The sequence below is a fragment of the Homo sapiens genome, chromosome 2 (genome assembly GCF_000001405.40).
Source record: "Homo sapiens chromosome 2, GRCh38.p14 Primary Assembly".
Classification (NCBI taxonomy): domain Eukaryota; kingdom Metazoa; phylum Chordata; class Mammalia; order Primates; family Hominidae; genus Homo; species Homo sapiens.
Genome location: NC_000002.12, coordinates 95,831,400 through 96,086,082, shown reverse-complemented (window position 1 = coordinate 96,086,082; position 254,683 = coordinate 95,831,400). Strand labels below are relative to the sequence as shown.

The window sequence follows — 254,683 nt, the reverse complement described above, 5'->3', positions numbered from 1 at the left end:
TTCCCCCAGGTGACTTCTGCCTGTGCCCCCCACCTACTTGCAGGGACATAAAGCCTGATGGGTGGTATCCAGGTACTCCCCTGCAGCTGTGGAAGGCCTGGATCCCCAGAGGTGGAGCTGGGTGAGGAGGAAGTGGGGAGGGCCCAGCTACCCAGCAGCCCAGCACCTGGACGGCCCGTCCCTCCATCCCTTGGCCCTGGCCCTTGGGCTTCCCTGTGAACTCTCCTTGGTCCCTCCTGCCTCTCTGCCTTTCTGATGCCTCGCTCCTCATCTCAAGCAGACCTGGCCTCTTTGATCCAGGCAGGCAAACAGAGCCCTTCCCTTTCCTCTGCCCCCGTCCATCCTCACAGAGAGAAGCGCGGTCTGCGTCATCAGCCACCCCCGCTGCCCACAGTGACCTCCAATCTCCAAACCCCAGGGCCTCTCAGCAGCCCCATGGAGATGCTGCCCTTTCTGCTTCCAGGAACCCCTCTTCACTGGGCATCCCTGCCTGTTTCTTTGGCCTCCTGACCACATCTCCATCTCTCTCACCTTCTGCCCCTTGCATGACGGGTTCCCAGGGTCTCTCTTTGGTTGCTTTCCCACATCCACTTGATTCTTCCCATGGGCAGTCAGACCCTCTTCTGGGGCCTCTGCCATCACCATCCCCACCCCTGCCCCTCAGTCCCAGCCCTCCCTCTGCAGCCCAGGCCTGCATTGCTGGCGGTCAGCAATGCTTCCTGTCCTGAGAAAGTGCCTGGCTCCACTCTCTTCCTGGCTGCTCAGGGGTGAAACTTGGCCTCATACCAAAAGGAGAGTCTGGGTTGCCCAGCCTAGCTGGGCGCCTGGCACTGGCGGTCAGCAATGCTTCCTGTCCTGAGAAAGTGCCTGGCTCCACTCTCTTCCTGGCTGCTCAGGGGTGAAACTTGGCCTCATACCAAAAGGAGAGTCTGGGTTGCCCAGCCTAGCTGGGCGCCTGGCACTGTCCCCCAGGGGTCTTCCTGCCTTTGCAGCCTCAGCACCTGCACCTCCTCTTCCCACATCTAGACACTCCAAAAACAGACTCAGGGCCACTCCCTGGTGGCTTGAGCTTCCCCTGTGCTGGGCCTGTGCACACACAATTGCCTGTAACTAGAAGCTTCTCCCCTTTCTCCTCCATTCCACACGTCCATCGTCTAAACCCCACCTATACCCCAAGGCCCACCTCAGTCCCTCGTTCTTCATGAAGCCCCTGCTGAGTGCACCTTTAGGCTCGCCCTCCTCCTTGCCTCCTCCAGCCCAGCAGCCCCTGGCTGGTTGCAGGCAGCGGCAAACCAGAGCGGGGTCCTCAGGGCAGGCTGCTGTGGTCGCTGCTCCACCTCTGGGCCTCCCTTAGGGTTTGCCGGATTAGCCAAAGCAGTGCAGGTGGCCCCGGCTGCCAGGGAGGGAGGCCCTGGGCCTGGAGGAGGTGCCCACTCTCCACGACCGCCTGGAGGGGCCTGCTGGCCAGAGGCTGCCCCTACCACTTCTCAGGCTCACACCGTGGTCTGTTCATTTGTTCATTTGTTTGTTCAGACATGGTAGACGCCCCCTGGCATATTCAGGCTGGTGGAAAGGGCGCCACTGTGACAGTGCAAAGCATGAGGCTTGCTGAGAGGATCTATCAAACCCAGCCAGAGGGCATCCAGGGTGGTCTACAAAACCCACAGCACAGGACAAAGGCAGACACACACACACGGTGAGAACTCTCACAAGCAAGAAGCAAGGGCGGGATGATGGGGTGGAACCCAGGGGGTGTCCTGCACTTTCAGGAGAGATGGCTGCTTGAGGGTGGCTACAGGGTACCCGGTCAGGGACGTGATGTGTGATTCATGCGGTCAAGCCAGAGCTGGACTCAGAAACAGCGCAGACAACCCGGGGGCAGAGGGCATTTCTCCCTTACCCCGTGGCTGGGACTTGGTGAGCAATATCCCAACAGCGCCTGCACCTGCTGCAGCATCCCTGGGTATCAGGGCAGCTTCCTCTCCTGGAATCTAGATATGATGGCCATGAGCCCCAAATCCTATGGCTCCTGGGAGCGAGGCCCTTCTGGAGGCCTTTGTGACTGCTGGGTTAGAACTCGTGCTCATCCATTATCCCCGGTTTTGGCTACTAGACAGTTTTGAGGATGCACGTGTATTCAAGGACATCCATGGGAAGAGAGATGAAGAGAAAATGAACATAAATTATGTTAGTGGCCCCTCATGGGGCCTGGAGGTCAGTGTGGGTGGTGACAGGCATGCGCCTAACTCAGGCACTAAGGAAGGAAGAGGGAGGAAGTGGGGAATGGCTCTGAGGCTAGAGAGGGAGGGTGAGCCTCTCTCCCTAGGGTCTTGCAGGGATTGGGGGTGGCAGGAGCCCAGATGGGGCAGCAGTGTCCAGGGGTCAGGATTTGAATGTGCATGGCCTCTGACTATGCACTCCTGGGGTAGGGCAGGGCCTGGGAGGGCTTGGCAGACGTGGCCTTCTGCATGCCTCTCTGCTGAGGTTGGGGCACGAGGCTAGGCCAGCCAGAATTTTTGGGCCACCTCTGGCTGAGCACAGAAGGCAGCTGTCCCCAGTGGAGGGGTGGGGGCCTTGGCCCTTGGAAGCAGGTCATGGGATGTGGATGCTTAGATATGTGCGGACGTGAGCAGCTCTGCAGTCCTTGGCCCCTGGCTGGCCAGCCCCGGCGCCAGGCCTGACTTCCCCTCCTCCTGACACTGCCAGGCTGGAGGCCAGTGGCTGACCGAGCAGGCTCTGCCTTGGGCTGAGCTGGAGTAGGGAGGGTCTGCAGGACTAAGGAAAAGTCCACTGCTAAAGCTATGGCAGCCTCCATCTCATCAGCCTCCTAATTAAAGTGACACTGCACAGTGCCTGCCAAATTCATTGGATGTTGACCCCAGGATGTGGTGGCCCTCCCAGGACTAGGGGAAGAGGCAGGTGGGCTTCCTGGCCACCTAAGGCAGCCTGAGAGCTGCCCATGAGTGGGGTGGGAGGGAGGGCAGCTGTGTAAGCTACACTGGGCTCGGAGAGACAGGAGATGTGAGTCCCTGTCCCTGCCTGTTCCTTATAAGTGGTGTGGTCTTGGGCAAGCAGCTTCCCTCCTCTCTAAGGAAGTTATGAGGTCAGTTACACTCTTGGGAGTGGAGAAGCTTCCTTTGTAAACTGTGAAGTGCTGCCAGAATGGGAGGTGGAGAGGAGAGCTGGCCTTCCAATCGATGACCTGATGACCTCAGCTGGCCAAGCAAAGAGGTCCTGGGGGACAGGCAGGTGTCTTGGCCCTCTCTCCATTTTGTCCCCTTGCAGACTAGCCGTGGGCTGGGGTAAGTATGAGTCCAAGACTGGACCCCGGCCTGGCCAGGACACAGGCTTGGAGCCTTGCATTTTGCAGGCTGGAAGGACATCCTTGAGAGAAGAGCTATTACCAAGGCGGGATGGATCTGATAGCTTTGTGAAGTGATCAGCAAAGAGTGAGCACCCAGGCTGTCCAAACCTCAGGCCTTGGAAGAAGTGTGGCACTCGCAGGACTGCCTGCTCATGGCAAGGCACCAAGGTACGACCTTGTGTGGGTCACGGGAGCCGCACAAGCCAATACTCTTACCTTTTGCCTGGAAAGGCCTGGAGATGCAGGCCCACCTGGGCCACCTGAGTTACGCACAAGTGTGTTAGTTCAGCACCTCCTCCCCTGCAGATAGACCTCTTGCCCAGGATCACAGGGATGGTCAGTAATAGCCCGAGCCAGGACTCCAGGGCTTAGGGCCTGGGCAGCTGCCGGAGGTGGGGGGTTGTCTACCTTGTGGCCCCTCCCAGAAAACATGCTTGTAATTTGGAACTCTGGTTGTGCAGCCGCCCCGTTGGCAGCTTGAGAGGAGCACGTGTTGGTGAGAAGGAACATGGCATCCTCTGCCTTGCTCTGGTCTGGCCTCTCATCCTGCGATGCAGGGGCTCCATCCACAACTCTCTGTGAAGAAGAAATACAGACTTTCTCAGACAAACGAAAATTGAGGAAATTTATTGTCAGTACACGTGCCTTGTAAGAAATATTGAAAGTTCTTCAAAGAAAAAGAAAAACATGTAAGTCAGAAACTTGGATCTATATAAAGAAAGAGAGCACTGAAGAAGGAATGAGGGAGGATAAAATAGAAAGTGTTTTTTTTTTATTCTGAATTGATCTAACAGGTAACAGTTTGTTCAAAATAATAATAGCAACAATATATTCAATTATTTAATCGTATATGTATATTATACACATAGAAACATATACTTAAGTATGCTTATGTATGAGTAAAATAAATGAGAGCAGACATAAGAGGCAGGAGGCAGGAATTGGGATTATTTTGTTATTATAAGATACTTGGTACAACCCATGAAGTAGTATTTGGTATTTGAAGATGGATTTGCATTAGTTGTAGACGTATACTGCAAATCTAGGGAAAATACTGAAACAAGTGAAAAAAATAAGAAGAAAAGTATTTTTTTTAAAAAGGAAGTTGTCTTAGTGCGCTTGGGCTGCTATAACAAAATACCTCAGACTGCATAATTTATAAATAATACAAATTTATTTTTCATAGTTCTGGAGGCTGGGAAGTCTAAGATCAAGGGAAGAGCAGATTTGGTGTCTGATAAGGGCTCACTCTCTGCTTCCAAGGTGGTACCTTCCTGCTGTGTCCTTGCGTGGTGGAAAAGATGAATAGCCCCCTCTCACCTATTTTGTTAAAGCACTAATCCATTATTGAGGGCTCCACCCTCATGACTTAATCACCTCCTAAGGGCCTCATTTCTTATCATATTGGTGGTTACATTTCAACATATGAATTTTGGGGGAACATATTCAGACCATAGCAGAAATATGCTGACTATTTATTTTTTGGTCATATAAAATGCTCAATTAAAAACCACAAAAGGCAGAAAAAGAGTGGGAGGAAAAATAGAGGAACAAATAACAAGGCAACAAATAGAAAAACAGTAACGGGTATGGTAGATATTAATCTATGTCAATAATAATTTTGAATGCCAATGGTGTAAATATACTAAGACAGAGATTCTGCAAAGCAAAAGAAACTATCAACAGGGTAAACAGACAACCCATAGAATGAAAGAAAATGTTTACAGCCTATGCATCTAACAAAAATCTAATGTCTTGAATCTATATGGAACTTAAACCCACAAGCAAAAAACAAACAACCCCATTAAAAAATGGGCAAAGAACATGAACAGACACTTCTCACTTGATCTTAGCCAAAAGGCCGAGAAGCGATGAACAGACACTTCTCAAAAGACATCTGCACTGGCAACAAGCATAGAAAAAATACTCAATATCGATAATCAAATCAAAACCACAATGAGATACCATCTCATACCACTCAGAATGGCTATTATTAAAAAGTCAAAAAATAACAGATGCTGGAGAGGTTGTGGAGGAAAGAGAATGCTTATACACTGCTGGTCAGAACATAAATTAGTTCAGCCACTGTGGAAAGTAGTCTGGAGATTTATCAAAGAACTTAAAACAGAACTACCATTCAACCCAGCAATTCCATTCCTGGGTGTATACCCAAGGTTATGTAAACCATTCTACTGTAAAGACACATGCAGGCATATGTTCATCGCAGCACTATTCACAATAGCAAAGACATGGAATCAACCTAGATGCCCATCAATGATAGACTATATATACACTATGGAATACCACAGAGCCATATAAAAGAATGTAATCAATGTCCTTTGCAGCAACATGGATAGAGCTGGAGGCCATCATCTTAAGTGAATTAACACAGAAACAGAAAACCAAATACTGCATGTTCTCACTTATCAATGGGAGCTAAACACTGAGTATACACAGACACATAGAAGGGAACAACAGACATCCGGGGGCTACTTAAGGGTGGAGGCTGGGAGGAGGGTGAAGATTGAAAAACTACCTATTGGGTAATCTGCTTATTACCTGGGTGACAAAATGTCCTGTACACCAAACTCCCATGACATGAATTTACCCATGTAATAATAAACCTTCACATGTACCCGTTGAACCTAATATAAAAGGTGGAAAGAAAAATAAAATAAAAGAGATTATCAGAGTAGATTAAAAAAACCAGACCCAGCTATATGTAGTCTACAAGAAACCCATTCTAAATATAAAGATGCATCTAGATTAAAATTAAAGTGATGGAGAAAGATACACCATACAAATATTTAACTAAAACACCCCCCAGAATATCTGTATTAATTCAGGCAGAGCAGACTTAAAGAGCAAGGAAAGTTACCAGAGATAAAGAGGGGCATTACATAAGAAAAAGGAGTCAGTTCTCCAAGAAGACATAACAATCCTGAATGTGTGTATGCACCTAACAACAGAGCATAGAAATATGTAAGGGAAAAATTGACAGAACTGCAAGGAGAAACAGATGAATCCACTACTAAAGCTGAAGACTTCAACACTCGTTGATCAGAAATCGGCAGACGGAACAAGCAGAAAATCAGTAAGAACACAGTTGAACTCAACAACACCAGCAATCAACTGGATAAAATGGACATCTATAGACTACTTCATCCAACAACAGAAAATTACACATTCTTCTCAAGCTCACATGGAACATTCACCAAGATACCACATTTTAGGCCATGAAACACACCTTAATAAATTTAAAGAATATACATCATATACTATCTGCTGTCAGACCACAACAGAATTAAACCTCAAATCAATAAAAGGAAGATAGCTGGAAGCCATCAAAATATCTGGAGATTGAACAATACACTTCTGAGTAATATCTGGGTCAAAGAAGAAACATAGAGAAATTAAGCAATGTTTTGAACTAATGGAAATGAAAATACAACTAATAAAAATGTGTGGGATGTAGCAAAAGCAGTGATTGGGGGAAATTTATAACATTGAATGAATTAAAGTGATTATTAGATTCTATATTAGAAAAGAATATCGAAGATCAGTAATCTAAGCTTCCGCCTTAGGAAAGTAGAAAAAAGAGTAAATTAAATCCAAAGTAAGCAGAAGAAAGTAAATAATAAAAATTAGAATAGATATCAATGAATTGAAAACAGGAAATCAGTAGAGAAAATCAGCAAAATCAAAATCTGTTTATTTGAAGGTAGGTGAAACTGATAAGCCTCCAGCCAGGCTAAGAAAAAAAGAGGGAAGACACAAATTACTAATATGAAAAATGAAAGGGTGACATCACTAATGGCCTTTTATGGACACTGAAAGGATCATAAAGGACTATTATGAAAAACTTGATGCCCACAAATCTGATAACCTAGGTGAAATGGAAAAATTCCTTGAAATATACATTCTGTCAAAATTCATTCAAGAAGAAATAGACAATCTATGCTGAAGGATGGTGGTTCATGCATGTAATCCCAGCACTTTGGGAGGCTGAGGTAGGAGGATCTCTTGAGGCCAGGAGTTTGAGACCAGCCTGGGCAACATAATGAGACCCTGTCTCTACAAAACATAAAAAATTTGATGGGTGTGTTAGTGCGCACCTGTTGTCCCAGCTACTTGGGAGGCAGAGGTGGGAGGATTGCTTGAGCACAGGATGTCAAGGCTGCAGTGAGAGGTGATTGTGCTACACCAGCTTGGGTAACAGAGTGAGATCCTGTCTCAAAAAAACAAAAAAAAAAACAAACAAAAAAAAACAATCCGAACAGGTCTATCTGTGTTAAAGAAACCAAGCCAATAATTAATAACCTTTCAAAACATAAAGTACCAGGCCCAGATAGATTCACTGGTGAATTCTACCAAAAATTCAAGGAAGAAATTATATCAATATTCTACAGTCTCTTCCAGAAAATATAATCAGAGAGAACACTTCCTAACTCATCCTATGAGGCCAGCATTACCCTAATACCAAATCACACAAAGCCATTATAAGAAAATAAAACTACGGGACCAATATCTCTGATGAACATAGATGCAAAATTCCTCAACAAAATTTTAGCAAATAGAATCTAACAATGTAAACAAAGAATTATACACCAAGACCAAGAGGGATTTATCCCAGGTATGCAAAGTGGGTTTAATATTCAAAACTTAGTTAGATATATAATTTATCACATCAACAGGCTAAAGAAGAAAAATCACATGATTATATCAATAGAGCAGAAACCACATTTGAAAAAATACGACACCCATGATAAAAAACTCTCAGTAAACTAGTACTAGAGAGAAACTTCCTCAACTTGATAAAGAATATCTGCAAAAAACCTACAGCTAACATTGTACTTAACGGTGAGAAACAGCTTTCCTGCTAAGATCAGGAACAAAGCAAGGATGTCTCCTCTCACCACTCTTTTTCAACACTGTTCAAAAGTCTTAGCTAATGTGATAATACAAGAAAGAGAAATAAAAGGTATACCAATTGGAAAGGAAGAAAAAATATACTCTCTGTTTGTGGATGACATGTTTGTCTATGCAGAAAATCTGAAAAGAATAAACAAAAAAATTCTAGGCTGGGTGTGGTGGCTCAAGCCTGTAATCCTAGCACTTTGGGAGGCCAAGGTGGGTGGATCACTTGAGCCCAGGAGTTCAGAGACCAGCCTGGGCAACATGACAAAACCCTGTATCTACCAAAAATACAAAAATTAGCTGGGCATGGTGGTGCATGCCTGTAATCCCAGCTACTTGGGAGGCTGAGGTGGGAGAATTGCTTGAGCCTGGGAGGCAGAGGTTGCAGTGAGCCTAGATCACACCACTGCACTCTGGCCTAGGTTACAGAGTGAGGCTCTGTCTCAAAAAAAAAAAAATTAAAAATTGAAGAGGACATAAAAAAATGAAATGATATTCCAGGTTCATGGATTGGAAGAATAAATATCGTTAAAATGTCCATAATACTCAAAGCAATCTACAGATTCAATGCAATCCCCATCAAAATACTAATGGCATTCTTCTCATAAATAGAAAAAACAACCCTAAAATTTATGTGGAACCTTAAAAGACCCAGTATAGTCAAAACTTTCCTAAGCAAAGAGAACAAACCTCGAGGAATCATACTACTTGACTTCAAATTATACTACAGAGCTATAGTAACCAAAACAGCATGGTACTGGCATAATAACAGACACATAGACCAATGAAACAGAATAGAGAACCCAGAAACAAATCCATACACCTACAGTGAACTCATTTTTAACAAAGGTGCCCAGAACATACACTGGGGAAAAGACAGTCTCTTCAATATATGGTGCTGAGAAAACTAGATATCCATATGCAGAAGAATGAAACTAGATCCTAGACCTCTATCTCTTGCCATATATAAAATGAAATCAAAAGTGATTAGAGGCTTAAATCTAAAACCTCTAACTATGAAACTACTACAAGAAATCATTGGGGAAAATCTCCAGGACATTAGTCTGGGCAAAAACTTTTTTTCCTTTTTCTTTTCTTTCTTTTTGAGACAGAGTCTTCCTCTGTTGCCCAGGCTCGAGTGCAGTGGTGCATTGTCTGCCCACTGCAACCTCCACTCCCAGGTTCAAGTGATTCCCATGTCTCAGCCTCCCGAGTAGCTGGGATTACAGATGTACCCCATCACGCCCGGCTAATTTTTATATTTTTAGTAGAGGCAAGGTTTCATTATTTTGGCCAGGCTGGGCTCCAACTCCTGGCCTCAAGCAATCCACCTGTCTTGGCATCCCAAAGTGTTGGGATTACAGGTGTGAGCCACCACCGAAGAATATTATTTAGCACTAAAAAGGAAAGAATTCAGCACTAAAAGACTTTAGTGCTAAAGTCTCTTTAGCACTGAAAAGAAAGCACATGAGCTTTTAAGCCATGCAAAGACAAGAAGGAAACTTAAATGCCTATTATTCAATGAAAGAAGCCAATCTGAAAAGGCTACATACTGTATGACTTCAACTGTGCAATCTTCTGGAAAAGAAAAAACTGTGGAGACAGCAAAGAGTTCACAGGTTGACAGAGGTTAGGAGGGAGGGAGAGATGAACAGATGGAGCATCCTGGATTTTTAGGGCAGTGAAATTACTCTGTGTGATACTATAATGGTGGCTACATGTCATTATACCTCTGTCAAAACCCATAGAAAGCACGCCACCAAGAGTGAATCTTAATGTTAAATATTGACTTTGGTTGATAATGATGTGAATGGGACTTAATTGTAAGAAAAGTACCACTCAGGTGGGCAATGTTGATAGTAGGGGAGGTTGTGTATGTGTGGGACATAGGGTATAAGGAAACTCTCTGTACTTTCTGCTCAATTTTGCTGTGAACCTAAAACAGCTCTGAAAAATAAAATCTATTAACAAAGAAATAAACAATAATGTCTATTAACAACAAGCAAATGTAAACTCTAGATCTGAAAAATACAGAATCTAAAATGAAGTATTCACTTCATAGGGTTGACAACAGATTGGATACAAGCAGAAGAAAGGATCAATAACTCAAAGGCAGGTCAAACTAAGTTCTCCAAGTGGAAGCACGGAAAGAAACTAACAACAACAGAGCAGAGGAAGGGTCAGCAAACTGTGGGCCCATGGACCAAATTTGACCTGCTGCCTGCTATTGTAAATAAAGTTTTATGGATCCCAGACATACCAGACATTGTTTACAGAAAAGCTGAGTAGTTGTGACAGAGACCATATGGCCTGCAAAGCCTATATTAAGTCTTGCCCTTTAGAAAAGTTTGGCAACCCTTGTAATAGAGCATCAAAAGCTATCAAACAATATATTAAATGGCATGTTGTATGTATAACTGGAGTCCCAGAAGGAGAGGAGAATGAGAATGGAGCTTGACTAAATATTTGAAGAGAGAATGACTGAACACATCTTCATAAAACTCATGAAAGACGTCAACCCACAGATTCAAGAATAAAAATAACCCTAAACTACATAAATACAAGAAAGGCTATACCTAGAGATATCATCATCAAGCTAGAAAACAAAGGCAAAAAGATCTTAAAATCATCCAGAAAATACAATCAGGTTACATTTAGGGGAAACACAATAAGAATTGTAGCTGATTTCTCACTAGAAACAAAGGCAGCTAGAAGACAATTGAAGAACCACTTTAAAGGGTCTCAAGGAAAAATTCTGTGAGCTTAGAAGTCTATATCCAATAAAAATGTCATTCAAAAATAAAGGCCAAATTAAGGCATTTTTAGACAAACGAAAGCTTAAGGAATTCATTGCAACACTATAAATAGTACTAAAGGAATTTCTGAGGCCAAAGGGAGAGAATCTCAGATGGAAGCCCAGACTACCCAAAAGAAATAGAAAGGACCAGGAATTGTAAATATGTGGAAAATATAAGAGATTATCTTTTGTTTTTTACTTTAAAAAACACTTTTGGCCATTTAAAGCAAAATAATAAGCATGTGGAAGTAAAATATATAATAACACTAGTGCAACAGGCAGAGAGAGATCAATACAATTACACCGTTGCAAGTTCCTTTGATTATCTGGATGCAAGTGATGGTTACAGGTGTATGCATTTGTAGAAATGTATCAAGCTATAGCTTAGGATTTGTGTACTTCACTATATGTTAATTAGCCTGCACTTTAGTAAAGTACTGTTACCAAAGAAAGAGAATGGACACGACAGAGCTCTGTAGCCAAGTCAGGACTCACAGATGGAACAAATATTTATGTTTGTCACGGGAGAGTCAGGGCCTCCTGCTTGGCAGAGGCTGCTGAGAGCTGAAGATGGGGTTGGCTGGGGCTCAGCCCACCTCCTGCATTGCCGAGGAGGCAGCGTTTTCCTCTGTGACTGACTCCTGCTGGAGCCTTGGCTTTGTGGAGATCTGTGACAGGGCTTGGCCCATGAGATGAAGAGCCCAGAGGCCTGGCCTTCCTGTCCTGAGCCTGGTCCGCTTCTGGGGACCCTCTCCTACGGTGGAGAAAACCAGAATGTCATCCTGGAAGGGACTTCTGATTCAAGTACTTGATGGCTGCCATTTTATAGAGATGGGCTCTGGGGCTCAGAGTGAATACATTCTAGAAACTGGACTGGAAACCAGATCTCCTCTTTATACTGTAGCAGCTGTCTTGGGCCCATTCAAGCTTGTCCTTCCTAGGTCCACAGGTATTCCTCTCTCTGCTCTTTTCTTTAAAATCCTCATGCTACTAATGCTAAATAACTGCTGATAAAACTAATTCATACTAAAGTGTGAGTGACTGATTCCCTGTTAAAGTCTCCCCAAGAAAGGCATGCGTAGTAACCATGTCCAAGAAACCATTCTAATGGTGTGATCCCATTCAGCACCCAGGCTGAGGAGAAATGTTTTGGGATGAAGCAGGCAGAGGTGAGAAAGGGTTGCCAGTCTGGAGCTAGCATGGTGCAGGAGAGAAGGCAGGGTTCTGTCTTTGCCCGAACTCATCGGCTCATCTTGGCCACATTCTCTGACTTCCTTGGGTCTGTTTCTTCTGCTGTTAAATGAAGGCTGGACACTCAGATAGCCCAGGGCCCTTTAGCTCTCATGTCCCAGGCCTGTTCACTTACAGCCTTCTGGAGCTTTTGCTTTACAATAAGCAGTCCTCTGATCATCACTGGCTCTCACAATGTTCTTAGAAGCAGATTAGAGGCTTGGGTGTGTGGGTCTCTGTGTCACAGGTGAGGAAATGGGGCAGAGAGGGCAGGTCAGTGGCCCGGGGCCACTCTGTGGGATGCCACTGCATTCCTCCTCCTCCCCCAGCTGCCTCATGAACGGGGCTAAAGAAGCCTCCCCTTCCTGACAGAACCCACTGCTTCTCTGGTCAGCCCAGGACAGTGGAGCCCTCCCTGGGCAGGGGTGGGGGTGCAGAGCCAGCCCCACTCAAGTCCCCACGGGAAAGTACGGGGCCCCTGCCAGAGGAGCCCTTCCCTTTCATTCCTCCCCAATAGGAGGCCACCCCCAATGCCTTCACCAGCTCCCAAATGCCTCTCACCTCTGCACCTTCGAGCCTTTGCCCAGGAGCCCCCTCTGCCTGGATGTCCTTCCCTTCTTCTCTGCCCAGCACACTCCCACCAAAGCGGCCCCCCAAGGCAGGATGCAGCTCATGCTCCCAGTGGTGGACGGCTGTTCCGATCTTACCTAAGGGTTTCGCTTGCTGCCTGCAGCCTCCTCTGGGGGAAGGAGCATGTCTTGTCTCTCCTGTCCACCCACTTCCCAATGCACGGTTCCTGGCATGCAGCTGGGTCAGGACACGCGTTCTGAGCGCTTCAGAGGGCTGGTGAGGCACAGTGTCCCTGAATGTCCTCAGAGTCCAGGTCTGGCCCAGCCACATTCTTGAGGATGGGAAGCTAGAGAGGTAGAAATATCTCCGCTGAACGCCCAGCTGGTCACATAAGAGCTGGGGAACTGGACACTTCACCTAATGCCTCCGAGCCTCACCTTAACATGGGAGCTCAGCTCCTCCTCTGCAGCCTGTGGTAGTGAGCAGGTGAGGTCGTGTATGTGAAGACTTAGACCACATATGCCTGGGACATAGGACATGCTCAACTTCTTCCTGTTAATCCTCCTCTTACATCCGAGGGACCCTGGCCAGGCCACCCGGCGTCCTCTGTTTTCTCAAGGTCAAGGAGAATAATAGCCCCAGCACTGCCCAGCCCCTAAGGGATGGTGAGGGTGCAGATGGTTCATGATGACAGTTCCTGGGAGCTACAGGAGAAGTGAGGAGGGCTGGTGGGCCTGTGGCAACTTCCCACAGCTCACAGGAGGGCTGGAGCTGACCCGGCTGCTCCGCTCTGCTGCAGAAACAACAGCTGCTGCTCCCTGGGCTCAGGGCTGTGTCTGCAGTAGCCTGGGGACACCAGAGCCCCAACCCAGTGGAGCCCCTGCCCTGCTGTTCTGTGTTCTCCAGTGCGAGCCCCAAGCTGGTGTGCATCTCTCTTGCTTTAGGGATATAAAACTGTTTCATTTCCAAAATAAAGAGAACAAAGCCTCCTTGTGGCAACAATTATGCAGTCATAAGAGGAGGCTTAATGGGCGTTCATTAAGAGTTGCACTCAGGGAATGACAGCTCTGACAGCTGCCAGTACTGACTGTCGTAGAGTCATGGCGCTGTTCCCTGAGGGAGCATCACCCCCTCCCCTGAGCTGCAGCTGCTCCTCCGGGAATGGGGCTCACAGGAAAAAAGACCCAAGAGCAGACCTCTGGAGCCGCCAGAGCTAGTCTGGTCTCTCAGAGCGGCCTCGGATGGTGTGTGGCCACATTTGTGGCACTTGCTGTCTGATCAGAGAAGCAATGAACATATGCCAGGCCGGGATCTCACAGGCATCTAGGCTGGTCTGACAAATCCTTGGCCACATCTGACCACGTCTGTGCCCGTCATGCTGTGTTTGTTCCTACTGAGCCAAGGCCGTATCAGAATTCTTCAAATAGCCCTCCAGACAGCCAGGCTAGGGTGGCCAGGGAGTGGTGACTGGCTCTACATTCCCCATAGAGTCCATTTCGCCTCATCCCTGGATGGATGTCACCCTGGGACCCAGAAAGGGGTGTGACCTGAGGAACAGCCATTGCCAGATCCCGGTGCCCTCGCACCCTGGCGTGGTTGGGTCTGTTTCCACAGCTCACTTGTCCATGGGGAGAAAGCAGTGATTCAGGCCTGGCTGAGGGACTTGGACAGACACTCAGGATCTTCCTCCTGAGCCCTGTTTCCTCTTGCTCAGGAGAGGAGTTTGAATTGCTCCCTCATTCCCCTAGAAGTCCATGTAAGCCCATGCCACTGCCAGGTGGAGCTCCAGGCTCATGATTCAGGAAGGCCAGAGCGCCATACGCCCCTTTATTCCTGTCCCAGCTGTGTCTCTCCTGGTTGATCTGTGCCTCGAAAGCATAAGGATTCATCCGTTTTAGTCCCATGGATGGAAGCCGGCCCCTCTGCATAGAGTGGCACGGGGCAGGAGTTTGAACACCCCTAGGAGTATGGCACAGGTCACCTGTGGGGTGAAGACATAAGTGTGTTTGCAAGTGGGTGGGTGGCTGGGAACTGGAGGATTTGGCTGAGCCAAAGATGGGCTGGGTTTGCCCATCTTAGGGTTGTTGGCCTGGAGCTCAAATTGCTCTGTGATGGAGGAGGGTGACTCTGGAGCTCTCCCAGGCAAGGGCAGGGGCAGAGGGACAGAGAGAAGAAAGGGACGTGAGAAAGACAACACACAACCCCTTCCATGAGGCTCGCTGGATCTTCAGTCGTGTGGTTGGAACTCCGGGAGATGTCCCCTGAGCCCGGGAAGCAGGATAGGTCAGGAGAAGGCCCTAAGGAAAGGCTTTGGATACTACCTGTGGCCACACTCTCCTACAGGCCAAGGAGAGACAGACAGAGAGGGGCTCTGGGCAGCCAGTAGCACTGAACTCTCAGGGTCGAGGTCTGGGGCAATATCCGGGCTCCACTTTCATTCCGTAATGGCAACATAATAGAGTGCAGAGTGCTGGCTAAAGAGTGGGTAGCTTCCCTGGTTCAAGGCCAGCCTCTGGCAGCTGCCACTTTTTTTCAGTTGAGCAGTGGCCAACCTGCACAACAGGCCCCTTACCACATGCCAACACTGGGTACAGCCTGTGTGGAGGGGTCTTGGGAACCCGAATGTTGAATGCACCCCTTTGCTCTGTCTCTCGCTGGGGAACCCTCACTGGGCTGTCTTGGTTTGTGCTCCGTTCACTGGGCCAGCTCCTCCCTATGCCCCCAGCCCAGCCTTGGCACTGCATCTGGAACTCAGATGGGGGATGATCGCAGCTTTCAGGAAACTGCCCAGTGACAGGACTGGGCATCGTGCAGGGGGTGACTCATGTTCTAGTCTGTAGTTTTGACAGAATGCTTCTAAAAGTTTCCTGAGAAAAGGTGCAATAGAAGAAAGGATGTCTGCAAATGTCTTTAATGCATCCCCACATTTAGCCGAATGAGTGGCTGCCGTATTCAACGACGTCTGAGCTGCAGACAGCTGTCTCCAGAGGGGCTGGTGGGTTGACCCCTTTGGCTTCCAGTTGCTAGGCAGCTCCCCTGACTTCGTGGATACCCCCCTCTCCCCCACTCACCACCTCTGCTGCAACATCCTGTCACTCAGGAACTCCAACAATCCAACCCCATCTCTACTAAAAACAAAAAATTAGCTGGGTGTGGTGGCAGACGCCTGTAATCCCAGCTGCTTGGGAGGCTGAGTCAGCAGAATTGCCTGAACCTTGGAGGTGGAGGTTGCAGTGAGGTGAGATCGCGCCACTGCACTCTGGCCTGGGCAACAGCCTAAAACTCTATCTCAAAAAAGAAACTCCAGCAATCCTCACAAACAAACAAGATAACAGGCAAAGAACATGCTAACAAACGGCAGCTTTGATGACCAGGAAAGCGCATGGAGCTCCCATTCCAGGAATGTATTTTAACTGGACGTGCCTCCTTGGGAAAAAAAGAACAAAAAAGAAACTCCTAGTAAGAAAAAAAGCCCCGCCCTGCTTCTGACAGACTCAGCTCTGGCAGCAGCTGCTCCTGTTTGGAAAGACCTACATCCCAGGAATATAAATTTTTTATTGTGATTTTATTTTATTTGTTGATGCAGAGGGTTTTTATTTTATCTTTTGAACCAGTAGCAGCAGCGGGAGAGGGAGAAATGGGGGAGCTGCAAAGCTGGCTGGGGGTGTTCTCCCTCCTCTGCTGGGGGTGGAGATGACACCTGAGCCCCCTTCGCTGGGCTTGCTGGCCACACAGGCTCCTGTCTCTGCCATGGTGTGGGGACTTGTGGTATTGGGAGGGAAAGAAGAAGTAAAGAGGGGGTGGGGGCAGAGGGGCAGGGGTGTCCAGGGGTGTTTGGCCCAGAGCAAACCCCTGGTGCTCCCACATTCCGGGTCCGGGTCATCTGCTAGGACAGGCACAGTGGGAGGGGTGTGCCCCCTGCCCATCCTTGGGGAGGTTCGAATGGACTAGATCCAGTCCAACCCCCCAGCTGCAGTGGAGGAAGCAGAGGCCAAGTCCCTGCGGAAGCTGCCCAGGACCCGCTGAGTGGCGACCTCGGGGGCAGTCACCCTACATGCACCCAGGACTGAGGGTATGCGCGCTTCTCCTGTGCTGCCTGGGAAATAACAGGAAAGACCACGGGCGTCCACCCCCAGGGAAAAGGGTGAAGAAAGTGCGGGGCCCTGGCTGGGTCTCTCTGGGTGTGCAAGGAGAAGCCGAGGCGTCACAGGAACCCAGGAGGTGGGGAGGATGCAGAGCAGGACCTATTATTCCTATCATTAAGTATCGATTCTTATTTATGAGAAAACAACAATTATCTGGTGCCTGAATATGATTATGAATTTTAAAAGATCCAGAGGAGTACCCGAGAAATTGTTCATGATTATTAGGGAAAGGGAAACATTTTATCTTAGACATTAGGTATGGCTTGAAGTGTATTTTTTTGGAGGGTGACATGTATTATTTTTATTAAATGGTAGTAGCTGAAGTGGTTACCTCTAGAAACAGAAATTTGTTTTGTGGGAGGGTTAGGTGGTTAAGAGACATATTAACACTGCCTGTAATACTTCAGGGTTTTTTTTCTAACAAAAAGAGATGTTCTTGTACAATTAAAAAAAATCTCTAAACTGCAATAATAAAGAAAAACAAAGCAACTCCTGGCTGCAGCCTGTGGCCTTTTTTCCCCTGCACACCCTGCCTGGGAACTCAGGTCTTAGGAAGGCAAGCCCCTGCCTGCAGCTTGCCTTCCTAAAAGGCCTCACTGACTTCTCAGCATCTGTGTGCTGTGGCCAGGGTAGCTCGGCACCTGGATCCCAGCTCCATGGGGCTCCAGGAAGGCTCAGAGGGCACAGCACTTACTCAATCCTGCTGTCCGCTCTCAGAGGAGCAGGGTGGGAGCCCAGGAGCCTGGCCCAGCTCCCCAGCAATCCATGATGCTCCTGGCACCGCTCCCGGCCCCCGAGACAGACAAAGCACCATCCTATTCTCCAAAGTCCTCTAATCCCTGGTCGTTGTTTGCTTTCCAAAGGAGCCCTGGTTGACCCTGAGCCAGCAGTCCACACCTTTGCCCAGGGTGAGCTCTGACTCAGCTCTCTTGCTCCTTCCCCCTCACCCATGGCCCCTCTGGTTCCTGAGGCTGAGGGACATGGGCTTGTGGGGGGAGGGTTCTTGAGGGAGGCGTCCCAGGCCCATTCCCGGTGCCAAGCTCCCCTCCGTCTCCCCCCATTCCCCCATCCCCTCTGCTCCTCAGTGGCTGGCAGGTGGCATTGTTCAGCACCTGACAGCTCCCCCCACTCCCACAGCTCCTGCCTCCTGCACTGTTTTGTCAATTTGGACAGCTGTCATGCCAGCTCTGAAACACACCCAGTGTTTCCTACCCAATTCTGGAGGCCCCACTCTGCTCCAAGCAGCCTGGTGACCTTGGATGTCCTTTTTCCTGTCTGGGCCAGGGATCCCACCTGGGTTGAAGAGAGCAGGGACAGTGTGGTGCAGCAGGAGCCTATTCCCATACTGTGTCCTCACTGAGAGCTTGTTTCTCCTGGGACATGAGAGATGCACCACCTTCCTGCCCAGCTGGGCAAGAACATCAGGAGAGCCAAGGGTTACAGGAGGCCTGGAGGAAGCAGTATTTTCAGTAATGCAATATGCAGCATTGACCAGCACCTGCAGCATACCAGGTGCAATGCTAGGGGATAACAGATCATGGAGAAAGAGCTGCAGCACCCAAGAGCTCACAGTGCAGCAGACTGGCCAGCAGACAAGTGGCTGGAGAATGATGTGAGAAATTCCACAGTGAAGACATTTGAAGGCAGCAAGACAGGGCTTTGAGTTCTGCCTAGGGGAGCTCAGAAGCCTTTGCAGAGGTGGGGAAATTTGAGTTGGGCTTTGAAGGATGACTAGGAGTTCACCAATTTGAGGACACTAGAGGGGCCTGGCAGTTAGCAGCCAAAGCAAAGAGAAAGCAACACACGGTTCACCCAGAGAGGCATCAAAGAGCAGTGGTGGAAAATGAGGCTGGAAAGACTCCCCAGACAGTGCTGAGCCTTTGTATTTGTGAGGGTGCTTTTGGCTGTCAGTAAACAAATTGTCCAATAAAGTGTATAAACATGCATCATGTCTTACCGTGTGATATAGTTTGGATGGTCCCTCCAAATCTCATGTTGAGATGTAATCCTCATGACTGCCAGAGCCTTGAATGTGAAGACACTTAGGCCACAGTGGGAGGGAGAACCATTAGGGCTCAGAGCCCAGGGTGTCTGGTTGAGAAGGAGGCACTGATGTCCTTGGTTGCTCCCAGCACCTCCCTTTGAGTCCTCACTCTGTTCCTAGGAAGCAGCAGCAGAGCTGTGTCTGAGCTGCAGCCCTTGAGGTTCAGGCTGAGGATGGATCAGCGATGCAGGCAGCAGGGCCAGAGCAACAGCCTCATGGATTCTGGCCTTTCCTGAGTACCCAGGGAGAGGCCCCTGCACTGGCAGCACTTTGCAGCAGCCTGGAGGAGTAGAGCTGGCCTTGTGCTCTGTGGAGTGCCAAGCGCAGGCCCTGAGCAGGTGTGCTGCACAGATGACCTCATCGAATCCTCAAAGTGACCACCTCCTAGAGTGGACACTATCACTACACCCACTTCACCGACGAGGCAGCTGAGGCCCCGTGAGGCTCCACACATGGCTGAAAAGTGCAAGCAGAGGGAAGAAAGCAGGACTTCTGCATGCGCCTGCCCCCACCCTATGCTGCCTGGGAGGCTGGGGCTGTGTGGTGGGGGCTCCCTCCACCTCTGAGACCCCTTCCCTTGCCAGCAAGTGCTCTGAGCTTCCCACAGACAGATAGGAGAGAGAAATCAACTTCCATGGTATTCAGCTGCTGTTACTCACAGCCGAAATGGATCCCAATAGACCTGAGCCCCTTACCGTTTGGAGTCCTGTAAGGTATGGCCAAGTGCTGTTACCACACCATCTCCCACAGGACCTGCCAACACCCACAGGATTCCCTGGGCATCCTCATTGAGCAGGTAAGAGGACCGAGGCTGGGCAGTGTTCAGGTGGCCTGCCCGGAGCCAGATGCCATGGGGTGGTTCAGCCATGGGGCTCTCTGCCCTCATTCAGCCTGTCTCCTTAAATGCTTGAGTGGCAGCATTTGTAAACTGCTTATTTCTGAGTTCTCTGCAGACATGCTGAAGCAGAATCTCTAGTGACAGGCCCAAGAACATGCATTTTTCTGCAGTCCTGAGTGAGGCTGAAGAGCAGAGCTTGCCTGAGGCAGAGAGGAGAAGTGAGCTTTCCAAGGCCACGCAGCCAGCTAGGGGCAGAGCTGAGGTCAGAGACTAGATCAGACCAGATCCCAGGCCATGTTGGCTGGAGCTGAAGTGGGCATTGACTCCTGGGGCCCCCAGATCTAGAGGTGGAGGGGCGTAAAGGCCTAGGGGCGGTGGCTGGGCTTGGAGGGCTGCCAGGTTGCTGTGTTCCAGGCCAGAGCCTGCTCATCCCACCCTGGGGCAGGGATTGCAAGGCCAGCAGAGCACTTGCTGCTCCTCTGGGCAGCTGGGACAGCTTTGCCACACAGCACACACTCTTCCTCCTGCTGGGAATATCCAGACCCCACTCAGGCAGGTTCTTGCTCCTCAGAGGCTCCCAGTCTCAGCTCCTGACTCTGGCCACTGGATCCACCCCTGGGCTCTAGGCTTCTGCTGCTGCTCCCAGGGACTGCCAGCACAGAAAGCTCTTAGTAGTTAGTGCAGAAAACACTAATCTGGGCGAAGAATACCCAGGCCGGACACCTGGCCCTGCTCTTACCCTGCCAGGTGGCCTTGGGCAAGTCATGCCATTCCCTGGACCTGAGGCCTAACCTCTGGATGGCCTGGGATTCGGCCTGGGTCATCCAGACTTGAAGATGATGGCTGGTGGGCTCTACTTCCCTTCTCCAGGTGAAGAATCTATTCATTCATTCAGTCATTTGACATTCAACAAATATGTATTCAACACTGACTTTGTGCCAGCTTTTAGGCACTAGGATACCACAGGGAACAAACCTAGCAGTAATCCTTCCCCCTTTAAAGCTGATGTTCCAGGAGACCCATGTGCACAGGGTGACATCACTAAGCATTCTGAGATTAGATGGATGGATGTGTGGATGGATGAAGAGATGAATGAATAGATGGATGGATGGATGTGTGGATGGTTGAACAGATGAATGGATAGATGGATGGATGGATGGATGGATGGATGGATGAATGGATGGATAGATGGGTGGATGGATGGATGGATAGATGGGTGGATGGATGGATGGATAGATGTTTGGATGGATGGATAGATGGACAGACAGATGAATGAATGGATGGATGGATGGTAGATGGATGGATGGATGGTAGATGGATAGATAGATGGATAGATGAATGAATGGATGGAGGAATGGACAGATAGGTGGGTGGATGCATAGATGGGTAGACAGATGAATGGATGGATGGATGAATGAATGGATGGTAGATGGATAGATGGATGGACAGATGAATGAATGGATGGAGGAATGGATAGATAGGTGGGTGGATGCATAGATGGATAGACATATAAATACATGGATGGATGAATGGATGGATGGTAGATGGAAAGATGGATGAATGGATAGACAAATGGACAGGCAGATGAGTGAATGAATGGATCATTGGATGGATGGATAGATAGGTGGATGGACAGATGAATGAATGGATGGAGGAATGAGTAAATGGGTGGATAGATGCATGGATGGATAGACAGAAGAATGGATGGATTGGTGGGTAGATGGATGGATGGATAGATGGACAGACAGGTGAGTGAATGGATGAATGGATGGATGGTAGATGGATAGATGGATGGACAGATGAATGGATGGATGAATGGATGGGTAGATAGGTGGATAGATGGACAGACAGATGAACCAATGGATGGACAGGTAATGAGGAAGGGAAGAAGCCTGGGCCCCTGCTCTCCTCCTGCTCTCCTCCTGCTCTCCTTCCTGTGGCCGCATTTCCATCTCAGGACAGAGCTCACTGGCTGGCTGGGTCTCCTGGATAGAAAGTGAAGGGGGCAGTGGCCTGACTGAGGCAGGGCTTGGGATGACAGTAGTTGGGCTCTGGGGAGACTTTGGTGATGGATGGGCTCGATGTCAGGGAAGGTGGCCGGGGAGGAGGTGGTAGGGGATGGGCTGAGTGTTATGGGCACAGGGGACACAGTTCAACCACGTGAGCCTGCCTCTCTTCTGCCTCTGTCTAGGTGGGAGACTCTCTTTGGGTTTGAAAACCCCAGTCTGAGATGTGCTGTTTCCCTTGTGCCCCACCAGGGCCCAGTGTGTAGCGTTCTGGGGACACCGGGTGTTGCTGAGAACGAATCAGGGAGCCATAGTCAGGGGGCTCAGTGCAGGGCAGGGGTGAAAGGAGCACCGGAAGCAAGCAGGCCTGGGAGTGGGGCATTTATTTACTATTTGTTGGGGCCATCCTGAAGGGGGTGCCCAGCAGGCTGGGGTGGCCTGCCACAGCCCTCAGTCCTCTCAGTAAGTCTGCAGCAAGAACCTGCTGGAAGCTGCAACATTCACAGCTGCAGGATGGGCAATTGGCTCTATGAGTCGGGCTCTGCTTCCATCTACAGGCCTAGATGTGAGGGCAGAGGAGCACTCAGCCTGCCGAAGGTCTGCACAGCTGGCCGGCAGCGGGCAAGATTGGAATTCACTCACCATGCAGCTACTGGGTGCCTGGCTACTGCTGGGAAGCAAGCTGAGGGCAAAGACTGCCCCACAGGGGCAAGATCGGGGCCCACCACAGGAGGTCACCCCCCAGGCATGCAGGGCACAGAGCTGGGGGGAATGAGCTCCCTCCCCATGCACCCCTCCCCAGCTGTCCCTGAGTCACTAGCGCCCTTCCCTTTCACTACCAGGGAGGCTCTGGAGCTGCTTCCTATCCCCCACTGTCCTGTGAGTCACCGCCCCACCCTCCAAGTCCCTCCCACATGGTGTGATCAGCATCCCTGCCTCTGCCCACGAAAGTGATTTCAAAAGGCAGAAGTGACAGGTGGTGGGTGGTTAGGCGGGCAGTGCCTCTCACCTCCCCATCCATCTCTCTTCTGTCAAGTGGGGCAGCAGCAGGGCCAAGAAGACTGAATTCAAAGCATCCTGGAAGGCCTCAGGTTGTCAAGGGCCCCAGGCAGCGCATGAGGCTTTGAGAGGGGCCCCTGCCTTGTGCCTGGGCAGGCTCCTTCCCTGCTCTGCACACTGTGTCTTGAGCAGGCTCTGGAACCCACCTTTCCACTATTAGAATGATAGACGGGCTGGATGTCAGGAAGGTGGAGTGTGTTCCTCCAGGTCACAGCCCTGGGCCTCTATGACAGCCCCTTTGAGATGAAGAGACCTGGGTGAGGAGTCTGCAGCGGGGGCGGTGGGGGCATCTTCAGTGCTCTGGCATGGGTTCATTCCTCAGGATGCTCCTGCAGCCACCCCAAGCTGAGGACAAGGCCCAGATCCACAGTGGCCTGGGAAGTGCTCCCAGCAGAGTGAGCAGAGCTGGGCTTCGGTGCTGTCTGCCCTCTGTCCTGCTGCAAGGCTAATCACCTTCTGGTTCTGGGCCTTGAATCCCTTTTACAGCATGGGGGCTGGATGCTCTTTGAGCTTCCTCCTGGCTTCGATCCTGGAAACTGACACCTACTTGTTTGCAGTTGTGTGACTTGGTCAAATCGTGTAACCTCTTGAGCCTCAATTTCATTCTGTGTGAATGAAACAGTGAAAGCCCTGAAGATTAGATTTTTGATAGAAGAATTGTAACAGCAGTGACCCCATAGCCCTTTACCATTTGCAAGGTGCTTCAGACAAAATATCTCACTGGTCCCTCCCAACAATTCTGCCACAAAAGGTGGTATTACTTTCATGCCCAGCTTACAGTTTGAGGAACGAAGGCCCAGCTATGGGGGCAGGTGCAGAGGTGGGCCTCGCTTCCAGGTCTCAGTCTCTGGATGAAGGGCAAGATCCCTGCAGCTAAGGACGAGGGAGTGGTGGCACAGAATGTCCGGCCTGCTGGTCTTTCTTTCCCAGCCTGGGGCATCTCTGTGAAGGCCGATGAGCGGAGGCCCCTCCCCAGGTGCTGGTGCCAGGCGGCGGGGAGCTGCTTCTGACAGCTGTGCAGAGAATCATCACTTCTCCATCGCTGCTAATAGCATGTTTAGCTTGCTGACTCCTCTGTTTGCCTGGTGCCTCCCACGGACCCAGAGCTTGGAGTTTCTTCATTGCCTGGGGTGGGGCAGGGTGGCAGAGGGGCATCTCTGCTCCCTGGCCCTGGCTGCAGCCAGCAGCTCCACCCAGGGCCCTGAACTTGGGAGGCGACTGCAGTTCCATGCCTTGGCTCCCAGCACCCCAGGGAAGTACATCTGGGCTCTGGAACAGCAGAAATGGCCTCCTGCAAATCTCCTACCCGACACAGGACCAAGTGTGGGAAGGCTCTGGTCCAAGGGGCTTTCTCCAACTCTCTGGACCACAGGGAGCCGGCAGGATGGGGGCCAGTCCACCTTCAGATTACACCTTTACCTCTGACTCAGACCCCTTCACCTCCCAGGCCACCATACGACATCTCCTGCTTGCAGATCTGGCCATGCTGGAGGCAGGATGGATCCCCAGCCCCTCAGTTGTGACCCTTCCTAGCTTGTTAGGTTAGTAGAAAACTCAGCTCATAGTCTCGGGGACTGCTCCTCCCCTGGTTCATGCACAAACTCCAAAGGTTCATGGGATTCCTAAAAGCAGCCTGACAAATTTCCCTCCTGTGGGGAGAAGACCCTGTGGTCTGGCAGGACCCACTGCCCTTGGCCAGGTGCCCCTCGCTTTGATCCTGGGTCTGGCTCCTGCCTTAGGAGACTGCAGACCTCTGTGGGGCCACTCCCTGGTGACCCACCAGCCCAGGAAGGATGGACCCCGCAGTGGACAACACTCGGTTCTGTCCATCTCCCTGCCTTGGGGAAGTACTTGCCTGTGGTTTTAATTTACCTTTGACCCTATGGTGCACTTCTGGAATGTTCCCTCCACGAGGGCGTGGACTTGGTCCTGTTCATGGGGATCTCTCTGGCACCTGGAGCAGCTGTGTAGCCCAGACGGGGTGCTCAGTCATTGACTGCTGCCTGAACAGATATGTGCAAGTTTGTCTTCTCACTGCTGTTAACATTATTGTATGAGTAATTTTACAAGTTTACCATTTTTCTTGTACGTATAATAAATATCCCACCTTATTGACCCACAGTTCCCCCTCCCACAACTTGCAAAGTATTTTGGCTGACTTGACTTGTTTACTATGATAAATAGTGTTGCTATAAACAGCTGTGCACATATAGCTATTTTTCCCTTTGCAATTATGTTTTTGGGAGGAATTCCAAACAGTGGGGTTAGCGGGTCAAAGGGCATGGCGTATTTATGGTCCTGGATGTGCTGGGACTGCCGAATTCTCAGCCCCCAGGCCACCCCTGTTTTCCCTGAGGTCTAGCTCTGGGTGAACACCCACAAAAGTGTCTGTCTGCCTGAGGCTACCCCGGCCTCTGTCTGGCTCCTGCGGTCGTGGAGCAGACCTCACGGTGCAGGAGCTGGAGGTGGCTGTGGGAGTTTGAGGAGGGGCAGGAGGAGGCAGCTGTGGGAGTTGTGGAGATGGCTTCACGGAGCCAGGAGCCCTGTTCCGGGAGGGCAGTAGGACCCCCTCTTCTCCCAGAGCCCTGGCCTTCTCTTGGATGGCTCTCCTCTCCTGGAGCCATCCCGCCCCCTGCAGCTAAGCTTCCACCCCCAGTCTCTGAGAGGGGGCAGTGCCCCCTGTAGGCAGGTGTGTTTGGGAGAAGGGAGGGGACCCAGTGCCTCAGCCTACTCCGGACTTTCTCCTGTGGGCCCTGACGTGGTGTCATGTGGGGGAGAAGTGCCGTGGAAGCTAGCTGCTGAGCAAAAGGTCTTTATCACTGCAGAAAATGTGCCTGAGATTTGCCCGCCTTCTGCCTCCATCCACTGGCTCTGCCCCTCCTCAGCTGCTGGAGCCCCCTTTCCCCACCATTAGCCCCAGACCTGCAGGCCTGGATGGTTGAAGGGGAGGGGTCCACACTGGCCCCTCATGGGATCTTCCGGAACCTGGCTGCTACTGGAGGGCAGGGTATCCAGGGTGGCCCCTCCCTAAGTAAATCTTCCCATCCTGGGAATAGGACAGACCTATTCTCTGTCTGGCGATGCCTGCATTTTATGGGGACCCCAAGGCTTTCCCCTGCCATGGGGTAGTGTCTTGGAGGCGGGGCCTGCTGTCTGTAAGGGCTGGTGAGCCCCGGCCCAAGCAGGGCTAGGCAGTGCCCTGTGGCTCAGGCCTGAGTGGCATGGGCGTAGCCCGTGCTGGGAGGGAGGAATGAGACTCCCTGTGTCCCGAGGCTCTCCCTTGGAGCAGGCTCTCTCTGCTCTCTCTGTACCTCCTGCCCTGTCTTTTCTGGCTGCAGGTCCCTAGTGGCAGGAAGTTCTGGGAAGCAGTGCAGAAAGAGCACTGGACTCGGGCGTTCTCATCCAGTCTCTGTTACCAATGGGCTGTGGGATCCAGCCCCTACCTCAGTCCTCAGCCGGACATTTGCCTGTGGCCTTGTGCAGCGCCTGCGGCCTTGGCAGGGTGGCTGAGGGTGGCTGAAACCCAGGTTGTGGGAGGATCTGGAAGGAGCCTGGCTCCTGTCTCCCCATGTCCATGTCAGCTCTTGGCCTGACACCAGGAGACCCTCAGGGTTGGGGGTGTCACCCCCCCTTCCTGCAGCCTCCGCATCCTCCTCCCATGCCCCACTCTGCTTTTCTGCTGGCTGGTGCAGGAGACAATGGCTGTGGGGCATGTGGGTGCACGTAGGGGGGGTCCTGCGTGGGTTGTGTGATTTTCCCGGACAGGCAGGCGTGAGAGGGAGAGGAAATTATTCTGTCTAAAACCTCAGAGATGAGTCCTTGAGAGCTGGCAGAGTGACTGCTTCCCGTCTGGGTGGGGAGGCAGGAGACAGGGTGGGCCGTTCCCAGGGGCAAGAGCAAGGCAGGGCAGGGCCAGTCCTCAGGGAGAATCCCAAGAAGGCCACAGCAGCACAAAGATAAGCCCTCATATTTCCCACGTGTCACCTGGACAAAGAGCCGTGATGCCCCCCATAACAGCCGGTCCTCACGAGAATCCAGAGAGCTCGCTAGGGAGGCAGACATTATGATAACCCAGTTTACAGATGAGGAAACGGAGGCTCTGGAGGGGTTCATTGACCTGCCTAGGTCACAGAGCCAGCCCGTTAGCGACAGAGCCAGAGCTCGAAACCCAGATCCCGAGGCACATCTTCCTCCAAAATGACCCAGAGAGGTGATGTCTCTGAAAGCAAAGCCAGGGACAGCCACCAAGGCAGACAGGGGCCGCAGTTTTGTTCAGGCAGAAAATGCCAAAGGTGCCACACTCCCACCTCACCCCCACCCGGCCTTCACTCTCAAAAGTGCAACTTTCCTGCTGGAGGAGGGGAAGGGTTGAGCTGGGAAGACATCTTCCCTCCTGTGACTCTGAGGCCCAGAGGCTGGGCTCGGCAACTCTCTGGGATTCACAGGGCGCCTCCTGCGGGACTTCTACATCTCTGCCATGACAATGTTTACCTATTTATTGCCACAGAAAAGGAGCCAGATAGCAACAGCTAGAAACTGAACCCTCCATGGACTCTCTCCCTCCTTCCCTGGCAGCATTCACCTGCACAGTGGGAAGTCCTGCAGCGATGGGCCAGGTGAAATGGAGTGGGCAGGGGCTCTTGGTGAGGTGTCATTATGGTAGTCATCCGGGCTGTTCACAGATGTTCAAGTCTCCTTTATGCCAGGCCCATGGTAGGAGTTGACTTCTCCATCCACTTCAATTCAAGCATGGCCATGTGAGTTGCTCTTACCAACAAAATGTGGGTGGAAGTGGGTGGAATGTCACTTTCAGACAGAAGCCTTAGGAGCCCTTGTGTGGGCCAGCATGTTCTCTATTCCTGTCTCTGAGATCCTGGACACTCCTGTTGAGATGAAACTCTGTCAGACTGGGTCACCCAGTGACTGTGATGCCCAGAGCCCTCCTGCTGACTCAGTGGTCATACTGCATATGTCAGAAATAAACTTCGCTATTTTCATCCATTGAAACAGTGGGCTACTTGTTACCTACATAACCCAGCCTATCAGCCTCGATGCAGTCACCAAGCTAGTCAGTAAGATCCCTGCCCAGGACTTTAGAAATAGGACCTGCAACTCTCTAGAGGGCTGGGCCCATAAGGTGTAAACCTGGCTGCTGTGTTTTGAGATGCCCTGAACAGGCTAAGTGTGAGCAACAGGCTGTTTATCCACTCAGATGCAAGTGGGCTGAGTCCGAAAAGAAAGTCAGTGGAGGGTTGTGGGAGTGGAGTTAGTTTTATAGGCTTGGAGTAGGTAGTGGAAAGCTACAGTTAGGGGCAGTTTTTTCGGGCAGGGGAAGAATTTCACAAGGTGCATAGTCACGAGGTGGGGGAGGTCACAAGGCACAACATCACAAGGTGGATGGATTAGTTGGGGCAGGAACATATCACAATGGTGCAATGCTGCAAGGTCAGTTCATCAGTTAAGGCAGGAACTAGCTGTTTCTTCTTCTTTAGTGGTTCTCCTAGTGCTCCAGGCTTTGTGACTCCAGGAGGCCTGTACGTGTGGGTCACAGGGGTCATAATGGCTTGACCATGGTGCAGCCCATTCAGAGGACCTTACAGGAAGCAGGCACACAGTAAGGAGACGTGCAGAGCCCTCCCCAGGATTCTCTCCGCTGCCTAAGGTCTGGATGCATAAAAATCCTTGTGTCCCGGGAAACTCTTCCCCTTTTCTTAGACAAGCTTGGGTTGGTTTAGGTTGCACTCAACCACGCGTCCTAATCCAGAGTAAAAGGGGACATGGGAGAAGCCTCCCTCTTACAGATGAGGCACTGAGGCTCAGAGTGGCCAGGTGCCTTGTTCAAGATCATAGGGCCTTTGAGGACTAATGCTCGCCTGCTCCCTTTCTAGTGAAATAATCCAAACAGTGAAGATCCACTGTGAGTCCTCCCTCTCCCTCTCCTCTCCCACTCTCCAGAAGTAGCCACTCTTAGTAAGAGTTTGGTGGGGTTTGTATCAGACCTTTTAAAAAAGGTGTTTATCAACATATATGTATACAATATTCATACAGTTATATTGGAAAATGGGATATTGACCTCATTTTTCTGAAATTCACTTCTTTTTCACTCTTCAGATTGTCAATATTGCCAAATTCTAACTGTGCCTGGAGAATCTGGTGATGTATCTGGGAGGGAAGTGGTGATTAAGGTCGGGGCCACCTTGAGCCCTCGTGTGTCCAGACTCAAAGGACTGAGGTCAGAAAATCCTCCGGGCAGGGCTGAGACTTAGAGTCAGGGTGGACCCTTCCAGGAAGTGGTGCAGCCCCTCTGGGTGGCCGGCCCCTCTGGCTAGCTCTGACCTGGAGAAGTTCAGCCTTTGGTTTCAGTAAAATCTGCTACCCTGTGGAATCCTCCCACTGGCCTGTTATCTCCCCCTTAATTTCTGGGGCAAATTGCATTAAATGCTTTCCTTCCTCCCACAGTGGGCCAGGCAGGAGAGAGGCTGTTAGCTGCAGGCTAGGGAGTGTAGCCCCGGATTCTCACCTGGCAACCCCAGTAATGAGCACTGCAGAGACAGCCACAGACACCCTTATTGACCAGGAAGAAGTCAGGAGCCCAAAGGCAGAGAACCAAGGGCTGCGGGCCTGGAGGGAACCCAGGGAAGCCTAGACAGCCAGAGGCAGGCAGGCAATTAAAGGAGGGGGTGGAGTTTTCAATTAACAGCTCTTCTGCTAGAAGCAGGTAATTAACGGATTAGCAAGGCTGTTAGCAAGGCTGCTTGCTGCCAGTGAGGAACCTGGCAGGTGCTGCCTTGGAGAAGGAGGACCAGGCTCCAGATTCCACAGGAAGGAAAGGACTCTTCGGAGGCAGGATCCTGAGGGCAGCTGAGAGTCATGGGACTCAGCAGGGACACAGTGAGCAGGCTGGAAGGGCGGGAGGCAGGCCAGAGGGGATGGGGCAGTATAATCCCACTGTCCCCTGGCCTCGCAGGGTCCCTGGTTTGCAGAGCCCTCTTTGCCTGGGATGGGCTAAGGAGGCAGTGTATGAGAATATCTGGGGGTCATGGTGTTGACACCCCTGGAATTGGCACATTACCACAGAGCTCACACGTTTTCACAGTGGTTTAGGGGGGAAGCTGCATAAGGCGGGGCTGACAGCAAGGACTTTGACATTAGACACGCTTCAGTTAAGCCTCGCTCCCACTTCCCAATCTAGGGGACTAGGGGATCCTCAGACAGCCCAGATGTTCCTCAGACTACTCAGCACCTTTCTAGTTAGGCAGGATCATGCCAAATTCTAAAGAAGCCAGTACGCACCTCCATCTGTGTCTTCCCCTGCCAGGGAGTTGGCAGAGGCCACTGTTCCAGACAGCAGAGCCTCAATCAGCCTGAATCCCTGAGCGACCTGCATGGAGCAGATTCCCTCGCCAGCCCCCATGAGTGGGAGTGAGAGGTAAACTACTGTGTTAAGTTATGAGATGTTTAGAGCTGTGTGTTACAGCAGCGTAACCAAGCCTACCCTGACTATTACACAGGGTCAACCTCACCTTTGTAAAATGGGTAAGAATGATACCACCTGGAATGATTATTGTGAGGTTGAGTGAGAGGATATATGACTTGGCTGAAGGGTACACTTAGCTCCTGGACCCCACACCCTCTCCAAAAGCAAGGAATGTTGCCATGGACCAAGAGCCAAGCCCAGGGACATTTGATTGGCCACTTCTAGCAGAAGAACTCCTGTAATGCTTAGCAAAGTGTTAAAGGGTTGAACACACAGGGGAGGGGCCTGACCTGTAATGCTTAGCAAAGTGTTTAAGGGTTGAGCACACATGGGGAGAGGATGGTGGAGGCCTGGGCTGTGCCCTCCGGAAATGCTTGGCCAGCTCCCTCTCTCTGGCTTCTCCAGTTCTCTTTTGTCCCCAATATGGGGAGAGAGGCTGGGGGCTGCTACCCCAAGTCTTGCTGGCTGGAGCCGTGAGCATTGCTTGTGGTGGTGCTGGGCTCTGGGAGGGCTTCCCTTGGTTCTTGAAGGCCCCAGGCCATAAGTGACTCTTGTGACCCCATTAGCAGCACAACTTTCCCTCTGCCCCCTCTGTCCCATAGCAGCCCCCAGCTTTGCCTCCTGTCCTGCCACACCTGGACCCCACCATCTTTCCGTCATAAGCCTCCAGCCTGTCCCCTGAGCTGGCCCCACTTCCCTCCATTTGGGAGAAGCCGTGGAAGCTGCTGACTGTTCCCCCCTCGTTTTTCAGCCTGTTCCCCACTGTTCATGTTTGGTCTACAACATCAAACCCATTTCTTTTTCAGCTGATCTCATTTCTCCTGAGTTTCTGATGCTCTGAGTCCAAAGCCTAAACAACCGTATTCTTTTCACTCTCCAAATACAAAGCCCTCTCACCCTGGCTCGGCGGTTGGCTCCCTGCTCTGAGCCAGCTCACCTGATCCTTTAGAGGAAGAATGTTCGAAGCACAGGCTTTAAAAATGTCCTTCCTAGCTTGTGCATATTCTATTTGCACTTCCCCACTCACTCAAGAAGATGCCATTTCCCCCACAAAGCTGGGAGCCTTAATGCCCTTCTCCAGCACCCATCCTGCCCACCGTGGCTGAGGTCACAGCTCTGGGCTTTGAAATGCACAAACACAATCAGAGGTCAACTCCTGTCATTTGAGGATCCCTGATTAGAAAAGAGCTTGATATACAAGCAGGGTATGTATGGAAATAAAAAAATTAGAAAAAAGAGAAATAAAACTGGACACACAGATCAGCAGGGGTTAGCGGTCTCCTTGTCATTGTCACAAACAAACCCCTGTTCTGGTTCATGCCAGCCACTGCCACCCTTACAACCAAAAGTACAGTCACTAGGCCTGTGCTGTCCAGGGCAGCAGCCACTAACCATGTGTGCCTGATGAGCACTGAAAAGGAGCTCAGAAATGTTGAGATGTGCTGTGTGTAAAATATACACTGAATTCTAAAACTGGGGATTAAAAAGAATGGGAAACACCTTCTCAATATTTTGTATATTGATGACACATTGCAATGATAGTATTTTGAATATATTGGGTTAAAATATGTTATTGAAATTAATTTTACCTGTTTTTTTTCTTTCTTTCTTTTTTTTTTTTTTACATGGAGTCTCGCTCTGTTGCCTAGGCTGGCGTGCAGTGGTGCGATCTTGGCTCACTGCAAACTCTGCCTCCCAGATTCAAGTGTTCTCCTGCCTCGCCTCCTGAGCAGCTGGGATTACAGGCACCCACCATAACTCCTGGCTAATTTTTGTATTTTTAGTGGAGACAGGGTTTCACCATGTTGGCCAGGCTGGTCTCGAACTCCCAACCTCAAGCCATCCACCCACCTCAGCCTCTCAAACTGCTGGTATTACAGGCATGAGCCACCACACCCGGCCTCTTTTTCTTTCTTAATGTGGCCACTAGAAAACTTAAGATCCCCATTGCAGTGCATGTTGTATTTCTGTCACACACCGTTGCACTGGGCACCACTCTGTCACTCCTGCCATGCGGAGTCCTGCTCTTGGAATGCCGTGTTTTTGTTTCTCACTGCTGCTGTAACAAATTACCACCAGCTCAGTGGCTCAGAACAACACACATCTATTATTTTGCAGTTCTGGAGGTCAGACTCTGACCTGGGTGTCACTGGGCTACAGCAAAGGCGTCATCGGGGCTGCGTTCCTTTCTGGAGACTGTGGAGAAGAATCTCTTTCTGTGCTTCTCTGAGCTGCCCACATGCCCTGGCTCACAGCCCCCTTCCATTTCCAAAGCCAGCAATTGTTGTGAGGCTTTCTCACACTGCGCACCCTCACGCGGACTCGCCTACCTCCCTCTTGCACATCCCACCTGAATAATTCAGGATAATCTCCTGACATCGAGGTCAGCTGATTAGTGACCGTAATCCCATTTGGGCCCTTAACTTCTCCTTGCCATGTAACCTAACATATTCATGGGCTCCAGAAATTAGGACTTGTACATCTTCAGGGCCCTTCTTCAGCTGCCCACATGCCAGTGCCCCGTGCGTGTGTTTTCTTGTTCTGTGCTAACTGGCCAGCTCTTGGAAATGACTGGTGTGGGAACACTTGCTTCATTTTCTCCCTGTTCTTGATTATAGTCCAGAGATCTGCTGGGGGATGGTGTGAGCCCAAAGAAGCCGATTTCCTTCTTGAAGGGGGTGAGAAGAAGGGAGACTGTGACTTGACCAAGCCAATCGGCAAACTACCTTCCCTCCCAACAGAAGTTGATTTGTTCAGGAGGGGGCATGTGACAAAAGCTGGGCCACTCAGAGCCCATCTAAGGACTTCACTGAAATGCTGACATAAAGCAGCCACTTGTGCCACAGGGGGAAAGCCAGCCTCAAATGAAACTGTCTCACAAAGAAATAGAGATGAATGACTTGTAGAGAACTGGAAACAGAAACAAAATGAAACTTGCAGAGAAAATATTGCAAGTAAATGTTGAACCTCTGGATCGAACCATGCCTGAGTCCCTCCTGGCTCTGACTTTTCAGTTAGGTGGGTCCACACATTCCCTTTTTCAGCCAAGCCATTTGAATGGGATTTTCTGCTCTTTGCAAAATAAAGATTTGCGATGACTTAGAGAGGGGTTAAAGCCATATTTGATCTGGACACATGAGAGTACCTGAAGCCTGTCCTCACCCAGCTGTCTCTTCCCACTGGTCTTTGAGGCACAAGTCCTAAAGGAATGCCCTGTCTCTCTTTCCCCCAGATCTCCAAGAGGACCCTCCTGCCTCTGCTTCTCTTCCTCCCCTGAAGTCAATTTTGCAGTGTGCTGGTCAGCCTCATCCAGCCCCTCTTTTCTGGGAACTGCTCTAACTCGATGGCTGGATTGACTGGCCAAGAGACAGACATCAGGGTGAGCTGGATCATCAGACAGTCTCTCCTAGGAATGTGAAATACGAATTCAGAGAGGCTGGCAGCCCATTGTTCACGGGAATGCAGAAGCTGTGAGGCTGAGAAACCCCTTTCCATCCAGAGGGAAAGAAGGTATAGTGGGTGAGGGGAGAACAGCAGAGGCAGGCAACCCTGGGGCCGGGGAGCCAGAAGGAGTGGCTGCCTCTGTCTCCAAGGGCTTGCTAGCTTGAGGTCAGGTCCTTCCTGAGGTCTGACTGCTCCTCTTGCCCATTGGGTCTGAAATAAATTAATTATCACCCGCCCTTTTTCCCTATAGATGAGTTGAATCAATTTCTATCACTTGACATCAGAAGAGCCTTGAATAAGCCACACTTCCCATTCCCATGCTTGCCCTAGGACCCATTGCCCCAGATGGGGAGAAGGCCAAGTGAGCACCCGGCCTTCAGGAACCCTCATGGAGGCAGTTCTCTTCCCCCACTTTCTGCCAGGCAGGAGAGGCTGCTGAGGCTGCAGCAATGACCTGGGCTGCCTGGGGTTACTGAAGGCAGCAGGAAGCAGTGTTGGGTTGAGTCCCAGGTTTCCGGACTCCACACCTGGTGGCCGACGCAGCTAGCTACCTAGTCCACAGCCATTCTCCCCTTCCTCTCCCTCAAAGCCAAAGGTGGTTACACAACACAGTACAGCCCATGACAGGCATCTTCAGAGTGGGGCTTCCAGGACAGCTACTGCTTTCCTGTTGGGCCTGGTGGCTCTTCACTGTACCTTTCCCCTTCCCTATATTCCTCCCTGGGGCACAAAGTTCTGCCTGAAGGTGTAGCAGCAGGTATTTGTGACCCTGAGGATGAAGGCACCTGGTGAGGATGTCAACACAGGGAGCTGGAAGGACCCTGGTCCCCTATAGCCTCACCACAGCCCCAGCAGTGGGACCATCATGGATCCTGACCTTTGGGCTTCTCATTACTCAAGGAATAGAAAAACCCCAAATCGTGTTTGCTTAAGACCCTCTTGTCAGGTTTCTAAGTCTTTATTATTTGCAATTATAACTGATAATTTCCTATGTCCTCTGGGAATTTGGGTCATGGGTGGAGTTTTCTGGCGAGAAGAAGGGCTCAGGGACTCTCTAATTTCATCATTTTGCCCAGGGTCCAGTTTCCTCTGAAGTTTGCAAGGACACATGGAAGGTCAGCAGAAACTTGGCCATCTCAGTGTCCTGGTGGGTGATTTTTACGAGGATTTCTCATCACAGAGGATGGGAACCCAAAGGAGAATGGCCGCCATTGGAGCCTTTCCTGTCCCTCCACTGCCCAGAACAACTGAACTCTGTGTCAGTTGGGCTGCAAGTAAAGAAAACTCAACTAATGGAGGCCTCATTGAACAGGAGTTCATTTTACTCACGTAACAAACCTATGTGGTCCCAGGATTGTCTCACGGCCCAGTAAAGGCAAAGCATGGCGTTAGCAAGTCTGAGATGTTCTTGAATTTCCCCCCATTGCTGCAAGATGGCCCCTACAGCTCCAAACATCACATCCTCAATGGTGAATAAAGCTGATCTCCAACTGGGAAGAACTTCTGTCTCCTGGTGTGGTGAAGGCTGTTGGAGCATCTGCAGGAGCATCCAAACCCTGTGCTATTGGGGTAGTCCATGCCCTTCAAGCCAGTCATGGCTTTCCTGTTTCCTCTGTCAAATACTGGCTAAGGATAGGTCTGTGATGCAATTCTGGCCAGTGAGACATGATGGAAGAGCTGCTGGGTGAAATTCTGGGAAAAGTTCCCTTACTCTTTAAAAGATGGATCCAGGAGAAGAGAGTCTCTTTTGCTGGGTGTTGTCATATCTGGAGGTGATGCCTGGAACTGTGGCAGCTGTCTTGTGATTATGAGGGAAGCTGGCCTGAAAACAGACTGGCCCACTGAAGAGGAGGGCAGCATGGAATGTGGAATAAACCTGGGTCCCTGTTGGCTTCCTGCGGCCCTGATCTAACCAGCCCTGAGCTGTCCTACCTCTGCACTGCTTGGCACAGGAGACACATCTTGATTGTTTAAGCCCCTTTGAGTTGGGTTTTCTGTTCCTTGCAGCTGACAGCACTCTAACCAATCCACACATTTCCCTCTGCTCGATTTCCTGCTCCAGAGAGACAGGCACAGACCAGTACCGGGCAGCCCCACTCTGGGGAAAAACAACAGTGCTTATTGTTTGCCGGCACAGTGGGAGCTCTGCCTCCTGGCACAGTGGGAGCTCTGCCTCCTGTGGCAGGCTGGCCATTCCAAAACCACACTGCCTGCCACTGCCATAAAGAGGCCAGGACTGTGTTCAAAACCCCAGGCAGCAGGAGGAGTGGTTTGTGGGAGGTGTTGTGGTAGTGCATAAAGGAAGGTCATTTCCTGACCCTCAGAACCCACACTGCCCTCAGCCCCACACAGCCCTACCCAGCCCAGCATCGCCCCCAGTGCCCCTGGAGACAATAATGGCAGCCACCCACTGGCTGCTCCTGTGCGGGCAGGGCAGGAAAGCTGGTGGTTAAGTGCTGGAGAACCCCCAGGCCCTGGGGCTTGGCCGGAAAGGATTTCTGTAGAGACAGCGTGGACATTCTGTCCTCTGCAGGCCGCCTGGTACAGGATGAAAACAGGCCGGCTCAGTACTTTTTTGGCAACCGATTATATAGATTTGCATCCACATGAGCTCCCTCTTGCAATGACCCAGACCCCCACGAGGGCTCTCCCCACAGTCATTTGTGTTGAGAACGCTCTGAGCCCTTGAGCCTCCTTCCTCTCTGGGAAAGGGACTTTTTGGCAGTGAGAAGGACCTGGAGGGAGGCACTTCTGGAGGCATTTCCTTTCTGGGAGGAAATGCTCCAGGGCTCTCCTCCATCCACCAACAGCCTCCAAGTTGAGTAAGTGGCAGCGAAGGTCACGCCTGAGCTGGCAGCCATGGAACCTCACCTCCTGCTTTTCCAGCTTCGTTCCCAAAGACGTCCCTCCACGAGCTTGTGCTCATGCCATGCCTCTGCTGGAAGCCCTTGCTGTCTGCAGGTGGCGATGTGACCCGGGCCTGGCCCTGGGGATTTGTTCAGGCGTGTCACTCTTTCTGACCAAAGGGGACCAGCCTTGGGGCTTTTGTGGAAACCTCTGAGAAAGGGAGGTCCACAATTCTGGTTTCCTAGCTGGAGAGAATACGCCTGGCCCTGCTGGCAACCATCTTTCCCACCCAAGGGAGTCAGCCTGGACATTTTAGTCACTTGAGTCAATAAATTCTGTTTGCAAAGAAAAAAAAAATCGCTTTGAGCCGGGCTTTCTGTGGCTTACAGTGGAAACTCATTAGTAATATAAATGCAGATATCCCTCTTAGGCCAAAGTAATCTCTCCTTTCTTGCTTGCTCTATACCACACACACCTGCTTCATTGGCATTTACTGTTTCCCCACCTGCACGGGTGACCTTAGCCCCCCTGCACAAAGGCCTGGACGTCGCTGCCTCTGCAGCTGCCCCAGATCCAGGTGCCGTTAATTTTACCCTCAAGTTGCGCTGAACTACTCAGTGAATTATTGTTGGTCCAATAAAACCACTTTTGTTTTATTTATTCTTTTATCTCCACACTCACTCCCATTCCCTTCCCCTGCATGGGCAACATGCTCCCCATAGATTCCCCCACCTCCTGTGCTGCTTTAAAAATGCTCTTTCAAAAGAGATACAGTCTTTATGTGTTTTTTAATGTCTGCAAATGGTAATGTTTGGGTTCCCATGTTGCTTCTTCCTTTTTAAACTCAGCCCTGTGTTCAGGCCCATCCATGTGGCTATGTGTGCCTTTCATCTCTCCTTGTGGCTGCATAATTCTCCATGGTGTGGACCATTCCCATTTTGTCTCTCCATTCTCCCCAGGATAGAAACCCTAGGGTGCCTCCCGCAGCCCCCATCCCCACACTACCACAAAGAACTCTGCAGTGAACATCTTGGTGTGCATGTTTGACGAATCTGTGTCAATTTCTTTTACATCTCTACCTAGAAATGGAATAGCAGGGGTGTAAGGGATGCATACTATTGATCAAAATCCCTCCACAATGGTGGCTCTGGTCTATACTCCACAAGCAGTGCCCTCATCAACTTCCCCACTTCCCCACCCAACATGAAGACTTCTTTTTTTTTTTCTTTTTGAGGCAGGGTCTCACTTGTTGCCCTGGCTACTTACAGGTGCGATCATAGCTCACTGCAGCCCCAAACTCCTGGGCTCATGGGATCCTCTCACCTCAGCCTCCTGAGTAGCTGGGATGACAGGCATCTGCCACTGTGCCCAGCTCCAATACTTGTCTCTTCCTAGATTAGTTTTGCCTAAAAGATTGCATTAGTTTTCTACAGCTGCAGAACAAGTTAACACAAATTGTGTGGCTTAAAACACCATTTATTTTTCATCTCCCATTTTCTGTGGGCCAGGATTCTGGGCTCGGCTTAGCTGGGTGCTCTGCTCAGACTGTAACCCGGTGTTGGCCAGGCTGCATTCTCATCAGAGGCTCCACTGGAGAAAGATCTGATTCCAGGCTGCCTCAGGTGGCTGGCAGTATTCATCTCCGAGTGGTTGTAGAACTCAAGGAGACTTGCTTCTTCAATGTCAGCAGGAGAGATAGTCTCATACCTTTACATCCTTTTTTAAAGGGCTCACCTGATTAGATGCACCCTGGATGATGTCCTTTTTCATTAACATAAAGTCAACTGATCAGGGACTTTAATTACATTGGCAAATTCTTTTCCCCTTTTCCATATGGCACATCATCACCTTTGTTAGAATCTATTAATTAGAAGCACATTTACCAGGAGAGGATTACAGAAGTGCTTGCCTATTGGAGTTCAGCTGAGAATTTTGCCTACCATGTATGTATAAGGTTGTATCTGGTTCAAATTGTAGTAAAGCACACAGAACATAAAATTTCCCATCTTAACCACTGTTAATTGTACACTTTAGTGGTATCAAATACTTTCACATTGTTGTGCAACCATTACCACCATCCATCTCAAGAACTCTACTTTTGTGAAACTGAAACACTGTGTCCAATTAGATACTAACTTCCCATTCCGTTTTTGCCCCAGCCCTTGGCAATCATTCTATTTTCTGTTTCTATGAATTTGATTATTCTAGGTATCACATGTAAGTGGAATACTGTCTTTTTGTGACTGGCTATTCCACTTAGCATAATGCCCTCAAGGTTCATCCACGATGTAGCCTATCACAGGATTCTCTCCCTTTCTAAGGCTGAATCATATTTTATTGCATGTATAGACCACATTTTGTTCATGCATTCGTCTATCAATGGACACTTGCTTCCACTTTTTGGTTCCTATGAATGCTGCTGCTATGAACTTGGATATACAATATCTCTTTAACATCCTGCTTTCAATCCTTTTGGGAATACGTCCAGAAGTGGAAATTCTTGGTCATACGGTAATTCTATTTGAATTTTTTTTTAGGAATGGCCATGTTGTTGTCCACAGTGGCGGCACCATTTTACATACCCACCGGTAGTGCACAAGGGTCTAATGTCTCACTCCTCACCAACACTCGGTATTTTCGGGTTTTCTTGACAGTAGCTATTCTAGTGGGTATGAAGTGCTATCTCACTGTAGTTTTCATCTGCATTTCCCTTATTCTGGGTGATTCTCAGCACCTTTTCTTGTGCTCATTGACCATCTGTGTATCTTTTTTGGAGAACTATTTCCTCATATATCTTATTGTTAGAATGTGTATTTCTGTACTAATGATCTTAGCCACTTCCTCATATGCTTCCTGGCTTTTGGGGTTTCCTCTCCCAAAAACTGCCTGCTCGTGTCCTTTGTCTATTTATTTTTCTTGTTAATTTTCAGGAGTTCCTCGTATATTGAGGCCACTAATCTCTTGTCAGTTTTAGACTGCACATAACTTCTCTCATTTTGCCATGTGTCACTTGCAACAGATCTATTTGATTGTAACATCATGAAATCCCCTCCACTTTTTCTGCCTTATGGTTTCTGCTTTGAAATTTTGTCTAAGAAATCTTCTACTCCTTTTGGTAAGTTCCCCTGTGTGTTTTGTTTTCTAACATGTTATAATCTGGCTATTCATGGTGGTCATCGTGAAAAGCAATCCCATATAAGGTGGATGCTCAGATTACGGATTAAAGAATCAATTAGTCACTTCCAAGATGGCCAAGTAGGAACAGCTCCGTTCTGCAGCTTCCAGTGAGATTGACACAGAAGATGGGTGATTTCTGCATTTCCAACTGAGGTTCCTGGTTCATCTCACTGGGACTGGTTGGACAGTGGATGCAGCCCATGGAGGGTGAGCCGAAGCAGGGCGGGGCATTGCCTCACCTGGGAAGTGCAAGAGGTCAGGGGATTTCCCTTTCCTAGCCAAGGGAAGCCGTGACAGACTGTACCTGGAAAAACGGTACACTTCTGCCCAAATACTGCACTTTTCCCATGGTCTTAGCAACCAGCAGACCAGAAAATTCCCTCCCGTGCCTGGCTCAGTGAGTCCCATGCCCATGGTCCTTTGCTCTCTGCTAGCGCGGCAGTCTGAGATCGACCTGCGAGGTGGCAGCCTTGTGGGAGGTGGTGGAGGGGCGTCTGCCATTGCTGAGGCTTGAGTAGGTAAACAAAGCTGCCAGGAAGCTTGAACTGGGTGGAGCCCACTGCAGCTCAGCAAGGCCTACTACCTTTATAGACTCAACCTCTGTGGGCAGGGCATAGCTGAACAAAAGGCATCAGACAACTTCTGCAGACTTAAAACGTCCCTGTCTGACAGCTCGGAAGAGAGCAGTGGTTCTCCCAGCATGGCGTTCGAGCTCTGAGAACAGACAGACTACCTCCTCAAGTGGGTCCCTGACCGCTGTGTAGCCTGACTGGGAGACACCTCCCAGTAGGAGCCAACAGACACCTCACACAGGCAGGTGCCGCTCTGGGATGATGCTTCCAGAGGAAGGATCAGGCAGCAATATTTGCTGTTCTACAGCCTCCCCTTGTGATACCCAGGCAAACAGGTCTGGAGTGGACCTCCAGCAAACTCCAAAAGACCTGCAGCTGAGGGTCCTGACTGTTAGAAGGAAAACTAACAAGCAGAAAATAATAGCATCAACATCAACAAAAAGGACATCCACACCAAAACCCCATCTGTAGGTCACCAACATCAAAGACCAAAGGTAGATAAAACAACAAACATGGAGAGAAACCAGAGCAGGAAAGCTGAAAATTCCAAAAATCAGAGCGCCTCTTCTCCAAAGGATCGCAGCTGCTCACCAGCAACGGAACAAAACTGGACAGAGAATGACTTTAATGAGTTGACAGAAGTAGGCTTCAGAAAGTCAGTAGTAACAAACTTCTCTGAGCTAAAGAATATTCTAACCCATTGCAAGGAAGCTAAAAACCTTGAAAAAAGATTAGACAAATGGCTAACTAGAATAAACAGTGTAGAGAAGATCTTAAATGACTTGATGGAGCTGAAAAGCAGGGCACGAGAACTTCATGACGCATGCACAAGCTTCAGTAGCCGATTCGATCAAGTGGAAGAAAGGGTATCAGTGATTGAAGATGAGTTGAATGAAATGAAGTGAGAAGAGTTTAGAGAAAAAAGACTAAAAAGAAATGAACAAAGCCTCCAAGAAATATGGGACTATGTGAAAAGACCAAATCTACATTTGATTGGTGTACCTGAAAGTGACAGGGAGAATGGAACCAAGTTGGAAAACACTCTTCAGGATATTATCCAGGAGAACTTCCCCAACCTAGCAAGGCAGGCCAACATTCAAATTCAGGAAACACAAAGAACACCACAAAGACACTCCTTGGGAAGAACAACCCCAAGACTCATAATTGTCAGATTCACCAAGGTTGAAATGAAGGAAAAAATATTAAGGGCAGCCAGAGAGAAAGGTCGGGTTACCCACAAAGGGAAGCCCATCAGACTAACAGCGGATCTCTCAGCAGAAACTCTACAAGCCAGAAGAGAATAGGGGCCAATATTCAACATTCTTAAAAGAATTTTCAAGCCAGAATTTCATATCCAGCCAAACTAAGCTTCTTAAGTGAAGGAGAAATAAAATCCTTTACAGACAAGCAAATGCTGAGAGATTTTGTCACCACCAAGCCTGCCTTACAAGAGCTCCTGAAGGAAGCATTAAACATGGAAGGGAACAACCAGTACCAGCCACTGCAAAAACATGCCAAATTATAAAGACCATTGATGCTATGAAGAAACTGCATCAATTAATGGGCAAAATAGCCAGCTTACATCATAATGTCAGGATCAAATTCACACATAACAATATTAACCTTAAATGTAAATGGGCTAAATGCTCCAATTAAAAGACACAGACTGGCAAATTGGATAAAGAGTCAAGACCCATCATTGTGCTGTATTCAGGAGACCCATCGCACGTGCAGAGACACACATAGGCTCAAAATAAAGGGATGGAGGAAGATCTACCAAGCAAATGGAAAGGGAAAAAAAGCAGGGGTTGCAATCCTAATCTCTGATAAAACAGACTTTAAACCAACAAAAATCAAAAGAGACAAAGAAGGCCATTACATAATGTGTAAAGGGATCAATTCAACAAGAAGAGCTAACTATCCGAAATACACAGGCACCCAATACAGGAGCACCCAGATTCATAAAGCAAGTCCTTAGAGACTTACAAAGAGACTTAGACTCCCACACAATAATAACTGGAGACTTTAACACCCCACTATCAACATTAGGCAGATCAATGAGACAGAAGGTTAACAAGGATATCCAGGACTTGAACTCAGCTCTGCACCAAGTGGAACTAATAGCCATCTACAGAACTCTCCACCCCAAATCAACAGAATATACATTCTTCTCAGCACCACATCACACTTATTCTAAAATTGACCACATAATTGGAAGTAAAACACACCTCAGCAAATGTAAAAGAACAGAAAGCACAACAAACTGTCTCTCAGACCACAGTGCAATCAAATTAGAACTCAGGATTAAGAAACTCACTCAAAGCCATACAACTACATGGAAACTGAACAACCTGCTCCTGAATGACTACTGGGCAAATAATAAAATGAAGGCAGAAATAAAGATGTTCTTTGAAACCAATAAGAACAAAGACACGATTACCAGAATCTCTGGGACACATTTAAAGGACTGTGTAGAGGGAAATTTATAGCACTAAATGCCCACAAAAGAAAGCAGGAAAGATCTAAAATTGACACCCTAGCATCACAATTAAAATAACTAGAGAAGCAAGAGCAAACACATTCAAAAGCTAGCAGAAGACAACAAATAACTAAGATCAGAGCAGAACTGAAGGAGATAGAGACACAAAAACCCCTTCCAGAAATCAATGAAACTAGGAGCTGGTTTTTTGAGAAGATCGACAAAATAGACCACTAGCAAGACTAATAAAGAAGAAAAGAGAGAAGAATCAAATAGACACAATAAAAAATGATAGAGGGGATATCACCACCAATCCCACAGAAATACAAACTACCATCAGAGAATATTATAAACACCTCTATGCAAATAAACTAGAAAATCTAGAAGAAATGGATAAATTCCTGGACACATACACCTTCCCAAGACTAAACCAGGAAGAAGTTGAATCTCTGAATAGACCAATAACAGGTTGTGAAATTGAGGCAATAATTAATAGCCTACAAACCAAAAAAAGTCCAGGAGCAGATGAATTCACAGCTGAATTCTACCAGAGGTACAAAGAGGAGCTGGTACCATTCCTTCTGAAACTATTCCAAGCAATAGAAAAAGAGAGAATCCTCCCTAACTCATTTTATGAGGCCAGCATCATCCTGATACCGAAGCCTGGCAGAGACACGACAAAAAAAATTGAATTTTAGACCAATATCCCTGATGAACATCGATGCAAAAATCCTCAATAAAATACTGGCAAACGGAATCCAGGCAAACTGAATCAAAAAGTTTATCCAGCACGATCAAGTTGGCTTCATCCCTGGGATGCCAGGCTGGTTCAACATACACAAATCAATAAACGTAATCCATCACATAAACAGAACCAACAACAAAAACCACATGATTATCTCAATAGATGCAGAAGAGGGCTTTTGACAAAATTCAACAGCCCTGCATGCTAAAAACTCTCAATAAACTAGGTATTGATGGAATGTATCTCAAAATAATAAGAGCTATTTATGACAAACCCACAGCCAATACCATACTAAATGGGCAAAAACTGGAAGCATTCCCTTTGAAAACCGGCACAAGAGAAGGATGCCCTCTCTCACCACTCCTATTCAACATAGTGTTGGAAGTTCTGGCCAAGGCAATCAGGCAACAGAAAGAAATAAAGAGTATTCAATAAGGAAAAGAGGAAGTCAAATTGTCCCTGTTTGCAGATGACATGATTGCATATCTAGAAAACCCCATCGTCTCAGCCCAAAATCTCCTTAAGCTGATAAGCAACTTCAGCAAAATCTCAGGATACAAAATCAATGTGCAAAAATCACAAGCATTCCTATACACCAATAACAGACAAACAGAGTGCCAAATCATGAGTGAACTCCCATTCACAATTGCTACAAACGGAATAAAATACCTGGGAATCCAACTTACAAGGGATGTGAAGGACCTCTTCAAGGAGAACTACAAACCTCTGCTCAACGAAATAAAAGAGGACACAAACACATGGAAGAACATTCCATGCTCATGGATAGGAAGAATCAATATCGTGAAAATGGCCATAATGCCCAAGGTAATTTATAGATTCAATGCCCTCCCCATCAAGCTACCAATGACTTTCTTCACAGGATTGGAAAAAACTACTTTAAAGTTCATATGGAACCAAAAAAGAGCCCACACAGCCAAGACAATCCTAAGCAAAAAGAACAAAGCTGGAGGCATCACACTACCTGACTTCAAACTATACTACAAGGCTACAGTAACCAAAACAGCATGGTAGTGGTACCAAAACAGACACATAGACCAATGGAACAGAATGGAGGCCTCAGAAATAACCACACATCTAAAACCATCTGATCTTTGACAAACTTGACAAATACAAGAAATGAGGAAAGGATTCCCTATTTAATAAATGGTGCTGGGAAAACTGGCTAGCCATATGTAGAAAGCTGAAACTGGATCCCTTCCTTACACCTTATACAAAAATTAACTCAAGATGGAGTGAAGACTTAAATGTAAGACCTAAAACCATTAAAACCCTAGAAGAATACCTAGGCAATATCATTCAGGACATAGGCATGGGCAAGGACTTCATGACTAAAACACCAAAAGCAATGGCAACAAAAGCCAAAATTGACAAATGGGATCTAATTAAACTAAAGAGCTTCTGCACAGCAAAATAAACTATCATCAGAGTGAACAGGCAACCTACAAAATGAGAAAAAATTTTTACAATCTACCCATCTGACAAAGGGCTGATATCCAGAATCTACAAAGAACTTAAACAAATTTACAAGAAAGAAACGAACAACCCCACCAAAAAGTGGGTGAAGGATATGAACAGACACTTCTCAAAAGAAGACATTTATGCAGCCAACAGACACATGAAAAAATGCTCATCATCACTGGTCATCAGAGAAATGCAAATCAAATCCTCAATGAGATACCATATCACGCCAGTTAGAATGGCGATCATTCAAAAGTCAGGAAACAACAGATGCTGGAGAGGATGTGGAGAAATAGGAACACTTTTACACTGTTGGTAGGAGTGTAAATTAGTTCACCCATTGTGGAAGACAGTGTGGTAATTTCTCAGGATCTAGAACTAGAAATACCATTTGACACAGCCATCCCGTTACTGGGTATATAACTAAAGGATTATAATAAATCATGCTACTATAAAGACACGTGCACACGTATGTTTACTGCGGCACTGTTCACAATAGCAAAGACTTGGAACCAACCCGAACGTCCATCAGTGATAGACTAGATTAAGAAAATGTGGCACATATACACCATGGAATACTATGCAGCCATTATAAAGAATGAGTTCATGTCCTTTTCAGGGACGTGGATGAAGCTGGAAACCATGATTCTCAGCAAACTATCACAAACACAGAAAACCAAACACCCCATGTTCTCACCCATAGGTGGGAATTGAACAATGAGAACACATGGACCCAGGGCAGGGAACATCACACACCAGGGCCTGTCGGTGGGTGGAGGGCTGGGGGAGGGATAGCATTAGGAGAAATATCTAATATAAATGATGAGTTGATGGGTGCACCAAACCAACATGGCACATGTATACGTATGTAACAAGCCTGCACGTTGTGCACACGTACCCTAGAACTTAAAGTATAAGAATGAAAAAAGAATCAATGTATGATTCTTTAATCCATCATCTGAGCATCCATCTTATAAGGGATCACATTGTTTTTCTCCATATAGTAAGAGTTTTTCCAACAAGAACAGCAACTCTTTCCCACTGACTTGTGATGCACCTTTTATCATAGATGAAATTTCCCTCTAACCAGGGATCTCCCCTCTCCATGCTGAGTTGTCTGTTGGTTCACTGTCACCATACTGCTTAAGACAACAACAGCACCTTTAGAGTGTACCTGAGTATCTGGAAGAGCTTCCTGCCTACCCTCCTTTGGCTTAGGCATCTGTGGACCTTTATCCCTCCTCGCATGATTCAGAGTGAGTTTCTAAAACTGGAATCTTTACTGGGACTACAGTGAAGTGATGGATGAATTGAGGGAGAACTGACATCTCCATATATCAGGCCACCCCTCCCAGGAGCAGGAGATGACTTTACCTGGGGAGTATCTACACCCCCATTCTACTCCCACCTACCAATTAGTCGGCAATTGATGGAGTTGCTCAATCAATGCTAGGGAGCAGATCTCCAGGGAGGAAGACAGAGTGGGCCTGGAATATTCTTCAGCATCACTGCTTCCATTCCCAGCCACGCCTGGCAAGAGGGAGGAAACATCCTGTCACAGAACCTATGTTTTCTGGGTGGACGAAACCAGGTGTCCTGGAGGAAGCAGGTATGGTGGGAAGTTGGGGCAAGGGGCAAGGGGACACAGAGCAACAGAACTTCTGGCTTTCCCTAGCATGGGCCAACCCTCCCGGCCAGCATCATGAGGCGGCACTGGCTGCTTCCCCCTTGTCCCGGGGATTGGGAGGATTGTTGTGCTTCATTCAGCCTGTCTACCTCATGACTTGACTGAGCTACACCTCAACATTGTCAAGTAAGTAGACAGATTATCATCCCCATTCAAGAGAAGAGGAGAAGTCATCTCCTGCTAAGGTCCACAGAGAAGGAAGTTCACTCATTACCTGAAAAACATTTATCCAGACCTCACAGTGCAGCAGCTTCTTGGCCCTGGGATGTGGCAGAGACCAGACAAATGGTCAAATGGATCCAGTCAGCATTAGACACCATGGTGGACATGTTGTTCATGTCAGCCAGCACCATTCCCTGAGAAAACCAACCCCGTGCACTCCGTTTCTCCTAGGCTGGTCAATCATGGTGCCCCCTCACCAAAGACAGGAAAGGGGGCAATGGTGTGGGTCCAGTCACTACATCAGGACATGCCACACCCCCTAGCCACAGGGATTGGTCAAGAGGGTATGAGGACGATCCTTGCAGTACCGGAGTCTTCCCTGGGGTTTCATGTGTATGTTGAGGGACAGAAGTTTCTTCCTACTAAGGTTGATGAGGAGGGTGGATATAAGTCTTGGGCGGTTGGCAGTCAGGTTTTTATAGAAAAGAGCCTTCAGGAAGAACAAAACCAAGCAGAGACAAGCAGTATGGACACATGAGAGAGAACCGGAGGCCTGACAATGTTGCTTTAGCACTTAGGTCCAGCCATGCCTAGAGTTAACACATTCATACTTTCTCGTTATGTGAGCCAACCCATGAGCTTTTGGCTTATGCATACTTGAGTTGGAATAAGTGGAAACAAAGAGTACCACTGGACAGAGCCCCTACCAACAAATCCAACTCTCTGCCCACTCTACGGAACTTTCCCCTCAGGTTCCACCACACTCTTTCAGGTTGGGGCTTATTTTGATCATAATTCCCCTGTTCTCAAATTGTCTTTGAATCCAGATTCTGTCAGTAAGTACCCTTTATTCCTTATTGGTTTATGACATCTGCTAGAAGGCCAAGCCTGCCTTCTGTGTCATCCCCCAAGTTGGTGTTGAAGATACCGATGTGGAGGACAGAACACTGTAGCATGCAGCACCCTCCTCCCTCAGGTTGTCAGCCCTTGAATCTCTCACGCTGTCCCTGGTCTTCACAGAATCCCAGATCCCCAGTATTAGAAAGGATCTCGGGTTCCCCACTCACTCTATCCCAGCCTCTTGGCTCAAGTTTTCATCTATAGAAGTGGTGCCAGCCTTGGCCAGAGGAAAGTGGCATGTGTGGTCAGTGTCTGTTGGCAGCTTCCCAGCATCAATGTTCCCATTCTCCTGCCACTAGCACCCATATTTGACTTCTCCATTCTAGGCTGCCATTTGCTGCAGTGCTTAGCAAGACATTATGGAAGGTTCTGGTATAACGGAAGGGATCTACAACATAGAGTACCACCAATGGTTACCTCTGGAGGTGGCTGTGCTCAGAGCACCTGGGCCTGGGAGGGAAAGGGTGTCTCAGAAAGAGGCATGTCTCCTCCTTTAATCAGGGTTCCTCAGAGATTGGCATTTGAAATCTCCAGACTGAGTAAGGAATATTCACCTTCACCCCACGGGGGCAGACACCATCCAATCAGTCGAGGGCCTGGATAGAACAAAAGGCAATGGAAAAGTGAATTTCCTCATAACCCTAACTAACGGAGGAGACATGCCTCCCTCTGAGACATCCCTTTCCCTCCCAGGCCCAGGTGTTCTGAGCACAGCCACCTTCAGAGGTAACCATTGGTGGTGTCTATGTTGTAGATCCCTATTACTCCGGAATCTTCCATAAAGTCTTGTTCAACATTGCAGCAAACCACAGCATAGAATGGAGAAACAGAACCAAGAATATAGGTAGGGGGATGGACAGATGAGCTTTATTATGGGAATTGGCTCCCGTGATTATGGAAGTTGAAAAGCCCCACCATATGCCTTCTGCAAGCTAGAGAACCAGGGAAGCTGGTGGTGTAGCTCAGTCCAAGTTTGAAGGCCTGAGAACCTGTGGGTGGGGGTGCTGCTGGTCCAAGTTATAGAACCCAAAGCCTGGATCTAATGTCCAAGGGTAGGAGAAGATGGCTGTCCCAGCTGCAGGAGAGAGAGAGAGAGAGAGAGAGAGAGAGAGAGAGAAGGGAAGAGAGAGAGAGAGAGAGAAGGGAAGAAAGAGAGAGCCTGCATGCAAATTCTCTTTTCCTCTGCCTTTTTTCTATCAAGGCCCTCAACCGATTGGATGGTGTCTGCCCCCATTGGGTGAAGGTGAATATTCCTTACTCTGTCCAGTGATTCAAATGCCAGTCTCTTCCAGAAACACCCTCACAGATATACCCAGAAATAATGCCTTGCCAGCTCTCTGGGTATCTGGGTATCCCAGTCAAGCTGACACCTAAAATTAAACATCACATCTCCTTTTCTCTGCCCCGCTGGTGGTCCCCAGACAGACTGGCAAGAGCCCCTCTGCCCATTCTAATGCCAGCTCAAGTCCTTTTCTCCAGGTGATATACAGGAGAAAGGCCTGTCAGTGCCTTCAGGGAACACCTGCCCCCAGCCACAGGGAGGGCCTTTGTCCCTCTGGGCGCAGGCAGTCAGTTAGGTGCATCAGGATATTCTGGGTAATGCATTCTGGCATGAGTCCAGGATGGGGCTCACCAAGTCCAGTCCAGGTTGGGCAGGGCCCAGCTCAAATCAGTTTATGTTTCTCTCAGGGTCGGGTCAGTCACAATCAGTGTGTATGGCAGCTGGCCTACAGGTCTTGCTGCACTGCAGCTCTGCCTCTCCTGCAAACTGCTTGAGGGAGAAAGAGCACACTGAGTCCTCGGTCCCAGACCCAATCTGGGTCTGAGAGGGATGCTTCTTTTCAAATGTCCAAATTGCAGCAAACAACCACCACCACCATAACAAAATACGTTTCTTCCAAAGAAGCAGCACATCTGACAGCTGAACTCTGAGATGCTGCGCCTCGTCTCTACAGTCAATCCATGCAACCTTCTAGTCTAAAGTCTCTGCTTTGGGGCTACTTCTCAGCATGAGAACTCCTTAAGAGGTGGGGACGTGTTCACAACGGCAAAACTCGGCTGCCTGTACAGATGGTGTTCCCAGAACTAAGAGGCGTCAGCCTTCGGTAAATTCAAGTCTGCACTCTTAGGAGGCAACTTACAACTTCGAAGTGAAAGTCTATATTTTTCGTTTTTCAGCGTCAGAGTCTCAGGATCTCGATGTGGACAGGCACCCTGATACAAAAGAACGGTAAGATGGGGTACAAAATGGATTCTGCAGGTACCGGGAGGACGTTGCAAATCCCAATGAAGGTGAGTGGATGCACACACAGCCTGGATAGACACGAAATGGCACAAAGGGAGAGAAAGGCTACATCCCGGAGGGGCAGGGTGTGGGAGTCACATCAGGGCTGGTGAGTCAGAGACGAGGGAGGATGTGAACACGTTCTGTGCTGTCTTGGGCCCCGCCAGGCTCATGTGTGGCTTTGCTCCGGCACACGTGTGTCACATGCTCTGGAACTGTGGAATCCTCTGGCATGTCAGGCGGGCTCATTCCATGGGGGCAGGAACAGAGAGCCCAGTCATTCGCACGTTCATCTGTTCTATACTGCTTGCCTCCCACTGGCTGGTCTCCTGCTGGGTGCTGGGAACACAGTTACAACATGAATGAACCCATAAGGTCTTTGTTTACGCGGAGCTTAGGGCCGAGACAGGAGTCAGGTCTTAATCAAATAACCACACGAATGAACACACCGGCCACAGGCCCAGCTGAAACCTTAGCACCGCGCGGCTGCTGGAGGTCCCTGACGGTGGTCTAGGCTTCACATTAACAAAGGAAATGACACTGGGAGGCCTGACTTGTTTTTCATGACTGCAACTGTCTCTTGATGATCTTCTCTCCTTTCTAATCGTCCCCAGCTCAGAATTTTGCTAGAGCCGAACCCCAGCTTGGAGGAGCGTAAGCCCTGGGATAACTTCTTTAATCAGAATCTGGCCTGAGTCCCTGCTCGAAGCTCAAGCACCCGGGGCCTCGCGGCCGCCTGCAGTACTCCCCTCCCACCGCGGGCCAGGGCCGACTGGAAAACGGAGCAGGCCATCCCCAGAGCACGGGTCCCGTGGCCACGTTGAGTGTCGCAGAGTACGGGACGCAGGGCGGGGCTTCTGGACCAGCGCGCATCCCAATTGGCTCTCGGGGCTGCCTTTTAGCCGGACGCGCGGAGGTGGGCAATCCGCTCCTTCCCTTGAGCAGTCCACGCCTTGTGGCGGCTTTGCGGAGCTGCTGCTTTGGCGGGAGTTGGAAGCTGGTGTGAGGTGAGAGGCGCGGTGGTCGCTCCCCGGCGAGGCCAGGTCAGAAGGGGACCGGGATCATCCAGGGGCTTTCCTGCTTCAAGAGCCTGGTCTGAGCGGCCTGTTGGGGACTGGGCGGAAGTCGAAAGGGAGGGAGTGCCGGCCATGCGGGTCTTGTGGCGGGAATGAGTCCTTGTGGGGCGTGGTGTTGTGGAGAGCCCCGCTTTGCCTCTTCCTCGGCATCCCGTTCCCCTACATCCAGAGAGGGCATCCAGGACCTGATGTCGGGCAGGTGCCCTTCGCACATCTTGGGGTAGCTCGGGGAGCGCCTGTCACGGGTCTGACGAGGAAGCTGAGGCCTGAGGGGCCCTGGGCGGGGGCTGTGGGGCGCCGAGGCCATGTTTGAGCAGAGCCGGGAAGGTGAAGTTCTCTTGCGGCTCTCTGTAGGGCACAAGCATTCCAAACGTGGGGGCAGGTTTAGAGTTTTACCCTTGATCAAGGGCTGAACGCTCAGATGTGCACAGGCTCAGGCGTCAGTGATAATCAAGGTGGAGGCAAACGGGAGGGCTCCTGCTGTCGGGCTAAAGGGACAGTGGCGGCCAGCTGAGCCCTGTGGGGTGTGTGCTCAGAGATGCCAGAGCTCAGCTTTTTCCATTACAGCCGCGACTGGAAACCTTGATTTTCAAAAAATGTATATGTAACAAGCCCTCTGCTGTTCAACGTTGGTTTTACATCATAAGGTTTTAGCACGTTGTGTAGTCAAAGAAGTGTGTGTGTGTGTATATATATGTATATATGTATTATATGTATATATGTGTGTGTATATATGTATATATGTATTATATATGTATATATGTGTGTGTATATATATGTATATATGTATTATATATGTATATATGTGTGTGTATATATATGTGTCTATGAGTTGAATTTGCCCTCGGGGTGCCAGTTTGCATCCTCTGCTGTAGGAGTCCTGAGCTGTGTTGTTAACTGGCAGATGGGAATAACCCCTTGCCATGGCTTTGACTCTGCTTCCGTAGAGCTAGCACAGACCTAATGGGGTTAGATTTGGGGGTTGGGGGTGGTCTGCAGCTAGGGGACAGACACCCTCCTTGCAAAGCGGGCGTGGGTTTGTAGCCTTCCTGTACCATGTGTCTGTGAACAGGGCTATGCAACATTTTCAAGATAACAGAGTGCCTTTGGGATGAGCCTCCCGTGGCCCCCGAGACCCTGGGCACTGCAGGGATCCTGATCCCATTACTGCTTGGCTTCCTGGCTGGAAACCGAGCTGACTGGGGAAAGGAGGAACGCGCCTGGAGAATTCTTGGGAGGAAGTTATTGTGGGTCAGCTGGCTCTTCCTGGTTCCCTCTTGCACACCGGGCAGACTGCTGGACATACAGAGATGAGTCCCTGCCCTCAGGACACTCTGACCACGTAGGGAGATGAAACCATAGCCCTGGAGGAGGGCTTCGAATGGCTCTTTGCCGGGCAGGCTTGGGCTGGGGAACCCAAGGAGGAGAGGGAGGGCTTAGAGGGTGTTCCAGAAGCATCGTGGACTTAGAACCCTGGGCAGAATTGGGTGGGTGGCTGGGAAGGGAGAGGCTCCTAGATGGGCCTGATCGAAGTGTGGTAGGGATGGGGAAACATGATTAGACCAGCCCACTCATCAGGGTCGTGCTGACAAATAGGGAAGAGGGGCTTTTAGGCCCAAATTTTTGAGCCAGGAGTCGTTCAGTGCTGTTTGAAGGAACATAGGTATTTATTAGTTCAGGGAAATATTGTGGTGGGAAGGAGGGGCTGAGGAGATACAAGTGGCGTCTTCTGTGGAGAACGTTAATGTGAGAGGGGAGTGATTGTGGAAAAGTCTGTCTTTGTCCCCAACTAGATGCTCATTCCTGGTGAGTAGGCCTCTGTGTTCTGACCCTGAGTTGTCCCTCTTCTATTAGCCAGCCCACATTCCCGTAATGTTTGGGTGGTTACAGGGCTGTCTCCTGGTGAGGAGGGGAGGGCAGCTGAGTAGGACCTGGTGGCCTCATGGCGATAGTCTTCTTCCTCCTTGGCAGTCTTGTGCCTCCTTCCTTCCAATCCAGCCCTCATTCTTTCCCTCTGCACAGAAAGGATCAGCATCTCCGGTACAGCCCCCATCTGTGCTAGGAGATGGCCGGGTGGGTGTGGATGCTAAGACAACCGATCCCCCTCATGTTGGCCCGAGGAGGGCCCTGACCTGGATACTGTGAGACCTTTTGAGGACAGCTGGCTCCTTTGTGGGATCAGTTGGGTGTGGGGCAGGGCCTTGACCTGAGCCAGCCCCTAGTTTCCAGCCTAGGTTCTCCTCACCACTAATGGCCTAAGTGATGTCTGTCTGTCCTGTGATGGGGGGTTGCAGTTACCGCAGGAGGCCCTGGATTATGGCTCAGATTCTTATGGCTCCATCCTTGCACCTTTCCCCGGCTCAGGTTTCTGTGGGGAGAAGGAGAGTGCCAGAGGTGACTGGTTCATGGTTCTTCTAGGCTCTCATGGCCACCATGTTGGAAGGCAGATGCCAAACTCAGCCAAGGAGCAGCCCCAGTGGCCGAGAGGTAATGTGGCTCCTCCCATTCCTCAAATCCTCTCTGCCCTGCCACCCCTTCTGCTGTGCCCCTCACTCCTAGAGCCTCCATTGCTCCATCTTTCCCTCTCTCCTGCCAAGGACTTTGAGTCCTCTCATCTCTCCTCATCGCCCTTTCCAGGCTAGCCTGTGGTCGTCAGGCTTTGGGATGAAGCTGGAGGCTGTCACTCCATTCCTGGGGAAGTATCGCCCCTTTGTGGGTCGCTGTTGCCAGACCTGCACCCCCAAGAGCTGGGTGAGTGATGGTAGGGCCAGGCCCCAAGCAGGAAGCTTGGTTCTGGGAGCCGAAGCTCTGGGAAGCTGCTTCCTTTATGTCCCTGCAAGCTTGGCTCTTCCCTGCCCCATGCCTCTGCTTCTGTCTTTCAGGGGAATGGATGCACTGGTATTGGTTGTATGGTTGGGCGGTGGCTTGTTCCCAGGCCTGGGAGAGTTGGGTGGGAGAAGTACAGAGGGGCCTAAGTGGTGGTAGGGTGTGCCCAGAGGGCTGGGTTCTTATCATGCCTGTGTCAGTTTTGTTGTTCAGTTTTGTGGACATCACCCACTCAGACTTCCCCAGCACTCAGCACATGCTTGAAGACCTCTTTTTTGGTTTGTGTCATGTGATGGTGGTGAGGGAGCCCAGATTTCTCATGGAGACCCAGGCTGCGTTTTCTCTGCTGTTGAGAAGATAACTTCTGGAGACTTTCATATACCACTCTGAAAGAGGGTGATTCTGTACAGGATACAGCACTTCAGTTTTGAGCATGGGCCCCTTTTTCCTGAGCCAGCCTAGAATCTGGGGTCAAACACCTTTTGTGAAATACTGTGCTGTAATCTTTTCTCCTGGAAGACTTAGCAGGCCACCAGGCAGAGCCAGAGGGGCAGTACAGGGGCGTTTCTTTACCAGTTTGCAAAGGCCCCCCAGGACATGCTGTCTCTCCCCCTGTCTTGCAGGAGTCCCTCTTCCACAGAAGCATAACGGACCTAGGCTTCTGCAATGTGATCCTGGTGAAGGAGGAGAACACAAGGTAGTCAGAGCTATGGACTGGAGCAGGCTTGGGGACAGGGACCCTTGGGTGCAGGGCTGCTGGGGCCCTGCTTTTTGGTGCCATTTTCTTCCTCTGATAGAGAAAGAAGGGCCCCGTCCTCTGTTCCATACACAAGCCTGCAGGGAGGGGCAGACTTGGAGCTCTCTTGCAGTTCCTTCTGTGAGCATGTATGGATTGCCCACCGTGTTTCAGGCTGTGAACCTGTACCCGACTCAACAGGGTGAGGGGTGGGAATGGGGCACAGATGGACAGGCAGCTCTTCCTGCTCAGGTGTTCCTAGTACATGGGTCTGGGGTGTGGTCCCTTTCTGATTGAATAGCCTTCTGTGAGTCCTAGTGGAGGTGGGCCCTCTCTGAAGGATCTTCCCTCCTGCTCTGGGAGCTGTGCCCAGGTTTCGGGGCTGGCTGGTTCGGAGGCTCTGCTATTTCCTGTGGTCCCTGGAGCAGCACATCCCCCCCTGCCAGGATGTCCCACAGAAGATCATGGAAAGCACCGGGTGAGGAGGCAGGGAGTGAGGTCTGGCTGGCATTTCTGGGATCCTGAATGGGATGACAATGACACTAGGTAGGGGTGTTTGAGAGGGGTGGCTGGGGCAAGGCTTCTAGAGCATGAGCTTTGCCTGGAACCCTTCCTTAAGGAGGAGAGTGAAGACTGGAGGCTGTGCCCTGCTGCAGCCTCATAGCACTCCTTCTAACCCCCTCACAGGGTGCAGAACCTCCTCTCAGGGAGGGTCCCAGGAGGCACTGGGGAAGGCCAGGTGCCTGACCTTGTGAAGAAGGAGGTACAGCGCATCCTGGGTCACATCCAGGCCCCACCCCGTCCCTTCCTGGTCAGGTAACTGGGCTGAAGGGCACTCACCCTTGGGCTGGGGACTCTGTCCTTCTGGAGAGCGGGTGTTGGCCGGGCTTGGGGAAGTGCTGGACTCTCCTCCTGGGTTGCTGGATAGTGTTTACCAGAGTGGGCTGCAGCCTGCCTTCACCACCGCCTCCCATCCCCACATTTTGCCAGCACAGGTTGGAGCCTATGTTAGATGCAGCACACTGTTCCAGGGAAACGGAGGGTAAACGAGATATGCGCGGCTGCAAGGAGGAAGGAACAGGGCTGAGACAGAATACCAGGAAGGGGACAAAGAGCCTGTAAGCCAGAGCCAAGAGGAAGAAAAGGCGAACAAGAATGAGGCGAACAGTCTTGCTAGAGGGAATAGCCTGAGCTTTGGCCCTGGGCAGGAAAGGACTAGGTTTGCTCCAGAAGCTGACGTGGTTGGAAGCCAGCAAGTGAGGGGTCGAGAGCTGTGGGAGGTGAAATCGAGAGGCAGAAGGGATCAAATCATGTAAGGCCGTGCAAGTTTGGACTGGATCTCCAAGTGCAGTGAAAACCAGTTGCAAGGTTTTAAGTGGGAAGTGACATCATGAATTGGGGTCAAGAGTGGAGACCAGAAGGGCATCTGGAAGGCTGTTTTGTTAATCCAGGTGAGAGATCATGGTGGACAGTAGAGGTTGAAAAGTGGATTGAGAGGTCGAGGTGATATTAACAGGACTCACTGAGGGATTGGACAGTGGGAACAGGGGCAGTGAGGGAAGTAGGAGAAGTTACAGGACAGCCCCGTTTCTAGCCTACTTTCTGGTGGTATGGACAGAGAACAGGCTTTGGGAGAAGTGAGTTGGCCCAAAAAGGTAGTTTGGAGAGAGAGAGTTTTGGTACCTGACATGCTTGTGGAGACACTGAGGAGGCAGCTGCATATAGGAGCCTGGAGCTCAGAAGAGAGGTTGGGGCCAGAGACACTGCGAGGCTTTAGCATACAGATGGTGTTTAAAGCCAAGGAGATGAATGAGTCCCTGAGTACAGGTGGGCTTGGGGGCAGCATGTGTCAAGCTCAGCTGTCTTGAATGTGCTGAGTGGCCAACTGAGCAAGGACAGAAAGTAGAGGTTGTTGGTGACCTTGACCAGCCCTCTGCTGTTCTAGTCTCTTGATCTGCCTACCTTGACATCAGCCATCAGCCTCCCTTTCTGTGTTTCCTTCCCTCCAAGCCTAGCTCAGATTGCAGGCTCGGGGTGCTAATAATGCTCTTTCGAGGGAGTCATGGGCATGACCCCCCGCTGTCTACCTTCTCTTTGCACCTGAGCAGCCCAGCGTTGCCAGAGAAACACATACCAGTGGACTGGTTTCCTTGCTAAGTGCAAATGTCACAGGGACACATGGCACTCTCCAGGGCTCCCACCCAGCCTGCTCCTTCTTAGACTTATCCACTGTCAACTGATTCCCCATCTCATGCTTCACAGAAAGATAAAAGCCATCACATGGGGACTTGCTGCTTATCCAGCACATTTCCCTGCTACTACAGCTATGTGTCTGTCCTAAATTAAAGCTGGTCCTATGCCGGTGCAGTGGCTCACACCTGTAATATCAGCACTTTGGGAGGCTGAGCGGGGTGGATCACCCAAGAGCTGAAGACCAGCCTGGGCGACATAGACCAGCCAGGGCAAACTTGTCTCTCCAAAAATTAGCCGGGTGCACTGTTGCGTGCCTGTGGTCCTAGATGCTTGAGAGGCTGAGGTGGGAGGATCGCTTGAGCCCAGGAGGCAGAGGTTGTAGTGAGCCAAGTTTGTGCCACTGCACTTCAGCCTGGGCAACAGAGCAAGACCCTGTCCTAAAAAATAAATAGAGCTGGTCCTCCTGTTGGGCTGCAGGGACAACCCCACCCACCTGCCCACCAGGGATTTTGCCCCTGCAGTTATCCCCTTTCCTTCTTCTATTACTAATCCTTCCTTTTTATTTCACCTTTTCTGGTAGATTGTGAAGACCAGGCTGGGTTCTGCCTGGAGAGAGGCTTGGTCCTCTAGTCTCCTTTAGGGTAAATTGAGGCAGATGCTCTGATTCTGATGTGAGGCAGCTCCACCATGAGGTCGTGGGAGAGTAGCAGCGTCTGGTGGGCATGAACTCTGGTGTCAGAACTTCCAGTCCCAGCACTGCTACTTCTTAGCGTTCACTACCAGGAAGCAGTTCTGTAGCTTCCCTGAGTCTCACTTTCCTTCTTCTGTAAAATGAGGATAGTGGCGGGGCCTGCCCTAAGGAGCACTGGGCAGCCCTCCAAGTGCCACGGGCCGAGCGTCACTCCTTGCCGCACCTCAGGCCTGGTGTCCCTCCCCAGGCTGTTCAGCTGGGCGCTGCTGAGGTTCCTGAACTGCCTGTTCCTGAATGTGCAGCTCCACAAGGGTCAGATGAAGATGGTCCAGAAGGCCGCCCAGGCAGTAAGGCCCGCCCTCCATTGGGTTGGGGATGGTGGGAGCAGAAGAGCAGAGGCTGGGCCAAGCCCTTAAGTCAGGAGCAGTCCCCATCTGGTCCTGCTTCCTGGCCTCTCTGTTCCCAGCCATACAGCAGTCCAGTCCCCATCAGCTGGTGGGAAAAATCCCCTGCTCTTTGCCGACCTTCCCTTATGTCTCACGGCCCTGCTCCCATGGGGCTTCCTCTAACGTCTTTCCATCATGGTCTTAACAACCATGACGTCAGTGCGTCGGTGCAGTTACCTTAAGAGTTGTCTAAAGGCTCCTTTGCTTTTGGGAAATGTGCTCAGAGGAAGAACTCTGCAGCTGAACTGTCCCTCCCTCTGGGGCTGCCCTGGGTCTTTGGCTGCCTGTGTCCTCAGGGTGGGGCAGGTTGGCACTTCCCTCTGGCTCTCCCCGGAGCAGGGCTTGCCGCTTGTCCTCCTCTCTACTCACAAAACCCTCCTGGATGGGATCCTGCTGCCCTTTATGCTGCTCTCCCAGGGCCTGGGTGTGCTTCGTGTGGCCTGGGACTCCCGCGCCTGCTCCCCTGCCCTCAGGTAAAAACCTTTTGCCTCTAGACATACATGGGAGAAGTCGCAGGCTGGGGCGGGGTGTGTATCGGGGTGTGTTGGCAGCAGCTCCCTACTAAAGGCCCTCTTCGTGGCCTCTCTGCTCCGAGCCATACAGCAGTCTAGCCTGTGGGGCTTAGATGGAGGTGTCAGCCACAGGGCCTAGGGCCATGGCTTTGCCTCAGGGTATTCAAGTAGGACACAGGCTGGCCATGGGGGAGCTGAGACTCTCACTAGCCCCTTACTCATTCACATCTTCAGAGCCCCTTTCCTTATCAGGCTCTGCCCTATGTCCCACAGAGCTCTGCTGAGGAAGCTTGGGGGGCTTTTCCTGCCCCCAGAGGCCAGCCTCTCCCTGGACAGCTCTGAGGGGCTCCTTGCCAGGGCTGTGGTCCAGGCGGTGAGTGCCCCCAGTGGTTACATATGGGCCAGGCTAAGGGGACAGGGGTCTGTTTCTGCTCTGGCCTTAACACCCCCTCTGACCCCTCCTATTCCAGGTCATAGAGCAGCTGCTGGTTAGTGGGCAGCCCCTGCTCATCTTCCTGGAGGAACCTCCTGGGGCTCTGGGGCCACGGCTGTCAGCCCTGGGCCAGGCTTGGGTGGGGTTTGTGGTGCAGGCAGTCCAGGTGGGCATCGTCCCAGATGCTCTGCTGGTACCAGTGGCCGTCACCTATGACCTGGTTCCGGATGCACCGTGTGACATAGACCATGTGAGAATGTGAGACCTTCCAGCCCCTTGGGCCCCTAGGTGGACACCAGCTCCCGATAGGAGGCACAATATTGTGTCCTGTGGCTGAGCCCCACTTAGGGCTGTGGGGGGCACAAAGGAATCGTCCTTACAATCATCTGGCAGCACCTGTCAAGGCCATTACCATCATCTCATTTCATCCTCTGAAGACCTTGATAGGGAGGGATTTTTCCTGTGTCATGGATAAGGAAAGAGGAGCTTGGGACAAGGTCACGCACCAGTTTGGGCCTGAGATAAAACTGAGCAGGGTGGGACCAGAGGATACCTCTGGAGACCAGGATGGGTGGGCAGCCCTGATGTCCGCCCGAGAGCAGTGTCCTCGGCGAGTATAGTTATCCTTTCCCTCCTTGCAGGCCTCGGCCCCCCTGGGGCTGTGGACAGGAGCTCTGGCTGTCCTACGTAGCTTGTGGAGCCGCTGGGGCTGCAGCCACCGGATCTGCTCCCGGGTGCACCTAGCTCAGCCCTTTTCCCTGCAGGTATGGAGCCAGCTGGGGAAGGCTGGGAGTACCTGGGGTGTCTGTCCTAGGCATCCTGGCAGCCTGGCCCTCAAAGCCACTGCAGGGATAGCTTTGCCTACTTCCAGTGGGCTGTGTGCAAGTTTCCTGGTGGGCCCGAGCAGGCCACCTAAGAGCCTTCTCTTGGGCAGGAATACATCGTCAGTGCCAGAAGCTGCTGGGGCGGCAGACAGACCCTGGAGCAGCTACTGCAGCCCATCGTGCTGGGCCAATGGTAGGGGCACAGGAGCGTGGGGTCTCAGGGGGCAAGGCAAGCAGCCCTTCAGCACCAGCTTATGTATCCCCCATATACACACACTAGCAGCCCTCCCTCACCAAGTATCCTGGGGTCATCTAGAATAGTTCCAGGTACTCGCCTTGCCAACAGTCTGAGTGTGGGGTATGGCACAGAGGCCTGGATGGGACTGGGGGTTATAGAAGCCATCCTCTGTCCTGGGGCTGGGAGGGGGAAACACCCTCACCTTTTAGAAAGCTCTAGGCATTCCCACAGCTGTTTTTGTGTTTGGACCCTTCATCCTGTAATCTGTGTCTCTATCTCAGTACTGCTGTCCCAGACACTGAGAAGGAGCAGGAGTGGACCCCCATAACTGGGCCTCTCCTGGCCCTCAAGGAAGAGGACCAGCTCCTGGTCAGGAGACTGAGCTGTCATGTCCTGAGTGGTGAGGGTGAACCAGATCTGGGCCTTTGCGGGTGGGTCACTGAACCGTCCCCTCTCGGGGTCAGCCAGTCACCAGGGTTCTCCATTCCAAGTGTCTGCACCTGAGGTGCTCTGTGATACCTTGGGGACATCTGAAGAAGAATGGAACCCTTCTCCTACAGGAGGAGCAGGCAGCCAGGGCCATCATAAGGGAGCAGCTAAGTGCATGCACAAAGATGGTGGCCTGAGGCCAGGAGGCTGCAGCTGCTTCCCCAAGGCCACACCCAGCCCTGCCTTCTGAGCGGAGTCTCCTTAGCTTTGGGTGGAGATGGTGTTAACTGAATGGAATGATACGTGTAAGGGGCTTAGCACAGCGCCTCCACAGAGGGCCCTTATAGGGAGATCCATCTGTATCTTCTTCAGTGCCCCTCTAGTAGAGGCTGTGGGTTGATGTGTGGGCCCTACGATGAGATCCAGGGGAAGGCCCCCAGCTCCTGGCCTGCTCTCAGCCTGTGTGATGATAAACACCACTGCTCCGGGTGTACGTTCCTCATCCCTGGGGTGGAGTTGGGATGTGTGGCTAGGAAGACTTGCTAGATCATGGAGGGACCAGGCTGCTGGGCCTCAACCTGACCAGCATCTCCACCCCCCGCCCCACTCCAGCCAGTGTAGGGAGCTCTGCGGTGATGAGCACGGCCATTATGGCAACGCTGCTGCTCTTCAAGCATCAGAAGGTAGGGGGTGCAATGTGGTGGGGACCTGGGCGGTGGGGGGGGTGGCGATGTGTGGCCCTGCTGCCTAGCCCTGCTCTGCCCACCCAGGGTGTGTTCCTGTCGCAGCTCCTGGGGGAGTTCTCCTGGCTGACGGAGGAGATACTGTTGCGTGGCTTTGATGTAGGCTTCTCTGGGCAGCTGCGGAGCCTGCTGCAGCACTCACTGAGCCTGCTGCGGGCGCACGTGGCCCTGCTGCGCATCCGTCAGGGTGACTTGCTGGTGGTGCCGCAGCCTGGCCCAGGCCTCACACACCTGGCACAACTGAGTGCTGAGCTGCTGCCCGTCTTCCTGAGCGAGGCTGTGGGCGGTGAGTCTTGAGGTGCACGGGGTAGGTGGGATGTGTGTGCAGTGGTGAAGGGAACGGCTCCTTCTTCATAATGGACCCTCCGCCCCCAGCCTGTGCAGTGCGGGGGCTGCTGGCAGGCAGAGTGCCGCCCCAGGGGCCCTGGGAGCTGCAGGGCATATTGCTGCTGAGCCAGAATGAGCTGTACCGCCAGATCCTGCTGCTGATGCACCTGCTGCCGCAAGACCTGCTGCTGCTAAAGGTCAGGCCTCCCCTACGGCCCACTTGGTCCTAGGCCTTCCCCTCTTGGTGGTAGGAATGGCCCATCCCTGCCCATGCTCTACCTCTGAAACCTCCTGGGTAGTAGGTGTGGCCTTGCCCGGTCTTTGGCTAGGCCCCTGCCCATGTGCCTGGCTCTCCTGAGGCCACATGGGTGCCTTTTTCTCCCAGCCCTGCCAGTCTTCCTACTGCTACTGTCAGGAGGTGCTGGACCGGCTCATCCAATGCGGGCTCCTGGTTGCTGAGGAGGTAGGCAGGGCAGTTGGAGACAAGATCCTTGCCTGGAGCCTGGCCTCCTCCAGCCTCCCACCCTGAGTGCCAGCTGCCCCAGGCTCCTCCTCTGCCCCGTGTGTGCTGTGGGGGTGGGCAGCCCCTGGCCTTGCAGCGGGGAAGCCTAGCTCGCACCTCTGCTCCCTGTGCCTTGGGATATAGCCACCTATGCCCCGGTTCTGTGTGTCTCTCTGGATAGCACTGGACATGTGTGCCTCTGAGGTTCTCTGCACACCTCCTGCTCCCCACATTTCTTGGCCACAGGGCTACTGCCCTTGAGGGTGGGAATTCACTTCCTCTCACTCTGCAAGTTGGCCCAGCAGGTGCTGGGGCATGGCTCTGGCCATCCTCTTGGGTCTCTAGGTCTGCTTTTACTGGTTTCACCTGCATGTACCTGGTCTGGGGGTGTAGGGTTGATCCCTGGCCAGCTTGTCAGAGAACAATGGCTCCACGGCCCCTAGACCCCAGGCTCCCGGCCAGCCTGTGACACAGGGCGACAGCGATTGAGCAGAAAGCTGCTGTGGAAACCGAGTGGGGACTTTACTGATAGTGACAGTGATGACTTCGGAGAGGCTGACGGCCGGTACTTCAGGGTGTGTTTCAAAAAGCTGCCCCTGGAGGGAGGTGGTAGGGAGGCGGTGGGGAGCTGCACTCACCCCGGCCTGTCCCCTCCAGCTCAGCCAGCAGTCACACTGCCCAGATTTCTTTCTTTTCCTCTGCCGCCTGCTCAGCCCGCTGCTCAAGGCCTTTGCACAGGCTGCCGCCTTCCTCCGCCAGGGCCAGCTGCCCGATACTGGTGAGGCCCTTGTTCCCTTGCAGTCCTCGAGGCAGGCTGTGTCTGTGCTGGGTGCCAGGTCTAGGTCTTCTCTCTTCTGCAGAGTTGGGCTACACAGAGCAGCTGTTCCAGTTCCTGCAGGCCACCGCCCAGGAAGAAGGGATCTTCGGTGAGTCCCAACCAGTCAGCCCAGGCTCCTGCAGGCAGTGGTGTTTGCTGGTGGCTGCTGCCCCCTGCAGGACAGTGACAACCCAACTCTAGGAAGGCAGGCTGCAGAGTACAGTCTTCTGTCCAGTCAGAGCTCTATCCCTCCCTGGGCTTCTTTAAACAAGAGGAGAGAAGCCTGTGCCCAGTGGCTCTCTGTTCTCCCTACCTAGAGCCTTCACTTCTCTCTTCTTTCCAGAGTGTGCGGACCCAAAGCTCGCCATCAGTGCTGTCTGGACCTTCAGAGACCTAGGGGTGAGAGGAGCCACTGTCACCATCTTCTGTCCCCCTGCTCCCACCCCAATAGAGTAGCTCAGGGAAACCCAGCTATGTCCCCATCACTCCACAGGGCTGGCCTGATGGTGCCTCATTAAGACCCTGGGATTTACTTGGTGTCTTCCAGCAACAGATTTGGTGATGGGTTGGAGAAGGTGGGATGGTTTCCTGCCTCTTGGTCTCCCAAATCACTGGCTCATCTTTCTAGGTGGGGTATTGGGACTGCTTTGCGGCAGCATTTGCACGCAAACATTGAGGTCTAAGGGGCCAGAGGTCTCAAGGCAGGTTTCTGGGGGACAGGCCTGGCCCCTGGGCCATGTGTACACAGTCCCTGTGGTGAGCGCACTCACGGCTTATCTTCCATGGCCCAGGTTCTGCAGCAGACGCCGAGCCCTGCAGGCCCCAGGCTCCACCTGTCCCCTACTTTTGCCAGCCTGGACAATCAGGAAAAACTAGAACAGTTCATCCGGCAGTTCATTTGTAGCTAGAACTGTGAGGAGGAGCCTGTGCTGAGACTTCTCAGCCCCAGAACACAGCTGTGTCCTAGAGCCAGAAGATGGAGAGGAGGCTGCAAACCCTTAGCTGCTCTATAAATATAATCATTGAGGCTTGATTGTCCCTTGCCATCTCTTGCTTTTTCCCTTCTTTGATGTGATAAACAAGGGGACGAGACGAGTTGTCTTTTCCCCAGCCCAGCAGCATCTTTTTGGTGTATGTGTGTGTATTTGCTCTCTTCTTCCCCAGTCCCACAAAATGCCCTAACTTGTCCCATGAAACAAAGCCCAAACGAAGACAAACAGCAGAAGCCAAGCTGCTGCTTTGACCCGACGAATTTATTGAAGAGAGCTCTGTCCTTCTCCCTTCTACCGAGAAGAGGCGGCTTGCAGGGCTGGCACCTGTCCACACCTGTCACTGGGCCTTTCCCTGGGCTAGGCTGAGTGGGAGCAGATGCCCTCATCCTATGTGCAGGGCCTGTGCAGGAGCCATCACACCACCTTGTTGATGATGACACCTAGTTCTTCAATCTCACACTGGACTTCATCCCCCTTCTGCAACAGAGCAGGCCATGAGAGTGTCAGCCCTTCCGTCAGACACACGTACACAAGCCTGTACTTCTCAAGTCTGAGCCAAGCCTGCCAGCCCTTTGGGGCCCTTGCTCTCTTTGCTTTTCACTAACCTACCTTGAGAAAGACAGGAGGTTTCCTGAATACACCGACACCTGGGTGGAGGTGGGGGGGTCCCAGTCAGGATGACATCCCCTGGGTAAAAGGTAACAAACCTGGAGCAAAGCAAAAGGACCCGGTGAGACCAGGGGCTGGCTGAGGTGGCCACAGCCAAAGGTGGAGGGCTCAGGTCAGCCTCCACATGTGTGGCAGGTGGAGCGGGGCTGGCAGGATAGCCCCTGTCACTCACTGGGACACCCAGGCTATCAGGTCCTCTGTCTTGAATACCATCTGGTTGGTGTTGCTGCTCTGGACCACTTCCCCATTCACTCGACAGCAGATCTTTAAGTTGTGTGGATCTGAAATGCAAAGATGGTACCTTGGAGTTATCCCTTTTCCCCTTCAAACCCCCCAGTATTTTACAAACACAACTATAGGGGTGCTTCGTGACTTGGCAGGTGAAAGGGCTTTAAAGTGCCCACATTGACTCAGTGCACTATGTTAGAACTTTCTGTATAGACATTGGCCTTCTCAGGCCTCCCTGCATCCCCAAGAGCACCAGGCAGTAGTCACTTGGATGAGTTGAGAGGATGTTGCAGACTCTGAAGGAGAAGAGAAAAATGGCTAGGGTTTTTGCCTTGAAAAAGGGCATCTGTCTACAGCATAGGAAGATACCTGTAGATACAAAAATGACTCCTGGGCAGGGCCAAGCGTGGTGGCTCACACCTGTAATCATAGCACTTTGGGAGGGCAAAGCAGGTGAGAACTGATTAAGCTCAGGAGTTCAAAACCAGCCTGGGTAACGTAGTGAGTGCTTGTCTCTATGCAAAATAATAAAAACATTAGGCATGGTGGTGCGTGACTGTAGTCCCAGCTACTCAGGAGGCTGAGGCGGGAGAACTGCTTGAACCCAGGAGGTTGAGGCTTCAGTGAGCTGGGATTGGGCCACTGCACTCCAGCCTGGGTGACACAGTAAGACCATACTTAAAAAAAAAAAAAAAAAAAAAAAAAAAAGACAGCATCTATAAAGCAGTGAGGCAATGGTTCTAGCCAGGACAGAGAAGCCTCGTGTACCGGATGCTGGCAGGGGATGGATTACTGTAAGAACATCCTGGCTAACCAGCACTTTTAACTGTTGGTGTTGGTCTTAGTGTTCTACCACCCTTAAGTAGAGCACCTGAAACACAATTTAACTTTGCCGAGGACTCTGTGTGGGTGCTGTGAGGCACTGGGGTCTTTGGTATCCTGGCATGGCTGGCCCATGTGGACACCCCCCACCTCCACCACAGTTGTGGGTGGCTGTGTGTTAAGAGGCTGCGCTCTGCCCTCTGGCACACTGCCTCCAACCTGGCGCTGTCCCCTCACTGTGTGTGGTCAATGCTGTTGTTTCCACAGTGGCTGGGTGAGTCACACTGGCTTTCATCTGTAGTGTGGAAAATGCCTGGGCCTTGCGATAGCTATGCTCCATGATGCTCAACTTAGATTATTTCAGATGGTGGCAGCCGCAGGAAGCCCGATCCACCCATCAGCTCAGTGTTCTTTGTAATTTACTTCACGCATGCAGTTTCACATCCTCTGCAGTTGTGTTCCCTCTAGGGGGCTTGGGAAGGAAGCCCATGGGAGAACTCGTGGCTGAGGATAAAAGACTTTCCCTGTATGGAGTCAGCAGTGAAAGGGCAGCCAGGGAGGGCAGGTGCCACATGTACCTGAACCCGTGCTCCTCCCTGGAGGGCTGTTCATCTGTGCAATGGTAGGTACAAGGGGGCAGGGATCAGGAACCTACCTGCTACACTGTCCTTGGTCACCAAGGCAGGGCCCAGAGGGCAGAAGGTGTCGAAGGTTTTTCCCAGCAGCCACTGTTTCCCATTGCATCTTGTTAGCCAGTCACGAGCACTCACGTCATGAGCCACAGTGAAGCCGGCCACGTGGGCCATGGCATCTGTGGCCTATGGGGGCAGGGGATTTGGCCATACAGGAGGATAGATCATGGGTGACACCAACACCTGTGGCAAGGGATCTCAAAGCTGTTATCCCATGTTAGTAGCCAGAGCCAGCCAAAGGTGGGTGAAGGGAAAGGCAGTGTCAGGGAGCAAGGAGGCTGACTGCTTCCTAGTGTCAGGGACAGCTGGCACCATGTGTTGGTGAGCGAGGTCAGAACTAGGAGAGGCAGGAGCTGGGGACTCTGCTGCACTCTGGCCTGGGAGCCCACCTTTTCCACTTCACCTTGATGTGCTTGCCTTTCTTTCCAATGACCACGGCCAGCTCCACTTCCCAATCTACCTCCTGTAGGGTGGGAGAGGAATAGTGAGCCGCAGTGGCTTTGGGGCCCATTAACTATGCTCAGAGGCTGTACGCTGTGGATCTCTGTCAGTATGGCTTGGCTGCCATCCCATGTTTGCCATCACCACGAACCAGAGCCCAGTGAACGACAAGGGAGGTGTGACTTGTAGACCCATACATTTTGGGCAGTGGCAGACAGCATCATGGGATGCAGGCACAGGTCCCCACACCATTGACTGCAGAAGAGCAACACGTGTCCAGGGCACTGAGTTTAAAAGTCACTCTGGATACTTTTAACAAAGGATAAATACGAAGTAATATCCCCTAGCAATATGTAACCTTACTGTGTGTCAGGCACTATTTTAAGTGTTTTAATCTATTAACTCACTTTAGTAAGAGAAAGATCCCACAAAGGACTTGAGTAAGCAATTCACAAAAAGGTAACGGACATGGCCACAAAACATGAAAAAATGCTCAGCCTCTCCCATAATCCATAAAATACACTATAAAATAGATATAATTTGGCCTTTAAAATTGGTGGCTCTTTCTAATAATAACCAGAGTTGGTATAAGTACACCTGACATCCAGATGTTGGTCTCTAATACCACTCCCCAGTAAGGAGCACCGGGTTCCTTGGTCCAAGACAGACAGTACATGATGAGCCTGGAACGTCTTGGCCAGAAAGCAAATATATGCTAAAAGCTTGGGGATGGAACAAACTTGAAGGTCCCTCATTGGCCAAATTGAGGTCACCTGAAGAATGTAAATGATGGATTACAACCAATTGAATAAAAACAAAAAGGAATTCACAGTGATATTGAAGACACAGGAATAAAGAGCGAGGCAGCTTTTTTTCTTTTTTTTTGAGATGGAGTCTCACTCTGTTGCCCAGGCTGGTGTGCAGTGGCGCGATCTCGGCTCACTGCAAGCTCCGCCTCCCAGGTTCACGCCATTCTCTCACCTCAGCCTCCGGAGTAGCTGGGACTACAGGCACCTGCCACCACGCCTGGCTAATTTTTTGTATTTTTAGTAGAGACGGGGTTTCACCGTGTTAGCCAGGATGGTCTCGATCTCCTGACCTCGTGATCCACCCGCCTCGGCCTCCCAAAGTGCTGGGATTTCAGGCGTGAGCCAACGTGCCTGGCCAGGCTTTTTTCATAGAAGAATGCCAGTTAATAAAAACTGCATGATTTAGAAAAATCATTGTTCTTGGCCGGGTGCGGTGGCTTATGCCCATAACCCCAGCACTTTGGGAGGCTGAGGCAGGTGGATCACCTGAGGTGAGGAGTTCAAGACCAGCCTGGCCAACATGGTGAAACCCCGTCTCTACTAGAAATACAAAAAATTAGCCGGGTGTGGTGGTGCATCCCTGTAATTCCAGCTACTAGGGAGGCTGAAGCAGGAAAATTGCTTGAACCTGGGAGGCAGTGGTTGCAGTGAGCTAAGATGGTGCCACTACATTCCAGCCTGGGTGACAGAGACTCCATCACAAAAGAAAAGAAAAGTCATTGTTCTTCATCCCCCAATGCAATAATGGATTCAGTAAGGATGACTACAGGATCCTTGGATGAGAATCTACGGGGCAATAAGATGGTTATGTGATCTCAAACTACCACATAGATTGCTTGTTAATTACAAAAATGGAAATGCATCTTCACAATGGAGGGACTTAGTGAACGTCAGCTAAACCAAGTGGTCAAATTCTGGGATGCAATGGGAAATGTATAACATCTTTGTAGATCTCTTGATAAAAATGCTTACCCTGACACTAATCATGAAGAAACAACCAGACAAACCCAGGATGTGAAACATGCTATGAGACAACTGGATTCTTCAAGGAAAGGGCAGGGGGGATTGTTTGAGGTCAGGAGTTGGCAAACTATGGCCAGCTCACCGTCTGCTATAATCAACTTTGATTGGAAACCCATCATTCATTTCTGTATCGTCCCTGGTGGTTTTCACACTATAACAGCAGAGTTGAATTGTTGCAAAACAGACCATATGACACTCAAAGTGTAATATTTACTAATTGGCCCTTGATATGGTTTAGCTCTGTGTCCCCACCCAAATCTCAACTTGTAGCTCCCATAATTCTAACGTGCTATGGGAGGGACCCAGTGGGAGATGACTGAATCATGGGGGCAGGTCTTTCATGTGCTGTTCTCATGATAGTGAATGGGTCTCATGAGATCCGATAGTTTTAAAAATGGGAGTTTCTCTGCACAAGCTCTTTTCTGCCTGCTGCTACCCACCTAAGATGTGACTTGCTCCTCCTTGCCTTCTGCCATGATTGTGAGGCTTCCCTAGCCACGTGGAACTGTAAGTCCAATTAAACCTCTTTCTGTTGTAAATTGCCCAATCTCGGATATGTCTTTATTAGCAGCATGAAAACAGACTAATACAGCCCTTTAAAACAGTCTGTGGAACCCTGTTCTAGGTTAAAACTACTAAAGAGATATAACTGAATACAGTGTGTGCCCTTGGTTGATCACAGAGCAACAAAGTAACCAAATTAAAAGTCATCTTTGGGGCAATTGGATTTCATATTAAATATCATTCAAGTTAATTTTCTTGGCTGTGATAATGGTATGGTCATGCAAGCCGTTGTCCTTATAAAATGTCTATTTCAGTTTTTATGACAATATTTGCAATGTGTCACCCCAACCCCTGCCAAAAAAAAAAATGTGTGTTTGCCATGTGAAGGGCAGGGAGAGGGCAAGGGAGAGAAAGCAAATACAGCAAATGTCTACAGTGAAACCAGGTGAAAAGTATATGAGCGTTCACTGTATTATTTCAGCTTTTCTATAATTCCCAAGACATTTCTAAAATAAAAATTTGCGAGGAAAAGTAACCAGTGTTAGTAAGGGTATATACACTAACGATGGATGTGTAAGTTGCTCTTACAATTTGCTTAAAGGACAATTGGGAGATTTTCTCAAGGGTTTTGAAATACTGCCTGTAGTTTGATAATATTCAAATCCTAAGAGTTTATTCAAAGGAAATAATAAGGCCGGGTGTGGTGACTCACACCTGTAATCCCAGCACTTTGGGAGGCTCAGGCAGGCAGATCACAAGGCCAAGAGACTGAGACCATCCTGGCCAACATGGTAAAACCCCATCTCTACTAAAAATACAAAAATTAGGTGGGCGTGGTGGCATGCGCCTGTAGTCCCAGCTACTCGGGAGGCTGAGGCAGGAGAATCACTTGAACCCAGGAGGCGGAGGTTGCAGTGAACCAAGATTGTACCACTGCACTCCAGCCTGGCAACAGAGAAAGACTCTGTCTCAAAAAAAAAAAAAAAAAAGGAAATAATAATATATTAATGGACACGCAAAGTCTTTTCTACATAAGGATGTTCATTGCGACATTTATTTATAGAAACAAAAAACTGGAAACAAGTATCCAGCAGTAAGGTACTCAGGAATATAAACTACCCTGTACATCACAAAACTCCAAGGTAACCTAAATATGTCAGGGAGAATATTTAATGGCATGAAAAAATGCTCCTGATGGAGTCTTAAGTAAAAGGTAAGTATATGTACAGTATAAACATATACAGGAGTGGAGAAACAATAGGAAGGTAGACAGAAAAACATTAATATTCTGAGCCATGGGCAGTGGGATTATGGGTGACATAATTTTTAAATGTTTATCTCTGTTTTATCTACAGTGAAGGTGTATTGCTTTTGTAACCAGGAAAACACGTACATTAACTTTTTTTTTCCAAGGCCAGTGTTACTACTGTGTGTATAATCCTGTAGAGTTTCTGTTGAATGCACTATTGAGCGAGAGGTGGCTCCAGTAGGCTCAATACTGAGCTCAGAATGCCCTTGTGATGGGCCCAGTGACTAGGGAGGGCAGTGGGGAGGCACTGACCTGGCTCTGTGGTGGGAGGACCACCTCATCATAGGGCCCCACGATGGAGCTGGCAAACTTGCTGAAGATGATGGGCTCCTTGGGCACGGGCACGTTCTGTTCTTTGCAGTGGTCCACATAATTCATGCCCACACACACCACCTTATCTGGCCATGTGACTGGAGCCAGGAAGGTTACCTCCGACCGTGGTAGGACTGGCAACTGGGCAGCCAAGGCTCTGTAGAGACCAGAGCAGGTGAGAGGGTCTGGCTGGGAACAGGTGGGCAATCCCGGGCAGGCTGGGCAGATCCTGCAGCAGCTAAAGGTTTTGCTTTCTGAAATCTATTTCCTAGCTCTATCAACCATCAGAGTCATTGTGAAAATCACTGACTATTGTCCTTTGCTATCAGAGCAGGGCTTTTATTTATCCAGTGTTGATTTCCTCTCCCCCTTAGGTAACTCATGTCCATGTAAAAGATACAAACTGGAATACATGGAAAGGTTTCCCTTTCCCCTTCCGGTTACCCCGTTCCCCTGGCTCTTCGCAGCTACTCTATGGATATTCTTCTCCCACCCTTTTGTATGCAAATGATAGCATACTATTCACATCTTTTAAAAAAACAACTGACTTTGGAGATCTCTGCTTAACAATATGTAACAATACATAGAGAGTGTCCTCTTTATTTCTTGTGGCTGCATATTACTGCTCTATAGAGATATACCCAAGTCCCTAATGAGGGACATGGAGTTTTCCAATCTTTGCAGATTATGGCAATATGGGAACATACTGTTAATACTGTGAGCTGTGAAACATTTGTATTTTTTTCCATTTTAATAGATGAAAATGACATCTTAAAGTATTTTTAATTTATTGTTCATCAGCTCCTTAGACCAGATTCTATAGGAGTCCAGGCTTCAGGGACACTCTCACCTAATCTAGTCCAAACCCAGGAACCAAGTGTCTTATAGAAAACCTCCTTGCAGTCCTCTCTCCTTGTAGGAGCTGGGAGTCTATATCACTCCCCCAGCTGCATAAGATGCCTTTTAGGACCCCCGGGCCCAGACCCGTCAGTCAGTCCAGGACTTCATTCCCAGAGGAGGCAGTGTGATGAAGTATAGAGTCCTGGTTCCAGCACCACATGTATGGCCTTCAAATTGTTAATCACCTCCCCTAGCTCTCAGTTTTCTCCTCTGAAAACTGAAGATGTTATTATATAAGATTTATAAGGATCTTTTAAGAGAATGGGAGAAAAGGAAAGGTGGGGTTACTCTGCTCCCTTGCAAAAGAGCTACCTGCTGGTGCTGTTTCCCAGAGCGGGGAGGATGTGGGGGGACCAGGGCAGCTGTGTCAGGGCGATGCTGCCCACTTACTTACCTTCTTGCCACTGAGAGGGTGGCCTCTCCCTGCTCTAGGAACTGCGTCATTGTCTTTGGGAGTGTGGGGTCAAAGGCATTGAGGTTGATAATCCCTCTACCATTCCCTGTCTCCAGGCCCAAGTGAGGCCCCACCAGGTGGGGTGCCCAGAACTGCACTAGTCTCATGTCTCTGGAGGGTTGAAAGGGCCACTTCTGAGCCTGCAGCAGAGCTGTGAGTAACCTTCTACCAGACACCACCATCAGAGCCTGCAGAGAAAAATGCAGGATCCAGGAGACGGAGGATCCCAGAGCCATCATCAGGATCTCTGAAATTCCTAGGGCTATATAGCCCAAGGCCCTTTGCCCCATCAACCGTTCCCTGCATACCACACGGGAAGTGGTCCAGGCTTGTATTTTACCTGCTATTCTTCATAAGGTGAAACTTTTCTACAGGAGCAACTACTACATGCTACGCAGTAAGTCCCAGGGATTCCAGTGTTCCTTCAACCAGTGCTTTCTGAAAGTTCCCACTGTGCTTGGCTCTGCTGTAGGTATTGGGGAAACAATGTAGGTGAAACTCAGCCCTGCCATTCTCCCTGCACAGGTCACAGATGTTAACAAGTGACGTAAGATTCAGCTATCAGGACTAATGCTGTGAAGATGGTCAGGGGCTCTACCCTTGTCTAGTTTCTGGAGGAAGTGATGTGAGCTGAGCTGGGCTAAATGAGCAGGACCAGGAATTAGCTGGGTGGCAGCCCAGCATGGGCAAGTGATGCTGGTGAAACTGGCTTCACAGTGGCCATAAGCCATTTTTTAAATGCTATTTTGGTCCTGTTAACCTCCAACTTAAAATGGTTTCCACTGCTCACATGATCAAGCTAGAACCTCTACCAGGCTGTCCTTGTCTTCTAGGAGCAGCGCCCCCACCTGCCTCTCCAGATAATAATTATTTCATTTCTCCTGATAGAGAACAAGTTGCCTGAGGGAAGAGGCTGCAGACAAACAGCAAGGTCTGGGCCTGACAGCCATCACTTGGTCATCTCCTCCCTGGATCCAGGGACATGTCTGTCTCTTTCACTGCCCAGCACTGTGCCTGGTGTACAGAAGGCTCTCAGTGACTTTCTGCTGAATGAACAAATAAGTGACAGAAGCAGAGGCTTGACATTTCACTACTTGGGAAAGCTTAGTGCTTGTTAACTTTAGGAGACATGGCTGTGCCTTTCCTCCTCAAATCACCTAGAAAGTATCCACAAGGGCCAGGCGCAGTGGCTCACACCTGAAATCCCTAGCACATTGGGAGTTCGAGGTGGGTGGATCACTTGAGGTCAGGAGTTCAAGACCAGCCTGGCCAACATGGCGAAACCCTGTCTCCCCTAAAAATGCAAAAAAATTAGCCAGGACTGGTGGCAGGCGCCTGTAATCCCAGCTACTAGGGAAGCTGAGATACGAGAATCACTTGAACACAGGAGGCAGAGGTTGTAGTGAGCCAAGAACATGCCACGACACTCCAGCCTGGGCAACAGAGCAACTCCAAAAAAAAAAAAAAAAAAGAAATTATCCACAGAGCTCAGGTCCTATTTTGAGTCCAAGGCTCCACTTAAAGACAAACACTATTCTCTTGTTTTGTTCTGAATCCAATTCTGGCCACTATTCCTTACCACATGGTGCCTTCCCTGAATGGTTCCTTGCTCTTACAACAAAGGCTGTTTGTATTGTACAGCCTTCTATGCCCAAAAATGTTGAGGCAGCTGAGCCCCAGACTCTTGGTCCTCGCCTGGAGATTCAATCTGCCTTGTTCAGTGAAAGACTCATTAGACTTAGGTCACCACTGTTGTGGCCCACCAGTTTGACTAGAAAACCGAGGGTTTTGACTTCTCTGCCCTGCTATCTTACACAAGCACCAACTGTGCCACTGTCAAAAGGCTGTTCGAGCCAAAGTGCACACACTCAGACACTCCACATGCTAACATAACAGTAACTGCTGCCGCTGAATGCCAACTATTAAGTGCTCTACCTACAATGTCCGATTTAATTCTTTTTTTTTTTTTTTGAGATGGAGTCTCGCTCTGTCGCCCAGGCTGGAATGCAGTGGCACGATCTTGGCTCACTGCAAGCTCTGCTTCCCGGGTTCACGCCATTCTCCTGCCTCAGCCTCCCCAGCAGCTGAGACTACAGGTGCACGCCGCCACGCCCAGCTAATTTTTGTATTTTTAGTAGAGACGGTGTTTCACTGTGTTAGCCAGGACGGTCTCGATCTCCTGACCTTGTGATCCGCCTGCCTCGGCCTCCCAAATTGTTGGTATTACAGGCGTGAGCCACCGCGCCAGGCCTGATTTAATTCTTGACGCTTGTGGAAGGTAGGTACTGTTAGTCCCATTTTACAGATGAAACAGTTAAGGCTTAAAGCGGTTAAGGGATTTGCCCAAGGTTACACAGTCTTAAAGCTAGGAAGGGAAGGAGCTGGGATGTGAATCCAAGTCCAGGTGACATTGAAGTCCTTGGTTCAGAAGCTTGTAATGCAAGCAAGAAAATCTAGCTTCAGCCCCATCTTCCTACCAAGGACATTTTAACCCAGAATGTTGTGGTGAGAAGTGGGGACCTTCCATAGGAAATCCTCCAAAGGCCCTAAAGATTGTAGTGAGAAGTAGGGACCTCCCACAGGAGATCCTGCAGAGGCCCTGCTAACAGCCATGCGTGGGGAAACTACAGGCGCCCTCTGGCTGTTGCCTCAGGGACGAGGCTGGTTACCAGCTCTCCAAGAGAACCCCAGGCCCCATTGACTGTTCCCTTCCCACATGACTCACACATGCAGGTTCATTCCAACCTTACAGCAATCCCCTCAGGTAAAGCGCCCTCACTTTACAGAAGAGGACACTGAGACTCAAAGGGATGACGTCAGGTGCCCAAGGTACTAGTCAGAAAGTGGCCCTGGGGCTTCTGCAACAACCACTATGTCACACAGTCCGAGCTCAATCCAACTCTGCAAGAGTCCATAAGCAAAGGGGCGGCGACGTGAGGTGGAAACAGTAGCCTGAAACGTGGGTGTGCACGTCGGATCCCATCCCACCGTCCACTCGCCTGGAAACCCCCAGTTTCCCCATATGCCCAGCTTCGTCCCCTGCAATTAGTGAGGGCTCACATGGGTCCGCCCCATCCGTGTGGTCGGAAACGGCCGGGAACCTGGTTCTAGTTCTGCCCTCCGCGGGAGACCTGCGCCAGGGACACCCTTCTGGCCTAACCCAGCCAGGCCTGGTCTACCTGGCGGCGGCGGCGGCGGCAGCCGGTCCTCCTGCGCTGAGTTAGGGCTCGCGGGGCGGGAGGTCAAGGGCAGCGGGCGCCTGAGCACTGGCACCAGTCACCGCATCCAGCCGGGGAACTACAGCAGCGGCGAAGTCACTGCCGCTCGGTGCGCACTCCAGCGAGAAGCGGGCGCGTCCGGTGACGTCACAGGCAACCACCCCTAGCAGGGCACCAATCCCGGAGGGGCGGGCCCAGTGCGGGGCGGGCGGCGCCGGGGGCTCTTCAGGCTCAGGGCATAGGCAGGCGCCGGCCGCGTTTTCTGGAGACGGTCGCTCTCGGAGGGACCCTGCAATTGCCCGAGACCGAGAGTGGGCGCTGCCTGAAAGTTTGTCCCTGGGCGCTTCGCTGGCCTCATCCGGTCTCGGCCCTGTTCTGGGCCTGGCGCCTTTCCCATTGTTGGGGAAAGTGGTCTAGGAGACCAAGGCAGCGTGCTGGGTGGGAGAGAATGATTTGTGGCTTCTGATTCTGACATATGTCGTTGAGGAGGGGAGGGATGAGTGACCCTGTTTTACTTATGGAGAACCTGGGGCCAGAGCTGTTTTCCCAGGGTGACACAGGCGGTGAGTAGTGGAGCTGGCATTCCTGACCCCAAAGCTCAGCGTTTCCCAGCCACTCCCAGCAGCCAGGCCTTCACCTGCACTGCTGGGCGCAGGTGGGGAAGTGGGGAAACGGTGCTCCATCCCCTGCAGAGGGCAGGCGTGCAGGGAGCGGAGGCTGAACTCCACAGACAGCTACTGCTCAGCTCTTCGGCTGCCGGCTTTGAAGAGTATGAGGGGCTCTGGGCAAGAGGCCCCCACATTACTCAAGGACCAGATCATCAAGAGCTTTACTTGTCCCACGAAGGAGTCTGGACCTTGTTTAAGTGCACAGGAGACCGCTGGAAGGTCCTCAGTGGCGTGCCATGGCCCGACTTCTATTTGAGAAGTTTTTCTCTGGCCACCTGTCTAAGGAAAGGTATCTGGGTGGGTGGTGCGGGTGAGAACAATGATGGTGCGGTGCTTGGCGGAGAAGGTGAGTGTTCATAGATGTTCAGGAGGAAGAACTGACAGCTCTGGATGACAGGAGGTGGAAGTGAGAAGGAAGCAGGTACAAGGCCGACTCCTGGGTCTCTAGCCTGGTAGGTGCAGGGCTGATCATGGAGACAGGGCTTCTGGAGGAGCAGCGGGTCTGGGGAGATGACAGTGAGCTCCAATTTGCATGGGACATCCAAAGGGCATTGAACAGTGGGCAGCTGGAGACGTGGGTCTGGAGCTTGGGACTTCAGTCTAGCTTACAGAAGGTCACCACCGATATAGAAATGGAACCTATGGCCGGGTGCAGTGGCTCACACCTGTAATCCCAGCACTTTGGGAGGCCAAGGCGGGCGGATCACGAGGTCAGGAGATCGAGACCATCCTGGCCAACATTATGAAACGCCGTCTCCACTAAAAATACAAAAAATTAGCCGGGCATGTTGGCGGGCGCCTGTAGTCCCAGCTATTCGGGAGGCTGAGGCAGGAGAATGACCTGAACCCGGGAGGCGGAGCTTGCAGTGAGCCCGGATCACACCACTGGGGGACAGAGCAAGACTCCGTCTCAAAAAAAAAAAAAAAAAAAAAAAGAGCCTATGGGGGTGGCTGTGATCAGGGGGATGTGCTGAGGAGAACCTGGCACAGGTGTTTCATTAAGCCATAGCTCCCAAAGACTTTCTGAAAAGCTAAGTTACAGCCTGAAAGAAAAGATCTTCAGAGGCTATATTTGATAAAAGACTTGTATCCAGAATATAGAAAGAGCACTTAAAATCAATAGATAAAATCAAACAATTCAATTTTTTAAATGGACAAAATATTTGAACAGACACTTCACCAAATAAGATATACAGACAGAAAATTAAGACATGAAAAGATGCTCAACATCATTAATCATTAAGGATATGCAAATTGCAAGCACAATGTGACACCGTCTCACACCTACTAGAATGGACAAAGAAGACTGATTATACCAAGTATTCACAAGAATGTGGAGGACCTGGGATTCTTGTACGCTGCTTATGGGATTATAAAATAGTATCACTACAATTGAAAATCATTTGGCAGTGTATGAAGAGTTAAACATACTCCTACCATATGACCTAGCCATTTCAATCCTAACTATTGACAGTATTGAGTTGTACCTTAGCCCTTTGCTCCTAGAAATAGTGAAGGTTAAGGAATCCTTCCACTCCTTTGTTCCAGAAAACACCCTACTGGAAAGAACCAGTGGCTTTCCATATAGCTTGAATAAGAATCCTGAATGTCTCCTCCTGACCAGACCATACACAGACCCTCTAAATTCCCATTCTTGACATCATAAATGATTAGCTGGACTGCTTGTCCCCACAGATCAATAAGAACAAAATGCCTGTAACCAAACCTTGGTTCAGATTCTCTCCTTCTCCAAGCCCCTGACCTTTGGCCCACCCGCAGCTTGTGCCAACCCACCGCCTTCCTGAGGGTCCCTCCTGAGAACAGGCTGTCTGCAGGGTAAGACCTGCTCGATCGTGACACTCTTGCTCAGCTCACTTTCCCATAACAGTTCTTTCTAGCCATGTTTACGCCTCCCTATACAAGGTCAGCCCTTTGCCTAACCTCTGAGACACTTGAGGATCACATCGTCAGACTGTCTCCTTATTGTAATAGTCCCCCCCCAACCCCCACAACAATCCTTTTGAATAAATTCTCTTTTTATGGAATCCAGATTTATATTTTTGTTTGATAGTAATTACATGAGAAATAAGAAAAATATGCTCATGCAAAGATGTATTCAGAAGTGTTCACAGCAGGCTTTTTGTAAAATCCCCAAACTGGAAACCACCCAATTTTCCATTAACAGGTGAATGTGTAAACACTCTGTGTATAGCCACACTAGGGAATACTACTCAGCAATAAAAAGGGACAAATTATTGATACAACATAGAAATATATCAAGATAATTATTTGGAGTGAAAAAGGGTAGATTAAAAATGAGTACATATTGGATGATTTCATTTATATGGAGTGTCCTTGAGGGATATCTTCAAAGACCCCTAGCAGATGCCTGAAACTGCAGATAGTACCAAACCCTACATCTGCCACGTCTTTTCCTATACATAGATGCCAGTGAACAAATTTAATCCAGATGAAGTTAATCTGGTGCTACACGGTTGCTGTCAATCAGAATACGTTTCTGTTGACATCTTCCACTCACAAATCTAATGCTTTTTCTACCCTAACTAAGCGCTTCTCACACACTGTAGCCATAAGTTTTGCATTTTGAGGTGTGACAGCAAAACTGGCACAAATTTCTTTTTCATTCTTCACAATTTCATGGATAGAAGATTCATTCTTTCTGTAGATCTTAGCAACCTCATTATGTGATTTTTTTTTTTTCCTGGCAGCTTGAGAGGGGCACATGTTAGCAAGAAGGAGCACAGCATCCCTGCCAAGTTATCTGTCCTACGTGTACCCTGGGTTAGACACACCCTCCTCTGGCTTGCTGTGGTCTGGCCTCACCCTGCGATGCAGGGGCTCCATCCACAGCCCTCTGTCCAGGAGCACCCAGGCTCTGCTTACATTTTTTCAGGGATAGGGAGGTCACTGCTGTGTGGGCGGCTGGGCCCAGTATTTTATGGGGAGGGGGAGAATGGAAGGCAACTCTGTCTTCAAGTGTCATCACTGTCCTGGGCGCATGGAGCAGCCCAGGTAACAACGTGCCCTCGGTGTTCCCTAATGCTGGGTAGTCCTTCCTGTCAGAATGTGCTTCCTGTGACAACCTGAAGCCTGTGACTCCTAGCTGGTAGAAATGTCTTCAGCTTGCCCCTGGAGCTGTGCAGAGCACATCTTGTCTTGCATTTTCTAAAATGTTTGAATAAAACCAGCATGTCATTCCTCTGCCACCTCTCCCCTACTTCCCTCACCTTTCTTAGACCTCACATCATTCTGATAATCTCCTTGGGGTAGATTCAGTCACCGTTGGTCATCACCAGCTGTGCCTCCTCCTGCTGGAGGATGGGGTGTTCACATCTAGCTGAACTAAGGCCTGGCCATCAGACTTGTTTTGGCCGATGCTATGTGGGCAGGAGCATCATAGACCCCTTACAAGGCTTCTGTAAAAGCCTGCCTGTGTTTGCCATGTCTCTTTTCCCTCTGCTACTAGATAGAATGCTCTAAATAAGAACCACTCTGTCAGCTTGTGTCCCAGAGTAAAAACGACATGGATCGAGCCACAGCCAACTCACATCGGATGTGGAATATGAGGGAGATGACACTGAGATTTGGGAGTCTTTTGTTATTGCAGCAAAACTCAGCCCATCCTGACTGATATGACTCATTTGCCAAAGTCTCTTAGAAAGTGGGATATCTCACCTTAAGAGGATGTGAATGGCCTGGAGTAGGATAGCATGCCCAATTCCTTGTCCAGAGATTACGGAAACATCTATGAGTTCAGCATCTCTTACAGAAGAACATGATAATTACCTTGAGTGCAACCCATTCCTTATGTATATGAAGAGCTGACAGAAAATGACTTCCTCATTCTTCACCTAAGCAAAAGAGCATCTACACCTGAAGAGACCACTTGCCCTTCACTGACATTAAATTTCATCCTACTGACTCTGACCTATCTCCTTAGGCTGTTGGGCTTATTTTTTGAACATTGTATTATGAAATTTTCAAACATACAAAAAAGTTGGAAAAAAAGTACAATGAAAACCTGTATACTCACCACCTAGACCTTACAATTTATGTTTTACTATAGTTTCCTTATCACATGTACATCTATCCTTCCACCTGTCTATCAATCCATCTTGTCTTTTGATGACTTTCAAAGTAAGTTATAGACATCAGTACACTTTCCCTGCCCCCCTCAAACATTTCAACATGCACACATTGGCTAAAGTTCAATATTTGCTTATGCTTTTTAGGTGTATACAGAGCTCTAACTGTCCTGTTCCATCCAAAGGGGGAAAACCAAGAAGCACTTGTGAAGTTAACATTTCAGAGACAGAGGATCACTAAAAGGCTGAGACCTAATCATAGGACTGTGATCACTTTTCTGTCCTTTGCCACCTTACTACGACATTACTATAGGGCCTACTAACTGCAGTTCCTCTTACCCAGTACCTCATGTCTGATGTCAAGAAAAAAATTACAAGTCATACTAAAAGGCAAAACACAAAGTTTGAAGAAAAAGAGCAAGCATCAGACCCAGACTCAGATATGGCAGGAGTGTTAGATTTATCAGACTGGGAATTTAAAACAACTATAACTAATATACTAAGGGCTCTAATGAATAAAGTAGACAGCATGCAAGAACCCGCGAAGCAGAGAGATGGAAATCCTAAGAAAGAATAAAAAGAAAAGCTAGAGATGAGAAACACTGTCCTAGTGATGAAAAATACCTTTGATAGGCCCATGAGTGTAATGGACATGGCTGAAGAGAGAATCTCTAAGCTTGAGGATATATCAATAGAAACTTCCAGGACAGAAAAGCAAAGAACAAAGAGACTGAAAAAGTGAAACAGACTATTCAAGAACTGTGCGACAACTATGAAAAAAATAACATACACATAATGGGGATGCAAGAAAGAGAAGAGAAACAAAGAGAAGAGAAAGAAACAAAAAATATTTAAAACAATAATAGCTTGAGCAACATAGGGAGACCCCATCTCTACAAGAAAATTAAAAAATTAGGGGTGCATGGTGCACACCTCTGGTCCCATCTACTCAGTGGGGTGAGGTGAAAGGATCATGTAAGCCCGGGAGGTCAAATCTGCAGTGAGCCATGATTGCACCACTGCACTCCAGCCTGGGTGACAGAGTGAGACCCTGTCTCAAAAAATAAATAGATGTGGTGGCACACACCTGTAGTCCCAGGTACTTGGGAGGCTGAGGCAGGAGGATTGCTTGAGTCTGTACAGGAGTTCTGGGCTGTAGTGCACTATGCCGATTGGGTGTCTGCACTAAGTTTGGCATTAGTATGGTGACCTCCAGGGAATGGGGGAACACCAGGTTGCCTAAGGAGGGGAGAACTGGCCCAGGTCAGAAATGGTGCAGGTCAAAATTCCCTTGCTGACCACACCTGTGAAAGGCCACTGCACTCCAGCCTGACCAACACAGCGAGACCCCACCTTTTAAATAAATAAATAAATAAAGAATAATGACAGAGATTTTCACCAAATTAATATCAGGCACCAAACCATAGATCCAGGAAGCTCTGTGAACACCAACAAGAATAAATGACAAAAAATTCCACCCAGGTATAGCATATTCAAACTAGAAATCAAAGATAAATAAAACACTACTGGAGGCCAAGGCAGGTTGATCAGAGGTCAAGGTGGGTGTATCACTTGAGGTCAGGAGTTCGAGCCAGCCTGGCCAACATGGCAAAACCTCATCACTACCAAAAACACAAAAATTAGCTGGATGTAATGGTGGGCGCCTGTAATCCCAGCTACTTGGGAGGCTGAGACAGGAGAATCGCTTGAACCCAGGAGGTGAAGGTTGCAAGGTTGCAGTGAGCTGACATTGCACCACTGCACTGCAGCGTGGTGAAAAAGCGAGACTCTGTTCCAAACAAACCAAGAAACAAACAAACAAAAACTATTGAAAGAAGCCAGAGGAAAAAGCCACCTTACCTATAGGGAGCAAAGATAAGGATAACATCTGCCTTCTCCTCAGAAACCATGCAAACAAGAAGAGTGTGAAGTGAAATATTTAACATCTTGAGAGAAAAAAATAAACAACCTGGAATTCTGTACCCTGTAAAATTATTCCTCAAAACTGAAGAAGAAATACAGACTTCTCACACAAACAAAAATTGAGGGAACTTATTGTAGTACATGTGCCTTGTAAGAAATACTGAAAGAAGTTCTTCCAAGGGAAAGAAAAACATACAAGTCAGAAACTTGGATCTATATAAAGACAGAGAGCACTGAAGAAGGAATGAGTGAAGATAAGATAAAATAGTAACTTATTTTTTATTCCAAATTGATCTAACAGATAACAGTTTGTTCAAAATAATAATAGCAAGAATGTATTCAATTATGTATTCATATATGTGTATATATATCCACAGAAACATATATACTTATGTATAAATACATATGCTTATGTATAAATGAAATGAATGACATAGTGATATAAGAGATAGGAGGCAGGAATTGGTATTATTTTGTTATTATAAGGTACTTGGTACAACCCATGAAGTAGTGTATGCTATTTGAAAATGGATTTGCATTAGTTGTAGATGTACATTGCAAATCTAAGGAAAACACTAAAAGAAGTGAAAAAAATAAGAAGAAAAGTATTTTTTTTTAAAAGAAATTGCCTTCCTCCACTTGGGCTGCTATAACAAAATAATTTAGACTGCATAATTTATAAATATGAGAAATTTATTTTTCATAGTTCTGGAGGCTGGGAAGTCCAAGATCAAGGCAAGAGCAGATTTGGTGTCTGATAAGGGCTCACTCTCTGCTTCCAAGATGGTACCTTCTTGCTGTGTCCTTGTGTGGTGGAAAAGGTGAATAGCCCCCTCTCACCTATTTTATTACAGCACTAATCCAGTAATGAGGGCTCCACCCTTATGACTTAATCATCTCCCAAGGGCCTCACTTCTTATATTGGTGATTAAATTTCAAGGGAACATATTGAGACCATAGCAGAAATATGTTGACAATGTAATTATTTTTTGGTCATATAAAATGTGGAATTAAAATCACAAAAGGCAAAAAAAGAGTGGAAGACAAAAATATAGGAACAAATAACAAGGCAACAAATAGAAAAACAATAACAGATATGGTAGATATTACTCTAACTATGTCAATAATCATTTTGAATGCCAGTGGTCTAAATACACCAACTAAGACAGAGATTTTCCAAAGCAAAAAAACTATCAACAGGGTAAACACACAACCTATAGAGTGAAAGCAAATGTTTACAACCTATGCATCTAACAAAAGTCTAATATCTAGAATCTATAAGGAACTTAAATCAACAAGGAAAAAACAACCCCACTAAAAATGGCAAAGGACATGAACAGACACTTCTCAAAAGACATCTGCACAGCCAACAAACATATGAAAAAGTACTCAATATCAAAACCACAATGAGATACCATCTCACACCAGTCAGAATGGCTATTATAAAAAGTAAAAAAATAACAGATGCTGGAGAGGTTGTGGAGAAAAGAGAATGCTTATACACTGCTGGTCAGAACATAAATTAGTTCAGCCACTGTGAAAAGTAGTCTGGAGATTTATCAAAGAACTTAAAACAAAACTACCATTCAACCCAGCAATTCCATTCCTGAGTGTATACCCAAAGAGATATAAGGCATTCTACCATAAAGACGCATACAGGCCTATGTTCATCGCAGCACAATTCACAAATAGCAAAGACATGGAATCAAACTAGATGCCCATCAATGATAGACTATATATACACTATGGAATACCACAGAGCCATAAAAAGGAATGCAATCAATGTCCTTTGCAGCAACATGGATAGAGCTGGAGGCCATCATCCTAAATGAATTAACACAGGAACAGAAAACCAAATAATGAATGTTCTCACTTATAAGTGGGAGCTAAACACTGAGTATACATGGACACATAGAAGGGAACATCAGACATCCGGGGCCTACTTAAGGGTGGAGGTTGGGAGGAGGATGAGGATTGAAAAACTACCTATTGAGTACTCTGCTTATTACTTGTGGAACAAAATGGCCGGTACACCAAACTCCCATGACATGCAGTTTACTGATGTAATAATAAACCTTCACATGTGAAAACGTCCCTGTCTAACAGCTTTGAAGAGAGTAGTGGTTCTCCCAGCACGGAGTTTGAGATCTGAGAATGAACAGACTGCCTCCTCATGTGGGTCCCTGACCCCCAAGTAGCCTAACCGGGAGGCACCTCCCAGTAGGGGCCAACTGACACCTCATACAGCCGGGTGCCCCTCTGAGATGAAGCTTCCAGAGGAAGGACCAGGCAGCAACATTTGCCGATCTGCAATATTTGCTGTCCTGTAGCCTCCGCTGGTGATACCCAGGCAAACAGAGTCTGGAGTGGACCTCCAGCAAACTCCAACAGACCTGCAGCTGAGGGTCCTGACTGTTAGTAGGAAAGCTAACAAACAGAAAGGACATCCACACCAAAACCCCATTTGTACGTCACCATCATCAAAGACCAAAGGTAGATAAAACCACAAAGATGGGGAGAAACCAGAGCAGAAAGCTGAAAATTCTAAAAATCGGAGCACCTCTTCTCCAAAGGAACGCAGCTCCTCGCCAGCAATGGAACAAAGCTGGATGGAGAATAAATTTGAGGAGTTGAGAGAAGAAGGCTTCAGATGATCAATAATAACAAACTTCTCCACTGGGTGTGGTGGCTCATGCCTGTAATACCAGCACTTTGGGAGGCCAAAGCAGGTGGATCACAAGGTCAGGAGATCGAGACAATCCTGGCTAAGATGGTGAAACCCTGTCTCTACTAAAAATACAAAAAATTAGCTGGGCATGGTGGCGGGTGCCTGTAGTCCCAGCTACTTGGGAGGCCGAGGCAGGAGAATGGCCAGAACCCGGGAGGTGGAGCTTGCAGTGAGCTGAGATCGTGCCACTGCACTCCAGCCTGAGTGACAGAGATTCCCTCTCAAACAAACAAACAAACAAACAAACAAAAAAACCAACTTCTCTGAGCTAAAGGAGGATGTTCAAACCCATCACAAAGAAGCTAAAACCCTTGAAAAAAGATTAGACAAATGGCTAACTAGAATAAGCAATGTAGAGAAGACCTTAAATGACCCTATGGAGCTGAAAACCATGGCATGAGAACTACATGATGCATGCACAAGCTTCAGTAGCCGATTCAATCAAGTGGAAGAAAGGGTATCAGTGATTGAAAATCAAATGAATGAAATGAAGCGAGAAGTTTAGAGAAAAAGAGTAAAAAGAAACGAACAAAGCCTCCAAGAAATATGGGACTATGTGAAAAGACCAAATCTACATGTGATTGGTGTACCTGAAAGTGACGGAGAGAATGGAACCAAGTTGGAAAACACTCTTCAGGATATTATCCAGGAGAACTTCCCCAACCTAGCAAGGCAGGCCAACATTCAAATTCAGGAATACAGAGAACACCGCAAAGATACTCTTGAGAAGAGCAACTCCAAGACACATAATTGTCTTGGAGATTCACCAAAAGTTGAAATGAAGGAAAAAATGTTAAGGGCAGCCAGAGAGAAAGTTCGGGTTACCCACAAAGGGAAGCCCATCAGACTAACAGCAGATCTCTCAGCAGAAACTCTACAAGCCAGAAGAGAGTGGGGGCCAATATTCAACATTCTTAAAGAAAAGAATTTTCAACCCAGAATTTCATATCCAGCCAAACTAACCTTCATAAGTGAAGGAGAAATAAAATCCCTTACAGAAAAGAAAATGCTGAGAGATTTTGTCATCACCCGGCCGGCCTTACAAGAGCTCCTGAAGGAAGCACTAAACATGGAAAGGAACAACCGGTACCAGCCACTGCAAAACCATGCCAAATTGTAAAGACCATCGATGCTAGGAAGAAACTGCATCAATTAATGAGCAAAATAACCACTTAACATTATGACAATGACAGGATCAAATTCACACATAACAATATTAACCTTAAATGTCATATTTAAGGTTAAACAATATTTAACCTTAAATAGCCAAATAGATGGCTATTAGGTCAGCTTGGTTTATAGGAATTAACCTGTTTGCAGATGACATGATTTTATATTTAGAAAACCCCATCGTCTCAGCCCAAAATCTCCTTAAGCTGATAAGCAACTTCAGCAAAGTTTCAGGATACAAAATCAATGTGCAAAAACCACAAGCATTCCTATACACCAATAACAGCCAAATCATGAGTGAGCTCCCATTCACAATTGCTTCAAAGAGGATAAAATACCTAGGAATCCAACTTACAAGGGATGTGAAGGACCTCTTCAAGGAGAATACAAACCACTGCTCAATGAAATGAAAAAGGACACAAACAAATGGAAGAACATTCCATGCTCGTGCATAGGAAGAATCAATATCATGAAAATGGCCATACTACCCAAGGTAATTTATAGATTCAATGCCATCCCCATCAAGCTACCAATGACTTTCTTCACAGAATTCGAAAAAACTACTCTAAAGTTCATATGGAACCAAAAAAGAGCCTGCATTGCCAAGACAATCCTAGGCCAAAAGAACAAAGCTGGAAGTGTCACACTACCTGACTTCAAAGTATACTACAAGGTTACAGTAACCAAAACACCATAGTACTGGTACCAAAACAGAGATATAGACCAATGGAACAGAACAGAGCCCTCAGAAATAATATCACACATCTAAAACCATCTGATCTTTGACAAACCCGACAAAAACAGGAAATGGGGAAAGGATTCCCTATTTAATAAATGGTGCTGGGAAAACTGGCTAGCCATATGTAGAAAGCTGAAACTGGATCCCTTCCTTACACCTTATACAAAAATTAATTCAAGATGGATTAAAGATTTAAATGTCAGACCTAAAACCATAAAAACCCTAGAAGAAAACCTAGGCAATACCATTCAGGACATAGGCATGGGCAAGGACTTCATGACTAAAACACCAAAAGCAATGGCAACAAAAGCCAAAATTGACAAATGAGATCTAATTAAACTAAAGAGCTTCTGCACAGCAAAAGAAACTACCATCAGAGTGAACAGGCAACCTACAGAATGAGAGAAAATTTTTGCAACTTACTCATCTGACAAAGGGCTAATATCCAGAATCTACAATGAACTCAAACAAATTTACAAGAAAAAATCAAACAACCCCACCAAAAAGCGGGCAAAGGATATGAACAGACACTTCCCAAAAGAAGACATTTATGCAGCCAACAGACACATGAAAAAATGCTCATCATCACTGGCCATCAGAGAAATGCAAATCAAAACCACAATGAGATACCATCTCACACCAGTTAGAATGGCAATCATTAAAAAAGTCAGGAAACAACAGGTGCTGGAGAGGATATGGAGAAATAGCAACACTTTTACACTGTTGGTGGGACCGTATACTAGTTCACCCATTGTGGAAGACAGTGTGGCAATTCCTCAAGGATCTAGAACTAGAAATACCATGTGACCCAGTGATCCCATTACTGGGTATATACCCAAAGGATTATAAATCATGCTGCTATAAGGACACATGCATACGTATGTTTATTGTGGCACTATTCACAATAGCAAAGACTTGGAACCAACCTAAATGTCCATTAATGATAGACTGGATTAAAAAAATATGGCAAATATACACTGTGGAATACTATGCAGCCATAAAAAAGGATGAGTTCATGTCCTTTGTAGGGACATGGATGAAGCTGGAAACCATCATTCTGAGTAAACTATTGCAAGGGCAGAAAACCAAACACTGCATGTTCTCACTCATAGGTGGGAATTGAACAATGAGAACACTTGGACACAGGATGGGGAACATCACACACCAGGACCTGTCAATGGGGTGAGGGGAGGGGGGAGGGATAGCATTAGGAGATACACCTAATGTAAATGACAAGTTAATGGGTGCAGTGCACCAACATGGCACATGTATACATATGTAATGAACCTGCACGTTGTGCACAGGTACCCTAGAACTTAAAGTATAATAAAAGATCATATGAGAAAAAAAAACCTTCGCATGTACCCCTTGAACCTAAAATAAAAGGTAGGAAGAAAGAAATAAAATAAAAGAGATTGTCAGTGTAGATTAAAAAGTCGGACTCAACTATATGTAGTCTACAAGAAACACATTCTAAATATAAAGATGCACCTGCATAAATTAAAAGGATACAGAAAGATATACCATATTAACACTTATCAAAACACCCCCAACATATCTCTATTAATTTCAGGCAGAGCAGCCTTAAAGAGCAATAAAAGTTACCATAGATAAAGAAGGACATTACCTAAGAAAAAGGAGTCAATTCTCCAAGAAGATATGACAATCCTGCATGTGTGTATGCACCTAACAACAGAGCATAGAAATATGTTTAATTTACACTTATCTTCTTATGAGCCATGTTGCGTAACTTTTCATGTGTTTAAGATCAACTTCCAATTATTTTCCTATGAAATCTCTTTGTGTATCTTTTTAATTTTTTCAATATATTGTTGGTTTATTTCCCCTAAATTTGTAAGAACTATTTGTATATTAGAGATAGCACCCCTTTGTCTATGATATAAGTTGCAAACCTATTTTCCCACTCTTTCATTTGTTTTCTGACTGTGGTGGTAGTCTTTTCTTGCCATGCAAAAAATTTTGTTTTGTTTGTCTTTGATGTAGTTGAATTGACCAGTCTTTTAAAATTGTGTCATTATTAGATGAGCGACTTTCTTTCCAGCTCACCTGAGAATGTGTTTTCCTGTTGAGCTACAGAATGAGCATTGGGTATTTTGTGTTCCTCTGAGAAAGAGAAGAGGTGTGTCTGGCAGACAGGAGTTGACCTGGTCCTATCTGCTGGGCATTGGCGATGCTGTGAGCTGCCTGGCACCCACAGATGGATGTTGATGTTCTCTTGTGAGCATAAACAATTCCATAGAACATCTGCTTCATACCATATCATTTTGTGCCAATACTTAAGACAAAAACAAGACGTCTTCATAATCATGTCTGAGCATGAGCAAAGCATGAGCATTGTTCATATCACACAAATGACCAATGTCTCTCTATTCTAGCTAAGATGAGTAACTACTGTTTCTTCACCAACTACAGCTTTAACGTTCTTTACCAATTATAGCCTTAACCCATTAAGGCTTTAATACAGGTTTACATCTTTCTACATAAGATTTATTAAGATACCCTGCTATGCTAGAATTACCCCCACTTCCTGACAACACCCAATTCAGAACAAAGCCCCATTTCCTTAAACCCTTCTCCCAGATTATTGCCTAACACAACCCCAAATCCTCTAAGTCCTTTCTGACGTCCTCTTAGTGAGACACCACACCGTTTCCTGTAGTTTGTATTCTCCTTCACTTAACCAGTAATAACTCACTTCTTCAACTACAGGTGTGTTCATGGTGGCCTTTGATTGGAGCCCATTAACATCTCCACTTTTCCTGGTGGCCCAAGGGAATGGGGAGACAGTAGAGGGAAAGGGCAGCTGAGGGCTCTGAGCATTGGTTAGAATGCTTGGGCAACAGATGGCTCTTCCTGTTTCAGTACCATGAGGACTCCCCTGGGCATTGGATTGCTTTCCTCATTCCATGTGTAGCCTTGACTTCTCTTAGAGGAAGTGCACCCTGATGTCCCTCCACCTTGTTTCTCCTGTTTCTCCCCAGCATCTGTTTCCACCAGTCACCAGCAAGGGGAGGATCGTATAAGGACACCCTTCAGTGTCAGTGTGCTTCACTATGCTCAAAATCACCGGATTTGGAGGTGGATGTGGAGGGTGGGGCTGGAGGATGGAACAGGAATTTAGGAGCTAAATGCTGTCCCTCTCTATTTTGCTCCAGAATGTTCTTTTCCTTTCTCTGAGTCACCAGTTTCTTTACTGTATTAGGCTATGCCCCTTTCCTTGTTTTATTGCTATCAGTCATTTCTTATTGGCCTTTATAATTTTGTTAGTACCGGGATGGAAAACCCTACAATATTGTTTTTTTCCAATACCGAAGGCATCTCCTCTCCTCATCCCTGCTCTTTCCCTCCAGTTGAAAAAGATAAATAAACACTCTCTGTTGACAAATGTCTTTTCTCTTTTCTGTAGGCTCTGTGAGTTCTCCTTTCAGTTTATGCTTTTGGAAACAAAAGTCCTTGTCTGTCCTTCAGGTGTGAGTCAGAGCCAGATTCCTGACTAAATGGAGGGAAGGTTAAGAAAAAATACAATGAGAAATTCATTATAAGAAATTATTTTGTTGTCATCTAGTCATGTAAGTTTTGTCTTTAGTGGTGGTAACATGTGCTCATTCATCGTAGTTCGTTGCTCATGCCATGTGGTCATTGTCTCATGCTTATGGGCACCTCTCTTTAGTGACACCCACCTATTGGGGGGAGTCCCATTTGTAAAGAATTTTGTTGATGTGCTGAATACAAATTGATTTCCTAGAGTCTTGTCTGTTTTGGGCTGCTATGAGAGAATACCATAGACTGAGTAATTTATAAAGAACAGAAATTTGTTTTTTTCCACAGTTCTGGAGGCAGGGAAGTCCAAAATCCAGGGGCCATTAGATTCATTGTCAGGTGAGGGTCTGGTCTCTGTTTCCAAGATGTCGCCTTGAAGGCTGCGTCTTCCAGAGAGGAGGAGTGCTGTGTCCTCACATGGCAGGAGACTGAAGGGCAAAAGGAGTCTAACTTCCTCCATCATGCCTTTTTCTAAGCATATCTAATCCTATTCATGAAGGCAGAGTCCTCATAGCCTAATCACCTCCAAAAGGCCCCAACTCTTAATACTATCACATATGTAATATTTGATTTCTGGAGGGGATACATTCAAACCATAGCAGATGCTCATGAAACTAGAAACAGTGGCTAATGCCAGAGAAAGAAGCTGAGGATCTGGGAAGTCTTACTTGTGGATTTTATATGTTCCATTCCCATATGTAAATAAATGAGTTAATTGAAATGGAAGAAAATGAAGAAAGATGGAGAATTGTGTCATGGAACAATGGACAGCAGTCATAACATAATGGGTGAAAACAAAGCTCAAGTACATGAGGATGATTATATCTTTAATGGTATCTTGAAGCTGTAAGAGATCATCAAGTCTTGACTTCTATGTTAAAAAAGAAAGAAAACTGATGACCCATATTTAAACTGAGGCATGTGACATTTCTGCTCTACTCAGCACTCTTCACTCATCCAACAAAAATTCATTATGGTTTCTTATGTTCCAGGCACTGGGCTAGGTGTTCAAGGAAGACAGAGGGAGGAAATAAAAATTTTTATAAAACAGTCTTTGTCCTCAAGCAGCTCACAGGGCAGAGAGACCCTGATAGAGTACAGACTTCATGAAGAGTGGGGATGGGAAGGGCATTCTCTCCACACGCATCCCTGTCCCACCTCGGAGATTTCCTCCTCAGAACGCTACCTCTTACGCTTTCCTGTCTCACTCTTTCCAGCTCTCAGTTTAGAAGGTGTTTCCTCAGAGTACCTTTGCTGACCTCTCAAGTCTGGTAAATGGCCCTTCTCACTGGTGCCTGCATGCCCTGTGTGCTCCTGTCATGCACACAACACAGCATAGTAAAATGCCTGGTGTATGTGTTTGTCTTTTCAATACTCTGAGCTCTGCTCATTGGCAAATCTCAGGACATAGCACAAGATGTGGCCCCTAAATGTTAACTGAATGAATGAATGGAATCACTGGTATCTCTTTAGCTTGAAGAATAGAAAGCCCTTGTAGGACAAAGACGATTGGGAGAAATGTGAAGTCTGGCGTGGACTCTGTCAGAAGGCAGAACTGAACCAGTGGATGGAATTAGAAGAGGGAGACTTCGGTTTCACATCAGGAATGATATCATAGTCAGAACTCACCACACACATAATAGGTTAGATGAGGGAGGAGGGAGTCCTTCATTGCAGGAGTTTTAAAGGTGAATACAAGAAATGGGAGGCACTTGGCCTGGCGCGGTGGCTCAGGTCTGTTAATCCCAGCACTTTGGGAGGCAGAGGCCAGTGGGTCACAAGGTCAGGAGTCGAGACCAGCCTGGTCAAGATGGTGAAACCCCGTTTCTACTAAAATACAAAAATTAGCCGGGTGTGGTGGCGGGCACCTGTAATCCCAGCTAATTGGGAGGCTGAGGCAGAAGAATCACTTGAACCGGGGAGGCAGAGGTTGCAGCGAGCCAAGTTTGAGCCACTGAACTCTAGCCTGGGCAACAGAGCAAGACTCCGTCTAAAAAAAAAAAAAGAAAGAAATGGGAGGCACTGAGTTTCTGGCTCAGTTTGCTGATGCCAGAAATACAGAGATGACTGATCAGTAAAATCCACTAGAAAGTGTGTGACAGGTTTCTTTTTCCTTATATTTTTCTTTTTTAAATACAAAAGTAATACCAGCCCACTGAAAATTTGAAAAGTATATGGCATTAAAAAGAGAAAAATAACATCCGATAATCCAACAAGATAAACTCTCTAAAATTTCTTTTCTCTTTTTAAATGAATATGTTAAGCTCGAAATAGAATTTTAAATTTATCTTGATGTTTTACTCAACAACGTAGAAGCATCTTTTATGTCATTATTTTAAGTCACAACCACTTTTAGTGATGATGATTTAAAGAACCATTTGCTTTTTCCTTACTGTTCCCTGTTTTTAGATTTTTGGCTAGTGTCTAATTTTTCCCTGTTATAAATAATGCTGAGATGAACAGAATATGTAGATTTCTAATAATTTGCAAATGAACAGCATATGAAAAACATGAGCAAAAATTTTGCAGTTATAATTACTCAACACAAGTTTTAAATAAATTACTTTTATTTTGAGCGTTCATTCTTACGTATGTTATAGGAAGTAAGTAAGAAGCATTCCTTACTCCTTAGAATTTTGTTTATAAGTTAGTGATGAATTGGAAAGGGTAGCTTGCCCCTGGAATTCTCTGATAAGCACAGGTGATGAGGAAAATGGAGAAATCCAAGAATTCCTTTGTCTTTCCTTGAAAGTAGTCAACTTTAAGTGCAGTGCAGGCGTGCCCTCTAGCGGCCAAATAAAAAATAAAGAAATACGGGAAACCTTCAGCATTGTAACAATCGCACGTCCCCATCTAGTGGCTAACGTGTGTAAATGCAGCTTTTCTAATCACAATAACGAATGTTACTTGATTTATATGTCTCATGAGGTGAAGAGCTGGAAGGAATCTTAGAGACCATGTATTTCAACTTCCTCACGGAGTGGCATGCAGGCAGCAGCCTTGGGAACCCCGATTGCCCCTCCTCACACCTGCCCATCATAGGACTTGGGCGACGGGGTGGTGAAGTCAGGCTGTGGCCCCAGCGGCGCCACGAGGCCGAAAACCGGCGCTCAGCCTCATCCCGGTGGCTGCAGAGTGCCAAGCGCCAGGTCCTGCGCTCCGGGCGCGGGTCAGAAGCAGCTGGCAAGGGCAGCGCAGCCTGTGGGCCCTTGGGCGCTGGCCGGCCGCAGCTCCGGGAAGCCACGTCAGCCCACGGGCGCTGCAGCTGCAGCCGCCACCAGCACATGGAGCAGGGGTCCCCGAGGATTGGGAATCCCCGACCAGGCCTGCGCCTCCAGCCGCGCGGACCCCGGGGCCAGCCTGGCCGCGGCAAGTCAGGCAGTCTGCGGCAGGAGCGCCGGGCATGGGCTTCGGCCGGGGGTGCAGGAGGCGCGCACCCTCCGGCCGGATGGCGGCGCACTCAGGGCTCAGGAGGCCATCCCACGGGAGCCCCGCCAGCCCCCGCCGGAGCCCGAGCTGCAGTGCCGCCTGCAAGTGGTGCGCTGGCTGCAGCTGTGGCAACCCCAGATCCCGTCCTCCCGCCTCGCACCCATCAGCGCGGACCCCGGGGGCGACGCAGTGGCGATGTCGGGCTGTGGGCCCAGCGGTGGCACTAGGCGGAGAAGCACCACTCAACCCCATCCCTGGGCTGCAGAGGGCCCAGCGCGGGGGGCTCCGAGCGTCGGGAGCCTGTGGAAGAGAAGAGCGCGCGGGCGACAGTTAAACAGGCCCTGGGGCAGGGCGCGCCTCGCGCTCCAGGGAGCCCCGCCCTCCCGCGGCACCTCCGCAGCAACCGCCGCCTGCACTGGGCGCGCGAGAGCTGCTAGGGCGGTTTCTCTGCCTCGGGCCTGTTGGGCAGGGCCGGCTAAGGTGCGCGTGCTCGCTGGTTCTAACCCTTCTGTTGGGCGTTTCTGCTGAGAGGCGGGAGGCGCTGAGAGTCTGTGCGAAGGTCCGTGGACAGACTGCTTTGCCTGTTGTTGCTCTTCGGAGGCGGCGATCCCCGAAGGCGAGCTGAAATACGGCTGCAGGCTACAATTTGCAGCCGACCATTATGGATGACAAGGAGCCGAAGAGGTGGCCCACCCTCAGGGACCGCTTGTGCTCGGATGGCTTCTTATTTCCCCAATACCCCATTAAACCGTATCATCTGAAGGGGATCCACAGAGCTGTCTTCTATCGTGATCTGGAGGAACTGAAGTTCGTTCTGCTCACGCGTTATGACATCAATAAGAGAGACAGGAAGGAAAGGTAATGGGGGCCGGGAGCCGGGGCTGCGGGAGGAGGCCTGTGGATGTGGAGAAGTACCCCTTTCCAGGCTGAGGGCTGCGGGGCGGATGGTCCGGGGCTCGGGGTATGGACGGGGGCTAGGGGGTGCCTGGCTGGGGTGGGAGTGAGTGGAGCGGGGCCTGGGGAGTGGCGGTATATGGGGTGGCGGGGTGTGGAGTGAGTTGGGGGATGGGAGTGGGGAGTAGGGGGTGCATGGGGTGGGGGTGTGAATGGGCTGAGGTGGACGGAATGAAGGCTTGGGGGGTAGGGGGTGTGGGGTGGGGAGATGGGGTGAGGGTTCAATGGGATAGAGGACTGGAGGTGGGGGTGAGGTGTGGGGGTGAATGGGGTGGCGGAAAGGGGTGCAGAGGTGAGGGGGGCGAGTCCTGTCACCAAAGGGGCTGGACTTTCTTTCCTGGCAGGCTCAGCCGCACCTGGGATGTGGAAACCTTGGCAGGGGCGAGCACCCAGGTCATTTTCACAAGCAGCAAAACAAAAACAAAACTTCAGCTGGTTTCCAATCACTCACCATGCTGCTTCTTTATAAATCATTTTAAAGTGATTTCACTAATAAAATTCAGCATGTACAGCGTTTTATTTTTAATGTACACGTTTTAAAGCATAATGTTACATACATTATGGAAAGGTGCATAATGAGAGAAATCATTTCCATAATATATCAACTTCCTGACTAAAAATTCTTTGGATAAAAATCCAATATTTATTTGATATCAATGGACACCTATGTCAATTTGGTTTTCACTGAGGGACCTTAGAGGGAAACTTTGAAGTGGGAAGATGGTCTGTGTTCTTGAATAGAAAGACACATTTTTCTAAAGTTCTGAGCTCTTTCTATGTTTATAAATTTTACATAATCCAAATAAAGTTATCAAAGTGTTAATATTTTTGAATTACTCATGCTGTCTTTTACTATTGTGACGACATTAAGAAAACTTTTGAAATGGAGTCAAAAAAGACTTGCCTTTCTAGATATGAAAATGTGCTGTTAATTTCCACAAGTTATTTACTAACAGCTGAAACAACAAATCAGTGAATGGAACAGGTTAGAAAATCCAGGAACACACCAATATGTGTAAGAATTTATTAGGTTGGTGCAAAAGCAATTGCGGTTTTTGCCGCAATTACAAGTAATGGCGAAAACTGCAATTGCCTTTGCACCAATCTAATAGAATTGGATAATGGTGACATTTCATATTAGTAGGAAAAGATGAATTACTCATAAATGAAGTGCCTGCTAACTATTTGGAGAAATCTGGCTAGATTTTTATGTCACAGAAATAAGTTCGTTATGGAATGTAGATTAAAAACTTTAAATGCACAAAATAAGAGATAACAGAAAAAACCACAAATGCCTACTTATATTGATTCATGTTTATATTCCTACAAATATCACAAGCACACATTCTGAAGGTCGATTTAGCAAAATAAAAAAAATCCAGTTTATAAGAAAAAATTAAAAGACAATATGTGTATATACATATTAGATAAAAAAGTGATTTTCATTTTACAGAGAATTCTTCAAATAAACAAGAGCTCTCATTTAAAATAGAGCAAAGCATTTTTTTTTCAGATATTCAAGCAACCTATGCACATGGGAAAAAATATTTAGTGTTCCTGGGAGGAGAAGGTATTTAAGTTAAAAAAGGAATGAAATACTATTTTCTATCCACAAATTTGTGAGGGTAAAGGGTAGCAGTACATATACTGCTGTTGAAAGTTTACATTTCTGATGACTTTTCAAATAGACAATTTGTTGGTAAGTATCACACTGTAAAAATGTATGTGCCCTTCACCCATCAATTCCATTATACTAAAATATCTCTAGGAAATAGAGATACATGCAATTTGTTTTTCTCAGCACTGCTTAAAATAGCAATGTATTTGGAAAACCCCTTATAATGGATTTTATAAATTTTATAAATTTATCAATAAATTTCAGTGCATCCATAGGATGGGACAATATGGGACCTTTGCAGATGTCAGTAGATACAGATGTATGTTGAGGTGTGAAGATGTACTCTGAAAAAAAGTTGGTTTGATTATACATACACACAAACAATCTATGGTGTTTGTAAGCCAAATATGTGTACAAAATATAACATTTCTTCTTTTCTGGCAGGGGTATTGTGATATTTTTTCTTATCCGTGATGTATAAATGATCAGTATGTTTAAAACTTCTAGTAAATGTGTTTTATTAATGAAATTATCCTTGGGAAAAGAAGAAATATAAATCTTGCAAAGAAAAAATAATTCTCAGTTTCTATTTTATTTTATTATTTATTTCTTTGCTTGTTTGTTTATTTTTGTGATGGAGTCTTACCCTGTTGCCCAGCCTGGAGTGCAGTGGCATGATCTTGGCTCACTGCAATCTGCCTCTCAGGTTCAAGTGATTCTCCCACCTCAGCCTCCTGAGTAGCTGGGATTACAGATGTGTGCCACCATGGCCAGCTAATTTTTGTATATTTTAGTAAAGACGGGGTTTCACCATGTTGGCCAGGCTGGTCTCAAACTCCTGACCTCAGGTGATCCCCCCGCCTCGGCCTCCCAAAGTTCTGGGATTACAGGTGTGAGCCACTGTGCCTGGCCTTATTTTTATTTTTTTGTTTATTGGTATATTCTGTGAACTTTTAGCCTCTTCAGAGGCAGAGGGAATATTTTTATTTGTGCTTGATTATTTTATTATGCATAGATTTTAGTATATAAATAGGTTTTTATTATAGTTTTATTACATATAAGCAAACAATTTTAAATTAATTATTTTAGTTTATCAGTGTCCTCATGAAAATGAAAATGAGCAAATATAAGTGATTATCACTATTCCAAAAGCACTGCTTTAATTTATGTTTTTTTCATAATAAACTTCCCAACTGTATGTATGCATTCTTTCAATCCAGTTATTCATCAAGCATAACCTGAATACCTATTATGTAGCAGACACATTCCACCATCTCTCAGGACTCTTCCACCCTTAACAACTTCATGTTTACCTGCCCAGCCTGAGCAAGCTGAGATTTAAAATGGAAGCATTAGGACTGAATCCCAATTGGATCTTTTATTCCTTTTTTTTTTTTTAAACAAAAGCAATTCTGAAGTTAGAAAATAGTGAAAGATAACCTTTAACTGCCATTTCAGAAACTTATGACAGTCTCAAATACTACTATTAATCATTGCAAATACCTAATTTACATAACATTCTGTAAGTATTGAAAAAAATGAGCCATACCTATTCATTTGAATCCTGAGTTTTCTTTGGATTATTTTATTTTGAAAATTAAAGTAAGAATTACTTTGTTTTAAAAATTTGTTGTTTTTTTTTTTTTTGCCTTCTTTTTCCACAGTACTTTATTTAGGTGCCAATTATATGAGTAGAACTGCCTGTTCTATGAACTGTATCCCACTTAATGTAAGGCATCACGGATTGGGTGATGCCACGTTACTTTATATATCAATAAGATAATGTTTAAAATGTTGCCAGTTATAAATGTAATAAATAATGAATTGTAAACAGTATTCCAATGTTAGGAGATGTTAATATATAAGAGAATAGTAGCTTATATAAGAGAATAGTGAGAAAATGAGCATCTGAGAATGACTGAAATACAACGATACATCTAATCTTTAATAGATACCTCAATGTAGATATGATTGTATCATTTTACTTAATTAAAATGTCTTTGTAAAAATTAGCCGGGCGCGGTAGCGGGCGCCTGTAGTCCCAGCTACTCGGGAGGCTGAGGCAGGAGAATGTCGTGAACCCGGGAAGCGGAGCTTGCAGTGAGCCGAGATTGCGCCACTGCAGTCCGCAGTCCGGCCTGGGCGACAGAGCGAGACTCCGTCTCAAAAAAAAAAAAAAAAAAAAAAAAAAAGTCTTTGTAAGTAGTAATATCTAAAAATTATTGAGCTGTTATTTGTGTTAGAAAGTGTTCTAAATGCTGTGCATAGATTCTTATGTAAGCATCACAGCAGTGTTCTGTGGGCTAGCTACTATTCTCTTATATATTTTATTGATAAGGAAATTGAAGCAAAGAAAGGCTAAATAACAGCTAAGTGACAGAGCTTACAGTAAATTTTAAGCCCCAATTAAACTGAATCCAAAAGCCAAGGCTTTTCTATTAAATAGCCTGCTCTTTCATTAATGTGGTAATAAGCGCTAACAAATGTACTTTCTTCACAAGAAAATTACATATTTGTTTTGAAGACAGAGAAATAACATGCTAATTAATGCTTACAGTTACATGTTTTAAAAAGTCCTGTCACTCTCACAGGACCGCCCTACATTTGGCCTGTGCCACTGGCCAACCGGAAATGGTACATCTCCTGGTGTCCAGAAGATGTGAGCTTAACCTCTGCGACCGTGAAGACAGGACACCTCTGATCAAGGTACATAGTAGCTGACTCTTTTTGAGCATGAGATGGATTTGGTTGAAGTACATAGGATAAAATGAATTTATCTCATTGGAATACCACCATATAACTAGTAGGAAATCCTACGGAGTGTTTATTTTGATTTTTCAATATTTGCATGTTTCTCGGTCTAATACTGACAGGCTGTACAACTGAGGCAGGAGGCTTGTGCAACTCTTCTGCTGCAAAATGGCGCCGATCCAAATATTACGGATGTCTTTGGAAGGACTGCTCTGCACTACGCTGTGTATAATGAAGATACATCCATGATAGAAAAACTTCTTTCATATGGTGCAAATATTGAAGAATGCAGCGAGGTATAGGTCAACCAATGTTATTTTCAAACTATCTGAAATGCATTTATTTTAACATTGACACATGTAAGGGTCAATTTTTCATATTTGGAAGCTCAAACATTCCTTGAATGAAAATATTTTGAAATGCCTTAACTGTCTAAGATTTTACTTTAAATTTTGGAACTTTTAAAGAAGCATTATAAGGAACAGCTATTTTTCATGCACTTATGGTAAATAATTATACAAACATGAATTACAATAAATTTGGAATTCATGACAACTGAATTTGGGAAAGGTAATAGTTAAGTGTTTTTCCACTAAATTACTCTTTTTCTAATCAGTGTGAAGTGACACAGGAAAGTAAAATTGGCCCTTATAAATAGGCTTTATTTTAAATTTCAAAGAAAATTAAAGAATTTCACAATAAATGTACATCTTGTTGCTGTTGACAAGTATTGTATGTGAAGGTGATTTCATCTGAAAGTGATTCCTCTGTGGAAAGGCTTAAGAGGGAAAAATGAAGAAAAGGAGAGCAATCAGAAATGCACAAGCTAATTTGGAAATTAGGTAATGAGGGAAAATACTGTGGAGAGTGTTTTTGTGTGTTTTGTTGTTTGTTTTCAATTTATATGTTTAGACAAGGATCGCTTCAGTTTTGGGGATGATTATTCTTACTTTGGGAAAGAGTTTGTGAGTTGTGAAATTGCCCAGGGATCAATTTTGGTAGGACTCTGAGGAAACCAGGTTGGCAGTGAATAGTGGTGATGAAGCGGCACACAGTTCAGCAGAGAGAAGAACACATAATTAATGGACATTATTCAATTCTGGCAGAAACAGCCACTCAGATAAGCATCTAAACTCTACTCTCAAGTCCAGAATGTCTTGATGGGCAGGTGGGAGATACGGAGCTTATAAATAGTAAAATCAAGTTGGATTTTGAGCTTACTAGTCTCTTCCCTACCCCTACCCAGGAAAAGTAAATGAAGTTTTCAGTGAATGGCTCTATCTTTTGCTCTTTCCTCTTTTCAGCCAAATCCCAAACGATAAAGGGAATTTGCCATGTGAGTGAGAGATGAGACTGAAGTGATTATCAACTGTGCTGGTTCGCAGTTAGAATTGTGCATGGCAGTAACCTGGGGAAATTAAAAGCAAATCTCTAAGTCTAGGATATCCCCTGAAGATTTTAATATAGTAAATCTAATATTTACTATTAAATATTACTGGACATGTATGTTTTAAAATATTTCCTTGAAGCTGGGCATGGTGGTGCCTCTAGCCAGAGCAACAGATTAAGACACTGCCTCTAACAGCAACAACACAACAACAACAATAAAACATTTCTTGAGACACTGATACGCTGCTGGTTAAGAACCACTGAATAGATAAGTGTAATATAAATTCCCATATCTCAAACACACAAAAAATCTCTAGAAGACCTGGAGATAGGTGCTGCTTCCTTTAAATTTCTCCTTTCCAATAATATTGGCCTGACTTTTACCTGTCTCTACCTCTGTGGTTGGGAAGTGAAAAGGACTATTATTTGCAGTATCTATCAGCATGAGAATAACACCTTTTCTTTGCCACCATCACTTATTCACTGCCATTCATAGGGTCATTAGAAATTTGCTATTGTGGACTCTTTTAATAAGTAGAGACTGACTCTTTCAGGACTCTGAGTCTCTTTGTTATCATTCTGGTGATTAGGTCAATACATCATTATTAAAAGCGGGGTTCTCTCAATTACAATAGTAAAAAATTCTAAACCTTTTTTTAAAGCTGAAGCTCTATTATGGACTGCCTCAGTATGTCAGTTAAGTACCTAGAAATGTGGCATAATCAGGATAGCAGTTTTAAACACTGAAAACCATGAAGTTAGTAAGAATACAGAGAATACATATAGGTCATTATTAGAGCTTTAATTGATAAGCCATTGTATTTTTATTTCTGATTTATATTTTACCTAAAATAAAAAAAATGAGGTTACAATATAGAAACTAGAATTATAAGTTAATATTATTTTAATAATTTAGTTGCAGCAGTCCTATGAACTAATTATCCATTTGGTGAACAATCTGGGAAAATTAAACATAAATTATAAATGAATGAATGTTGTAAAAGTGCTCAAAGTGGGTATTATGACTCTTAGTAACAATTTTTATTGCATTCTTGGGCCTATTTTGGAAAAAAAAATCTGAAACTAAAGAAAGGAAGTATTTTACATGAAAATACTTGCGTTACATACAATCGCTTGGAGACATATCCACAGCAAATATAAAAATACAAGGTCTATAGTCCAAATGTGTCCCATAGATGTGTTTAGTTTGCCTCTACAAATTGTCTCAACATGGAAAGTTTAGGAGACTCGTGCACAGATCTGGATTCCAGGCTTCTCTTCAAGAATCCAATCTGGTGTCCCTTGAGCCTATCTCAGGTTTTGGATGCTGTGCAGAGGTTGCCCCTTTCTATGAGGCATGTGGTCTCCATTTTGCTACTGTGCCTACCTAGGTACTTCACTTCCTCAGGTCATCTCCCTTGCCTCTGTAGGGATGACTTTACAAGCCCTGTTTTATAATATATTTTAGTAAATATTTCAAGGTTTTCAAGACATTTTATATTTATTTAAATGTAGAGTCTATATTTTATATAAATCCTTTGGTAATCGGGTTGAACTTTTGAATTTAGATGGTGGTGTTTTATAAACTATTTATCTTTATACATACCATAAATAATCATCTTCCCATTAGAATGCATGTAAGCTTTTTAAGGTGAATCACGGTATAGTTGCATAGGTTATGCATATTGCAGACAACATTATATTTTTCTCTTCAGCATTGCCTCCTAAAAATGCAAGTAATTGGCCGAGCGCAGTGGCTCACGCCTGTAATCCTAGCACTTTGGGAGGCAGAGGCAGGTAGATCACGAGGTCAGAAGATTGAGACCATCCTGGCTAACACGGTGAAACCCCCTCTCTACTACAAATACAAAAAATTAGCTGGGTGTGGTGGCACACGCCTGTAGTCCCAGCTACTCGGGAGGCTGAGGCAGGAGAATTTCTCGTGCTTGAATCCGGGAGGCGGAGGTTGCAGTGAGCCGAGATGGCACCACTGCACTCCAGCCTGGGCGACAGAGCGAGACTCCATCTCAAATAAATAAATAAATAAATAAATAAATAAATAAATAAATAAATGATGCAAATAATTTAGTGGCTTTCACTATGCTATAAATAATACATATAAGTCATTATTAGAGCTTTAATTGATAAGCCATTGTGTTTTTATTTCTGATTGATATTTTACCTAAAATAAAAAAAGTTAGGTAAGAATTAATTGGAAACTAGAATATAAATAAATTTTTAAAGGAGTTATGTACCAGGGTCCTAAGATTATAATTACATAAATATTTGCATCAGGGTCCTAAGATTGTAATTGAGAATAACATTTCATACAGAGCTTTCTGACAGCTAAGATAAAAATATTACTAGAGAAAACCCATGGACTATTTAATAATAAGCAGTGAAAGTTTACTCGAAGCCTATCTCTATTAATTCAGAGCCCGGCTCTCCGAATTAAAGAGAGAGAGGCTTCAAATGAACTGTCAATCGTGTCAGAATCTCAGGTGACAATGTCAGGTGCTCAGGTGCTCAGGAGCTCCTGACATTGTCACCTGAGATTCTCACACCATCGATAGAAGAGAATGAGGCAAGTGTGTGTCACCCAGAGGAAACCTCCACCTTTACTGGTAAGCTCTCACAACTGTATCCCTGAAACTCATTTCTCAAATGTTAACATTCTCCAAAATAAGTATTTACAAATAGGGATTAGGTGAAGTTCAAAAGATTTCTCAAATACTAGACACATAATGCACAGTTTTGTAACATTTTTCAAACATGGGTGATCATGGAGTCTCTCTTTTGGGGTATAATGTTCAAATTCTGGTAAAGTAAATATCCTTTGGAATATATTAATAGTTTAAGAAACACCGCTCTATAGATAATAATTTAGATCATTAATAAAAATACCTGAAACATTTATTACTGTGTCTTAGAGTTTGAGGACATAGAGAAAAAAATACAGCTGCTGCCCTCAAGAAGCTCTTGGTTCAGGTGGGAAACAATTAAATCCTTGAAACATGCCATGCTAAATGCTGGGACAGAAGCAAAGATTCTTGGAACTGGGAAATGTTTGAAGTGAGTTTTGGAGATGACCAGAGTTCTTGTGGTGAGGCAGAGGAGGTTGTTTCCAGGGGAAGGAGCAGAACATAGAAAAGCACCGAGGAGGGAAAAGAAAGGGACTACCTCTTACGACCTTTCAATTGTATATATTGAAGCTCACAGGATCTTACATAAGGTTTTCATTTCAGTTGATAAATATGTAATTTTGTGATTATAAATTGTTGCTGTTATTTTACAGGATGAATATCCGCCACTGTTCCTTGCTGTGAGTCAAAGAAAAGTGAAAATGGTGGAATTTTTATTAAAGAAAAAAGCAAATATAAATGCCGTTGATTATCTTGGCAGGTACAGACCTTAGTTCTTATTGTGTTGTTTTTAAACCTGAGTGTCATTTTAGAGTGGTAGCGGTCACTGAAGTCACAAATTTTACATTAATAAGAAGACTAACTTTTAATTATTGGGATATAGTGAGAAATATCAACACAGATCATCCCTTAGTTAGAAAAACAATTATTTGGACTGAGTAACATAAAGAACAGTGTATAGCAGGATTCATCTCTCTATATAGACATTATACACATAAAAGGCTTCTATATATAGAAAGCTCTGTATATTGATAGATGTTTGTTATTTATAGTATGATGTGGTGTTATTTACAATGTAATAATGTGATGCTTTTGATTGTATGATCTTACATTAGCTAAAGGGGTTTCATGTTAGTTTTTCATTTCTACTGTGTTTTGATGTTGCTTTTAATTGATATGGGGAGGGGGAGAAAAGATAGCTTTAAATGGATAAAACTTTACTTTAATGAAGACAAGCTTTAGGTTCACACAGGACTGGGTTTAATCCCTAGCTTTCCCACTTGCTAGATGTGTGACCTTGGTAACATTACTTATCACCAAGTATGTTTTCTTCTGTGAAAAGGAGGGTAATAATATATCCTTCAAGGGTGGTTGTGTGTAAGTAACATTTTATATATATATATATAATGTTAGAATGTCCAGCTAACAGAGAAAGGTGCTGATGTTTTGGAAACAATGGCTGAGCATATAAGTATGTGCATATATTACATATACACACATATGTATGTAAGAATATAATGTAAGTAACATCATATATCATATAATATATACAATATATATTTTATAGATAATATATAATATACTATATATTATATATTTTATAGATAATATATAATATAGAATGTATATTATATATTTTATAGATTATATATAATATACAATATATATTTTATATATATGTGGTGTTACTTATACACAACCACCCTTGAAGGATATATTATTATCCTCCATATACATATATTTATATATCATGTTTAATTAAATGCCTAGCACATGCTTATGAGCATCATTAACTGAAGCTACGACTACTACTATTAGCATTCCTATTAATATTATTGTTTTAAGCCTGCAGATAGCTCTTATCTGACCCTTCAGCTGATTTTGCATTATAATGTATAGTATCAGACTAGGGAAGAAATGAATAATTTTTCACTTAAATTTGCCTACTGTAGATAGGTGGCCTGAGCATAGTTTCTTGCCCATCAAAGGACTTTAAGTTAGCAACTTTATGTCATACCACAGTGGGACAAGAGGCTTCCTTTTTGTTCCTTGCTTTTAACCTTTGTGGTAACTTGCAAAGATATACCCTTGAGCACCTAAGATGCTTGTTTCTTAGTACATGTAATTGGGTTAATTCTACATGGACAGGCAACATATTAAGTTGATAAAGTATATAAACTAAGCTTTTAAAATGTCATTAAAGTTTTTAATTACCTCTCTGTTATTTTAGATCAGCCCTCATACATGCTGTTACTCTTGGAGAAAAAGATATAGTCATTCTTCTTCTGCAGCACAATATTGATGTGTTTTCTCGAGATGTGTATGGAAAGCTTGCAGAAGATTATGCCAGCGAGGCTAAGAACAGAGTGTAAGTCTTTACATAAAAAGGCTAATGAACACTAAATTGAAGTTTAAAATAATTGTAGCAATTGCATCTTATATATCAGGTGAGATTGCATAGTTTGATTCAAGTAGTTTTCAAGTGACAAATTTTCAAGTTTTTAAGTTTTCGAGAGTTGTGCAACTTCATCAGCCAGAAATCAAGAAAAAGGCTAGGTAAGTAGCAGTAGGTGCAAGATTCTTGATATTGAAACTTTCAGGACTTTTCTCCTTAGGGATTCCAATGTTGTACATTTTATTTCCAGTATAACCCCTATGCATAGGATAAAGTAGTTTCACATCTTTGATTTTTCTAATTAGTTATTTGGGTCTCAAAATGTCCAGTTTATCAAAAAACCTTGTGCTGTGCACTGGGGACCATCTACTATAGCCTGATCATGGAATTTTTCAAGAACCTAAGGGGTTCCCTAAGTCCAAGGAAGACAATCAGTGTCTACAAGTCAGAAGGAGAAGGGGAAAGGACATTCTAATCATTGCTTTGTTTTCATTGATTCTGTTGTTGCTTTCTTACAATTGAAAGTACTCTTGCAGTCTGGTAGTGATTAACCTTTGCCACCAGGATGCCCTTTCTGTTTGACATCCCTCAATCTTCATGTTGATCCATAAAAAGGCTTCAAAGTTACAACTGTTTTTTTTAGTTCAGTTGCACATACTTATATGCTCAGCCATTGTTTCCAAAACAGCAGAACCTTGCTCTGTTACCTGGATATTCTAACTTTATCAACATACATACGGAGCAAATTGACACTTTCACCCACACTCAAAACCTGATGTAAAGCCCACATTTTAACCTGGGCTTCTAGACCTTCATGGTGAGTTATTTTTTGTGTCCCTTTTTTTTCTCTTTAAAGCAAATATTAGTTGGGATAGTTCTAAACTGTCACAGATATTCAAATAATGTTGTAGAAAGAGATCACAGTTTTTTTCTTTATTGCTACCAGATCTGTACCCTGAGACTTTTTATATAAACAGTGTAAAAGCTTTTCTCAGGTAGTGGAAGCTTCCATGCCATCCTTCCTTAGAGTAGTAGGCATTCAACTTGTGGTTGGCCCCTCAAGTGATCTGTTTTCTATAATAATGAAGATCTCTCAAGCTGCTTGCATCACCATCTCAAGTTTATAAAATATTTTCGGATTCTACTTCACAGGAAGCCATTCATTGGAATTATCTGAGTCTCAAGTTGGTTAGTTAGATTTAACAGAGCTAACCCTCATCCATGACTTATCAGCAGTTATATGTAAAAGTTAGGCTTTGTGCTTGCTTTGGCAGCACAAATACTAAAATTGGAACAATATGGAGAAAATTAGCATGGTGAAGCATTTCATATTTTGCAGTCACGGGAAGGTCATTTGACTGTTTGCTGGCTAGCTAAGTCATAGTTTGAATCAAAACAAAATGGGTGGCCTTATATTAGAATTGTGATTTTTCACTACAAAAACATTTGTGTAAGGTGATCTATAAACTGAGAATGGAGATAAGTAACACATGGGGTGTTGTGTAAATATTTTATTAGTATGTATCTTGGAAATGAGAAAATGTCAACTTGCATCTACTTCATGGAACTTAAAAAAAATGAAAGTAGGGTTTTGTCTTCCATGTCAGTTGGAGATAACATCACTGATGGAGATGAACCATCATTCTAGCAAACATCTGCTCATTCAGTTAGAGTCTGTAGAGAAGTAGTAGTTGTAGCCCAAGCCAGATCTTGACATCTGTTAGTTTTCTGCCCTTGGAATTGATGAGCTCAATAATAGTTAACAATCGTGTTACCTATTTTAATGAAATAATGTATTCATAAATTAATTTATTTATGAATTAAGAAATAGTTGAGATAACCTGAATTATAAGCCACAAATAATAGAACAATAAGCAAAATTAGGACTTAACATTTTTCTTAAACTGAAGCATTTGAATATTAGAACCTATGAAAAAATACACATTGGGTTTGATTTGGGATTTCAAAATAGTTTCAGCGATAAAGTTCAAGAACAAGCTCCACTGCTTTACTATTTCTCTGTGAATGTTAAAAATGCTACTTCATTAAACCTATTTAACAACCTAGTGAAAGGAGATAGTAAAATCTAGAAGAAGACATTGTGCCTAAGAGAAGCAACTTGTTTAAGAGCAAATACCTGTTGGCTATAGAGCCAGGACCTTCCAGTAAGAGCCAGGAAGGTGACTTTCCATTGTGTCAAGCTGATGTGAGATAGTTTGCTGAGCTATACTGCCTTCACTTCATGAGTACTTCACCTGTTATTATTATTTAATTAGAAAGGTACTAAGAAGTTTGTAGAGCTTACAGAAGAGAAGTGTATAGGATAATTAACATCCTGATATTGTTCAAGATACTCTAATAATTTAGTATATTTGGTAAATGTTTTTGATAATAGTATTAAAATATTAATTTCATTTATTTTTATGCATAGCATTTTTGAACTAATTTATGAATATGAAAGAAAGAAACATGAAGAGCTTTCTATAAATAGCAATCCAGGTAAGATTTCTGATAGTGAATTACTCTTGATGGTACTACCATAGATAAAAAAGAATAAAGATGTTTTGATTACAAAAAAGCAGTTTAAAAAAATCACTGTTTAAATTGCACACATTTAAAAAATACTTAGTAGTCTAGATTTTATAATTATTTAAAAAGTTAATTGTAGGTAATTTATAATCTCAGTATTGTATGAAAAAAATTATTATTTAATTATGGTTCCTAATATTCTAGATGATCTTTTTGTGTAAATAAGAAAACAAATTTTTAAGTTATTATGTTGTATTTTTTTATAGTCACATGATAATGAATTAGACTTTTTATATAATTAGAACTTCTATTTAATTTGTAAAATAAATTCTTTGCAATTACTAAATGAATCAATAATTACAGTTGGCCCTTGAACAACATGGGATTTAGTGCTGCCAATCCCCATGCTGTTGAAAATACATATTTGGTATGTTGTATATATTATATATTGTATTCTGAATACAAGAAAGTAAGCTAGAGAAAGGAAGCTTTTGCAGTAGTTGAAGCTTTAGTTTGCTTGTAGTTCGATGCTTGAACTACTATCAATCTAGTGTAAGGTGTTCACCCATCCATGGTAAAATAAAGTAAATTTACTCCATTTACTCATTTTAAAATGTTGGTCTTTTTCTTGCCCGTATGCCTTCTTTATTTGTTTTACTTAATTTTTTATTTATAAAAAAACAATAATAGTTGATAGGGAATTTTTTTCCTGTGAAAACCATCAGTGAAGAGGCCATGTTGATCTAGGAAATATAAACATATTTATTTGGTGGCAGTAGAAATATAAAGCAGAAGCAGAAAAGAGGTACAGTTAATATGATTTAGTGAACATTGAATGTAAAACATTAGTGGGGAGAGAGAAATCTTGGATCATTCATAGGTTTCCAGGTTGTGTACTGGCCTTTATACTGCACACAAGAAAGGAGTAGGACATGTTCACTGACTGGAGAAGTACAGCTGGTCAACAGGGAAGAATAACTTCCCTTCCCTCCAAATCTGAGGTTGGAGATGCAGACGTAGAATGATGTTATTATAATTATTAGGCAAAGTCATCGATCTCAATGAGCTGTCCATGATGCAGATGTAGAATGAGAAGCTATCCTGTGACAAAACCCTGGGAATGTGAACTTTCCCTCCACACCCCCAGGAAAAAAAGAGTTGGTGAAGGAGAATGAGCAGTGGCTAGAGAAAAGTAGGAGAGGAGTCAGAGGAAGTGATGTTGCAAAAATAAAAAAAGTGAGAATTTTAAGGAGGGAGTATGAATTCTAACAAGTAAGATTACTCAAAAGCCAATTAGATTTAACTTTTAAAAGCTCTTTGGCGGTACCCTTTTCAAAAGAACCATTTTTGAGGTGTAATGTGGGCTATTGATATGATTGGTATGTCTGTTGTCCAAATATGGAGGAACAAATCTACCAAGATCCTGCGTAACCCTTTTGTAACTGCAGAAGCTACGTGCACAGGGTCAGGGAAAATGGTCTTGACTTCTGAGTACATGTGCCCACGCTTTTACAGAATTGTCAAAACCTAAGGGTAATGTGTGAGAAAAACTGTGGTCTTCTTATCTGCTCCTTGTGGAAATACTTAGTTTGTACTGAAACCCCTGATAAGTTCTTCTGGATGCATTCTGAAACAAAAGTCTGGCAGCAGTAACTGGAACCACCTTGTCCAAAGCACATACATCCCGACTCTCTCCAACATGGAATCATAACACAGCCGCATTTCGAGAGTTTCAAGTTTCAATCAGAAGTAGTCTACAGACATGTGCATGTGTCTTTATAGCAGCATGATTTATAATCCTTTGGGTGTATACCCAGTAATGGGATGGCTGGGTCAAATGGTATTTCTAGTTCTAGATCCCTGAGGAATCGCCACACTGACTTCCACAATGGTTGAACTAGTTTACAGTCCCACCAACAGAGTAAAAGTGTTCCTATTTCTCCACATCCTGTCCAGCACCTGTTGTTTCCTGACTTTTTAATGATCGCCATTCTAACTGGTGTGAGATGGTATCTCATTGTGGTTTTGATTTGCATTTCTCTGATGGCCAGTGATGATGAGCATTTTTTCATGTGTTTTTTTGGCTGCATAAATGTCTTCTTTTGAGAAGTGTCTGTTCATATCCTTCGCCCACTTTTTGATGGGGTTGTTTGTTTTTTTCTTGTAAATTTGTTTGAGTTCATTGTAGATTCTGGATATTAGCCCTTTGTCAGATGAGTAAGTTGCAAAAATTTTCTCTCATTCTGTAGGTTGCCTGTTCACTCTGATGGTAGTTTCTTTTGATGGGCAGAAGCTCTTTCGTTTAATTAGATCCCATGTGTCATATTTGGCTTTTGTTGCCGTTGCTTTTGGTGTTTTAGACATGAAGTCCTTGCCCATGCCTGTGTCCTGAATGGTATTGCCTAGGTTTTCTTTTAGGGTTTTTATGGTTTTAGGTCTAACGTGTAAGTCTTTAATCCATCTTGAATTAATTTTTGTATAAGATGTAAGGAAGGGATCCAGTTTCAGCTTTCTACATATGGCTAGCCAGTTTTCCCAGCACCATTTATTAAATAGGGAATCCTTTCCCCATTGCTTGTTTTTCTCAGGTTTGTCAAAGATCGATAGTTGTAGACATGCAGCATTATTTCTGATGGCTCTGTTCTGTTCCATTGGTCTATATCTCTGTTTTGGTACCAGTACCATGCTGTTTTGGTTACTGTAGCCTTGTAGTATAGTTTGAAGTCAGGTAGTGTGATGCCTCCAGCTTTATTCTTTTGGCTTAGGATTGACTTGGTGATGTGGGCTCTTTTTTGGTTCCATATGAACTTTAAAGTAGTTTTTTCCAATTCTGTGAAGAAAGTCATTGGTAGGTTGCTGGGATGGCATTGAATCTATAAATTACCTTGGGCAGTATGGCCATTTTCACGATATTGATTCTTCCTACCCATGAGAATGGAATGTTCTTCCATTTGTTTGTATCCTCTTTTATTTCATTGAGCAGTGGTTTGTAGCTATTCACAATAGCAAAGACATGGAACCAACCCAAATGTCCAACACTGATAGACTGGATTAAGAAAATGTGGCACATATACACCATGGAATACTATGCAGCCATAAGAAATGATGAGTTTATGTCCTTTGTAGGGACATGGATAAAGCTGGAAACCATCATTCTAAGCAAACTATGGCAAGGACAAAAAACCAAACACCACATGTTCTCACTCATAGGTGGGAATTGAACAATGAGAACACATGGACACAGGAAGGGGAACATCACACACCAGGGACTGTTGTGGGGTGGGGGGAGGGGGGAGGGATAGCATTAGGAGATCTACCTAATGCTAAATGATGAGGTATTGGGTGCAGCACACCAACATGGCACATGTATACATATGTAACAAACCTTCACGTTGTGCACATGTACCCTAAAACTTAAAGTATAAAAAAAAAAGAAGTAGCCTACAGACCAGCAGTTTGGAGAAGCTGACGTCTTTTATATAACATCATGGAGAAAAATGTAAGATGATATGCTAAGTATACCAAGTCTCTGTGTTCTGGGACACTTTGTTTTAGTGCAATTCCCTTTTCATGACCTCTTGTAATATCTCTGCTTTTACTGTTTTCTTTTGAATTTCATCCCTAAAGAAAATATTATTAGAACACATTTCTAACACAGGTATTTTTGACAACTATATAGGATTTTCTTTTAAGAGAATTAGCTACCTATTCTAAAGTATATCTGGTATTCTATTAATCTTTAATGCTAAACTTCTTTATATCTTTAGCACAGTGACAGTGTAAGTGATGCTGCTCCTTTAAGATTTTAAGTTTCTTTTAAATTTTCAAACTTTAAATGTCTTTTAAATTTTCAAATTAAGTTAAGACACTTAAGGTGTCTTTTAAATTTTCAAACTTGACATAGTTTTAATGTAAAACACTTTTCTGGTATTATATTTCTTCAAATATTGGTAATCTGTTACTTAGCTGGAATATTTGGTCAGTTGGATTACCACACCTTTAACCATCTATATATAAGTTTCTTGATTTTTTTTTTTTTTTGAGATTGAGTCTTTTGCTGTTTCCCAGGCTAGAGCACAATAGTGTGATCATAGCTCACTGCAGCCTCAAACTTCTGGGTTCAGGTGGTCCTCCTACCTCAGCCTCCTAAGTCGCTGATACTGCTACAAGCATATGCCACCACACCAAGCTAACTTTTTTATTTTTTATTTTTTAGAGACAAGGGTCTCTCTCTCTTACCCAGGCCAGTCTCAAACTTTTGGCTTCAAGTGATCCTCCTGCCTTAGCCTCCCAAAGTGCTGGAATTATAGTTACGAGCCATCGTGCTGGTCTATAACTTCCTTTATTCCCCAAAATGAGTTTAAAGTCCTATTGGCCCTTAATAAGAAAAACCCACTGTTTGGGAGCAGAAGTGGATAACTCATCCTACATTTTAAATGCAGTTTTTGACTTTTCGACCTGTTCTATGAAGAACTGCCCTTAACAGATGATTTTTAGTTTTAATAGATATTTTTAGTTTTATAAGAACTTAAGAAAAAAGATTAGAAACAAATTAAATGAGCTCTATGATCGATAGTACAGTATTATAGCCAATGGCTACATATATTTCTATAATTATCACAATGACCTGAATGATGCAAATTATTTTATGTATGTTTTTATTAATAGATTTTTTTTTTTGAGACTGAGTCTCGCTCTGTTGCCCAGGCTGGAGTGCGGTGGCACAATCTTGGCTCACTGCAAACTCTGCCTCCTGGGTTCAAGCGCTTCTCCTGCCTCAGCCTCCCAAGTAGTTGGGACTACAGGCATGCACCACCACGCCCAGCTAATTTTTATATTTTTAGTAGAGACGGGGTTTCACCGTGTTAGCCAGGATGGTCTCCATCTCCTGACCTTGTGATCCGCCCGCCCCAGCCTCCCAAAGTGTTTGGATTACAGGTGTGAGCCACCGCCCCCAGCCTACTAATACATTTTAGAGACAGGGTCTCACTCTGTTTCCCAGGCTGGAGTGCAATGGTTGTTCACAGGCACAATCTCCACTGCAGCCTCAAACTTTTGATCTCAAGCAATCTTCCTGCCTCAGCCGTTGGAGTAGTTGGGACTACAGGTGTGTGTCATTGCACCTGGCCTGATCCCCAGTTATTATAAAAGAAACCTTGGTGAGTTGAAGACAATTGGCTGTGATCTTTTTGTTTCTCTTCTAGAAGCTTTCATACTATGGGATATATTTTTAATCATCCATATTCTCAAATTTTTATTCTGGTTAAAATAGGATTGCTGCTTGTTTTTCATTATTTTTTGGCATAATTATTTCTATTCCTTTATGGATTTATTCATGCGGAAATACAGGAATCTCAAAGGCAACTGTTAAGGAGAACAGATTAGGGAAAGGTGTTTTATAAACAGCCTTCTGATCGTAGTCAGAGGTCACATCACCTTAAAGAAAACTAATTTCATATAATGCCACTATGTCAGAGTTTCCCAAGACCACCTCTGTGTTTGGCGATTCACTTAGAAGGACTCAGCAAACAGTGCTACTCTGGGCTTTGATTTGTTACAGTGAAAGAATACATAGTAAAATTGGCTCAGGGCAAAGGGGCATGTGGCAAGTCTTGGGGAAGCCAGGCACAAGCTTCCGGGAGCCCTCTCCTGTGGAGTTACCAGGATGTGCTGAATTCCTGTAGCTTCGAATTTTGACATCACATGGGCAATATTGTCTACCAGTATGAGTCTGACTAGAGACTTACACAGTATCCCAGGTTCTTATGGAAACTAGTTACATAGGCATTCTGTCTCACACATATACAAAAATTCCACACTTCCAGAAGAAAAGCAGCTGTTCAGAGTCAACCACATTGTTTATGCAAACAGTTTAGGTATAGTGAGCTACTTTTCTCAGGAAATGGTGACAAACCTTTAAAATGCAAATTTCCAAACACCAGCAAAGGGCCAGTTTTGCATGTAGGCCTTTCTAAGAATGACAGTCTTATGACTGTTATATGAATTATTTTCTTCACAGCAGTTACAGCCCCAACTTAATTTTAGGTGTCTTAAAAATTCTATTTGATAGTGAATAACATGGTAATATAACATAGCATGGTGCTTATTTCATTTGCGTCAGTTGCAACTTAATATGAAATACTAAGTTTCTGTGCTGTTAGATTTTGGAATTTTGGTGAATATTTAACAGGTTTCTATACAGAAGTTACTATGGCAATATTAGGTAATTATAGTCTGTTCTTATTCGATTAACCTTTCAGTAAAATGGTTAGATAAAATAAGTAATGATTTCTCATTTAAAATTAAAATAAAAAAATTTGTTTCATTTTAATTATATAGATGGTTCAGTTTTGTTTTATATTTTGTTAAATTTCTGTTTATAATTATGAAATTAAAAAAATCAATCATTTATCAGTTATTTTCTTGCCTGTTAATACAGTTAAGTTATTTGCTTTATGTACTTTTATATACTATAATTCTGGAGAGAATATTCATATTGTGTTTCAAATTGAGTACATCTTGCTATAATATATGGTAATATAGCAATATATTAGTAATAGAAGATTCAGTGAAAATCTTTTTAAAAAATTAATAACTTTATTTTAAGAGCAGTTTTATATTCTCAGCAATATTGAAAAGAACCTAAAGAGATTTTTGATATACGCCATCCCCCCTCACATGCATAGCTCCCCCCATTATCAATATCTCCCACCTGAGTGGTACATTTGTTACAACTGAGAAGCTTACATTGTTGCATCATAATAATCACCCAAAGTCCATAGTTTATATTTATATTTAAATATACCTTCTATAAAGCTGGACAAATGTATAATAAATGTACCCGCCATTAGAATACTTTCACTGCCCTGAAATTTGTCTCTCTTTTTTTATTCCTCCCTCACAACTAACCCCTGTCAACTACTAATATTTTTGCTGTCCCCATAGTTTTGATATGTCCAGCATAGTCATATATTAAGGATAACATAGTGGATATCTTTTTCTATATTACAGAACATAATTTCCAAGACAGTTGAATGTATTCAATTAAGCCATCCATTGTGCTTTTTTGCTTTTAGTTTATTAATGTAGGATTTAATGGCATATGCTTTACATGTTGAAAAAGCATAATTTATATAGACATTTGCCACATAATGGGGAGGGTTGAGGAAAATGACTTCATGCTGTGTACTACACAGCACTAACTGGTTCATCCTTCTCTGTGAGATGGGTCCAGATAGACTAGCAGTGGAAAGGGACAATCTCAAGAGGTTGTACTTTATAAAACTGGAGTCAGAAAGTCTTTCCTATTTACCTTGCAGTTGGAAATAAGACCAGCTAGTGAATACTGTAGGCATACAAATATGTTTCTTATTCACCTTCTTTCTTTGAGGGATCACTTTGAAAACAGTCTATATTATTATAACATGACTCACTTATAACTAGGTTCTCCATCATGAAAAATGCCAAGAGAGTCATACTATTTTTGTTTACATAAAGTGACAAAGATTTGTTGTTGTTGTTGTTGTTTTTCCCACTAGGTAGGGAGACAACTGTTGGCACATCTTGGTAGCTCCAGTGAGTTTATGGTTCCTTTATATATATTTTATATATTAGAAAGTACTCCCTGGCAACTTGCCATACCATTCCCAGTATTTCTTTATAAGCTTCTCTCTGACAAGGAAACAAGACTCAGATTGGATAAGCTTTTAAGGGAGTGATATTTTCTCTGTGTGTGTTTTTTTGAAGGAGCTAAAAATGAAAGCTGAATTTAAGGATTGTTTGTGCCCTACATAGGGTGAATGAATAGCTAGAACTAAGCAAACTACCAGAATCTTCCCTAGGAGAGGATTAGTGAGAGTAAGGACACTGATCTCTCTTAGGCTCTTCTGCATTGGCAGCTGAAAAGTCTTTGCAGGGATCCTTGACCCTGCTCTGTATCCTGTGTTTTGCCATAGAACAGAGTACAGTTTTCATAGATCTAGATTTTTTGAATTAGAGTGCTTTATCCTAAATAGTTTAAACTGAAGAGGTGGAGAAACTGTTGTGTTTCAACAAAATAAGTACAGTAATTTCCTCTTACACATGGGGGATAGATTTCAAGACCCTTAGTGAATGCCTGAAAACATGAATAGTGCTGAACTCTATGTGTACAATAATTTATAAAAATATATATATATCTATAATAAAATTTAATGCATAAATTAGGCACAATAAGAGATTAATAATATCTAATGGTAAAGTGGATCAATTGTAACAATATACTGTAATAAAAGTTATGTGAATGTGAGCTCACAAAATATCATGTACTATAGTCACCCTACTTTCTGCACTGATGTGAGATGATAAAATGGCTATGTGATAAGTGAGGCAAATGCAGTAGGCATTGCCATGTAGTCTTAGGCTACTATTGACCTTCTATTTGACTATATGTCAGAAAGAAGATCATCTGCTTCACGTGATCTTGGATCCGTGAACCATGACGATATTGTTGGTTGGATGTTAGGTACAGATTATGTCAATGACTAGTGAGTAGATATCATATATAATGTGTATGCACTTGACAAAGGGACGATTCACATCTTGGGCAGACTGGGATGTAATGGCTCAAATTTTGTCATACTACTCAGAATCTTAGGCAATTTAAACATTATGATGTGTATACATCTGGAATTTTATTTATGGACCATGGTTGACCATGGGTAACTGAATCTGCAGTCAGTAAAACCACCAATGTCATATTATGAAATATATATTTGGTCTTCAACCCCATTTTCTGTCATACAACTCCTAAAATCCTCAGAATTTCCAACATGATATCATTTGTATGCTAATGATTGACTTATGGCAGGCAGCCTCCAGATGGCTTCAGGGTGGGGCTCATCATCAGAGTGATCAGGGTGTGATTAGAGGGTTGGGACTTCCAGCCCCACCCCTCACCTCCTGGGATGTGAGAGGGGCTGAATGTTCAATTAATCAGTCATGCCTATGTAATGAAGCTTTCATAAAATCCCAAAAGGATTGGATTTGGAGAGCATCCAGGTAGCTGTATTCAGCTGCCTGGATCCTCTCCAATACATGAAGGCATATGGAGAATACATGGATGTTCCCAGAGGGTGAGTGCCCTGGGAGGACATGGAAGCATGTTACTTTCCCCCCATATCTTGCACTATGCATCTCTTTATCTGTATCCTTTAATATTCTTTATAAGAAACTGGTAAATATGTTTCCATGAGTTCTCTGAGCCACTCTAGTAAATTAATCAAACCAAAGAGGGGGTCCTGGGAAACCCAACTTGAAGTCCAACTGGAAGTTGATTAGAAGTTCTGGAGGCCCAGACTTGTAACTGCTGTGGGGGAATAGCCTTGTGGTACTAAGCCCTCAACCTGTGGGATCTGACACAATCCCCAAGTAGATAGTGCCAGAATTACAGGGCACCCATAGGAATTGATTGTTTGCTTGTTGCTGGGGAAAAATACATATTTGGTCACAGAAATCTTCTGTGTTGATGATTGTTGTTGCGGTGTGAGAGAAGAGGAACATCATGTTGAATATGTGTTTTCTACACATACAGCAGATAAGGGGGACTGCTGTTCTAGCTGCACCTGGTTCATTTGTCCAGAAATCATGTTCTTTGATAATGCCTGCTCATTATATTGATTCTACTAATGATGCCATTTTCTGTCAGTGTGATAGGATTCTGTTAGAATTATGACTATTTTATACTGCAATTCACATATAAGGTAACAAATTTTGATAATATATTCTTCTTTGCATTTGATAAGTATATGCTAAGCACATAAGAAAGGAAATAAGAGTTCTTAATTCATTAGTTGCCTACAAATAGTATAAATAATAATTTTAGTATAGCCTCCAAGTATGTTTCTAAAGAACTGCTTTGTAACAAATCATGAGAGTCTCTGTAATAAAGCATCAAAGTCTTATACTTTTTTTCCTACAAGGTCTAAGGCATGTACAAAAGTTCATGATTTTTTTTTCTTTTGAGATGAAGTCTCACTTTGTCACCCTGGCTGGAGTGGAATGGCACAATCTTGGCTCACTGCAACCTCTGCCTCCTGGGTTCAAGCGATTCTCATGTTTCGGCCTCCCGAGTAGCTGGGATTACATACGTGTGCCACCACACTCAGCTAATTTTTTTTTGTATTTTTGTTGAGATGGGGTTTCACCATGTTTGGCCAGGCTGGTCTCAAACTTTTGACTTCATGTGATCCACCCACCTTGGCCTCCCAAAATGCTGAGATCACAGGCATGAGCCACTGTGCCCAGCCTGCATGATTTTTTTTTAATAAAGAGTCTTGCTATGTTGCCCAGTCTGTTTTCAAACTCCTGGGCTTCTCAAGTGATACTTCTGCCTCAGCCTTCTGAGTAGCTGAGATTACAGGAACGAGCCACTGTACATATATATATATACACACACACACACACCGAGTATATGCCCAGTAATGTGATTACTGGCTCAAATGGTATTTCTGGTTCTAGATCCTTGAGGAATCACCACACTGTCTTCCACAATGGTTGAACTAATTGACACTCCCACCAACAGTGTAAAAGCATTCGTATTTCTCCACATCTGCTCCAGCATCTGTTGTTTCCTGACCTTTTAACGATTGCCATTCTAAATGGCGTGAGATGGTATCTTATTGTGGTTTTGGTTTGCATTTCTCTAATGATCAGTGATGATGAGCTTTTTTTCAGATGTTTCTTGGCTGCATAAATGTATTCTTTTGAGAAGTGTCTGTTCATATCCTTTGCCCACTTTTTGATGAGATCATTTCTTGTAAATTTATTTAAGTTCCTTGTAGATTCTAGATATTAGGCCTTTGTCAGATGGACAGATTGCAAACATTTCCTCCCATTCTGTAGGTTGCCTCTTCACTCTGATCATAGTATTGGAAGTTCTGGCCAGGGTAATCAGGCAAGAGAAAGAAATAAACGGTATTCAAATAGGAAGAAAGGAAATCAAATTGTCTCTGTTTGCAGATGACATGATGGTATATTTAGAAAACCAAATTGTCTCAGCCCCAAATCTCCTTCAGCTGATAAGCAACTTCCTCATAGTCTCAGGATACAAAGTCAATGTGCAAAATTCACAAGCATTCCTATACACCAGTAATAGAGCACTAAATCATGAGTGAACTCCCATACACAATTCCTACAAAGAGAATAAAATAGCAAGGAATACAACTCACAAGGGATTTGAAGGACCTCTTTAAGGAGAACTACAAACCACCACTCAAGGAAATAAGAGGACACAAACAAATGGAAAATCACTCCATGCTCATGGTTAGAAAGAATCAATATCTTGAAAATGGCCATACTGCCCAAAGTAATTTGTAGGTTCAATGCTATACCCATCAAGCTACCATTGACTTTCTTCACAGAATTAGAAAAAACTACTTTAAATTTCATATGGAACCAAAAAAAGAGCCCATATAGCCAAGACAATCCTAAGCAAAAAGAACAAATTTGGAGGCATCATGCTACCTGCCTTCAAAATATACTACAAGGCTACAGTAATGAAAACAGCATGGTACTGGTACCAAAAGAGATATATAGACCAATGGAACAGAACAGAGGCCTCAGAAATAATGCCATACATCGACACCATCTGATCTTTGACAAACCTGACAAAAGGAATGGGGTAAGGATTCCCTATTTAATAAATTGTGTTGGGAAAACTGGCTAGCCTTGTGCAGGAAACTGAAACTGGACCCCTTCCTTACACTTTATACAAAAATTAACTCAAGATGCATTAAAGACTTAAAAGTAAGTTCTCAATGTATAAAAACCCTGGATGAAAACCTAGGCAGTACCATTCAGGACATAGGCATGGGCAAATACTTCATGACTAAAACACCAAAAGCAATGGCAACAAAAGCCAAAATTGACAAATGGGATCTAATTAAACTAAAGAACTTGTGTGCAGTTTTATTTGGGAGTGTGTGTGGGGTACCTCTGAGTTTTAAAAATGAAGAAAGTAAGTAGTCATGCTTTCCTGACTCTTTGGTAGACATAGCCTTTAAGGCAGTCATTCTGAGCTGTTATGGTTTTAGGGTTCTCTATACTACTAAAACTTATTGACGACATGTAACCAAGAACTTGAATTAAATTTTTTTTAAAAAAGAAAAAGAAATCACCCAAATGCACATTAAAAACCTCTTACAACATATGTGCATATTCCTAGATAACATGTAGAACTTGATTTTGTGTATTAAAACCTTGTAGAAAAGTTCAGACAGTACACACAATGACTGCAACTTGGTCTTTGTAAAATCAGTGATATATATATATATCAGATCTATCCATGTTGACCCAGTGAGGTATTTGATTTATTGTATGATCTAATGATATGCCATGTGATGACTGCAGCATATTTAATTATGCTCTCTTCATGTTGATACCATATGGACATAAATATGGTGACATACCAGCATGGATATGCTTATGTGGTTGCTTTTATTGATTTGTACTATATTAGAAATGAAACAGAAGTATGGGAAATCCTAGCAAGCATAGCTGTATCTCTCCCATGGCTGTGTTGATTGCAACTGTTTCCCCCTTAAAGCATGTCTTTTCGACATGTCATGACCCTGAGAAAATCCATTGTGTGCTTTTCAGAGAATGACAGTAAGGAGAGGAAATGGCCAATGGTCAAAGTGTTACTTGTCCTCTTGGCTCCCCCTCATGAATGTTAAACTCTAATCTACTCAGGTCACAATTTAGAACCCCTTTGTTGATCCCTATAGAGTGTTCCCGGATGTCAAATGACAAATAGGCCCTTGAAGAAAAAACACCCTGTAAAGCTGTATTGCTCTGGTTTTTGTGTGTGAATGTGTGTGTGTGTTTGTGTGTGTGTGTGTATTTTTTCTCTTCTGAAAACTGTAAATAGAATAATTTTCATTACAAATGAAAATATTTCTGTTCCATATTTATTTGCTGTCTCATGGCACTCTGCTCTTCTTGGATCTAGTAAGGATCTCAGCGTGTCTTATTTGTACCTGCAAAAAATTACACCATTCTTCATTTTTCATGTCAATTACTGACATGTTTTCAAGTCTTCACAAGTTATTTCTGAAGATGTTGGTGCATTGAGGAGAGGCAGTGTCATTGGAGTTAAAGAAGTTTTTAAATAGGTTATGTTCAATAACATTTCAGAACCCATTTCTCTGGAAGGCATAGACATAGTGGTTTTATGTGTAGTTAAACATAAAATAGCTCCACAAAGTCTTGTGTACATGAAAGGGTTCATATCCTGGAAGATTCTAATTTACTACTCAGTACTGTCTGCTGGAGAGGAAAATAGGTAAGATAGGCTGCTGAGCCTATGATAATAACTCATAATATGATGTGAAAGCATAGAGACAAAATAAGAGATGATAGATACTCAAACCAATGTGAGTGAAGAACAGCTGTGAAAGAGTGTCTATGGGAGAGAGGAAGCCATGGGGCTGCTTTTGTGAAGAAGGAATTTGTACACGTTAGTCAAGTGTCTGATACATTTAACATTTTAGTAAAGCAAAACCTTATCTTCACATGTGTCAGAATGGGATTGTACAAATGTCACATACAGTAGTGGTGAGAATAATGAAGAAGTGAATGTGGAGGGCAAAGAATGAAGTCCACCAATATGGTTATTCGATTTATGAACGAAAAAGAGTGTATGTCAAATTGGGCAGAACAAAGAAAGCAGCTAGCTAGGTAATTTGGAGGTTTCTGATGAGGAGACTTTGGGGAGTCACTTAATGGAAAGTGGAAGTTAGAAGGATGAGGGTGACCCACAGGGTTTCATTTCTCCTCCCTAGAAGTTTTGCACATCAATGATATGTGCTTCGTTCACATCAGTTAGCATATTGGGTTGCAGCTTAATCTAGAAAAAGTGTTTTTTTTTTTTTCTTTAGGAAAGCTGTGTTGGCTGAGGTATTTATTTCATAAAAGGACCTGAGAGACCCCTATGGTATATTATATCAAACTAGCTTTAGAAACAAAGTAATAAAAGAATGTATATCTTGAGTACTAAAAAAAACTACCAATATTCTTGGCAATCATGACACACACACACATATATATATATATATATATATATATATATATATATATATATTTATATATATATATTTATATATATATATTTATATATGTATATATTTGGTTGGTTATTAATAAGAAAAGAAGTCTCTTGTGATTTAGAGATTTTGTTTACCTTATTTACATGGGAATCTGATTATGCATGATTTCTTTGACATGTATGTTTTTGCAAAAGTGGAAAAAGAGATGGCAAAAGAGCTGAACTGCTGAATCCGGGAAATGTAGGAATATTAGGAGCCTTCATGAGTACAAAGAAAATGATTTTTTAAATTATGACTCTAAGTATAACTGAACTCACTTCAGATGCATTTAGAATATTTGCATAAAAGATGATTTGATTTTGGCTGCTCCAGAAACTACTGGCAGAAGGAAAGAGTACTAGAATTCAGATAAACCACAGTGACTCGTTACTTCTCTTTGTTACTATTGGGAATCAGAGACATAGATTTTGTTGATATTAGTTATTCAAATGAAATAAACATGAATGTGCATACATTGGCTTTGTTTTTCAAGGAGCTAACTTTTGGATGCAATAGCAATTTAATGAAAATTCTTCAGAGAATAACATGATACTTCAAACCAGACTATTTTAGAAACAAAAATAATGTTGAATCCATTAATTGATTAATAAAATGGTTATTTTCAATGAATATTGGAGTCATTTCCAAATGTGAAAGCTTATTAATATCTAATGCTTGTAGCAGTTTTATTTTGTAGAAGTATGTCAATATTGATAAATGATGATACTTTTTATTGAGGTTTATATATTATACCTTATTGCCATGAGTGGATGAAAAAACTTTCAGAAGGCTGAACTAGAGAACACAAGAAACTTGGGCAATTATTACACCACATGGTTCTGAGAAATAATGAATACTGTCCACTAGGATTCACCAAACATATATCCAAGCTGATCAATTTAGGACACTTCCACTGAGGAGATGTGAAGTGTACATTCAGCTGAAGTGTCATCATAATTGTGTACCTTCTCAGTTATCAGGCAAGTTAAAGAGCATGATGAATGGTTGTAGTATAATGGTGTATTTCCTTCTCATCTCTTGCACTAAAGACATGTGACAGCATGTACCACCTGCTTTGACATTGATTCGCAGGTGCATGAGTTGCTCCTCTGTTTTTAGACCACATTTGTTTTTATCCCTCCATATATCCACAATGATACTGACACTGTTTCATTTTAGTTTTAGACATATGAAAAATCATATCACGTTTGAAATTGTAAGTGTATTTTTCATGAAGCCTGTATTGGTGTTTTCTTCAGTGTATTTCTGTCATGTTCCAGTCCCAAGACACAAAGTATAAAACATAAAAACCTAAACTAATAGGGGCAGGAGGATACAGCTTGATGGTAACAGTGCATGAATGTATGGATAATTGTATCATATTTACCTATGATTGATGATGTATCCCTTTTGCTTTTCAGTGTCTTCTCAGAAACAACCAGCCTTGAAGGTAATTACACATTCATTTCTGTTTTGAACTATTAACTATATAGTCTGTGAAAAATACTTTACGTATTGATTATTTTGTTTCAAATCCCACTCAGGCTACAAGTGGCAAGGAAGATTCTATCTCGAATATAGCCACAGAAATAAAGGATGGACAAAAATCTGGGACAGGTATTTTGGAATACACATCTAATGTCATGTTCACTCAGGATAGAAGGGAACTGCTGTTCCCTGAATAAATCGCAGGGAGCTCATTGAATCTGCACATTCTGATTCAGCAGGCCTGAGATTCTGCTTTTGTAATAAGTTCTTGGGTGACGCCGATGCTACTGGTCCTTGGCCATGATCTGAGTAGTAAGATTATGTTCTTCCCCACAGTGAAATTGGCAGGAATGATTGGAGAGCAGTGCAAGATATAACAGGCTAAGGGACAGCATATTCTTACTTTAATTCTACAGCATGTTTCCATCATAAAGGGAAGGAGAAAGAGATTAAGTAATAAAAATTATAGGTGTCAGATCAGATTGTTAAAACCACATGGAAGAACTGATTGGAATAACCCATAAACAATGTAGAAAGAGAACTAAGCAGACCTCTGATGTGGTAATTATTTTACTCAAGGAAGAGGGATTGAGAGGAAAGAAGGAGGGAAAAGAAGATGTTATTTATGTAATTTTGGGGTTTCTGCTGCAGAAACCTGATGGGACTCACTTCAGATGCATTTGGAATATTTGCATAAAAGAAGATTAGATTTTGGCTGCTCCAGGAACTACTGGAAGCAGGCTAGATTGCTAGAATTGTGATAACCCACAGTGACACATTACCCCTCTTTGTAACTATTGGGCATCAGAGATATATGTTTTGTTGGTATTAGCTATTCAAATAGGCTAATCATGAATATGCATATATTGGCTTTGTTTTTCAAGGAACTAACTTTTGGATAAAATAGCAATTTAATGAAAATACTTTAGAGAATAACATGATCCTTCAAACCAGACTATTTTAGAAAGAAAAATAATGTTGAATTCATTAATTGACTCCTAAAGTGGTTATTTTCAATGAATATGAGAGCATTTTCCAAATGGAAAAGCTTATTCATATCTAATGCGTACAGTAACTTTATTTTGTATAAGTATGCTAAATTTGATGGTTTATTATACTTTTTGATGAGGTTTATATATTATACTTTCTTGCCATGAGTGGATGAAGAAACTTTCTGAAGGCTAAACTAGAGGATAAAAGAAATGTAGGCACATTATGACTCCACAGCGGTGTGAGAAATAAAGAATATTATATGCTAGGATTCACCAAACATATATTTAAGCTGATCAATTCGGGACACTTCCACAGAGCACTTGGGAAGTGTACATTCAACTAAAGTGCCATTGTCATTGTGTACCTGCTCAATTGTCAGGCAAGTTTAAGAACATGATAAATATTTGTAGTATAATGGTATAAATCCCTCTGATGTGTTACATGAAAAACATGCAGGAGCATTAATCACCTGCTTCGACATTGATTCCCAAGTGTATGAGTTGCTGCTCTGATTTTAGATCACATTTGTCCTCATCACTCGGCATATCCACATTGATAAAGACACTGTTTTATTGCAGTAATAGACATATGAAGAATAATATCACATATGAAATTGGAAGTGTTTGTTGCGTGAAGACTATACTTCTGTTTTCTACAGTGTAATTCTGTCATGTTCCTGTCCCAATACACAAAGTAGAAAACATCAAAGCCTATGCTAATTCAGGCAGGAGGATACAGCTTGATGGTAACACTGCATGAAAGTATGGATAACTTTATCATATTTACATATGAGTGATTATGTATCCCTTCTGGTTTTCAGTGTCTTCTCAGAAACAACCGGCCTTGAAGGTATTATACTCTCATTCATATTTTGAATAATTAACTGTATAGTCTATGAAATATACTTTAGGTATTGATTATTTTGTTTGAAATCCCATTCAGGGTACAAGTGACAAGAACGATTCTGTTTCGAACACAGCCACAGAAATAAAAGATGAACAAAAATCTGGGACAGGTAATTTTGCAATACACATTTAATGCCACGTTCACTGAAGATAGAGGAGAACTTCCCTTCCCCGAATAAATCAGCAGGGGGCTCATTGAAGCTGCACATTCTGATTCAGCGGGCCTGAGATTCTGCGTTTGTAATAAGTTCTTGAGTGATGGTGATTCTGCTGATTTTTGTCCATGATCTGAGTAGTAAGACTATAGACTTCCCTACACTGAAATTGGGAAGAAGAACCATTGGAGAGCAGTTCAAGATACAACAGGCTGAGGGGACAGCATAATTTTGCTTTAATTCTACAGCATGTCTCCATCAAGAGGGGAAGGAGAATAAGATGAAGTACTAGAAATTATAGGCGCCTGATCACATTGCTAAAACCAGAGGGAAGAAGTGATCGTAATAAGCCATAAACACTATAGAATGAGAAGTAACAAGACCACTGATGTTGTAATTATTTTCCTCAGGGAAGAGGGATTGTGAGGCAGGAAGAAGGGAAAAGAAGTTATTTATTTAATTTTAGTGTTTCTGCTGAGGAAACCTGAGGGAACTCACTTCAGATGCATTTAGAATGTTTGCATAAAGGAAAATTTGATTTTGGCTGCTCCTGGAACTACTGGAAGCAGGATAGAGTGCTAGAATTGTGATGAACCACAGTCACCTGTTAACCCTCTTTGTTATTATTGGGCATCAGAGATATATGTTTTGTTGTTATCAGTTAGTCAAATGAGATAAATGTAAATATGCATACATTGGCTTTGTTGTTCAGAGAGCTAACTTTTGGACAAAATAGCAATTTAATGAAAATACTTTAGAGAATGACATGATCCTTCAAACCAGACTATTTTAGAAAGAAAAATAATGTTGAATTCATTAATTGACTCCTAAAGTGGTTATTTTCAATGAATATGAGAGCAATTTCCAAATGGAAAAGCTTATTCATATCTAATGCTTTCAGTAACTTTATTTTGTATAAGTATGCCAAATTTGATGGTTTATTATACTTTTTGATGAGGTTTATATATTATACCTTCTTGCCATGAGTGGATGAATAAACTTTCTGAAGGCTAAACTAGAGGATAGAAGAAATGTAGGCACATTATGACTCCACAGCGGTGTGAGAAATAAGGAATATTATATGCTAGGATTCACCAAACATATATTTAAGCTGATCAATTCAGAACACTTCCACAGAGCACTTGGGAAGTGTACATTCAACTAAAGTGCCATTGTCCTTGTTTACCTGCTCAATTGTCAGGCAAGTTTAAGAACATGATAAATATTTGTAGTATAATGGTATAAATCCCTCTGATGTGTTACATGAAAAACATGCAGGAGCATTAATCACCTGCTTTGACATTGATTCCCAAGTGTATGAGTCGCTGCTCTGATTTTAGATCACATTTGTCCTCATCACTCGGCATATCCACATTGATATAGACACTGTTTTATTGCAGTAATAGACATATGAAGAATAATATCACATATGAAATTGGAAGTGTTTGTTGCGTGAAGACTATACTTCTGTTTTCTACAGTGTAATTCTGTCATGTTCCTGTCCCAATACACAAAGTAGAAAACATCAAAGCCTATGCTAATTCAGGCAGGAGGATACAGCTTGATGGTAACACTGCATGAAAGTATGGATAACTTTATCATATTTACATATGAGTGATTATGTATCCCTTCTGGTTTTCAGTGTCTTCTCAGAAACAACCGGCCTTGAAGGTATTATACTCTCATTCATATTTTGAATAATTAACTGTATAGTCTATGAAATATACTTTAGGTATTGATTATTTTGTTTGAAATCCCATTCAGGATACAAGTGACAAGAACGATTCTGTTTCGAACACAGCCACAGAAATAAAAGATGAACAAAAATCTGGGACAGGTAATTTTGCAATACACATTTAATGCCATGTACACTGAAGATAGAGGAGAACTTCCCTTCCCCGAATAAATCAGCAGGGGGCTCATTGAAGCTGCGCATTCTGATTCAGCGGGCCTGAGATTCTGCATTTGTAATAAGTTCTTGAGTGATGGTGATTCTGCTGATTTTTGTCCATGATCTGAGTAGTAAGATTATAGACTTCCCTACATTGAAATTGGGAAGAAGAACCATTGGAGAGCAGTTCAAGATACAACAGGCTGAGGGGACAGCATAATTTTGCTTTAATTCTACAGCGTATCTCCATCAAGACAGGAAGGAGAACAAGATGAAGTACTAGAAATTGTAGGCGCCTGATCACATTGCTAAAACCGGAGGGAAGAAGTGATCGTAAAAAGCCATAAAAACTATAGAACGAGAAGTAATGAGACCACTGATGTAGTAATTATTTTCCTCAGGGAAGAGGGATTGTGAGGCAGGAAGAAGGGAAAAGAAGTTATTTATTTAATTTTAGTGTTTCTGCTGAGGAAACCTGAGGGAACTCACTTCAGATGCATTTAGAATGTTTGCATAAAGGAAAATTTGATTTTGGCTGCTCCTGGAACTACTGGAAGCAGGATAGAGTGCTAGAATTGTGATGAACCACAGTCACCTGTTACCCCTCTTTGTTATTACTGGGCATCAGAGGTATAAGTTTTGTTGTTATCAGTTAGTCAAATGAGATAAATGTAAATATGCATACATTGGCTTTGTTGTTCAGAGAGCTAACTTTTGGATAAAATAGCAATTTAATGAAAATACTTTAGAGAATGACATGATCCTTCAAACCAGACTATTTTAGAAACAAAAATAATGTTAAATTCTTTAATTGACACCTAAAATATTTATTTTTATTGAATATTGGAGTGATTTCCAAATGGACAACCTTATTCAGATGTAATGCTTGTAGCAACTTTATTTTGTGTAAGTATATCAAATTTGATAATTTTTTATACATTTTTATTAGGTTTGTATATTATACCTTGTTCCCATGAGTTACTGACAAAAGTTTCTGAAGGTTAAACCAGAAAATACAAAAGTGTAGGCTCATTATTATACCACATGGGTATGAAAAATAATGAATAGCATATAATAGGATTCACCAAACATATATCCAAGCTGACCAATTCAGGACACTTCCACTGAGGAGCTTTGAATTGTACATTCATCTAAAGTGTAATTGTCATTGTGTACCTGCTGAATTGTCAGGCAAGTCAAAGAGCATGATGAATATTTGTAGTATAATGGTTTAAATCCTTCTGATGTCTTGTATGAAAGACATGCGTGATCCTGGCTCACTTCAACTTTCACCTTCTGGGTTCAAGTGATTCTCCTGTCTCAGTCTCCTGAGTAGCTGAGTTTAGAGGTGTGCACCACCAACCTGGTAATTTTTGTATTTTTACTAGAGACCGGCTTTCGCCATGTTGGCCAGGTTGGTTTCGAACTCCTGACCTCAAGTTATCCACTCACCTCAGCCTCACAAAGTGCTGGGATTACAGGCGTGACCCACCGAGCCCTGCCTACATGATTTTTTTTTTTAACTTTTTAAAAATAAAGATAGAGTGTTTCTGTGCTGCCCAAGCTGGTCTGAATTGCCTGGGCTTCTCAAGTGATATTTCTGCCTCAGCCTTTTGAGTAGCTGAGATTATAGGAACAAGTCACTGTGCTCTTTTATGTTTTTAATATTTTATAGGTTCCTATTGTTGATTTAAAATGCATTTTACTTTTTGTTTGATAGTGCTTCCTGCTGTTGAACAGTGTTTAAACAGGTATGATTTCACAGATTTTTTAAAGTGATATGTTAACTTAGTTAATAGAGAGAATAGAAACTAGTGCCCGTTTAGTGTTCTCCTCTGTGCTAGACACCGTATTACATGCTTAATATTTATCATGTCATGTCATCTCCACACAGCTTTACAAACTATTTGTGCTATTATTGCTTTTTTACTAATTAGGCAACTCTGCTTTAAAGAGGTTGAAATATTGGCTCATGATTCCACAGTTAACAGGTAGCCAACCCATGATTTGACCATCATCCTGCCTGGCTCTCTAATCACTTCATTTGCCCCTAAGCATAGATGGATACAGACCTATGCAGCAATGCGATCACGGTACTGGTGTAACTCAGATCAATTCAGAAAGTCACATTTTGTTATATATTAACTCTCTTTAGAGTATTCCTTAGAAGCCTGGATACTCCAAAACTTTGTCCAAATATTTTGGAAATGGCAGTGGTAACCATATTACTTTTTTTTTTAACCATCAAAATTTTAAAGGCAGATATCAGTTACCTGTGGCCACAAGACCGTAAGTTTTTTGTAAGCAAGACTAGGCCAGTCCTAGAAAAATATTATTTTACTGTGCATGGAGAATATCTAAATATAGACCATGTTATGATAACTATATTTAGCATATATTAAAATGATATTTCTAATTCATTTCTCTACTTACTCCCTACCCAGTTAGGTTTTCTCTTTAAGTGAGTACCCTGCCTAGTTTGCTGAAGCTTTTTCTTATTTTTTGGATTCTTCTTTTTTCCTTCTATGACATTTTAGTATTTTCTTGATTTCTTTTCACTTTCTCTACCACTTTTCTTAGGGTTTAAGACCTTCTTTTGTAGTTTTCATGTATGGCAGCTAAATATTCCCCATTTTCCTACAGACACAATCAGAGGTGCTTAGAATTTCAGAATGTTAAGAAATCCTAGAGACTAAACAAAGTATCCTCTAGTGCTTGAATCCTTGCTTAACATCCTGATCAAGTGGTTGTTCAGGTGGAGAACCTGAAACTCAAAGAGAGAAAATTATTTGGATACAGTAAATCAGAGAAATGAGAATTGCACTCAGGTTTCTTAGTTCAAAACGCAGTCTTCTTTTACATCATTCTGTCATTGAGTGATTTTAGTTTTAGAAAGAAGGAGTGGCTCTAGTGAACACAGTGGAAGAGGATGAGAATGGAATGAGCTGTTGAACCCAATGAAAGTGAATAAGAATGGAATTTGCAGGGGACAGCCAAATTTGAAGAGAAACAAACTCTTAGTTTGATAGAAATGAGGGTTTTAGGGAAAAATCTGAATATTTGGTTTAATGCAAGTTTGATAAAGATAAGGGAAATGATAACACAGGATGTTGGGAGCTATCAAGAAAGGCATATTAGAATATGGCATTCAAGGAGTTCTGAAGAGTTTGCTGCCTTTTTGTTTGTTTAACTGGAGGAACTGACAAACTTCAAGGTTTTATTGAAAAATGTTAAAAGAATTTGAGCCACTGGAAAGAGTCTCCAGAGGAGATAGGAATGTGGTATCATCTTCTTCCATCCCAGCTTACAGAGGGCTTAGAATCCCTCAAGAACTAGGGAGCTGGAGATTGCTTAAGTACATAGATCTGTGATCCAGGGTGGATGTCTCTTTTTTTCTGACTCTTTTCTCAATTCTCTCATGTACATGTAGGGTAGGACAAATGTAGGATTGGCCGGCAAACCAGCAATGAAGCTTCATTTGGGTAGTTGGTAACATGCATATGCTTGGGGTGGATGACTGAGACTAACTTACTTTCCAGAAGCAGAGGAATAGAGAGCTCCTACTCTCAATTATGTTAGCCCATCTTTTGAGGAATCTGGGCTTTCCTATGCTGAAGACATAGATTGGAGATTGCCACAGATCCCTGCAGAAGAGGGATCCAGAAGTGGGAGCCCATAGGGAGGAAGATATTTAGATAGTGATGAATGAAATGGAGCTATAAGTACTTAGGAGGGAGACTTTTCCAGCAGTCTCTCTCTTGGGCATCTGAGTGTCTATGAAGGTTCTTAAGCTTGCTGGTTTTTGTGGATCTGAATAAAGCAGGATCTATATAATGACGATAATTGGATTTTAAAATTTTTAATGTTTTAATCTTCTGTGAAGAATATTCCCAATAACAATCTAACAACATATACATTTGTACTTTGACTTTTGTACACTCAGCTTTCAAACATTTGCAGTGTTTCAGGGGGGCTCCCTGTAGTGTTCTAGGGTGAAAAGAATCAATGGGCCCTCTTTAAGTAGCTTACATGCTGAAGATCCAAGACTCCCATTTTCCAGTGACACAGATTAGTCTTTGAATCAGAAATAGATAATGGAGAAGAGACCGTGCCTTTTCTACCTTGTTTTAGGTTATCAGGTTGACTCCAGTTCAGTAACAAAAGTTGTGTCAGATATCAACTGGATTTTCAGTTTAGCCTTTATGGTAGATAATTTATAAGGACAAATTATTGTCTGGCCACGCCATTATAATGCCTGTCACTATTTGTGATGGGTTTAAGGGTGAGTCTGCATTGGATATTTCATAGGTTAGGAGAGTTGGAGGCAGAAATAGGTAACTGAAATGTTTTCTAAAACGGAAGCCATATCTTAATTATACCAAGAAATATTATTTAATATGCAGATAACTGAGTTTCCTCAGACTTTGTTTTACCATTTTTTTGGAGTGGACATACATGTATAGACTGACGGTTTTTGTTTTCTTTTAAGAAATGAACGTGCTCATTTTTGCTGTATCTTTTTGCTCTGTAGGAGTCTCTACAGACCGGATGCTGTTGCACAGCCTGTGACAGAGGATGAGTTTGCTTTGGAATCTGAGGTAGAGTACTCTCTTGTGAAATTAATTTTCTCACTCTGAATCTCTTTTTTTATATTATTTTCTTCTAAAACTTAGCAGTTGTCTACCTATCATTGTTTTATGTTAGTATTAAAACTTTTATTAGAGAAAACCATTTTAAAGAAATGAGAGGGGTTAATTTTAATTTTTTTTACTTTGGCAAATAAGAAATAGTTGATAAATACTTTGAGAGGTGTGATCTGAAAAAAAAATTGCTGGGAAATACACAGTGACAGAAAAATGATGTTCGGGAATGCTTTCCCACAGTAGAGGATATACAAATTTTGGTCTAGGCTTATTTGAGTGTTTTTACTTTGAGTTGTATATCATATGAGTATGACTAATAATACCTCTGTTTAAATGAATCTTTAATACATCAGATGACTTATCAAAGAAATCATGGAATCACTCTGTTACACATAGCATATAGTTTCTTTTTATTTCTTGTGCACATATTTTGATATCATACTGTATTTTTGCAGAGAGCTATTTCTTTATTTTTATTCCTGGCTCTGTAATTAGACTAAAATAATATTAGAAATTGTGGAAATTTAACTAGACATGGTATCATGTGCCTGTAGTCCCACCTATTCAAGAGATCAAGTCAGGAGAATTTCTTGAGCCCAGGAGTTTAAGACCAAGCTTGGCAATATAACAAGTGCTTATCTCTAATTTTAAAAAGTTGTGGAATATTAGAAATTCAAATTCTGTGCTCAAATCTGTATTAGAGAGAGTTTACACTGTGTTTTCCAAGCCTTTTTTATTTAGAGTATACTTTAAACTCTTTATTTAATTGAAAAATATGCATTTTGTTTAAATAACCTGTTTGATAAACAGAGACTCTTCATATTTTTATGGTCAGACTTTAATTTCACAATGTTTTTGCATTGTAATTAAAAAGAATCCACTCAGGGTCTTTGTATCGCATTCTAAATTTCAAATTTCAGAGGCTTTTGTGCTTAGTTATTGAAAAAATAATTGTAAAGCTCCTGCATTACTATGAGGCACTTGAAACTAGAAAACCTATTTGTATGTTTCCTGGAATACACAGAATAAGGTCTTGCATGTAAGAAACACTTTAATAGTTTTTAATGTGAATCAGCAAACAGGTAAATGGGCTTTCTCATAATGGAATGTTACAGGTAACCTAATATGCATGACATATCTAATAATTAAATCTATTAAATGTCTTGAATGTTTTGAATTTATCTTTTTTTCTAATGTTGAGAATGTATAAGTTGAGGTGAGTTATGTTGAGAAAATATGTCATATAGAAGAAAATAAAATTTAGAAAAGATGAAAAGGAAATAGGAGAGGTGGATACAGCCTGTTTTCTAATATCTTCCAACTGGAAGCTTAGTTTAGGATTTTAGATTAAATTTTCTTAAATTTTTAAAGCCCCAATCATGTTCTATTAAATACCTTTTTTTTGGGACATACATTACTCTTTCAAATTCTGAATAAAAATTCTTTCTCCAGGTGTTAAGTTGCTGGAATTTTATTGTTTTTTTTTTTCTTTCCCTCTCTCTCTCTCTGTAGTAAGAATGTGTCAGTTTTCAGATCAATCATCATGGTTAACTCTTGGGATGTGTTATTTTATAGTAAACAAATGAAACTCTTTGTTACATAAGTATTTACACAAAACAAATTGTCGAGTAAATGCTAACCAGTATTATTAGGCATATATTATGAACACAAGCTTTTCTTTTAAGCGCATATTTGATTGACTGGTCATGTCTCTTTTTTTGTTTGTTGCTCCCTCCTTTCCCTTTGTTTAAAAATGATTTACCTCAGTCTAACTTTCTCCTTGCAGACCACATGTCTTTAGTGTCTATTCTTTCATTTCACTTCTGTTTCTATTGTCAGGATACTTAGTTACAGCTTTCTATTTAGTAGCTATGTGTGGCCTTCATTCATGAATCATTGCTCCATAAGGTGGATGGTTGCTTTTTTCTGTCTTTTTTGGAAGGAGCTGAAGTTATACTATAATTTGTTTTTAGCTTTTGACACGCTGAATAGAAGCAACTTGTACTGTTTCTGATGCCAACCCATTTAAATATAGTACTACTAAAAACTACATTCTCACATTTTTTCCCACAGAAAGTAATTCGCACAAACATACATCATCATGCATACCTATTTTGAAAAATAATGTGATTAATTTACTTTTTTTATTATTAGTTTTATTCAGTAATACTCTAAATTACATATGAGTACATTTTTGTCCTAGTTTGTTGTGGTTAATAAAAGAAACTAATGGATATCATAGTATTTGTATAATAATCAACATGGGTTGAAAGGAATAACATTTTGAAGATATCTGTATCACCAATCATAACCATCACCCCATGTGAATCTGTAGATTAGTAAATGGCAGACTTGAGGTTTGAATCTACATATGAGTGATTTCAATGTCCATACTTTTCCTGTTAGATCACGTAGTAATGGTGGGTATTATCCTTATTTTAACTTGCTCCATGTTATTCTTAAACCTATTGTGTTTTTCTTCTAGATTATTTCAAAACTATACATCCCAAAGAGAAAGATTATTTCTCCACGATCTATAGAAGATGGTAAGTTATTTGAAGCCTGCCTATTGTAGTATTTACTGATTCTTCATTTGTTTTTTTTTTTTTTTTCTTTGTGAAACACAGTCTTACTAGTCTGCAGCACAGGCTGGAGTGCAGTGCTGTGATCTTGGCTCACTGCAGTTTCCATCTCCTGGGTTCAAGTGATTCTCCTGCCTCAGCCTCCCGAGTAGCTGGGATTACAGGCGTGCACCACCACACCTGGCTAATTTTTGCATTTTTAGTAGATTTGGAGTTTCACCATGTTGTCCAGGCTGGTCTCAAACTTTTGACCTCAAGTGATTCCCCCGCCTAGGCCTCCCAAACTGCTAGGATTACAGGCATGACCCACCACACCAGGCCTTGTTGATTATTATTATTATTTTTATAAGGATAGAGTCTTGCTATGTTACCCAGGCTGGTCTCAAACTCCTTGGCTTCTCAAGTGATACTTCTGCCTCAGCCTTCTGAGTAGCTGGGATTATAGGAACAAGCCACTGTGCTTTTTTATGTTTTTAGTATTCTATAGTGTTCTATTGTTGATTTAAAATGCATTTTACTTTTTCTTTAATAGTGCTTCCTCCTGTTGAAGAGGCTGTTGACAGGTATGATTTCAGAGATTTTTTAAAGTGATATGTTAACTAAGTGAATAGCGAGAAGAGAAACTAGTATCTGTTTAGTGTTCTACTCTGTGCTAGACACCATATTACATGCTTAACATTTGTCATGTCATGTCATCTTCACACAACTTTAGAAACTATTTGTGCTATTATTGCTTTTTTACTAATTAGGCAACTCTGCTTTAAAGAGGTTGAAATATTGGCTCATGATTCCACAGTTAACAGGTAGCCAACCCAACATTAGACCATCATCCTGCCTGGCTCTCAAATCACTTCATTTGCCCCTAAGCATAGATGGATAGAGGCCTATGCAGCAATGGGGCCACGGTACTTATTTACATCAGATCAATTCAGAAAGTCACATTTTGTTATATATTAACTGTCTTTAGAGTGTTATTTAGAAGCCTGGCTACTCCAAAAGTTTGTCCAAATATTTTGAAATGGCAGTGGTAACCATATTACTTTTTTTTTTAACCATCAAATTTTAAAGGCAGTTATCAGTTATCTGTGGCCACAGGACCCTAAGTTTTTCATAAGCAAGACCAGGCCAGTCCTAGAAAAATATTATTTTACTGTGCTTGGAGAATATCTAAATATAGTCCATGTTATGTTAACTATATTTAGCATATATTAAAAGGATATTTCTAATTCATTTCTCCACTTACTGCCTAACCAGTTAGGTTTTCTCTTTAAGTGAGTACCCTGCCTAGTTTGCTGAAGCTTTTTCTTATTTTCTGGATTCTTCTTTTTTCCTTCTGTGACATTTTAATAATATTTTCTTGATTTCTTTTTACTTTCTCTTCTGCTTTTCTAAGGGTTTATGATCTTCTATTATAGTTTTCATTTAAGGCAGCTAAATAGTCCCCATTTTCCTATAGACAAAATCAGAGGTGCATAGAATTTTGGAATGTTAAGAAATCCTAGAGACTAAACAAAATATCTTCTATACTTGAATCCTTGCTTAACATCCTGATCAAGTGGTTGTTCAGGTGGAGAACCTGAAATTCAAAGAAAGAAAATTATTTGGATACAGTAAATCAGAGAAATGAGAATTGCACTCAGGTTTCTTAGTTCAAAACGCAGTCTTCTTTTACATCATTCTGTCATTGAGTGATTTTAGTTTTAGAAAGAAGGAGTGGCTCTAGTGAACACAGTGGAAGAGGATGAGAATTGAATGAGCTGTTGAACCCAATGAAAGTGGATAAGAATGGAATTTGCAGGGGACAGCCAAATTTGAAGATGTAGATTGGGGATTGCCATGGATCCCTGCTGAAGAGGGATCCAGAAGGGGGAGCCCATAGGAAGGAAGATATTTAGATAGTGATGAATGAAATGAAGCTCTAAGTACTCAGGAGGGAGACTTTTCCACTAGTCCCTCTCTTGGGTATCTGAGTGTCTATGAAGGTTCTTAAGCTTGCTGGTTTTTGTGGACCTGAATAAGGCAGGATCTATATAATGACAATAATTGGATTTTATAATTTTTAATGTTTTAATCTTCTGTGAAGAATATTCCCAAAGTACATTTGTACTTTGACTTTTGTACACTCAGCTTTCAAACATTTGCAGTTTTTCAGGGGGTTCCCTGTAGTGTTCTAGGGTGAAGAGAATCAGTGGGCCCTCTTTAAGTAGCTTACATGCTGAAGATCTAAGACTCCCATTTTCCAGTGACACAGATTAGTCTTTGAATCAGAAATAGATAATGGAGAAGAGACCGTGCCTTTTCTACCTTGTTTTAGGTTATCAGGTTTACTGCAGTTCAGTAACAAAAGTTGTGACAGATATCAATTGGATTTTCAGTTTAGTCTTTAGGGTAGATAATTTATAAGGATAAATTATTGTCTGGCTGTGCCATTATAATGCCTGTCACTAATTGTTATGGGTTTAAGGGTGAGTCTGCATTGGATATTTCATAGGTTGGGAGAAGTGGCAGCAGAAATAGGTAACTGAAATGTTTTCTAAAATGGAAGCCATATCTTAATTATACCAAGAAATATTATTTAATATAAGGATAACTGACCTTCCTCAGACTTTGTTTTACCATTTGTTTTGGAGGGGACCTGCATGTATAGACTGACGGTTTTTGTTTTCTTTTAAGAAATGAACGTGCTCATTTTTTTCATATCTTTTTGCTCTGTAGGTGTCTCTACCTACTGGACCGTTTTGCACAGGCTGTGACAAAGGATAAGTTTGCTTTGGAATCTGAGGTAGAGTACTCTCTTGTGAAATTAATTTTCTCACTCCGAATCTCATTTTTTATATTATTTTCTTCTAAAACTTAGCAATTGTCTACCTATCATTGTTTTATGTTAGTATTAAAACTTTTATTAGAGATAACCATTTTAAAGAAATAGGGGGGGTTAATTTTAATTTTTTTTTACTTTGCAAATAAGAAATAGTTGATAAATACTTTGAGAGGTGTGATCTGAAAAAAAAATTGCTGGAAAATACATAGTGACAGAAAAATGTGGTTCTGGAACGCTTTCCCACAACAGAGGAGATACAAATTTTGGTCTAGGCTTATCTGAGTAAGTGTTTTTACTCTGAGTTGTATATCATATGAGTATGACTAATAATACCTCTGTTTAAATGAATCTTTGTTACATCAGATGACTTATTATGGGAATCATGGAATCACCCTGTTACACATAGCATATAGTTTCTTTTCATTTCTTGTACACCTATTTTAACATCATACAGTATTTTTGCAGAGAGCTACTTCTTTATTTTTATTCTTGGTTCTATATATTTAGGCTAAAATAATATTACAAATTGTGGAAATTTAACTAGACATGGTATCATGTGCCTGTAGTCCCACCTATTCAAGAGTTCAAGCCAGGAGAATTTCTTAATCCCAGGAGTTTAAGACCAAGCTTGGCAATACAGCAAGAGCTTATCTCTAATTTAAAAAATTGTGGAATATTAGAAATTTAAATTCTGTTCTCACATCTATAGTAGAGAGGGCTTACACTGTGTTTTCCAAGTCTTTTTTATTGAGTATACTTTAAACTCTTTATCTAATTGAAGAATATGCATTTTGTTTAAAATAACAACCTGTTTGATAAGCAGAGACTCTTCATATTTCTATGATCAGACTTTAATTTCACAAGGTTTTTGCATTGTAATTAAAAAATAATCCACTCAGGGTCTTTGTATCTCATTCTAAGTTTCAAATTTCAGAGGCTTTTGTGCTTAGTTATTGAAAAAATAATTGTAAAACTCCTGCATTACTATGAGCCACTTGAAGCTAGAAAATCTATTTGTATGTATCTTAAGCACCCAGAATAATGTCTTGCATGTAAGAAACATTTTATTAGTTTTTAATGTGAATCAACAAACAGGGAAATGGGCTTTTTTTAAATGGAATGTTACAGGTAACATAATATGCCTGAGATATCTAATAATTAAATCTATTAAATGTCTTGAATGTTCTGAATTTATCTTTTGTTCTAATGTTGAGAATCTATAAGTTGAGGTGAGTTATCCTGAGAAAATATGTTATAGAAGAAAATGAAAATTGGAAAAGATGGAAAGGAAATAGGAAAGGTGGATACAGCGTGTTTTCTAATATCTTCCAAATGGAAGCTTAGATTAGGATTTTAGATTAAATTTTCTTAAATTTTTAAAGCCCCAACCATGTTCTATTAAATACATATTTTTCAGGACATACATTACTCTTTTTTTATTTTTTTATTTTTTTATATTATTATACTTTAAGTTTTAGGGTACATGTGCACATTGTGCAGGTTAGTAACATATGTATACATGTGCCATCATCTAGCATTAGGTATATCTCCCAATGCTATCCCTCCCCCCTACCCCCACCCCACAACAGTCCCCAGAGTGTGATATTCCCCTTCCTGTATCCATGTGATCTCATTGTTCAATTCCCACCTATGAGTGAGAATATGCGGTGTTTGGTTTTTTGTTCTTGCGATAGTTTACTGAGAATGATGATTTCCAATTTCACCCATGTCCCTACAAAGGACATGAACTCATCATTTTTTGTGGCTGCATAGTATTCCATGGTGTATATGTGCCACATTTTCTTAATCCAGTCTATCATTGTTGGACATTTGGGTTGGTTCCAAGTCTTTGCTATTGTGAATAATGCTGCAATAAACATACGTGTGCATGTGTCTTTATAGCAGCATGATTTATAGTCCTTTGGGTATATACCCAGTAATGGGATGGCTGGGTCAAATGGTATTTCCAGTTCTAGATCCCTGAGGAATCGCCACACTGACTTCCACAATGGTTGAACTAGTTTACAGTCCCACCAACAGTGTAAAAGTGTTCCTATTTCTCCACATCCTCTCCAGCACCTGTTGTTTCCTGACTTTTTAATGATTGCCATTCTAACTGGTGTGAGATGGTATCTCATTGTGGTTTTGATTTGCATTTCTCTGATGGCCAGTGATGGTGAGCATTTTTTCATGTGTTTTTTGGCTGCATAAATGTCTTCTTTTGAGAAGTGTCTGTTCAAGGACATACATTACTCTTTCGAATTCTGAATAAAAATTCTTTCTCCAGGTGTTAAGTTGCTGGAATTTTATTGTTTTTTTTTTTTTTTTTTTTTTCCTCTCTCTGTCTCTCTCTCTCTGTTTGTAGTAAGAATGTTTCAGCTTTCAGGTGAATGATCATGGTTAATTCTTGGGATGTGTTATTTTATAGTAAACAAATTAAACTTTTTATTACATAAGTATTTACACAAAACAAATTGTCGAGTAAATGCTAACCAGTATTATTAGGCATATATTATGAACACAAGCTTTTCTTTTAAGCTGATATTTGATTGACTGGTCATGTCTCTTTTTTTGTTTGTTTCTCCCTCCTTCCCCTTTGTTTAAAAATAACTTACCTCAGTCTAATATTTTCCTTGCAGACCGCATGTCTTTAGTGTCTATTCTTTCATTTCACCTCTGTTTCTGTTGTCAGGATACTTAGTTACAGCTTTCTATTTAGTAACTATGTGTGGCCTTCATTCATGAATCATTGCTCCATAAGGTGGATGGTTGCTTTGTTCTGTCTTTTTTGGAAGGAGCGGAGGTTATACAATAATTTGTTTTTAGCTTTTGACACACAGAATAGAAGCAACTTACACTGTTTAAAGATAGTACTACTAAAAACTACATTCTCACATTTTTTCCCGCAGAAAGTAATTCACACAAATATATATCATGCCTAAGTATTTTGAAAAATAAAGTGATTAATTGACTTTTTATTATTAGTTTTGTTCAGTCATACTCTAAATTACAGATGAGTAAATTTTTGTCCCAGTTTGTTGTGGTTAATAAAAGAAACTAATGGATATCATAGTATTTGTATAATAATCAACTGGGGTTGAAAGGAGTAACATTTTGAGAATATCTGTATCACCAATCATAATCATCATCCCATGTGAATATGTAGATAAGTAAATGGCAGACTTGAGGTTTGAATCTACATATGAGTGACTTCAAAGTCCATCCTTTTTGTGTTAGATCATGTAGTAATGGTGGCAATTATCATTATTTTAACTTGCTGCATGTTATTCTTAAACCTATTGTGTCTTTCTTCTAGAATATTTCAGAACCATACTTTACAAACAGAAGGACTATTTCTCAACAATCTGCAGAAAAGTGTAAGCTATTTGAAACCTGACTATTATATTATCTACTGATTCTTTTTTTTCTTTCTTTTTCTTTCTTATTTTTTGTAGACAGAGTGTTACTCAATGTTGCCCAGGCTGGAGTGCAGTGGCATGATCTTGGGTCACTGCAACTTCCACCTCCTGGGTTCAAGTGATTCTCCTGCCTCAGCCTCCCGAGTAGCTGGGATTACAGGTGTGCACCACCACACCTGGCTATTTTTGTATTTTTGGTAGAGATGGAGTTTCACCATGTTGGCCAGGCTGGTCTTGAACACCTGACCTCATATGATCTGCCTGCATCGGCCCCCCAAACTGCTGGGATTAAAGCTGTGAGCCCCCACACCCGGTTCTTATTTACTGATTCTTAATTACATGCATTTCATCTACTCTTGACTTTGTTTTTACTGTAGTAGATGCTGCATGTGGCATTGACAAAACAGAAAATGGAACCTTGTTTGAAGACCAAAATGTTGATAAGGTAAATGAAGATGTGGTTAAAAGCCAACATAGAATAATCAGAGTCCAGTCCTGTTCACCAACTCACTCTTATCTGTTAATGATCTTTAATTTTACAATGGTAAATTGTTTTATTTGGAAAATAGTTTTCCCATGCTTTATTCACTTGCCATCTCCCTGTCTTTATAACGATGACAAGGATCCTATAAAGGAATGGAAGTTCTCAAGGTAATAATAGAAAAGAAGTGTGACAACAAGGGAAATATATGCATGGGACTAGGATTCCTAAAAGGTTGTGGGAGTAAATGATTCTTAGGTTTGCCATTAGGGAAGGAAAGAAGTAGAAAGCAACCTGAAAGAACAGCTCCACAAATACAAAGGTGAGGAGGGGAAAGAAGTAAGAATACAGAGTTGAATAAGAGTGTCAAGATGACAAAGATTAGTATAAAACACCTCAAAAGCGGTGAATTTAAATGACAGTAGAATGTCTCCATATCATATTATAGAATTATTTTAAATATAGATTAAGAAAAGAAAGCCAAGTAATTAAAAAATTCTCAGATTCTTCTGAGTGACTTACGGGTGATTTTAATAAAGTATTGGAAGAAAATTTATGGGTGACTATATTTAACATTCTGTTTTACATTTAAAAATAGCCAGGAGAGAATAACTTGAATATTTCTAGTTTAAATAAAACATACATAGTTAAGGTAATGTGTATCTCTGTTACCCTCATTAGATTATATAGATGGATCAAATCATCACACGTACACTGAAAATATATACATCTATTTATTAATTTAAAAATTCTAAATGGAAAGAAAATTTCATCCTCACTTTTTAAAATTTCAGTAAAGTGATGTCTTATATTTTATCTAGTGAATGCTGTGTTCATAGATAATGCAAAATAAAATGTGTTTTAGGCTATATCAGATTTTGAATGAATCATTACTTTTTGACTCTTGTTAAAAGTTTTTTAAAGTAATATTTGGTATATTCCTAAGTTGCTTAACTAATTTATTTCACTTTTCCATAATCTTGGAGCTGTTTTAGCCTTTTTTGATAATAAGAGGGAAAATAAATAATTAAATAATAAAAAATAATAAAAATTAATTTATACATAAATTAATAAAAATTAAAATTTCTGGTTAATTTTTTTTTTTTTGAGACGGAGTCTCGCTCTGTCTCCCAGGCTGGAGGGCAGTGGGCGATCTCGGCTCACTGCAAGCTCCACCTCCCGGGTTCACGCCATTCTCCTGCCTCAGCCTCGCGAGTAGCTGGGACTATAGGCGCCCGCCATCACGCCCGGCTAATTTTTTTTATATTTTTAGTAGAGACGGGGTTTCACTGTGTTAGCCAGGATGGTCTCGATCTCCTGACCTCGTGATCTGCCCGCCTCGGCCTCCCAAAGTGCTGGGATTACAGGCGTGAGCCACCACGCCTAGCCATTTCTGGTTAATTTTATAGGAGGTTTCTAATTTATATTCATTGAATGAGAAAAAATATATTTTTAACCTGGAACCCTCTTAAAGAAATAAATTATTACTTATTTCTGGAGCTAGTCTGACTTACCTTGTGCTGATAATATCTGTACTTAAGAACATACATGTGATGAATGCAGTCAACACTCATGATTGTTTTCTAAACAAAGTACCTATTTTTATAGAATCGTAAGGAAAGAAATATTGCCAACAGAGTACACAGAATTATCTCTGGAATATTACTTTTTACTTTTAAAACTATCTCCTACAGTTGGGACATTTTGTATTATTCTCTGGAAGCATTATTAACTTTAGTATTTATAGTTGTTATACCTTGCACATAAATTTATTCAGCTCTAAAACTCAGGAATCCTTTTGACTTGATGTTTCAAATAAATTTCTTCTCTCTTCATGTGAGTATTGGGTCCTGACTGACAGGCATAGTGTATTTGAAGACATGTAAATCTTCAGCTTGCATGGTGATATGATTATTTTACTTGATCCTTTCTCTGATTTTTAACTATTATCTTTATGGCATAAGTAGGCAATTAGAGCTATTAGTATATCATTTACAGGAGAATCAGAAAACCATATGAACTTTAAAATAGGTTTTACATTTCTCTCTTATATTTTAGTAGTACTTAAAATGCCTTATAATTCTATAATAGAATAAACATTCGTACAAGTTAAAAACTTTTAAGATGATTTTTTAAAAATGAGCTTTCTTAGGATACCTTGAATTATTGGTTTAGATAACTGTTTTCATTAAGTTCAAAAATGCAGATGACCATAATATTCCAGAAATAAATATCTGCATACATTAAGAAAATATATTTTATATCTTTTAATCCAGTATAGAAATATATAATTGAAATTTTGAATCCCATATTTTGTTTTCTTTTTATTTTCAAAACTTCAGGGTTCTTCATAGGTTTAAATTATCGAATCCTACCAGTTTAGTATATTTTACAAATGTTGACCTTCTCAACAACATATGGTTTTTTTGAGTAAGGTCATCTATTTCTACTCCAAATGTATTTACCCAGATCAGTCTTCTAAGTCCCCTTTGTGCCTCAAATTTGACAGGTCTCAAACTGCCTTCCAGATTCTTTCCTGACTCTTTGTAATCTACTCTGTCATCTGGCGTCCCAATTTTAGTAAATAACACCAAGAAAGTAGCAATGAAACATTGAAGCAGAAAAACTGCACTCCAGGTTTCCCTCACATTGCCAATCCAGTGACTCACCAAATTTTGTATTTTCTACCTTTAACCATTTCTCGTATCTTATTACTGTAATACACTGTCTGCCCTATACTTTTGGAATGTTCGTTTTTGTTTCTCTCTTCTCCCCATGTTTATCTATCTATATATGTCTTTCAGGGTGACCTTTCTTAAACATGTTTACTTTGATCTAACTCATCTGCTTACGGCTGGACCCTCATTACACGAAAGAAACATTTACATTCTAGCATAACACTTATTTTGTGGTTTGGCCTGTTTCTCCCATTTTATCTCTCCACTCCACTTTCTCTGTCTGTGCCCAAGTTTTACCACGTTATTGTGGTAGTTCTTATTGGCTATGCTGTTTCATTTTTTTGCACATGCTGCCCTCACTAGAAACACTTCACATTCTTAGTCTTCACTTGTCTATTTTAAAAATAGGACCCTAAATTTACAGTGTCTCAGAAGCTTCCCAAGTAGAAATAAGTGTTATTGCCTTTGTGCTGTCACTGTATTTTATTGACTTGAATTGTAGAAATAATGAATTGTGTCTTTCTGCTTTTGTTTGTTTTTATGTTTCTTTTTTCACTTGATAAATAAATAAAATTGGTATTTTATTCATATTATCAGATTTTCCAGTATAGACCTTATGAATTTATAGACACAGAAAATGTTTCTTGAATTACTGACCGATTGAGTAGTAAATATAACATTTTCTGAAGATTTCTTTTTTTTTTTTTTAATAGGAAGGAAAAGCACTACCAGCAACTGGACAAAAAGCAAATGGTATTGGTATTATAAAAAGTGCTCCATGAGAGCAATCAAATAATGATAATGTTATTTTTTGTGTACAAAGAAACAAAGGTGGTGAGGTAGTGAATATAGCTGAATAATTTTCTATGCTTTAATATAATTTTTGAAAATAAATATAACTATAATTTAAAATAAATTTAAAATTAAATTAATTGTTAAATTACATTAAATTATAAGCCTAATTTTAATTAAATTATAAATATAATTTATTAATTTTTAATAGTAAATATAATTTAATTTAAACATACTTTTTCTTAAAACTTTGGTGAACACTTAAACTTGTAGATCAAAATATAATGTTCATTGTTGAGAAATGGACATTAGTATATTTACAAAAAAATGTGAGGTGGGATGGTGTAAATTAAGAAAGCAGCTGGCTAGGTAATTTGGAGGTTTCTGATGAGGAAACTTGAGGGAACTCACTTTATGTAGACTCAGTATATTCCCACTCAAAGAGAAGATTAAATTATTGCTGCTTTGGAGCTTACTGGAAGCAGAGGGTAGAAAAACGACAGGAAACCACAGGAACTCATTTCTTCTCTCTATAGGGGTTACACATCAATGATATGCGCTTCATTCATGTTTGTTAGTGAACTGGGATGCACTTGGATATCAAAACATTGGCAGTTTTCTTTAAAAACAGTGCTGTTTTTGATGAAATAGCCATTGTATAAATGTACCTCAGAGGCTGCTATGCTATAGCATATCAAACTGACTTTAGAAAAAAACAAACGAGAAATTTATTTCTTGAGTACTAAAAGTGTAACTGTCAATAATCATGGCAAATATTTTGATAGGTAAAAGTTGATTAAGCCGGGCGCGGTGGCTCACGGCTGTAATCCCAGCACTTTGGGAGGCTGAGGCGGGAGGATCACGAGGTCAGGAGATGGAGACCATCCTGGCTAACATGGTGAAACCCCATCTCTACTAAAAATACAAAAAGTTAGCCAGGCGTGATGGCATGTATGTGCCTGTAGTCCCAGCTACTAGGGAGCCTGAGGCAGGAGAATCACTTGAACCCGGGCGGCGGAGGTTGCTGTGAGCCGAGATTGTGCCAATGCACTCCAGCCTAGGCAACAGAGCAAGACTCCATGTCAAAAATAAAAAAAAGAAAGTTGATTGTTATGAAAAAAAAGTCAATGGTGATTCAGAGATTTTTGGTTACATTTTGTAAATGAAAATCTGAGTACTCATTAGTTATTTGATGTGTAATGCATACTTTTTTTTTGCATAAGTGAATGAAAAGATGGCAAGAGAACTAAAGTTGAGAATCCAGAAGCTGAAAATATCAGAAGCCTTCATGACTGTGGATGACATGAGTATTTTTAGAAACGATTTTTCTCCAAGTAGATATCTAAACTAATGATTGAGAGCACTTCCTGCCAGCAGAAGCGAATGATACATTTTCTTTTCTTTTCTTTTCTTTTTGAGACGGAGTCTCGCTCTGTCACCCAGGCTTGAGTGCAGTGGCGGGATCTCGGCTCACTGCGAACTCCACCTCCCGGATTCACGCCATTCTCCTGCCTCAGCCTCCTGAGTAGCTGGGACTACAGGCTCCTGCCACCACGCCCGGCTAATTTTATGCATTTTTAGTAGAGACGGGGTTTCACCGTGTTAGCCAGGATGGTCTCGATCTCCTGACTTCGTGATCTGCCCGCCTCGGCCTCCCAAAGTGCTGGGATTATAGGCGTGAGCCACCGCGCCCGGCCGCGAATGATACATTTTCATGCACTCTCATTGCAACTTCATAGTTTCTAACATTTATTCTTCTGGGGTCCGCTTTGGTTCTCTCATTTGACGTCATCTTTTTTGGCTTCATCCAGCAGATTCACATTGGTAGAAATACTTTTCTATGTTACTTGTAGTCATGTGAAACCTAATCTCACCCTTGCAATCTGGACTGCATGTTTTATAGAATCTATATTGTGATTTTTCATGTGTATATTCCTGTCATGTTTGTGTGCTAACCAAAACAAGAGCAAAACAACCCAAAGCCTAATGGGTAACAATTTCAAGGGCAAGCACGAAGATTTCAGCTGGATACAAACACTGCATGATTGATGGTAGGCTGTGTCATATTTACCTGTAGTCAATTATGTGTTCCTTTTGCTTTGTAGTGTCTCCTGAGCAACCGCCTTTATTCACGGTAAACATATTTTCTTTAATTATTAACAAAATGCTCTGTGATATATACATGATATGTTAATCATTATGTTGTCAAACCCATTCAGCATACGGTGAAAGACAGTGATCACATTTCAACTAGATTCTTAGGAAGTATGGATTCACTAACTTCCAGTGAAGGTAAATTTGCCACTACAAATTTCATTCTAGAAAATGTAGATGAAAATATTGAAAATGCTCGTAGTTTTTTGATTCCCACTTTTTATCCAAATGAGATGGAAGGATTTGATGTAAATATGCTGATGTTCTTGTTAATATCTTTGTTTATAAAATGATTTTTAAGGCATAAGGCGGACATTTTACACTGTGAGCTCTAGCCCAAATGCTTTTCCTTTAAAGTTGTCATCATTTAAAGATCCCAGTGTTGAATTCCTTTGCATGTTAGGGATTTGAGTAGGTGTATTTTGACACTAAATATTTTCAGTGCTTCAAAATTGATTGCAATACTCTCTTCTTCATCTAGAGAAAAGCTATACCTGCTGACATTACAATTGTTTTAGAACTTCAACGACTTTATGTCAGTGTTGTTACATTGAGAATCTTAATCACATCTTCTGATTACCGGATTGAGTTTCTGCATGTGTATGTGTGTGTGTATCTCTGATTAAAAATGAATAAAATGATTAATCATTCTTTTGTAACTCTTTGGTAGATACAGTGTTTTAAAACAATGATTCTGAGCTGTTTTGGCCTTAGAATATTTTCTTCTACTACTATTTATTGTCTACAGGTAACCAACAGCCTGAATTAATGTTTTTTACTTTTAAGTCACTGCAATGCACATTAAAAATACTTTACAAGATACTTGCACTTTCATAGGTAATATGTGGAATCTGTTTCCAAGTATCAAGTCTTCTGTACGCTTTCACACAATGTACATAATAGCTGCAACTCGGCTTTTGTAATCAGTGGAATATATTTCAGATCTGTCCAGGTTGACACAGTTTGGTCATCTTTGTTTTGTTTTATGACTGCACCACATATTTGATTTGTTTTATGACTGCACCACAATTAATTAAAGTCTCTTCATGCTGATACAAAATGAACATAAATATGATGACATACCAACATAGATTTGCTTATGTGGTTGCCTTTATTGATTTGTACTATAAAGAAATTAAATAGAAGTATTTCAGATACCCATAGTATAGCTGTATACACTGCCATAGCTGTATTGAGTACATTCATTACCCCTTAGAGCCATGTTTTTCCATCATGTTATGACTCTGAAAAACTCCAGTGTATGCTTTTCAGAGAATGACATTGGAAAGAAGAAATGGCCAAAGTATCATTTGGTACCTTGGCTTCCTTACATAGATGTTGAACTCCAGGAATGATCAAATCACAGTTTAGGACCCCTTTGTTGGGCCCTATAAAGGGTTTCCAGATGTCAAATGATAGTCTCCAGATGAAGAAATGCTCTATAATGCCTCACCGCTGTGTTTTCCTGTATTTTGTGCTTTTCTGAAAACTTTAAATACACGAATTTTTGGTAGAAATGAAAATCTTTCTGTTTTATATATTTGTTTTTGTCCATGGCACTCTGATCTCTTTGAATCTGGTAAGGATCTAGCCTTGTCTTGTTTATACCAGCAAGCAGTGTTGTCACTTAATGCTCTCATTTTTCACGTAAATGACTGACATTTTCCCAAGTCTTCACAAGTGATTTCTGAAGATGTTGCTGCATTGAGCAGAGACTATGTCATTGTAATTGCAGAAGTTTTAAAATTAAACATGTTTAATAAAATTTTAGAGTCTGTTTATCTGGAACACATAACACATAATGGTGTAATGTGTATTTAACCATAAATTAGCTTCACAAAAAGTTTGTGTACATAAAAGTGTTTATATCCAAAGAAATTCTTATTTACTGCTCAGTAATCTCTTGTGTAGAAGAAAATATGTAACATAGTTTGCTGAGTCTTTGATAATAACCCTCAGTGTAAAATAAAGCCGTAAAGATAAAATGAGAGTTGATACTCGATGAAACTGATGTGAGTGAATAGAAACTATGAAACTGTGTCTATGGGAGAGAGGAGGACATGGGGCTGCTGTTGTGAAGAAGGAATTTGTACAAGTTAGTCCATTTTCTGTAACTTTTATATTCTAATAAAGGAAAACCATATCTTCATATTTATAAAAATGAGATTTTACTGGTTTGATCACAGGGGTGGTGAGAATAATGAAGAACAAAATGTGGAAGGCAAAGAATGAAGACCAGATAGTGAGATTAGATTTATCAACAAAAAAGAGTACAAGTGGGGTGGGATGGTGTAAATAAAGATAGCAGCTGGCTAGGTGTTTGGGGGTTTCTGATGAGGAAACCTGAGAACACTGACTTTATGTGGACCTGGTATATTCGCACTCGAACAGAATATTGGATTATTGTTGCTTCAGAGATTAATGGAAGCAGAGGTGGAAGAATGAGAGTAAACCACAGGGACTCAATTCTTTTCTCTGTAGGGGTCACACAGCAACAATAGGACAGGTGCTTCATGTTAGCAAAATGTGATGCACTGCATGTCAAACTGACTGTGGAAGCAAAACAATCAAGAAATATATTTCTTGAGTATTATTTATTTATTTATTTATTTTATTATTATTATACTTTAAGTTTTAGGGTACATGTGCACAATGTGCGGGTTTGTTAAAATGTAACTGTCGATAATCATGGCAAATATTTTGATATATAAAAGGTGATTAACATGAAAAAAGCCTCTGATGTTTCAAATATTTTGGTTAGATTTGTTTTATGGGAATCTAATTACACATTAGGTATTTGGAGTGTAATGTATACGTTTTTTGCATAAGTGAATGAAGAGATGGCAGGAGGGCTAAAGTTGAGAATCCAGGAAATGGAAAAACACCAGAAGCGTGCATGACTGTGGACAACATGAGTATTTTTGTTAACTATGCTTCTGTATGTAGATATCTGAACTAATGAACTGAGAATACATCCTGCAAGCAGAAGTGAATGATAGATTTTAATGAAATTGATAGTTTTTAAGTTAGAGGACAAAATGAAGAACAGGAGAACTATTGTAGTATTATAGTATAAATGGTTCTTGGGTGATTTTCTTCAGGGTACACCATAGCGTTCTACCATGGGCTTTGACATTTATCCTTCTGGGGTCCTATTTGGTCCTTTCTTTTGACATCACATTTTTTGGCTTCAGTTAAGAGGATCACATTGGTAGAAGTACTTTCCTGTGTTAGTTGTAGTCATGGGAAACCTAATCTCTCTCTTGAAATCTGGACTACATGTTTTATGAAAACTTAATTATGTGTCCCTTTTGCTTTGTAGAATCTTCTGAGCGACCTCCTTTATCCACGGTAAACAAATATATTTTCATTTTTAATTAACAAAATGCTTTGTGATATATACATGATATATTAATCATTATGTTGTAAAACCCATTCAGCTTACTCTGAAAGAGGCAGATCCCAGTTCAAAAGCAGCCATGAGAAGGAAGGATTCACCACCTCCAGGAAAAGGTAAATTTGCCAATACAAATTTCATCTGGAAAGAAGGACATGAATATACTGGAAATGTTCATAGCCTTCTGATTCTTACTTCTTTTACCCCAGTAAGATAGAAGGATTTGATCTAAATGATGCTGATGCTGTTAGTGTCTATGCTTATAAAATGATATTTAGAAGAACAAGGAAAAGAAATTTTAAAAATGTGAGCTCTAGCTCAGATGCTTTTCCTTTTAGGTTGTAATAAAGATCCCAGTGTGGAATTTGTATGCATGTTAGGGGTTCAAGGAGATGAATTTTGAAACTATAAATATTTTTCAGTGCTTCAATTTCTGGTTGCAATACTGTCCTTTACCTAGAGAAAAGCTATACCAGCTGACATTACAATTGTGTTAGAACTTCATCTTCTTTATGTCGGTGTTGTCACGCTGAGAACCTTCGAGTCTTCACCCAATCACATGCTCTGATTACCAGCTTGAATTTCTGCATGTGTATGTGTGTGTGTGCTTTTGTTTGTGAGTTTGGGTGTGTGTGATACCTCTGATTCTGGAAAATGAGTAAAGTCATTAATCATTTTTTGGTGACTCTTTGGTAGATACAGGGTTTTAAAGCAATGATTCTGAGCTGTTTTAGCCTTAGAGTCTTTGATACTACTACAATTCATTGCCTACAGGTAACCAACAACCTGAATTAATGTTGGTTTGTTTGCTTTGTATTATACCTTAAGTTCTGGGATACATGTGAAGAACATGCAGGTTTTTTACATAGGCATACATGTGCCATGGTGGTTTACTGTACCCATCAACCCATCAGCTACATTGGGTATTTCTACTAATACTGTCCCTCCCCTAGGACCCCATCTCCCTGACAGGCCCTGGTGTGTGATGTTCCCCTCCCTGTGTCCATGTGTTCTTATTGTTCAACTCCCACTTATGAGTGAGAAAATGTGGCATTTGGTTTTCTTTTCCTGTGTTAGTTTGCTGAGAATAATGGTTTCAGGCTTCATCCGTGTCTTTGCAAAGGACATGAACTCATCCTTTTTTAATGGCTGCATAGTATTCCATGATGTGTATATGCCACATTTTCTTTATCCAGTCTATCACTGATGGGCATTCGGGCTGGTTCCAAGTCTTTGCTATTGTGAGTAGTGCTGCAATAGACATAGATGTGCATGTGTCTTTATAGTAGAATGATTTTTAATCTTTGGGGTATGTATTCAGTAATGGGATTGCTAAGTCAAATGGTATTTCTGGTTCTACATCCTTGAGGAATCACCACACTGTCTTCCACAGTGGTTGAAATAATTGACACTCCCACCAACAATATAAAAGCGTTCCTATTTCTCCACATCCTCTCCAGCATCTGTTGTTTCCTGAGGTTTTAATGATCACCATTCTAACTGGCATGAGATGGTATCTCATTGTGGTTTTGATTTGCATTTCTCTAATGATCAGTGATCATGAGCCTTTTTTTCATATGTTTACTGGCTGAATAAATGTCTTCTTTTGAGCATATCCTTCACCCACTTTTTGATGAGGTTGTTTGTTCTTTTCTCATAAATTTGTTTAAGTTCCTTTTAGATTCTGGATATTAGCCTTTTGTCAGATGGAGAGATTGCGAACATTTTCTCCTGTTCTGTAGGTTGCCTGTTCACTCTGATCATAGTATTGGAAGTTCTGGCCAGGGCAATCAGACAAGAGGAAAAAATAAAGGGTATTCAAATAGGAAGAAAGGAAGTCAAATTGTCTCTGCAGATAACATGATTGTATTTTTAGGAAACCAAATTGTCTCAGTCCCAAATCTCCTTCAGCTGATAAGCAACATCAGCAAAGTCTCAGGATACAAAATCAGTGTGCAAAAATCACAAGCATTCCTATACACCGATAAAAGACAAACAGCAAAATCATCATGAGTGAACGCCCATTCACAATTGCTACAAAGAGAATAAAATACCTAGGAATACAACTCACAAGGGATGAGAAAGACCTCTTCAAGGAACACTACAAACCACTGCTCAAGGATATAAGAGAGGACACAAACAAATGGAAGAACATTCCATGCTCATGGTTAGGAAGAATCAATATCATGAAAATGGCCATACTGCCCAAAGTAATTTATAGGTTCAATGCTATAGACTACCATTGACTTTCTTCACAGAATTAGAAAAAACTACTGGAAATTTCATATGGAACAAAAAAGGGCCCATATAGCCGAGACAATTGTAAGCAAAAAGAACAGAGCTGGAGGCATCACGCTACCTGACTTCAAACTACACTACAAGGCTATAGTAATGAAAACAGCATGGTACAGCTACCAAAACAGCGATATAGAACAATGGAACAGAACAGAGGCCTCAGAAGTAACACCATACATCTACAACCATATGATCTTTGACAAACCTGACAAAAAGCAATCAGTGGGGAAAAGATTACCTATTTAATAAATGGTGTTGGGAAAACTGGCTAGCCTTATGCAGGAAACTGACACTGGACCCCTTCCTTACACCTTATACAAAAATTAACTCAAGATAAATTAAAGACTTAAACGTTTAAGTAAGACCTAAAACCATAATAACCCTAGAAGAAAATCTAGGCAATACCATTCAGGACATTGGCATGGGCAAAGACTTCATGACTAAAACACCAAAAGCAATGGCAACAAAAGCCAAAATTGACAAATGGGATCTAATTAAACTAAGGAACTTGTGCGGTTTTATTTGGGAGTGTGCATGAGGTACCTCTGAGTTTCAAAAATGAAGAAAGTAAGTGGTCATGCTTTCCTGACTCTTTGGTAGACACAGCCTTTTAAGACGGTGATTCTGAGCTGTTACGGTTTTGGGTTTTCTATAATACTGAAGCTTACTGCTGACATGTAACCAAGAGCTTGAATTAATTTAAAAAAAAAGAAATCACCCAAATGCACATTAAAAACCTCTTACAACATATGTGCACATTCATAGATAACATGTAGGACTTGATTTTGTGTATTAAAAACTTGTAGAAAAGTTCAGGCAGTGCACTTAATGAATGCAACTTGGTCTTTGTAAAATCAGTGATATATATTTCAGATCTATCCACATTGACCCAGTGAGGTATTTCTTGATTTATTGTATGATCTCATGATATGCCATGTGATGACTACAGCATATTATGCTCTCTTCATGCTGATACCATATGGACTTAAATATGATGACATACCAACATGGATATGCTTACGTGGTTGCTTTTATTGATTTATACTATATTAGAAATGAAACAGAAGTATTGGAAATCCTAGCAAGCATAGCTGTATCTCTCCCATGGCTGTGTTGATTGCAACTGTTTCCCCCTTAAAGCATGTCTTTTTGACATGTCCTGACTCTGAGAAAATCCAGTGTGTGCTTTTCAGAGACTAACAGTAAGGAGTGGAAATGGCCAATGGTCAAAGTGTTACTTGTCCTCTTGGCTCCCCTTCATGAATGTTAAACTCTAATCTACTCAGGTCACAATTTAGAACCCCTTTGTTGATCCCTATAGAGTGTTCCCAGATGTCAAATGGCAAATAGGACTTTGATGAAGAAACACCCCGTAAAGCCATATTGCTCTGGTTTTTGTGTGTGAATGTGTGTGTGTGTGTGTGTATGTGTGTGTATTTTTTTCTCTTCTGAAAACTGTAAATAGAGGAATTTTAATTACAAATGAAAATGTTTCTGTTCCATATTTATTTCCTGTCTAATGTACTTTGCTCTTCTTGGATCTAGTAAGGATCTCAGCTTGTCTTTTTTATACCTGCAAAAAATTATGTCAGTGCTTCATTTTTCATGTCAATTACTGACATGTTTTCAAGTCTTCACAAGTTATTTCTGAAGATTTTGGTGCATCAAGGAGAGACTGTCATTGTAGTTAAAGAAGTTTCTAAATAGGTTATATTCAATAAAATTTCAGAGCTTGTTTCTCTGGAAAGCATAGACATAGTGGTGTTATGGGTAGTTAAACATAAAATAGCTCCACAAAGTGTTGTGTACATAAAAGTGTTCATATCCTGGAAAATTCTAGTTTATTGCTCAGTACTGTCTGCTGGAGAGGAAAACAGGTAGGATAGGCTGCTGAGCCTATGATAATAACTCATAATATGAGGTGAAAGCATAGAGACAAAATGAGAGATGATAGATACTCAAACCGATGTGAGTGAAGAACAGCTGTGAAAGAGTGTCTATGGGAGAGAGGAGGCAATGGGGCTGCTTTTGTGAAGAAGGAATTTGTACATGTTAGTCAAGTGTCTGACATATTTAACATTTTAATAAAGCAAAACCTTATCTTCACATGTGTCAGAATGGGATTGTACAGATGTCACAATACAGTGGTGGTGAAAATAATGAAGAAACTAATGTGGAGGTCAAAGAATCAAGTCCACCAATATGGATATTAGATTTATGAACAAAAAAGAATGTATGTCAAATTGGGCAGGTGTAAACAAAGAAAGCAGCTAGTGAGGTAATTTGGAGGTTTCTGATGAGGCGACTTGTGGCAAGTCCCTTAATGGAAAGCAGAAGCAGAAGTTAGAAGGATGAGGGTAACCCACAGGGTCTCATTTCTTCTCCCTAGAAGTTTTGCACATCAATGATACATGCTTCGTTCACATCAGATTTTTGTTTTTTGTTTTTTTTTTGGAAAGCTGTGTTTGCTGAGGTAGTTATTTTGTAAAACAACCTGAGAGACCCCGATGGTATATCATGTGAAACTAGATTTTAAAAAAAAGGAATCAAAGAATGTATTTTAAGAGTACTAAACAGATAACTGCCAATAATCATGACAATCATGACATATGTATATATATGTATTATGTCATATTGGTTGGTTATTTATAAGAAAAGAAGTCTCTAGTGATTTAGAAACTTTGTTTAGTTTATTTTCATAGGAATCTGATTACACATTATTTCATTGATGTGTATGTTTTTGCAAAAGTGGACGAAGAGACAGTGAGAAAGTTGAACTGCTGAATCCAGGAAATGTAGAAACATCAGGAGTCTTCATGAGTATAAATAAAATGATTTTTTAAATTATAACTCTTAGATTAAGTGAACTCACTTCAGATGCATTTAGAATATTTGCATAAGGGATGATTTGATTTTTGGCTGCTCCAGGAACTACTGGAAGCAGGAAAGAGTGATAGAATTGGGATAAACCACAGTGACTCATTGCTCCTCTTTGTTACCATTGGGCACCAGAGGTATATGTTTTGTTGACATTGGTTATTCAAATGAGATAAACATGAATATGCATACATTGGCTTTGTTTTTCAAGGAGCTATTGGATAAAATAGCAACTTAATAAAAATTCTCTAGAGAATAACATGATACTTTAACCAGACTATTTTAGAAGTGAAAATAATGTTGAATTCATTACTTGAATCCCAAATGGTTATTTTCAAGGAATATTGGAGTGATTTCCAGATGTAAAAGCTTATTCATATCTAATGCTTGTAGAAACTTTATTTTGTATAAGTATGTCAAATTTGCTAATTTATTACACTTTTTGATGAAGTTTATATATTATACCTTGTTGCAATGAGTGGATGAAGGAACTTTTGGAAGGCTAAACTAGAAGATACAAGAGATATAGGCACATTATTACACCATATGGGTGTGAAAAATAATGAATATTACATACTAGAATTCACCAAACATATATCCAAGCTGATTAAGTTAGGACACTTCCACTGAAGAGATTTCAACTAAAGTGTCATTATAATTGTGTACCTTCTCACTGATCAATCAAGTTAAAGAGCATGATGAATGTTTGCAGTAAAATGTTCCAAATCATACTGATATCTTGCATGAAAGACATGCGGGTGCATGTATCACCTGCTTTGACGTTGATTCCCAGGTGTATGAGTTGGACTCTGATTTTAGATCACATTTGTCCTCATCACTCAGCATATCCACATTGATATTGACATGGTTTTATCTTAGTTTTAGACATATGGAGAAAGTCATATCACATTTGAAATTGTCAGTGTATATTTCTTGAAGCCTGTATTCCTATTTTCTTCAGTGTATTTCCTTCATGTTTAGTCCCAAGAAACAAAGTATAAAATATCAAAGCCTACAGTAATACAGGCAGGAGTACAAAACTTGATGCTAACATGCTATCCATGCATTAATGTATGGATAACATTATCATATTTACATATGATTGATTATGTATCCCTTTTGCTTTTCAGTGTCTTCTCAGAAACAACCAGCTGAGAAGGTAATTAAAGTCTCATTTATATGTTGAACTATTAACTGTATAGTCTATGAAACCTACTTTACATATTGATTATTTTGTTTCAAATCCCATTCAGGCTACAAGTGACGACAAAGATTCTGTTTCAAATATAGCCACAGAAATAAAGGAGGGACCAATATCTGGGACAGGTAATTTTGCAAAACACTTCTAATGTCATGTTCAATCAAGATGGAAGAGAACTTCCCTTCCCCAAATAAATCAGTGGGGAGTTCGTCTAAGCTGCATGTTCTGATTCAGTATGCCTGAGATTCTTCATTTGTAGTGAGTTCTCAGGTGACCCTGATGCTGCTGGTCCTTGGTCATGATCTGAGTAGTAAGATTGTAGACTTCCCTACATTGAAATTGGGAAGAAGAACCATTGGAGAGAAGTTCAACACATACCAGGCTCAGGGAGCAGCATAATTTTGCTTTAATTTTACAGCATGTTTCCACCAAGAGGGGAAAGAGAACGAGATGAAGTAATAGATATTATAGGCATCATATCATATTGTTATAAACAGAGGGAAAAGTGATCCTAATAACTCCATAAACACTGTAGAATGAGAGCTAAGAAGACCACTGATGTAGCAATTATTTTCCTCAAGAAGGAGGGATTGTGAGGCAGGAAGGAGGAAAAAGAAGGTATTTATGTAATTTTGGAGTTTCTGCTGAGGAAACCTGAGTGAACTCATTTCAGATGCATTTAGAATATTTGCATAAAAGAAGATTTGATTTTGGCTGCTCCAAGAACTACTGGAAGCAGGAAAGAGTGCTAGAATCGGGATAAACCACAGTGACTCATTACTCCTCTTTGTTACTATTAGGCATCAGAGATACATGTTTTCTGGACTTTACTTATAAAAATGAGATGAACTTGCATATGAATACATTGGCTTCCTTGTTCAAGGAGCTAACTCTTGGATAAAATAGCTATTTAATGAAACTTCCTTAGAGACTAACATGATACTTCCAACAAGGCTATTTTAGAAACAAAAATGATGTTGAATTCTAATTAACTCCTACAGTGGTGATTTTCAATGAATATTGGAGTGATTTCTGAATGTAAAACTTATTAATATCTAATGCTTGTAGCAGTTTTACTTTGTAGAAGTATGTTAACATTGGTAATTGATATTTTTATTGAGGCTAATATATTATCGTTTGTTGCCAAGAGTGGATGAAGAAACTTTCAGAAGGCTAAACTAGTGGATACAAGAAACTTAGGCAAATTATTACACCACATGGGTGTGAGAAATAATATTATCTACTAGATTTCAGGAAACATATATCCAAGGTGATCAATTTAGGACACTTCCACTGAAGAGACGTGAAGTGTACATTTAACTGAATTGTCATCGTAATTGTGTATCTTCTAGTTATTGGGCAAGTTAAAGGGCATGATGAACGTTTGTAGTATAATGGTGTAAATCCTTTTGATTTCTTGCAAGAAAGACATGTGGGATAATGTACCACCTGCTTTGACATTGATTCTCAGGTGTGTGAGTTACTCCTCTGATTTGTCCTCATCACTCGGCATATCCACATTGATATTGACACGGTTTTATTTTAGTTTTAGACATATCACGAATCATACCATGTTTGAAATTGTAAGGGTATATTTTGTGAAGGCTGTATTCCTTTTTTTTCAGTGTATTTCTGTCGTGTTCCAGTCTCCAGACAAAAAGTAGAAAACATCAAAGCCTACACTAGTACAGGCAGGAAGATATAGTTTGATGCTAACACTTCATGAATGTATGGATAAATTTATCATATGTACATGTGAGTGATTATGTATCCCTTTTGCTTTTCAGTGTCTTCTCAGAAACAACCAGCTGAGAAGGTAATTAAAGACTCATTTATATGTTGAACTATTAACTGTATAGTCTATGAAACCTACTTTACGTATTGATTATTTTGTTTCAAATCCCATTCAGGCTACAAGTGATGAGAAAGATTCTGTTTCAAATATAGCCACAGAAATAAAGGAGGGACAACAATCTGGGACAGGTAATTTTGCAAAACACATTTAATGTCATGTTCAGTCAAGATAGAAAAGTACTTCTCTTCCCTGGAATAAATCAGCGGGGGATTCATTGAAGCTGCACATTCTGATTCAGCAGGCCTGAGATTCTTCAGTTCTCAGGTGACACTGATGCTGCTGGTCTTTGACATGATCTTTGCAGTAAGATTATAGACTTCCCCACATTGAAATTGGGAAGAATAAACGTTGGAGAGCCATTAAAGACAAAAGGAGTCAGGGGACAGCATAATTTTGCATTAATTCTACAGCATGTTTTCACCAAGGGTGGATGGAGAAAGAGATGAAGTATAGATTTTACAGACATCACATCGTATTGCTAAAAACAGATGGAGAAATTATGGTAATAGCCCATAAACACTGTAGAACGAGAGCTAAGGAGACCACTGATGTAGCAATGACTTTCCTCAAGGAAGAGGATTGTCAGGCAGGAAGGAGGGAAAATAAGAAGTTATTTATGTAATTTTGGGGTTTCTTCTGAGGAAACCTGAGTTCAGTTGTATATTCAAACATTTTTGTAAAAGAAGCTTTGATTTTGGCTGCTTTAGGAAACAGTGGAAGCAGGAAGGAGTACTAGAACTGGGATCAACCACAGTGACTCATTACTCCTCTTTGTTACTGTTGGGCATCAGAGATATACATTTTGTTGATATTAGTTATTCAAATGACATAAACATGAATATGCATATATTGGCTTTGCTTTTCAATTAGCTAACTTTTGGATAAAAATAGCAATTTAATGAAAATGCTTTAGAGAATAACATGATATTTTATGCCAGACTATTTTAGAAAGAAAAATAATGGTGAATTCATTAATTGACTTTTAAAATTCTCATTTTCAATGAATATTGGAGGGATTTCCAAATGTAAAAGGTTATTCATATCTAATGCTTGTAGCAACTTTATTTTGTATAAGTATGTCAAATTTGATCATTTATTATACTTTTTGATAAGGTTTATATATTATATTTGTTGCCATGAGTGGACGAAGAACCTTTCTGTAGCGTAAACTAGAGGACACAACAAATGTAGGCACATTATTACACCACATGGGTTTGAGAAATAAAGAATATTATATACAGGATTATCCCAACCTATATCCAAGCTGTTGAAGCTGGGCCACTTCCACCGAGGACTTGTGAAGTGTACATTCTACTAAAGTGTCATTGTCATTGTGTACCTGCTCAATTACCAGGCAAGTTAAAGAGCATGATGAATACTTGCAGTATAATGGTATAAATCCCTCTGATGTCTTGCATGAAAAACATGCAGTAGCATTTAGTACCTTCTTTGATATTGATTCCTGGGTGTATGAGTTGCTCCTCTGATTTTAGATCACATTTCTTTTCATCATTCGGCATATCCACATTGATATTGACACTTTTTATTTCAGTAATACACACATGACACATAATACCTCTTTGTAATTTCTGACTGTATATTTTCTGGAAGCGTGTATTCCTATTTTCTTCGCATATTTCCTCATGTTCCTGTCCCAAAGACACAAACTGTAAAACATCAAATCCTACACTAGTGCAGGTGGGAGGATACAGCTTGATGCTAACACTGCATGAATGTGTGGACGACTTTATCATATTTACATATGATGAATTATATATTTCTTTTACTTTTCAGTGTCTCCTCAGAAACAATCAGCCTGGAAGGTAGTTACTCTTTCATTTATATTTTGAATTATTTATTACATAGCCTATGAAATATATATTATGTATTGACTATTTTGTTTCTCTTTCCATTCAGGTTATATTTAAAAAGAAAGTTTCTCTTTTGAATATTGCCACAAGAATAACGGGCGGTGGGAAATCTGGAACAGGTAATTTGGCAATACACATTTAATGTCATGTGCACTCAAGACAGAAGAGAACGTCCCACCCCTGAATAGATCAGTGGAGTGTCATTGAAAATGCACTTTCTGATTAAGCAGGCCTGAGATTGTGCATTTCTAGTAAGTTGTCAGGTGGTGCTGATGCTGCTGGTCCTTGGCCATGATCTTAGTAACAAGCTTGTAGAGTTCCCTACATTGAATTTGGATGGAAGAACCATTGGAAAACAGTTCAAGACATAAGAGGATCGGAGGACAGCATAATTTTGCTCTTATTTCAGAGCATGTTTCTATGGAGAGGGGAAGGAGAAAGAGAAGAAGTAACAGAAATTATAGATGTCAGATGGTACTGCTAAAACCAGAGGGAGGAAATTGTTATAATAACCTGTAAACACTGGAGAATGAGAAACAAAGTGACCACTGATGTAGTAATTATTTTCATCAAGAAAGAGGGATTGCAAGGCAAGAAAGAGGGGAAGGAAGAAGTTATTTAGGTAATTTTGGGGTTTCTGCTGAGGAAACCTGAGTGAACTCACTTCAGATGCATTTAGAATGTTTGCATACCAGAAGATTTGATTTCTGACTGCTCCGATGACTACCGGAATCAGGAAGGAGTGCTAGAGTTGGGATAAACCACAGTGCCTCATTCCTGTTTATTAGTATCAGACATCAGACATATATTTTTTATTAGTTATTCAAATGAGTTAAAATTTAATACGACTATATTAGCTTTTTTCCAAAGTGCTGGCTTTTTCATTAAAATAGCTATTTAGTGAAAATTCTTTATAATACAATGATATTCCAGAGCAGACTAATTTTGCAGACAAAAATAATGTTAAATGTATTAATTGAATCCTAAAATGGTTATTTTCAATGAATATTGGACTGATATCCAAACGTAAAAGTTTATTAATATCTAATGCCAGGAGCCATTGCATTTTGTATAAATATGTGTAATTTATTGTACTTTTTGATGAGGTTTATATATTATACCTTCTTGCCATTAGTGGATGAAGAAAATTACTGAAGGCTAAACTAGAGGATACAAGAAATGTAGGCAGATTATTCCACCACATGTGTATGATAAATAATGAATACTATCTACTAGGATTCACCAACCATATATCCAAGCTGATCAATTTAGGTCCCTTCCACTTAAGAGACATGAAGTGTATATTCAACTGAAGTGTCATTGTAATTGTGTACCTTCTCAGTTATCAGGCAAGTTAAAGAGCATGATGAATGTTTGTAGTATACTAGTGTAAATCCTTTTGATAGCTTGCATGAAAGACATGGAGGATCATGTAGCACCTGCTTTGACATTGATTCTCAGGTGTATGAGTTGCTCCTCTGATTTTAGATCACATTTGTCCTCATCATTCGACATATTCACATTGATACTAACACTGTTTCATTTTAGTTTTAGACATATGAAAAATCATACCATGATTGACATTGTAAGGGTTTATTTTGTGAAACCTGTATTTCTTTTTTTTCAGTGTATTTCTGTCATGTTCCAGTCCCCAGACACAAAAATCAAAGCCTATACTAATACAGGCAGGAGCATACAGCTTGATTCTAACACTTCATGAATGTATAGATAACTTTATCATATTTACATATGAGTGATTATGTATCCCTTTTGCTTTTCAGTGTCTTCTCAGAAACAACCACCCTCAAAGGTAATTAAACTCTCATTTATATTTTGTATTAGTAACTGTATAGTCCATGAAACATACTTTCTTTATTGATAATTTGCTTCAAATTACTTTCAGGCTACAAGTGACAAGACAGATTCTGCTTTGAATATAGCTACAGAAATAAAGGATGGACTACAATGTGGGACAGGTAATTTTGCAAAACACATTAAATGTCATGTTCAGTCCAGATAGAAAAGAACTTCTCTTCCCTGAATAAATCAGCGGGGGGCTCATCAAAGCTGCACATTCTGATTCAGCAGGCCGGAGATTCTTCATTTGTAATAAGTTCTCGGGTGACGCTGATGCTGCTGGTCTTGGACATGATCTTCGCGGTAAGATTATAGACTTCCCCACATTGAAATTGGGAAGAAGAAACATTGGAGAGCAGATCAAGACATAAGGGGCTCAGGGTACAGCATAATTTTGCTTTAATTCTACAGCATGTTTTCACCAAGGGTGGAAGGAGAATGAGTTGAAGTATAGATTTTACAGACGTCACATCGTATTGCTAAAAACAGATGGAAAAGTGATCATAATAACCAGTAAAAATTGTAGAACGAGAACTAATGAGACCACTGATGTAGCAATGATTTTCCTCAAGGAAGAGGGATTGTGAGGCAGGAAAGAGGGAAAAGAAGAAGTTATTTATGTAATTTTGGGGTTTCTGCTGAGGAAACCTGAGTGAACTCACTTCAGATGCATTTAGCATATTTACACAAAAAAGATTTGATTTTGGCAGCTCCAGGAACTACTGGATGAAGCAAAGAAAGCTAGAATTGGGATAAACCACATTGACTAATTACTTCTCTTTGCTACTATTAGGCATAAGACATATATCTTTTGTTGATTTTTGTTATAAAAATTAGATAAACTTGAATATCAATACATTGGCTTCTTTCATCAAAGAGCTATCTCACGGATAAAATAACTATTTAATGAATATTATTTAGAGAATAGTATGATCCTCCTAACAAGACAATTTTAAAAACAAATATAATGTTGAGTTCATCAACTGACTCTTAAAATGGTCATTTTCAATGAATATTGGAGTGATTTCCAAATATAAAAGCTTATCAATATCCAATGCTTTTAGCAGTTTTATTTAGTAGAAGTATGTCAAAATTGATAATTGATGATGCTTTTTATTGAGGTTTATATATCATACTTTGTTGCCATGAGTGGATGAAGAAATGTCTGGGAAGGCTAAACTAGAGAATACAGGAAACTTAGGCAAATTGTTGCACCACATGGATATGAGAAATAATGAATATTATTTACTCGGATTCAGGAAACATATATCCAAGCTGAGCAATTTAGGACACTTCACTGAAGAGACAGAGACATGAGGTGTACATTCAACTGAAGTGTCACTGTAAATGTGTACCTTCTCAGTTACTGGGCAAGTTAATGAACATGATGAATGTTTGCAGTATAATGGTGTAAATCATTTGGATATCTTGCATAAAAGACAAGTGGGTGCATGTGCCACCTGCTTTGAGATTTTCCCAGGTGATTGAGTTTCCCCTCTGATTTTTGATCACATTTGTCGTGATCACTTGGCATACCCTTTTTGATATTCACACTGATTTATTTTTCTTTTAGATATACGAGAAATCATATTATGTTTGAAATAGTTAGGAATATATCGTGACACATCAATTCCTGTTTTCTTTAGTATATTTCTGTCATGCTCCTGGCTTAAGACATAAAGTAGAAAACATCAAAGCCTACACTAATACAGGCAGGCAGATACAGCTTGATGCTAACACCGCATGAATGTATGGAAAATGTATCATATTTACATATGAGTGATTATCCCTTTTGTTTTTCAGTGTCTTCTCAGAAACAACCAGCCTTGAAGGTAATTAAACTTTCATTTATATTGTGAACTAGTGAATCTATAGTCTATGAAACATGCTTCATTTATTTATTTATTTATTATTTTCTTTCAAATTCCATTCAGGCTACAACTGACGAGGAAGATTCTGTTTCGAATATAGCCACAGAAATAAAGGATGGAGAAAAATCTGGGACAGGTAATTTTGCAAAAGACATTTAATGTCATGTTCAATCCAGATAGAAAAGAACTTCTCTACCCCGAATAAATCAGTGGAGGGCAGGTGGGGGGGCTCGCCGAAGCTGCACATTCTGATTCAGTAGGCCTGAGAGTCTTCATTTGTAATAAATTCTTGGGTGACGCTAATGCTGCTGGCTTGGAACGTGATCTTTGCAGTATGATTATACACTTCCCCACGTTGAAATTGGGAAGAAGAAATATGGAGAGAGGTTCAAGACATAAGGGGCTCTGGGGAACAGCATAGTTTTGCTTTAATTCTACAGCATGGTTTCACTAAGGGTGGAAGGAGAAAGAGAGGAAGTATAGATTTTACAGACATCACATCGTACTGCTGAGAAAAGACAGAAAACTGATAGTAATAACCCATAGACACTGTAGAATGAGAACTAAGGAGATCCCTGATGTAGCAATTATTTTCCCAAGGAAGATGGATTGTCAGACAGGAAGGAGGGAAAAGAAGTTATTTATATAATTTAGGGGTTTCTGCTGAGGAAATCTGAGTGAACTCACTTCACATGCATTTGGAATATGTGCCTAAAAAATATTTGATTTTGGCAGCTCCAGGAACTACTGGAAGCAGGAAACAATGCTAGAATTGGGATAAAGCACACTGACTCATTACTCCTTTTTGTTACTATTAGGCATCAGAGATACATGTTTTGTTGACTTATAAAAATGAGATAAACTTGAATATGAATACATTGGCTTCCTTGTTCCAGGAGCTATCTCTTGGATAAAATAGCTATTTCATGAAACTTCTTTAGAGACTAACATGATACTCCCAAGAAGTATCATGTTTTAGAAACAAAAATTATGTTGAATTCTAATTAACTCCTAAAATGGTCATTTTCAATGAATATTGCAGTGATTTCTGAATGAAAAACTGCTCAATATCTAATGCTTGTAGCAGTTTTACTTTGTAGAAGTATGTCAAAATTGATAGTTGATGATATTTTTATTGAGGCTAATATATTATCCTTTGGTGCCATGACATGATGAAGAAAGTTTCAGAGGGATAAACTAGTGGATACAAGAAACTTAGGCAAATTATTACACCACATGGGTGTGAGAGATAATGAATATTATCTACTAGGTATCAGCAAACAGATATCCAAGGTGATCAATTTAGGACACTTCCACTGAAGGGGATGTGAAGTGTACATTCAACTGAAGTGCCATGGTAACTGTGTGCCTTCTCAGTTATTGGGCAAGTTAAAGAGCATGATGAATGTTTGTAGTATAATGATGTAAATTCTTTTGATTTGTTGCACGAAAGACATGTGGGATCATGTAGCACCTGCTTTGACATTGATTCTCACGTGTATGAGTTGCTCCTCCGATTTTAGATCAGTTTGTCCTCATCACTCGGCATATCCACGTTGATATTGACACGGTTTTATTTTAGTTTTTGACGTATGATGAATCATACCATGTTTGAAATTGTAAGGATATATTTGATGGAGCCTGTATTCCCTCTTACCAGTGTATTTCTGTCATGTTCCAGTCCCAAGACACAAAGTAGAAGACATCAGAGCCTACACTAGTACAGGCAGAAGGATACAGCTTGATGCTAACACTGTGTGAATGTATGGATAACTTTATCATATTTATATATGAGTGATTATGTATCCCTTTTGCTTTTCAGTGTCTTCTCAGAAACAACCAGCCTTGAAGGTAATTAAACTCTCATTTACATTGTAGTCTATGACACATACTTCATTGATTTATTTATTTATTATTTTCTTTCAAATTCCATTCAGGCTACAACTGACGAGGAAGATTCTGTTTTGAATATAGCCACAGAAATAAAGGATGGAGAAAAATCTGAGACAGGTAATTTGCAAAACACATTCAATGTCATGTTCAATCCAGATAAAAAAGAACTTCTCTATCCCGAATAAATCAGCGGAGGGTGGGTGGGGGGAGTCGCCGAAGCTGCACATTCTGATTCAGCAGGCCTGAGATTTTTCATTTGTAATAAATTTCTTGGGAGACGCTAATGCTGTTGGCCTGGAACATGATCTTTGCAGTAAGATTATACACTTTCCCACATTGAAATTGGGAAGAAGAAATAGGGAGAGCAGTTCAAGACATAAGGGGTTCTGGGGAACAGCATAGTTTTGCATTAATTCTACAGCATGGTTTCACTAAGGGTGGAAGGAGAAAGAGAGGAAGTACAGATTTTACAGACGTCACATCGTACTGCTAAGAAAAGACAGAAAACTGATATTAATAACCTATAGACACTGTAGAAGGAGAACTAAGGAGACCCCTGATGTAGCAATTATTTTCCCAAGGATGATGGATTGTCAGGCAGGAAGGAGGGAAAAGAAGTTATTTATATAATTTAGGGGTTTCTGCTGAGGAAATCTGAGTGAACTCACTTCACTTGCATTTGGAATATGTGCTTAAAAAATATTTGATTTTGGCAGCTCCAGGAACTACTGGAAGCAGGAAACAATGCTAGAATTGGGATAAAGCACACTGACTCATTACTCCTTTTTGTTACTATTAGGCATCAGAGATACATGTTTTGTTGACTTTACTTATAAAAATGAGATAAACTTGAATATGAATACATTGGCTTCCTTGTTCCAGGAGCTACCTCTTGGGTGAAATAGCTATTTCATGAAACTTCTTTAGAGACTAACATGATACTCCCAAGAAGTATCATGTTTTAGAAACAAAAATTATGTTGAATTCTAATTAACTCCTAAAATGGTCATTTTCAATGAATATTGCAGTGATTTCTGAATGAAAAACTGCTCAATATCTAACGCTTGCTGCAGGTTTACTTTGTAGAAGTATGTCAAAATTGATAATTGATGATATTTTTATTGAGGCTAATATATTACCCTTTGGTGCCACGACTTGACGAAGAAAGTTTTGGAGGGATAAACTAGTGGATCCAAGAAACTTAGGCAAATTATTACACCACATGGGTGTGAGAGATAATGAATATTATCTACTAGGTATCAGCAAACAGATATCCAAGGTGATCAATTTAGGACACTTCCACTGAAGGGATGTGAAGTGTATGTTCAACTGAAGTGTCATGGTAACTGTGTGCCTTCTCAGTTATTGGGCAAGTTAAAGAGCATGATGAATGTTTGTAGTATAATGGTGTAAATCCTTTTGATTTCCTGCATGAAAGACATGTGGGATCATGTAGCACCTGCTTTGACATTGATTCTCACATGTATGAGTTGCTCCTCCGATTTTAGATCAGTTTGTCCTCATCACTCGGCATATCCACATTGAGATTGACACGGTTTTATTTTAGTTTTCGACGTATGACGAATCATACCGTGTTTGAAATTGTAAGGATATATTTGATGGAGCCTGTATTCCCTCTTACCAGTGTACTTCTGTCATGTTCCAGTCCCAAGACACAAAGTAGAAGACATCAGAGCCTACACTAGTACAGGCAGAAGGATACAGCTTGATGCTAACACTGTGTGAATGTATGGATAACTTTATCATATTTACACATGAGTGATTATGTATCCCTTTTGCTTTTCAGTGTCTTCTCAGAAACAACCAGCCTTGAAGGTAATTAAACTCTCATTTACATTGTATTCTATGACACATACTTCATTGATTTATTTATTTATTATTTTCTTTCAAATTCCATTCAGGCTACAACTGACGAGGAAGATTCTGTTTCGATTATAGCCACAGAAATAAAGGACGGAGAAAAATCTGGGACAGGTAATTTTGCAAAAGACATTTAATGTCACGTTCAATCCAGATAGAAAAGAACTTCTCTACCCTGAATAAATCAGCGGAGGGCGGTTGGGGGTGCTCGCCAAAGCTGCACATTCTGATCCAGCAGTCCTGAGAGTCTTCATTTGTAATAAATTCTTGGGTGGCGCTAATGCTGCTGGCTTGGAACGTGATCTTTGCAGTATGATTATACACTTCCCCACGTTGAAATTGGGAAGAAGAAATATGGAGAGAGGTTCAAGACATAAGGGGCTCTGGGGAACAGCATAGTTTTGCTTTAATTCTACAGCATGGTTTCACTAAGGGTGGAAGGAGAAAGAGAGGAAGTATAGATTTTACAGACGTCACATCGTACTGCTGAGAAAAGACAGAAAACTGATAGTAATAATCCATAGACACTGTAGAATGAGAACTAAGGAGACCCCTGATGTAGCAATTATTTTCCAAAGGATGATGGATTGTCAGACAGGAAGGAGGGAAAAGAAGTTATTTATATAATTTAGGGGTTTCTGCTGAGGAAATCTGAGTGGACTCACTTCACATGCATTTGGAATATGTGCTTAAAAAATATTTGATTTTGGCAGCTCCAGGAACTACTGGAAGCAGGAAACAATGCTAGAATTGGGATAAAGCACACTGACTCATTACTTCTTTTTGTTACTATTAGGCATCAGAGATACATGTTTTGTTGACTTTACTTATAAAAATGAGATAAACTTGAATATGAATACATTGGCTTCCTTGTTCAAGGAGCTACGTCTTGGATACAATAGCTATTTCATCAAACTTCTTTAGAGAACAACCTGATACTCCCAACAAGGCTATTTTAGAAACAAAAATGCTGGATTCTAATTAACTCCTAAAATGGTCATTTTCAATGAATATTGCAGTGATTTCTGAATGAAAAACTGCTCAATATCTAACGCTTGTAGCAGTTTTACTTTGTATACGTATGTCAAAATTGATAATTGATGATATTTTTATCGAGTCTAAAATATTATCCTTTGGTGCCACGACTAGATGAAGAAATTATAGGAAGGCTAAACTAGTGGATCCAAGAAACTTAGGCAAATTATTACACCACATGGGTGTGAGAGATAATGAATATTATCTACTAGGTATCAGCAAACAGATATCCAAGGTGATCAATTTAGGACACTTCCACTGAAGAGATGTGAGTGTACATTCAACTGAAGGGTCATCGGAATTGTGTGCCTTCTCAGTTATTGGGCAAGTTAAAGAGCATGATGAATGTTTGTAGTGTAATGGTGTAAATCCTTTGGTTTCTTGCATGAAAGACATGTGGGATCACGTAGCACCTGTTTTGACGTTGATTCTCACGTGTATGAGTTGCTCCTCTGATTTTAGATCACATTTGTCCTCATCACTCAGCATACCCACCTTGATATTGACACGGTTTTATTTTAGTTTTCGACACATGACAAATCATACCATGTTTGAAATTGTAAGGGTATATTTCATGGAGCCTGTGTTCCCTTTTTTCAGTGTATTTCTGTCATGTTCTAGTCCCCAGACACAAAGTAGAAGCCATCAAAGCCTCCACTAATACAGGCAGGAGTTCAGAGGTTGATGCTAACACTGTGTGAATGTATGGATAACTTTATCATATTTACGAGTGAGTGATTACGTGTCCCTTTTGCTTTTCAGTGTCTTCTCGGAAAAAACCAGCCTTGAAGGTAATGAAACTCTCATTTATATTGTGAGCTAGTAAACGTATAGCCTATGAAACATACCTTATTTATTATTTTGTTTCAAATTCCATTCAGGCTACAAGTGATGAGAAAGATTCTTTTTCGAATATAACCAGAGAAAAAAAGGATGGAGAAATATCTAGGACAGGTAATTTTGCAAAACACATTTAATGTCATGTTCAGTCCAGATAAGAAGTTCTCTTCCCCGAATAAATCAGTGGGGGGCTGGTCGAAGCTGCACATTCTGATTCAACAGGCCTGAGATTCTTCATTTCTAATAAGTTCTTGGGTTACGCTGTTGCTGCTGGTCTGGAACATGATCTTCGCTGTAAGATTATACACATCCCCACATTGCAATTGGGAGGAAGAAATATGGAGAGCAGTTGAAGACATAAGGGGCTCTGGGGCACAGCATAATTTTGCTTTAATTCTGTAGCATCTTTTCATTAAGGGTGTAAGGAGAAAGGGAGGAAGTACAGATTTTACAGACGTCACATCATAGGGCTAAAAACAGACAGAAAAGTGTTCATAATAACCGGTAGACACTGTAGAAGGAGAACTGAGGAGACCCCTGATGTAGCAATTATTTTCCGAATGAAGATGGATTGTGAGGCAGGAAGGTGGGAAAAGAGGAAGTCATTTATATAATTTTGGGGTTACTGCTGAGGAAACCTGAGTGAACTCACTTCAGATGCATTTGGAACATTTCCATAAACAATATTTGATTTTGGCAGCTCCAGCAATTTCTGGAAGCAGGAAACAGTGCTTGAATTGGCATAAAAACACAATGACTCATTACTCCTCTTTGTTACTATTAGGCATCAGAGATACATGTTTTGTTGATTTTAGTTATAGAAATGAGATAAACTTAAATATGAATAGGTTGGCTTACTTGTTCAAGGAGCTACCTCTTGGATAAAATAGCTGTTTAATGAAACTTCTTTAGAAAATAACATGATACTCCTAACAAGGCTATTTTAGAAACAAAAATTATGTTGCATTCTAATTAAGTCCTAGAGTGATCATTTTCAATGAATACTGGAATGATTTCTGAATGTAAAACTTATTAATATCTAATGCTTGTAGCAGTTTTACTTTGTAGAAATATGTCAAAATTGATAATGGATGATATTTTTATTGAGGTTAATATATTATCCTTTGGTGCCATGAGTGGATGAAGAAACGTTTGGAAGGCTAAACTAGTGGATGAAAGAAACTTAAGCAAAGTATTACACCACATGGGTGTGAGAGATAATGAATATTATGTACTAGGTATCAGCAAACAGGTATCCAAAGTGATCAATTTAGGACACTTCCACTGAAGAGATGTGAAGTGTAAGTTCAACTGAAGTATCATCGGAATTGTGTGCCTTCTCAGTTTTTGGGCAAGTTAAAGAGCATGGTGAATGTTTGTAGTATAATGGTGTAAATCCTTTTGATTTCCTGTGTGAAAGACATGTGGGATCATGTAGCACCTGCTTTGACATTGATTCTCAGGTGTGTGAGTTTCTCCTCTGATTTTAGATCACATATGTTCTCATCACCCGGCCTATGCACATTGAGATTGACACGGTTTTATTTTAGTTTTCGACATATGACAAATCATACCATGTTTGAAATTCTAAGACTATATTTCATGGAGCCTGTATTCCCGTTTCTCAGCGTATTTCTATCATGTTCTAGTCCCCAGACACAAAGTAGAAGCCATCAAAGACTACGCTAATACAGGCAGGAAGACAGAGGTTGATGCTAACACTGCATGAATGTATGGATAATTTTGTCATTTTTACATATGAGTGATTATGAATCCCTTTTACTTTTCAGTGACTTCTGAGAAACCAGCAGGCTTGAAGGTAATGAAACTGTCATTTATATTGTGACCTAGTAAATGCATAGTCTATGAAACATACTTTATTAACTTATTATTTCATTTCAAATTCCATTCAGGCTACAAGTGACGAGGAAGATTCTGTTTTGAATATAGCCAGAGGAAAAGAGGATGGAGAAAAAACTAGGAGAGGTAATTTTGAAAAGAGATTTAATGTCATGATCAGTCGAGATAGATAAGAAATTCTCTTCCCTGAAGAAATCAGCGGGGGGCTCGTTGAAGCTGCACATTCTGATACAGCAGTCCTGAGATTCTTCATTTCAAATAAGTTCTTGGGTGATGCTGATGCTGCTGGTCTGGAACATCATCTTCGCTGTAAGATTATACATTTCCCCACATTGAAACTGGGAAGAAGAAATATGGAGAGCAGTTCAAGGCATAAGGGGCTCTGGGGAACAACATAATTTTGCTTTAATTCTCCAGCTTGTTTTCAGTAAGGGTGGAAGGAGAAAGAGAGGAAGCATAGAATTTACACACTTCAGATCATACTGCCAAGAAAAGACAGAAAGCTTGTAACAACCCATAGACACTGTAGGAGAACTAAGGAGACCCCTGGTGTAGCAACTATTTTCCTAAGGAAGACGGATTGTGAGGCAGGAAGGTGTGAAAAGAGGAAGTCATTTATATAATTTTGGGGTTTCTGCTGAGGAAACCTGAGTGAACTCACTTCAGATGCATTTGGAATATTTTCATAACAAATATTTGATTTTGGCTGCTCCAGGAACTACTGGAAGCAGGAAACAATGGTATAATTGGAATACACCACAGTGACTCATTACTCCTCTTGGTTACTAGGAGGCATCAGAGATACATGTTTTGTTGATTTTAGTTATAAAAATGAGATAATCTTGAATATGAATAAATTTGCTTCCTTGTTCAAGGAGCTACCTCTTGGATAAAATAGCTATTTAATGAAACTTCTTTAGAGAATAACACGATACTCCCAACAAGAGTATTTTAGACACAAGAATGATGTTGAATTCTAACTAACTCCTAAAATGGTCATTTTCAATGAATATTGCAGTGATTTCTGAATGAAAAACTGATTAATATCTAATGCTTGTAGCCATTTCACTTTGTAGAAGCATGTCAAAGTTGATAATTGATGATATTTTTATTGAGGCTAATATATTATCCTTTGGTGCCAAGAGTGGATGAAGAAACTTTCGGAAGCCTAAACTAGTGGATACATGAAACTTAGGCAAATTATTACACTACATGGGTGTGAGAGATAATGAATATTATCTACTAGGTATCAGCAAACAGATATCCAAGGTGATCAATTCAGGACACTTCCACTGAAGAGATGTGAAGTGTACATTCAACTGAAGTGTCATCGTAATTGTGTGCCTTCTCGGTTATTGGTCAAGTTAAAGAGCATGATGAATGTTTGTAGCCTAATGGTGTAAATCCTTTTGATTTGTTGCATGAAAGACATATGGGATCATATAGCACCTGTTCTGACATTGATTCTCACGTGTATGAGTTGCTCCTCTGATTTTAGATCACATTTGTCCTCATCACTCAGCATATCCACATTGATATTGACACGGTTTTATTTTGGGTTTCGACACGTGACAAATCATACCATGTTTGAAATTGTAAGGGTATATTTCATGGAGCCTGTGTTCCCTTTTTTCAGTGTGTTTCTGTCACGTTCTGGTCCCCAGACACAAAATAGAAGCCATCAAAGCCTCCACTAATACAGGCAGGAGGTCAGAGGTTGATGCTAACACTGTGCGAATGTATGGATAACTTTATCATATTTACGTGTGAGTGATTATGTATCCCTTTTGCTTTTCAGTGTCTTCTCGGAAAAAACCAGCCTTGAAGGTAATGAAACTCTCATTCATATTGTGAGCTAGTAAACGTAAAGCCTATGAAACATACCTTATTTATTATTTTGTTTCAAATTCCATTCAGGCTACAAGTGATGAGAAAGATTCTTTTTCGAATATAACCAGAGAAAAAAAGGATGGAGAAACATCTAGGACAGGTAATTTTGCAAAACACATTTAATGTCATGTGCAGTCCAGATAAGAAGTTCTCTTCCCCGAATAAATCAGTGGGGGGCTGGTCGAAGCTGCACATTCTGATTCAGCAGGCCTGAGATTCTTCATTTCTAATAAGTTCTTGGGTTATGCTGATGCTGCTGGTCTGGAACATGATCTTCACTGTAAGATTATACACATCCCCACATTGCAATTGGGAGGAAGAAATATGGAGAGCAGTTGAAGACATAAGGGGCTCTGGGGTACAGCATAGTTTTGCTTTAATTCTGTAGCATCTTTTCATCAAGGGTGTAAGGAGAAAGATAGGAAGTACAGATTTTACAGACGTCACATCGTAGTGCTAAAAACAGGCAGAAAGCTGTTCATAATAACCCATAGACACTGTAGAAGGAGAACTGAGGAGACCCCTGATGTAGCAATTAATTTCCGAATGAAGACGGATTGTGAGGCAGGAAGGTGGGAAAAGAGGAAGTCGTTTATATAATTTTGGGGTTACTGCGGAGGAATCCTGAGTGAACTCACTTCAGATGCATTTGGAACATTTGCATAAACAGTAATTGTTTTTGGCAGCTCCAGCAACTGCTGGAAGCAGGAAACAGTGTTTGAATTGGCATAAAAACTCAATGACTCATTACTCCTCTTTGTTACTATTAGGCATCAGAGATACATGTTTTGTTGATTTTAGTTATAGAAATGAGATAAACTTGAATATGACTACGTTGGCTTCCTTGTTCAAGGAGCCACCTCTTGGATAAAATAGCTGTTTAATGAAACTTCTTTAGAAAATAACATGATACTCCTAACAAGGCTATTTTAGAAACAAAAATTATGTTGCATTCTAATTAAGTCCTAGAGTGATCATTTTCAATGAATACTGGAATGATTTCTGAATGTAAAACTTATTAATATCTAATGCTTGTAGCATTTTACTTTGTAGAAATATGTCAAAATTGATAATTGATGATATTTTTATTGAGGCTAATATATTATCCTTTGGTGCCATGAGTGGATGAAGAAACGTTTGGGAGGCTAAACTAGTGGATGAAAGAAACTTAAGCAAAGTATTACACCACATGGGTGTGAGAGATAATGATTATTATCTACTAGGTATCAGCAAACAGGTATCCAAAGTGATCAATTTAGGACACTTCCACTGAAGAGATGTGAAGTGTAAGTTCAACTGAAGTATCGTCGCAATTGTGTGCCTTCTCAGTTATTGGGCAAGTTAAAGAGCATGATGAATGTTTGTAGTATAATGGTGTAAATCCTTTTGATTTGTTGCACGAAAGACATGTGGGATCATGTGGCACCTGCTTTGACATTGATTCTCAGGTGTCTGAGTTGCTCTTCTGATTTTAGATCACATTTGTTCTCATCACTTGGCCTATGCACGTTGAGATTGACACGGTTTTATTTTAGTTTTAGACATATGAGAAATCGTACCGTGTTTGAAATTGTAAGGGTATATTTCATGGAGCCTGTATTCCCTTTTCTCAGTGTACTTCTGTCATGTTCTAGTCCCCAGACACAAAGTAGAAGCCATCAAAGCCTGCGCTAATACAGGCAGGAGGACAGAGTTTGATGCTAACGCTGCATGAATGTATGGATATCTTTGTCATATTTACATATGAGTGATTATGAATCCCTTTTGCTTTTCAGTGTCTTCTCAGAAACCACCAGCCTTGAAGGTAATGAAACTCTCATTTATATTGTGAACGAGTTAATGTATGGTCTATGAAACATACTTTATTTATTTATTATTTCGTTTCAAATTCTATTCAGGCTACAAGTGACGAGGAAGATTCTGTTTTGAGTATAGCCAGAGAAGAAAAGGATGGAGAAAAATCTAGGACAGGTAATTTTGAAAACAGATTTAATGTCGTGTTCTGTCCAGATAGATAAGAAGTTCTCTTCTCCAAATAAAGCAGCGGGTGGCTCGTCGAAGCTGCACTTTCTGATTCAGCAGGCCGGAGATTCTTCATTTGTAGTAAGTTGTTGGGTGATGCTGATGCTGCTGGTCTGGAACATGACCTTGGCTGTAAGATTATACAGTTCCCCACATTGAAGTTGGGAAGAAGATATATGGAGAGCAGTTGAAGACATAAGGGGCTCTGGGGAACAGCATAGTTTTGCTTTAATTCTCCAGCTTGTTCTCAGTAAGGGTGGAAGGAGAAAGAGAGGAAGTATCGATTTTACAGACGTCACATCGTACTGCTAAGAACAGACAGAAAACTTGTTGTAATAACCCGTACACACTGTAGGAGAACTAAGGAGGCCCCTGGTGTAGCAATCATTTTCCCAAGGATGACGGATTGTGAGGCAGGAAGGTGTGAAAAGAGGCAGTCATTTATATAATTTTGGGGTTTCCGCTGAGGAAACCTGAGTGAACTCACTTCAGATGCATTTGGAATATTTTAATAAAAAATACTTGATTTTGGCTGCTGCAGGAACTGCTGGAAGAAGGAAACAATCCTAGAATTGGCATAAAAACACACTGACTCATTACTCCTCTTTGTTACTATTAGGCATCAGAGATACATGTTTTGTTGATTTTAGTTACAGAAATGAGACAAAGTTGAATCTGAATACATTGGCTTCCTTGTTCAAGGAGCTACCTCTTGGATACAATAGCTATTTCATGAAACTTCTTTAGAGAACAACATGATACTCCCAACAAGGCTATTTTAGAAACAAAAATTATGCTGGATTCTAATTAACTCCTAAAATGGTCATTTTCAATGAATATTGCACTGATTTCTGAATGAAAAACTGATCAATATCTAATGCTTGTAGCAGTTTTACTTTGTATATGTATGTCAAAATTGATAATTGATGATATTTTTATTGAGGCTAATATATTATCCTTTGTTGCCACGACTGGATGAAGAAACTTTCGGAAGGCTAAACTAGTGGATACAAGAAACTTAGGCAGATTGTTACACCATATGGTTGAGAGAGATAATGAATATTATCTACTAGGTATCAGCAAACAGATATCCAAGGTGATTAATTTAGCACACTTCCACTGAAGTGATGTGAAGTGTACATTCAACTGAATTGTCGTCGTAATTGTGTGCCTTCTCAGTTATTGGGCAAGTTAAAGAGCACGATGAATGTTTGTAGTATAATGGTGTAAATCCTTTTAATTTGTTGCATGAAAGATAAGTGGGATCATGTAGCACCTGCTTTGACATTGATTCTCAGGTGTATGTGTTGCTCCTCTGATTTTAGATCACTTTGTCCTCATCACTCGGCATATCCACGTTGATATTGACATGGTTTTATTTTAGTTTTTGGCATATGACAAATCATACCATGTTTGAAATTCTAAGACTATATTTCGTGGAGCCTGTATTCCCTTTTCTCAGCGTATTTCTGTCATGTTCTAGTCCCCAGACACAAAGTAGAAGCCATCAAAGCCTACGCTAATACAGGCAGGAGGACAGAGGTTGATGCTAACACTGCATGAATATGTGGATAATTTTGTCATTTTTACATATGAGTGATTATGAATCCCTTTTACTTTTCAGTGTCTTCTGAGCAACCACCAGGCTTGAAGGTAATGAAACTGTCATTTATGTTGTGAACTAGTAAATGTATAGTCTATGAAACATACTTTATTAATTTATTATTGCATTTCAAATTCCATTCAGGCTACAAGAGATGAGAAAGATTCTCTTTTGAATATAGCCAGAGGAAAAAAGCATGGAGAAAAAACTAGGAGAGGTAATTTTGAAAAGAGATTTAATGTCATGTTCAGTCCAGATAGATAAGAAATTCTCTTCCGTGAATAAATCAGCGGGGGGCTCGTTGAAGCTGCACATTCTGATTCAGCAGTCCTGAGATTCTTCATTTCAAATAAGTTCTTGGGTGATGATGATGCTGCTGGTCTGGAACATGATCTTCGCCGTAAGATTATACACTTCCCCATATTGAAATTGGGAAGAAGAAATATGGAGAGCAGTTCAAGGCATAAGGGGCTCTGGGGAACAACATAATTTTGCTTTAATTCTCCAGCTTGTTTTCAGTAAGGGTGGAAGGAGAAAGAGAGGAAGTATAGAATTTACACACTTCAGATCGTACTGCCAAGAAAAGACAGAAAGCTTGTTGTAACAACCCGTAGACACTGTTAGGAGAACTAAGGAGACCCCTGGTGTAGCAACTATTTTCCTAAGGAAGACAGATTGTGAGGCAGGAAGGTGTGAAAAGAGGAAGTCATTTATATAATTTTGGGGTTTCTGCTGAGAAAACCTGAGTGAACTCACTTCAGATGCATTTGGAATATTTTCATAACAAATATTTGATTTTGGCTGCTCCAGGAACTACTGGAAGCAGGAAACAATGGTATAATTGGAATACACCACCACACTGACTCATTACTCCTCTTGGTTACTAGGAGGCATCAGAGATACATGTTTTGTTGATTTTAGTTATAAAAATGAGATAATCTTGAATATGAATAAATTTGTTTCCTTGTTCAAGGAGCTACCTCTTGGATAAAATAGCTATTTAATGAAACTTCTTTAGAGAATAACACGATACTCCCAACAAGAGTATTTTAGACACAAGAATGATGTTGAATTCTAACTAACTCCTAAAATGGTCATTTTCAATGAATATTGCAGTGATTTCTGAATGAAAAACTGATTAATATCTAATGCTTGTAGCCATTTCACTTTGTAGAAGCATGTCAAAGTTGATAATTGATGATATTTTTATTGAGGCTAATATATTATCCTTTGGTGCCAAGAGTGGATGAAGAAACTTTCGGAAGCCTAAACTAGTGGATACATGAAACTTAGGCAAATTATTACACTACATGGGTGTGAGAGATAATGAATATTATCTACTAGGTATCAGCAAACAGATATCCAAGGTGATCAATTCAGGACACTTCCACTGAAGATATGTTAAGTGTACGTTCAGCTGGAGTGTCATCGTAATTGTGTGCCTTCTCAGTTATTGGGCAAGTTAAAGAGCATGATGAATGTTTGTAGTATAATGGTGTAAATCCTTTTGATTTGTTGCATGAAAGACATGTGGGATCATGTAGCACCTGTTTTGACATTGATTCTCACGTGTATGAGTTGCTCCTCTGTTTTTAGATCACATTTGTCCTCATCACTCAGCATATCCACATTGATATTGACACGGTTTTATTTTGGGTTTCGACACATGACAAATCATACCATGTTTGAAATTGTAAGGGTATATTTCATGGAGCCTGTGTTCCCTTTTTTCAGTGTACTTCTGTCACCTTCTGGTCCCCAGAGACAAAGTAGAAGCCATCAAAGCCTCCACTAATACAGGCAGGAGGACAGAGGTTGATGCTAACACCGTGTGAATGTATGGATAACTTTATCATATTTACATGTGAGTGATTATGTATCCCTTTTGCTTTTCAGTGTCTTCTCGGAAAAAAGCAGCCTTGAAGGTAATAAAACTCTCATTTATATTGTGAGCTAGTAAATGTAAAGCCTATGAAACATACCTTATTTATTATTTTGTTTCAAATTCCATTCAGGCTACAAGTGATGAGAAAGATTCTTTTTCAAATATAACCAGAGAAAGAAAGGATGGAGAAACATCTAGGACAGGTAACTTTGCAAAACACATTTAATGTCATGTTCAGTCCAGATAAGAAGTTCTCTTCCCCGAATAAATCAGTGGGGGGCTGGTCGAAACTGCACATTCTGATTCAGTAGGCCTGAGATTCTTCATTTCTAATAAGTTCTTGGGTTATGCTGATGCTGCTGGTCTGGAACATGATCTTCACTGTAAGATTATACACATCCCCACATTGCAATTGGGAGGAAGAAATATGGAGAGCAGTTGAAGACATAAGGGGCTCTTGGGCACAGCATAATTTTGCTTTATTTCTGGAGCATCTTTTCATTAAGGGTGTAAGGAGAAAGAGAGGAAGTACAGATTTTACAGATGTCACATGATAGTGCTAAAAACAGACAGAAAACTGTTCATAATAAGCCGTAGACACTGTAGAAGGAGAACTGAGGAGACCCCTGATGTAGCAATTATTTTCCGAATGAAGACGGATTGTGAGGCAGGAAGGTGGGAAAAGAGGAAGTCATTTATATAATTTTGGGGTTACTGCTGAGGAAACCTGAGTGAACTCACTTCAGATGCATTTGGAACATTTCCATAAACAATATTTGATTTTGGCAGCTCCAGCAATTTCTGGAAGCAGGAAACATTTCTTGAATTGGCATAAAAACACAATGACTCATTACTCCTCTTTGTTACTATTAGGCATCAGAGATACATGTTTTGTTGACTTTACTTATAAAAATGAGATAAACTTGAATATGAATACATTGGCTTCCTTGTTCCAGGAGCTACCTCTTGGGTGAAATAGCTATTTCATGAAACTTCTTTAGAGACTAACATGATACTCCCAAGAAGTATCATGTTTTAGAAACAAAAATTATGTTGAATTCTAATTAACTCCTAAAATGGTCATTTTCAATGAATATTGCAGTGATTTCTGAATGAAAAACTGCTCAATATCTAACGCTTGCTGCAGGTTTACTTTGTAGAAGTATGTCAAAATTGATAATTGATGATATTTTTATTGAGGCTAATATATTATCCTTTGGTGCCATGAGTGGATGAAGAAACTTTTGGAAGGCTAAACTAGTGGATACAAGAAACTTAAGCAAATTTTTATACCACATGGGTGTGAGAGATAATGAATATTATCTACTAGGTATCAGCAAACAGGTGTCCAATGTGATCAATTCAGGACTCTTCCACTGAAGAGATGTGAAGTGTAAGTTTAACTGAAGTATCATTGCAATTGTGTGCCTTCTCAGTTATTGGCAATTTAAAGAGCATGATGAATGTTTTTAGTATAATGGTGTAAATCCTTTTGATTTGTTGCATGAAAGAAATATGGGATCATGTAGCACCTGCTTTGACATTGATTCTCAGGTGTGTGAGTTGCTCCTCTGATTTTAGATCACATTTGTTCTCATCACTCGGCCTATGCACATTGAGATTGACACGGTTTTAGTTTAGTTTTTGACATATGAGAAATCGTACCATGTTTGAAATTGCAAGGGCATATTTCATGGAGCCTGTATTCCCTTTTCTCAGTGTATTTCTGTCATGTTCTAGTCCCCAGACACAAAGTAGAAGCCATCAAAGCCTGCGCTAATACACGCAGGAGGACAGAGTATGATGCTAACTCTGCATGAATGTATGGATATCTTTGTCATATTTACATATGAGTGATTATGAATCCCTTTTGCTTTTCAGTGTCTTCTCAGAAACCACCAGCCTTGAAGGTAATGAAACTCTCATTTATATTGTGAACGAGTTAATGTATGGTCTATGAAACATATTTTATTTATTATTTCATTTCCAATTCCATTCAGGCTACAAGTGACGAGGAAGATTCTGTTTTGAATATAGCCAGAGAAAAAAAGGATGGAGAAAAATCTAGAACAGGTAATTTTGAAAACAGATTTAATGTCATGTTCAGTCCAGATAGATAAGAAGTCCCCTTCCCCAAATAAATCAGCGGGGGGCTCGTCGAAGCTGCACTTCCTGATTCAGCAGGCTGGAGGTTCTTCATTTGTAGTAAGTTCTTGGGTGATGCTGATGCTGCTGGTCTGGAACATGACCTTGGCTGTAAGATTATACAGTTCCCCACATTGAAGTTGGGAAGAAGATATATGGAGAGCAGTTGAAGACATAAGGGGCTCTGGGGAACAGCATAGTTTTGCTTTAATTCTCCAGCTTGTTCTCAGTAAGGGTGGAAGGAGAAAGAGAGGAAGTATCGATTTTACAGATGTCACATCGTACTGCTAAGAACAGACAGAAAACTTGTTGTAATAACCCATACACACTGTAGGAGAACTAAGGAGGCCCCTGGTGTAGCAATCATTTTCCCAAGGATGACGGATTGTGAGGCAGGAAGGTGTGAAAAGAGGCAGTCATTTATATAATTTTGGGGTTTCCGCTGAGGAAACCTGAGTGAACTCACTTCAGATGCATTTGGAATATTTTAATAAAAAATACTTGATTTTGGCTGCTGCAGGAACTGCTGGAAGAAGGAAACAATCCTAGAATTGGCATAAAAACACACACACTGACTCATTACTCCTCTTTGTTACTATTAGGCATCAGAGATACATGTTTTGTTGATTTTAGTTACAGAAATGAGACAAAGTTGAATCTGAATACATTGGCTTCCTTGTTCAAGGAGCTACCTCTTGGATACAATAGCTATTTCATGAAACTTCTTTAGAGAACAACATGATACTCCCAACAAGGCTATTTTAGAAACAAAAATTATGCTGGATTCTAATTAACTCCTAAAATGGTCATTTTCAATGAATATTGCACTGATTTCTGAATGAAAAACTGATCAATATCTAATGCTTGTAGCAGTTTTACTTTGTATATGTATGTCAAAATTGATAATTGATGATATTTTTATTGAGGCTAATATATTATCCTTTGTTGCCACGACTGGATGAAGAAACTTTCGGAAGGCTAAACTAGTGGATACAAGAAACTTAGGCAGATTGTTACACCATATGGTTGAGAGAGATAATGAATATTATCTACTAGGTATCAGCAAACAGATATCCAAGGTGATTAATTTAGCACACTTCCACTGAAGTGATGTGAAGTGTACGTTCAACTGAATTGTCGTCGTAATTGTGTGCCTTCTCAGTTATTGGGCAAGTTAAAGAGCACGATGAATGTTTGTAGTATAATGGTGTAAATCCTTTTAATTTGTTGCATGAAAGGTAAGTGGGATCATGTAGCACCTGCTTTGACATTGATTCTCAGGTGTATGTGTTGCTCCTCTGATTTTATATCACTTTGTCCTCATCACTCGGCATATCCACGTTGATATTGACATGGTTTTATTTTAATTTTTGGCATATGACAAATCATACCATGTTTGAAATTCTAAGACTATATTTCGTGGAGCCTGTATTCCCTTTTCTCAGCATATTTCCGTCATGTTCTAGTCCCCAGACACAAAGTAGAAGCCATCAAAGCCTACGCTAATACAGGCAGGAGGACAGAGGTTGATGCTAACACTGCATGAATATGTGGATAATTTTGTCATTTTTACATATGAGTGATTATGAATCCCTTTTACTTTTCAGTGTCTTCAGAGCAACCACCAGGCTTGAAGGTAATGAAACTGTCATTTATATTGTGAACTAGTAAATGTATAGTCTATGAAGCATACTTTATTAATTTATTATTGCATTTCAAATTCCATTCAGGCTACAAGAGACGAGAAAGATTCTCTTTTGAATATAGCCAGAGGAAAAAAGTATGGAGAAAAAACTAGGAGAGGTAATTTTGAAAAGAGATTTAATGTCATGTTCAGTCCAGATAGATAAGAAATTCTCTTCCGTGAATAAATCAGCGGGGGGCTCGTTGAAGCTGCACATTCTGATTCAGCAGTCCTGAGATTCTTCATTTCAAATAAGTTTGTGGGTGATGATGATGATGCTGGTCTGGAACATGATCTTCGCAGTAAGATTATACACTTCCCCATATTGAAATTGGGAAGAAGAAATATGGAGAGCAGTTCAAGGCATAAGGGGCTCTGGGGAACAACATAATTTTGCTTTAATTCTCCAGCTTGTTTTCAGTAAGGGTGGAAGGAGAAAGAGAGGAAGTATAGAATTTACACACTTCAGATCGTACTGCCAAGAAAAGATAGAAAGCTTGTTGTAACAACCCGTAGACACTGTTAGGAGAACTAAGGAGACCCCTGGTGTAGCAACTATTTTCCTAAGGGAGACGGATTGTGAGGCAGGAAGGTGTGAAAAGAGGAAGTCATTTATATAATTTTGGGGTTTCTGCTGAGAAAACCTGAGTGAACTCACTTCAGATGCATTTGGAATATTTTCATAACAAATATTTGATTTTGGCTGCTCCAGGAACTACTGGAAGCAGGAAACAATGGTATAATTGGAATACACCACCACACTGACTCATTACTCCTCTTGGTTACTAGGAGGCATCAGAGATACATGTTTTGTTGATTTTAGTTATAAAAATGAGATAATCTTGAATATGAATAAATTTGCTTCCCTGTTCAAGGAGCTACCTCTTGGATAAAATAGCTATTTAATGAAACTTCTTTAGAGAATAACACGATACTCCCAACAAGAGTATTTTAGACACAAGAATGATGTTGAATTCTAACTAACTCCTAAAATGGTCATTTTCAATGAATATTGCAGTGATTTCTGAATGAAAAACTGATTAATATCTAATGCTTGTAGCCATTTGACTTTGTAGAAGTATGTCAAAGTTGATAATTGATGATATTTTTATTGAGGCTAATATATTATCCTTTGGTGCCAAGAGTGGATGAAGAAACTTTCGGAAGCCTAAACTAGTGGATACATGAAACTTAGGCAAATTATTACACTACATGGGTGTGAGAGATAATGAATATTATCTACTAGGTATCAGCAAACAGATATCCAAGGTGATCAATTCAGGACACTTCCACTGAAGATATGTTAAGTGTACGTTCAGCTGGAGTGTCATCGTAATTGTGTGCCTTCTCAGTTATTGGGCAAGTTAAAGAGCATGATGAATGTTTGTAGTATAATGGTGTAAATCCTTTTGATTTGTTGCATGAAAGACATGTGGGATCATGTAGCACCTGTTTTGACATTGATTCTCACGTGTATGAGTTGCTCCTCTGTTTTTAGATCACATTTGTCCTCATCACTCAGCATATCCACATTGATATTGACACGGTTTTATTTTGGGTTTCGACACATGACAAATCATACCATGTTTGAAATTGTAAGGGTATATTTCATGGAGCCTGTGTTCCCTTTTTTCAGTGTACTTCTGTCACCTTCTGGTCCCCAGAGACAAAGTAGAAGCCATCAAAGCCTCCACTAATACAGGCAGGAGGACAGAGGTTGATGCTAACACCGTGTGAATGTATGGATAACTTTATCATATTTACATGTGAGTGATTATGTATCCCTTTTGCTTTTCAGTGTCTTCTCGGAAAAAAGCAGCCTTGAAGGTAATAAAACTCTCATTTATATTGTGAGCTAGTAAATGTAAAGCCTATGAAACATACCTTATTTATTATTTTGTTTCAAATTCCATTCAGGCTACAAGTGATGAGAAAGATTCTTTTTCAAATATAACCAGAGAAAGAAAGGATGGAGAAACATCTAGGACAGGTAACTTTGCAAAACACATTTAATGTCATGTTCAGTCCAGATAAGAAGTTCTCTTCCCCGAATAAATCAGTGGGGGGCTGGTCGAAACTGCACATTCTGATTCAGTAGGCCTGAGATTCTTCATTTCTAATAAGTTCTTGGGTTATGCTGATGCTGCTGGTCTGGAACATGATCTTTGCTGTAAGATTATACACATCCCCACATTGCAATTGGGAGGAAGAAATATGGAGAGCAGTTGAAGACGTAAGGGGCTCTTGGGCACAGCATAATTTTGCTTTATTTCTGGAGCATCTTTTCATTAAGGGTGTAAGGAGAAAGAGAGGAAGTACAGATTTTACAGATGTCACATGATAGTGCTAAAAACAGACAGAAAACTGTTCATAATAAGCCGTAGACACTGTAGAAGGAGAACTGAGGAGACCCCTGATGTAGCAATTATTTTCCGAATGAAGACGGATTGTGAGGCAGGAAGGTGGGAAAAGAGGAAGTCATTTATATAATTTTGGGGTTACTGCTGAGGAAACCTGAGTGAACTCACTTCAGATGCATTTGGAACATTTCCATAAACAATATTTGATTTTGGCAGCTCCAGCAATTTCTGGAAGCAGGAAACATTTCTTGAATTGGCATAAAAACACAATGACTCATTACTCCTCTTTGTTACTATTAGGCATCAGAGATACATGTTTTGTTGACTTTACTTATAAAAATGAGATAAACTTGAATATGAATACATTGGCTTCCTTGTTCCAGGAGCTACCTCTTGGGTGAAATAGCTATTTCATGAAACTTCTTTAGAGACTAACATGATACTCCCAAGAAGTATCATGTTTTAGAAACAAAAATTATGTTGAATTCTAATTAACTCCTAAAATGGTCATTTTCAATGAATATTGCAGTGATTTCTGAATGAAAAACTGCTCAATATCTAACGCTTGCTGCAGGTTTACTTTGTAGAAGTATGTCAAAATTGATAATTGATGATATTTTTATTGAGGCTAATATATTATCCTTTGGTGCCATGAGTGGATGAAGAAACTTTTGGAAGGCTAAACTAGTGGATACAAGAAACTTAAGCAAATTTTTATACCACATGGGTGTGAGAGATAATGAATATTATCTACTAGGTATCAGCAAACAGGTGTCCAATGTGATCAATTCAGGACTCTTCCACTGAAGAGATGTGAAGTGTAAGTTTAACTGAAGTATCATTGCAATTGTGTGCCTTCTCAGTTATTGGCAATTTAAAGAGCATGATGAATGTTTTTAGTATAATGGTGTAAATCCTTTTGATTTGTTGCATGAAAGAAATATGGGATCATGTAGCACCTGCTTTGACATTGATTCTCAGGTGTGTGAGTTGCTCCTCTGATTTTAGATCACATTTGTTCTCATCACTCGGCCTATGCACATTGAGATTGACACGGTTTTAGTTTAGTTTTTGACATATGAGAAATCGTACCATGTTTGAAATTGCAAGGGCATATTTCATGGAGCCTGTATTCCCTTTTCTCAGTGTATTTCTGTCATGTTCTAGTCCCCAGACACAAAGTAGAAGCCATCAAAGCCTGCGCTAATACACGCAGGAGGACAGAGTATGATGCTAACTCTGCATGAATGTATGGATATCTTTGTCATATTTACATATGAGTGATTATGAATCCCTTTTGCTTTTCAGTGTCTTCTCAGAAACCACCAGCCTTGAAGGTAATGAAACTCTCATTTATATTGTGAACGAGTTAATGTATGGTCTATGAAACATATTTTATTTATTATTTCATTTCCAATTCCATTCAGGCTACAAGTGACGAGGAAGATTCTGTTTTGAATATAGCCAGAGAAAAAAAGGATGGAGAAAAATCTAGAACAGGTAATTTTGAAAACAGATTTAATGTCATGTTCAGTCCAGATAGATAAGAAGTCCCCTTCCCCAAATAAATCAGCGGGGGGCTCGTCGAAGCTGCACTTCCTGATTCAGCAGGCTGGAGGTTCTTCATTTGTAGTAAGTTCTTGGGTGATGCTGATGCTGCTGGTCTGGAACATGACCTTGGCTGTAAGATTATACAGTTCCCCACATTGAAGTTGGGAAGAAGATATATGGAGAGCAGTTGAAGACATAAGGGGCTCTGGGGAACAGCATAGTTTTGCTTTAATTCTCCAGCTTGTTCTCAGTAAGGGTGGAAGGAGAAAGAGAGGAAGTATCGATTTTACAGATGTCACATCGTACTGCTAAGAACAGACAGAAAACTTGTTGTAATAACCCATATACACTGTAGGAGAACTAAGGAGGCCCCTGGTGTAGCAATCATTTTCCCAAGGATGACGGATTGTGAGGCAGGAAGGTGTGAAAAGAGGCAGTCATTTATATAATTTTGGGGTTTCCGCTGAGGAAACCTGAGTGAACTCACTTCAGATGCATTTGGAATATTTTAATAAAAAATACTTGATTTTGGCTGCTGCAGGAACTGCTGGAAGAAGGAAACAATCCTAGAATTGGCATAAAAACACACACACTGACTCATTACTCCTCTTTGTTACTATTAGGCATCAGAGATACATGTTTTGTTGATTTTAGTTACAGAAATGAGACAAAGTTGAATCTGAATACATTGGCTTCCTTGTTCAAGGAGCTACCTCTTGGATACAATAGCTATTTCATGAAACTTCTTTAGAGAACAACATGATACTCCCAACAAGGCTATTTTAGAAACAAAAATTATGCTGGATTCTAATTAACTCCTAAAATGGTCATTTTCAATGAATATTGCACTGATTTCTGAATGAAAAACTGATCAATATCTAATGCTTGCAGCAGTTTTACTTTGTATATGTATGTCAAAATTGATAATTGATGATATTTTTATTGAGGCTAATATATTATCCTTTGTTGCCACGACTGGATGAAGAAACTTTCGGAAGGCTAAACTAGTGGATACAAGAAACTTAGGCAGATTATTACACCATATGGTTGAGAGAGATAATGAATATTATCTACTAGGTATCAGCAAACAGATATCCAAGGTGATTAATTTAGCACACTTCCACTGAAGTGATGTGAAGTGTACGTTCAACTGAATTGTCGTCGTAATTGTGTGCCTTCTCAGTTATTGGGCAAGTTAAAGAGCACGATGAATGTTTGTATTATAATGGTGTAAATCCTTTTAATTTGTTGCATGAAAGGTAAGTGGGATCATGTAGCACCTGCTTTGACATTGATTCTCAGGTGTATGTGTTGCTCCTCTGATTTTAGATCACTTTGACCTCATCACTCGGCATATCCACGTTGATATTGACATGGTTTTATTTTAGTTTTTGGCATATGACAAATCATACCATGTTTGAAATTCTAAGACTATATTTCGTGGAGCCTGTATTCCCTTTTCTCAGCATATTTCTGTCATGTTCTAGTCCCCAGACACAAAGTAGAAGCCATCAAAGCCTACGCTAATACAGGCAGGAGGACGGAGGTTGATGCTAACACTGCATGAATATGTGGATAATTTTGTCATTTTTACATATGAGTGATTATGAATCCCTTTTACTTTTCAGTGTCTTCTGAGCAACCACCAGGCTTGAAGGTAATGAAACTGTCATTTATATTGTGAACTAGTAAATGTATAGTCTATGAAACATACTTTATTAATTTATTATTTCATTTCAAATTCCATTCAGGCTACAAGAGATGAGAAAGATTCTCTTTTGAATATAGCCAGAGGAAAAAAGCATGGAGAAAAAACTAGGAGAGGTAATTTTGAAAAGAGATTTAATGTCATGTTCAGTCCAGATAGATAAGAAATTCTCTTCCGTGAATAAATCAGCGGGGGGCTCGTTGAAGCTGCACATTCTGATTCAGCAGTCCTGAGATTCTTCATTTCAAATAAGTTTGTGGGTGATGATGATGCTGCTGGTCTGGAACGTGATCTTCGCCGTAAGATTATACACTTCCCCATATTGAAATTGGGAAGAAGAAATATGGAGAGCAGTTCAAGGCATAAGGGGCTCTGGGGAACAACATAATTTTGCTTTAATTCTCCAGCTTGTTTTCAGTAAGGGTGGAAGGAGAAAGAGAGGAAGTATAGAATTTACACACTTCAGATCGTACTGCCAAGAAAAGACAGAAAGCTTGTTGTAACAACCCGTAGACACTGTTAGGAGAACTAAGGAGACCCCTGGTGTAGCAACTATTTTCCTAAGGGAGATGGATTGTGAGGCAGGAAGGTGTGAAAAGAGGAAGTCATTTATATAATTTTGGGGTTTCTGCTGAGAAAACCTGAGTGAACTCACTTCAGATGCATTTGGAATATTTTCATAACAAATATTTTATTTTGGCTGCTCCAGGAACTACTGGAAGCAGGAAACAATGGTATAATTGGAATACACCACCACACTGACTCATTACTCCTCTTGGTTACTAGGAGGCATCAGAGATACATGTTTTGTTGATTTTAGTTATAAAAATGAGATAATCTTGAATATGAATAAATTTGCTTCCTTGTTCAAGGAGCTACCTCTTGGATAAAATAGCTATTTAATGAGACTTCTTTAGAGAATAACACGATACTCCCAACAAGAGTATTTTAGACACAAGAATGATGTTGAATTCTAACTAACTCCTAAAATGGTCATTTTCAATGAATATTGCAGTGATTTCTGAATGAAAAACTGATTAATATCTAATGCTTGTAGCCATTTGACTTTGTAGAAGTATGTCAAAGTTGACAATTGATGATATTTTTATTGAGGCTAATATATTATCCTTTGGTGCCAAGAGTGGATGAAGAAACTTTCGGAAGCCTAAACTAGTGGATACATGAAACTTAGGCAAATTATTACACTACATGGGTGTGAGAGATAATGAATATTATCTACTAGGTATCAGCAAACAGATATCCAAGGTGATCAATTCAGGACACTTCCACTGAAGATATGTTAAGTGTACGTTCAGCTGGAGTGTCATCGTAATTGTGTGCCTTCTCAGTTATTGGGCAAGTTAAAGAGCATGATGAATGTTTTTAGTATAATGGTGTAAATCCTTTTGATTTGTTGCATGAAAGACATGTGGGATCATGTAGCACCTGTTTTGACATTGATTCTCACGTGTATGAGTTGCTCCTCTGTTTTCAGATCACATTTGTCCTCATCGCTCATCATATCCACATTGATATTGACACGGTTTTATTTTGGGTTTCGACACATGACAAATCATACCATGTTTGAAATTGTAAGGGTATATTTCATGGAGCCTGTGTTCCCTTTTTTCAGTGTATTTCTGTCACCTTCTGGTCCCCTGAGACAAAGTAGAAGCCATGAAAGCCTCCACTAATACAGGCAGGAGGACAGAGGTTGATGCTAACACTGTGTGAATGTATGGATAACTTTATCATATTTACATGTGAGTGATTATGTATCCCTTTTGCTTTTCAGTGTCTTCTCGGAAAAAAGCAGCCTTGAAGGTAATAAAACTCTCATTTATATTGTGAGCTAGTAAATGTAAAGCCTATGAAACATACCTTATTTATTATTTTGTTTCAAATTCCATTCAGGCTACAAGTGATGAGAAAGATTCTTTTTCAAATATAACCAGAGAAAGAAAGGATGGAGAAACATCTAGGACAGGTAACTTTGCAAAACACATTTAATGTCATGTTCAGTCCAGATAAGAAGTTCTCTTCCCCGAATAAATCAGTGGGGGGCTGGTCGAAACTGCACATTCTGATTCAGTAGGCCTGAGATTCTTCATTTCTAATAAGTTCTTGGGTTATGCTGATGCTGCTGGTCTGGAACATGATCTTTGCTGTAAGATTATACACATCCCCACATTGCAATTGGGAGGAAGAAATATGGAGAGCAGTTGAAGACATAAGGGGCTCTTGGGCACAGCATAATTTTGCTTTATTTCTGGAGCATCTTTTCATTAAGGGTGTAAGGAGAAAGAGAGGAAGTACAGATTTTACAGATGTCACATGATAGTGCTAAAAACAGACAGAAAACTGTTCATAATAAGCCGTAGACACTGTAGAAGGAGAACTGAGGAGACCCCTGATGTAGCAATTATTTTCCGAATGAAGACGGATTGTGAGGCAGGAAGGTGGGAAAAGAGGAAGTCATTTATATAATTTTGGGGTTACTGCTGAGGAAACCTGAGTGAACTCACTTCAGATCATTTGGAACATTTCCATAAACAATATTTGATTTTGGCAGCTCCAGCAATTTCTGGAAGCAGGAAACATTTCTTGAATTGGCATAAAAACACAATGACTCATTACTCCTCTTTGTTACTATTAGGCATCAGAGATACATGTTTTGTTGATTTTAGTTATAGAAATGAGATAAACGTGAATATGAATACGTTGGCTTCCTTCTTCAAAGAGCTACCTCTTGTATAAAATAGCTGTTTAATGAAACTTTTCTAGAACATAACATGATACTCCCAACAAGGCTCTTTTAGAGACAAAAATTATGTTGCATTCTAATTAAGTCCTAGAGTGATCATTTTCAATGAATATTGGAATGATTTCTGAATGTAAATCTTATCAATATCTAATGCTTGTAGCAGTTTTACTTTGTAGAAATATGTCAAAGTTGATAAATGATGATATTTTTATTGAGGCTAATATATTATCCTTTGGTGCCATGAGTGGATGAAGAAACTTTTGGAAGGCTAAACTAGTGGATACAAGAAACTTAAGCAAATTTTTATACCACATGGGTGTGAGAGATAATGAACATTATCTACTAGGTATCAGCAAACAGGTGTCCAATGTGATCAATTCAGGACTCTTCCACTGAAGAGATGTGAAGTGTAAGTTTAACTGAAGTATCATTGCAATTGTGTGCCTTCTCAGTTATTGGCAGTTTAAAGAGCATGATGAATGTTTTTAGTATAATGGTGTAAATCCTTTTGATTTGTTGCATGAAAGAAATGTGGGATCATGTAGCACCTGCTTTGACATTGATTCTCAGGTGTGTGAGTTGCTCCTCTGATTTTAGATCACATTTGTTCTCATCACTCGGCCTATGCACATTGAGATTGACACGGTTTTATTTTAGTTTTTGACATATGAGAAATCGTACCATGTTTGAAATTGCAAGGGTATATTTCATGGAGCCTGTATTCCCTTTTCTCAGTGTATTTCTGTCATGTTCTAGTCCCCAGACACAAAGTAGAAGCCATTAAAGCCTACGCTAATACAGGCAGGAGGACAGAGTTTGATGCTAACTCTGCATGAATCTATGGATATCTTTGTCATATTTACATATGAGTGATTATGAATCCCTTTTGCTTTTCAGTGTCTTCTCAGAAACCACCAGCCTTGAAGGTAATGAAACTCTCATTTATATTGTGAACGAGTTAATGTATGGTCTATGAAACATATTTTATTTATTATTTCATTTCAAATTCCATTCAGGCTACAGGTGACGAGGAAGATTCTGTTTTGAATATAGCCAGAGAAAAAAAGGATGGAGAAAAATCTAGAACAGGTAATTTTGAAAACAGATTTAATGTCATGTTCAGTCCAGATAGATAAGAAGTTCCCTTCCCCAAATAAATCAGCGGGGGGCTCGTCGAAGCTGCACTTTCTGATTCAGCAGGCCGGAGATTCTTCATTTGTAGTAAGTTCTTGGGTGATGCTGATGCTGCTGGTCTGGAACATGACCTTGGCTGTAAGATTATACAGTTCCCCACATTGAAGTTGGAAAGAAGATATATGGAGAGCAGTTGAAGACATAAGGGGCTCTGGGGAACAGCATAGTTTTGCTTTAATTCTCCAGCTTGTTTTCAGTAAGGGTGGAAGGAGAAAGAGAGGAAGTATCGATTTTACAGACGTCACATCGTACTGCTAAAAACAGACAGAAAACTTGTAATAACCCGTACACACTGTAGGAGAACTAAGGAGACCCCTGGTGTAGCAATCATTTTCCCAAGGATGACGGATTGTGAGGCAGGAAGGTGTGAAAAGAGGCAGTCATTTATATAATTTTGGGGTTTCCGCTGAGGAAACCTGAGTGAACTCACTTCAGATGCATTTGGAATATTTTAATAAAAAATACTTGATTTTGGCTGCTGCAGGAACTGCTGGAAGAAGGAAACAATCCTAGAATTGGCATAAAAACACACTGACTCATTACTCCTCTTTGTTACTATTAGGCATCAGAGATACATGTTTTGTTGATTTTAGTTATAGAAATGAGACAAAGTTGAATCTGAATACATTGGCTTCCTTGTTCAAGGAGCTACCTCTTGGATACAATAGCTATTTCATGAAACTTCTTTAGAGAACAACGTGATACTCCCAACAAGGCTATTTTAGAAACAAAAATTATGCTGGATTCTAATTAACTCCTAAAATGGTCATTTATAGTGAATATTGCAGTGATTTCTGAATGAATAACTGGTCAATATCTAATGCTTGTAGCAGCTTTACTTTGTATAGGTATGTCAAAATTGATAATTGATGATATTTTTATTGAGGCTAATATATTGTCCTTTGGTGCCACGACTGGATGAAGAAACTTTCGGAAGGCTAAAGTAGTGGATAGAAGAAACTTAGGCAGATTATTACACCATATGGGTGTGAGAGATAATGAATATTATCTACGAGGTATCATTAAACAGATATCCAAAGTGATCAATTTAGCACACTTCCACTGAAGAGATGTGAAGGGTACATTCAATTGAATTGTTATCGTAATTGTGTGCCTTCTCATTAACTGGGCAAGTTAAAGAGCATGATGAATGTTTGTAGTATAATGGTGTAAATCCTTTTGATTTGTTGCATGAAAGACATGTGGGATCATGTAGCACCTGCTTTGACATTTATTCTCACGTGTATGAGTTGCTCCTCTGATTTTAGATCACTTTGTCCTCATCACTCGACATATCCACGTTGATATTGACACGGTTTTATTTTAGTTTTCGACATATGACAAATCATACCATGTTTGAAATACTAAAACTATATTTCATGGAGCCTGTATTCCCTTTTCTCAGCGTATTTCTGTCATGTTCTAGTCCTCAGACACAAAGTAGAAGCCATCAAAGCCTACGCTAATACAGGCAGGAGGACAGAGGTTGATGCTAACACTGCATGAATGTGTGGATAATTTTGTCATTTTTACATATGAGTGATTATGAATCCCTTTTACTTTTCAGTGTCTTCTGAGAAACCATCAGGCTTGAAGGTAATGAAACTGTCATTTATATTGTGAACTAGTAAATGTATAGTCTATGAAACATACTTTATTAATTTATTATTTCATTTCAAATTCCATTCAGGCTACAAGTGACGAGAAAGATTCTGTTTTGAATATAGCCAGAGGAAAAAAGCATGGAGAAAAAACTAGGAGAGGTAATTTTGAAAAGAGATTTAATGTCATGTTCAGTGCAGATAGATAAGAAATTCTCTTCCCTGAATAAATCAGCGGGGGGTTCGTTGAAGCTGCACATTCTGATACAGCAGTCCTGAGATTCTTCATTTCAAATAAGTTCTTGGGTGATGATGATGCTGCTGCTCTGGAACATGATCTTCGCAGTAAGAGTATACACTTCCCCCCATTGAAAGTGGGAAGAAGAAATATGGAGAGCAGTTCAAGGCATAAGGGGCTCTGGGAAACAACATAATTTTGCTTTAATTCTCCAGCTTGTTTTCAGTAAGGGTGGAAGGAGAAAGAGAGGAAGTATAGAATTTACACACTTCAGATTGTACTGCCAAGAAAAGACAGAAAGCTTGTTGTAACAACCCGTAGACACTGTTAGGAGAACTAAGGAGACCCCTGGTGTAGCAACTATTTTCCTAAGGAAGACGGATTGTGAGGCAGGAAGGTGGAAAAAGAGGAATTCTTTTATATAATTTTGGGGTTTCTGCTGAGGAAACCTGAGTGAACTCACTTCAGATGCATTTGGAATATTTTCATAACAAATATTTGATTTTGGCTGCTCCAGGAACTACTGGAAGCAGGAAACAATGGTATAATTGGAATACACCACACTGACTCATTACTCCTCTTTCTTACTAGGAGGTATCAGAGATACGTATTTTGTTGATTGTAGTTATAAAAATGAGGTAATCTTGATTATGAATAAATTTGCTTCCTTGTTCAAGGAGCTACCCCTTGGATGAAATAGCTATTTCATGAAACTTCTTTAAAGAATAACATGGTCCTCCCAAAAAGTCTATTTTAGAAACAAAAATGATGTTGAATTCTAATTAACTCCTAAAATGGTCATTTTCAATGAATATTGCAGTGATTTCTGAATGAAAAACTGATTAATATCTAATGCTTGTAGCAGTTTTACTTTGAAGAATTATGTCAAAGTTGATAATTGATGATATCTTTATTGAGGCTAATATATTATCCTTTGGTGCCAAGAGTGGATGAAGAAACTTTCAGAAGTCTATACTAGTGTATGCAAGAAACTTAGGCAAATTATTACACCACATGGGTGTGAGAGGTAATGAATATTATCTACTAGGTATCAGCAAGCAGATATCCAAAGTCATCAATTTAGGACACTTCCACTGAGGAGATGTGAAGTGTACGTTCAACTGAAATGTCGTAATTCTGTGCCTTCTCAGTTATTGGGCAAATTAAAGAGCATGATGAATGTTTGTACTATAATTGTGTATATCCTTTGATTTCTTACATGAAACACATGTGGGATCCTGTAGCACCTGCTTTGACATTGATTCTCAGGTGTATGAATTGCTCCCCTGATTTTAGATCACTTTGTCCTCATCACTCGGCATATCGACATTGATATTGACAGGGCTTTATTTTAGTTTTCGACATATGACAGATCATAGCATCTTTAAAATTGTAAGGATATATTTCATGGAGCCTGTATTCCCTTTTTTCAGTGTACTTCTGTCATGTTCTTGTCCCCGACACAATATAGAAGCCATCAAAGCCTACACTAATACAGGCAGGAGGACAGAGATTGATGCTAACACTGTATGAATGTATGAATAACTTTATCATATTTACGTATGAGTGATTATGTATCCTTTTTGCTTTTCAGTGTCTTCTCATAAACAACCAGCCTTGAAGGTAATTAAACTCTCATTTATATTTTGAACTATTAACTGTATAGTCTATGAAACATACTTTATTTATTGACTGTTGTGTTTCAAATTCCATTCAGGCTACAAGTGACAAGGAAAATTCTGTTCCGAATATGGCCACAGAAACAAAGGATGAACAAATATCTGGGACAGGTAATTTTGCAAACACATTTAATAGGATGTTCGTTCAAGATAGAAGAGATCTTCTCTTCACCAAATAAAGCAGCGGGGGGTTCGTCAAATCTTCATGTTCTGATTCAGTATTCCTGAGATTATTCATTTGTAATAAGTTCTCAGGTGACCCTGATGCTGTGGTCCTTGGCCATGATGAAAGTACTAAGATTTTAGATGTCTGTACTTTGAAATTGGGAAAAAGAACCATCTGACCGCAATTCAACACATAACAGGCTCAGGGGACAGCATCATTTTGCTTTAATTCTACAGCATGTTTTCATCAAGAGGGGAAAGAGAAAGAGATGAAGTAATAGATATTAGAGGCGTCAGATTGTATTGTGATAAACAGAGGGAAAAGTGATCCTAATACCACAAAAACACTGTAGAATGAGAAGTAACAAGAGCAGTGATGTAGCAATTATTTTCCTCAAGGAATAGGGATTGTGAGTCAGGAAGGAGGGAGAAGAAGAAGTTATTTATGTAATTTGGGATTTCTGCTGAGGAAACCTCAGTGAACTCACTTCAATACATTTGGAACATTTGCATAAAAGAAGATTTGATTTTGGGTGCTTCAGGAACTACTGGAAGCAGGAAACTATGCTAGAATTGGGATAAACCACAGTGACTCATTACTCCTCTTTAGGAGTAATTTACTATTAGGCATCAGAGATACTTGTTTTGTTGATTTCAGTTATAAAACTGAGATAAACGAATATGAATACATTGGCTTCAAAGTTCAAGGAGCTAAGTCTTGGATAAAATAGCTATTGAATGAAACTTCTTTAGGGAATAGCATGATACTCCAAAGAAGACTTTTTAGAAACAAAAAATATGTTGAATTCTAATTAACTCCTAAAGTGGTCCTTTCCATGAATATTTGATTGATTTCTGAATGTAAAACTTATTAATATCTAATGCTTGTAGCAGTTTTACATTGTAGAAGTATGTCAACATTGGTAATTGATGATATTTTTATTGAGGCTAATATATTATCCTTTGGTGCCATGAGTGGATGAAGAAACTTTCAGAAGGCTAAACGAGTGGATACAAGAAACTTAGGCAAATTATTACACCACAGGGGTGTGAGAAATAATGAATATTATCTACTAGGTTTCAGCAAACATAATCCAAGCTGATCAATTTAGGACACTTCCACTGAAGAGACGTAAAGTGTACATTCAACTGTAATATCATTGTAATTGTGTGCCTTCTCAGTTATTGGGCAAGTTAAAGAGCACAATGAATGTTTGTACTATAATGGTGTAAATCCTTTTGATTTCTTGCATGGAAGACGTGGCATCATGTAGAACCTGCTTTGACATTGATTCTCAAGTGTATGAGTTGCTCCTCTGATTTTAGATCACATTTGTCCTCATCACTTGGCATATCCACATTGATATTGACATGGTTTTATTTTAGTTTTGGACATATGACAAATCATGCCATGTTTGAAATTGTAAGTATATTTTGTGAAGCCTGTATTCACCTTTTTCAGTGTATTTCTGTCATATTCCAGTCCCCAGTCACAAAGTAGAAAACATCAAAGCCTATACTAATACAGGCAGGAAGATACATCTTGATGCCAACAGTGCATGAATGTATGGATAACTTTATCATATTTACATATGAGTGATTATGTATCCCTTTTGCTTTTCAGTGTCTTCTCAGAAACAACCAGCCTTGAAGGTAATTAAACTGTCATTTATATTGTGAACTATTAACTGTGTGGTCTATGAAACATAGTTTATGTATTCATTATTTTGTTTCAAATTCCATTCAGGCTACAAGTGACAAGAAAGATTCTGTTTCGAATATACCCACAGAAATAAAGGATGGACAACAATCTGGAACAGGTAATTTCACAAAACACATTTAATGTCATGTTCAGTCCAGATAGAAAAGTACTTCTCTTCCCCGAACAAATCAGTGCGGGGCTCATCAAAACTGCACATTCTGATTCAGCAGGCCTGACATTCTTCATTTTTAATAAGTTCTTGGGTGACGCTGATGCTGCTGGTCTTGGACACGATCTTTGCAGTAAGATTATAGACTTCCCCACATCGAAATTGGGAAGAAGAAATATGGAGAGCAGTTCAAGACATAAGGGGCTCAGGGGAACAGCATAATTTTGCTTTAATTCTACAGCATGTTTTCAATAAGGGTAGAAGGAGAAAGACATGAAGTATAGATTTTATAGATGTCACATCATACTGCTATAAAAAAGACAGAATAGTGATCCTAATAACCTGTAGACACTGTAGAATGAGAACTAAGGAGACCACTGATATAGCAATGATTTTTCCCAAGGAAGAGGGATTGTGAGGCAGGAAGGAGGGAAAAGAAGAAGTTATTTATGTAATTTTGGGGTTTCTGCTGAGGAAACCTGAGTGGACTCACTTCAGAGGCATTTAGCGTATTTGCATAAAGAAGATTTGATTTTGGCAGCTGCTGGAACTACTGGGTGCAGGAGATAATGCTAGAATTGGGATAAACTTCATTTACTAATTACTCTTCTTTGTTACTATTAGGTATCAGACTTACACGTTTTGTTGATTTTAGTTATAGAAGTTAGATAAACTTGAATATGAATACATTGGCTTCATTGATCAAAGAGGTGACTCTTGGATAAAATAGGTATTTAATGAATATTCTTTAGAGAATAGCATGATACTCCTAACAAGACTATTTTAGAAACAAAAATAATGTTGAATTCAACAACTGACTCCTAAAATGGTAATTTTCAATGAATATTGGAGTGATTTCCAAGTGTAAAAGCTTATTAATATCCAATACTTGTAGCAGTTTTATTTAGTAGAATTATGTCAAAATTGATAATTGATGATGCCTTTTATTGAGGTTATATATTATACTTTGTTGCCACGAGTGGATGAAGAAATGTTCAAAAGGCTAAACTAGAGAATACAAGAAGCTTAGGCAAATTATTACAGCACATGGGTGTGAGAAATAATGAATTATTTACTTGGATTCAGGAAACATACATCCACGTTGATCGATTTAGGTCCCTTCCACTTAAGAGATGTGAAGTGTATGTTCAAGTGAAGTGTCATTGTAATTGTGTACCTTCTCAGTTATTGGGCAAGTTAAAGAGCATGTTGAATGTTTGCAGTATAATGGTTTAATCATTCGGATATCTTGCATGAAAGTCATGCGGGTGCATGTACCACCTGCTTTGACATTGATTTCCAGGTGATTAGTTTCTTCTGTGATTTTAGACCACATTTGTCCTCATCACTCGGCATATCCTTATTGAAATTGACACTTTTATTTTAGTTTTAGTCATATGACAAATCATACTACATTTGAAATGCTTAGTGTATATTTCTTGAAACCTGTATTCCTGTTTTCTTCAGTGTATTTCTGTCATGTTCCCATCCCAAAACACAAAGTATAAAGCATCAAAGCCTACACTAATAACTGCAGACAGAGGCAGCTTGATGCTAACACTGCATGAATGTTTGAATAACTTTATCATATGCACATATGAGTGATTATGTATCTGTTTTGCTTTTCAGTGTCTTCTCAGAAACAACTGGCCTGGAAGGTAATTAAACACTCATATATATTTTGAACTATTAACTGTATAGTCTATGAATATATACTTTATGTATTGATTATTTTGTTTCAAATCCCATTCAGGCTACAAGTGTCAAGAAAGATTCTGTTTCGAATATAGCCACAGAGATAAAGGATGGACAAATACGTGGGACAGGTATTTTGGAATACACCTTTAATGTAATGTTCGATCAAATAGAAGAGAAATTCACTTCCCCAAATAAATCAGCGGGGGGTTCATTGAAGCTTTATGTTTGGATTCAGCATGCTTGAGATTCTTCATTTGTAATAAGTCCTCGGGTGACCCTGATGGTGCTGGTCCTTGACCATGATCTGAGTAGTAAGATTGTAGACTTCCCTACATTGAAATTGGGAAGAAGAGCCATAGGAGAGCGGTTCAGCACATAACAGCCTCAGGGGACAGCATCATTTTGCTTTAATTCTACAGCAAGTTTCCATCAAGAGGGGAAGGAGAACGAGACGAAGTAATAGATATTATAGGCGTCAGATCATATTGTTATAAACGGAGGGAAAAGTGATCCTAATACCTCAAAAACAGCGTAGAATGAGAACAAACAAGATCACTGAAGTAGCAATTATTTTCCACAAGGAAGAGGGATTGTGAGGCAGGAAGGAGAGAAAAGAAGAAGTTATTTATGTAATTTTGGGGTTTCTGTTGAGGAAAGCTGAGTGAACTCACTTCAGATAAATTTGGAATATTTGCATAAAAGAATATTAAATTTTGGCTTCTCCAAGAACTACTGGAAGCAGGAAACAATGCTAGAATTGGGATAAAGCACACTGACTCGTTACTCCTCTTTGTTACTGTTAGGCATCAGAGATACACGTTTTGTTGATTTTAGTTATAAAAATGAGATAAACTTGAATATGAATACATTGGCTTCATTGTTCAAGGAGCTAACTCTTGGGTAAAATAGCTATTGGATGAAACTTCTTTAGAGAATAGCATGATACTCCCAACAAGACTATTATAGAAACAAAAAGTATGTGGAATTCTAATTAACTCCTAAAGTGGTCATTTTCAATGAATATTGGAGTGATTTGTGAATGTAAAACATATTAATATCTAACGCTTGTAGCAGTTTTACTCTGTAGAAGTATGTCAAAATTGATAATTGATGATATTTTTATTGAGGCTAATATATTATCCTTTGGTGCCATGAATGGATGAAGAAATTTTGGAAAGCTAAACGAGTGGATACAAGAAACTTAGGCAAATTATTACACCACGTGGGTGTGAGGAATAATAAATATTATCTACTCAGTTTCAGCAAACAGATATCCAAGGTGATCAATTTAGGACTCTTCCACTGAAGAGACGTGAAGTGTACATTCAACTGAAGTGTCATTGTAATTGTGTACCTTCTCTGTTATCGGGCAAGTTAAAGAGCATGATGAATGTCTGTAGTATAATGGTGTAAATCCTTTTGATTTCTTGCATGAAAGACCTGTGGGATCAAGTACCATCTGCTTTGACATTGATTCTCAATTGTATGAGTTGATCCTCTGATTTTAGATCACATTTGTCCTCATCACTCAGCATATCCACGTTGACATTGACAGGGTTTTATTTTAGTTTTAGACATATGACAAATCATACCATGCTTGAAATTGTAAGTATATTTTTCATGAAGGCTGTATTACTTTTTTCAGTGTATTTCTGTCATGTTCCAATCCCCAGACACAAAGTAGGAAACATCAAATCCTACCCTAATACAGGCAGAAGGATACAGCTTGATGCTAACACTGCATGAATGTATGAATAACTTTATCATACGTGCATGTGGGTGATTATGTATCCCTTTTGCTTTTCAGTGTCTTCTCAGAGACAACCAGCCTTGAAGGTAATTAAACTCTTATTTATATTGTGAACTAGTAATTGTATAGTCTATGAAACATACTTTATTGATTTATTATTTTGTTTCAAATTCCATTCAGGCTACAGGTGATGAGAAAGATTCTGTTTCGAATATAGCCAGAGAAATAAAGGATGGAGAAAAATCTGGGACAGGTAATTTTGCAAAACACATTTAATGTCATGTTCAGTCCAGATAGAAAAGAACTTCTCTTCCCAAATAAATCAACGGAGGGCTCGTCGAAGCTGCACATTCTGATTCTGCAGACCTGAGATTCTTCATTTGTAATAAGTTCTCGGGTGACGCTGATGCTGCTGGTCTTGGACGTGATCTTCGAAGTAAGATTATAGACTTCCCCACATTGAAATTGGGAAGAAGAAACATTGGAGAGCATGTCAAGACACAAGGGGCTCAGGGTACAGCATAATTTTGCTTTAATTCTACAGCATGTTTTCACCAAGGGTGGTAGGAGATAGAGATGAAGTATAGATTTTACAGACATTACATCGTGTTCCTAAAAACAGACGGAAAAGTGATCATAATAACCCATAAACACTGTAGAACAAGAACTAACGAGACCGCTGATGTAGAAATTACTTTCCTCAAGGAAGAGGGATTGTCAGGCAGAAAGGAGGGAAAATAAGAAGTTATTTAGGTAATTTTGTTGTTTCTTCTGAGGAAACGTGAGTTCAGATGCATATTCAAATATTTTCCTAAAAGAAGATTTGATTTTGGCTGCTTTAGGAACCAATGGAAGCAGGAAGGACTCCTAGAATTGGGATAAACCACAGTGACTCATTACTCCTCTTTGTTACTCTTGGGCATCAGAGATATATGTTTTGTTGATATTAGTTATTCAAGTGAAATAAACATGAATATACATATATTGGCTTTGCTTTTCAATTAGCTAACTTTGGATAAAATAGCAATTTAATGAAAATGCTTTAGAGAGTAGCATGATACTTCAAACCAGACTATTTTAGAAACAAAATTAATTTGAATTCATTAATTGACTTTTAAAATTGTTATTTTCAATGAATATTGGAGTAATTTCCAAATGTAAAAGGTTATTCATATCTAATGCTTGTAGCAACTTTATTTTGTATAAGTATGTCAAATTTGATCATTTATTATACTTTTTGATATGGTTTATATATTATACTTTGTTGCCATGAGTGGATGAAGAACCTTTCTGTAGCATAAACTAGAGGACACAACAAATGTAGGCACATTATTACACCACGTGGGTTTGAGAAATGAAGAATATTGTATACAGGATTATCCAAACCTATATCCAAGCTGATGAAGCTGCGACACTTCCACTGAGGACTTGTGAAGTGTACATTCTACTAAAGTGTCATTGTCATTGTGTACCTCCTCAATTACCAGGCAAGTTAAAGAGCATGATGAATACTTGCAGTACAATGGTATAAATCCTTCTGATGTCTTGCATGAAAAACATGCAGTAGCATTTAGTACCTTCTTTGACATTGATTCCTGGGTGTATGAGTTGCTCCTCTGATTTTAGATCACATTTCTTTTCATCATTCAGTATATCCACATTGATATTGACACTTTTTATTTCAGTAATACACACATGACGCATAATACCTCTTTGTAATTTCTGACTGTATATTTTCTGGAAGCGTGTATTCCTATTTTCTTCAGTGTATTTCCTCATGTTCCTGTCCCAAAGACACAAACTGTAAAACATCAAATCCTACACTAGTACAGGCAGGAGGATACAGCTTGATGCTAACACTGCATGAATGTATGGATAACTTTATCATATTTACATATGATGGATTATATATTTCTTTTACTTTTCAGTGTCTCCTCAGAAACAATCGGCCCAGAAGGTAGTTACTCTTTCATTTATATTTTGAATTATTTATTGCATAGCCTATGAAATATATATTATGTATTGACTATTTTGTTTCTCTTTCCATTCAGGTTATATTTAAAAAGAAAGTTTCTCTTTTGAATATTGCCACAAGAATAACGGGCGGTTGGAAATCTGGAACAGGTAATTTAGCAATATACATTTAATGTCATGTGCACTCAAGATAGAAGACAATGTCCCACCCCTGAATAGATCAGCAGGGGGCTCATTGAAAATGCACTTTCTGATTCAGCAGGCCTGAGATTGTGCATTTCTACTGAGTTGTCAGGTGTTGTTGATGCTGCTGGTCCTTGGCCATGATCTTAGTAACAAGCTTATAGACTTCCCTACATGGAAATTGTGTAGAAGAACCGTTGGAAAACAGTTCAAGATATAAGAGATAAGAGGATCCGGGGACAGCATAATTTTGCTCTTATTTCAGAGCATGTTTCTATGGAAAGGGGAAGGAGAAAGAGAAAAAAGTAATAGAAATTATAGATGTCAGATGGTACTACTTAAACCAGAGGGAGGAAGTTGTCATAATAACCCATAAACACTGGAGAATGAGGAGCAAGGTGACCACTGATGTAGTAATTATTTTCATCAAGAAAGAGGGATTGCAAGGCAAGAAAGAGGGGAAGGAAGAAGTTATTTAGGTAATTTTGGGGTTTCTGCTGAGGAAGCCTGAGTGAACTCACTTCAGATGCATTTTGAATATTTGCATACCGGATCATCTGATTTCTGGCTGCTCCAATGACTACTGGAATCAAGAAGGAGTGCTAGAATTGGGATAAACCACAGTGCCTCATTATTCATGTTTATTAGTATCAGACATCACACATATATTTTTTATTAGTTATTCAAATGAGTTGAAGTTTAATATGAATATTTAGTTTTTTTCCAAAGTGCTGGCTGTCTTGTTAAAATAGCTATTTAATGAAAATTCTTTATAGTAAAGTGATATTCCAGAGCAGACTAATTTTACAGACAAAAATAATGTTGAATTCATTAATTGAATCCTAAAGTGATTATTTTCAATGAATATTGGACTGATTTCCAAATGTATAAGTTTATTAATATCTAATGCCTGGAGCAATTCCATTTTGTATAAATATGTATAATTTATTATACTTTTTGATGGGGTTTATATATTATACCTTCTTGCCATTAGTGGATGAAGAAAGTTTCTGAAGGCTAAACTAGAGGATATAAGAAATGTAGGCAGATTATTACACCACATGGGCATGATAAATAATGAATATTAACTACTAGGATTCACCAAACATATATCCAAGCAGATCAATTCAGGACACTTACACTGAAGACACGTGAAGTGTATGTTCAACTGAAGTGTCATTGTAATTGTGTACCTTCTCAGTTATCAGACAAGCTAAAGAGCATGATGAATGTTTATGTTATACTGGTATAAAGCCTTCTGATGTCTTGTATGAAAGTCATGCAGTCGCAGTTAGCACCAGCTTTTACACTTATTTCTAGGGTTATGACTTGCTCCTCTGATTTTAGATCACATTTCTCCTTGTTAATCAGTATATCCACATTGATATTAACACTTCTTTTTAGCAATAGATGTGGTGCATAATCTCACTTTTTAACTTGTAACTGTATGTTTTTGAAGCTTGTATTCCTATTTTCTTCATTGCATTTCTATCATATTACTGTCCCAAAGAAACAAACTAGAAAAACATGAAACCCTACACTAATACAGGCAAGAGTATTCAGTTTGATGTTAACACTCCACAAATGTATGGTTGGCCTTACCATATTTACATATGATTGATTATATATTTCTCTTGCTTGTTAGAGTATCCTGAGAATCTGCCCACCTTGAAGGTAATTACTCTTACATTTATATTTTTAATTATTAACTGCATAACCTATACCAATATACATCATGTGCTAATCACTTTGTTTTAAAACCCATTCAGGCTACAATTGAAAATAAAAATTCTGTTCTGAATACAGCCACCAAAATGAAAGATGTACAAACATCCACACCAGGTAAACTTTGCATTGTAGATTTAACTCTGGAAAGAAGTACATTAATCTGTTTGTAATGCTCATAGTCTTTCTATTCTCAATTATTTCACTTTTTATATTTTATTTCAGGATTTCATCTAAATAATGCAGCTGTTATCATTTTTATATTTTCAAAAATGAGATTTACATGCATAAGGAAAATATATTTTTAAAACATAAGGTTTTTGTTTTGTTTTGTTTTTTGTTTTGTTTTGTTTTTTGTTTTTGGAGACAGAGCTTTGCTCTTGTTGCCCAGGGTGGAGTGCAATGGCTCAATTGTAACTCACGACAACCTCCACCTTCCTGGTTCAAGCAATTCTCTTGCCTCAGCCTCCCGAGTAGCTGGGATTACAGGTATGCCCCACCATGCCCGGCTAATTTTGTATTTTTAGTAGAGACAGGCTTTCTCCATGTTGGTCAGGCTGGTCTTGAGCTCTCGACCTCAGGTGATCCTCCCGCCTCGCCCTCCCAAAGTGCTGGGATTACAGGTGTGAACCACCATGCCTGGCCTAAAAATATAAGGTTTTATTCAGATGTTTCTACTTTTACATTTTGATACTCTGAAGTTTCCAATTTGGAATTTCAATAGTTTTTAGCGAATTAAAGAGATCAATTTTGATACTGTAAAATATTTGTTTTGCTTTAAAAGTCAATTAAAATTATGGCTTTTAGCTAATGAAATGTTTTATTTTGTAACATTTGTTTTGTTTTAACTTTTATTGGTTCTGGTCAATTTTGTTACACTTATTATATTAAGCCAATCAGATGTTCTGATTAGCACACTGTGTGTGTTTCTTTATTTTTTTGTTTTTAATTTTAATGAGTAAATTGTAGGTGTTTATGTTTATGGAGTAGATGAGATAGTTTGATACAGGCATACAATGTGTAATAATGACACCATGGTTAATGGGTTATCCATCACCTCAAGCGTTAACCATTTCTTTGTGCTGTCTTTTAATTTGTACTTCCTCAGTAATGCTAAAATGGACAAGTTATTGCTGACTGTAGTCATGTTTTTGTGCTATAAAATGCTACATTTTATTCATTGTTTCTAACTATAGTTTGTACTTATTAAGCATCCTCATTTCCTACCACCCCCACACCCTTCCTAGACTGTGGTAATGGTGATTTTTCTCTTCATCTCCATGAGCTCTATTTTTGAAATTTCTCACACCCACAAAGGACTGACAACATGTGAAGCCTTCCTTTCTTTGCCTGGATTATTTTACTTGACATAATGTCCTCCTGTTCCATCCATGTCATGTGAATGAGAGGATCTTATTCTTTCATATGGCTGAGCCATATATGTATCACATTTTTAGAACCCATTTTTCTGTTGATATACATTTAGATTGATTCCAAATTATGGCTATTGTGGAAAGTGCTGCAATAAACATGTCAGGACAGATTTCTCTTTTATAATACTGATTTTCTTGCTTTTGAGTAGTTACCTAGCAATGGGATTGCTGGATCATGTGGGTAGCTGTATTTTTAATTTTTTGAGGACTCTATACTGTTCTCCATAGTGGCTGTACTAATTCATAATGCCACCAATGGTGTACGAGGGTTCTGCTTTCTCCACATCCTCACCAGCATTTCTTAATGCCTGCCATTTGGATAAAAGCCATTTTAACTGAGGTGAGATGATACCTCATTGTAGCTTTGATTTGCATTTCTGTGATGATCAGTGACATCGAGCACCTTTCCATATACCTGTTTGCCATCTGATAGCAGTTTGAAACATAACAGTATCATTTTGCTACTATTTCTGAGCATGTTTCTAGCCAGAGGGAAAGGAACACAAATTTAGGAAATAGAAATTATACATGTAAGGTACTACTGCTAAATTAAGAGGCTTTCCTCTTTATTTGTGGTGGGAATAATTTATGAGAGTTATATAGAAGTGTTGATATTAGTTAATCAAATGAAATTTATTTGAACTAAGAAACTTTGACTGATTTTACTAAGAAACCTATTTTTTTAAATAAGATCACAGTTCCATGAAAGTGTCTTAGAGATTAGCATGGTATATCAAATCAAACTAATTTTAGAAACAAAAAGTTATAGCATTCATTCTTTGAATAACAAAACCAAAATAATCAGTGAACATTGCACTGATTTTGAAGTATAAAATGTTATTAATAAGTCTGTGGAAATTTAATTTTTTCATTTTTGACAATTATTTACATATTGAAAGCTTATTATACACTTTTTTTTTTTTTTTTGAGACAGAGTCTTGCTCTGTCTCCCAGCCTGGAGTGTAATGGCACAATCTCGGCTCACTGCAACCTCCACCTCCCGGGTTAAAGCGATTCTCCTGCCTCAGCCCCCTGAGTAGCTGAGATTACAGGCACATGACACCATGCCCAGCTAATTTTTGTATTTTGAGTAGAGATGGGGTTTCACCATGTTAGTCAGGCTGGTCTTGACCTCCTGACCTTGTGATCCACTTGCTTCAGCCTCCCAAAGTGCTGTGATTACAGGCGTGAGCCACCACACCCAGCCTATACACTATTTTTGATGTGGTTTACATATCTTCTTACATGAGTGGATTCAGAAAGTTCTTGACAGGGCCAAACTGCAGGATACAAGCAATGTAGACATAGCAGTAGCCTACCTAGGAATGAAAAAAATGAATAGTTTTATTAATTTTTATTCTACAACTGTCTATCTAAGCTGATTAATTTTAAACAGTTTCTCTGATGAGAAATAAATTGTATATTTATTGGAAGTGTCCTCACAATTTTGTACTTCCTAAATAATAGGAAAAACAGTTGGACATGATAAATGCTTGTAGTATAATGGTGTAATTGAATCTGAAGTATTGCATTAAAGATAGGCCATAGCATCCTCCCATCAGCTTTGATACTTACTCTCTCAGGATCATGATTTGCTATTCTTTATAAGGATCATTTTTCTCATTATCAGTCAACATGTTTACATTGGAATAGATACACTCTTCTATTTCAGTTATAGTTAGTTGAGACATAATCTCACTTTAGAAACCTTAACTACATATGTTATAAAACCTGTATTAAATAAAACCGTTTATCTGAGGAAAGATAGCCAGAATCAAGGAAGACTTCACATAGCTGTCTGAGTCTTAAATTATGAAAGAAATCTGTCAGAATAGTTGAGGAAAATATTTTAGATATAAAGAAGAGACTGTACACTGATGAAAGTGTAAACAGTAGCAGTCATTTTGGAAATGATTAATAATGAACAGCAGGCTCAAAGTGCTGTTCTAAAGGTACTATTGTGAAGTAAAGAACAGTGTGCTGTTACTTTTTCTGTTTCTATTGGATTTTTACATTTTGTTTTATTTCTGATGGTTTCGTTCATTGATGTTGGGTGGGTGAATTTGTGAGTGAATCTTTGACCACGTTTGCATGGCTTGAACCTGGTGACATCTAGTGCCTCCCCAAGTGGTTTGCTGAAGTTTTGGAGGATTAAAAGCCTTTCTTAAAGAAGTAAATATTATACTAAAGATTAAGCTTCGTTGAAACACTTTTATTTTCTGGTTTTAGAAAGACTTTTTTTTTTTTTTTTTTTTTTGAGACACAGTCTCGCTCTGCCACCCAGGCTGGAGGTGCAGTGGTGAGATCTTCAGCTCACTGCAAGCTCCACTTCCCGGGCTCACGCCATTCTCCTGCACCAGCCTCCCGACTAGCTGGGACTACAGGCGCCCACCACCACGCCCAGCTAATTTTTTGTATTTTTTAGTAGAGACGGGGTTTCACCTTGTTAGCCAGGATGGTCTCGATCTCCTGACCTCGTGATCCACCTGCCTCGGCCTCCCAAAGTGCTGGGATTACAGGCGTGAGCCACCGCTGACCATGGCTTTTATCTAACTGTTCTGTGTAGCTCATTTTAACTAAATATATAATTTTTTTTAGCAGAACAAGACTTAGAAATGGCATCAGAGGGAGAGCAAAAGAGGCTTGAAGAATATGAAAATAACCAGCCACAGGTATGTAAAAATTTAAAATCAAATTTCTGGTTTAATCTTGTTTTCCTAGCTTTGGTAATACAGCATATTTGAAATGAATTTACCTTTGGATTAGCCTTTTAGTATCAGTTGATTATAATTTAATATTTCATTTTAAAAACATTTAACTAGTTATAAAACTTAAAATAGTGTTGGAATCTATAGCAACTTGTATCTTATCTTTACTCTTGGAATTGAGTTAAAAAGTTCCTGATATTGTTTGCACTTCTATTTTTATAACTTCCTATTATAATAAAGAAGGTAACATCAAATATTGAATTACAATTTTAAGCAATAGAAATTATGAACAATTTAACAGTGATGACCACCGTACTGGATTCAGATTAAAGGAGTAATTATTGCTAGTGGTTCAAACTTTGCAGTTTTTTTATTGCCAGTCACTAATACCAAGGTTAAAAATTTACTTTCCTTTTTGATCTCTGACTTCAGTTTCTATGTTCAGGGAGAGAATAGGTCATAAAATCAACCCAACTGGCTATCAAGAGAATTATACCTTGCAGAATGGCACCTTTGGTATTAGTGTACAAACAATAACTGCCTAATGTATTTCAATATAGAAAATCTCTAAATATTGTTAAATTTATTAAATCCACTGTCATTAGTAGACCTTAGAACTTAAGCCTATAATCTATATAAATATATAACACTGTCAATCATATTACAATGTTTAATTTGCATTAAAATGTAAGAATTTGCTTTTCTTATTTTATTTTATTATTATTATACTTTAAGTTTTAGGGAACATGTGCACAATGTGCAGGTTAGTTACATATGTATACACGTGCCATGCTGGTGCGCTGCACCCATTAACTCGTCATTTAGCATTAGGTATATCTCCTAATGCTATCCCTCCCCCCTCCCCCCACCCCACAACAGTCCCCAGAGTGTGATGTTCCCCTTCCTGTGTCCACCTGTTCTCATTGTTCAATTCCCACCTATGAGTGAGAACATGCAGTGTTTGGTTTTTTGTCCTTGCGATAGTTTACTGAGAATGATGATTTCCAATTTCATCCATGTCCCTACAAAGGACATGAACTCATCATTTTTTATGGCTGCATAGTATTCCATGGTGTATATGTGTCACATTTTCTTAATCCAGGTTATCATTGTTGGACATTTGGGTTGGTTCCAAGTCTTTGCTATTGTGAATAGTGCCGCAATAAACATACGTGTGCATGTGTCTTTATAGCAGCATGATTTATAGTCCTTTGGGTATATACCCAGTAATGGGATGGCAGGGTCAAATGGTATTTCTAGTTCTGGATCCCTGAGGAATCGCCACACTGACTTCCACAATGGTTGAACTAGTTTACAGTCCCACCAACAGTGTAAAAGTGTTGCTATTTCTCCACATCTTCTCCAGCACCTGTTGTTTGCAGACTTTTTAATGATTGCCATCCTAACTGGTGTGAGATGGTATCTCATTGTGGTTTTGATTTGCATTTCTCTGATGGCTAGTGATGGTGAGCATTGTTTCATGTGTTTTTTGGCTGCATAAATGTCTTCTTTTGAGAAGTGTCTGTTGATATCCTTTGCCCACTTTTTGATGGGGTTGTTTGTTTTTTTCTTGTAAATTTGTTTGGGTTCATTGTAGATTCTGGATATTAGTCCTTCGTCAGATGAGTAGGTTGCAAAAATTTTCTCCCATTTTGTAGGTTGCCTGTTCACTCTGATGGTAGTTTCTTTTGCTGTGCAGAAGCTCTTCAGTTTAATTAGATCCCATCTGTCAATTTTGGCTTTTGTTGCCATTGCTGTTGGTGTTTTAGACATGAAGTCCTTGCCCATGCCTATGTCCTGAATGGTAATGCCTAGGTTTTCTTCTAGGGTTTTTATGGTTTTAGGTCTAACGTTTAAGCCTTTAATCCATCTTGAATTAATTTTTGTATAAGGTGTAAGGAAGGGATCCAGTTTCAGCTTTCTACATATGGCTAGCCAGTTTTCCCAGCACCATTTATTAAATAGGGAATCCTTTCCCCGTTGCTTGTTTTTCTCAGGGTTGTCAAAGATCAGATAGTTGTAGATATGCGGCGTTATTTCTGAGGGCTCTATTCTGTTCCATTGGTCTATATCTCTGTTTTGGTACCAGTACCATGCTGTTTTGGTTACTGTAGCCTTGTAGTATAGTTTGAAGTCAGGTAGCGTGATGCCTCCAGCTTTGTTCTTTTGGCTAAGGATTGACTTGGTGATGCGGGCTCTTTTTTGGTTCCATATGAACTTTAAAGCAGTTTTTTCCAATTCAGTGAAGAAAGTCTTTGGGAGCTTGATGGTGATGGCATTGAATCTATAAATTACCTTGGGCAGTATGGCCATTTTAACCATACTGATTCTTCCTACCCATGAGCATGGAATGTTTTTCCATTTGTTTGTATCCTCTTTTATTTCCTTGAGCAGTGATTTGTAGTTCTCCTTGAAGAGGTCCTTCACATCCCTTGTAAGTTGGATTCCTAGGTATTTTATTCTCTTTGAAGCAATTGTGAATGGGAATTCACTCATGATTTGGCTCTGTGTTTGTCTGTTATTGGTGTATAAGAATGCTTATGATTTTTGTACATTGATTTTGTATCCTGAGACTTTGCTGAAGTTGCTGATCAGCTTAAGGAGATTTTGGGCTGAGACAATGGGGTTTTCTAGTTATACAATCATGTCATCTGCAAACAGGGACAATTTGACTTCCTCTTTTCCTAATTGAATACCCTTTATTTCCTTCTCCTGCCTAATGGCCCTGGCCAGAACTTCCAACACTATGTTGAATAGGAGTGGTGAGAGAGGGCATCCCTGTCTTGTGCCCTCTTGTGCCAGTTTTCAAAGGGAATGCTTCCAGTTTTTGCCCATTCAGTATGATATTGGCTGTGGGTTTGTCATAGATAGCTCTTATTATTTTGAAATACATCCCATCAATACCTAATTTATTGAGAGTTTTTAGCATGAAGGGTTGTTGAATTTTGTCAAAGGCCTTTTCTGCATCTATTGAGATAATCATGTGGTTTTTGTCTTTGGTTTTGTTTATAAGCTGGATTACATTTATTTATTTGCGTATATTGAAGCAGCCTTGCATCCCAGGGATGAAGCCCACTTGATCATGGTGGATAAGCTTTTTGATGTGCTGCTGGATTTGGTTTGCCCATATTTTATCGAGGATTTTTGCATCAATGTTCATTAAGGATACTGGTCTAAAATTCTCTTTTTTGGTTGTGTCTCTGCCCGGCTTTGGTATCAGGATGATGCTGGCCTCATAAAATGAGTTAGGGAGGGTTCCCTCTTTTTCTATTGATTGGAATAGTTTCAGAAGGAAGGGTATCACTTCCTCCTTGTACCTCTGGTAGAATTCGGCTGTGGATCCATCTGGTCCTGGACTCTTTTTGGTTGGTAAGCTATTGATTATTGCCACAATTTCAGAGCCTGTTATTGGTCTATTCAGAGATTCAACTTCTTCCTGGTTTAGTCTTGGGAGGGTGTATGTTTCCAGGAATTTATCCATTTCTTCTAGATTTTCTAGTTTATTTGCGTAGAGGTGTTTGTAGTATTCTTTGATGGTAGTTTGTATTTCTGTGGGATCGGTGGTGATATCCCCTTTATCATTTTGTATTGCATCTATTTGATTCTTCTCTCTTTTCTTCTTTTTTAGTCTTGCTAGCTGTCTATCAATTTTGTTGATCCTTTCAAAAAACCAGCTCCTGGATTCATTAATTTTTTGAAGGGTTTTTTGTGTCTCTATTTCCTTCAGTTCTGTTCTGATTTTAGTTATTTCTTGCCTTCTGCTAGCTTTTGAATGTGTTTGCTCTTGCTTTTCTAGTTCTTTTAATTGTGATGTTAGGGTGTCAATTTTGGATCTTTCTTGCTTTCTCTTGTGGGCATTTAGTGCTATAAATTTCCCTCTGCACACTGCTTTGAATGTGTCCCAGAGATTCTGGTATGTTGTGTCTTTGTTCTCGTTGGTTTCAAAGAACATCTTTATTTCTGCCTTCATTTCGTTATGTACCCAGTAGTCATTCAGGAGCAGGTTGTTCAGTTTCCATGTAGTTGAGCGGTTTTGAGTGAGTTTCTTAATCCTGAGTTCTAGTTTGATTGCACTGTGGTCTGACAGACAGTTTGTTATACTTTCGTTCTTTTACATTTGCTGAGGAGAGCTTTACTTCCAAGTATGTGGTCAATTTTGGAATAGGTGTGGTGTGGTGCTGAAAAAAATGTATATTCTGTTGATTTGGGGTGGAGAGTTCTGTAGATGTCTATTAGGTCCACTTGGTGCAGAGCTGAGTTCAATTCCTGGGTCTCCTTATTAACTTTCTGTCTCATTGATCTGTCCAATGTTGACAGTGGGATGTTAAAGTCTCCCATTATTATTGTGTGGGAGTCTAAGTCTCTTTGTAGGTCACTCAGGACTTGCTTTATGAATCTGGGTGCTCCTGTATTGGGTGCATATATATTTAGGATAGTTAGCTCTTCTTGTTGAATTGATCTCTTTACCATTATGTAATGGCCTTCTTTGTCTCTTTTGATCTTTGTTGGTTTAAAGTCTGTTTTATCAGAGACTAGGATTGCAACCCCTGCCTTTTTTTGTTTTCCATTTGCTTGGTAGATCTTCCTCCATCCTTTTATTTTGAGCCTATGTGTGTCTCTGCACGTGAGATGGGTTTCCTGAATACAGCACACTGATGGATCTTGACTCTTTATCCAATTTGCCAGTCTGTGTCTTTTGATTGGAGCATTTAGTCCATTTACATTTAAAGTTAATATTGTTATGTCTGAAATTGATCCTGGCATTATGATGTTAGCTAGTTATTTTGCTCATTAGTTAATGCAGTTTCTTCCTAGTCTCGATGGTCTTTATATTTTGGCATGATTTTGCAGTGGCTGGTACCGGTTGTTCCTTTCCACGTTTAGTGCTTCCTTCAGGAGCTCTTTTAGGGCAGGCCTGGTGGTGACAAAATCTCTCATCATTTGCTTGTCTGTAAAGTATTTTATTTCTCCTTCACTTATGAAGCTTAGTTTGGCAGGATATGAAATTCTGGGTTGAAAATTCTTTTCTTTAAGAATGTTGAATATTGGCCCCCACTCTCTTCCGGCTTGTAGAGTTTCTGCCGAGAGATCCACTGTTAGTCTGATGGGCTTCTCTTTGTGGGCAACCTGACCTTTCTCTCTGGCTGCCCTTAACATTTTTTCCTTCATTTCAACTTTGGTGAATCTGACAATTATGTGTCTTGGAGTTGCTCTTCTCAAGGGGTATTTTTGTGGCGTTGTCTGTATTTCCTGAATCTGAATGTTGGCCTGCCTTGCTAGATTGGGGAAATTCTCCTGGATAATATCCTGCAGTGTGTTTTCCAACTTGGTTCCATTCTCCCCGTGACTTTCAGGTACACCAATCAGATGTAGATTTGGTCTTTTCACTTAGTCCCATATTTCTTGGAGGCTTTGTTTGTTTCTTTTCATTCTTTTTTCTCTCAACTTCCCTTCTCGTTTCATTTCATTCATTTCATCTTCCATCACTGATACCCTTTCTTCCAGTTGATTGCATCGGCTCCTGAGGCTTCTGCACTCTTCACATAGTTCTCGAGCCTCGGCTTTCAGCTTCATCAGCTCCTTTAAGCACTTCTCTGTATTGGTTATTCTAGGTATACATTCGTCTAAATTTTTTTTCAAAGTTTTTAACTTCTTCGCCTTTGGTTTGAATTTCCTCCTGTAGCTCAGAGTAGTTTGATCATCTGAAGCCTTCTTCTCTCAACTCGTCAAAGTCATTCTCCGTCCAGCTTTGTTCTGTTGCTGGTGAGGAACTGCATTCCTTTGGAAGAGGAGAGGCGCTCTGCTTTTTAGAGTTTCCAGTTTTTCTGCTCTGTTTTTTCCCCATCTTTGAGGTTTTATCTACTTTTGGTCTTTGATGATGGTGATGTACAGATGGGTTTTTGATGTGGATGTCCTTTCTGTTTGTTAGTTTTCCTTCTACCAGAGAGAACCCTCAGCTGCAGGTCTGTTGGAGTTTGCTAGAGGTCCACTCCAGACCCTGTCTGCCTGGGTATCAGCAGTGGTGGCTGCAGAACAGCAGATTTTCGTGAACCGCGAATGCTGCTGTGTGATCGTTCCTCTGGGAGTTTTGTCTCAGAGGAGTACCCGGCTGTGTGAGGTGTCAGTCTGCCCCTACCTGGGGGTGCCTCCCAGTTAGGCTGCTCGGGGGTCAGTGGTCAGGGTCTCACTTGAGTAGGCAGTCTGCCCATTCTCAGATCTCCAGCTGCATGCTGGGAGAACCACTGCTGTCTTCAAAGCTATCAGACAGGGACATTTAAGTCTGCAGAGGTTACTGCTGTCTTTTTGTTTCTCTGTGCCCTGCCCCCAGAGGTGGAGCCTACAGAGGCAGGCAGGCCTCCTTGAGCTGTGGTGGGCTCCACCCAGTTCGAGCTTCCCAGCTGCTTTGTTTACCTAAGCAAGCCTGGGCAATGGCAGGTGCCCCTCCCCCAGCCTCACTGCCACCTTGCAGTTTGATCTCAGACTGCTGTGCTAGCAATTAGTTAGACTCCATGGGCGTAGGACCCTCTGAGCCAGGTGCAGGATATAATTTCCTGGTGTGCCGTTTTTTAAGCCCATCGGAAAAGTGCAGTATTAGGGTGGGAGTAACCCAATTTTCCAGGTGCTGTCTGTCACCCCTTTCTTTGACTAGGAAAGGGAACTCCCTGACCCCTTCCACTTCCTGAGTGAGGCAATGCCTCACCCTCCTTTGGGTCACGCACGGTGCACTGCACCCACTGTCCAGCACCCACTGTCTGGCACTCTTTAGTGAGATGAACCTGGTACCTCAGATGGAAATGCAGAAACCACCCATCTTCTGCGTCGCTCACGCTGGGAGCTGTAGACTGGAGCTGTTCCTATTCAGCCATCTTGGCTGCCAGACAAAGAATTTGCTTTTCTTACTGACTGGTGGTGATTTTGGCTCCTAATAATTTAAAGTTTGCCTAATCATTAGTTAGTAATATTAGGAAAAAGCACTCAAGTGTACACTGTTCATATAGTGATAAAATCTTTTAAAGTGACTGCCTTTATAGTACCACAAGTCATCTCCTAATTCATTTTTGGGAAATTTAACACATAATGAATTATTCAAGTTTAGTCCAAACAAACAGTGACAAATTAAAGTTTCATGGTTTATGTTTTTCACTGATTTTAGGCTAATGCAAATTATTTTTCACTTCTTAGTTACAATCCAGTGATTTGGGAGTAGGTAAACATAGATTAAGAAGTTTGATATTAAACTTTAATTATTTTTTAATTTTTCTCTTTTTACACTTGATTATTTAAAGATAAAGTTATTTTTAAAACATGTACTCTGACAGAAAAGACATCTAAGAAAGAAAACTAGCAAATTTATCTTCCACTTTTGCATGTGCAAAAATTGTCTCAACAACTAGTAGTGAAAAAGTGTTGTGATAGAAAGGACCTCTTTATATATGCAGGACTTACTTGTGCACAAAAGTATGAGAGAATGTGGATCAAACAAGACAAACTAGGGTAAAAAAAACCTTTAAAATTCATCACAAATAAGTTAAAGCAGAGTTTTGGTGAAATTTGTGAAAATTACAAAACTGCTTGTATTGAGGAAGAGCAACTACATAATAACTCTACAGGAAGAACAAACTTAAGTAAAAACCTTCTAATTTGACAAATGATTCACCTGATTGTCAGGAAAGTGATGCATCTGGCATGTCTGTCTCTGTAGTAGTCCAGATATTTCCTGAACAAAAATAACCCAGTCTCAAAAATGCCTTTCTTTCTCATTCATACTCTGGGTCCCCAGAATATGCTTGCCAGTCACCTTCAGAGCTTTATTTAAATACAAATAAAGTAGACTGTGAAAACGACAACAAACCAGATACTGAACATGTTTTTAACTCAGACAAGGAAAATTTTTATAATGATACTGAAAGTACAAAAGCAAGAAACCCAGAAGTAGCTATGGATGAAATAAAAGAAGACAAATAGGTTGTGAGGCAAATGACAAAAAACCAAAACACCGCTAATTGGAAATTAAACATCGGACATATGCCTCAATTTAGTGATTCAAAAAGCCTTTTAGGTATGTGGCTTACCTGCTCCAAAGAAATGAAGCATGTGATTTAAAAAAAAAAAAAAAGATGATGGTGTTTCTGTTGTTACAAACAGTACAAAACCAATACAGAATGTGTTCCAGAAGCCGTTATGTGACAACTGTAGTGCAAATAAGTATGAAAGCATAAAACTTGAATTAGAAAATGTGCATTATTCTCCACCACATGGTGACAGAACATCAGCAGTATGTCTAGAAGTGGAATTAAGTGATATATGCAAAGATTTAAGAATGAGGTAAGCATATTACAAGTAAAGTAGAGTTCCTGGCTTTGGAGAAAGTTCAACTTCCAAAAGACTTAGAGGGTCACTTGCTGCTACTCTGGTTTTTCTCTTCACCAATTATTTGATCCATTTGAATTGTTTTACTTATGAAAATCTCTTGTGTAAAATGGGGTAATCTAAATACCTAATTGTATGTATAAATAGATTGTTTTTGCAATTAAAATAACTCAAGCTCAGGAAGACATTCTCTTAATCTTTGTTCCTTAATTAACCCAAGTCTCTCTGTCAGTTTTCTAAATAGCATAGGAACTGGGAAACTAATTTATCCATAGACCATGTGGTCTTCTGAACTAGAGTCAACATAAAGGAAATTGCTTAAAAAAAAAGTACAGAACAGGTACCTGTGTTTGTGCTCATATAAACAGATGGGCAATTCCCACTTCTGTACATTTTGTATATGCTATAAATATTTTGGGGACATTTTGAAACAGTGTTATTTATTTTGTAGGTGAAAAACCAAATACATTCTAGGGATGACCTTGATGACATAATTCAGTCATCTCAAACAGTCTCAGAGGACGGTGACTCGCTTTGCTGTAATTGTAAGAATGTCATATTACTCATTGATCAACATGAAATGAAGTGTAAAGGTAGGACCAATGCATAAATATAAGGCTTTTTAAAAATCCTATAGCAATGTATGCACACATTGCTTAACACTGTACCATAGAGTACTGATATGTTACAAGAATGTTCATCTCAGAAATATGCCTTATGTTAAAATAGAATGAAAGCAACTGTATCTTGTACCTTCTCAGCCAAGGGCTATGATCATTTCACTGTACTTTTCTCAGTGTGAATGATACACACAGTGTGTTTGTTTACTCTGCTTCTCTTCTATGCCATTACCCCTTTACCCATGGTCATGTTACCATTTTCTCCCACCTGAAATACTGTGATAACCCTCTAACTGTCTTTTCTACTATTCCACCTTCCAAAACCATGGCCTGTTCTGCAATCATAATTATATAGTTGTAAAAAATCACACCTGATCATGTTACCTGCTTGCTGAAAACCCAGCTGCCATTTATTGCTATAAGGTATGGATTTCAGTCCTCGAGCTTTATACTGCATCACTGCATACCCTTCTCTGTGTCACAGCCAGTGCCTTAGGTGTTTGCTCCTACAATCAGTAGCTTTAGTGTGGTATAATTGATATGCGATACAGTGCACACATGTAAAAGGTACCATTTGATAAGTTTTAACAGATGTATACACATGTGAAACTATTACCATCATCGAGATAGTCAACATATATCCATCACCCACTAACGTCTCCTCATGGCCCTTCATATTCCTGTTTTTAAAAGCTGCTAAATGGTTTTCCAAAATATTTGTACTATTTTCTATTCTCATCAGCAGTAAATGACCATTCCAGTTGCTATGTTGTCACACTACTGCTGCATTTATTTTTTTAAATTTTAGTTATTCTGATGGGTGTATTATGTATATTCTTATGGGTTTAATGTACATGATCCTAATGACTAAAATGTTGAGCATCTTTCCATGTGTTTATTTGCCATCTGTACATCTTCTTTGTTGAACTGTCTTTTCACATCTTCTGCATATAAAAAAGTAGGTTGATGTTTTCTTACGTGTTGAATTTTAATAATTCTGTATGTATTTGGATACTATTACTTTTAGCTACTTTTTTACAAGGGTATTTTTGCCAGTTTTTGGGTTGACTTTTCACTTGCTTTGTAGTATCTTTTGAAGAGCAGAAGATTTTAATCGTAATGAAATCCAATTTAATTGTTGAATTACAGATTTTGCATTTTGTGTCATATGTAAAAATGTTTGCCTAGCACAAGGTCACAAAGATTTTTCCTGTGTTTGTTCTAGAAATTTTATAGATTTGGATCTTCCATTTAAATCTGTGCTCCATTTTGAGTTTCCTTTTGTCTATGGAGTGAGGTGAGGTATGGATTCAAGTTCACTTTTTGGATATGGACAGCCAATTGTTCCAACACCACATGTTGAAAAGGCTATCCTTTCTCCACTGCATTGCCATCCTGCCTTTGTCAGTCATAAGCTGGTTGCTTATGTGTTATCTATTTCTGGACTGTCTGTTGAATTTTATTAATTTGCAGGTGCTCCCCAAATTGTGGGAAACCCAGTGTTTGAGTCAAAAGCAATTTAATACTTCAGTAAACCCACTGTAAAGTCAGTAAGTCAAACCACCTTAAGTTGGGGATTGTCTGAATTTGACTTTCTTTATACAGGTTGAGCATTGCTAATTTAAATATCCCAAATCTGAAATGCTCTAAAACCCCAGACTTTTTGATTGCCAACACAGACACCACAGTGGAAAAATTCTACATCCGACCTCATGTATACAAACATTGTTTCATGCCCCAAATTATTAAAAGTATTGTTTAAAATTACCTTCAGTCTTTGTGTACAAGGTAAATATGAAAAACAAATGTATTCTGTGTTTAGACTTGGGTCCTATCCCCAAGATATCTCATCATGTATATGCAAATATTCCAAAATCCAAAATCTGAAAAATTTCTAGTCTGAAGCATTTTGAATAAGGGATACTCAGCCTGTACCTATGGCACACTGTTTTGGTTACTATTGATTTATAGTAATTGTTGAAATGAATCCTCCAATTTTGTTCTTTGTTCTGTTTTGACTGTGCTAGATCCTTTGCATTTTCTCATGAACTTTAGAATCAGCTTATCAATAAAATAAAGACTGCTCGCTTGTTGGAAATTAAGTTGGGATTGGGTCATATTTATAGATTAATTTGGGGAGAATTGACATCTTAACAATAGCGAATCTACTCCTCAATAAAGTGTATGTCTGCTTTTATAGAGGTAATATTTAATTTTCTCAGTAGTATTTTGTAGTTTTTAGTTTATAGGTCTTTTCATATTTTATCAGATTTATCTGTATTTCATTTTTGATGAAGTTGTAAATGATAGTTTACTTAATGTAGATGTATTTGACTTTATTTATACAGGTTGAGCATTGCTAATCCAAATATACATTTTTATAAAACTATAGAAAATGATAGTTTTAAAATTTTCATTTGATTGTTTATCACTAGCATATAGAAATACAGTTAATTTTTCTATATTGAATTTGTATCCTTCAATCTTGTTAAACTCACTTATTAGTTCTGGCACATTGTTGGTAGATTTGATCAGATTTTCTTCATAGACCAAAGGTTGTTAAACCTTTCTTTCTCAAACTACCCTGTTACTAAGGATAGTGAATATTTTAGGCTTGTGGCAAAAGGGTCTCTTTTGCAGCTGATAAACTCTGCCATTTTAGTATGAGAGCAGCCATAGATCATCCATAAATTAATGAACACAGCTGTGTTCCAATAAAAGCTTATCAGACAAGAAGCTGGCCCACAGGTTGGGGTTTACCCATACCTATTTTATGGTCATGGTTGTGTATAAAGACAATTTTATTTCTTTTTTTAAACTTGGATGCCTCTTATTTCTTTTTCTTGCCTGACTGCATTAACTAGAATCTTCAGAACAATGCTACAAACAAGTAGTGAAAGCAGACATTCCCATGTTCTTCCTCATCTTATGGGAAATGCATTCAGTTTTTCACTATGATGCACGTTAGCTGTAGGTTCATCATAGACGTTGTTTATCATGCTGAAGAACTTCCCTTGGATTCTTATGTTACTGAGAGTGTTTCTTCTTTGAGACATCAGGAGTAAATTTTATCAGATGCCTGTGTCTGTTGGGATGATCCTATGGGTCTTCTCTTTCAGTTTGTTTTGTGGTAAATAATGATGGTGTTTCAATGTTAAGCCAACCTTCCATTTCTGGAATAAACCCCATTTGTTTATGATGTATTACCTTTTCATTATACTGTCGGATACAATTTACTAAAGTCTCATTTAGAATTTATTATAAAGACTTTTATTTTTAGACCAGTTTTATGTTCCTGTCAAAATTGAGAGGGAGGTTCAGATATTTTTTTGTATACCCCCAATCCAATACATGTTTAGCCTCCTTCATTACCAGTATCCTTCACCATAGTGGTAGTTGCTATGATAGATGAGCCTAAATTGACACATCACAATCACCCCAAGCCCATAATTTGCATTGGGGTTCACTCTTGGTACTGTACATGTATGGATTTGGACAAATGTACAATGATGTGTATCCATGTTATATAAATTATTTTGACTTCCCTAAAAATCCTCTGTGCTCTGCCTATGTATCTTTTCCTGCTGTCTCTTACCCTTTGGCACCCTTTTACTTTATCCATAGTTTTGCCTTTTCCTGATCATATAGTTGGAACCATACAGTAAGTAGCCTTTTCAGATTAGCTTATGTCACTTGGTAATATGCATTTAAGTTTCCTTCACATATTTTCATGAATTGATTGCTCATTTCTTTATGTGTAGAGTGATATTCCACTGTATGGCTGTGTAACCACAGTTTATTCACTCCACTATGGGAGGATGTCTTCGTTGCATCACAAATTGGTTGAATTTTTACATTCGTGCTCATGAGGGAATTTTCTTCTTGGTAATATTTTCTGGTTTTGGTTCAGGGTAAAGCTAACATTACAGACTGAGTTGAGATATACTCCTTCTTTCTGTTTCTTTTGGGAGAGTTTATGTATAATTGTATTATTTTCTTCCAGTAATGTTTTGTAGAATTCACCAGCATAGCCAGCTGGGTCTGGAGTTTTCTTTTAGGAAGGTTTTTAACTATAACTTAACTTTCTTTTATAGATATAGGGCAATTCACGTTATCTATTGCTTCTTGATTGAGATTTGCTAATTTTCATTTTTAAAGGAATTTGTTAATTTTATCTAAGTTGTCCTGTTTACTTACATAGAAATTATAATATCTTGTTATATTTTTAGTATCTGTAGAATCTATAATTATGTCACATTGTTTATTTCTGAAACTAGTAATTTGTATTGTTTCTTTTATTCGGAGCAGCCTGGCTAAATGGAGCTTTATCACATTTATTGAGCTCCTCAAGGTGTTTTGTGTTGTTGATTTTTTTCTATTGTTTCTTCTGGAACCAACAGTATAACAAAATACCATAGACTGGTTCAAACAACAGAAGTTGATTTCTCGCAGTTGTGGGTTCAGCAAAGTCCAAGATCCAGATGCTGTCGTGTTTGGTGTATGATTAGGGAACACGTCCTAGTTCATGAATGCTTTTTCTCTGTGCCCTCACTTGGCAGAAGGGGTGAAGGAGATCTGGGGTCTGTTGTATAAGAGCACTAAGTACTAATCCCATTCATTAGGGCTTTGCTCTCATGACCAACTACCTGTAAAAATCCCCCCTCCTAATACCGTCACATCTGTGATTGGCTTTCAGCATATAAATTTTGGGGAAGACAAACATTCAGACCACAGCAGATGTTTATTATTTCCTTTCCTCTGCTTGCTTTGGGTTTAAGTCACTCTTCTTTTATCTAGTTGCTTAAGGTAGAAGTCAAAGTCATTGATTTAAGACTCTTCTAATGTAGACATTCAGCAGTGCTAAAAATTTGTATTCAAGTACAGCTGTAGCTGCATTCCACAAATTCTGGTTGATGAATTTTTATTCAGTTCAGAATATTTTCTATTTTCTATTTCTATTTTCATTACCTGTTTGACCCAGGGTTATTTAGATGTGTGTTACTTAGTTTCCAAATATTTGTGTATTTGCCAGAGTTATTTTTGTTATCGGTCTTTAATCTGATTGATTTGTGGTCAGGGCACATACTTTGTATGACTTAAATCCTTCTGACTCAATCCTTTGAGAGTTGTTGTATGGCCTAAAATATGGTCTATTTTGGTAAGTGTTCCGTGGGTACTTGGAAAGCATAGTGTTGTTCAAGTCTATTCTCGCTGATTTTCTGCCTTCTTGTTCTATCACTTATTGAGTAAAGGGTATTGAAACCTCAGATTACCTAGAAATTGTCTGTTACTTTTTGTAGTTCTATCCACTTTGGTCTCATATATTGCGAGGCTGGTTTGTTATTAGGGGCATAAAGACTTAGGATTGTTATGTTTTGTTGATTAACTGAACCTTTTACAATTGTGACATGACCTTTGTTATTTATTGCTGGAATGTTTTTTTTTTTGCTATGAAATCTACTTTGGTATTAATACAGCCACACCTGCTCAGCTGCCTTTGCCAACTGTTAGCATGTATCTTTTTCCATCCTTACAACCAATTTGTGTCTTTACATTTAAAGTGCTTTTCTTATAGGCAGCCTGTAGTTGGGTCTTGCTTTCTTGCTGAGCCTGACAGTCTGTGTTATAGTTGAGGTTCTTAGACAAGTGTCATTTATAATGTGATTATTGATATAGTTATGTTTGTCTGGTAGCTGTGTGATTGCTATTAGTCCCAACTGTTCTGTGTTCCCCTTCTTTTCCTGCTTTCCTTTAGATTAGTCAACTGTTTTTTATGATTCAATTTTATATATATTTTTGGGTTTATTAGCGATAACTGTTTTGCTATCTTAGTGTTTAGGATTTTTAGTATATAATTTTAACTTATCACAGTTCACCTTCAGTAATATTATACATCCTAGATGGTATAAAAAATGACAATGATACATTTTCATTTTTTTCTGTCCCAGACACTTCCTTCCTGAATCTGTGGGATTATGGTTTGTGTTAAGGTTACAATATTTTTGGCCATTTTTTCTTTAATTTTTTTTCTGTCTCTTCTTTTTTATTTGAGGAGTTATCTATTAACTGCTTGAAAGTTTCTTGCAGTTTATCGTGTCAAATTTAGGAATTTTTCCTTTGTTATCTCTAATTTGTGTTTATTTCCATCCACTATAGTTTTTATTTGTGACAATGTAATTTGCGTCTCTACAAGTATGGTTTGTGTTTTTTTTAAAAAAAAACCTTCCCTGCCTCCACTTATTATCTTGAGTTTTATTTGGAGTACAGAGATTTACTTATAATCTTTCCATTCTTGCTTTTAGATTTGGGGTAATTCCTAACTCCTGAGGCAAGACCTTTCTGAGTATTCATTGTCCTGTGAAGTATGTGGTATTTTGGCCTGGCTCATGGGAATGGACCCTCTTCCAGTCATTGTGTGAACCCCAGACATCGTTTCTGCTAATTTTCTTTAACTGTTTTTTTTAAATTTTATTTTTCATTGTTCTTAGGAAGTTTCCTAGCACACAAGCACTTTTCATTACTCCACTAAATACCCAAGAGGGAATCTCTGCACATCTCCAGGATTTGTTTCCTGTACTGCTTTTTTCTCTCCAGTTTTCTGTCCTGTGATCTCTATCTGCTTTCGTTTTACTGGCCTCTCAGCTTCATCACCCCAGCTCTATGTCAGATTTTCTCCCTTTGTCATGGCCTCGAACCTCCGTCAAAACTCTGTCAAAAGAACTGGGATATTTGTAAGGCCTGCTATATTTGTTTTCTGTCTTTCAGTGATCACCTACCATCTTCATTGCCTGAAGTCCACTGTGTTGAAAATCAGTTTAATGTATTTTGTCTGTTTTGTTTTTTATTCATTCAGATAAGTTGAAAAATCAGTATCTGTTACTCCATCAGAGCTAGTAACAGATTGCAGCAGAGCTTCAGCACAGCACATGCTGCAAACTAGCCAGAGTGCTTTGCTTTCTTCTTTGCTTAACTGCTTCTTTTTCATCCTTCATTTCTCAGTGTAGCATCTCTTCCTCAGGGAAATCTTCCCTGGGTGAAGTATAGATCAAATTATCTTATGCAATCACATAACTATGTTTTTTTTTTTTTTTACAGGACCTATCTGAGTTTATAACTGTCACCTTTTTATCTTGGTTCTTCACTATACTTTAAGCTAAAACAATAGCAGAGGTGTTGTCTTACCTGCAGACCTTACTATAATATCTTCCACTTTGTAGGCACTCAATATGTACATACTTGTTCAACATATGAATGAATACATGTTAAAAATGCACAGTCCTTTATATCCAAAAATCTACTCATGTATTTTATCTCTACTTTGTTTTTTCCTGGTTACAGATTGTGTTCACCTATTGAAAATTAAAAAGACATTTTGTTTATGTAAAAGATTAACAGAACTTAAAGATAATCACTGTGAGCAACTTAGAGTAAAAATTCGAAAACTGAAAAATAAGGCTAGTGTACTACAAAAGAGACTATCTGAAAAAGAAGAAATAAAATCGCAGTTAAAGCATGAAACACTTGAATTGGAAAAAGAACTCTGTAGTTTGAGGTATGACCTAGTTTTAAATAAATGTTTGAACTGTTTGTTTTATATTAAAGACGTATAAGGAGAAGTTTTGTAATTGCGAACTTTCCTTCTAGGATTTAACAGGGAAGAAAGCTTCTTAATCTTATGGAGTGTGAAATTATTGGATATAATATCACAAGTTCTTAATTGTGATACTTCTCTAATAATTAAATGCATATTCTTTTAAATCATAATTTTAATGGCTGTATAGAATTTTACCCTTTGGAAATCTCATTATTTAATTGAAGAATTGAATTTTAGGTTTTAAAAAGTTTTTGTAATAATGCTACAAGGAACATCTTTTATATACACATAGTTTTCTACATTTCTAATTATTTACATTGGATAAATTCTTCTGGTTAAAGTATAGAAACTTTTTTAGATCTGTTTTAGATCTTTGATCAATATTTCTAAATTGTTCTTAAGAATGTTTATATTAATTTATAATTCAACCAACAGAGTATAAAACAGATATTTTTCTTTACCCAGAATAATTATTTTAAAAATTATCAGCCGGGTGCAGTGGCTCATGACTGTAATCCCAGCACTTTGGTAGGCCGAGGTGGGCAGATCACGAGGTCAGGAGTTCGAGACCAGTCTGCCCAACATAGTGAAATGCTATCTCTACTAAAAATACAAAAAATTAGCCAGGTGTGGTGGTTGCACCTGTAATCCCAGCTACTCAGGAGGCTGAGGCAGGAGAATCGCATGAACCTGGGAGGCAGAGGTTGCAGTGAGCAGAGATTGCACCAGTGCACTCCAGCCCAGTGATAGTAGGAGACTCCCTCTCAAAAAAAAAAAAAGTATCCAGTTTTATTCTTAATATGTAGGGAATAAAAAGTAAAATGGAAAGTGATTACTGATTAGCTTATTCAACATCTCTCTCTCTCTGTTATGTAGATAAAATTAATTCAGTTTTATGCTGAAGACATGTATTATTCTTTATTGTTTAATTAAATATTAGATCTTGTGTTGTTCCAAAACAGATTTTACAATTGGTTATAAAGTACATACTAATCAGCAGGATAGACTGAAAGTGTTACCCAAAAAACAATCTTAAAAAGTGTAGGGTAACATATTACATTCTTAACCTAGTCTTGGATTACAGTAATCTGCTGATATATGTTTCATAAAGACATCGAAAATGCTATCTTACAATGTAAATTATGTTTAGGGATACCTGCAATGAATGTTTCATGAAGATGAAAATGTATTTCTAGTGAATGTATCAACTTGTTTATAAAAAGTAACTTTATGTTAATTAACTCTAAATGATTCATCCTAATTGAGGAGTAATTACTGTGTGAAGAAAAGATGATTTTTATCTTGTAACTTTACTGAATAATTTTCAACATCCTTTTTCATAATATTTACTAGAGTTACTAGTAATAGAAACTTATGCAGGATGTTCTTTTATCAATACATTTCAACTTATACATGCCCTTTGGATGAGATTGAGGTGAGAAATTAAAAACATGAGAACTAGAAAGAAAAATAGTATTTAAGAACATAGAAATTTTATTAGGATAATAAACCAACATACGAATGTTTTATTTTCTAATATCAACAAAGAGAGTCAAACTCTGTAAGATATTTGAAGAGATTTATTCTGAGCCAAACATGAGTGACCATGGCCCCCGACACAGCCCTCAGGAGGTCCTGAGAACATGTGCCCAAGGTGGTTGGGTCGCAGCTTGGTTTTATACATTTTAGAGAAGCATGAGACAGCAATCAAATACATGTAAGAAATACATTGGTTTGGTTCAGAAAGGCAGGCCAACTCAAAGCTGGGGCTTCCAGGCTGTAGGTAAATTTAAACATTTTCTGGTTGACAATTGGTTGAGTTTATTTGAAGACCTGGGATTAATGGAAAGAAATGTTCAGGTTAAGATAAATGATTGTGGAAACCAAGTTTTACTGTGCAGAGGAATCTCTCAGCAGACTTCAGAGACAGCAGATTGTAAAATGTTTCTTATCAGACCCAAAAGGGTGCCTGGGTCTCAGCTGAATATCCCCTGGATCTGCATAGAAAGGAAGGAAAACAAAGGGGAAAGGGGGTTCTCTATAGAATGTGGATTTTTCCCACAAGAGACTTTGCAGGGCAATTTCAAGGCATGGCAAGGAAATATATTTTGGATTAAATATTTTCTTCCTTGTCTCGTAAGGTTATGCCAGAGTCAGATTGAAAAGCAAGTCACAATATACAGGGTCAAATAAAACCCATCTGATGAGAATCCATGGTTTGTAGGGCACGACTCCCTGGACCCCTTAGGTAGGAATTTGGGTAAGATAAAAAATTAGAGCTTAGTCCTCACTGATAAGATAAATTCTAAGATAAGTATATTTACAGATTTGCCATACAGCAAGAAAAAAAGAAAAGAAGAAATGTTGAAGAGTTGCACCAAAAAGTTAGGGAAAAGTTAAGAATCACAGAAGAGCAATATAGGATAGAAGCTGATGTGACAAAACCAATTAAACCGGCTCTCAAATCAGCAGAGGTGGAATTGAAGACAGGAGGAAATAATTCAAATCAGGTAAATTAATGTTTGGTAAAACTTCATATTTCTACTCTTATTAATATTACTTATACCATCTCTTTTGTTTAATGTACATTATTTAGGCCTGAACAATCCCCAAATTTTATTTCATCTTAAAAATGAATCATGGCATTTATAACTATAATTATTTATAATAAATCTTGAAATATTTTATTTTAGTTCAAAGGCCTTTTGAAAACAATGCTATTCTACAATATATACTTAATGATATTGTTAGTATTTTGTTCCTAGTGACATAGTTCAGCATATTTTCCCCTATTTCATATTAATTACATTTCGAATGTTATGGAAAAGGAATAAAAGTTATCACAATAGCAAATAATCTCATGATTTTCTAAGAAGAGCTTTATAGATTTAATTTTCTTGACTTTTGGTGTCTTGAAATAAAAGATTATTTTTGTATGTATATATCTACCTCACAGAAGTTACTGATTTGATGGAAGAGCACTAGGAATAGAGTCAGAAAAGCTGGGAAAAATCCTGCAGCTTGCTTATATTTTTAACCTTTTGCTATAGAATTATAACTAAATGAGTTCATTGATTTGTGCGTGTAAAAGTGCTTAGTATAATGCCTAGACTTATCATTTATCAATAAATGTCATTCTTAAAATTGACCATAACAATATTAGAAAAGTAGAATATCTATACAATATTTTAGAAAAAGAGAACTTAAAGAATTTGGAAAATGTCATTCATCTGTCCAAATATCTGCCAAGCTAAGGCTCTCACTATAGGGAGAGGTATAGTTTAGATGTTAGAGTGTAAACCCAATTTTTTAATGTGGTCATAGTTATTAATTCTTTATGCCTTGCAATTTGTTGTAATTCAGTAAAAGCCTTTTTTTATCCTGAAATTTAAAAAAATTATCTAGTGGTTTCTTTTTTGCTTTCATGGATTCACTGTCTTCAAATAAACTTTTGAACTTTGGGGAATTTATGCTGTATGAGGTTTGAGGTTTTGACTCAACTTCTTTTTTCCCAGTTAGATATCCAGTTATGGCAACCTCTCATTGTATAAATGTTCGGGTTATTATTTAATTTCAGAAGCAATCACAATATGTTATCCTATTGGATACTAGTTACAAGTTTGCTTTGTTTTACTTAGGTTTCTGAAACTGATGAAAAAGAAGACCTGCTGCATGAAAACCGCTTGATGCAAGATGAAATTGCCAGGCTCAGGCTGGAAAAAGACACAATAAAAAACCAAAACCTGGAAAAGAAATACTTAAAAGACTTTGAAATTGTGAAAAGAAAGCATGAAGACCTTCAAAAGGCTCTAAAACGGAATGAGGAAACATTAGCAGAAACGATAGCCTGTTATAGTGGACAGCTTGCTGCTCTGACGGATGAAAACACAACGCTCCGTTCTAAACTGGAGAAGCAAAGAGAGAGCGGGCAAAGACTGGAAACAGAAATGCAATCATACCGTTGTAGACTGAATGCTGCTCTATGTGATCATGATCAAAGTCACTCATCAAAAAGAGACCAAGAGCTTGCTTTCCAGGGCACAGTAGATAAATGTTGTCATTTACAGGAAAATTTGAATTCTCATGTTCTGATTCTTTCTCTGCAACTTTCTAAAGCTGAGAGTAAGTTCAGAGTCCTCGAAACTGAGCTCCATTACACAGGAGAGGCTCTGAAAGAAAAGGCTTTGGTTTTTGAACACGTGCAAAGTGAGCTAAAGCAAAAACAGAGTCAAATGAAGGACATTGAAAAAATGTACAAAAGTGGATACAATACAATGGAAAAATGCATAGAAAAGCAGGAAAGATTTTGTCAACTAAAAAAACAAAATATGTTGCTTCAACAGCAACTGGATGATGCTCGCAACAAAGCTGACAATCAAGAAAAAGCAATACTTAATATTCAAGCCAGATGTGATGCTAGAGTAGAAAACCTTCAAGCTGAGTGCAGAAAGCACCGTCTCTTACTAGAAGAAGACAATAAAATGTTGGTGAATGAATTGAATCATTCGAAAGAAAAAAAATGCCAATATGAAAAAGAGAAAGCAGAAAGAGAAGTAAGTATCAAGAAAAATAAGTATTTTTCAAACTTCCTGAAGTAAAATTTAAAGTAATATTTGGTTACAGCTGAATGTTGGATCTAGTTGAATATAAAAAAGGATACATATGATAAATATATCTGCTTAGAAACATTCCTTGTCTCCAGCAAGTCAAAGTTAGAACTGAGAGATGCTTTCCTCTGATTAAAGTTAATGTGTCACTTATAAAATTTTAAGTTTTAAAATGTTAATATAGACTAACATTAATAATGTAGTCTTATACTGCTGAAATAATAATTTTAATGTATTTATGTTGCAACATTTTAAGACCATGATAAATCAGGTATATGGAAATGCTCATACCTAAAATGGTATTTTGAAATTGATTCAATTAAGTGGGGTACTTTGACAGTGAATTTCAGATTTCCTAGATGAACTGAAGTGTATTCCCTATTTCATAATTACTTTTCTTCAGTAGCTTTAAATATGTCTTAGTTGGTAAAATTTTGTTTTTCTTCATGTCAATTTGACTTAAATCTGAAACTATTTCAATCTCAAATTATGTATAGATATGATCATTCTATTCTTTCAAGGCATCTAATTTTACTTCTATTATAATATGGGGAAAATGCAGTAAATTTTAGCCAAATCATGTTTGATTTAATCTTCCCACTGACATTTATAATTTACTTTCAGTTTTTAAATAAAAAATTTGCTCATAATTTTTATTTCAAGGCTCAATTACTATCATTTGGATATAACTTTGTCCAGGACAAAGAGAGGCATAGCTATCTGTGATTTATTAGTTTGACACTGGATCCCCATTCTCAGACTAAGGAGGATTTCAGACTAACGAGGAGTGGCAGGATTCACGTAGAGTAGGAATGGAGTGAGTACGGAGGAGAGATATAGCAGCTGAGTCAGGGCGGGAGGTGGAGGGCGGGTTACTTAGAGCATCTAAGGCCACTGGAATTTTACTTTTCTTCTGAGATAGACATCTATTGGAAGGATTTAAGCAGATGATTTAATGTGAGGAACTCTGAGGTTGATTTGAGTTTCTAATTTAAAAAAAGAGGGAAATCATTCCACAATGTATAATTTACTACCGTCAGTCTCACCCACATACTCATTTCTTTTTGAGACTTCAGAAGGTTTTTAAGCATTGCAGATTCATCAAGGGAGGAATGACTAGTGGGCTGAATATGTTGTGTGAATAACAATACCAGTTTGGCAGGAAGATAACACCTTCTGTATCCTTAACTGGATTCAGTAATACACGGGAATGTGTACACATGAGGAAAAGAAGGTGAATCGGTCTGTGTGGTGATATTTTTCAAAGCGTATGCTTTAGAGTTAAATATTATTAATGGTTTAATAATAAGGTGATTTGTAAAATCAGTAACAAAAATAACATCTTATCAGGTAGCTGTGAGACAGCTTCAACAAAAACAAGATGATGTCTTAAACAAACGATCAGCAACAAAAGCTTTGCTGGATGCTTCATCGCGTCACTGCATCTATTTAGAAAATGGGATGCAGGATTCAAGGAAGAAATTAGACCAGATGAGAAGTCAAGTATGTATGCAACTTTGCACACCAACAACTGTTAATCTGTAGCTAGTTAACTAATATAAAGTGTTTTGGGGTACTAATTTTAGTGGATGGCTTTCTTTTGTATTTTTATGATAATTAATGTTATTAAAATTTTATAGTGGATGGCTTTCTTCTGTATTTTCCTTATTATTAATTTTATTAAGATTTTATTATAATGCACCTATATCTTAATCTCTGGCTTTCATTCTGCCATTTTTTATACATATATTTTTTTCTTAAATATTTAACCTTAGGAAAGTTGAGAATTATGCATCATTTCTCACAGAAATTGAGAGAGTTTTTTTCCTGTTAAACGTCTATTTTTAATGATTTCTCTATTGGCATGGTGAGGCAAGCCAGATTAATTCAGAGGATAATGTCTAATGGAATGTTTCAGAAAATTATCTTCTTTTTAGTCTCTACTTTTCTGAATGTATAAAGAACCTGTGTATACTTATTTCATAGATTTCAGGTTAATTTGTTCAGAAAGGCCATTTTACTGAATAAATTTTTATTTCGATGAAAATCGTTACTCCTTTTGTATTGGGCTCAGAGAGCACACTCTGTCTCTATATGAATATGGACAGTTCGCATTTGCCAACATGTATCTATTTTCTCTTATTTGTAGAAAAAGCTAAACTAAAAAGGGGGTTATAGAAGGTCAGCAAAGGATGGGTTTGAGATGTTTGGGTTGGTTAAGTGGGCATTTAGACAACAGGGCTTCTCCTTTGGCATGTTTAATGGACACCTTTGCAGTTTAAGATGATGCTTTTAAATTACTTCTCTCCTAATGATGACCTGAGTCCTGCTATTCAATGGGAGAGTCAATAATATCCTGTAGGATCTTATTTGGAACTGACTTTGTCGATTTTAATTTTGTTCCTGCTTGTTTTTAAATTTTCTTGTTGTTTCCCTAGAAAGAAAAGATGACGCTTAGTTTTAAATATTTAAAAATGTGCAAGTTGCTTTGCTATAATAAAACTAAATGCATACATACAAAAAATAAAATTATAGTTGATGTGGTAGTGTTTGGAATTCAAAATATAAATGCTTAGCCTGATGTAATCCTTTATCTTTCCACATTTTACCAGTTTGTAAGTTTGAGTATTTAACTGATAAAATGTAATTCAAAAGCAAGAAGAATGTTGTGTTTTAGTCCTAGAGCAGGGGTCTGTGAACTTTTCTGTAAAGGGCCAGATAGTATTATTTAAGGCTTTGTGAGCCATAAGATCCTTGTTGCAATAACTCAGCCCTGCAGTTACAGCACAAAAGTAGCCATGAACAATATGCAGACTGAAGGGGTGTAGCAGTGTCCCACTAAAATTAATTACAAAAAACAGGTAATGGGATGACTTCTCCTAGATTATGACCTTTTATAAATAAAAAAGATTCTGATAGTCTAAAATATTTTATATACATTTTGTTGATTCATTCATCTACTGATGGACATTTAGGTCATTTCCAAATGTAATTTTTTAAAATTCTTTGTTTTAGTTTCAAGAAATACAGGATCAACTTACAGCTACTATAAGATGTACTAAGGAGATGGAAGGCGACGCACAAAAGTAAAATTTGAAGCAGCACACAAAATAACTTGAGTATTTATAAAGCAAAGGAGCACTGTAGTATGAAAATTGTATCAGTTATGATAATTAGTATGTCTTTGTGAAGCCAAAAAAGTTTCATCTGTAAGCTATATTGACATACATCATTTTTCTACATTATTCCTAAATTTTGCATATTATCAACAAAACACAGGTAGAAAAATGACACAGTAGCCCAATCGTCTACTTTTGTGATTGCTAAGAATTTGTGTAATTATACCTTCAGAAGTTTGTTTAGAATTTACATGATTTAAAAACAATTATGTGTGAGAGTAATTATTTTAAAATGCACATTTTAGGCTTGAAGTAGAAAATGTCATGATGAGAAAAATTATTAAAAAACAGGATGAACAAATTGAGCGGTTTGAGAAAATCCTGCAGCATTCAAGTTTGGTAAGCTGATTTCTTAATTTCTGTCATACTGAAAAGGAATTTTATTTTTCCAGTAGGACGGGTTAAATATCCCTTGTCCAAAATGCTTGGGGCCAAAAGTAGATTTTTTTCAGATTTTGGAATATTTGCATATACCTAATGAAATATCTTGCGGATGGTACCTGAGTCTAAACATGAAATTCATTTATGTTTCATATATACCTTATGCACATAGCCTGAAGGTAATTCTCTACAATGTTTTACAGTAATTTTTTGCAGGTAAGAAAGTTTTTACTGTTTTCCCCAGAGCCTGTCACATGAGGTCAGGTGTGGAATGTTGCAGTTGTGGTGTCATGTCCGTGCTCAAAAAGTTTCAGATTGTAGAGCATTTTGGATTTCAGATTTTTAGATTAGGGATGATCAATCTACAGTACAGATGCTCCTTGACTTACAGTGGGTTTACATGATAATGTCTCTTGTTTGACTGAAACATTATAAGTAATATTTGATTTATTTCAGATGCTGCAGGTGTTTGAGAGCTAGATGAAGGTATGTTGCCAAAATTTATGAATTAAATTCCAATCATTGATTTCTGAAATAAACTCTAAGTAGTGAACGGTATTCCCTCTCAATTGCTTGGTTAATAAATGCTACATTAAATATTTTTTCTTACACACATCTAGTGAAAGATGTGAAAACATAAACATTCATAGTGAAGGGTAATACTTATGCTTTGTTAATTCATCATGTTCCATAGCTTTAAAAAATCGCAAGAAGTCTGTGTATCCCTTTTTTTCTGGCCCTACACTTTTCTTCTGCCACCCCTATAGAACTATCAGCCTGCAAACTGAAACTGTTCTCACAAAACAAAGGCATCGTCAACTTCTCAAGGTTAAGGTAGTGATTTAAGGCTAACAGACCCCACACTCGTGATAATAATTAGTTAAGCAATTACAGGTCACAAGCAGTCACTTGACCAGTGACATTTTAAATCTCTAGTCATTGACTTTGTCATTGGTTTACTTTTGCCCGTGGGAAAAGTTGAAAATTCCTTAGCATGGAATCAAAACTCTCACATCAGTGTGGTTCTTGTCAAGTTATTCAGCCTTATCTTTCGCCACTTACCATACTCTGCACCTTTGTTCTAGCATCCAGCCAAACTAGACTACATGGAGCTCCACAGTGATCGTCTTCACCTCCAGCTGTTTGCATTTACTTCTTCCCTCTATCCTACATGTGTTTTCCTTCCCCTTCAGATATCAACCTATGAATTGCCTCTACCAAAAAGCCTACAATATTGACACAAACCTGGGCTAGTATCCCTTCTATGTCTTCCAATAAGTGCTGTCTTATGCCTGTCATTGTATGTATGACTCTGTACGGGAATTGCCTGTTTGTTTTTTCAGATTATAGCATACAGTTGTTGAGGGGTGGACTGTATCATCTTTATCTTGTAATTCCAGTGCTTGTCCTAGTACCTTAGCACATGGTTGCTGAATACATGAATGAAGAGTGAGAAACCAGAAGCTCTGATACTTAACTGCCATGATAATGAATTCAGTGTGCAACTATGGGCAAATTATATTTAATAGTAATTGCATATTGTACATATTTTTCATTCTTATTAACACTGATAAACTTTTCAACATATACTGACTTTCTCTTAGTTAACTGTGAAATCATTTAGATAAAGAATATAATTCTTTTTCATTGTAACTTCTGAATTTAAATCTGAATCCTCTATAGCAGGGGTCCCCAACCCCCAGGTCACAGACAGGTCCATGACCTGTTAGGAACCAGGCTGCACAGCAGGAGGTGAGTGGCAGGCAAGCGAGTGAAGCTTCATCTGTATTTCCAGCCACTGCCCGTTGCTCACATTATCACCTGAGCTCTGCCTCCTGTCAGATCAGCAAAGCCATTAGATTCTCACAGGAGTGAAAATCCTATTGTGAACTGCACGTTCAAGGGATCTAGGTCACATGCTCCTTATGAGACTCTAATGCCTGATGATATGTCATTGTCTCCTTTCTCTTCACGATGGGACCATCTAGTTACAGAAAAACAAGCTCAGGACTCCCATTGATTCTCCATTATGATGAGTTGTGTAATTATTTCATTATGTATTACAATGTAGTAATAATAGGAATAAAGTGCACAATAGATGTAATACGCTTGAATCACCATCCTGAAACCATCCCCCAAACCCCCATCTGTGGAAAAATTATCTTTCACAAAACTGCTGCCTGGTGCCAAAAAGGCTGGGGACTGCTGCTCTATAGCTTCTGCACTAGAATCTACTAATGAGTAAAATCTAAATCAATACCTAGTTTTAAAAGCATAACAAGAATATGTGCTGTCTGGCTGCAGTGGCTCATGCCTGTATTCTCAGCACTTTGGGAGGCCAGTGCAGGTGGACCACTTGAGGTCAGGAGTTCAAGACCAGCCTGGCCAATATGGTGAAATCCTGTCTCTACTAAAAACACAAAAATTAGCTGGGTGTGGTGGTGCATGCCTGTAGTCTCAGCTACTCGGGAAGCTGAGGTGGGAGAATCACTTGAACCCGGGAGGCAGAGGTTTCAGTGAGCCAAGATCATGCCACTGCACTCCAGCCTGAGCAACAGAGTGACTCCATCTCAAATGCAAAACAAAACAGAAAGAATACGTGCTGACAAAAAAAATCTAAAAGACAATAAAATTGTATTACTAGGCTGTTAACATGATATTTTGTTTCCCATTAAATGTGTGACATGCAAAAGTATTTATTAAATGAAAATATTTTTGTATCTTTTATGTCTGATGAAAATTTATATCATGTTTTAAATGATGTTTCTTGGCCTCTTTAACTTTTTTTTTTTATTATTATTATTTTTGAGACGGAGTCTGGCTCTGTCACCCAGGCTGGAGTGCAGTGGCGAGATCTTGGCTCACTGCAAGCTCCGCCTTCTGGGTTCATGCGGTTCTCCTGCCTCAGCCTCCCGAGTAGCTGTGACTACAGGTTCCCAGCTAGTTTTTTTTTGTATTTTTAGTAGAGATGGGGTTTCTCCCTGTTAGCCAGGATGGTCTCCATCTCCTGACCTTGTGATCTGCCCGCCTCGGCCACCCAAAGTGCTGGGATTACAGGTGTGAGCCACTGCGCCAAGCCTGAAAATCTTACTACCTAAATAACTTCCCACTCCACTCACACCCACAATCTTTCTATAATCCACATTCTCTCCTGAGACAAGAGCTTGGGAAGTTCCGTCTTTCTGAGAGAACTTTATATTGTTCAGGAATTCTTTAATAAGCTTTTACACCGTTGGGGAAACCAGGGAAAAGCAGGTTTGTCACTGCTTTGCTGAGGAGCAGACTCACATGCTTTGGAAGAATTTAGTAAACCTTCAATAGATGGCCTAAGATACTAACAGGGGCCATCTCATTAAGCTACACAGTTATTTATAAATGAAAGTATAATCTAGAACTTACATGTCAAAGTCTTCCACTACAAAGATGGCAATATTTGACTAAAACTGCAATGTTTGTCCCAGTTAACAAAACTCTAATCAAGCCCCTGCCCTTCTCATTCTGTTTTTCCTTTTAAACTTTTTTTATATTTTAATTTTTCATTTGACAAATGCATATTTCCTCTTTATACCATGCTTCCAAGTGTCACTCTGATACATACCTTCAATGACCAGACACAGGATTGTGGAGTTTGTTGTGGACACTCATCCCATGAATAGGGAGACTCCGATAACCTGAACAGAAAGCTCTGAAAAGAAAGGAAACTTTCTTTTCCGTCCATACAGAGCTTCCCCCCATTATTTCAGTGTACACAAACCAACATCAGTTCTTTAACACAAAAATAAAAATACTCAAGATCAAGCAATTGTGAGGGAAATCATCTTTCCAGAAGTCAATTCTTCTAGCGGTTACCTTCAGCATATACTACATGAATGAAAAGAAGTTGGTCAAACGAGTAAAACTTTCCCACCTCATTCCATTTCTGTCTACCCATTGACAACACCTTCGGTCTTCTCACAAATATTGAGTAGAAACACTGCCAACTCTTCACCTTTATCTGGCTCATTCCCAGAGCCAGGAGAAGATGTGATTTATTTGGTGGATGGGAAATCTTATCCATTGGTCCCATCAAATCCATTGGTCCACGTTTGCCTATTAGTAAGGCAAACTTACTCAGTGATCAATGAGTACATCTAGTCTCTCTTTCTCCTCTGGATTCTGAACAGGAGAAGTGGAAGGCAGGTGAAGACCCTCCCTGCACTGGGTGGGTAACTGACTGTTCTTCAGATGAACTTTTTTTTGTTCAGGTTCTAAAGTCAAGGCTAGGGGGCAATATTAGAAGTCTTTTTTGGTCAACATTAAGCCATAGTTTCTAAATCAGCTTTAGGAGGAATAATGTATTTGGATATTGATCTGACCTCTTGTTTTTATTTCTAAGTTTGTTTGGCACTGAAAAAGGAGAGGTTTGTTATCAATCCACACCCCTAATGCCCTGACATCCATGAATCCGTTTTAGTGGAATCCAGATCTCTAAGAAAGAGATATAAAATATTTGTTCCTATCCAACTGTGATTAATATATTTCCAACTATGTTGCTGTCTGTAAGTAGAGTCTGCATACGTGTTTCTGGTTCATATATGCCTAGGGTTCCAGAGCATTACATTTCCATCAAAATGTAGATCCCAAGAATGCCAGAGAGGGTCAGGCCGAGGATAGAACAGACAGTGATTTTCAGATACTGCAGTAGGAAGGTGGATCCACCTCTTGGCTTACTTGTAACCATGAAGTGTGGGAAAGTAATGACCAGATTGAGTAAATGACCAGAAATTCAAAACTAAGCCACAAGAAATTTGTCTATTTCTGCTTTTGTTGACTGCTATCAGGGTTACATCAAAAACAGTATTGCTGAGACCAGTGTTGTGGAGCTTTAACTCTATGTTTTCTTCTAGTAATTTTACAGTTCAGGCCTTCTATTTAAATCTTCATTTGGAGTTGATATTAGTATATGGTGTAAGTTAAGGGACTAACTTTATTTTTCCTGTGGATATTCAGTTTTCTCAACACCATTTGTAGAACAGACTATCCTTTAACCATTGTATGTCCTTGGCACCTTTGTCAAAGATAAGTTGACTGTGTGTGGGTTTATTTCTGGGTTTTCCATTTTGTTTAGCCAGTTTGTCCATTTATATGCCACTACCATGCTATTTGGATTACAATTGTTTTACAATATGTAATAAAATTAGGTAGCAGGCTGTCTCTAGCTTTGTTCTTTTTGCTCAAGATTATTTTGTCTATTTTAGGTCTGTTCAATACAAATGTCAAGATTTTTTTCCATTTCTGTAAAAGAATGGCATTGGAATTTTGATAGTGATTGCATCAAATATGTTGCTTTTGGTATTTTGTTCATTATCACAATATTAATTCATCCCATCCACAAGCATGAATTTTTTTTTTTCATTTACTTGTGTTTTTAAATTTTTGTTCATTGGTGTTTTATAGTTTTTCATATACAGGACTTTTAATTTTTTGCTTAAATTTACACCTAAGTATTTAATTTCTGTTGCTATCGTACTTGGGATTTTTTAAAAATTTCTTCAGGTAGTTTGTTATTTGTATACAGAAACACTTCTGATCTTTGTTAGATTATTTTGTATCCTGAAACCTTATTGAATTCATGCATCAGTTCTAACAGTTTTTGGTGGAATATTTAGGGTTTTCTGTATACAGGATCATGTTGTCTGCAATTAGAGATAATTTCACATTTCTTTTCTGAGTAGGATGCTTTTCTTTTCTTTTCTTGTCTAATTGTTCTGCCTAGGAATTCCACTGTTAACGATGAAAAGAAGTGGTGAGAGTGGTCATCATTGTGTTGTCCCTGAACATGGAGGAAAAGCTTTCAACTTTTCACGTTGAGAATAACATTAGCTAAGAGCTTGTCATACATGGTTCTTTTTTGTGTCGAGATACATTTTCTGTACACTTGTTTTGTTGAGAGCTTTCATCATGAAAAGGTTTTAAATTTTGTCATGTGCTTTTTCTGCATGTATTCAGAGAATCGTACGATTTTTGTCTTTGACTTTGTTCATGCATTTTATCACATGTATTCATATGCATATGTTGAAACCAACTTGCATCCAAAGGATGAATCCCACTTGATCATGGTGAATGATTCCATTCATATATTCTTAAATTTGGTTGCTAATGTTTTGTTGAAGATTTTTGCATCAGGGTTCATTACTGACATTGGCCTAGTATTTTCGTCTCTTGTAGTGTCCTTGTCTGTCTTTGGTATCAGAATGATGGTAGCCTAATAAAATGAGTTTGGAAGTATTTCCTCTATTTCACTTTTTTGAAAGAGTTTGAGAGTAATTTTTATTAGTTCTTTAAAGGTTTGTCAGAATTTAGCAGTGAAGCCTTCTGGTCCTATGCTTTTCTTTCATGGGAGGCTTTTAATTTCTGCTTCAGGCCGGGCTTGGTGGCTCATGCCTGTAATCCTAGCACTTTGGGAGGCTGAGGTGGGTGGATTGCCTGAGGTCTGGAGTTCGAGACCAGCCTGGCCAACGTAGTGAAACCCTGTCTCTACTAAAAATACAAAAAAATCAGATGGGTGTGGTGGTGGGCGCCTGTAATCCCAGCTACTTGGGAGGCTGAGGTAGGAGAATTGCTTGAACCTGGGAGGTGGAGGCTGCAGTTAGCCGAGATTGTGCCATTACACGCTACCTTGGGCAACAAAAGCAAAACTCCGCTTCAAAAAAAAAAAAGGAAATTCTGCTTCAATTTCCTTATTATTTATTAGTCCATTCAGATTTTCTGTTTCTTCTTGATTCAGTCTTGGTAAGTTGTATATTTGTGGAAATGTTTTTATTTCTTCTATGTTATCCAAATTGTTGGCATACAAATGTTCATTATATGAACAATTGTAATCCTTTGTATTTTAGAGTTAAGTTGTATTTTCTCCTATTTCATTTCTGATCTTATTTGTTGGAATAGTCCTTTTTCTAGTTAGTCTAGATACGGATTGGTTGATTTTGTTTATCGCCTTAAAAAGAAGTTCAGTATTAATTCTTTCCATTGGGTTTCTCATATCTATTTTATTTATTTCCACTTTAATCTTTGCTATTTTCTTATTTCTGCTAATTCTTGGCTTTGTTTCTCATCTAGTTCATTGAGGTATAATGATTTATTTAACTACATTCTATAAGTTTTGGTATGTTGTGTTTTCATTTTTGTGTGTCTTAAAATACGTTTTTTAATTTTTTCTGTAACTCATGGGCCATTTATTAATATGTTAAATTTTGCCATTTTATGTATTTTTCAAGATTTCTTGTGTTACTGATTTCTAGCTTTATGCCATTGGGATGCAAAAATTTTCTTTCTATAATTCAATTCTCTAATATTTGTTAAGATCTGTTTTGTGGCCTAACATATGATATATACTGGAGAATGTTCCACTCACATTTCAGAAGAACAGGTACACTTCTGCTGTTGGATAGGATGTTCTGGGTATATCTGTTAGATCCAGTTGCTCCAAAGTATAATTCAAATCTAATGTTTCTTAATTTATTATCTTTCTAAATGATCTTTCCATGGTTGAAATTGGGGTATTGAGGTCTCCTACTATTATAGTATTGCAGTATATTTTTCTCATGAGATTATTTAATAATTGCTTTATGAATTTAGGTCTTGTGACCTTGAGTGCATATATATTTACAAGTATTATGTCTTCGTGATGAATTAACTCCTTTATCATTATGCAGTGAACCGTATCTCTTTTATAGGTTTTGACTTAGTTTATTTCTTTTAATAATAAGTATAGCTCCCCTGCTCTATTTTAGTTTGCATTTGCATGGAATATCTTTTTTCATCTTTTCAGTTTCAGCCTATATATGTCTTGACTGGTAAAGTGAGTCTCTTGTAGGCAGCACATGATTGAATCTTGTTTTTTATTCTATCCATTGAGATGCTCTATGTCCTTTTATTTGACAATGTAATGCACTTACTATCAAGGTAATTATTTATAGGGAAGGACTTGCTACTGCCACTTTGTAATTTTTTTTCTGATTGTTTTATGAGTTCTTTGTTCCCTTTTTCTCTCTTGCTGAACTATTTTATAGCTTGATGGCTTTCTGTGGTGGTATGCTTTAAAATTTTGGATAAATTGCAAAATAAACTTTTTTATTTTGTGCAGTTATGATAGGTTTTGTTTTGTGGTTATCATGAAACTTACCTAAAATATCATATTCTTATAACAAACTACTCTAACAACTTCTGATAGCAACTTCTCTTTAATTGCATCCAAAAGTCTACATTTTCATTCTCTCTCCCATACAATTGTACAATTTTGTCAAAACTTACCCTTTTATTTCATATTTATATACCTTAACAATTTATTGTAGCTACAGTTATTTTCAGTACCTTTGTCTGCTAACCCTACTAGTAGGGATAAAATTGCTTTACAAACCACCCTTAGAATATTACAGCATTTTAAGCATGACTGTGTATTACTGATAGCATTGAAGCTTTTTACTTTTATATGTTTTTTTCTTACTATTTAGGCTTTTATTTCAATGTAAGGCTCTTCCTTTAGTAATTCTGATCAAACAGGGATATTGATTATAAACTTTATTAGTTTTTTTTTGTATAGAAAGGTTTTTATATCTCCCTCTCCCTCATTTCTACAGGACAGCTTTGCTAGGCACAGAATTTTTTTTTTTTCAAGATGGAGTCTTGCTCTGTCACCCAGGTTGGAGTGCAGTGGTGTGATCTCACCTCCCAGGTTCAAGCTTGCTCACTGCAATCTCCGCCTGCCAGGTTCAAGCAATTCTCCTGCCTCAGCCTCCCAAGTAGTTGGGATTACAGGCCCATGCCACCATGCCCAGCTAATTTTTGTAGTTTTAGTAGAGATGGGGTTTCATCATGTTGGCCAGGCTGGTCTTGAACTCCTGGCCTCCTGATCCACCTGCCTCGGCCTCCCAAAGTGCTGGGATTACAGGTATGAGCCACTTCACCCGGCCGGGAACAGTATTGTTGATTGGCATTTTTGTTTGTTTGCTTGCTTGTCTGCTTTAGCATTTTGAATACATCATCCCTCTCTCTTGTGGACTGTAGGGTTTTCTGCAGAGAAATCCACTGAAAGCCATATTGAAGCTCCCTTGAATGTGATGTATTTCTTGTTTTTTTGCTGTTTTCAGTATTCTTTGTTTTTCATTTTTAATAACTTCATTGTGATGTGTGTTGATAAATGCCTCTTGGATTGAAATGGATTCATGACCTCTGCAGTTTTCATACCTCAGTGTTGTCATCATTCTTCATGTTTGGGAAATTTTTAGTCATTATTTCATTAAATATGCTTTCTAGGCCTTTTTCTTTTTCTTCTCCTTCAGAAACTGATATTATATGAAAGTTGGGTTGTTTGATTGAGTCCCATAATTGCCATATGCATTTGTTATTCTTTTTTGTTGTTGTTTTTCCCCTGATGGAATCATTTCAAATGTTTTTTCTGTAAGCTCACTGATTCTTTTTTTCTGCTAATAAAATCAGCTGCTGAAGCATTGTATTAAATTTTTAGTTTGTTGTATTCTCTATATCTAGAATTTCTATTTGTTTTTTGTTATCATATCTATTTCTACTTCAGAACTATCATTCTGTTAATGAATTTTTTCCCAAATTTATTTTAGTATGTTATCCATATTTTCTTGTACAGGCATACTTCAGGGATATTGCAGGTGTGGTTCCAGGCAACCACAATGTAACAAGAACTTGAATTTTTGGTTTTACACTGCATATAAAAGTTTTTTATACTATACCATAGTCTATAAAATGTGCAATAGCCTTATGTCTACAATTACATACTTTAAAAACTACTTTATTGCTAAAAATGCAAATGATCATCTGAGCCTTCAGTGAATTTTAATTTTTGCTGATAAAGAGTCTTTCCTCTGTGTTGATGGCTGCTGAATGATTAAGGTGGTGGTTGCTGCATGATTAAGGTGGTGGTTGCTGCAGATTGAGGTGGTTGTGGCAATTTCTTAAAATAAAACAAGAGTAAAGTTTGCTGCATCAGTTGACTCCTTGATTCCTTTGATGAAAGGTTTATCTGTAGTGTGCCATGCTGTTGGATAGCATTTTACTTCACAGTAGAACACCTTTCAAAATGAGTCGATCCTATCTAATGCTGCCACCGCTTTATCAACTCAGTTTGTATAATAAGATAGGTGTTTTTTTTTTTTGTCATTTCAACAGTGTCTTCACAAGGAATAGATTCCATCTCAGATGGATGGGGCTATAAGAAACAACTTTTAGTACATTCAAGTTTGATCATGAAACTGCAGAAATTCAGTCACAGGCTCAGGCTCCAATTTTACTTAGTTCTCTCGCTAGTTCCACCACACTCACAGTTACTTCCTCCACTGAAGTCTTGAAACCCTCCAAGCTATCTATGAGGGCTGAAATCAACTTCTTCCAAACTTCATATTTTGACCTCCTCCAAGGAATCACAAATATCTTTAATTTCATCTAGAATAGTGATTGCTTTCTAAAAAAATCCAAATGATTTTTAATTTGCCTTGTGCAGATACGCAGAAGAATCATTGTCTATGGCAGCTATAGGCTTACAAAATGTATTCTTAAATAATAAAATGTCCTTGATCCATGGGCTTCAGAATGAATGCTGTGTTAGCAGGCATGAAAACAATATTAATCTATTTGTACAACTCCATCAGAGCTCTTGGGTTATGAGTGCATTGTCAATGAGCAGTAATATTTTAAAAGATATATATATATATACATATATATATACACATATATATATACATACACACACACACATACACGTATACACACACACAAACACACACACATGTTTTCTGGACAATAGGTCTCAACAGTGTGCTTAAGATATTTGGTAAACCATACTGTAAACAGATGTGTTTTCATCCAGGCTTTGTTGTTTCATTTATAGAGTATAGGTAGCATAGGTTTAGAAGAACTTAAAAATGTAGCAGAATGGTAAATGAGTACTTCCTTTAATGTTTTAATGTAACCAGCTGCATTAGCCAGTACATAGAAAGTCAGCCTGTCCTCTGAAGATTAGAAGCCAGGCATTGACTTCTCCTCTATAGCTGTGAAAGTTTTAGGTATCCTCTTCTTCCAGTATAATGCTGTTTTGTCTACATTGAAAATCTGTTATTTAGCATAACTGCCCTTATCAATGATCTTAGCTAGATCTTCTGGATAACTTGATGCAGCTTCTCTATCAGCACTGGCTGCTTCACCTTGCACTTTTATGTTATGAAGATTCTTTTCTTAAACCTCATGAACCAACCTCTGCTAGTTTAAACTTGTCTTCTGCAGCCTCCTCACCTGTCTCAGACTTCATAGAATTAAAGAATGTTAGGGCTTAGCTCTGGATTCAGCTTTGGCTTAATGAAATGTTGTGGCTCATTTGATTTTCTATCCAGACCACTAAAACTTTCTTCATATCAGCAGTAATACCATTGTACTTATCATTTCTGCATTCATTGGAGTAGCCTGTTTAATTTCCTTTAAGAACTTTTTTTTTTTGCATTCACAGCTTAGTTTACTGTTTAATGCAAGTTGCCTAGCTTTCAGCCTATCTGAGCTTTCAACATGCTTTTCTCACTCTATTAATCATTTCTAGCTTTGTATTTAAATACTGGCATCATGGGGGCTAATGTGGCTTACAAAGTATAATTCATCTGGCAGATGGAACCATAGTTTGACACTACCAGTCTTACGTCAGTTTCAACCCAGTAATAAATCCAAGCCTACCCATTCTTCCCGGAAGGAGCTTGATTATGCATCAAATTCCACAACCTCTGTAGTTAGTGCCCAAGGAACTGTTTTCTTAACAACTTTGCTCTGTGAATCGACAGGATTTTTTATTTTTGAGTGTATTTAGACCATAGAAAACAAAGAAGTAAGCATACAATGGGCCCACATTCAGAAGCTATCTCCTCAGGATCAGAGGCTGCATCCAGAGTGTGCATAGGTGTGTTTGTCACAGATCCTCTACCAAGCTTAATGGAGAGAGAGTGGGAGATAAATGTCCATACTAATCTTCATCATGTAGCTAGAAAGAACTGAAACACTCCTCCAGCCTTCTAACTTTTTAGCTACATCTGGATTGTCTGGCTCCTACCTTAACCAATTTCTGGTTACTGACAAGGCGTGGCACATCCTAAGTTCCAGGGAGCCAACAAAAACAGTCAACACTAGAGCACACAAGGATTTGAGAGGTACCTGAAGATCTCTGGCTGGAAAGTTTGGTGAGATCCTTTTCCTACATGAGGCCAGTCTTATCAAATGCACAGGAGCCAACAGAGAGAGTCGAGGAAAAATGAAGAAACAGGGAAACATATTCAAAGTAAGAAAACAAGATAAATCTCCAGCACCTGAGTGAAGTGCAGATATGTAATTTATCTGACAGAGATTTCCAAATAATGGTCATAACAATAATCACTGAGGTCAAGATAGCTTTGCAAGAACAAGCTGAGAACTTCAAGAAAAGGAAAAACATTACACAATAATGTCAAACAAATCATAGATCTAAAGTGTACTGTAACTGAACTGAAAAAATTTAATAGAGGTGTCCATTAATAGAATCTATAAGTGAACTTTAAGACTGGTCACTGGAAATTATCTAACCTGAGGATCAGAAAAAAAGATAATGCAAACAGAGTGAAGACAACTTTAGACAGTTATGGGACACCATCGAGCAGGACCACTCACGCATTATTGGCATGCCTGAAGGAGAAGTGAGGAAGAAAGGAACAGAAAAATGTTTAAAGGATTAATGACAGAGAATTTATCAAGCATGGGGAAGAAAGCAGAAAGCCTGATCCAGAAAGCCCAAACGAAACCAAATAAGGTGAATCCAGGGACTCACAACAAGATACACTACAATCAAATTGTCCAAAGTTAAAGAGAAAAAGAGAGTGATATTGTTTGCAAATTTGTACCCTCCAAATATTGTGTCGAGATTTGATCCCCAATGTTGGAGGTGGGACCTAGTGGGAGGTGTTTGGGTCATGGTGGTTGATCTCTCCTGGATAGCTTTTTGCCCTCTTTTCACTAATGAGTGGGTTCTCACTGCATTACATGAAAGATGGTTGTTTAAAACAGTGTGGCACCTCTCCCCTCTCTTCCTACCTCTCTAGCCATGTGTGACATACCTCTTGTCTCTTCACCTTTAGCCACAAGTAAAAGCCTTCTGGGTCCCTGACCAGAAGCTGCGCAGATGCCACTGCCATGCTTCTTCTACAGCCTGCAAAACTGTGAGCCAAACAAACCTCTGTTCCTTATAAATTACCTAGTCTCAGCTATTTTTTTATAGCAACACAAAAATTTGTGTTTCTCCATGTTGCTCTTTTCTGTGTTATTCTGTGTTGCTAACACAGAAATTAGTACCAAGGAGTGGGGTTTTGCTATAAAAATACCTGATAATGCAGAATTTGCTTTGGAACTGGGTAATAGGCAAAGAAGACAGGAAGATGAGGAAACTTGTGGAACTTAATTAGACCTTGGTTAAGTGGCCGACCAAAATGATAATAGGAATATGAACAGTGAAGGCCATGTTGTTGAGGTACATAGAATACAACTTTCAAGAAGTGGCTGCACCATTTTGCATTCCCACAAGCAATGAATGAAGTTTCCTCTTGCTCCACATCCTTGCCAGCGTTTGATGTTGTCAGTGGTTCTAGATTTTGGTTATTCTAATACGTGTGCAGTGGCATCTCATGGTTGCATTTCTCTGAGGAAATATTATGTGTAGCCTCATTACATATGCTTATTTTCCATTTGTATAATTTACTTGGTGAGGTACTTGTTAAGGTCTTTAGCTCATGTCTTTTACTGCTCAATATGTTTTGAATAATAGTTCTTAATCAGATATGTTTTGGCAAATTTTTTTTTCCATCTGTGGTTTCTCTTTTCTTTCAGTGTCTTTAATGGTGTAAAAATGTTACATTTTCATCAAGTCCAGCTTATCAATTCTTTCTTCTATTGACTTCAACTTTGGTGTTTTTTCTAAAGGTCATCATTAAACCCAAGATAATCTGTATTTCCTTCTATATTACCTTCTATAAATTTTATAGTTTTTTGTACATTTATGTTGCTGATCCATTTTGAGTTAATTTGGGTGGGGGTGTAAGGTCTGTGATTTATTTTTTTTGCATGTGGATATCCAGGTATTCCAGCAGCCCTTCCTGAAAAAACTGTTTCATCATCATAATGCCTTTACTTTTTTGTCAAAAATTAATCGAATGTATTAATGTGTTTCTATTTGTGAACTCCCTATCTCATTTTATCCGTTTGTTCTTTCACTAATACCACACTGTCTCCATTACTGTAGCTTTACGGTAAGTCTTGAAATTGAGTAGTGTCTGTCCTCCAAGTTTGTTCTTCTCCTTCAATATGGTGTTAGCTATTCAAGGTCTTTTGCCTCTCCATATAAACATTTTCATTTAGATTGGAATTGCATTGAATCTATACATTGGAAAGAACTGACATCTTAATAGCATTGAATCTACATATGAATATGGTACATATCTCTTTTTGTTTCATTCTTCTTTGCTTTCTTTCATCAGATATGGACATTTCTGGAATTACAGAGCCCCCTCTACATTGAGCACAAGACAGTGACGAATCCACATTCTTCAGCCAGAAAGTCACCTCTGAGAGCCAAATGTCTGATAATAGACAAGAGAGTCAGAGAATGATAACGACATCTCAGGAAAATTGTGAAAATAATCAGCAACCGTATGTGGATAACCCTTTCAAATTTCTCCAGGGCACCTGTCATTTCAGCCAATACTTGCCAGCTTGTGCCAAGGATGCTGGAGCTGCCTGGGATTAGTTTCCCAGGGGAGGAGCTGGCCGCCATCTTTGCTGTTTGGGCGGCACAGACATTCCAGCCTGTGGGCTTTGGACAGTGCAAACTGATGGGGTAGAAGGGATCCCCAGCATAGCACAGCTGCTCTCCCAACATGTGCCCAGATTCTTTTTTTTTTTTCCTTTTTCTTTTTTTTTTTTTTGAGAAGGAGTCTTGCTCTGTCACCCAGGCTGGAGTGCAGTGGCATGATCTCGGCTTACTGCAGCCTTCACATCCCAGGTTCAAGCAATTCTTCTGCCTCAGCCTCCCAAGTAGCTGGGACTGCAGGTGCTCATCACCACGCACAGTGAATTTTTTTATTTTTAGTAGAGATGGGGTTTCACCATGTTGGCCAGGCTCGTCTGGAACTCCTGACCTCAACTGATCCGCTCTGCTGGGCCTCCCGAAGTATTGGGATTACAGGCATGAGCCACCGTGGCCGGCCCCAGACAGATTCTTTAAGGGGATTCCCAATCTGTTCCTCCCAACCAGGGCCTCCAGCTACCCCACCGGTGTCTGGGGCTGACAGGAATTTGAATTCTCCCTGGGAGGGAGTTCTGGAGTTCCCACCCTGTGGGAGTCCTTCCAACTGGGGCCTGGGGGAGAGGGTGGGGCCAGCTTTGGAGAGTCCAAAACGATTGGGGTGGAAGGGATCCCCCAGCACATCACAACTGCTCTACCAAATAGTGGCCAGGCAGATTCTTTACGCAGATCCCTGATTCTTTCCTCCTCTCTGGGTGGGACCTCCCACCTGGGGCCTCCACCACCCCACCGGTGTTCTCAAGCTGACAGAGATTTACATTCTCCCCGGGAAGGAGTTGTCGAGGTCCTGCCCAGTAAGGAGGAATGGATCAGGAACCTGGTAAAAGAATCTGCCTTCTAAGATTTTGTAGAGTAGCTGTGCTGTGCTGATGATATATCCCTTCTGCCCCGGTAGGTATGGATTCTCCAGAGCCCGCGGGCTGTAACGACTAAGTTGCACAAACAGCAAAGATAGCTCCTTGCTCCTGCGCGTGGGAACTCATTCCAGGAATTCAAATCTCTGTCAGCCTGAGAACACCGGTGTGGGTGGCTGGAGACCCCAGCTGAAAGGACCCTCATTGAGCTGGACCTCCAGGCCTCCATGCCAGGGAGAACTCAAATCTCTGTCAGCCCCAGAACACTGGCGGGGGTGGCTGGAGGCCCCAGTTGGGAGGTCCCCCACTGGGCCAGACCCCGAGACCTCCATGCCAGAGAGAATTCAAATCTCTGTCAGCCCCAGAACACTGGCGGGGGTGGCTGAAGTCCCCGGTTGGGAGGTCCCTCACTGGGCCAGACCCCCAAGACCTCCATGCCAGGGAGAATTCAAATCTCTGTCAGCTCCAGAACACTGTCGGGAGTGGCTCAAGGCCCCTATTGGGAGGTCCCTCACTGAATGGAACCTCAAGGCCTCCATCCCAAAGAGAATTCAAATCTCTGTCAGCCTGAGAACACCAGCGGGGGTGGCTGGAGGCCCCTGTTGGGAGGTCCCTCACTGGGCGGGACCTCGAGACCTCCATACCGGGGAGAATTCAAATCTCTGTCAGCCCCAGAACACTGGTGAGGGTGGCTGGAGGCCCCGGTTGGGAGGTGCCTCACTGGGCAGGACCTCCAGACCTCCATGCCAGGGAGAATTCAAATCTCTGTCAGCCCGAGAACACTGGTGGGGGTGGCTGGAGGCCCTGGTTGGGAGGTCCTGCCCAGTGAGGAGGAATGGATCACAGACCTTCTTAAAGACCCAGTGTGGCCACATTTTGGTAGAGCACCTTGCTATGCCAACCCCGCCAGTGTTCTCAGGATGACAGATTTGGATTCTCCCTGGCATGGAGGTCTTGAGGTCCTGCCAAGAGAGGGACCTCCCAACTGAGGCCTCCAGCCACCCCTGCCAGTGTTCTGGGGCTGACAGAGTTTTGAATTCTCCCTGGCATGGAGGCCTCAAGGTCTGGCCCAGTGAGGGACCTCCCAACCGTGGCCTCCAGCCACCCCCGCTGGTGTTCTGGGGCTGACAGAGATCTGAATTCTCCCTGGCATGTAGTTCTCAAGGTCCTGCCCAATGAGGGTCCCTTTAGCTGGGGTCTCCAGCCACCCCCACCGGTGTTCTCAGTCTGACAGAGATTTGAGTTCTCCCTGGCATGGAGGTCTCAGGATCTTGCCCAGTGAGGGACCTCCCAACTGGGGCCTCCAGCCACCTCCGCCAGTGTTCCGGGGCTGACAGAGATTTGAATTCTCCCTGGCATGGAGGTCTTGAGGTCCTGCCCAGTGAGGAAACTCTCAACCGTGGCCTCCAGCCACCCGCCCCTGCTGTTCTCAGGCTGAGAGAGATCTGAATTCTCCCTGGCATGTAGTTCTCAAGATCCTGTCCAATGAGGGTCCTTTTAGCTGGGGTCTCCAGCCAATCCCACCGGTGTTCTCAGGCTGACAGAGATTTGAGTTCTCCCTGGCATGGAGGTCTTTAGGTCCTGCCTGCCCAGTGAGGGACCTCCCAACTGGGGCCTCCAGCCACCTCCACCAGTGTTCTGGGGCTGACAGAGGTTTGAGTTCTCCCTGGCATGGCGGTCTTGGGGTCCCGCCCAGTGAGGGACCTCCCAACCGGGGCCTCCAGCCACCTCCGCCAGTGTTCTGGGGCTGACAGAGATTTGAATTCTCCCAGGCATGGAGTTCTTGAGGTCCCACCCAGTTAGGGTTCTCCTAACTGGGACCTCTGGCCACCCCCACCTGTGTTCTCATGCTGACAGAGGTTTGAATTCTTCCTGGCATGGAGGTCTCCAGTTCCTGCCCAGTGAGTGTCCTTTCAACTCAGGCCTCTAGCCAACTCCCCCCACCCCTGCCAGTGTTCTGGGGCTGACAGAGATTTGAATTCTCCTTGGCATGGAGGTATCAGGGTCCTGCTCAGTGAGGGACCTCCCAACAGGGGCCTGCAACCACCCCCGCCAGTGTTCTGGGGCTGACAGAGATTTGAATTCTCCCTGGCATGGAGGTCTTGGGGTCTGGCCCACTGAGGGATCTCCTAACCAGGGCCTCCAGCCACCCCCGCCAGTGTTCTGGGGCTGACAGAGATTTGAATTCTCCCAGGTAAGCAGTTCTTGGTTCTTGAAGTCCCGCCCAGTAAGGGTTCTCCTAACTGGGGCCTCTGGCCACCCCCACCTGTGTTCTCATGCTGACAGAGATTTGAATTCTTCCTGGCATGGAGGTCTCCACTTCCTGCCCAGTGTGGGTCTTTTCAACTCAGGCCTCCAGCCACCCGCCCCTGGTGTTCTCAGGCTGACAGATTTGAATTCTCCCTGGCACATAGTTCTTGAGGTCCTGCCCAATGAGGGTCCTTTTATCTGGGGTCTCCAGCCAACCCCACTGGTGTTCTGGGGCTGACAGAGGTTTGAGTTCTCCCTGGCATGGCAGTCTTGGGGTCCCGCCCAGTGAGGGACCTCCCACCCGGGGCCTCCAGCCACCCCCGCCAGTGTTCTGGGGCTGAGATTTGAATTCTCCCTGGCATGGAGGTCTCGGGGTCTGACCCAGTGAAGGACCTCCCAACTAGGGCCTCCAGCTACCCCCGCCAGTGTTCTGGGGCTGACAGAGATTTGAGTTCTCCCTGGCATGGAGGTCTTGGGGTCCCGCCCAGTGAGGGACCTCCCACCCGGGGCCTCCAGCCACCCCCACCGGTGTTCTCGGGCTGACAGAGATTTGAATTCTCCCTGGTATGGAGGTCTCCAGGTCTGGCCCAGTGAAGGACCTCGGCCTCCAGCCACCCCTGCCAGTGTTTTGGGGCTGACAGAGATTTGAATTCTCCCTGGCATGGAGGTCTTGAGGTCCTGCCCAGTGAGGGACCTCTCAACCGTGGTCTCCAGCCACCCCCACCGGTGTTCTCGGGCTGACAGAGATCTGAATTCTCCCTGGCATGTAGTTCTCAAGGTCCCACCCAATGAAGGTCCTTTTAGCCAGAGTCTCCTGCCAATCCCACCAGTGTTCTCAGGCTGACAGAGATTTGAGTTCTCCGTGGCATGGAGGTCTTGGGGTCTTGCCCAGTGAGGGACCACCCAACTGGGGCCTCCAGCCACCCTCACTGGTGTTCTGGGACTGACAGAGATTTGAATTCTCCCAGGCATGGAGTTCTTGAGGTCCCACCCAGTTAGGGTTCTCCTAACTGAGACTTCTGGCCACCCCCTCCTGTGTTCTCATGCTGACAGAGGTTTGAATTCTTCCTGGCATGGAGGTCTCCAGTTCCTGCCCAGTGAGGGTCCTTTCAACTCAGGCCTCCAGCCAACTCCCCCCACCCCCGCCAATGTTCTGGGGCTGACAGAGATTTCAATTCTCCCTGGCATGGAGGTCTCGGGGTCCCGCCCAGTGAGGACCTCCCAGCTAGGGCCTGCAACCACCCTGCTAGTGTTCTGGGGCTGACAGAGATGTGAATTCTCTCTGGCATGGAGGTCTCGGGGTCTGGCCCAGTGAGGGACCTCCCATCCGGGGCCTCTAGCCACCCCCGCCAGTGTCCTGGGGCTTTCAGAGATTTGAATTCTCCCTGGCATGGAGTTCTTGAGGTCCCACCCAGTGAGGGTTCTCCTAACTGGGCCCTCTGGCCACCCCTACCTGTGTACTCACACTGTAGTACATGAGTACTACATGTACTTGAATTATCCCTGGCATGGAGGTCTCCAGTTCCTGCCCAGTGAAGGTCCTTTCAACTTGGGCCCCCAGCCACCACCCCGCCCCCTCCCCCAGTGTCCTCAGGCTGCCAGACATTTCAATTATTCCTGGCATGGAGGTCTCAAGGTCCTGCCTGGTGAGGGATCACCCCACTGGGACCTCCAGTCACTCCTGCTGGTGTTCTCGGGCCCAAAGATATTTGAATTCTTGGGATGAGATGGCCAAAGATGAGCTGCCATCTTTGCTGTTTGTGCAACTTAGCCACTCCAGCCTGAGGGCTTTGTGGAATCCATACCTACCGGGGCAGAAGGGATCTCCCAGCACAACAAAGCTACTCTACAAAATCTTGGTCAGGCAGATTCTTTTAGCAGGTTCCTGACCCATTCCTTCTTAACTGGCACGACCTTGACAACTCTATCCAAGGGAGAATGTAAATCTCTGTCAGCTCTAGAACTAAGAGGTGGAAGCCCCACTTGGGAGGTCTCACCCAATGAGGAACGGATCGGGGATCTACTTAAAGGATCTTGCCATGATTTGGTAGAGCAGTTGTGCTGTTCTGGGGATCCCCTCCACCCTAGTCACTTTGGACTCTCCAAAGCCCACAGACTGGAATAGCTGAGTCACCCAAACAGCAAAGATGGCGGCCCCCTTCTCCCCCAGGGAACTTATCCCAGGGAGAATTCAAATCTCCGTCAGCCTGAGAGCACCTGCCGGAGTAGCAGCAGGCCCCAGTTGGGAGGTCCCACCCAGCGAGGAGGAATGGATTGGG

The 254,683-nt window shown here is 41.1% G+C and overlaps 3 protein-coding genes, 1 long non-coding RNA gene and 2 pseudogenes across 32 annotated transcripts, besides 7 other annotated features; 4 read left to right on the top strand and 2 right to left on the bottom strand.

Annotated features, from left to right (window-relative positions):
• Window positions 25,914-26,824: an enhancer, noted in NCBI's record as "H3K4me1 hESC enhancer chr2:96725007-96725917 (GRCh37/hg19 assembly coordinates)". NCBI's record gives its function as "activates a minimal SCP1, AML or CMV promoter by ChIP-STARR-seq in primed H9 embryonic stem cells {active_cell/tissue: H9 hESC(primed)}" and the evidence as "EXISTENCE:reporter gene assay evidence [ECO:0000049][PMID:30033119]".
• LOC105373494 (uncharacterized) lies at window positions 28,350-36,636 on the top strand. Of its 2 annotated transcripts, none has more exons than XR_923085.3 (4): window positions 28,350-28,632; window positions 33,066-33,465; window positions 33,680-33,957; window positions 34,968-36,636. It is a non-coding gene; the product is annotated as an uncharacterized LOC105373494 (long non-coding RNA). The 2 variants fall into 2 exon arrangements; XR_923084.3 differs by lacking the exon at window positions 28,350-28,632 and adding an exon at window positions 29,349-30,399.
• Window positions 36,637-49,817: 13,181 nt separating this feature from the next.
• GPAT2 (glycerol-3-phosphate acyltransferase 2, mitochondrial) lies at window positions 49,818-64,137 on the top strand. 25 transcript variants are annotated; one of them, XM_047443468.1, is made up of 22 exons: window positions 50,838-51,230; window positions 53,718-53,786; window positions 53,937-54,050; window positions 54,749-54,822; window positions 55,235-55,339; window positions 55,549-55,677; window positions 57,993-58,092; window positions 58,531-58,664; window positions 58,977-59,076; window positions 59,174-59,386; window positions 59,778-59,900; window positions 60,071-60,153; window positions 60,480-60,598; window positions 61,240-61,310; window positions 61,416-61,656; window positions 61,746-61,894; window positions 62,083-62,160; window positions 62,643-62,774; window positions 62,857-62,977; window positions 63,060-63,125; window positions 63,360-63,415; window positions 63,808-64,137. In XM_047443468.1, the coding sequence occupies exons 2-22, from the start codon at window positions 53,724-53,726 to the stop codon at window positions 63,922-63,924; spliced, it is 2,388 nt and encodes a 795-aa protein (XP_047299424.1). In that variant the 5' UTR covers window positions 50,838-51,230; window positions 53,718-53,723; the 3' UTR covers window positions 63,925-64,137. The 25 variants fall into 25 exon arrangements, 22 of the variants coding, with proteins under 22 accessions (NP_001376568.1, NP_001308460.1, XP_047299424.1 ...); XM_047443466.1 differs by having other exon boundaries at window positions 53,664-53,786; NM_001321525.2 differs by having other exon boundaries at window positions 51,167-51,230; window positions 61,398-61,656.
• FAHD2CP (fumarylacetoacetate hydrolase domain containing 2C, pseudogene) lies at window positions 62,947-75,532 on the bottom strand (annotated as a pseudogene). The gene is made up of 4 exons (NR_003698.1): window positions 75,351-75,532; window positions 64,850-64,958; window positions 64,618-64,715; window positions 62,947-63,409 (listed from the first exon to the last, which is right to left on the bottom strand). The product of NR_003698.1 is annotated as a fumarylacetoacetate hydrolase domain containing 2C, pseudogene (transcript).
• On the bottom strand, window positions 66,440-75,339 carry LOC124900512 (fumarylacetoacetate hydrolase domain-containing protein 2B-like). Of its 2 annotated transcripts, none has more exons than XM_047446740.1 (4): window positions 72,112-75,339; window positions 70,758-70,974; window positions 66,809-66,882; window positions 66,440-66,602 (listed from the first exon to the last, which is right to left on the bottom strand). In XM_047446740.1, exons 1-4 carry the CDS (start codon window positions 72,459-72,461, stop codon window positions 66,584-66,586), a joined length of 660 nt encoding a protein of 219 aa, XP_047302696.1. In that variant the 5' UTR covers window positions 72,462-75,339; the 3' UTR covers window positions 66,440-66,583. The 2 variants fall into 2 exon arrangements, with proteins under 2 accessions (XP_047302696.1, XP_047302695.1); XM_047446739.1 differs by having other exon boundaries at window positions 66,823-66,882.
• Window positions 75,591-75,670: a silencer, noted in NCBI's record as "silent region_11746". NCBI's record gives its function as "represses an Ori minimal core promoter by ATAC-STARR-seq in GM12878 lymphoblastoid cells {active_cell/tissue: GM12878}" and the evidence as "EXISTENCE:reporter gene assay evidence [ECO:0000049][PMID:35858748]".
• Window positions 75,591-76,452: a biological region, named in NCBI's record as "H3K4me1 hESC enhancer GRCh37_chr2:96675379-96676210".
• Window positions 75,621-76,452: an enhancer, noted in NCBI's record as "H3K4me1 hESC enhancer chr2:96675379-96676210 (GRCh37/hg19 assembly coordinates)". NCBI's record gives its function as "activates a minimal SCP1, AML or CMV promoter by ChIP-STARR-seq in primed H9 embryonic stem cells {active_cell/tissue: H9 hESC(primed)}" and the evidence as "EXISTENCE:reporter gene assay evidence [ECO:0000049][PMID:30033119]".
• RN7SL210P (RNA, 7SL, cytoplasmic 210, pseudogene) lies at window positions 81,233-81,520 on the top strand (annotated as a pseudogene).
• Window positions 93,443-93,622: a silencer, noted in NCBI's record as "silent region_11745". NCBI's record gives its function as "represses an Ori minimal core promoter by ATAC-STARR-seq in GM12878 lymphoblastoid cells {active_cell/tissue: GM12878}" and the evidence as "EXISTENCE:reporter gene assay evidence [ECO:0000049][PMID:35858748]".
• Window positions 93,983-94,042: a silencer, noted in NCBI's record as "silent region_11744". NCBI's record gives its function as "represses an Ori minimal core promoter by ATAC-STARR-seq in GM12878 lymphoblastoid cells {active_cell/tissue: GM12878}" and the evidence as "EXISTENCE:reporter gene assay evidence [ECO:0000049][PMID:35858748]".
• Window positions 94,073-94,122: a silencer, noted in NCBI's record as "silent region_11743". NCBI's record gives its function as "represses an Ori minimal core promoter by ATAC-STARR-seq in GM12878 lymphoblastoid cells {active_cell/tissue: GM12878}" and the evidence as "EXISTENCE:reporter gene assay evidence [ECO:0000049][PMID:35858748]".
• ANKRD36C (ankyrin repeat domain 36C) lies at window positions 94,259-237,151 on the top strand. Of its 2 annotated transcripts, NM_001310154.3 has the most exons (89): window positions 94,259-94,571; window positions 98,877-98,991; window positions 99,159-99,332; window positions 103,721-103,827; window positions 105,298-105,435; window positions 107,894-107,961; window positions 123,536-123,564; window positions 123,659-123,731; window positions 125,416-125,444; window positions 125,538-125,610; window positions 127,298-127,326; window positions 127,420-127,492; window positions 129,267-129,297; window positions 132,078-132,144; window positions 134,675-134,735; window positions 135,304-135,334; window positions 137,487-137,553; window positions 140,909-140,969; window positions 141,389-141,456; window positions 144,884-144,923; window positions 147,068-147,096; window positions 147,182-147,254; window positions 150,439-150,467; window positions 150,557-150,629; window positions 156,816-156,844; window positions 156,939-157,011; window positions 158,674-158,702; window positions 158,797-158,869; window positions 160,536-160,564; window positions 160,659-160,731; window positions 162,394-162,422; window positions 162,516-162,588; window positions 162,698-162,772; window positions 164,273-164,301; window positions 164,404-164,476; window positions 166,163-166,191; window positions 166,278-166,350; window positions 168,041-168,069; window positions 168,156-168,228; window positions 169,912-169,940; window positions 170,031-170,103; window positions 171,780-171,808; window positions 171,903-171,975; window positions 173,648-173,676; window positions 173,767-173,839; window positions 175,515-175,543; window positions 175,638-175,710; window positions 177,386-177,414; window positions 177,509-177,581; window positions 179,261-179,289; window positions 179,380-179,452; window positions 181,131-181,159; window positions 181,250-181,322; window positions 183,002-183,030; window positions 183,125-183,197; window positions 184,877-184,905; window positions 184,996-185,068; window positions 186,747-186,775; window positions 186,866-186,938; window positions 188,618-188,646; window positions 188,741-188,813; window positions 190,493-190,521; window positions 190,612-190,684; window positions 192,359-192,387; window positions 192,478-192,550; window positions 194,223-194,251; window positions 194,346-194,418; window positions 196,089-196,117; window positions 196,212-196,284; window positions 197,963-197,991; window positions 198,086-198,158; window positions 199,839-199,867; window positions 199,963-200,035; window positions 201,715-201,743; window positions 201,838-201,910; window positions 203,586-203,614; window positions 203,709-203,781; window positions 205,460-205,488; window positions 205,584-205,656; window positions 209,571-209,644; window positions 218,502-218,643; window positions 226,009-226,222; window positions 228,591-228,774; window positions 229,903-230,817; window positions 232,222-232,374; window positions 233,887-233,957; window positions 234,296-234,389; window positions 234,888-234,917; window positions 235,517-237,151. In NM_001310154.3, exons 1-88 carry the CDS (start codon window positions 94,375-94,377, stop codon window positions 234,909-234,911), a joined length of 6,435 nt encoding a protein of 2,144 aa, NP_001297083.1. In that variant the 5' UTR covers window positions 94,259-94,374; the 3' UTR covers window positions 234,912-234,917; window positions 235,517-237,151. The 2 variants fall into 2 exon arrangements, with proteins under 2 accessions (NP_001297083.1, NP_001380911.1); NM_001393982.1 differs by lacking the exon at window positions 162,698-162,772 and having other exon boundaries at window positions 235,517-236,535.
• Window positions 237,152-254,683: the final 17,532 nt, after the last annotated feature.

What these genes read in the sequence shown, in the direction of transcription:
- ANKRD36C (NM_001310154.3), top strand. Translation starts at nt 94,375, where the DNA reads ATGGATGACAAGGAGCCGAAGAGGTGGCCCACCCTCAGGGACCGCTTG. An exon ending in GGAAAAAACCAGCCTTGAAG is followed by an intron (nt 169,941 to 170,030) that starts GTAATGAAACTC and finishes AATTCCATTCAG; the next exon opens with GCTACAAGTGATGAGAAAGA. An exon ending in TGGACAAATACGTGGGACAG is followed by an intron (nt 200,036 to 201,714) that starts GTATTTTGGAAT and finishes TTTGCTTTTCAG; the next exon opens with TGTCTTCTCAGAGACAACCA.
- LOC124900512 (XM_047446739.1), bottom strand. Translation starts at nt 72,461, where the DNA reads ATGGGGCAAAGGGCCTTGGGCTATATAGCCCTAGGAATTTCAGAGATC. An exon ending in ACCCTCTCAGTGGCAAGAAG is followed by an intron (nt 70,975 to 72,111) that starts GTAAGTAAGTGG and finishes TGGTCTCTACAG; the next exon opens with AGCCTTGGCTGCCCAGTTGC. An exon ending in AGAAAGGCAAGCACATCAAG is followed by an intron (nt 66,603 to 66,822) that starts GTGAAGTGGAAA and finishes CCCTTGCCACAG; the next exon opens with GTGTTGGTGTCACCCATGAT.
- GPAT2 (XM_047443464.1), top strand. Translation starts at nt 53,724, where the DNA reads ATGGCCACCATGTTGGAAGGCAGATGCCAAACTCAGCCAAGGAGCAGC. An exon ending in CACCGTGTGACATAGACCAT is followed by an intron (nt 59,387 to 59,777) that starts GTGAGAATGTGA and finishes CCCTCCTTGCAG; the next exon opens with GCCTCGGCCCCCCTGGGGCT. An exon ending in CCAGGAAGAAGGGATCTTCG is followed by an intron (nt 63,126 to 63,359) that starts GTGAGTCCCAAC and finishes TCTTCTTTCCAG; the next exon opens with AGTGTGCGGACCCAAAGCTC.